At 40.2% G+C, this 229,480-nt stretch overlaps 5 protein-coding genes across 10 annotated transcripts; 2 read left to right on the forward strand and 3 right to left on the reverse strand.

Annotated features, from left to right (window-relative positions):
* Positions 1 to 757: 757 nt before the first annotated feature.
* Positions 758 to 4,959, reverse strand: LOC311212518 (uncharacterized protein). 2 transcript variants are annotated; one of them, XM_084291927.1, is made up of 2 exons: positions 4,827 to 4,959; positions 758 to 4,354 (listed from the first exon to the last, which is right to left on the reverse strand). In XM_084291927.1, exon 2 carries the CDS (start codon positions 4,319 to 4,321, stop codon positions 3,455 to 3,457), a length of 867 nt encoding a protein of 288 aa, XP_084148053.1. In that variant the 5' UTR covers positions 4,322 to 4,354; positions 4,827 to 4,959; the 3' UTR covers positions 758 to 3,454. The 2 variants fall into 2 exon arrangements, with proteins under 2 accessions (XP_084148053.1, XP_084148054.1); XM_084291928.1 differs by lacking the exon at positions 4,827 to 4,959 and adding an exon at positions 4,480 to 4,739.
* A 32-nt stretch (positions 4,960 to 4,991) lies between these two features.
* Positions 4,992 to 10,076, forward strand: SCLY (selenocysteine lyase). 3 transcript variants are annotated; one of them, XM_084291924.1, is made up of 13 exons: positions 4,992 to 5,061; positions 5,398 to 5,559; positions 5,642 to 5,742; positions 5,833 to 5,980; positions 6,351 to 6,478; positions 6,608 to 6,772; positions 7,075 to 7,181; positions 7,306 to 7,342; positions 7,693 to 7,776; positions 7,908 to 8,010; positions 8,168 to 8,243; positions 8,856 to 9,043; positions 9,939 to 10,076. In XM_084291924.1, the coding sequence occupies exons 2-12, from the start codon at positions 5,409 to 5,411 to the stop codon at positions 9,013 to 9,015; spliced, it is 1,260 nt and encodes a 419-aa protein (XP_084148050.1). In that variant the 5' UTR covers positions 4,992 to 5,061; positions 5,398 to 5,408; the 3' UTR covers positions 9,016 to 9,043; positions 9,939 to 10,076. The 3 variants fall into 3 exon arrangements, with proteins under 3 accessions (XP_084148050.1, XP_084148052.1, XP_084148051.1); XM_084291926.1 differs by having other exon boundaries at positions 9,942 to 10,076; XM_084291925.1 differs by having other exon boundaries at positions 5,056 to 5,103.
* A 2,183-nt stretch (positions 10,077 to 12,259) lies between these two features.
* SLC35G2 (solute carrier family 35 member G2) lies at positions 12,260 to 15,084 on the reverse strand. The gene is made up of 2 exons (XM_084291758.1): positions 15,017 to 15,084; positions 12,260 to 13,820 (listed from the first exon to the last, which is right to left on the reverse strand). Exon 2 carries the CDS (start codon positions 13,796 to 13,798, stop codon positions 12,563 to 12,565), a length of 1,236 nt encoding a protein of 411 aa, XP_084147884.1. The 5' UTR covers positions 13,799 to 13,820; positions 15,017 to 15,084; the 3' UTR covers positions 12,260 to 12,562.
* Positions 15,085 to 19,111: 4,027 nt separating this feature from the next.
* Positions 19,112 to 197,179, forward strand: STAG1 (STAG1 cohesin complex component). Of its 3 annotated transcripts, XM_084292195.1 has the most exons (34): positions 19,112 to 19,177; positions 55,564 to 55,695; positions 62,231 to 62,333; positions 71,721 to 71,885; positions 85,284 to 85,380; positions 113,060 to 113,136; positions 118,789 to 118,993; positions 122,071 to 122,222; positions 126,848 to 126,921; positions 131,022 to 131,145; positions 135,129 to 135,227; positions 139,959 to 140,038; positions 142,556 to 142,663; positions 144,948 to 145,062; positions 147,986 to 148,103; positions 149,242 to 149,345; positions 152,282 to 152,374; positions 152,497 to 152,586; positions 152,768 to 152,971; positions 155,027 to 155,097; positions 160,404 to 160,491; positions 162,013 to 162,093; positions 170,696 to 170,788; positions 174,176 to 174,350; positions 176,710 to 176,849; positions 177,753 to 177,854; positions 179,446 to 179,594; positions 182,172 to 182,300; positions 186,584 to 186,789; positions 190,067 to 190,238; positions 193,224 to 193,334; positions 194,277 to 194,391; positions 196,099 to 196,179; positions 196,273 to 197,179. In XM_084292195.1, the coding sequence occupies exons 2-34, from the start codon at positions 55,667 to 55,669 to the stop codon at positions 196,294 to 196,296; spliced, it is 3,774 nt and encodes a 1,257-aa protein (XP_084148321.1). In that variant the 5' UTR covers positions 19,112 to 19,177; positions 55,564 to 55,666; the 3' UTR covers positions 196,297 to 197,179. The 3 variants fall into 3 exon arrangements, with proteins under 3 accessions (XP_084148321.1, XP_084148322.1, XP_084148323.1); XM_084292196.1 differs by lacking the exon at positions 193,224 to 193,334; XM_084292197.1 differs by lacking the exons at positions 152,497 to 152,586; positions 152,768 to 152,971.
* A 3,994-nt stretch (positions 197,180 to 201,173) lies between these two features.
* On the reverse strand, positions 201,174 to 228,943 carry PCCB (propionyl-CoA carboxylase subunit beta). Its single transcript, XM_084291865.1, has 15 exons — positions 228,744 to 228,943; positions 227,149 to 227,268; positions 225,084 to 225,152; positions 223,145 to 223,201; positions 219,582 to 219,695; positions 217,071 to 217,181; positions 215,721 to 215,829; positions 214,652 to 214,772; positions 210,849 to 210,930; positions 208,667 to 208,790; positions 207,602 to 207,709; positions 204,080 to 204,180; positions 202,806 to 202,904; positions 202,507 to 202,600; positions 201,174 to 201,446 (listed from the first exon to the last, which is right to left on the reverse strand). The coding sequence occupies exons 1-15, from the start codon at positions 228,921 to 228,923 to the stop codon at positions 201,325 to 201,327; spliced, it is 1,611 nt and encodes a 536-aa protein (XP_084147991.1). The 5' UTR covers positions 228,924 to 228,943; the 3' UTR covers positions 201,174 to 201,324.
* Between the last annotated feature and the right edge of the window lie 537 nt (positions 228,944 to 229,480).

A 229,480-nucleotide genomic window follows, 5' to 3' on the forward strand; every position in this document is an offset into this window, starting at 1 on the left:
TTTCAGGATGTCCTCTCGTTTGTATCGCTCCTGCAGAAATCAAAGCAAAAGTTTCAAGGTAGGAGAACACAATTCGCACCATCCAGCTGCAATGGCTGGAAGTATTTTTCCACAGACGTCCAGTTAAATCAGCACCTCAGTATCCATCAAAAGCCCTTGTAACCCCTGGGATGGGCTCTGATTCCTTCTTCTTGTGAAAAGCTACTGAAGCAAAGGTGCTGTTAACAGCATTTTTTCCTCCCCCACTTCCCCTCCACCCTCCTGAGGTCCCTGAGGCCATCACCCTGTGTGTCTCTTGGACACCGCCTGCCTCCCACTTGTCTCTCACAACCCCCCGAACACGGCCCCGAGTCACAGGGAGGAGCAGGCACCAGGGGGAACCCATCCACAGGGCAGGATCACAGGACCGCTGCCGGGAAGGAGAGCGTCTCCGACACTGCCTGCAGCTCACAGCCAGTCCGAGTGAAATGCCACCACCAGGCACATGAGTCTCAGCCCCCTCCCCTTACCTTTGGCGGCTCCAGGCTCCAGCATTTGTTGTAAAAAGGTTCCACGTGGGGCTCGGGTTCTCCTCCTCCTCTCTCTAGAAGCTTTCCTGCTGCCGCCCCGCGCAGTCCAGATGAAAGCGGATCCACCCGCATGCTTTGCGGCTGCTCCTGCAAGAGCCTGGTAGGGAGAGCTGTGGTAGAGAAGATTAATTTTAGCTTCAGTTTCCTCTTTCCTCCCCCTTTAGAAAGAAGAAACAAAAGCCCAGAGGTATGTTATATTAATTTATTTGGGACACACCAAAAAAGGAAAGTCAACAACTGTTAACGTACAAAAGTACAGAATCTGGGACAAGATTTACTGTCCTGATTAAAAAGGCACCATGGTCCCAAAGAAGAGTAATCAGAATACATCATTATAGAAATCTCCCCCCTGTTGCAGCAGAAACAGAGCCAGGCTTTGGCTCTATCCACAGTCAAACCCAGTTAAAAAACAAATATGATTTAAATGCAATAAACACTGCTCAGCCTGTACACAATGTCATGAAAAGAATCACAGCCTAGAAGATGGTCATAATTATTAAACAGCAAACGATTAAGTATGTAACTGAGGAAGACAGCAGGCTTCTGACGTCTTCAGCTCAACTTTCTGCAAGACACATCAGTTAAACTGAAACCAGTAGGCTGAGTATGGGGCTTCTGAATGAAATGTAATTCCCTGTGGTATACAGGAAGTCAGATTCGACAACCTTAAATTCCCTGAATCCCTGAAAATCATGAAGCGCTATACAGCTGTGTTCCATACTCAATTCAACCCTGTCGGATTTACTTTACACGCTAGCACTTATACTTCATCTATATTTTTAATACAAAGGGAGTTTTACAGCAGTTATTACAAAAACATCTATTTCTGCGAGGTCCGAGCTTGGCTATATTCCCTGCTGAAACAGAGCTGCTGGTGTAAAAGCCCAGTGAGAGGCTAGAGTCCAGCACCTCAGGGCTGGAAGGCAAATAGTTTAAACGTGACATCATTTGCACGGGGAAGCCAGTGAAGCACGTCAGAGAGAGGAGGAGAGAGAGGGCTGCGATCTCTCAAGCAGAGGAGGCTGAAGGGTGTTGCAGAACGCGGGTTCGTGCAATGAAACCCGTAACGACACCAGCAGTGACGCGGAATGCACTGCGTTCACTGGATATTCTGCAGCCACTTACCAAGAGGAACTTCTCAGAGACACAGGGTAAAGATCCTGGCAATTAATAAAGAGCAAGTTCACTGGGAAGCCGACGTATCACTCAGAGCTGGACAAATCCGTCCCTAGGCAGAGGGACAGAGCAGATACACGCTGCAGCCTGACTACGCAGCAGGGCCAGGGCTGCTGCTGCTGGGCTTTGCCTGGCTCCGCTGCATCTGACTTGGAACAGCAGCTACCTGGCGTTTCATTCCTCCTTTGGCATAGGACTTCAAAGCAGTCCAAGAACTGATTCATCAAAGTAACAGGAGCTGTCAAAATTATTTGTACATGCATTTATTGTTAAAGGAAGCAAAAGCTAAAGAATGAAACAGCACAAGTTAATGTCAGTAAAATGATATGCAGGACATCTAGGAAAGAAACGGGGAAAAGCTGAGATACTGGAGTGGGGAAATCAACGTTCACACTGAAAGGTAAATCTGAAAACCAGGCAAGTTTGAGCTCTTTCTACCAGAGTATTTCTGTGGACAAACCAAGACTTCACTTTGTGCTGTTAAATGTCATCTGGCAAGCTCTGGGAATCTCACCGGAGAGATCCCCAGCGCTGGGTTCCGTACAAAGTTCAACTCTCTCATCTTTAAAAACCAGTAAAGCAACCCTAACTGAGAAGGGCAGATACCCTTGTACTGCATGTATCTAAAATCACAGACACGTCACTGTTGGGGATATATGTGGGCAAGAGGATGACACCTTTTTCAAACAGACTCTTGGTGGAAAACTACCACTTCCACCCCACTGGTCTGCACGTACCTACAGGGGGAGGAAAAGCAAGCCCAGACTTCGGTGCCTTTTGCTGCAAATACCACAGCTACACACGGGGAAGTTTTTTTCTTCCCTACATCCTAAGATGACAGGACAGTGCAATGGTTTCTAAAACTCTTCCCATTTTAAGCTGAACGATGCAGTTTGCATCCTTCCCTCTATCTTCAGACCACTCCCCCTCCCTGGGAAGATAAGACTACACCAGTTCGTTTAGGATTCACACCTCTGATCCTAGATTAGGGACTTTGTATTAACTCATCCAATTAGAGGAAGGTCTATCCTGATCAAGGAAACGTCGTTAAAATAGAGTCCAGAATAAAGCATCCAGAACCACCGCTGCTTTTACAGCCAAAGCACTCAAATGCCTCCTGATCCCTCTCTCCCTCCCTCCCCAAGCAGAAGAGCAATCCCTCCACGACATGACAAGACGCCTCTCTAGGACCGGGTAACACAACGTGAAAACCAGCTTCCTTCCTCACAGAAACGCCAAATTCTGCTGAAAAGGGCTGAAGACCTCTCCCTCCCACGGAAACCAGCGGGAGCGAGGTCTCTTCAGCACATTCATTTCCTATTAGCAACAAGTCCAAGTTATTTCCCTGCAGTAAATCAGTCCTGTTAGGCCACCACTGGCTCAGAAATGGTGAGAGACTTCCAAAAACCCACCGACGTAGACAGGACCTTGGAAGAAGAGGCTCATGCACTACATAACCTTACATCATCCGCTCCGTTTGAGTCTTCGTGTCATTAGTCGCCGACTACTTATCCTTCCAAGTCCACGTGGTTTAGTCCTTGTCGCTGTTGTTGTCGTCCCAGCACCCTTCCCCGGAGGCAGGATGTTCCTGAGCTCTGGCTGGGTATCTGCGACACTCACTTCCAATTGATTGTGGGATTTCAAACTTGCCTAACGTGTGTACTGCCACCTTGTACTCCAGCAGCTCTGCTTGCTGACCACAGCATACACTAGCAGTTTTCGACCTTCTCCACAGTCTCGTAGAACCCAGGCCTAACTCTCCTGATGCTCATCCGTATATGCTGGCACTCCAGGGGCATGGCATCGCTGGCAGGAGTCGCGGCACCGGTGGACCAGGCAGTGCAGCGGCGCTTCCTTCTGCCCCTCAGCGAGAAGGCAGGAGCCCCTCCGTTCTCTTCCTCAGCAAGATAGGATTCATCCACGCTCGTGCCTTCATCCGATTGCTCATCACTTTTATACGTCATTTCCTTCGATTTGTTTCCTTCCTTCTCCTCCCTGGCAAGCTTCCTGAAGTGCTCCAGACACTGTATCTTCTGCCTTCTTTCCATCATCTTCAGTTCCTGCTTGTCCGTGAAATCTTCGTAGTACATTTTCCTTTCGCTTCTTTGATCTTCAAGAAATTTCCATTCGATGCCAGTCATTTTTATTCCACTGTATTCCTCCAATTTATTTCTCAACTGCGCGTCTGTACAAAATATGTCAAAGAGCTTCTCCGAACTCTCGTTGAATTTGTCTGCTCTCTCCGTAAAAGCCTGGTTCTGTCTCTGCTTTCGGGTCTGATACAATCGGGTAAACTCCTCGTACATTTTGAGGATAAGTTTCTTTATATTTTGCGTTCCGATGGTGTGCAAGTTGCAAACCAACCAGTGCTCTTGCAGGTGCTCAGCAAGCAAGTAGGCTGCATCCTCCTTGGAGCGCTGGGCCTGGCCCGCTCTTTTGGGCTGCAGTAGGTACAGCATGTTCTGCACCACATCCTTCTTGGTCGGCAGTATTCCCTGGGTGAAGCCTGAAGACTCCACGTACTCAACAGATCCCAGAGTCTTCCGTGCTTTCACCTCGCTATCCAGTGCTTCCATCACTGCTCGCTTATCCCGCGGTTACGACATAACCTGAAAGACAATTTGAGAGGCGCTACGTGAGCGGGGGCATCTTTCCCCGCACCGCCAGCGAGCGGAGGGCAAACCCCGCTCAACACCGCCGGGCCGGGGCCTTCCCAAGGCGCTGCGGGGCCTACCCGCGGCCGGTCCCGCCACCCGCGGCCAGCGGCGCCCCGCGGGATCGCTGCGAATCGCCTCAGGCTGCGGCCGCCCCGGGCGCCGGGCTCCGCTCGGGGCACACGCAGGGCCCGGCCCCAGGCCCCGCCGGGCGCTGCTCGGGGCCCGGGGCGCTGAGGGGGCTCCGGGGGAGGCCCGGCCCGGCCCCGCCGCCGCCGCCTCGCCCCCCGCGGCCCGGCCCCGGGCGCTGAGTCACGGCGCTGCGGGAGCGGGGCCGGGGCCCGGCCGGGGCCCGCTGAGGGGGCTGAGGGAGCCGGGCCCCGGCCTGCCCCCGGCCCGGCGCGGCCCCTCCCTCCCCGGGGCTCACCGCCATCTTGGAGGGGGCTCTGCCGAGCTTGCGCAGGAGGGCGCGGGGGGAACGGGCCGAGGTCGCCGCCGCCATCTTGGAGAGGGGCAGCGCCGCGGACCGCTCCCGCCCCTCTCCGCCCCGCCCCGCCCGGCCCCAGCGGGCACGCGGCGGAAGTGCGCAGCGCCCGCCCGCCTGTTCCGCCCGGCTCGGGATTGGCCGGCGCGGGGAGGCGGGGAGGGAGCGGCGCGTGACTGTGAGCGCGCGCCTCGCGGCGCCCCGCGGGAGGGGGGAGGGGGTAAGGGAGAGCTGGGGGGGGGACTCCCGCGCGGCCCCCGTCCGGAGCCGATTGGCCACGAGGCGGGGGCCGCCTGCCGGGGGCCAATGGGGAGGGGGGAGTGCGGGGCGGGAAGGAGGGCGGGAGCTGATTGGTCGCCGCACGGGTGGCGGCTGCGGGCGGCCAATGGGGGCGGGCGGCGTGGCCGGGGCGGGCGCCATTACTGCGGGCGAGGCGCTGAGGGGAGCCCTAAGGGGAGCCCTGAGGGGCCGCACCCAGCGCGGGGCCCCCACGGCTGCGCCCTCGTCCCCACAGCACCGGGAGCGATGGGTGCCGGGACGGAGCCGCCGGGCCCCGCGCCCAGCAGCGTGTACCTGGACTACAACGCCACCACCCCGCTGGCCCCCGAGGTGGCCCAGGCGCTGGGGGAGGCTGCCTGCCAGGCCTGGGGGAACCCCAGCAGCGCCCACCCGGCAGGTAAGGCCTGGGGCAGGGGCTGGGTGCGGGGGCTGTGGGTGCAGTGACAGCAGTGACGGAGCGGCTGGGCCTGGCCCTGCAGGTAGGAAGGCCAAGGAGCTCATCGCTGGCGCCCGGGAGAGCCTGGCGAGGATGGTGGGAGGCCGGCCAGAGGATGTCATCTTCACCTCAGGGGGCACGGAGGTGAGGGTGCTGCTGTGTGAGGAGGGTAGGGAGGAACGGTGCTGTGCTTTCTCCAGGCGTTCATTGTTCTCTCTGTGTTCCTCGCCCCAGGCTAACAACATGGTGATCCACACTGCCCTCAGGCACTTCCAAGAAAGCAAGGGGCAGGATGGGGCCACGCCGCATATCGTGACATCAAGCGTGGAGCACGACTCCATCCGTCTGCCGCTGGAGCAGCTGGTGAAGGAGAGCCTGGCAGGTGAGCTGGGTGCTGGTACAGGGACAACGAGAGGCAGGTTGTGCACATTTGGCCCCAGGCTCAGGTTTGCAGCATGGAAAGCAGGGAATTTGCCCTACTGGCAGTTTTGCTATGCTAAAGGTGAAAAGCGGACAAAGACAGGGACCTGCTTGCTCTGTGATGTTCCTCTTTTCCCCCCTCAAATGGCACTGACTCCTGCGCCCACGTTCCCACAGGCTGCATGTTTTACCTGGTTGGCATCTGATGCTGGTACCCTCTGCTGGTATGCCAGCTGCCCATGTAGCCCTCCTGCCCTTTCAGCAGCGTTGGGACAGCCCTGGACACTGCTGCGCTGTCCAGCAAACCTGAGGGCTTGTTTCTTGGCTTGCAGAAGCCACCTTTGTGCCTGTGTCCCCGCGAAGTGGGCAGGCCGAGGTGGACGACGTCCTCGCTGCGGTGCGGCCGACCACCTGCCTGGTTTCCATCATGCTGGCCAATAATGAGACCGGGGTCATCATGGTGAGTCTGCGGGCAGCAAGCGGCACGGGATGCGGCCAGGAAGGTGTCCAAGAGACATGGTCACAGAAAGGCCTTTGATAAGGGGGAGCAGACAGTCCCTGTGATACAGACCTTTCTCCTTCCTGCCAGCCGGTCTCAAAGCTGAGCCAGCACATCCACATCCTCAACCAGAAGAGGGTGGCGGAGGGGCTGCCCAGGATCCTGGTGCACACGGATGCGGCACAGATGATTGGCAAGGGGCGCGTGGATGTGCAGGAGCTGGGGGTGGACTACCTCACCATCGTGGGGCACAAGGTACAGCACTGCTCGCACGGCCCAGTCGCCTTCGCAGATATCCCTGCTGGGGGGACCTTGGGTGGCTCCCACAGCATGGCCAGAGCTGGGCAGCTGCAAAGGGCTTTTGGGAGATCACTGCGGGGCTGCGAGTCCCCCAGGTGAGAGCTGGGGGACAGCCTCTGCCAGTCAGGGGCTTTGTTTGGAGGGGCTGCAGGAGGTGGCTGAGGCTTGGGGACAGCTCTGGGGTCAGGCAGGGTGCCCATCACGGGGCACCTGGCGCTGTGCCCACATGGCTGGTGCAGCTCTCTTCCTCCCTGCAGTTCTACGGCCCGCGGATCGGCGCGCTGTACGTGCGTGGCCCTGGCAACACCACCCCGCTGCACCCCATGCTCTTCGGAGGGGGACAGGAGAGGAGTTTCCGGCCAGGGTAAGGTGCCCGGTTGGTGGCTGAACAGCCAGGGGTCACAGGCGGGGAGGGGCTGTGCCCTGAGGCTGGAGAACAGACTTCTAGTCCAGTGAAATGCAAGTCCCTACCCGCTCTTCCCTTCCAGCACTGAGAACACCCCTATGATCGCTGCCCTTGGCAAGGTGAGTGGGTGATGGTGGCGGAGGAAAGGCTTCTCAGGGCTGCTGCCTGGCAGAGCCAGCATGGACGCATCCTGCTGCACTACTCCACCTCTAGAAGTGACAAGCTCTGGGTGCGGGAGGGCAGGTGAACTGCAGGGGAAGGAGATCGGACTTCTGGTGCCAGTCCAAGGAGCTGCTTCCAAGTGTTGGCTGCAGGTTTTGCCCCGCAGTCTGCCTGGCAGCAGGGCAGGCACAGCTGGCACCGCTCTGCAAGCTCTCGGGATGGGACCGGGTGGGGGCAGCTGCTGGGAGGCTGGATGTGGAGGGAGCTGTCTGGGGATTGCTGAGGGAACCTCTCTGGGTCTCCTCAGGCTGCAGAGCTTGTGAGCAGGAACTGGGAGGCCTACGAGGCCCACATGCGGGATGTTCGGGACTACCTGGAGGCCAGGCTGGAGGTGAGCGGATCCAGTTCCTGTCCATCTCTCCCCTCCTTGGGACTTGTCCTGCAGGGTTCGGGGCCTTGAGGGCACGCTGGGACAGAGCTGCTCGCTTCCCAGAGCTGTCCGCAGCCCTCTGGTCCTTCCAGGCATCCTTTGGGAAGCAGAGGCTCCACTTCAACAGCAAGTTCACGGGCTCCAAGCGACTCTGCAACACCTGCAACTTCTCCATTCTGGGCCCAGGCCTTCAAGGTAGCTCTGCTCCCACCTCCCCTGCGCACGCTTCCCACGGGGAGCTGCGGGCCTGAGGCACGTGGGAGCTCGGCCACGGCTTGGGCACGGAGATGAGGCGGGCAGCGGCCCTCAGAAGGAGCCTGGGCACGGGGAGACCCGCGTGTGTGTGCTGCAGGGCGCAGAGTGCTGGCTCACTGCAAGACCCTCCTCGCCAGTGTCGGGGCTGCCTGCCACTCCGAGAAAGGGGATCGGTAAGCAGCCAGCTGGGCCAGTGCCTCTCCTCCCAGGAGAGAGGGGGGAGGCAGGGAGAGGGGCCTGGGGGTGGCTGTGGGCAGCACTGCCTGGAGCAAAGCGAGTGCAGAGCTTTGCTGAGAGTAGCACAGGAGGTTGTTGCATAAAACACGGCTGGAACACGTGGCTGCTGCGGGAGGGACTTCATTCCCCTGGGCTGTGGTGATCCAGCTGAGCCTGGAAGCACTCCTTGGCGTGTGGCACTGCCGGCAGTCTGCCTGTGTCTGCGTGCCTGGCTTGCCCAGCCAAGCCTGTGTAGGGTTTCCAGAGGGCTCCTTTGGGTGTGCGTGGGGCAGCAGCTGCTTTGGGGCTGGTTTAGAGCGGTGACATGTAGAGCTTGCAGTCCCTGGAAGTACTGGGGAGGTTCTCAGAGGGGAAGAGCCAGATCTGCCCCAGGGCAACGAGCTGGGTGTGAGCAGATGCCTTTGGGAGGTAGGCAGGGCACTTCACTGGTTTGCCTCGAGTGCATCTGTCCAGACATGCTCCTTTCTATGGCTCTGTGAATCTCTCAAGCGATGTGTGCACTTCTTTGGCCTCCCAGTTAAACCCTCTCCTCCCTGCCTGTGTTTCAGGCCCTCCTCGATCCTGCTCAGCTGTGGGATCCCCTACGAGGTGGCGCAGAACGCCCTGCGGCTGAGCGTGGGGCGGGACACCACCCGTGCCGATGTGGACCTGGTTGTGCAGGACCTCGCGCAGGCTGTGGCACGGCTGGGCGAGGACGGAGCCTCGTAGCCCCCAGGACTGCCCAGCTGCCCCCCAGGTTCTCGGGGTGGGGTTTTGCTCTGCTTCGTCCCTGGGAGCTGGCTGCGGGCAGGGCAGGGAGCAGGAGCTGCATGGTTGAGGTGGCCACCCCTTTTGTGGCGGCTGTGCAGGGGCGGGATGGTGATAAGCTGACAGCAAGCCCCTGCCCACAGGATGTGCCCTTCCTGTCCTGTGGCTGCAGGCTGAGTCAGTTTGGACTCCAGCTCTGACAGGAATAGCTTTCTGCCCAACGCCCCAGCCAAACTGAGCCAGCCTGCAGTTTGGAATTGATGTGAGGGAAGCGGTTGGCTGGAGGGGGAAGCGAGATTCCTGCTTCATCAGCGACGCGCTCCTAGTTCTGCTTAGCTGTCTGTCAGCTCCTGCTCGCAGGGATCGTGACGGGGCTGCTTTGTCCCCACAGTGCATGCCCCTCGAGCAGAGAAGCTTGCTCAGATGCTGGGGGCTGTGCTGGGGAGGGGGCTCTGCTGCTTTGGGGCTGGGGCAGCTCACCAGGGGCCTGCTCGGGACTCCCCGCTGCATGGTGTGCTCAGAGCACCTTGCTGTCCAGAACTCCTGGCTTGCCAACACATTGACACGTGCTCAAAAGTTGCTCCAAGCTCAGCTCCCTCCAGAGCGTAACAGGCATGGAAGCTGCAGGGGTTGGAGCCTTCTGCCCTGGTTGTTTTCCCCAAAGGAAGCCAGCCCGCTGCCTTCCCGCTCAGAGGAAGAAAGGCCATCTGGCCCCGGGCAACACGGGGACTTGGCAGCAGCGCGGCAAGAGGCTGGGCTGGGAATTGCGCTGCTGCTGCCAGAGCCCTGAGCTCCCAAAGGATGCTGTGGCTGGGAAGGGGGCAGGCATGGCTTTCCCAGCACAGCGTTGCGTTACCTGCTCCCCTTTCCTCCCCTCCTTGCAGCAGGCAGAGCCCCTGGTGCCAGCTCGACGTGCTCCAAAAGGAAACAGCAGTTGTGCCTGCCCTAAATGTGTGCCAGCACTGGAGGAAACTTGTCACCCCTGCGTGCCAAGGCACTTGCTGCGATCACTGCTGTAGGAGGACACGCGTGCCGCACACAGGAGGAGCACGGCAGCTGGGCTGCTCAATCTCGGGCAATCTGCTCTCCCTTGGTATTCATAGGAATAAAAGTAGTTGCCACTGCTGTGGCTCTTTCCTAAGTAAAATGTACTTTCTGTGGTGTTTTGGGGGATGCAGGGCTGGCTGGGGTCCTTAGAGGGATGTTTTCTCCCCTTGGTAAATGCTTGTGGCTCAGACCAGAGGCACAACCTGCTGAGCGGGGAGGCGCTGCCCCAGTCCTCAGGCAGGGCCGCAGTCCCCCAAAGCCTGGGGGGCCCTGCTCACGCCCTGCTTGCTCCCTGCTGCTTGAGCTGGGAAGCCCAGAGCAGCAGTGGTGACACACGGGGCCCTTTATGGGCAGCACATTTCCAGAGGGCTGAGGTGCCTTGGGACTGCCTGGGACGTGTGGTAGGCACAAAGCCGCCACCTTCTCTACTGCTGGTTTCCTTCTGGGCCGGTCCTGCGGTGCCCTCTTGCAGCCCTGATGGGCAGATGAGCTCTGAACACCCAAGTTTCCCATTTTGGATGGCAACCACGAGGATATCCTCAGCCAAAACGCTTCAAAACGCTTCTTAGGGCCATGCTTCAGCTCCAAGCTGCAGCTGGGCTCCCAGTGCAGGTGCCAGTCCAAGGCTCAGCACTGCGCCCCTGCCACAGAGCCTGGGGTTGGGTGCACAGAGGGGGCTCCGTACTTGTGCCCCTGCTGCCGCACTGCTCGGGGGCGTGTGAACTTGTCACAGCGTGCCTGCCACCTGCTGCAGGTGCTTCCCTGATATCCTCCACACATGGAACAGCATGGGTGACTGGTGACACCTCCTGGTGGGGGGGGCCTTGCGCCCCTTCCTCTCTGGTGGTTTTGGGAGCCTGGAGCCTCTGGGCCACTGAGTGCAATGGCTTGGGGTTTGCAGCTGACAGAACAGCGGGAGGTGTCATCTTTGTTACTCTGCAGGTGGTCAGAATCAATGGGCTTGTGATGCTCTCTGTTATCATGAACTGTTATATCTGTTAACCCTTATCAACAAGGAGTCTTGTTGATATCTTATCTCCCTGTTCAGAGACCCATACTTAATCTATTCCAACCGTTGCTGTGGTTTTCCAGCTCAAATACCCTAAGAGAGCAATTCCCGGCAAGCAGCACTGAAAGCCCCGGCCTCCTCCTGTGCCTGGTGGGCAGGGGGTGCAGAACAAACCCGTCGCGTGCTCAGATCCTCCTGCTGTGTCGTGTCACAGGAGGACGAGAAGCTGAGAGCCAACGCGCTGCTGCCCAACCTCACCCTGTTAGCAAAACTCACAGCAGAGCAGGAAAGGTAGGCAGGGGGATTCATGCAACTGCTGCGTCGCAGTTAGTGGCAGAAAGCACAACTGCGGCCATGTTCTTAGACACCGGTCTTGCTGTTTCCTAGCCATACGCTAGCACAACCAGGAAGCAAATTTGGAACCATAAATCAGATTGACGAGTCAAATGGGTTTTGTAACTGAATTGTTAAGATCCAATCACGCTGACTTCAAAAAACAGTGGAAGAGGACTAGGGCTTTGGTGTTTCCTTAGGCTGGGAAATGAATTTAGGGCTGACTGTCCTGGGAATGGCTGAACAGTCACTAGATGCCCGTCAGGCTGTTCCTCGTTAACACCACTGTTCGCACCTCAGTCTCAAATGCAAATCTTGTTTTTCCCCTTGTGTAATAGTTAAAACATCTTTTGGGAGAAGTGGTTCCAAAGAAAGAACATTGCGCTGCTCCAGGGGCAGCTTTTTTATTATCAGAGATCTTCCAGGTCTTGGAGACCTCTTTTACAGCTGGGGACAGGTGAAGATCCAGTTTTGGGGGCTGTTTTTTCCCCCTCGCAAGGGGTGGGGGAAAGAAAACCCTAGAAGTCTGGGCTTCCTGTGTCAATTGAGAGAGAAGTTTAACCACAGAGCAGAAAATGCTTTACGGATGGATGTATTCTTTTGTTTATACACACACAGGAAACACAAGTACCCATCACAGAAACATTACCATTTCTTCATTTAGAACATTACAGCCAGAGTGGAAGGAGTGTTACAGAGGACACAAACGCTCTGCTTGACCATTGTAATGTTTTTACTGTTCATTTCCTACTACCCCAGCACACGGGACTGGCAGTCACCAGTGAATCCCTCTGTCTCCGTATTGCTTTATCCCAGGAAGTTGAGGAGGAAAATGCCTACGGTTCGGCCTGCACTTTGGCAGGGCATCTGTGCTTCCACTCACGCACCCTATGTGCTGCAGACAAAAATCCTTTTCTCATACGACATAAAAATGTCAGTGGTTGTACACACTAGAACAAGTTCACCTGTCACGGAAATCTGAAATTACCAATGTTGCTACATCAGCTGTGAAGATAAACAGTAAGGAGTGGACCTGACCAGTACACGAGAACACAACGGAGTTGGAATACGTCACTTTCACGTAGTCACGCAACCAGGACTGGACAACAAAACTGCGCTTCATTTAATGGAAGAATCCACAATCTCCTGATAATCCTGTCTTCCTAAATTCTTCCAGGACAGTTTATAACACGCGAGAAAAAAAACACTAACCAAAATAACTGCTCCCCCAATGAGATCGTAAGTACCTGGGAAGATGCGCAGCACGATGAGCTGCAGGACCATGGCGATGACTATCTCCAGGTGCTGTACAGTGCTGACCAAAGCAGGATGGAACTTGCTCAGGGCGTAGTAGACCCCCAGGAAGGCTGCCGTGGAGCAGAGGCAGATGGCAAGGAGATAGCTCCAGGTTTCTCCATCCAGCGGGACAATTGGCTCCTGAAGCACGAACATGGTGGATGCTCCCCACACGGTTCCCGTCCAACTGAAGGTGAACAGTGCTGTCCACATGCTGATGTTGTCTTTGATTGACCTGTAGACTATCATGGAGAGAGCAGTGGTCAAGCCTGCCATAACGGTCATGGTGTAGCCAAAAGCTTCCTTCCAGGTACTCAGCAAAGAGTTTTCTTCCTTGGCGATGTTGGGGATCATGACCAGACAGACACCAAACACGCTGCCGACGACAGTAATTATGTCTACGTAAGCCATTCCTTCATCTACCAGTAAAAAAGCCAAAATGGCACTGAACACTGTAGTGGTAGCCCTCCACATGATGGTCCCATTACTGGGGGGAACTATGGAGAAGGAAGTGTAAGCACAGGTAATAGAGATAACGTTGCAGACCCCGTAGAAGAAGAGCCGGAGTCTGTACCCTTTGGGGCCAAAGGGCGGCTCATGGTAATAACACACAGCGGTAAGGGACAGAACCTGTAGGACCGAGCGGATGAAAATCAGCTCTAGGGATGGCACTTTGGAACGATCGGAAATTAATCTCGTAATTAGAGCCACGCATCCATGAGCCACGGCAGATCCAAAAAGGACAATCCACATTTTCCTCGACTGCAGTATATTTCCTTCGGGAAAGTTCTGGAAATGCCCCATCTCACTGGCTTTTGGTAGTTGTGCCGGCTGGAGCTGGGTGTCTATCGTACCAAAAAAGGTCCTTCCTCTCTTTTTCCCATCGCTCAACAGTCTTTTTTTAGGGTTATCCTCCATAAATACACCAGTATCTTCATTACCATCCTCATATCCCTCTTCTCCTGGCTGGGGATAATGAGAAGTATATTTTACTGTTACCGTGTTGGGATGAATTTTCACTCGCTTTTTGACTGGGTATTTTGGGGAAGATGTATCCATTTCCTCGAAGAAACGTCCTGGTCTTGAGGAAAAAAATGGGGATGCACTGTTATCTTTTTAGGTAATGGACAGGGAGAGACTCATTAGTATGCAAATACTGCTAGTGTTTACAAGCTATTTGTATGAACCAAGTCCAAGTACTAGTACATTGGTTTTGGTTTTGCTTTAATTTTCCAGTCTGCTACTGCTAAATACCTTTGATAGTCAGGCCATTTGGATCTCCTTAAAAGCCAACTACAGAACTTCACTTTAGTCACTAATTTCTGAAAATAATGTACATTCTCATTATGTTAGGGTGCATAATGTTCTAGTATATTCATATTCTAAGAGGAAGTTCTCTTGCTAAAGCTTTTTGGATGGTAAATACCCTGTAATTATGAATTATACGTATTGTTAATTGCTTGCTAATGTTACAAGATTACGGAAAAAGTTTGGCAGGAGGAGACGACATCCTTGTTTGTAAACTGACAGAGAACACCGCAGGGAAACAGGGAGGATCCCTGAGCAAGTCAGCGTAGTACCTGAACAAACAACAAATTTTGTAACAATACTTTGACAGTGTTACAAACTCTTCTTTTCACGTCTTATTTCCAGTGATTGATTTTGCAACAGATTTGTTTTGCAAGTCTGAATCAATATTTAGTTATTTCACATAGAGAAAATTTGGAAGGGCTGATCCAGATGACTAACCAGGCCTCCCGCTGGCAGCCAAGGGACAGGTGGGTGCACAGACACCCCCACAGCAAGACCACCCCTCCACCTCCTGCTGAAGGTCCACTTCACACCACACAGCAGCGTGAGCTCTCCCCTCGGTGCCTCTGTTGGTGCACACTGTGACACACAGCAACGCACACAGTGCCACTTGTGTCACCGTGGTGGCATCAGCCTCCTGAGACAAGCAAACAATCCCTTCATGGCACCTGGTCATCAGCACAAGCACTTCTTGGGCTTTGCTGTTGCAGACACGTGCGGGGGGCTCACAGGGAGCCCCCCTGTGGCCCGGACCCCCTGCAGCTCTCCCCTGAGCGTGCCATCGCTGTCCCCAGGCCCAGGATGACAGCATGGCATTGGTTTATCACAGACACAGGGATGCCACCAGGATTACTTCGTTGTGCACGGTGCCCTCCACCACCAGCCCTTCCAAATGAAGCGGCAGCAAGGAAAATGTGATCTGCCTTCTACAAACACCACTGTGTCCCAGCAAATAAACATAATTACCTGCTTTTGAGAGGTTCAATTCCAAGCCCGAAGGGGAAAACACCTTTCTGTCATCTACATCTTTGTCCGGCTGTCTAAACAGAAACAGCAGATGCTCTGATACCAAACAGAACGGGTTACAATGACCTTAGCACAGCAAGTAATGCTCAAGGTAGGCACAAAATGTTCTGATTGTTCAAAGTTGAAAATCTGAGACACACACTACCATGCCTAAGAGGCTGTGCTCCTGGGGAACTGGCAACCCCAGTGCATCATTATGGAAAAGATAAAGAAAAGAGCAAGCAGTCGGTGTAACCTTGCTAAAGCCACTCCAACCATCTCTCAGAATTACTGACTGAACTAACCTAAAGAATGAATGGTGCTTTGTGAGTGTGAGGTTCCTGCAGTTTAATAGCAAGAAAATGTGATCATCCCATGCCCACCATCCTGCCTCACTGCCTTTGCAGAGGCAAGGATGCCCTGGAGGACCCATCCTCCTGACCCAGCCGCCAGGAGTCCAGCCCAGCGTTGCTGGTCACAGCGGTTTGGTCTCTCGTGCCTACAGGGGACAGGTGTGGAGAGCACTGCAGTCCCTGTGCACAGGGCAACTGCACCAAGACAAGGCAGGCCCCGAAGATGCAGGGCCACAAGGGAGTGAACAATCGGGCTGTGGACAATCAGGCTGGATGCACGACAGCACATCCTCAGGGAGACACAGGGGCAGAGCCACAGAGCAAAAGGCAATGTCAGAGCAGGTGCCAGAGCTCTTCACTGAAATGCTTCTGTCGGGGCCAGGCTCAGCCTTGGCATTTTCTCCAGCCCTAATCTGCCTCAGCCAAAGCACTGCCTGTGCCTAGCTGAGGAAAATAATTTACATAAGAATGGGACAGGCTTCCTCTCTCCTCAGGGACTGAGGGTTATTAACCCCTTGCTATATCCCAGCTAAGCCGTCGCCTACTTCTTAGAGGTGGAGTGAGTGAATCTGGTAGGGACTGCGAGGAACGGGAGAACAATCCCAGTGCTGGACCAGGCTGGACTTGCCCAAGTAAGCGAGGTATCCTGGGGCACCGCCTTACTCTTGCTTTGGCAGGCTACGCTCCTGGCCTTGCAACACCTCGCCGAAGCAGAGATCAGTACATGTTAAAGGGGTCTGAGGGCAAGAAACACCTCTGGCTACTCAGGAAGCCTTCTGCTAGCACTCCTGTTCACATTTCTGGGCCAACCCTTTTTAAGCACAGCTCAGCTGACAAAATGAACTGTGCAACTAAATGCTGGAGGGCTCCAGAGTTTCCATTCACACACAGTGTATATACGGCAAGAAACCTGAGAAGAAACAGCTGAAATGCCAAGGAGAGAAATAAAAATAAAAACAAACAAACAAAGAAACAAAACTTCCAGAAACGTAAGCCAGTCTTATCATCTACTACTTTTTTTTTTTCTTTTTCCTTAAGGCAAGTTGTTAATTTCAGATTCTTTTAACAGGCAAATGCAAAATGAACTGAATGAGGCCAGGAAGGCAGTGCCCCTCACATCACAGCTTTTCCTACCTACTGTTTCCATTGTGTTTTAAATTCACAATTCTGCCTTGCCCTCCTCCCCACATCTTAAAATTAAGACCTTCTTGATCTCCACAATGTATAGATCAGGGACAAAGCATGAGGAAAATAATACAAATGGTGCACAACTGGCATTATTATCAGAGCGGCAGTGAATCCAGCCTGTACAACCTCAGTCATCTCATTAAGAAACAGATGAGTACATGCTGCAATTATTGGCTCATGGAAAAAAAAAGGAAAAAAGAAAAAAAGAAAAAAAAAAAAGATTTCTTACCATGAGCATATCATGCTTTCTTTCTTTCCTCCTGAGGTTAGATTACATTTTCTTCCAACAAATAATGAAAAAGGGAATAGAAAAGAGACAACATGCATTTGCAAATTTAGTACTGGACCTGTGTAATGTATTCAGGGATCTCTCTAGAGGAAAACAATAGATCATGAGCACATAACTCAAAATGGCTGTCCTATACAGACCCAGTATTTCCTTCAGCACCGTGAACACTAACAGTTGGAAGGTCTGGGGACCCGAAGGGCAAACAGATGAGGCATGAGAAAGGCAGGAAATGAGAAGTAACAAAAAATAGCAGGAGTGCTTAAATTGAAATTTAATTTTCTCTACTAAGCAGTGAATATATGACAAGTGTCATGCCATCTCTCGCACAGGAGATTTGTTTGTACTCTTTGGTGATCTTGCTTCTCTTAACCATCAAAAATTTCAGTTCGGTGCATAACCCAAATCCATGTTTGTCAATCCTCAGCACAAATGTAAAACAAATGGAAGGTAGCACAGCCTGTGCAGAAAACTTGCTGCTTCTCCTTCTGCTGATTCCTTTTGTGGAGATCACAGGAAGGCTTTCTGGTTTGTTTGTTTGTTTCCCTTTGTATCTGGAAACTTAAGATGGTTTATTTGCATGTTCTCTGAAAAATACAATTTGATTTCGAATCCAATTTAATAGAGTGCCAACAATTAAGTACTATGTCAAATTCTCATGTCATATAACGAAACAAACACTCCTAATTCAAACGACAACTTGAGGCGCCCATTTAAATTGGCAGCTCTTGGACATTGCCGGCTGTCAAAATGTGAACTGGTTTCCCATGGGTGAACATCTGATCACTAGGGATTCAGTAAACACCACAGATCACTAATACAACACACTCCACGAGTTCTTTAAATAAAAAGGCAACCTGCTGCAGCCCCCAAAGCCCTGCACAGGGGTGGGCACCTGCAGAGCCACAGGGCTGTGCGCCGCTCCCCTGCCCAGGGCTGGGAGGCTGGGCTCGCCTTCTTGCCCTGCCTTCGAGGTCTGTCTGGTGCTCATAACCAATATTTTCCAATAAACGCAGCAAAACAGTCTGGAGCTCTGCCGGATCTGGCCAAATTCAGCCAGCCACCTGCAAAGCCGTCACGAAGGGCTCGCAGGCAGGGCAACTGCCGTTCCCCCCGGAGTCAGGAGCAAGCAGCCAGCCCTCCCCACGCCCTGAGGTGTGGGCCCGGCAGGTTGTTCCTCTGCCGCTTCTGGGGAAAAAACAAAACAAACCAAACCAGAACTGAATCCTGACAGACTCAGACCGCGATCGTCGCGACTGTCGGCGGGCCGCAGACGGTGCCTGTCAGGGGCTGGCAGCCGCCCCCGTCAGCGCCCCGCAGGACGCCCCCGTCACCCCGGCGGCTCCGTTACCTGCCTCACCTCGCGCCTCCTCCGCAACGCTGCCCTCCTGCCCACCGCCCGCCGGCGTCCTCCCGAGCTGGCTCCTTCCCGTTCCTCCCCGGGAGCAGCGGCACCGCCCGGCCCCGTGGCCCCGAGCCGCCCTCAGCCCGCTGCCGCCGCTCCGACGGCCCGGCCGGGCGCCCTCAGGGGCAGCGGGAGGCCGAGGCGCCGTGAGGCCGGGCGGGGGCCATGCCTGCGGCACCGCCGAGCGGCGTGACGGGGGCACAGCACCCGCACGGCTGCGGCCGCTGCCGCGGCCCGGCGGCGGCGCCAGGCGGTGTGAGGGAGCGCGGTTGTGTGCGGCGGGACTGAGTGGCGAGCGGGCTGTGTGTGACAGGGGCACTGCGGGGAGCCTGTGGTGCTTAGGCACGGCGCCGAGCACCGCGCACGGAGCGCGGACCGAGCCCGCAGCGCCCAACGCGGGGCTCGGCGAGGGAGCCCCGGCTGTCAGGGGGCCCCGCCCCGCCTCCCTCAGGCCCCGCCCACCGCGGTCGCCACGGCGACGCCTCGCCCCCCCCCCCCTCCCTTCTCTCCCGCCCGCACGCGCGGCGCACGCGCGGCGTTTGCGCGCGAAAGACGTTTGCGGCGCCGCGTGCCCGCCCCGGCCGCGCCCCCCCCGGCGGGCGGGAGGCAGCGGAGGGAGGGGGGGGGGGGGAAGCGCGGGGGGCAGCGGCGGCGGCGGGCGGGCGCCAGGGGGCGCCGGGGCTCCGGGCTCGGCGGCGGCTGCGCCATTGGCGGTCGGAAATGCCGCCAGATGGCGGTTTAGGATTGCGGCTCCGCTGAGCGCGGCCCCCGCCGGCGCCGCCGCCGCCGCCGCCCCGGCCCCGGCCCGCACCCGCCCGGCCCCGGCCGGCTCCGGCGCTCCGCGGGGCTCCCGGGGGCGCCGCCCGAGCGCGGCGCGGCCGCGGGCCGAGGTGAGCGGGGCGCGGGGCGGGCGGGCGTCCGCGGCGCCGATCCAAGATGGAGGCGCGAGGGGCGGGGGCAGCGGGCCGGGGCCGCTCGCTCGCTCGCTCGGTCTCCGCGGCGGCCGGGCCGGGAGCGGGCGCTGCCCGTGCGAGGAGAGAGGCGAAGGGGAGGGGAGGGGAGGGAGGCGGCGCGGGGCGGGGCGGCTCCTGCCGGAGCGGCGGGTCCCCCGGGCGCGGCGCTCTTCGCCGCCATCTCATTGTCCCCGCCGGGGCCGCCGGGGGCGCGGGGCCGGGCTCGGCGGCCTTCCCCCCCCCCCCTCCTCCCGTTACGCCTCCCCCCCCCCCTTCCTCCCCGCCGCCACGGCCCGGGCCTGGGCGCCGCGCCCCGGGGCTGCGGGGATGCTCGGGCGGAGCGCGGGTGGCGCTGCCGGGGCCGCGGGCGGGGAAACTCGACGGAGCCGCCGGCAGCCCGCAGCCGGCCCGGTTCGGCCCGGCACGGCCCGCGGGAGGGCGGCGGGACGGCGCCTGGCTGGCGGCCAGGGGCGGCGGGGGGGGGGACCGGGGGCGGCTTGGGGCCGTGCCCGGGTTGTGGGGGCGGGAGGCCCCGGGAGGGCCCTTGGGGACACGAGGCCCCCTGGGGACACGAGGGAGCCCCCCCCAACCCCCCTCCGCTGTGGTGTCACGGAGCGGTGGCACCGGGGTGATGCTGGGGCTGGGAGATGGGGCCGGGCGTCAGAGCCTCCCGTGGGGGACGGGGAGGTCCCGAGGGGCTGGGGGGTCCCCAGCCGGCCCCCGCCTCGCCCGGAGCTGCGTGGGGGCCTTCGGGGAGAGCTGCGCCCCCGGGAGCGGGGAGCCGTGGCCGTGGAGCACACCAGCGGGACGTGGCTGCCGGCGTTGGTGTCAGAACAACTTAGTTTCCGCTAGCAGTGTGAGCTTAATTAAACTCCATCGAGCCGCTCGATGAGTATCGATGATGTGTTCCGCACAATTTCGTGGTACTTCTGGTTCTGTAGAGTTAATCTGGTCGTCGCCTGTAAGAAGTTGTTGAGGGACAAAAAGCCTTCTCCAGGTCACAGAACGAAGGCAACCGTGCCTGCGTTGTCTCATGCGTTTGGTACGGTGGATGACATTAACGTCTGGGTTCAGGCATCTTAAGGCTTGCCCAACTTCCCTGTGTTATTGCACCAGAGATAGGGGTGGTGTGGATGAAGGATTAGTCCAGATTTTCCAGATCCAAAGGAGTTTTTGCCTTGCATAGTGAGCTTTTGCTCATCTGTAGATAACGAGGTCATTGAGTGAGTATTTCAACACTATAATCCATCAAGCAATTTGAAGAAATCACTGGACAAGAGCCTACATGTATGTTTTCCACTTAAAGGTGCCCTGAGTACGGGAAGAAGCTCTTCTGAGGAGCTGGAGGCTGGTTGATCCTTTCTCTCTGGCTCTCCCATGATCACCTTTGGTGGATAGCCCAAGAAAGTTCTTGTGGTGGGTGCGAGTTTCTCTTGAAATGGCCAGCTGGCCCGAGCGGCGGTGTGGTGGTGCAGCAGGATTCGCTGGGGAGCAGGGCGGAGAGGCAGACTCCGGGGCTGCGATTAGGCTGATAGGACTTAATTGTTACCGATTGCTCAATGTGGGGCGCTCTGGTGAAATTCTTGGTTTCCACCGCCAATGGACATGCTGATGAATTTACAGCGGTAGGAGGGAGCAGTGAAAAATGGTACTTTCCTGAAGCTGAATGAACGGTTAGGGCCAGCTGTGGAGGTTCAGAGCACCTCTGCTGCAACCGCTGAGCGTAAGGACCGGAGCACGTGGCAGCTGGCAGCTCGCGGTGTCCCGTGGTTCCTCACCTTTTACAAATGTGCTGAAGTTCACTGAGGCCGCATTTATGGCCAAACTTCCACACGCAATATACTGTGGATGGAAGTTCTGAGAGCAGCTGGGATCCTCATCTCAGAGCTTTACCGCTGAGGTCTCCAAGGTTTTAGGAGATAAGCTGCTATCTCTGTAGCCTGCCATTCATATTGCACCAAGTTTTACGTAACGTCTACTGAAAGTGCCGCGCACCTTGTGATAGCCCAGAAGGCTCGTGAGTGTTATGTATTTGGATGCATTGGTGGAATGAGTTACTCAGGATGTTTAGGAACTTGGTGGGTGAATATTCTTGATTTGAAAGAATGCTTGCGTAAAGAAGAATATGTACCTTGAGCTTGTTTTCTTGCTGTTTCCCTTTGTTGCAAGGACTTGCTGTGATATGAGGTGGCTCAACATTGGCATTTTAAATATAATTTTAGTAGGCAAGTGAGCCTGTGGGAGTGTAAAGATGTGGTGGGAGAGAAACGCTTAATTGTGATGACTTACTAAGAAAAGTCCTGTTACTGGGATAAGAACATGTCCTTAGCATAGCATTTGTAAATTGTTTTCTAGCAAAAAGCAAAAAAGATTCCAACACGCTGCCAAGGATTTGAAAGCACTAGCTCTGTAAACAAGGCATACCCCAACCAACAAACTTGGCTTCTTGTCTGCATAAGCTGTGCAGGGACAGCAGAGTGAGTTTTGATGCGGTGCTATTCCTGAATGGGTGGCTGGCATCAGAGATTTGGTTTGCCCAGCTCTGCACCTGGAAGCTCCCTGAGTGTTTGGGTAAGGCTCTGCCTTCTGGTGCTTGAAGCCAAAACTGAAAGGCGATGCTGGAGTTGGGCACTGAGATAAGGATGCACCTCATCTAAATCTGACATACTGGCACCCGGATTGGAAATGGCAACCAAAATTTGTAAGATACTTGGTGATTTATTCTATTTTTTGACTTTTGGGGTTTTTCCTCTTGCCACTTGTTTATCGTGTGGAGCTCTCACGCTCCCCTATTGCAAGTTCCCATCTCCGCCTCATTTGCAGTGCAGCTGTGTTCTCCTGGTGGCTAAAAATAGAAGGGTGTAGAGTTAGTTCTCTTTCGTGGAAGGGAAGGAGAAATCTTAGAAAGTTTGAGTTCACCATCAGATAATTCTTGTGTTGTTTCTGTTCAGGGCATCTAGAGATGCCCTTTGTTCTTCATTATTCTTTAGTGTTTTGCATTTCCAAACTGATCTCACTTTGTAGGTTTGGGTGTTGAATATGTGATCAGAAAGCAAAGACCTTTCTTTGTTCCTCTAGAAAATAAGAACTTGAGAGAACATTATTATGACCCCATATTGCAACCTTCAGTGTGAAAATATGCTTCCAAAAGCAAGTGTGATTTTTGGGAAGAAGATTTTTTTTTTAATTTTAAGGTAAGCACCACCTTCAGCTGGCTGAGGGAACCAAGGAGGAGTTGCAAAGGGAAAATTCTATCCGTCGTCTTCTGCCTTAGCTCTGACTTTGTAGCCATTTCCTACAATCTGACAAGTCCTGTTGAATATCTGAGTACAGGTAATGGTTTCACTGCTTGACAATCTGTGTGTACCGTCTGTGGGAGAACACCCAGGGATTCAGGTCCTTCTGCTAATATTAAAGGAACTGTACTCCTGGTTTTAATAATTTTACAAGCTTTTTTTCATTTACATCTCTGGAGGAAAGTTTGTAAAATGCTTTTAATAACTGTATACTTGAAATAGCAGGATGACTTGCATGATAGATTTGTCAGGTTATCTTTATTGATCCCAAATGATATCGTGTGCCCTATTCTGAAATGTAAGTCCAATCTAAACTTGGTGAATTTGGTAATTCCACTTTCATTTACACAAATGTCAGAACCGCTTTATTTTGGAAGAAAACATCCACCTTGCAAGTATGGGTGATGCTGTACCTGGTACAGATGGTACACATACAACATTTTTCCCCTCAAGCATTCAGGCCCCCAGCTTGTACATGTGCAGATCCAGAGTGCTGCCCAGCCCCAACCTGCATGTCAAGGGCTCCTTCCATGGCTAAGATGCTCGTCCTGCTTGGGATGGATTTGTAATCTGTTTTAAAGCACATAAGAAGGCGTGAATTAAGAGCAAGAGGTTGAATTGTGAGGCCTCGCCTCCCTCAGCTGAAAGGCGAGCTGTTTCGGGTGGTTCCCAAAAGTAATGTTTTACTAGAAAGCAGCGTGAGGCAACATGCAGCCAGCATGTGTTCCTTGCTGTGCAGGAGTTCACCAGAATAAGTGCCATTTATTCTATAAATAAATCAAATGAGCCTATATTCTGTAACTTTCCACAGAGCAGACTTGTATTATATTGGCAGGTTAGCCGAGTGAAAACAACATTGACAGATTGTTCGGCTTGTAGGAAAAATATTTCCTTGTAGAGGTGCACGGGAACAGACCTGTGCGTCACAAGCGTTTCTAAATTCCAAATGTTTGCTACAATGAAAAAAATCAAAACAATTCCTCTTGGACGCATGCTTCTTTAATAGCAGAGGACAGCATGTGGTACTGTTTTTTTGGAACAGAAAAATCAAATGACAAGCTGAGAGCCGCTCTCCCTCCCCTTTTGAGGGTTAGAATCCCATAGGAGCAGGAAGATACCAATGCGTTAGTGCTTAAGAGTGGAAAATACAACTGCCATTTATAAATACTGTCATTTATTTTGCTGTCTACTGGTTTAATCTCTAGAATAGCTTCTACTAGCTGGTCTGTGGCTCTCTGGATTGTGGCCACACAGAGTGTTAGGTGGGAGAAGAGGTACGATTATAAACTGCCCAAGAGTAAGCACCGCTTCAAGCAGCAGAATTTTTGAAGGCTGTTTTGTTTTGAGTCTCCATTACGTGGCTTCTTTGGTGTCTGATCACGTAATCTTGCTGAATGTAGCAGGAATTGGTCCAGAGGTTGAAAATTAGGGATAGTGGGAATTAGAGGAGAGAACAGAGAGCACAGGGTACGCGTACAGAATGCATTTGTGTAGGCCTGTTTCTGTAGGATCACAAGGTCAAATTCACAGTTGTGGTGATACTGTAAAATAACATACAACAAAACAATACAGTACAGGGCGTGCAAGTTGCTGTCAGAACCTCCTCACTGATGGTGCTGAAGTCTGCCTGCTTTTGACTGCTTCCAAACTGCTTCTCAGCTGTCTTTGAGATGTGTTTTGCTGTATATAATGCTCGGAGAATGAAAGTGTGAGTGAAGATCAAAATGGTAAGGATATCTACCAAGTCTTCTGAAGGACTTCTCTGAAAGACTGACGTTTCTGATCCTCTGTCCTTTTAGGTACAGATCACGGTTTGTTTTTCTTTGTCTCCTTTCTATTCCACAGTTCCAGGTGTCTTTCTTTATCTCGTTGAGGCTCGTTCTATTTTAGCTCTAGCTGATCGTTCTACTTGCATTTATGGAAGTCAAATTCACTGATGTGTCCTTCCTTGTCCTTCTAAAAAGGGCCAGAAGAAATGGTGTAATTTCTGTAGGTTTGCTTACATCTCCTGCCTTTCCCAGTTGTGGACAGTCTTTTAAAAATATTTTTAATAAGTATTGTTGCTGTAAGCTCTATTTGGACCAATGTTTTCTGTCAAAGTGGTTAACACGGAGCTGAAATTTTCTTTACCTAAAACACATTTTGAGACAATTTTTGGATACTAATTGCTACCCTTTTGTGCAAGATGCTGGGTGCATTGAGAACCTCAAGAGGAAGAGATGTTGAGTACTGTATTTCACTTGATATGGCCAGTCTGAATGATGGCAGTGCTGCCTGTTTGGCAGACGAAAGGACGGTAGGTTGGATGACAGTGAGGACGTGCAGGCAGGTCCCATCGGGTGTCCCAGTGTTGAAGTGGAACGAGTGGAACTGCCTGAGTGGGACAGAAGGAGGGTCTCTGTTCCCACAGCCTGCCCGGTGACTTGAAGACTTGCTCTCTGTTGCATTGAGTGGGAGAACACAGGCAACAGTTAGTCAAATTTCAGGTGAAACCTACGTTACCGGCGCTGTCAGAAAAGGAATGGAAACAAAATGCCCTGCTTCTGGCTTTTTTTAACATGTGTGCTTCAAGATCATACTGTAATACTTATTTTTCTTCCTCAAAGAAACCAGAACAAGCTGTGTTTGCAAAGGAAAGATTTTACACGTTTCTGTTGCTGTGCTTAACTGCAGAGCGCTGGCATTGTGGAATGAAAGCACTCGTGGGTGGTTCTTGTGCGCAAACCTTAGCGCCCGAGGTGGCTGTTGAATTGTGAACCTCTTATCTTGGGGTTGAAATGTTTGTTAATGTTGTAGCCATTAAAGCTGGTAAAACAAACTTTTCTCCTTGGTACGCCTTACTTTTATGATTTCTTGTTACTGCTTGTGTGTCAGTGTCCAGGTAGAAAGTTCAGAGGGAAAATAAAAGTATATTAGAGAAGTAAGAACCAAGGGAAGCAAAAAGTCACGCTTAAAACAGGTGGCTGGCCATTGTAGCTGCCCTTACTTCCTAGACACTTTTTCTCCAGGCAAACAAATTGTTATCAAACTGCTAAAACTTGGAGTAAACTGCTCAAATCCTTCAGAATATTTTCCCAGAGACTTCTACCAGGACTTCACCCGTGAGGATCACGGGACCTTTTGCAAGAATGTTGTTGTTCACCGCTGTCCATAGCCTTTGTGCAGAACTCGCTGTCTCTGCCGGTGCAGTGCCAGCATATGCCACCTGTATCTTCTGTAGTAAATTCTGAAGCACTGCTAGGTTATGCCACTGATGTAGCTGATTTTATTGTGAAATAAGCAGCCAAGAATAACCCTTTCAGATCTGACTCGCTCGTAAATTTTTTTGGCAGTCAGCTCCTTTGTTGCATCTCCCTCAAACAACTTCCTTGACCTAAAGTCATGCTTTGATAACACCCACATCTAGAGTTTAACTATTGTATCTGCCTTTGTCCTGAAGGCAACGTGTTGCTCCTTTGTAAGTCGTGTTTGTATTCAAGCTTGTGGCAAAAGATAATGACTTTCTGTGAGGGTAATCACAAAAAGCATTCAGTGCGGGGGACAATCGGAACTGATTTGTAGTTCCCGGGTTCCGATCTCTGCAGCTACAGGGCCGGTGAATGCGAGCAGTGCCATTGCTGTCACAAAGCACAACTGCTTTTACTTAGGTTGTTGGAAATTGGAATGCGTGTGCAGGTTCCCTGCTACTGGCAGGGATGAGCAGGACACGGGGAGAAGCTTATGGGATATACAGTTGAACAAATGTGTGATTGAAGACCATGGGAATATACAAAAACGTTGACTTGGGGCTAGCCAGAAGAAATAATTGTACTGTGAGCTCCTTTTGCACCAAATAGAGTGACAGGGATAAACGGACCAAATTGTTCCCATTGCATGCCTGTGGCTGCTAGTAAAGGAAGTACTGTGCGCAGTAACTACAGCTCCAGCTGTGTTTTTTTTTTTTTTTTTTTAAAAAAGTTATCCTTTTTAATCTCTGTTTAAGCTGTTGCTAATATTTCTTGCATGTTAGGCTCTTTCAGAGATCACTCGAAAGAAGAACGTGTCTCAGGTTAGTTTAAGAACCATTCTGTGCTTCCTACAAGCTCCCGTGGCTGAAGTTACTGGCAGAGTTCCCTGAAATGGAGGTTTACGTTGAGAAGACAAAAAGCTGTGGTGAAGAAGGGGAAAAAGATACCGGTAGAAGGTTAGAAATGATCTGAACATCATCTTTCTTTTGCTAACCTTTCCTTTATTATTATTATTTTTTTTTTTATTATTTTTTTTTACAGCAACAAAGACCAAAACTTGTAGACACAAAGAATGACCGCGTTTATGTTTTTCGTAGATGTAGGTTCAGGCAGTTAGGGCCTCAGCTGCTGGTGGTTAGTTCTTGTTGTTGTTGTTTTTAATCCTAGAGGGGAACTTTGGTTATTGCATTGTTGTAGATGGCTCAGATGAGCATGCCTGTGGTTGGGATGGGTATTGTTAGGCAGTTCTTCAGAACTCGTTTCCAGCAATATATGCCTCTGACAAATGAACCATTCAGACTGGAAATTCCTGTATTAGGCTTTTAGCTCCAAACTGAATGTTTTTGTTATATTCCAACAACAAAAAAATCAAATTAATTCATGAATATGAGATAAAGGAAATCTTGTGGCCGTGGTTAAGTATGCTTTTTTTTTTCCCCTTAAGTATTTCAGCGGGAAAATGCTGCTGAGTTTTCGTGCTTCAGAGTAAAAACCCGTAACTGACCTTTCAGTGGCTGTAGTGGGATAGCTGCAAGTTAGTACTTTAAAAAAAATAGAAAATCTGTAGTAACCAGTGTATAAGCACCTGCAAAATAGTAACTGGTAGCTTAGTAGAGACCATAAGATACATTCTTTGGAGATCTGCTCTCAGCAGATTTCACATAAGGAACAGATTGCATATGCCTCGTTGAGAGTAACCTGCACCATATCCTTCCAGCTTTGTCATGGACAGGATTTTGACAGACATCAGGCTGCTACCGTGTAAACACAGGCCATTCCCCAAACACCAGACTATCTTAAGCATAACTTCCAGGGTTTGAAAACCAGGCTTTGAGTTCTTTGTCTGCTGTCATAAGGTTGCTAAAAGGCAGATCTTGCCAGTTGGGTATCTTTTGTGCTGTGTTCACATTTCTTCCAAAACATGAAAAGTTACCGAGAACTCAAATAATGAACAAATGTTTTTCCTAACTTTGTTTAGGAGAGAACATTTGTTTTGGCTGAAATCTTCCAGAGCAACTTAAATTGACACCAGCACGGGAAAATTAGTAAAAATGAGCAGGAGATTTTAGTGCTTGGGCAGCTTATAACATTATAGTGGAAAGAGAAGGAAAAGAACAATGTAAGCTGCTTTTACCCTTGCCAAGGTCAAAATTGTTAGTGCTTCAAAGTGCCCTTCAGAGGTGAGCAGAAGTGTCCAAGTATAGAACTTCTCAATTTTGCTGTGATGCATCTTGCACCCAGGCAAGACAGCAGTCTCCTGGGGAGCAGTTTGGTGACTGTGTTGTATGGGTGTCGTGGCCAGCAGGGCTCTCACTAGTGGAACCCAGCGACACTGATGCTATTTTTTCTCTCTTAATTCTAAATATCCTGATTATTTGTGATGGCAAAAAGATGGAGATGCCTCTGCCCTCTCCATATTCTGTTCCTTACAACCTTTTTGCCTTACTCCGTCTTACAAGAATTTTCCTGTATTACCAACACAGATTTAGCCTTGCAGTATGTTTTTCCTTGAAGACCACTGCCCAAAATGTTGAATTGGTTAATAGTTTAATAGTGGTTTTGCAGCCTTCTAGCAAGTTGCTTGCAAGTAGACATATGCTATTGTTTCGTCTTGCAATTATTTTCCTTTAGAAGCCTTGATTTGTTTTTGTAAAATTGCAAAGTGTTTATCACACAGATGACTTCACCCTCTAACGGGCATGCTCTAATGTGAGAATATATTCTATAATGATTTTTATATTTTTTTTTTACTTTTGTGGTTTTATCTGATGAAAGAACTGGTCTTGGGGAGACTATTAAACTGTGTTTATATCTAGTATTTTTACTAGAATATCTAATATTTTTACTGTTGTTTTTTTTGTTTGTTTGTTTGTTTGTTTTTGTTCATTGCTGGAATCCCTAGCCACGTAACTCTAAATCCAAGTTTATGTTGTGCTTACAGCTACAGAGGGATGTCAGAAGTGTAGTGTCCTGAGATCTCTATCCAGTCATGCTTTTACGGTAGGAAGGAGTTGCACTAGAATAGTTATTTACTTTTGCGGTTCTGCCTGGGCTTTCTTCGTTCCTGGAAGAACACAGAGCAACAACAACAAAGGATGAAGAAGGACCTAGAGTTAATCCTTTGGTCTGTCTTTGGGGGAACATCATTTACAATATTCTTGACAGATGCTTGTCTAATCTCTTAATTGCTGAGAATGCCACTGCATTTCTTAAGCAGCTTATTCCAGTGCTTTATATTCTTGTTGCTTGATGTTTTCTTAAGGTTTAACTGACAACCTTTGCAGTAAGTGTTGCTTTCTACTTTGTCATGTCCAGCTATTTCTGATGTACCTGGATGTATCTGAGCTGTCATTTTTCCCTTGATCTGTTCTCTATCACTGGTTGTGTGCCTTTAATTTCCAGTTCTTCAGTGTTTCCTCGCAGATCTTGTTTCATTGTCTTCTGATCCAACTCACTGCTTCGTAGACTCTCCCCTATTGGTTCCTATCTTGAAGACTGGAATCCCAAACAGGGCATCCTGCTTTAACACTGAAGGCTTACTAGCGCTAGGTGGATTGCTCTCTGCTTATATATTTTTGAAGTGTTGTGCACAAGGCTCTGCTGCTCGGTTGTTTTCCTTTTGTTCACCCTTCGGTGTAATGCTTTGCAAGCAATCCAAGTTTGAGGTTCTGCGTTAGCCCCTGCTTGGCTGCATGTCTGGGTTCACTGTTGGTTTCTGTCACTCAGAAGGGCACATTCATCCTCCTCCCAAATGGAGGAGTGAAAGGCAGGGTGGGAACCAGCATGGAAAACAATTGTCACCAAAACAAATGGGTGTTTGCCCCTCTGCGGAAGCAGCTTCCCCTTTGTGGTTAGCAAGATGTACAATATAAGCCATTTCTTGGCTTCTTGGCTGATGTGTTTGATCAAACAGGAGCTGTGGCTTTCTTCCTTGCTCCTGTCTAGAGCACTAGGACTTGCCTTTTTGATGCTGTTGCCTGATGCAGTTGTCTGTTGTCATTTGATTAGCTGCAGTCTTCAATATTCATGAAGAGTAGTGAAGAAAGAGGCTGCCTTGTTTGTTCAGTGTTAAGCTGTTGAAAGCCTACGTGGAACATTGGTTTCTCTACATCCTTTGATTTCAAATGCTGTTTTTTGTTACTGTAAAGTGGTACAAATCCTTATGACTACCTCCGACAATACAGAAAGAGGATTTACTTTTTTTTGTGGTCAAAGTATAATAGCAGCTTTCGCAGGAAAAGAAGAAAAGATGGGAAAGTAAGAAAATGTATGCCAAAAAAGTGTAGAAGTGATATATTTAATATGAATGTTATCTCTGGTTATTAGTTTTCCTCTAAAATTTGTCCCATCAACAACTATCTTCCAGCACTGACTATATTTGCAACTTTGGTTTCTTTCAGGGTGTAGGTATACTATTGTACCAAGAGGTGTTTTGGGCCTTCTGACTAATCTTTTAATTATCATCTAATTTGCAACATTTATTAAAAAACTGTTTGGATCCCAGCTTCTTCAAATAAGAGTATCTGTATCCTGTCAACATGTAATCTTCAAAGAGTTAGTTCAGACATAGATTTGAGTTGGTACTATAAAATATCATGTCTGTGATGATTTTGAGGCATAGATTTCATTCCTGTTTGATTATTTTTGAAGCTGTCTGTTAATGTGTTTTACCAGCTCATTTTTCTTGTGACTACTGGTAGGGGCAGGATGAAAATTTAGAATTGCAATGAGACTGTCTTGTGGTTTTTAGGTTTTACTGAATTTTGTTCATTCAGTAGCTTTACACAGATTAACATGCCTGAGGGTTTTTTGGTGCATTTTTGTTCTCGATTAGTGTTGTCCCACCTCTTTTTTTTTTAGGTGACAATCACTGCTATCACCTCTGTTGCCCTCCTGTCATCCCAAAGTGTTCGCTTTTGACTGATGAGCCTCCATTCCTTGCACCCTTGTTGCTGCTGCCTCCACAAGCAATTTTGCTCCTGCTTGTTGGAGCACAAGGTCATCTGCCTGGCAGGGCTGAGGGGTTGTTCTAGGCCATGCCTCTGGTAGCAAACAAGTGCTCTGTACGGCTCTCCTAACAGAATGGGTGATACTGCTTGTTTCACCTTGCTGCTACGATGCTATCTGTGTGTGCTGAATCATTAGTAGGCACTACGCTGGCTCTGCTTTTCTGGAAACACTTGGAATGAATTTGAAATTCATTAGCATTTGGTTTGTCAGCAGATGAACAAGGTTTCCAGTGATGGAAAATCTAAGGTGGCAGTGATCAAAGAAGCTTCCTCTTGCCCTGTATGTCCTCTGTGTGCTAAGCTACAGCTCCCTGGCAGTGCTAGCTGTATTTTGTTCTACTTTTTATTTGGTGGTGGCTGTCAGTAAAGGCATGTAGCAAGACAGGTATCTCTCTGCAAGTCAGGGAGTAGTCTGTGGTCTTATGTATAATAATTGTGATACTGAGGTTTGTCTGGAGGTAGAAAGGTAGCTGGCACTTTGCTCCTGTACTTGTGTACCAACCACATTCTTACTGCGGCTGTCTGCATAATGGAGCCTGCTTTGTTCTGTAATTGAGCATTTTCCTAGGTGTAACAGTGTATAGTGCAGGTGGTTTCTCAAACAAATGGTTTCTAAACTCACCTGGTTAGTTTTCTGTGAATATGGATTTCTTCCCTGTTGATGTGACTGGCTGACTGTCAGTTCTTCAAAAGTACCACCTTGTAGCACCCACAATTATATCGCTTACCTTGCCAATTTTTTTCATAGATCACAGGAGGAACCTTTGAGAAGGTCAATCTCTTATCCACCTTCCCTTCTAAGAGCTCTCAAATATCCACGTCAAAACAAAGTCAGCTGCTTTCCAATTCCTTGAGAGAGTGGCGTTGGATGTGTGTGAGGTGCCTGAGCTCTACATGTTTACTTCAAAATCCATTCAGTCTCACTGCCGCCTTTGCTCTGGTTTCATGATTTTCACCATTCTGCCAGTTTCTGTTCTGCTCTGTTCAGACTAAGTAAGGTTTTGAAGACTCTGTTCCTTGTTCAAGTTCCAAACCCATTTCCGGCTCCTCCATAGCAGTCAAGGAGTTTTCCGCAGTGGCTGTATGTGAGCCCTCCGTCAAGAGAATTGCTGGGATTTTGTTTAGTTCTAAAGCACAAAACAAACAAACCAACCTTTTGTTCATGTCATTAATTTCACTAACTTGTAACTCTTCTTTACCTAAAACAAAGAGAGAAAGAAAAAGAAAAAGCTGGAATAGAGTGGAACAAGAGCCAGCTGGAAGCAGAAGCTAAAAGACTACATATGGGGTATAGCAGCTTGAATCAGGATTTCTTGCCTTTGACAGCAAAGAACTGGATGCTTCGGTGTTAGGAGCGAGAGTCTCACCAGCTAGCCAACAAACTGATTTGCCCTTACAGTGCCTACTCACAGCATGAATTTCTTTTAGACGTGAGGGATTTGTTTTTCCCCGTAACTTGGGGTGGGGTTGTTGGACAAAGGCGCACAGACTCTGCTCAGAAAAGAGATCAGAGGCTTCAAATGCCGATTTTGATATTACCTTGTAGTGACTGTTGCTTGTGGATTTCAGGAAACTATTTTATACCTGCAGGCCAAAATTTACTATACTTAGCACTGTCTTTTCCATCTCCCTCTAAGGCAGCCTAACTTTAGCCAAGTCATCATCAGTCCAAGACTTTGCATGTAGAGTAAAAATTAAATGTTGTGTAAGGGAACAGTCAATAATAAACATCCTTTTACATATTCCCATTTGAATAAAGTGAAGTTTTATTTATTGATTTGCCTCTTAGTGAAAAAGATAATTACCTTACCTCCTTTGTATTTATTTACCTCCTTCTTAAAAAGAAGAAATAAGAAAAAACAAAACAAACTGTAAAATGTGTTCAGGTTCCAATTTTTCCAGTGAATTAGTCTCATTCGGTTTTCTTCTTTTTTTCCTTTGACAATTAATCTGATAATCTCTTTCTCCTAGATCACTCTCCTGGTGTTTGAGTAAGGTCGATAGCTACTTAAAATGACAACGTTTTTTAAAGTGTCTGCCAAATTGCATTTTCATGTTCAGGAAGTATCTTTTGCCTTCAAAGAAAACAGGGATGCTCCTCTTACAGCAACCTTAAGGGTTCCATTTCTGCTCACTGGTTTTAAAGAATCAGTGGCTTTTGTACCCATTGGTAATGAAACTTTTAAAGCTTAAAATACAGGAATTTCATAGCTTTACTCTTAATGCTGGTGAGGTGTTTTTAGCTTCAGCATGGGAAATTTTGACGCAACTGAAAACTGGCTCATTTTGCTTTCTCTTAATCTTTCCAGTGTATCTGAAACTGGAAAATAGCTATGTTGACAAGCAATTAATTTAAGTGAAACATGGGGACTAAAATGTTGAAGAGTTCCCTGAATTCCGTCTGCAAAGGAAGATTTGTGTTGGGGGCGCTTTGCATTGTTGGACTTGGCTAGCATTGTTCAGATGGTTGGCATTAAAACGGATTTTTCTTTAAAAGCTGCAGTAACCACAAGTTCTATCGCACTGAAACAAGCCTTTGAAAATGCTAATCTTTGGTCAATTGATGTTTCTGTGGTGACTGCCTGTGTCTTCTGCAGGCGAAGAAGTGAGTTCAGTCTTAATACAGCAGAGTAGCAACCTAATTACATTGCTTTAATGTGAACTGGTGAATGTGCTAGAAAAGCATATGAAGTTTGTAATAGTAGCATCCTTTTTTCCTGACCAGTCATCTAATTGTTAGTTGGTACGGTATGAGTCACGGCGCTGTGAGGTTTGGCTGTTCCTGTGACCCCACACAGGTAAGAGACTTCAATTGCAGCCCTCTAGGGGAGGGAGAACTGAAACGATTTTAAACTGGGGTTGTGTGCTAGATGTGTCATCAACTTGTAGCACAAAGCCTGTAAGAAAACTCGTTATGGGTATTAATGAAACAAGCCAACTTAATAAAATGCTGTCAGATGTAAAATTTCAGTTTACACCATTGAAGACACCCGATGTATTGCAGTTGCGTGTCGTGTCAGACTTGCTGGTGATACTCCTGCCTACAAGGTTATGTCCTAATTCTATTTTTCAGTGGTGCCTGCAAAAATAAAAGGCTTTAGAAATGAATTTCATACCTTTCTTTTGTATAGATATCAGAAGGGAAAAAAAGGCATAGGAAGAAAGCTCAAATGCAGTAAAACCTAGTAGATATTTTTATTTTTTTTTCCTAAATGTATCAAATGGGCAGTTAATTGTATGTTCTGTGGGAGTTCTATGTTCAGGAGTTCTTAATCCTTAGGAAGGGTGTGCTATTTTCAACATACGTATTTTAGAACACTGAGCACTTGCTTTTGGCATACAAAAAAGTCCAGGTTTCATGCTGTAGGTAAGACAGGTGTCTTCCTGCAAGAATGGAAATGCAGAAGTGATTCTGGAGTTCTTGGAAAAGAGCAAGAAACCTATGGGGTCATTCAGAAAGGTAATTAGTGTCTTTAGCTATATTAAGATCAGACTTAGGAACACTTTTGATGAACCTAAAAATTGCTAATGGAAATTGCTCTAGAGTTGCACAGCTTCTGAAGCACCCATTTCTCTCTTGTTGCCTCTTCCAGCCAGGCGTGAGAATGCCGCTGGTCAATTCTAGTGCACGTGTTCTGGTTTGGATGTGTCTGGAGGCTTTGGTTAGGTTGGTAACATGTTTTGCTAGTGGTTTTATAAAGGCCTGTTAAAGAAGCATATCCATACTGAAAAGCATTATTTAGCAGGCAAGGTATGACAATGGAAGAATACTGTAATAATGGTAGAAAGGACTTTGCTGAGTCAAAGAATGAAAGGTATGATTTCTTACCTTTCCTCCCAGTCATGGACTCGAATCGATTAGGGCAGTCCTAGATGTGAAGTATGTAATTAATGATGAAAGCGGCCTCAAGCAAATGGGGTGGTGTTGAACAAGAACTGTATCATGAAGCAGGGAGGTGAGCTCAACCACATTAAATGGGAGAGAGAACCTGTCGCATCTGCAGTATTAAAAAGCTGTTTTAGTATTAGAAAACTGCAGTGGTGGCATACTCCAATTTAGAGTACTTAGCGTAAAAATTTTGAATGAACCAATTAAGGGTGTGAAAATGGCTGCAATAAAATTTGAATATTGAAAGTTTGTAAAAGCTCTAAGCAGTAATTAAGGATGCTATTTTAATTTATAAAAGCCATTAAAGTTGAGCGAGGAAAAAACCTGCCACAGCCCATGAGGGTAAGTGTAAAAGGAGAGTCTGCTTTGAAATTCTTGTTATAGTCTCTGTTGGATTTAGTTAAATAGCTGTGAAACATGAAGCTAGGCGATTCTCTTCTCATATGTGGTATAATTTGTGATATTCCCATGTCCTTGCTAAAGCTGGAGAAGATGGTCCTTGGCATGTTTATCTAATTTTATACTTCAGTTGATAAGGGATAAGAAACTAGATTTTCTTTGTCTGCTCTGTATCTTCTGAGATTTTTCCACTTTAGAGCTGCGGAGATCACAGTTGAAATAAAAATTATGCTTTTCTGCCTAATCAAGCAGCTTCCTCATTTTTAGCTGATGAAAGCTTTTTGGCACCTTGTTCTCAAGCTATCCTTGCTATAGCTGTCAGGTTACTGCTGCTTGTATAGTGGCAGCTCCCCGAAGGAAACGAAGAGGAGCTCAGTGTAGGAGCTGACTCCTGGTGTGCCTCTGGTGCCTGGACCTGCTCAGCCAAGCAGCAGGAGAAGGTCCACGCTGCCTCCTGTTATGATCAACCTGCAAAGCTTTGGGTAAGCTCCAGCAGTAGCCAAGGAGCTAGAGGGAAATGAGGAAAGCACTTCGGCAAGAAGTTCCTTAGTTGCACAAATTTCTTCAAAAGTTCGTCAAAACCTGTAGGTGGTTATTTTGGGTATTGAGTTGCATCATGTCACCTGGAAAGATATTTCTCCAAAAATGATTTATACCTGTGGTTTTGAGCCACCTACCCTCTCTCATTCCTTGCAGTAAGGCAATTACTTGTCTTTTGTGTGGTGGCGAGTTAAGTAGAACAGGGCCTTTCAGCTTTGTCACCACGGAATCACACAGAATCACAGAATTTTCTAGGTTGGAAGAGACCTCAAGATCATCGAGTCCAACCTCTGACCTAACGCTAACAGTCCCCACTAAACCATTTCCCTAAGCTCTACATCTAAATGTCTTTTGAAGACTTCCAGGGATGGTGACTCCACCACTTCCCTGGGCAGCCTGTTCCAGTGCCTCACAACCCTTTCCAGCTGCTTTATAACTGCACACCACTATTCCATTGATCATAATCAGGATTTTTCATTTACTTCTTACCAGGATGAGCCCTTTTTTGCAGAATTGAGGATGCTCTGTGTATAGCAAGCGCATGCTTACACCATTCAGAATTTGGGCTGCTGCAGTAGAGACGTATGTGGGCAAGCAAGTTTGAAGGGTAAGACTAAGGCAGATTACAGGAGCTAAGTTTAGCTGAATAGTTGGTATAAGCACTGTTACCTTTTGCCAATAATGAGAAGTAATTGAAGTTCTCTATCAAGTTCTGAGCTGTTCTAGCTCACTGTTAAAGTCGGGTGTTTCCTAAATGGGGTTTGAGCATGCCCATTCCCTCCTGTTGAAACACGAAGCAGCAGAATTGCTGTTTTGTCACTGAACAGATAATTCTGGAAATGTTTTCGTTTGCTTTTAGTTACTCTGAAGTTTATACTCCCTGCATCTTCCTTGAAGTATTTCTGAAAAATAAGGCTATTAATTTAGTTGGCTTTCCCTCAAATTAAAGGGAAGGGGCTTTTTCTTGTTACACGTAGCTGTATAAGTGCGTGATTATTACCTTAACTACTCAAGTTCTTCACAAAATAGTACCAGTGCTCTTAGAGCACTTCTTTTTGTATATATGATTGCATTGATGTGATCTTCAGTGCTCCTCTTGGGAGGAATGCAATCAATAGGATACTTCAACATTTCTCAGAACAGACTCAGAATCAGGTAGAATGTGAATATTAATATGTAAAAAAATATATTTAAAAATGGAAACTTTTCCTCTGGAAGTGATTGTGCTGTTGGCTCATTTGGGAGACATAAATGACTTGTACTGGACCAGGAGGCTGCCTCTCGTCCTGCATCCTTACAGTTGTTCATTAAGCTGACTGCGTTCGTCGATTATTCTCTGCTCGTACCAGTGCTTTACAACTGCGTATCTAGGAAGTCATAAACAGCTTCCTTTTCTCTGAGATTATATTCTAGGTTCATAAAAGCCACTTATCATTCAAAGTTTATTTAAACAGCAAAACAATTCGAAACGGCCTGGTTACGGAAGGTCAGCAGGGAAAATGACTGAAGCTAAGTATGGCTGTGTTACTGTGGGTGAGCTGGAATAGAGTGCGGTGATCTCTGCATACGCAGCTGTCCTAGGTTCTTGGTACTTGCCTGGGCATGGGGAGTCTCTAAACCTATGATGCTGAGCTGTGCTTTTCTTGTGGAAAGTCCAGGCATTTACTTTTAAAGGATGTGGTCTATTGAGTACTGGAAAAAGAAAGGAGTTGGTTTAAAATCTCTCTCTTGGAAGAATAACTGCATTTATCATAGCAATTTATTATTTTTCTGTTATAAGACACTCACTGAGAGATTTATTGTAACTTCCTAACTGCCCCCTATTCAGGGAGTGTAGTTTTGTGGGGTTAGACATTTCTAGGTACAGTTTGCTAGGTAACAAGATGCAATATCTTTCTGATGGTTTTCATGGATGTTAGCTGTGTTTGCAGTAGTCTTTAGATTTATCAGGTAGATTTTGAATTGATACCAGCTGAGGTAGTGAAGTGCTTTTTGGTCTTAAACTTCCTGAAGAGTTACCATACCCTGTTTCATAACATATAACCTCATAACTTTTCCTGAGGTTGTAAGGTAGTACAGTTACAAGAAAAAAAAATGCTTGTCAACTGGAAACAATTGTTTGTAGTTTCTCCTTTCGCTTGTTTTTGAGCCCTTCCTCTCCTCTACTAAAAATAAAAAGGCTAATAACTCAGAAGGGTAGAGTGATAAGCACTAAATTCTGTGTTAGTAAAGCTGTGGGATATTTGAAATTGTTTCTTTTTGACCCATGTTGAAATCTGGGAGACAGTGAAACAAGCATTTGAAGTAAGGATCATCCATTAGTTCGTGCACGGAGCAATCAATCCTTTAAAATAACCCTTCAGTACACGTCTCATCATCCATGTGTATTTCAGACGCTTTTAAAATAGCAACGGAGCCTGGAGTTTTTTGGTGAATGATATGCTGCTTGGATGGAAAAACAAGATTTTTGCCTGTTGTTTCCTGGGGAATTTCTCAGCTTTTCTTGGTCTACGTGATTTATATCTCCATATAGGCAATTTGATGTCCCATTTGGAAGATTCATGCTGCTTGGTTTGGTTTTCTAAGGCAGTGAGGCTTTGCAACTGTGTCAGGCACTGATGTCCTTGTCAGAACAGCAGGGTGTGCAACCGGGGACAGACAGACAGACAAGCAGAGGGGCATTGGGAGGGCTGTTACAGGAGCAGGACAAGAAGCATTGCTGTTCAGGTCGCTTTTTATAATTTTTGGTCTTGAGTTGCTTTGAAATAGGGCAGGGTTCAGATTTTTATGGTAAGGCATCACGTGGTATGTTAATATATGAAAAGACTGAGTTGCTGCGTGCATCTTTGGAACACAGTGGCCAATTTAGATTGAAATTTGAAGGGGTGAGGTGAGGAAAGAGAAATTCCTGTGGTTTTCGTGAGGGTTAGATAGCTAGATAGTTACTTTGTTAATATTAATTTCCCTTTCCTATCCCTCTCCTACCCGCTGCCCCTAAATAAAAGCAGCAGCAGGATTAAATTATTTTGTGCACCCTCACTAGAATTTGTGCAGAGCTATAGGACAGCAATCTGTTGAGAACCAGGCATCTTTTCCACTGCTTATGAAACTGCTGGAAAAGACAAACACAAGGAAAGCATAAGTACACAGAAGTCTCGGTTGGACAAACACTAAAAAGAGAACTCAAATGAGTCAGGATGGCAACACGGATTTTTGAGTCCCTAATTCCTGAGAGCAGTAATAATGTTCTTACTCGTGAAGGAAATCTTGAACACAGGTTAATACAGAGCAATTAAATTCTTGGGAAAGAGAGCAGAAAAAACAATAAATGCATCAATACCTTCCCATTGATACCCTGTGAAGTAGTTCATCAGATTTAGTTTCCCACTTCATGGCTGAAGATGTGTGCTCTTGCAAATTCATTTATTTAAAGTAGGACTGCGCTTGCCTGTTCCAAAGCCACATAATCCACTTAGGGCCTTGACAGAGAGAAATCCATGAACAAGAGCAAAATACTGTTAGATGAGATTTTCCTGTTGTCTGGGGGAGGAGAGTTTGCCTGTTCACTCTTTTTCACCAGTGGTTAAGGCAGTTCTCTAAAGGGAAGGGGGTGGTATGCTCACCCTGTCACACAGAGGCAGCAAGTGGTTGCAGGATGGGAATGCACCTTGATCGGTGCACTGGGGAATAAGGTTTTATTCAACTTAATGCATTTAAAAATTTGAAATGTTATGGAAAAATATTAAAATTTAGGAAGCACTTCATTTGCTTTTTTTTTTTTTTTTTAATTAGGCAACTTCTTGAGGGCAGTGATCTGTTTGCTGGGGAAAAAATCAGCTTGCTTGCGGCTTCAGGTCAAATTGGACACCTGTACCCTTCAAAGTGCAAATTCAGTTTTGTTCATTGCCAGTGACCAGCGGGGAATTATTACTAGACTGCTGGTAAATATCACTTTCTACAGTTTAATGTTTGAAAAGGAAAAAAAACAAAAAACAAAACATAGCCCTAAATTAAAATAGAAAGCCTGGTGAGTCCCACAGCCTTATTACTGGTACCTTTAAAGAAGGAAAGAAAAAGTGTGAGAATGATGTTCATGATGAATAGGTTATTGGAAAAGAGCCAGGTAGGCTTCATTTAAACAATGAATTTTTCATGATGGTGCTAATGTAGTAATTTAGTAAGAAACAATTATGTTCCAGGAATCCTGATAATAAAGCTGGTATTAATGTGGCCTCTTGACTTTGATCTGAAGAAAAAAGTCAAAAGATGACTTTAGTTTTCACTTGTAAGCATCATAGCTCAGATATTTAATTACAAAGGGAAATCTGTGTAGAAAGAAAACAGCGGACTTTGTAAAAATGCATCTTGTTCCTGTGAATGCTAGCACTGCAGCTCCTCCAAATGTGAAGACAGAAGCAGAATGCATGAGAAATGCAGAGACTCATCTGGGGCAGGGGGAGAACCGGAGAAGTGCTTGGATTTAAATGTTTAGGGTCAACAAATGAATTCTAGGAGGGTTTTATGGAAGGAAGGAAAGAATGCAGTTAAACAGTATTTTTCTCAAAACTGACTGCAGGCTGCTGCCAAAAAGTGTATCCAGTTTCTCCTCCATCCCTTTTCCCTTGTTTTCCGAACCAACTTTATGCTCTTGTCAGCACAACCTGCATCACAGCAACGGAAAGCTTCTCCGAGGGACGTGCTTGACATTTGTGAACGCATCAGTTTTTCACTGGAAATATTTCCAGCTTAGAAGGGGAGTCTTGGGGAGGTAGAGGAAATATTTGAGACTGAAGGAGAGAAGCAGGCTTTCAGAGGTGATCCTGCTGGCAGACCTGGGCCCACGGGCAGGAGCGTGAAGGGGGAAAGACTCCAGGACTAGGGAGGGGATGGGGCCTAGGGGGCCCTCACCTGGGCGGGTGGAAGAAGAGGGACAGGGAGGGGAGCTGGCTGCTGGCAGGGGGCTGCTGTGCCGCTGGCTGGATCTGCAGGGCTCCTGTCGTGGTCGCTGAAGGAGAGGAAACTGCGCTGAGATCGGCACCATCAGTGTTCCTTCATGGGGAACGCTTGGAGAAAGCCTCCCTAATGGTGTGGAGGGGACACAGGAAGAGGGCGGGGAGCTGGGCATGGTCGTGGCACTTGGACCGTGATGGGGAAACGTGGCGTCGCTTCTCCAAATTTCAGCTGATGTCTGGAGGTCACAGGGAGGGTGACAGAAAGGCAGGTAGGGGGTTGTACTGGATAAGGGGAGAGGTAGATTTGGAAAGCAAATGGGAGCAGCTACAGCATGGAGATGATAATAAAAGATTACTTGGCTTGCTTCTTCTTGGAGGGGTGTGTTGGGGTGGGACATGCCTACCTTTCTGAATAAGAAAAAACAAATATCAGGGAGTGAAAAGGATCGAGTTCAAGGGTAGTGTTGATAAAAAAAAAAAAAAATCTAATATATGTAAATGCATGCAGTCAGAAAGATCTGAGTTTTGAGATTATTCTAGGGGAATGTGTGTGTAGGTGCCTTGTGCCCTGCTTTTGGCCTCAGTCGAAATACCAGTCTTGGCAAATCTTTTTCTGTCCAGTGTGGTGTTTTTATCATTACTGATGTATTTATACTGGTGTTTAAAAACAATTAAGAATTTGTATGTGAATGGGCATCACTTTTTGAATGACTTTCAAGGTTAAGACACCTTGCTTCTTTCTCAGTTACATAAAGGTTTGATCCATGAAACTGGTCAGCAACAATCTGGAATTAAAGTTGGTTAGAATTTAAAACTCTGGAGACAAAACTGAGAGTTGTGTTTAATGGTATCTTATTGAAAAGGCTAAAGGAAACTGGATTGTCAAATTTAATACTGTTTAATCAGTCCTGTACCCCATGAGTGCTGCCAGGTGTCCACAGGCAGCAGGAAAAAAAATTGTGCCCATCCTGATGTAAAGCTGGCCTTGTAATGCAGTGCTTTGCTCACTGTTCTTCAGTGTTAGATGGTCTATAACTGGAGATGAAACATTGGCAATAACCGTGTGTGATTTGTGCTCTTGCTGCATGTCAGAGGGAGCCGTCCCTGGGCTGCCCCGCCGTGGTGAGCCCAGCACCAGTGCTGCTGGGTGCTGAGAGCTTGGTGTTTATCCTGAAGCAGCAAGTATAACGGGAAAGTGATTATTTATTTTTTTTTCCTCTTTAACTATGAGAAAATGATCTGAACTGGATTTGTGGGATGTGAGAAAGAAATAGAAACACTTTTCAAGGTTACATTACAGCTAAGAAACCGCTGCCGTGTTTCTGTATTGTTGACAGTGGCGGGTGGCACTTGATCATCCAGAGTCCTTACAAAACTCTCAGATAAGCGTCTGTGTTTTATGGGGGAAATGTTCTCCACTTCAACATGTGCTTAGCTTACAAAAGGTCAGAAAGGACAGTCCAAGAACAGGACATATGTCATAGCCGAGGTGGTAGGTAAGGCAAAAACTTGGCGTTTAGTACATGTGCTTCCATGAAAACCTGCTAGTGCAAAGTGGGGGGGTTTCAGGAAACGGTGCTAAATAAGCTACTCTTGGTAGTTTTACAATACCGCCAAGATTTTAAATTGCGATGGTTAATTTTTCCTGAAGTTTTCTTTTGTCAGTAACTAGCTGGTATTTTTGATGTATATTTCTTAACTGTAGCTAAGCTCTGTGCATTGTAGCTATCACACAGTAAGACAAAAGACATCCAACCAAAAATTGATAGATGTCCAGGTCCAGGGAAAGTTGGTATTATTCACTTAGCTTGAGTGGTAATTAAGAAAAGCTTTACTAGGTGATTTTGTGAAGTCCAGTGAGCTTGAAACTTGATTTTGTTTTAATCGATATATCTTGACGTACCATGTTTTTTCTTATTTCAGGGTTTTTACCCTAAAAAACAAAAACAAACTCCAAGTACTTTGTGTACGTTCCTACATTTTGATTTTACAAGTGGCTTAAACCATTTAATGGTACATGAATGACTCCCCCCTTATGATTGCAGTGTTTTTTCCATAATTAATGAATTTTGTTCCCATGCATAGAAATGCAGGAATTGTATCTTGCTGCTAAATATGTCATCAGATTTTTTGGTAGAGTCTAAACCTGCAATGGGTTTCCAGCTATTTCATTTCATAGATATAATGCTATACTATTTTTGTGTTTGTTTTTTTTTTTTTCTGTAATTTTTTTGGTGTATCTGATGTGTTATCCTGAGCCCCAGTTATTAATTGACAGATGAGTTACACTATGATGGCACTTAAAATGCACAACATGTATTTCTGAAAGCAGTCGTTGCTATAGCAACTTTCTAGTAGGTCACTGGCAGTGTTGTGTGAGTGTGTGCGTATGATTTGGCTGTTAATGCAGACTAATACCGATAGAAAAATGAGAAATGTAAGAATGAGGAAGGAGGTAGCCCTTCCCCCCTCCCTGTTCACTCCCCTCCAAAACAGGGTAAGATCATCTTGTGGGGAAAAATGCTTAGTTAGGATATTGTGTGAATTGGCAAGAAATTGGCTATCATCTGCCATAATTAGATGCTTCTTTCTATTTATGCTAAGATTGTAAGACCAAATTGCCTTAATCTCATTCTGTTTTTCTTTTGGCATCTTCAAAGTTTGTTTAGGAAAGGAGTAGATGCTCAATTATCAGACAGCAATACCTGGTATTTACTGAGCGTAAGGATCTATTCTTAAAGACAAAGAGCTGCATTACACAATGAAAATTTTGAAAAGAATGCATTTTTTTCCTCATCTGGAAGACATTTCAGCAAGGTACCTGCATTTCCATAGCAGTGCGGCCCATCTGCGTGCCCTGGTGGTCCCGTTCCCCCTGGCCACGGGGCCGCTCCATTGCCTTCCTAGCGCTGGCCCTGCGCTCATGTGAATGGGGGGTGAGCCAGTTTAGGGTGCTGATCCAGACAGGAACGACTTCGAAACATGTTTAGTAATTTGTGGGTGATTGCCTGCATTGTGTAAATGGGCAGAAAGCCAAATGTCAGTACAGCCACAGGAGCTGCAGGTCGGGTCGCTGTACATGGCAGTGACTGTGGGGCTTTTCAGAGGGGCCGAAGATGAGATTCCTTGCTGACCTACGGTTTTAGTTTGCTCTAAAACTTAACTAATAATATTGCACAAATACATTCTTTCTTGCATTTGTGTTTTTCTTTGAAATAGATCTCTAATAGGGTCTCTTCTGGTTTTGGTGTTCTGTAATAGCAATGCTCTGCTTTAAGTAGAGATCACTCATGTATTTTTTAGAGAGGTTAAGTTATCGGCAGGTTATTATTTCCAGTCTCAAATTAACAGTGCCTTAAGATATTAGAGAACTTATGATTTCATGTAACACATTCTAGAAATGATAAACAAAAACAATGTAAAGTGTAGCAAGTGTTCTATGATACTGTAAATCACCATAATTTTGTCAAATCATAGAGCTGATTAAAAAGAAACATATATAACAATTTGAATTTTGTTATGCGGTGACTGTTGTTTTCCAAAAGAAACCAACAAGTCATGCTTCATTTATAATTGAGCCAGTAATGTAGAACTGGTGTGCTCTCTGGACAGCAGCAGTGAGAGATGATGGTAAGCAGCAGAGGGAGAGGGCCACAGGGCTTGGGCTGCCTGCCACCTTTTTTTTTTTTTTTTTTCCCCTAGCGTCTCCTGTCCCTCCATTCACCGGTGCACAGCGAGTCAGACCAGTGTCAAGGCTGTTCTGAGGGCAGAAGCAGGAACATGAGACCAGGAGGAGGAAGGAGCAGGGACTGTGTTTCTGGACAGCAGCAACCCCATCAGCTGGGTGCATGAAACCTCATCCCAAGACTAGTGACAATCTTTGCTCCATGTATCTTTATACTGCTGTGTCACCATGTTCTCTGCGTTTTGAGAACTTGATTTGCTGGAAGTGCAAAGTGTTGATTTAACCCCTTAAAAAAAAAATCTTCCTTGGTACTGTTGTATTATTTAAATGACCGTTGAATGCTTTACTAAATGTCCTCATTGTGGATACTGTGTACTCTGGAAAAGCTTGCTCTAACTTTGCCTCAGGGGTGAAGGCAATGCTAAGAGACTAATGTTTAAATTTGTTTGTATGTTTTGTAGGGAGATGGTTACAAGGAACAGGTACAAGAGAAAAGGAAAGCTTATCCTCTTTGTATCTTTATTAAGAATTGTTCCCAGAGGAAGCGTTCCCTTATTTAAGTCCTGGGGTTAGAGCTTTTGGGTAGAACTTGTTCATATCTCATGGGAGTTGAAAATCTGTTTAAGGAAATGCTTCAAAATATTCCTGCTCTTGCTCTCACAGCCTGACAGCTTCAAATGCCAATTACAGTATGTATTTTCACTTTGTGTAGCTGTGTAAAAGATGCTGAAAATTTATTTCGTAACTTTCCGAAGTGCAGAAGAAAGTGTCTGCAACATGTAAAACTGTGTGCTCTGATCCCTTCCCTGCGAAAACAAAAGCCAAGAAGTCTTCCAGGAGAAAATAACCTCTTGGGTGGATCAGCTGCTGGAATTTCCTCTTTCACTGCAGGCCCTGAGCTGCTGGTGATGGCAGTTTCTCTCATCCAGGGCTTCTGTTATATTTCACTCAGTTTCACCAGCAGTGTTTAGAGAGTTTTTTTCATTAGCAGTGTCTTCTACTTCATGAAAAAGGGAGGATGATTCTCTTCTAGGCAGGAATATTTTCCCCTCATCCATTGCTTCTCTCATTGACTGGAAGGAGTTTTGTAAGCCGAAGGCTTGGTGTCAGCAGGCCTGTTGCAGACCTTCATTACAATTACGCAGAGCTCTGTGAGGAGCAGGTATTTTGTGCCATCTGCACTCTGAACCTTAACCCTGTTGTTATTCTCTTCCCCGGAATAAAGGTGTGACTTTCTGCAGACTCTGAAACCAACCAGATACCCCTAAACACCCCATACCTTTACTTTTTTCTTTTTCTTTTTTTTTTTTTTTTTTTTTTTTTAAAGAGTTTGGTTTGTATCAGGATAGCCTCAGGATTCTGGGCTGCTCTTGCTCCCTGTTCTGGGTTCCTCAGAGGAGCTGGTTTGTGCAGCACGGCTTGTGTCTGTTCCTGGTCTCACGTTAGCCTGTTTTCTGTAAGGCAACTCACTGCAGCTGATCTATTTCTAGCTGAGGGGAAGTTAATCCTGTGTTTCCCATCTCAGTTCGCAGTGTAATTTAATCTTTAGAAATCATAACAGGGATTCTTTTTTCCCTGATGGAGGGGGAAAGACTTGCTGTTTGGGTTGCCAAAAAAAAAAAGCCCCCTGTTCTAGCTTTCCAGTACCCCAAGGTTTCCTCTCTGTTTAGGTATCTTCAGCAAAGTAGAGCACTGTGCCAGTTCATACTGCAACCTTGATGGCTTCAGTGCCAACACCACGGAGCAGCTTTCATCTGATGAAAGATGAGGCAGGGTCTCTTCTTTCTTCTGTCTCTCTTTAAGTGGTCTGTTTTGACTAAGCAAGTCATTTTACTAAGCCCAACAGCTGCATTGGTCCAACAAATTGTTTTGGTACTTATCTTCTAGGTCAAAAAAAATATATCTTCCTTCTCCAGGAGGATGGAGTGCTGTTGGTATTACTGGGAGAAAGCACATTGGACTTTTCTTCAAAGCTCACAGAACAGCACAAAAATAAGTGACGTGTTGCTCAGCCACACTTTGCAGTTTGTCATCTGCTTTTCTAAGTAACTTCAGAAATAAAAAACAGGTGTTCCCATATTTCCTTCAGCAGTGCAAAATGCAGTAAAAAAAAAAAAAAAGTTTGCAAATACAGTCTAAATATCCAAGTAAATTGGTGACAGTTTCAGAGCTTGAGTTGTTGTCACATGTTCAAATAAATGTGTTTGTACTGACTCAGGAGGAAAAGCAATCTTCAATATACGCAAAGAGGAAGAAGGTGAGAAACATGAAGTTGTTCTGTTGTTAGTGGAATTAGCAAAGCCTATTTTGGCCACCCTGTTATATTCCTTACTGAATCCACGGCCTTCCCTGTGTCCTTGAAGGCTCCCCAACCTGTGTGTGATGCCTCTGCTGTAGCACCGTGCACTGCTGCACCTTCGGCTTTGCGTGCCTTGCCTTGGGCCGAGCAGGACACACGGGTGGCTCTGAGCTGCAGCTCGCGCCTCCACAGGAGCACGAGGCTCAGCCAGTGCTTCCCTACAGAAACCAATTTGGGGGTACCTGTCTTTCTGCCAGGTGTCTTTGGGTTTGCCAGCGTGTTTATCGAGAGACAGAGTGCAAATAGCCTGGGTATGTATGGATTCCTTAGGAAGAGACTGGATCAGCTGCCTGTCTGGCTTGCATGTTGACTTCTCTGTCCTCGTCGCCTGCTCCGTATTTCAGATAAAGCTTATCTGGTTTTAGTTTGTCCAGTCTGGAGCTGGGTTCTCAGCTGGTTTCACATAGTACGATTATCTTCTGCCATCTCTACAGTCGTCATGCCTATATCCAGGCCAATGACTGAGCAGTGAAAGAGGCAGTATTTGCAAACATAATTTCCCAAGAAAGTTTCCTTTTACTGGATTTATTGCTGTGTGGAAGACATTTTTAAGCAGCAAAGAATAGGCAGTTTCACCCCCTACTGATTCTTCCTGGGGCTCTTGACTGACTGAGATTCATTTCATCACTGCATGATAGAAGCTTTTCTTGAGGAATGTTTACTAAGCTAAAATAAATGTTGTCCCCAGGTGCTAATTTGTCTTTCCCTAGTGATATTTCCACTTTGGACTACTGCAGAACTATTCCCAATTTTTTGTAGTACTTGACAACAATTTCTCTCGTATTCAGTATCGTTGCATCGATTTCCCATGCCTGGTGTGTCAGAGTGCTCATTTGGGAACACGGGTGGGGAGTAACCACTTTAGCATATCTGTAATGTCTTGAATCCTTACGTTCCTCTGTTTTCCTCCAGAGTGCCCTTGTGTTGGAATCCAAGTCAGAAGGCTTGTAGGTGCAGGTGAGGCATTTGGAGGTCAGATGATAGTGCTGTGAAATATCAGGCACAATTCTGTATCAAACACCTTCAGTGTGAAGTGAGATCACAACCCTTGGTGCAGGTGGGAAGCAATTGCTGTGAGGTCTGTTGCAGTGGGGGGAGAACATGAAAGTTATTTCCCATGGGGCAGAGAGACAAGTTACCTTCACCATTGAATGTGGACATAGCATAACCATGGGGATGGAGGAAACTAGTGGGTAATAAAGCCACATTCACTTTTGAGTCAATTGTTTTAAATGATTGTCAATTTTTAATTTCCAGGCTTGTTTCAGTAATGCTTAGGATCATGAGCAAGAACTTAACTGGAATAGTTTTGCTCTGTGAGAAGTGTTCTGCTGGTAAATAGTTACTGAGTTGATGCTGTTAGTACTGCTGGTTTCAACGGTGTAGCTTTAGGCAAGTCATCTTCAGGCTTCGGTGACTGACATTAGCCTGGAGTATGCCTGTGTGAGACCGGTGGATTTGGGTTTGCATTTTGATTGCAGTCTGAGACATCTATTGTGGTCACTGGGGAAATGTGTTTGCAGGTTGGTTTTCTTATTTTTAGCTCCAACATGGTTACCGGTGTCCATGGAAAAACGTGCTTCTGCTCACAGGTGTGTGACAGCCGGGTTGTTTGGAGACCGGGAGATGAGAGTGTTCGAAGCTATGCTTTTCCAGTAGAGGTTTTAACAGTATACTGGTATAAGTCATAGGCTGTGTGCCACTTGTAAAAACCAAGGACACAACCTGAGGCAGGGGCTGTCAGAGCATGGTTGTGATGTTTGTACAGCTCATTCAAAATGTTGATATTCTGTCGTGTAGGGGTGGCTTTGGGGAAAGTTCTCCTTAGATCAGCAAGCGAGCAGCTCCTGGTGTCTTGCAGCCTGTCTGGGCCCCTGGTGGCAGCAGGCCTTGTGCCATCAGCTGGGGGGGTCCAAAGAACGGTCTGATAGCAACGTGGCTGAGATCATGGTTTCTCAGGAAGTGGTTGGGATTGGGAGATAAGGTTTGATTCTGCAATTGGAAGATGGTTTTTATAGTTTCATGGCCAATTTTACCTTGTCTACCTCTGCTATGCTTCTTGGCTAATTCAGTTTTCACAGACTCTTCTTAGGAAGACTTTTCTTAGGTGTTAGTAGTTTAGGTACTCTGATGCTCTTTCTGTTAGCAGCTATGTGAACTTAGGGGAGGTTGTTATTTTAGAGTAAGGTCAAGAAAATGATAACCTCCCTTCTTGAGCATTTGTGTGCACCCCCTAAAGATCATGCAAGTACCAAAATCAGTCACTTCCCAGAGTTTTCCATTTATATGTGACTTCAAAATGCTTGTGTTTTTTGATAATCTGGACAAATTGTTTTTCAGTTTCTCTAGGCTTTTCTCATTAGTCCTGTATAGGGAGGCAAGGGGGGAATACAAAACAAAGAAATAAATACTCAAAGAGCAAAAGCCTGAATCGTTCTGAGTTTTCTCCTTTCCCTTACTGTTCTGCGTGTGAGGCTTTGCTTTTTTTTTTTTCCATGAAAATTGGTTTTATTGTTGGCAATTTTCCAGATGCAATGCATAATAGAACACCAGATGTCCACTGCATAGAAAAATTACAGATGAGTAAACACTCTTCTAAGGTAGCATAAAAATCTATTAACACTGCTTCTGGTTGTTATCAATATCAATATCAATAATCCAGATATTGGCCTAAGATTAGAACTCAGTGCCATAACTCTTAGTCTTGAGCAATCAGACCATAATTATTTGCTTATGAGTGATGGCATGCCTGGAGCCCCCGGTGATCTCGGTCACAGTTGTGAATGCTCAGTGCTGCAGAAAATCAGGTCAAGTGTCTTGCTGGGTGTCCGCAGAGCGAGGAGCAGTTATGGTTAAGAGTTTGTAAGAATAACAAAAGAAAAGCAAGCCTGTCTCATATGTTCATTCTGTCAGATCTACTTTGATTTTGAAATAATAATCCAGAAAATGAAAAAGATAGGAAATTTCTGTTCTTGAGAAAGCTGTCTCTTCCAGGCAATCATCTGCTTTGGGGCAAATTATTAATTTCTTTAGTATTAGCCCTCCTAGGTGTTACAAGAAAGCAGTACATGATAATGGAAGACTAGTGAAATATAAACACTGGGCACGATGAAACAATTGAATGACGTTTGTCTTTGGAATGAACTACACTGTTAGAAACTGTGGCTAAAAGATTGTATCAGCTTTCCTGGGCAAAGCTGGTAGTGTCAGTGCCTCAGTACAGGAATTAGCTTATACGTTTTGGAAATAGTAGCAGAAGATACAGAGAGATGGATTGGTTTTGGCAGTTCACACATTTTTTGAAACAGAAAACTAAGTGTAGAAATGTGATAGTATAACTAAATGCTTGGAGGTTTTTGCCATTTAGGAATTTTATTCCCAGCTCTACAAGAAGTGATTTGCGTAACCTTTCAGTGTGAGGTCTTGCATTTGTAATTGTGGAGTGTGTGGAGTAATATTGCACGGTAGAAAGTGAGACTTGAGATGATATTTCTGGCTGGCTGGGCAGGACATCTCCAGGCTAAAAGCATTTGGTGAGAGGAAGTAGCAGCAGCTGTTCTGCACGTTGTTTAGAGTCAGTTCTACACATTGGTGAAACTGTAGATAAACTGAAGAGACAACGGAAATTGAAAGCCAAGTTAAATGGACAGCTAGGGGTTGCCACTAGATTATTTTTGTTCCTGCATTTATGTGTAACACATCTGGAAATGTCTTTAAAGAAGGAAGGGGGAGTAAGAAATCTCAGTCAATGGTAATGGACATCTACTGAACACTTTAATTTTGTGTTGGTTTTGATTTCACTTTTCTCAGTTGTCCATTAGCTTTTTGAGCCCACTTCCATTTTTTCATTTTATTCATTAATTTCCTATTGAAGTTATCCAAGGAAAAACAAATTACCTACCTTCAACTTGGTGTTCTGATGTTGCCCTCCTGAAAGACTTATAACCAAACTGTATGCTACACTCTTCAAAGCTGTTTCTTTGCTGCAAAACCAAATGTCCCTGTCTCTGTTGTACTGGAGAGCACAGCGCTGGATATGGAGCTGCCCATGTGTCTCCCTGGCTCTGGGTAGAGAAGAAGGATCACCACCCATGATGTGCTGGTAGCGTTCGGCACAGTGCAGCCCAGGAGATGCTGTCAGCCTTTGCAGCAAGGTTACATTGCTGGCTTGCCTTCGAGTTGTGGTCTACCAGGACCCCCGGGTCTTTTTTTTTGGGAAAACCCTTTCAGAAGGTTGCAGACCACACAGCAGCTGAGCTTGCTGTGTGCTTTGACTACTGAAAGAACTTGCCGGTGCTTGGTGTTTTTCTACCACTTAGACTTTTGGTCTTTGGCATACACATTTTAGACAATGAAATAATCTTAAAGGTAAGCTAAATAAGCATTATGTTGTTTGGCTTTAAATTGTAATACTAATTTTCAGAGTCAGGGCTGTGAAAGAGGTCATTTAGTTTTGCTTTCAGCTTATGTGGCTGCAGGGTTAACAAATTAAAGTTCCAAACCTGCAGCAGAAATCAAGCTTATGCTTTTACAAATGCATTGGGTTAGTTCTTGTTAACTTTTTTTTTAGTTCCTCGGGATTTAGAATTTACACTTTCGATTCCTAACTATTATTGTCACTTTGCAGATGGGATAGCTGAGCAGGAAGGATTTAAGCAATGTGCTCAAGGCCATGCATGGCGCTGGATGAAGCAATAAAAGGCTAGAATTGATCTGCTTGCCTGCAAGATCCTCTTTGCTCTCTCACCTTGTTGATCAAAGCTCTTGGAGTTCTGCTTCAATGTGCAGCATGCTACCTTCTAACAGGATTGTCATTTGCTGCTGATGCAGGCCTGTTACTAGCTGTCAAATGCTGCTGTTGGGTGGGATTACTGAGGGGACAAATCTTGTCTCTAAATATGAAAAACTTGAGTTTTATAGGTCTTTTTTATGGTGCTATGTCATGGCTTGCCATCGTGTGTTATAGCTTCTCATCTGCACAAGCAAGAAGTTTGAAGCTCTTGAGTTTCCTTCAGACCTTAATGGCGTCGAGAAGGGTTCTGCTTTATCAATTTTAAACCTGCAAGAAGAGATGTAACAGGAAGCATCGAGAGAGAAAGCAAAGTCATTTTAAATGGAAAATGAAATTAAAATGAAGTTATGATGTGGGGACATTACCATTTCAATAGTAGAAGATACTGCACCGTTAGAAGGAGTATAGATATCTTTTGTGCTTGGTTGGGACAAAGTCACTTGGTCAACGAAGGAAAGGGTTTTGAAAAATGGAGTCAGTCAAATACCAGTTGTCTTTTATTTTGTGTATCTTCTAGGCCATGGAATAAATAATCATGTAACTCATTACTGAATTTAGTAATTACTTGTTTGTGTTTTTGTTTCAAGTTTTGGTTTCAGGTGTATGGCATGTAGGTACATAGGTCAGTTGAACTTGCTCCAAGCAACAATCAAATCCATCTGCTTTCAGGTTCATGTCAGGGGCAAATAATCTAAAGACCTTGGGGGGTAACTTTTCATGTTAGAAGAACTTAGAGCAAATGTTTGCAGAATGCATGTGTCAGACTTGTTGTAAAATTGCAAAGCTTTTCTTAAAGCTAAGCTCGTTATGAAATACATATCGAAGAAAAATTAGCATAAAAATGATAACTTACAGGAAAAGGTTGTGTTGTTTTTTTTTTTTTTTTTTTTTTCAAAGAAGCAATTCTATATAATGGTCATTGTTTCAGCTTTGGTTATTGTACATATATTAAAAAAATAGAAGTGAAAAAGGGGATAGTTGACTTGTTTCTCCAATGTATGCTTCAGCTGAATGGTCTCTTCTACTCTCTCCTTCATACCCCTTTATTGGTCATTTGTAGCTATGCCAGCATAAATTGATGTCATCTTAGAACCCAGATGTGCAGGTTCAAAAAGCTGCAAACGTGCTAAGATGATTAAAACTGGGATTGAGAGAAGGCATTGCATCTCGAAAAATGCCTCGAATAGAAGCAGTTGGCTGCAATTTATCAGGACTTGTTTAACAGTGTCATGTTTGTGATAAATAATCCCCAAAGTGAAAGTCTGATGGGTTCCTCCCTTACTCTTCTCCTCCTCTTCTTCCTTCCACAATGTGATAGGAAAGAGGTGACAAAACAGGAATCTTGTCTTAAGCTTTCAAGAGTTTGTATAAATGGCTTTATATGACTGAATAAGACAAAAAGGGGGAGAATTTGACAAGTTCATAAGAACGTCATTAAGAAGAGGTGTTTCTTTTATTAAAACCAGAGAAAACACAATTGTATATTCTATAATGATCAAGGATTTTTTCACAATTGTTGGATTTTAATTGCAATACTAAATTGAGAACTCTGTTCCAAACTCATAGAGCTTTTCATTAGCCATTGCAGTAACTTAAATTTTATTTCCAGACCAACCTGAAGCAACATGGGTGATAATTAAAAACTGAATTTTGGAAACAACTGGTGGTGTTTCTTTGATGTCAGAGGAGTTTTGTCATTGTATGAAGTTGTAAAGCAGACTGTAAGGGTTTCCAAGCTTCAGCTGAGGAAGAAAGAACATATCCAAAACAACAGCCAGCACAACTGTATTGGATAGGGATGAAGGATACAGCTGACTCGGACTGTGTCATGGGGTGGTGGTATTCCATGCAGTGTCAGACTCCACTTCTGATCAGTTCCATGAAATGGGCAGGATTGTGATGACTCCTTGGTTTGAGCTTTTGGCTCTGAGACATTCCTTTCTCAGCTTTTCAGCGCTGACAGTTCTTGTATTTCTCAGTCTCTGGCTTAACACTTGTTAACTGCCTTTGAAACTTGCCTTTATTCAAACAAAAGATGTTAGAAGGACAACTTCACTATTTTCTAGCTGTCCAAGTCTGGATCTACTACATAGAGTTGTTTTTTTTTTCCCGTTCAGCATAAGGACTTTGAGAACATACCAGAGGACCTTGCAGTTGCCTTGATGTCAGCTCATTTTCCATTTCCACTGTGTTGAGGCTGTGGGTCCAGCTTTCTTGGTTCCTCAGTCACTTCTGAGTGAAAGAGCTCACCTCTTCTCCTTGGGGCTTTTTATACCCTTAATTCCATGCTTTCTTTTAGGCCAGGATTGTACTTTTTGAGTAAGTTATAGCTGAGCAAGTACACTTTCTCTCATGTGTTGAAAGCACTTCTAGTTACTGCCTGAGCATGTAAAGCACAACAGTTGTTGAGGGTGATAACTAAGTTGAAAAGGAAAACTTAACAACAAAAACAACAACAAAAAACCCTCCACATAGCAGCTGTCCAGAACGCATTATATGCCTGTGTAAAATATTGCACAGGAAATGCATGTGAATTTTGGTGAACTTCTTTGGGAGATTGAGTTGAATGACTAATACCCTGTTAGAATTGAAGGCAAACTGAAGATACAAGACAGACAGAAGAAGATCCTCTGAAGTCCAGTTAACACATGCAAGAGTATGTGCATGTGTGCTTGTGTGCGAATACTAAAAACATATTTAGTCTGCTTTAAATAAAGGGAAGGTATTACTAAAAAGGACTGACTTTTCCAGACAAAAATGCATATAAATCATGGAGTACCTGATGTGCTGTCACAGTGATGAGATACTTTAAGTAAGCTGTAATGTAAAACTGTTTATAACATGTAGTAGTAAGTACTGGCAGAAGTAGTTGTAGGCATCTGTGAGTCAAATTGGAACTGTAACAACCAGAGGCAAAAAAAAAAAAAAGTCTGTTCACATTGTATGCTTAAGTTTTTGGTAAATAAAAACTGATGTGTATATATAGTAGGATGGAAAATAATACTTTACATCTTGTCCTGTTTTGCTTACACTGGTGCAGTTTTATTTAGATATTGTTTGGTGCTAGTTACGTTACCTCTTTCTGGCTTGATTTTCCTGCTCTGTCTTGTGCAAAACTGCTAGAGCACAGAAAGGACTGCCTGGTGAGAAGAAATTAAGGACTTAAATAATAGAGATTTAAAATATACAGTGTTTGATTATTTTTTTAAAGGCAGCCAAGATAAATTCTTGGTAATTACCATTATTCAACTGTAGTGCACCATGTAACTGTTCATATTACCACAAGATCTGTAAAAGGAGGGGGGGGGAGGAAACAAATTATTTTAGTTTCTCCAGAACTTGCATTTTCTGGAAAAGGAGGATAGCAGCTGTATGTTGTATTTTTAAGATTAGCACACCTGTCAACTCCTTGATTAGTCTTCCAGGTAGAGATTTTACCAGTGGGTCTAGAGGTAGCATGGATGCAGTCTATTTTATTGTTTAAACTTAAAACTTTGGTTTCATTAAATTAAAATATTTCCTATTGCGGCTAGACACTTCAGCTTCTGACTTAGCTTCCCTGAAATGCAGTCACATAAAACGGTGAACCTGCTAGTGTAGTTCCATTAAGGGAGATACTATCAGGAGCACTACTTTACACCAGTTTGTTGTTGTGCCTAAATGAAAGCTTGTACATTTTTGGTGCAGGTCTTTAGTCTTCATTCAAAACCTTAAAAAAGGATTGTTTCTTATGAAACAAACTTTTCTTCTTTCAAGTTTAGTCTATTGTGTGAGTAGAAAATAGATTCCTTAAATTTTTATTATCCCAGGCTTTATGGTTGCTTATGCTTGTATATTTTTCTTGTTTATTTAAACTTTCTCAGAGTTCTGTTTGTATTTTTACATTAGCTACAGTAAATAAGCGCGTGGTAATACAATACTTTGTGTAATCAAAAAGAAAAAAAATAGATTAAAAAAAAAAAAAACACGTAAAGTTGCCTAAGCAAAATTGTAAAAACTGAGTGCAAGAATATCATTAAGGTGTCCTGGGGACATTTATTCAAAATTTCAGGTGGTCTAATAGTGATGACAATTCAAAGTTGAATTCAAAATTTCTGTTTATAGTGTTTTATTCAATGTATGGCTATTTGGAAATTGCAGCTAACGCTTTTTTCTCTTTTTTTTCTTTTTTACAGACTGAGCTTTGACGTTTGTTTCATGAAAGAGGTTTACAAGTAGTTGTCTTATAACTTTGAGAAGAAGTTCTATGTAGCTCTTACTTTCAAGAGTGCTGCAAAAATGATTACTTCAGATTTGCCAGTACTACAGTGAGTATTCTTTTTCTTTATGTATTTGAATTTTTCATCTTTCGAAAGATAGAAGTGAGTAGTAAGCTGAGTATGAGGATGAAGTGTCAGCTTGAGAAGAGTAGATTAATGTGACTGTTCCAGGTCTTGTGTGTTGTATGCTGAAAAACCATAAGTAAATAAATAAATAAACACTTTCTTTAAAAGATGTTTCTTTACATGGAGATTTTATTTTGTGAAAAGCAAAAGCAAGTATTTGCTACTTTTATGCTTCTGAATGTTGTAACATTTTGAAAATAGGATTTTTTTTGTTATAATTGATCATATTTGTGTATTCCTGTTGTATACTTCCTTACAATAAGCTGTATTTATTGTGGAATAAGTCTGTGGCTTCTGCAATTGGAGAGAGCAAGCAGTGTTAGCATGTGTTAGTCATGTTGGGAAATGAAAAGCTTATACACATGGGAATGTCACTGTACCTGAACTGCTGGGGAGCATGGAGTGGCAGTCGATCATGAGAGCTGCATAGCTGAGAAAGGAATTTTAGAAAGGAGCAAAATGGAGCTTTATGTGATGTGGTGGGTTGGCCTTTGCCAGCTGTGCTTTCACACTCCTCTTCAGCCTTCCCTCAGGACACAGAAGATGTCTAAGCCTAGAGATTGAGAGGGAGATCACTTAGCAGGTAATGACATGGGCAAAACAGACTCAACTTGGGAAAAAATAATTTGCCAGTTAAAACAGCTTTGGATGGTGAGCATCGGCTGCCGCTCGTGCCTTGCCCCCGGCCTGGTGCCACAGCACTTTCTCCCTTCTGTTTGCACTTTGCTGCCCTTTTTGAACCCCGCTCCCACAGCGGTGCCACTGGCCTTGCTGGATGGCAGAGCTGTGGGGCAGCTGTTACAGAACTGGCCTCTCCTCACAGCGCTGCCGCCCTGCGGCTGGTAACTCTGTAATGTTAACCATACGTTGTTGGGAATGAACTAGGCAAATGGCAATTACAGAGTGTAAAAGAGCTGAGGTTTTGTTGAGTGATGTGCCAGACATTCAAGTCCCTTTCTGTAATTTCTGTAAGAATTTGAATGTTTGGACAATTGTAAAGTTATTTCACTGCCCTTAATAATAGCATGCACAATATTGCCTTAATTTCCAGTGTCTTTAAAACCTTTTTCTGACATAAGTTAATTCCTGTGGGTGAGCAGGTGGCTGAAAATGGGGATGACTGGCATGGATACCTCTGTTGGGGGGGGGCTGCTGGTGAGCTTGTAGGATAGCCTGAGAAAACATTTTAACGTATAATATTTTCTAGATGTTCTGCATTACAAGAATAAAAGTGTGCTTGTGAAATGTGCTAAGGACGAAAAGCTGTTAGTTTCTGTCATTGTAATGATGGGAAAGGGGTATTCCCATTCCCACTTCAAGAATCGAGATGGCTTTAAGAAGTGAATGAAATTTTGTGGAATTTTAAGTTATAAAATGCATATTAATGGATCCCATAACTCAGCATAACAGCTGAAAAACATGAGGCAGTTTGGCATTCTCTTCAATCAGAAGATTGTAAGCCCACCAATATTATGCAACTTAAAAACAAAAAAACCCTTTAAGGCTATCCCATTTAAACAGAGTCTTAATGTCAATTTGTTATTGATACACTTTACTTACAGCTGTGTCACTTATTCCTTCCCATATTCTTCCCTTTGAGGGAACACCAATGTAGAAATCTTCCATATTTCTGGATTTGTAGAAGTGGCTTCAGAATGCCATGAGGACAGAATTACACGTAACAGAATTATTGGTGTTTCAGATACAGGAGAAGAAAACCCACAACTGTCTGGTTTATTTGACCTGGGTGACAGACTGTTACGAGTCTTGTCTCAGTGGGATGACTCATTTGCTGTGAGGCATGTTCTTCTTTAGATTTTGAAGATCAACCATGAGAGCTGATTCATCCATGATTCATGAGCCCGTGCATTTAGCCATTTTTCTTCATGAATGCTTTTCTTCTCAGGGCTGAGTCTGGTGGTAGCAATTTATGATTTTATCTCTGCCAGAATCTTGAGACACCTCAACAACATATAAAAAGCTTATAAAACTGTTTTTATTTCCTAAAACTAGTGTAAGTTTTTGGTGTGATTTTTTTTTTTTTTTTTAAGGTCATGGTATGAGTTCTGTAGCAAAGACTTTATGTAATAGTAGAAGGTAAATTTAATTCAATTGATTTATTTTGTAGAGACATGACATTGACTAAGTCAATGGAAATACGTTCTTCAGAAGCATGACAGCAAGGGCCTGCCCAGTAACCTGTTAATTCTTCATTACCATATAGTTTCAATGACTTGCTATTATAACTTCAGAATAATACCTGGAGGATTTAGGGGGAATCCTGGAGTTACAGCCAGCTGTTCTAGGATCCCTGAGCCACTGCAGAAACCAGAAAGAAAAGCAGAGTATACCTGAGTTCCTAAAAGGACTTATGATGTATCTGCTTTCTCTGCTCACCTTATTCTTGTACGTCTTCTCACACTCTTGAAAGTTCTCTTATGTCTCTACCATGTTCAAAGGTGTTTTGCAGAGGAAGGGCTTAGCCTTTGGCACTACCACCTCTCCTCCTCTTTCATGGTGCAGGTCTCCTTAGGCCAAGTTAACTTTCATAGTATCATAGAGGTTGGAAAAGACCTCCAAGATCATCTGGTCCAACCATCCCCCTACCATCACTATCACCCACTAAATAATGTCCCTAAGTGCCAAGTCCAACCTTTCCTTGAACACCCCCAGGGATGGTGACTCAATCACCTCTCTGAGCACCCCGTTCCAATGCCTGACTACTCTCTCTGAGAAGAAATATCTCCTAATTTCCAATGTAAACCTCCCCTTGCACAGCTTGAGGCCATCCCCTGGTCCTATCGCTGGTTACCTTTGAGAAGAGGCCAACCCCCAGCTCCCCACAGCTTCCTTTCAGGCAGTTGCAGAGAGCATCGAGGTCTCCCCTGAGCCACCTATTCTCCAGACTAAACAACCCCAGCTCCCTCAGCTGCTCCCCACAGGTTTTGTCTCAGGCTCTTCAATTCCCTCCTCCAAGTCATCAATGAAGGTGTTAAAGAGGATGGGCCCCAACACTGACCCCCGGGGAATACCACTGGTGACCAGTCAACAGCTGGGTTTCACTCTGCTCACCACCACTCTCTCGGGGCCTGGCCATCCAACCAGTTTTTAACCCAGCAAAGAGTGTAAATTTCCATCCCAACAGCTTCAGAAAAGATGAAGGATATATTGTGGTGAGGCCTAAGTTTTCCTCTCAGGTTACTAGTCACACATGAAATAAGGATAGGATAATTCTGGTCTATTAAGATGTGGATGACTGCCATCAGAAAAATTGCTTCCTAGCAGCCTTGTAATATGTGTAGGGAATGAGGGAGATGGATGCTGGCCAGATGCTCTTCTCAGTAAGTGTTAAAAACCTGACAGAACTGCAAGCAGTTAAGAGATGCTTCGCTCCTCCCCTGAATTCAGAAATAAGAAGGAAGGGGGCTGCCTGTGTGTATCCAGTGCAGTCTTTGACAGGAGCGAGAAGCAGTTCTCCCCACACCAATGGAACTCAGCCTCAGTGCAAGGGCCGTTTTGCCCAGGAGCTGCATGGTTCAAGAAGAACTCCCTGCTTCTTGAAATGCTGCAGGTGTTTTAGTGTTAAGTCAGCCAAGGACCGTAGATTGTCCTTATCCTCTCTCCTCTTCCCAAATAACGTGATTTGCTTATTATTTTGTAAGGAGTAAAGGGAGAACAAACTTACGCTCTGCAGGAGGAGATGACCTCTTTGCCTCAGGTATTATTAGGGTGAGATTAAGCTTGATTAATTTTGGACATTTGTATTTGAGATGTTTGTCTAGATCATCTTACCATCAGTGGAGAGGAAAGAAAATTTTAAAAGCATAAACTGTCTGACCTATTTTGGACACTGACCTTAGCATGAGGTATATTGCACCTTAAAATTTTCTGTTATGTGCAATGTATACATGTAAAAGTTAGATGACATGAAACTTCCCCTTAGTGATTTACTGAGCCTTTCCAAAAGGGCTTCCAGTGAACCAGAGGTATTTTGACAGGAAAATTAGAGAAGTCTGCCTATGGGGTTTAAGACAACACTCTGCTTAAGAAAAAGAAGAGAAGGTTGTTAATTATTCAAATGTTCCTTCCGTATGCAGAGTCCTGAAGTGATTGAAATTTCAACTGCTAAGTATACAAATCTCAGTAGATTGTGCAAGACCTACTCACATGGTGTAGCAAAATCAAGCTGTCCATGGACTAGATGCAGGCAAAGTAGTACGGTTTGATTAATTTGTTTATATAGCTCAGAGCTGCAGGGGAAGTGTTACAACCATTTGTTGAGGTACTCTGCTGAATCTGGTTTTAATAGAGAAAAATATTTGTCTTGATGATATTAGGGGTGTGATTTTTACAAGCTAGCAAATCTATGACATTTACACAGAAATGTGAACATTGCTGGGACTGCGCCACGCCTGAAACTTTTGCAGTAGGGCTCTCTGTAGATTGGGGAGCAGTTCGTTTTTTCTATAGAGAGCAAGAGTGAATGTTTTAATTTATCTGCAGCAGTAGAAAGCAGCAGATATTTTTATAGGGGTTCCTCACGGCTGTATTGAGAAGTGTTCTTGTTTGTCTGTTTTTTAGAAAAAGCTGTCATTGTGAGGCAATATGTGTTTTTGGCAAATTAAGTTGCAGTGTGATGGCTGGTCTTTGAGCAAAGGCTGGATACATCCATCCACATAGACATCTTTGCTGCATTGCTCTTCATCAGTGACACTATTTAACCAAGTCATTTTGAACTGTTTTTTTTTTTTTTTTTTAATTTGGTTTCATTTATTTTTTAAATTCATAGTTCAGTATTGAGTTTTCCAGATTTCATATATTATGAAGCAGTAAAGTTACTTCTCTAAAAATCATCACAACCAAGCTACATCTTAAGTATTTTGTAGAAATACTGTTGTAAAAGCATATAGCTTGGAAACTCCAATGTGCTTGAATATTGCTTGATTTTAATCTAGGGTGCATGGACTTCTGGGATATGTAGAGCATTCTGTGGATGTTACTTTCAGAAAAGCAGATAATTGCATTCTAGCTTTTATGAAGGATTATGTACACACCTAGGTCTTTTTGTGGTTGCAAATTGGAAAAGGTTGGAAAATAATGCCTTAAAATGCTAGAAGGACACCTAGAAGAATACAGTAATTTCACTAAAGAGAAGTTTCAGAAGATTCTTGATTCTAATATAATGATGTTCGCATCTTTCTGCATTACTAAATAGCTTTCTTGGTGATGCAGCGAATTTGTGAAGTATTCCTCCTTTGTGTATTTTAAGAAAAAGTGGAAGATGTGTGTAGATCATGGCTTGCTGAAGCTTCTCGGTTTCTGTAAACCAGATTACCCAATGCCCTCTGTTGTATATGAGGCTACACAGTATAATGGAATAGGCGTGATTTTTTTTTTCCTTTCCCTTACACAAGTTTTAAAGCAATTGAACTCCTTTTAGTTCAAGGAAATTATATTGGCTTTAAGGAATTCTATGATTAGAACTAGACTTCACCAGTCGTTGAGTAAGCTAGCACATTATTACGGTTATTCCATTTATGGAGACCTCACAGATCTAGCAGTCTCTCATGGTCTGGCATAGTAGAAATTAGGCACATCAGTAACGAATGGTTTTGCTTGTGGGCTCCTCTTGGGCAAACTTTAATGCCTCAGAAGATCACTCAAAAGCTGGGATTCTTCAAGCAGCCAAGCCTGTTCTGAAGGCAGTACCTTTGGACCTGGCTTACAGGGAGAAAATTGAAGAATTTTGAGATAATATTTCTCCCCTACTTAGTACAGCCTTAGTCTAAAATGGAAATGATTAAAAAATTATATGGGTTTCTCTGCTAATAGCCTGAATATTTATTTATTTTTATCGCTGTACAAGTGAAAATGTTTTTCTAACCACAAGAATCTTAAATGTCTTAAGATTGAAGTGAGTTTTCTGGTTTAAGCCTCCTGGTCAGTGTTAATCCTTTCTTTATTAACAGCTGCACAATGGCATTGTCTTGAAGTGTGACTAAAACCACGATTTAACCCTAGTGGGAACCTGTGTAACTGTTCTAATGGTGTGGTGGCTGGATCAGACACCCGACTGCTTTCTCATGACCTTAAAGCAGCTCAAAAGTAGTTAACAAGAGCAAAAGAAAGTTGATACTATTGAATACATTATGTGGGATGGATATGTTAAGCTTGCTGTTTAATATAGCCAGTTTTTGAAGTGCAACTTGGTTTCAAAAGAAGCTGTTAATTTAAATAACTTTCAGTCCATAAAATGACATTCCAGCCTATAAAAAAGGTAAGGCTTTTTGCCAGGGCTAGCATCGCTTAGTTCCTTAGCTTGTAGAATAAATGTGGCAAAACTTTTAATGCTGAATTTTTTTTCTTCTTGGCTTAGGACTAAATATTTAATCAGTCAGTTATAGATTACTTGTTGATTTCAAATCATTTTAATTTATCTAGTATTTTTCCCCCCTAGGGATTCTACAAATGAAACTACTGCACATTCAGATGCTGGCAGTGAGCTTGAAGAAACAGAAGTCAAAGGAAAAAGAAAAAGGGGCCGTCCTGGCAGGCCTCCAGTATGTGTAATTTAGTTTTGTTTTGTTATGCATCTATTTAAAATTGACTGCAAACTGTTTTTCATCTAATCATCTTGTGGTCACATAAATAGGCTTTTAATGAGTCTTATGTCAAACTTTATGAAGACTTCTAGTATGAAATATTTATCAGACTGAAATATAACTGTTTGAAGTGATTAAAAAGGGACATAAAATGAGATCATTGTAGCTTTTTTCTTTTACCAGGTATGTACATGAACACTGCAATTTTGTTGCTGTTGTCATATTACAACATTCTTCCAGACATGAGAAGAATCTCAGTGAACATGACCACTTTGTTTTGGAAGTTGTAATGGCCTTCTTCAAGTGACAATTGACCCTTGAGCTATCCTCTTTGTAACTGATAATCTCTTAATGTGAATGGAAGAGTTTCAGCATAGTACTAATATAATGTCTCAGAAGATCCATTAACACATCTTAATAATTTATGTAATTGACATGCGTGATGTCCTACATAAAGATGGGGAGCTTCAACTTTTTGTCTAACATAAAATGGGAATTAGTCCTCAATTCTGCTGTCTAAATTTACTAACAGAATGCTTTTCTTCAGTTGTCTTTGTCTGTTGCTGGCCCATGAATGGGAGCATGCTGAAACAATTCCCTAGTATGCATAGTATTAAGGTGGATTTGTCTTCTATTTTCATTTATTTTATGAAATGTTACATAATTGGAAAATACAGAAGTTTTGTTCTGTCTTGTGCTCATTTGCTTCAGTTCAAGGTCATGAAATGCAGTTCTTGTTTGATTGTATCACTTGAAGTACACAATATGGAATGAGATTTTTGGTGGGAATTCGTGTGTTTGCTGTTAATTGTTTTGATTCTCGTCAGGGTGTTTGTCTACAAGTATACTTCCCAGTATGAATGTCTACACAGCACTTAGAGATTGTTTGTACATGTTTGGTTTTTGTCCTTAAAGCATCCATCTAAATTCCTGGACAGAAGCATGTGTTCTACTCAAGCAAGCTGGCCACGCTGGAGCAAGTTTCTCCATCATATTGGCTTCCAGTTTGGTGCTTCACAGTTTCTGGAATGTGGGAGTGGACATTTAAATGCTATTTTTTTCCATGCAAGTTTTATTCCTTTCTGGAGTCTTTTGAACAGGGTTTCCCCTGGGGCCCTGTCTTCTTCATCAGATGGACATACATGCTCACTTTGTCTTAACAAGAAAGATGTAAAGAGAACAGGTTCTGTTTACACACCCTGTAAGCAAAGGGTGAAATCAGAAATTGTTAAGAATATCTCACCGGTAAACTTACCAATTTTTGATAATCCAATTGAAGGAGGGGAAAAAAGAAAAAGACAGTGGTGTAACCTGATTGCTAACCCAGAAGTTTGTTAGTCTAGGAATTAAAGCAAGGTGGGTAGTATTTTATACTCCTTTCATATTCACTGGAAATGGAAGATGAATGTTACAAAAGGCATTCCTCATCCTTCTCTTTGAGCTTATTAATTGCTCCTTTGGGAATACTCACTGAAGCACTCTCCTGGTCCAGTTATCAAGTTTCTACAGGAGCCTTTGCTTATTACGTGTAGAACATCTCCAGGCTCATTAAGTGTACATGATTGGTAAGTGTTGAAAATACAGGAGAAACAGTCATTACTCACCCAGAATGATGGGCTGTGAGCTGACTTTTACTGCCAAGGAGCAAGATGACACAGAAGCATCATATTAATGTTTAATCTGAGTCAAAAAAGCACAGCCAATGTTAAAGCCAAGGAAGACAGTAGAAAATAAATAATACTGCATCCTTTTTATAACTCTGGCTTGACAAACTATGGAATACTTTCCCTAATTCTCGTTTCTTTATTCCCCCCTTTCTACCTCCAACCCAAAATCTCAAGAAGTTTATACTGGGACTGGAAGAGGTTCAGAGGAGAGCAACAGTGATGGTCAATCATGGAATCATTCAGGGTGGGAGGGACATTTCTAACCTGCTCGAAGCAGGATCACAACACCCTGCCTGGACCTCTTCTGGTCTGGTTTTGTAAACCTCCGGGGCTGCATGCTGTGCAGCCTCTCTGAGCACCCTGTTTCATTTCTTGACTTTCTTTGTGGTGAAAAGCCTCCTTTTAGCTGATCAGAAACTTTCTTGTTTCAGTTCTTGACTGTTGTCACTTGCCCTCCTATGGTATACTGCTGCAATAAAGCCTCATGGGGAAGTGCCCCCTGCCCATACTGACAGCCTGCTGCTGAACTTATTCTAGTTTATCAGTGTTTCTCTTCCGTGGGGCTGAAACTTGTCACAGTATTCCAGCTATGGGCTAACAAGTGCAGAGTAGAAAGGGACAATCCTTTTCCTTGGTGTACTGGCTGTGTTCCTGTTTGTGCAGCCCAGGATATTGATGGCCTTTGCTTGCCATGGCACGCTGCTGTCTCCTGTCTGCCATGAACCCAGTGTCATTTTCCACAGAGCTGTTCCCCAACTCATCAGTCCCCAGCCTGTGTTGGTGCAAAGATTTGTTCTTCTGCCAGGGGCAGGTCTTTGTCCATGCTGAATTTTGGGTGCGCTGTTAGCCTAGCCCTTCAGGCTGGACCTTGCTATCAGTGAGTGGTCTTCTTGCCAGTTCCCTGCCATCTGCACGCTTGACAGGAGTCGATTTTTCATACTGTTTGGCTATCTGATAAAGATGTGAAGTGGGGCACGTTTCATCACAGACTTCTGTTGTACTCCCTTATGGCCAGCATCTGGGTGAAGGTTGATCTGTTAACCTCTGAGCCCAGCAGTTAATCAGTTGTCCACCCGTGTAGTTGTCTTGTCTGCCCATCTGGATCACAACTTCCCAACTTGAATACAAGAATGTTGTGAGAGACTGTTAACAGCATTTCTAACATTGAGGTAACTGACATCTACTACTCATCCATAAATTCAGTCTTTTTGTTATTTTTTGGGTGGCTTGACAGTAGATGCATATGTTTGGATCCATAATTGTATCCATAGATGATACTGCAGCAATGGAAAAGAAGGAAAAGAATAAATAAGAACCTACTATTAAAAAAAAAAAGGGCTGAAAAGGAATAAGCCACTCAATCTCTGCTATCCTTGAGGAGAAATGTAGGTACCTTTGAGAGACTAGTTCTATGCATTTACATTTATAACATTATTGAATACTGAAAATCATGGACTTAGATGAAGCATTGGTTTTGCAAACAATGTATTTTCACTTTTCCTCCTCCACATTGTGAGCCCATCCTTGTTGCAATCCTGTCCACATTCCACAGGTGAATTTGTCACAGGAGGTACAGCTCTAACATTTCTCCCCACTCCTCCATCTGCTAACATGACTTTTATATTCTCCATGGATGTTGCCCACCTTCACTCTTAAGTATACAACAAATTATTTAGAGCTGTTCTTCTCAGCTGATTCTTAGATTTGTTTTTCATTTTTGTAATGTTAAAGATTTCTGTGCCTGAAGGCACAAATGGGTTTTGTGTTTTGTTTTTTTTTTCTTTTTTTTTCCCCTCTAAAATATGATGGTCAAATAAGATTATTGAATCTCTGCACACAACTGTTGACTTGCTTATGTCCTTAAGCCATTGCAGCTACAGTAACACATCTGCCATAAATGTATTGACCTCTTTTGGAAAGAGAGTTTACTCTTCTGTGCCATTTTCCCTAGCTGTGTTGTTCTCTTACAGAGCTGCACACAATGCACTCTGTCAATATATGTATTTATTTTAAAAAGATCGAGGAGGTAGTGTTGTAGAATGGACTTGTCTTTTATTAGAAAGATGGAGCTTTTTAACAGGCTTCTTTTTCCAGAGAAAGAGATTTTCTCATTGCAAATGTGAGACTTCTGTAAGGAGGTAGACCTCATTTGAGAATTCACCATTCATAGTAAAGAACTTTCCAGTTCAGAGAGAACCTGAATGAATTGGGGAACCTTTCCATCCTGAAAATGCTTCTTTCTGTGTTGCCCCCCTAGTTCTCTAGTTACTGTTCTAGTAAGTCTACTCTGTTTGAATGAGTTTAGTCTACTTCACTGAGTGTACTAGACAACTGGCTTGCAAAGACATTAGCATCTTGGTCCTTCAGAGTAACTCTTGTAACGTAACCTGATTGTCCCAAATTCACCAAACCATGCAGTGAATGCAGCAGGAGTTGCACCGTGTCCTGTTCTAGCACTGACGGTGGCTGGGGCCAGCCTCCCCCTTGCACATGTCTACTTCTAAACACCCAAGCATGTAGAGCAGATGCTTGTGGAGCAATTGGCTGGGAGGTGAACCTGTCCAGTCAGTGGGATGTATTGGTGCATATATTTCCATGAAGCTGTATGTGAGCATACCATCTGGATACATATTTAGCGAATTGTGTGCTGTGTATTCAGGGAGTGATGTATGGCAGCCCTCTGCTTGGAGTTGCTGAGTAACATCAGCTGTATAATGTCTTTTCTGGCTGCTGCGTTATTGAAATACACGGGCATGGATGCTCTCTTCTCTTCTAGGAAGGGGATTTGGAACCCCAGTGCTTCTTTCACCATAGTGAGCTGAGGCTCAGATCAGTTACTCATTTATCGTTTTTTGCCTCCTCTCTTGGATCAGTGCTCTCTTAGAGGGCTGGTCAATTACATTGTCATGCTTTATATTGTTTTACATTAACCTACCTGGTCTTACCTCCCCAGGACCTTGGAATAGCTCTTGGAGGTTGGAGGAAGTGAGAGAGACCTGTGACTATATTTCAGCTATTGTATTTTGCAGAAGGAGTAGCTAGAGGTTAGCCTGTTTGACTTGGAGCATAAGAAGAAACATCAGTCTGTCCCAGAGGGGGCAATTCTGAGATCTCAGCTGGTGTGTGGCTCATCTCATAGTCATGGAAGCTGCTGCATGGCTTTCTCCAACTAACTCATCTCCTTATGCTCCTTTCTGAGGCAAGGTGGAGCAAGGCACTTTTGATGCTTTTGTCCCCAGCACAGACGGTGCAGTTTTGCTTTTTATTTATTTATTTATTTATTGTATGGAGGAGAGGGACTACAATACCTTATATTTGTTTTCATATGTAAAATTTTAACTTTGCAGCAGACTCAACGTTAATGAGTCTTGTGTTACGGATGATAAATACCCCAGAGGATTGACTTTCCCTCCTAGTTCCAAATCACACATCCTGATTAATAGTAGGAAGGAATATTCTTAGAAGTAGTTATTTTCACAGTAGTCGAGGTTTATGGCTTAGTGTGATGTGCATCAGAGATGTCTTGTTTCAGCTTGCTTGCCTGATATTTTAGGTCTGTCCCTTAAAACTGGAGTTGAATAGATCTGCCTGCATGGCTGAAGCAGGTCTGTGTGCACTGGGTGTTAGGGGCCCTGGATCTGTTTTTATTTGCAGGATGAGGTTTTTCACAAAAAAGAACCTTGTTTCTTTCTGTGATGAAGATGTTCAAAAGGCAGACTGCTGGAATCCAGTAACTTCTTCCTGGATAACCATGATAATGTTATGAAATGTTCACGAGCTGCCTTTTTTTTTTTTAAATCAGTATTCATTTGGAATGAGCTCAGACATTACCTGAGACTCTTCTGCTTAATACTGTGTTACAATGCAGAGGCCTCTCAAGATGATGGTGCCTTTGAGAGGCAAGTTCTTCAGTCTTACTCAAGTGGAAGGTTAAAAAGTTTCTTCCAGCTATCTTAAGAAAGCGGGTGTTGCTTTAAATGACTTATTACATACTATGTGATTATGTGAATGCACATATAGGCCATTACTGGAGGGGGAAGACAGGTGAAATTAATGACCTGCAACGCTTTAACTACCTTTATTTCTTCCTGAAGTACATCAGATCAACTTGGGCCCTGTTAATGGAAAATGTCAAACCGCTGTTTTTTGGTTTTATTTAGTGTATAAGTTAACGTTCACTCTATTGCTTGTTTTTACAAATGTGGGTCACTTTTTTCCCTTCAGAATTATTTTAAAGACATTAAATGAAAGGTATTATCTAGCTAACGTATTACACAATTCTGAATTTTCACAATATCAGTTTAATTACAGTCTAGATACGTATTTTGTTTCTTCTTCATTTCGTTTATACCATAAAACAACAGTTAAACTCTGGTCATCAGTATGGTCATTTTAAAGTTTCTTCTTGCACATTCTGGAACTTCTGAATTTCCTAATGCTTATGTGGATAAATTCTCAGCCTTATTTGCTGTCAGTTGAGTCTAATTTACAAATCTGAAAAATAATAAGTTCTGTTTTCATGTGGCTGTAATTTGGAGGCTTTCACCTATTCAAGGCTGATCTCTGACAAGAATTACTTGGAACAATGTCCTGGTTGTGAGCATGAACAAAGTCACTTCAACTGATCTGTATGAAAATGAAGCTAATGTCCATGTTCCTGGAAATTGTTTTGGTAGAATAATGGACATTACAATGTAAAGTACTCTGTGTAGGTTGAGCTGTAGAACTTGGTCTTAGAATAGTTTAAATAAGTTAGAAAAGACAAAGATAGGATTTCTTCTGGTCTTTGTGGGGAGACCCTAGTTCAGATCTCACGCACACACAGTCCACTTGGACCCCGCCACTGGTCTGACTCTGTCCTGGATCTCAAAGTGAAAGCAGGGATTTAATGCCCCCCAGCAGCACCTTTCTCAGTGTGAGATTGAAGCCTCCAGCCTGCTTTCCTTGCCTTGCTTCTTTATTCCTCCTCCCTCTGGAAGTCTTAATTCACTTCAGCAGTGTCTGCTCTGCCATTGCAGCAGATGCCTGGAATATGAAAATCATTAGAAGGATTTATTAATGCATCTAGATACAATACAGCAAACCAGCTTGTCTTTTCCATGACTTTTTCAGGGATCCCTGTTATAAACAGAAAACAATTTTGAGTCTGGAGAGCAATCAGACCTTACTTATCTTGGGATTCTGACGGATACTTAAAATGAAAAAGCAAGCAAACAACAACAAAACATTGTGGGTGACTGTGGGCTTAAGAGGGCTTTAGGTAGAAGCCAGCAATTTCTGGCTTCTCACAGGGCTGGAAGGGTGAGAAGTGGCAAGCAGTAGGCAGCATTGTTGCTCCTATTAGAAAACACAGGGCTCTGTTTTTCCCATATCTTGAGGACCGTTTGGTGGATCCTCAGGAGAGGGGACTTAATGTCACTCTTGTTTGTTTGATCTTCTGAAATGCTGTATTTTATACCTGTCAGTGATAGTCTGACAGGTTTACGGGAGTCAGGCTTACGTTTGTGCAGGGCTGTTTTTATGTGGAAGCTCTTCGTGGCATTTGAGTTCTGTCTTTTTTGGGTTGAGCTGAAGGACCACCCTAACCTGTGAATGCAAGGGTCTCTCTCTTTCGAGATGCAGGACTACCTGTGTTTGGCATCCTCAGTGTGTGCATTTCACATATCCTTCGATCTCCTATCTGTTTTCCCTTAATCCTTGAAGTATTTAACATCACCCTTTGAATTTCATTTTGAGGGGAACTGAGTACAGAAGGCATTTCTGGCTTATATTAGCATCTGAAGAGGGCATCAGCTTGCCTTCCTGCTTTCATTTAGCGGTACTTCTAGCTAGTTTAAGTGCTTATAGCTTATTGTCACCCACATTGAGTGAACAGGTGGATTATACATTCCCAAATGGAATCATAGGTTTAGGTTGGAAGGGACCTCAAAGCCCACCTGGCTCCAGCCCCCTGCTCTGGGCAGGGCCCCCTCCCGCCAGCCCAGGCTGCCCCCAGCCCCACCCAGCCCGGCCTTGGGCACTGCCAGGGATGGGGCAGCCACAGCTGCTCTGGGCAGCCTGGGCCTGGGCCTCACCACCCTCTGGGTGAAGAATTTCTTCCTACTATCTAATCAAAATCTAAGTCAAATCTAAGTCAAACAACTTTTTTTTTTTTTTTATTATTAAATAGTGATTGTGCATCTCTTCAGAGCTTGGTAGAGCTCAAACATTCCATGTATTTATTGATAGCTTTCGTGCTGGTAAAGGCAACTTTGCAAAACAATAATTGGCAGAGATCTCATATTCTTCTACTCATAAATACAGATGTTATCCACGAAACTTTTCATAGAGATTCTCCCATTATTTTAAGCTTTCCATCTTGCATTTGTATGCAAATCCTTAACTGAGTATTTGCAAGAAGCAGTTGTGCTCCACCTTGCCCTTTTCTTTATCTCCCTGTCCCCACTGGCAGCGACAGTTTTAGGGCAAGGACAAGGCTAGGGTACCTCTTTGTCTTCTACTGGCTGTCTTCCAGCAAGGAGATTCCTTTCCTCTGCGGGAAAATTTGTAACATGTCTGCAGTTGGAAGATGCAACCAAAAATGCTGACTTCACATTCTTTTCTAAAAGCTTTAATGGAAACTGGGTGATAGGGTGGTCAAGGTAAATGGTACCATGAGGATACTGTACAATTGTAGAGTTGCTTGCATGTTTTCTTTAACATAATTCCTCAAAATAGCTTCATTGTTCTGTGGCACCTTTTGCTTTCGTCTGCCTTGCAGTAGGAGAAAAAAAAGATTTTAGACATAAGATTGTAGCAGGAATCTCGCCTTCCCCTCTTCTTCCCCCAAAACTGATTTTTTTTTGCAAAAAGTGACTTAAATTCAAAACAAAATATTCACTGTGTGACCTATCACAAGTGGAATCTATAGCATCTGATTATGAGCTTGAAGAATCTGGAAAAAGTTTACATTGAATAATTTAGTTTCCCAAGGAAAATGTTTAACTCCAAATTTTAAAGCAAGAAAGGGGCTATTATTATGATCTGTTAAATTTGATTGTAAGTTTAGTTATTTAATTTTACTGGAACTGAGGAGTTGAATCTTTGTTATAAAATTTCTATGTCTACTTAAATACAGAAATAGGCTGTTAACAGGACAAGTGTATGTTTCATAAATTACTTGTTGTCTTCCGAAGTTAATTATATATTCTGAAAATTTACTTTGCCAACAGAAAACACTTTTTCTGTCCTGTCTGTAATTTGCTGCCATTCATATATGTATATCTAGTCATGCTGTCAACTGTCTGTTTGTGTTGATTAATACTAATATGGATATTGATGTGAACTGGTACTTCAACACTGGGAATTCAGCAGTATTGAATTCCTTGACTGTAGCTTTAAAGTTGTTTCTCAGTGAGTAGTGATAATTAAAAATACATGTACCTGCCTGGATAAAGCCGTAATCAACATGGTTGCATTTCATAGCTGACATTGCTTTGACCTTGCCAGAGGTCAGACTGGAGACCTGAGATCCCTTTCAGACTGACTTATTCTGTGATATCCGCGTGTATTTATATGTGTGAGCGTGTAAATATATGTGTAATATATGTATATGATTTATAGAGACACTTTTGAGTGATGTCAGATGTCACAGCTATAATAAATTTTTTTTTTCACTCTGCTGGTTTTCTTTGCCCAGTCTGCCGCTAAGAAACCTCGGAAGTCTCCAGGAGACAAAGGTCGTTTGGAGGCTGGAGCCAGAGGAGCAAGTCGTGGAAGAGCTAATGGCCACCCTCAGCAGAATGGAGAAGGGGACCCTGTCACTTTGTTTGAGGTGGTTAAGCTGGGGAAGAGTGCTATGCAGGTAAAATAACTAATTGTGTTACACTTTCATCATTCAGCGTACCCCAACTGTAGGAGTTCATTCTGAGCTATGCTTTTGTAAACAGTTGGCTTTTTTTTCACAAGCTATATTGGTCCAGTAGAATTTCGTGTTTAACATTATCTTAGTCTGTATATGATAAAGAACAGAATGTGCTGTCATTGAGTTGGGGACTGCCACGTATTTCTGAAAAACGAGACAGATCAGAAAAGTCATGTATTTCAGTTGAATTCTCCATTATTTTGTCCATTGCTTTCAAATTGTAAATACATGTTGGTATTAAGCAGTCCATTAAATGATAGCCTGTAGTATGTTTTACAGGAAGAAAAAGTATAAGATGATACTGTTGATGGATACAAAGTTTTCTTTCTTTTTTTCCCCCAAAATAGCTGCTGGCTGAAGCACTTTTGAGTATTTCACACTGCAGCTTGCATTCTTGCTGTTCCCCACCAGAGCTACAGATGAAGGCTAAACAAGTTGCCTAGACTTCCTCTGTGGCTGAGGGACAAAGATGGACACACCCTGAGGGCGAATTTTTCATTATAAGATAAATATCTAAGATAGTTATGTTGAACCGCCTCTGGAGGTGTTTCTTACTTGTTTTAAGTTTTGATCAGTTACTGAGGTCTTAAAGCATTTATTGGGCCAGATGAGTCCCATCTGAAGAACCTCTATAGATGATTGTTTCTGACAGTATTTGTATGCTTTTTTAAGTTACTGTGCTTCAGCTATTTGGTTTTGGCACTCAAAGGAGAAACATGGGCCCAGAATACCAATAACCCATTGCAGTTAAAAGCCAACAGTGGTTCCTACTGAAGGGTTGTTTAAGCAAACTTCTTTTACTTTGCATTTCAACAAAAGGGAATCATGCAATATCAGTTCATATGTTTTGCTTACGCGGTGCCAACTAACGTGAGCAAAATTATAAATTAGGAAAATTAGGAGCAACGTACCATTCTTAATGTTGCTTTTGGTGTAGCATAAAACCTAGGACTAATGTAGTTTTCCACATGAGTTCCAGCTATGGAATATTTTCTCTGATCCTCAAATCTGAGATGTAGTTTTAAAGTACTAATAAATAGGAAGAAAATATCAGTAATTTTGTTCTTCATAGTGGCTGTTTTTACAGTTACAAAGGATTGACCCTTCTTATCTACTAGGTGAAGACAGAACAAATTTACTGCTAACAAAGCTACAGATTCTTTGTGCCTCTTCTTCGTACATGTTTTATATTGGGGTTTCCAACTTTCCTTGGTTTTCGACACATTTTCAAATTTTATTTTTGGCAGGATTTGAGGAAACATCTGGAGTCTATTTTCTGGTTTTACTGCAGTACCGAACATATATTATGCTTTACGTAGTATGTTTGTCTTAGAGTTATTGATATTTGCAGGCGCCAAATGAGAAGGAATGTGTGATTGCTTTGATATTTGATGACTGAGTGCGTGTGTGGAATTGACTTTGATACATTTCATCTATTTCAAAAGAGATGCCAACAGAAGTCTTCCACAAATGAATTTCTTAAAAGAAATAGCCTGCATGTTTGTAGTAAGAAACCTTTGGAATTCAAGTTGAACTGAATTCAAAGGAATTGTTTTGAAAAAAGTACTATTTGTGTACAGATATATACATAAACACACACACCCCTATATATACATGTGCATACACATGCTTAAAATGCCCTTAGCCTACATCTTGCTCAGATGAGAAAGAAGTAAATAGCTCTTTGGAAGCCGTTCCTAACATGTAAACAAATAGTAAAAGAGTAGGCAAGTCTATTTGAAGGCTTGGGGCATAAATGCCCCATTTTTAGGGCCATATTTAGCAATCATAATCTTAAGTTCAAGAGTATGTGCCACTTGTGTACCTTCAAAAAATTTACTATTGCTAAAAAATAAAGAAATTGACAGACCCGTGTAGTGGGAAGCAAGATGCAATTACCATGTGATTAAATCATTTTTAACTTGAACTTCTGGATGATAATCCCACATTGAAACAAAGGTTCTATAAACCAAGTTTATTACACAGAATCACACAGAATCGCACAGAATTTTCTAGGTTGGAAGAGACCTCAAGATCATCGAGTCCAACCTCTGACCTAATGATAACAGTCGCCACTAAACGAGCATCTTTATATTTTTTGTTTTCCTTATTAGCTTAGGGATTTTTATTTAACAATTAGGAATGCTTGGCATTTTTCTTACTCATAGTTTTGATGCAGTTTTTTTTCTGGCCAATTTTAGCAATTTTGTCAGTATTGCCAATTTTCAAATAAATTATATTTACATTTGTTAGAACCTCTTTTTTGTTGATATTCAGTTATTTCCCTGTAACATGAACCTACTTTTTTCTGTAGTGCACTTAAGTTTGCTTCCAGCAATGAAAAACAGAAAAGTTCAATTAATATATTTAGAGATTGTTTGAAATTTTTCCTTAACATGCTTTCATTCCTGACCTATCTGCTCCAGCTGTGTGCTCTCAGAATATATTTTAGTTGTTAGATTTTTCTATCTTTGTATTGCCAGCTCATGGAAGCCTGTAGCTGAATTCAACTCTCATTTCTTTTAAGTTTGTCCTCTATTCTGGTTCTTATCGCAGGGTTCATTTACCTCTCTTCAGGATTACTGCTGTTTGGTTCTTCCAGGGAAACAAAGTAACATTAATATCTTGTTTTTCAAGTACACATAACTTCAAAGCTGCTCTTTGCGTGTAAATCTTTGCTTCTGTTATGAAGTGTTAGTTGTATCCAAGCTAAGTCTCACATGAACTCTGTAAATCAGTCTGATATCCACATTAACCTAGCATTGGATTGTTGGCACTTTTAAAAAGTTTGTTCTGTAACCTATTGTGTAGTTGGTTGCTTTGGAAGATTTTCTGTTGGCAGCTCTCTCCGTATGTAGTGCAATATGACCTACCTACCTTCCTGTTTTCTGCTGGTACTGTTCTTTAGTCCATTAAGATTGTTTGCAGAGCTTTTTAGACACACATTTTTCTTTGTTAGGGAATTAATGACACTTTTCTGCTTTTTGTCATTTGTCTCTTTTTTGCACCTTGAATGTTTTTATGGACACAGCTATATCCAGTATATTTCCCCACTCTAAACTTCTGCAGGCAGAGCAGACTGTATCATCATTTCTCATGTGCTGAACTGCCTGAGCTTACCCTGGTGGGAATGAAGGGCATGGATGAATCTCCACTCCTGCAGCTGAGCCCCAGTGCAGAGGCTGACTCATAGCTTAACCTTTCGTAGGCGCTTATGTACTGGTCTCTGACCCTGGTGTTAAGGCAGCAGTGAAGTAAAGAGCATGTGATGGTTGCAGATTTTGTTTAGGCTTCAATCTGAAAATTTCTTGAGAGTTAATTATGTCCAATTAGCTGTAATAAAGTTTGTACTTCGGTGTTGGTCAAAACAAGCGTAATAGCATTTTGCTTTCTTGTGTGCAAAGGAGATTTGTGCCTCCCCCAGAAAATCGGAGATAATCATCAGTAATCATACAAGGCATTTGATACCCAAACCTGAACAGATCTATGCCGAGATTACTCTGTATTATGTGCATAGCCAGTCGTCCTTATCTGCAGTAAACTGCAAACGTCAATTTAGATGTTGATTTTTGAAATATTTGAACCCTCTGCCTATGCTCGGCTAATAAAAGATACTGTGGTTTAGAGTTAGACATGGTTCAGAGTAAATATGGTTCCACTATATGGCAATGTGCATTTAGGATCTGTATCCAAAGAGAGCTTTCTGGCACACTGAAAGGGAATTTTTCATTGTGCTACTGGTTCTTTGTCTCACCAGAAGTCAAGAATATACCTCAGTCCTTTCTCTTCTTGTCTGCCCATCTGGGCACACTTGAGTACTTTGAGATGCTCTCCCTGTTCCAGTTTAGTTGCACTTGTAGCAGGGTAAGCTTACCCTGTCCCATGAGGAAGTTCTCTTGGTTTCCTAGTTTCAGTTCTTCACACATTATTTCTTCCTCACACCTGCTGGGCTCAAGCTGGCTAACTGTGACGCTCATTTACTGGCTAGAAAGGTCATGAGCATGAACTTTCATGAGCAGGAGGAACATCACGAGACCTTTTCTTTCCACTCAGTTGCTTATCCGAAAGGATTAAAACATGTCATTAATACTAATTTAAAATATTTCCGAAACGTTAACAGTACTTTCAATACAATACTGATTTTCAGCGTTTATCCACCTGCCTTTGTTGCAGACTGTGGACTTCAAAATCAATACCTGCAAAAATAAACGGTATGCATCCCTTACAATTACGTGTTTGATCTGTTGGAAGTAGTAACAGAGAGGGAAAGCAGACAAAGCTTTCAGCAGCGCTTTTTTTGTTGTTGTTCTGTATGCACTAGCATCATACTGCATGATTGCCAGTTCCTTTTAGTATTAGGTTTAGAATAGTTACAGTTACCAACATCTGTATCCAAAATAGTTTTCTGATGGGAATTCCCAGTACCTCCAGTATCTTCTCCTATCGCTTTTAGATTTGACAACTTGTACAAGATAGGTAAGATAATCAGTTCTTCCAGAAAGCTGATGTGGCTTATATATCTTGTTAATAGGGCATATCCTTTACTGTTCTAATAGCTTTGGATATATATAACATTTGGGGCAGAAATAGACCAATATGGTCTGTAAACTACCTCCTTGCACAGGTCAGGCTGTGGAATTGCACCAGTTCCTGTGTCAAGTCAACATACTCTTCTCCGCCCCTTTTTTCTCTAGTAATAATAATCTGAGTTTCATTTAAGTACAAGTTAGGGTGGGCCAACCTTAGCAGCTGCAGAGAATCAAAGGGTTGAACCTTACCCTTCTCCCTCAGGTCTCGCTGCAGAAGGTGCTGGTGGTGGCAGGCACCTCGGCTGTTGAGCGGGGAGCAGGAGAGGGCACTGCCTTGAGGCAGAGGCCCCCAGCACCACCCCACAGAGCCAGGCTGCTCCTCAGATGTGCTTTCTCCCCGGGAAGAAGGCTGACAGCAGGGCAACTGACTGCACAGCTTAATCAGCTGCTTTCCAGCACATTCAGCATGGATTAGATTTTGCTTTGCTTACTTCTCAACTCCCTGGAATTTTATCACACGGTTATTTTAATTACATAATTACTATGCAATATAGATAATCTCTATGCTCCTTAGTCCTCCCAGTGGTTCTAGTTAAGAGGAATTGTTATGTGCTTGCTTTAATCTTGCATGAACTAAGGCTGCTGTTGAACAGATTGGTCCCACCTTCTCTCACACCTACAGCTGTTGTTTTTTTACACCTTTCTTGTGTGTTTTGTAGTCACACCAAGAAATAAATTTAATTAGAACGTGACACTTTGATGGATGTTTTTTCAGCTGGATCAGCTCCCTGATTCAACTCATCTCTGGCAGCAGCTCAGACTTATTCTTGATTGAAGTGACTGTATAACCATGACAATAGCTACCTTTTATGGGAGGAATTGTTTTACGTATATGCCTTCTTACTCGAGCTCAAAAATTAAAGCCTGCTGGGTCTAACTGGATCATACGAAAAGTCCAATATCCTGTCTCTGTCAAAGGCAGATAAGCAAGAGGGTAAATAAGAAGGTAAAATATAGTTCAGGAGTTTTCCCTACCTCTGCCTGTTTGCATCTCAGGGTGAATATGGTTTCTGTATAAACAGTAGCCTTAATGGCTTTCTTTTTCCCAAATTTGTCTGTTCTCCCTACTAGAAGTCCTCTTCAATGGATAGTGTCTCTGCATCTACCTTGACTATTTCAGTAAAGGTCTTTGCTGAAGGTGTAATAGTATACAAACATATGATATAAACTATCACCCACATTTTTCTTTTTATGTTGAAGGCATTTTTTTAGTTTAATTATCCTCTGTTGAATTCAAACAGTGCTTTATTCTTTGACTTGAAGGATGAATAATGACCTTGGGTTTCACCAAGCTGTCTCAGAAACTCCTCAGGAGTTTTAAGTACACATTCTGTAAAGCTTACAGGATAAAATAACTGCAAGTTTTTTACTCTCCAAAATGCAATCATTTTTTGAATTATCTGGGGTGATCCATGAACTCTTTCCAAATTAGGCTAGCAAAAGAATTTGAAGTATGCCTTTTAATAAATTGATGGGTCTCTTATTGGTATAACTGATTTTGTTTCTGCACTCCCTGAGGATTTTCAAAGCTCATGCACAGTGTATATAACTGTTTTTTATGCTTAGTAGCACCTCAGAACCGTTCATGCCTGTGATTGGCTCCAGTTAAACAGACACAACCCTTAAAAAATTGTGTAGTATGTAAATTGTGAGAGATCAGCAGCTAACATTAAATCTGTACCACTGTGGAAAATTGCCTTGGTATGAGGCCTTTGCATATTCTACATCTTTTCTGAGGACTCAGGTGAGGAAGTGCAGCTCTGAGTAATGCAGATGCGCTGTAACAAGAGTACTTCTCAGTAGTTCTTACAATCTTAATCCATCTGCAAGGATAATTTTTCCAGTACCTTTTATGCACATAAGACTAATGCCACTTAAATCAAGCCATTGTAGCACTCTGAGAACTAAATATTTTTATCTTTCCAAAATATTTTTATCTTTCCAAAGTGTGTTTTTTTCACCCAAATGTTTCCCCGTAATGTGTTACAGTGATTTCCCTGCATAAAGTTATTTCATACACATTCTACTGCACAGAAGTAAGTATTTATGTGAAATGCCAAACACAGATAGGTCTGTATGGAGAGTGTGGATTTCTTAGTTTTATTGGGAATAAATTACTTTAAGATTTTATTCCTTCCCACTCGATGCTTCAGGAAAAAAAGAAAAAGCTATATAGATAGACACTGCATTAAGCAGATTTTCTTGTCTCTGCTTATGAAAAAGAGAAACAAGAAACAGGTACTGTTGCATTAAAGTAAGATTTACCATAAAGAATCATTTTCAGAAAATACTCACTAGGAGTTAGCAAAGCATGAACTCTCATAATTTAAAATGACCATCTTTAGAGAAAAAAGGATAAATTGCAGCTTTTCAGTCTACAGTTCTGTTTTATTAACCTTATATTAGTTTTTTCAGTGGGTGTCTATTATACTTGCTGTCTGCAATTTGGAATGCTACCAGTCATCTTGAGGTCTAATGCAGAACGTGAAACTGCACATACTTGTACGTGCTAGGGACTACCTTCTCCCCAGTAACTGTCTGTGTAATTACCTCAGTCTTCACAAAAATTGACCTTAAAAGATTTGTGTTATTAAAAAAAAAAACAACAACTGCATAAATTAGCTTAAAGAATTTTACACAGAGCACTACAAGTCTTTTGCTACTTCCATTTCTTACCTTATGTTCTTATTTTCACAGTTCTCTAAGTTATTCTCACCACCTGTTAAAGCACGTTTTTTAGCTTTTCTCTTCAGGCTGCTCTTTATACAGATAGTGGAATTTTTTAATTTCTCTCTGCTTTCCTTTCTTGTTTCAGTAAGCTTCAAATTTCATATGAGTAACTCTTCATTGGCAGAAGACATTATTATGCCTTACATACTTTTATTTTGATTTTTTTGGTAACTTTTATATAAACACACTGTACGCCCATCCCAGTCATTTTTTGTCTGTTGTTTTCACTGTAAGTGAAGCATGACCATGATCAGCTGTATGAAACGGCAAATTATTTAAATGTTCTTCAGCCTTGATTTGCCTTAGTTTACAGTTGACTCAGATCTTACACTTGAACATATAGTGTCATTTGTTTTTACTTTGTTTTAGTAGCACTGCTGCCAAATTGTTACTTAATTTAAATTGGGAAATAGCTTTATGAAATGAACTTTCATTAATATTTAGCGAGACTGTATAATTTACATGAGCTGGCAAAGTATCATCTGCAGTTAGTCCCTGTGGTTCCTCCAGCACTTAACGCTCTGAACTGTAGTAATGTTCTTGCTCTGAAGGAATATGAAATGGATTCATAGCTGAAAAGCCTCCAGGAGGTAATAAGATAACTAGTTTCATTATTTCGTTCATTGCATCACACTTTTGCTTTTACTGGCAAGTCAGGCTGCTATTTCTCTTCAATACTAAAAAATTTTCTGATTTATCTTTTAGCAGACTTGAGATGTGAAGGTCAGTATATCCGTGGAGTTTCCATGATGGGTTTTAAGCTGTTTATTCAGACTGTGGATCTATTTTGCTACTTCCTTAACTTTCTTTAAGCTTCTCATTTCTTGCCTATTAGGCATGTTAGATTTTGTCTTCCAACTGTGCTACATGGTAGTTTTTGAAGCAGAGTCATTGCAGAGTAAATTTCTGCGAGATTCTCTTGAAAGCTGTTATGGGCTTTTGAAAATCTCTGTGCTGACTACGTATTTGTACTATCTGTCATCTGTCATTTGCCAAAGATCTTGATTTTTCACTCAATTCTCATAAGAATAGAAGCATTTTTCAAATTTGAAAGAATACTGAATCTCATTTATGTAGAATGTACTTGTACGGGCTTGTCACAATGACTGACTCAGAGATGTGGTGCATCTCTGTATATATACGTATATCTATAGCTTATATAGATGTACATGCATGTATATATGTCTGTGCGTGCATATATATATATATATGTAGCTGCTTTCTTTTTTCTTTTGTGAGCAGGGAGTGAGAGGGAGTTGTGGGTGGTACTGGAGTAATTTTCATCTCTGTAATTGAGCTAGATAGTTTTTGACTTTTCTTAAAATTTAGTTACAATGCTCCTTACCTTACTCCAAGCTGGTAATGATGATGAGAAGCTCACATAATTTCTCATTTGTTGTACTTCATAACCTTGTCAGGGCCCTTCCCTTGTGCACACTCACTGAATGTGGTGAATCCTGAAAGTGCTGGTTTCCTGCACCTGGGCAGAATACTGCAGCACATGCTTCCTAGGAATGCTGAATTTATCACCTCTGTCATGCAGAGCATGTGAAGTGCCTATTTCCGTATGGTAGATCCATGCTCCCTACTGCATCTGAAGGTAGAAACATCTGGTAGCAGATGGGCACCACCAGAACAACTTGTGCAACCTAAGCTTGCCATCTTCCAGAAGTGTTTTGCAGCAGTAGGCGAGAAGCCTCTCATTGGGATTAATTCTTCTGGATGGAGCCGGCTTGTAGCTCCCTCCTTTCCAAAGGTCCTTCCCTCCTCCTGTCACTACATGTGCCTTCACTGCAGTGTCCATCCTGCGTTTGGGACAGATGACAGGAAGAGGCCAGGGCAGGATGGTGACCAAATGTGGGCCATTGCTGGGAGAATTATTAAGGGAGTTTGCTGCTTGCTTGTGCCTGAGAAGCTCTTGAACATGGGGTGACTGGAAGGAGGGTGATCACAAGATGAAATCATCTGACAGGGTTTGTAGAAACCTGTGGACTGTTGGCTAGATATCCTTGTTTTTAACAGGAGTCTTTTCCTCTATGCAAGTTTATGCAAAATTGTCCTTTTCTGGCAATGATTCCTTGCTGCACCCTTTGCTCTACTGTTGCCTGCCTGATTTCTTTTTCTCTCATATTTGGCCTTTTTCCTGGTTTTTGGATTACTGCTGGATTTTTTGGTTCAGTTGATATTTGTCTCTATTTTCAGTCTGATGTGTATCTTTTTATTTTTTCATCCTAATGTTTTCAGTTTTTATAGCTCTTTTCTGTTGCATCAAAAGTTAACAGTTTGATTAAGTTCCAACTGTTGTAGCATATGTAGTCTGGCTTCATTATCTCCTGTTGCCTTAAACTGTAATCTCTTTTTAAAAAATTACCAACAAGCATGCCAAATGTGCATGAGAGGTTGAATTCTGTAGATGTGTGGGTGTTACTTTGATTTTGATACACTAAAAATCCCCCCCCTCGTGTTTAGGGGTTAGCAAATGGGATTTGTGTGGCTGGGTGGTGATACCCACAGGTTGGGTGCCTCTGTGCCTTGTCACCCTCATCTCCCCTGAGATGCAGTGGATTCTACCTGGTGTAATCATGAACAGGTTTAGGCAGGAGTTACCTTAGCTCGCAGTGCAAACATGCTCTGCACAGATGAATTACGCTGTCAACTCCACTGAATATTGGCTATATATATATGCAAGTATGTATAGCACACACAGACTGTTCACTGTGAAGGGAGCAACTGGCTGGCTGTGACTATGTGGGCTATGCATGTAAAGTTAGGTGACATGAATTGTACCCAAATATTAAAAATGTTAGCTAAAACTTTCTGTCAATCCTCTATGAGGTGCAGACAATACAGGAGGCAGTCTTTGTCTGCTGTCCCTTGCTCAAGGACATAGCATGTCCCTCACAAATCCTTTGTATATAAAGAGACTGAAAAAGAGCAGAAGGTAGATGAGCTGAACTCGTGCTATGGTTTTGAAGTAGTATGGCGAAAAGCAATTAAATAACTGTTTAAAAGAAGAAGAATCAAAATGGAAAGATCTTCGTACAGGTCTTCCCTCTGACCCTCCTCTTTTAAGTCCAGATGGGTTCATTGACATAATTTATAGCACAGACCAGAATCACTTGCAGTGAGCAAAACTGAATTTGGAAAGGAATCTCTCAGGCTAGCCTTACTTCTACAAGGAGTGCTTTATGTGAAACAAGTCTATGGGTAGAGCACAGACACTGGCTGAGAACTAGTTCCTAACATGCAGAAAAAACATCTGAGATTTTCCAGGCTCGAAGAATATAATAAACTCCAGAAAATGTTAAGAGATGTGTGACAAGGATGAGCAAAGATAAGGACATGAAAGTATTTCTGTGCAAGCCACAACGACACAGAATAGGATTCTTCTGCCTGAGAGATGCCAAGTGGAGAATATGGTGGAAACATGGAAAATGGAAATAGGTGATGGAGGTTTGTGTTCTCTTCTTCCTTAAGAATTAGGTAGCATCAGATAGAACTAGCTATTGGCAAGTTTAAAACAAAGTTGCACTTTTTTGCAGTGAGTATTTAACCCTTGAGACATACTGCTACAAGGTGCTGTAGATGGTAACATTTTCTGGTTCACAGACACATTCATGAAAGGAAATATAACGTCTGTTGAACCATATTCACACTCAGGAACCTTCTGAGCTGCAAATTAAGAGTCTGGGAGAGTAACTGGGAAGTATTGGTATATTCTTGCCCTACTACCTTTTTCCCTACATGAAGCCCTGTGGGGTGGGAGAACCTGTGGTCTGACCCAGCACAGCTGCTGTTTTTTTCAGTTAAAGAATTAGCTGCTGGCAATTGGATGTTGCTCTGATATCTACACTAATAAAGCTGTTCAAACAAATGCTTTAAGTTGTCAGTACAGCAGCAGGCTGGTCATGAAGCTTTGTCAATATTTGTTTTAGTAAATAATTTTTTACATTTGGTTAAGTTTGGTTTTATGTGCTGTGGTGAATTCTATGAATGATTGATACTGACGGGAAGAGGGCTAAATTTGTGATGAAAAAATAGCGAAGCATTCTGGATAGTCAGTTTTGTGCTACTGCTTTATGTTTTCTCAACAAGATTAATTTAAGGCCAAGACTTTCTTTTTGATTTCTTCTAAGTAGCAGATGGGCAGTGTTTTGTGAGATTTCTTCTCCTACTGTGCAGGCAAGTGTATTTGTAGACAAAACCTCTAAAAACTTATTTTTTTGGCAATTTGAATGTGTAGAAATTCATGCTGGTTGTTGAATAACATGAGAATGCTGATATTCTCATCCTGACTTGGGTTAGGAACAAGTATAGTGACCTGTGTTAAAGATGGAGTGTGTTGGCTCATTTCACAGAGGCTGTTGTTCCTAGTATGTACAAAACTGTTTTCTCACTGTTTCCCTCTTCCAAACACTTGCTGAGGTCCTACTAGCAATCAGGGGAGATTTCATATGGATAAGATGGGAACTGCAGAGGGATGTTTCCAGAACCTATCCTTATGTCTGACAGTTCAGAAAGAGGCAATTTTTTTCCAAGAAGTTGAGTAATTTGAATTCTGACCTTCCTATTCATTCTTTTTCCAGCTTGGTTGAGAAGCTGATTGAGGGGGATTAATATTTTTAATTTTATAGAAATGCATTATAAACCTGAACTACCCAAAATAAAATAATCCATTTACAAGGTGTGCTCCCATAGTATAGTCAGGCTAATCAAGCTTCTCTTAATGAATACCATCACATACATGGAATAGTAAAGATTTTTTTTCTCCTAGTAAAGTAAGTAAAATATATTATTTGGTTACATTAAATATGTACAATTCATTACCTTTATTGTGTACGTAATTAAGGAGGTCCAAATAGAGAGGTTTACTAATACTGTATGTTAGTGACGTGGAAGGAGGTCATACCTGTATTCCTTAAGCCTGAATCGGGCTGAAGAGGGACCTCATCAAACCCTCTTGCTCTTCTAGAACAATTCTTAAAGCATTTCCACAGTTACTTTGTTTGCTTTGTCCTCATTGCTCCATTGTACTTACATCAGGAGTTTTAAAAGTCCTGGGTCCCCCCGCGCTGACGGGGTTCGATAGTCAGAATATGTCTGTATGGGAAGCAGCTACAGGCTTTGCCATTCGCTGTGTGGCTCCATGTTCCTTTTGGCTGATGTACGTCTGCCATTAACTTTTTCCAATGCTGTGACGTGATTGCACTTTTGTGTTGACTGGCAAAATTCATTTAGTGCCATTTTTCATCAAGCCACTGAAGCATTACTGTGTCGCCAGAGATTAATACATGACAAATGACAAACCTTGACACCTGTATGCTTTCTGTCCTTCTCCCTGCTATCCTTCATAATAATCACTGCATGCTACGCCTGCTTATCAGTGATTATAAAAATATATCCTGGCTATATATAGTTCTGAGTGCAGATTGAAACTGACTCCACTTCATATACAGTGATTCAGGTGAATTATTGACTCCCAAACACTGTAAGACCAATTTCTGTATGTTTTATATTCACAAAATAGTCCTAATTGCATTCTGTCTTCCTGAACTATGTACAGCGTTTATGAATGCTTGATATACTGCTTAGACCTTTAGAAATACTGAGATGTGCATTATGCATTGTAAATTCAGTTGTTATCCCCAAATGTTTCTACTCATTAGTTTTCTGGGAGTGCATGTTGGTCGTTCTGTATGGAATTATAGTATTTGTTTTTTCAACACAACTGTGAAACTGTATAAATACTGCGGGTTTTGAGAAATTAAAGTGATTTGAATTTGAATCTGTGTTTATACGATTACAATACCAGAAAACAATGCATATAGTTCTGTTCTCTAACAATATTTGTTCTGTCTCCACCTTAAGAGAAGGCGTATAGATTTCTGCATTTGCACACACATAAAGTTATGCAAAATAAATTCTCAGTTATAAAATTATATTCTGAAAAGAATAGTGATTGTCTTTAATAAAACACTTTTTAAGAGTGTCTGATAAGTATTGTTTTTTTTCTTGACAGTCTGTGGTGGACGACTGGATTGAATCATATAAACAAGACAGGGACATAGCACTTCTGGATTTAATCAACTTCTTTATCCAGTGTTCAGGATGTCGAGGTACAGAACGTTGGATACAAGTTGTATAGAATAAATCTGACAGTCATACAAACGTGCGTTAGTGCAAATGCTGGTAAAGATGTGGGAGGCACATGGATTGGTACTCCTCATATGCATGGTTGATATAGAAATATTGTCTGCATTCAGGAATAATTTTATTTAAAGCTTATTTGTCAAGGGCATACCCTTTCTTTTTCTCACTTTCCTGCCATCATCCTAAAGTGTACAAATCCTCCCAGAGATACTCTACTCGTCAGCAAAAGGAGACCAAAGATCTGTTAATCAAGGTAGGCGTATCTTTACTTCCCCTTTCTCTTTCTTCCCAAATATTTTCTAATTACGAGAATTAGTGGGTGTAGCTATACTTCAACTGCTTTTTTATTCCTGTCTCTCTAGGAAAACAAGATTTTTTTTCATCTGAAGAGGAGGGAGTCAAGCTTCAGTTGCCTTCACTTAGCAAGAGAAGATTTTTTTGGATAAAGCACCAATTTTACTTCTTCCTTTGTAATACTTGTATCAAGTCAGCAGTGTGGACAGTCTTTTATACCCTATTTAATCAGCCTCCATTACCTGGAATAGGACACTATTTCTAGCATTCCATTACAACATTGTGCTTTCTAATGAGTTTTTCATGTGTTGTTTTTTTACAGTTAACCTTGAAAACAGAGAGAGACAAAACTCTACTCCCTCTGTAGCATGTAGAACCAAACCGTTGTTTGTTTCCTGATGCTTCCTGTAATTTGCTTTGAGTATAATTGAAAATAACCTATAATTCAAAAATGCTTTTTCCCCATTTTGTAACTGATGTGCAAACACACCGTTAGACCATCAAATGATTTGGGTACAAGTCCCTTTTCTTCCTTCTTAACTGTAAGGAGAAGTCCCAAGTAGAGTTAAAAGCATCAGAGAAAAAAACTTTTTTTGTAGCTTAAGGAAAGAAATTTATTTTATGGATTATAGGAAAGACTGGAGTTGTGAAAGCATTCTGTGAAAGGGCTAAAGCTTAGGGTTTAGGTTACCAACTTTTGTCAATGTCTATACTGTTCACACAGATTGCCTAAAATATTTTTCAGACTTGTTTTGCAGCTTGTGTAAAGATGGTTGCATTCTGTTCGCCCTTTTTTAACGCTCTCTTTTAAAGGTGTATATGAAAAAAAAAAAAAAAGACATGTCTTTTCAAGAATTTGGGCGGCATTAAACCAAAGGGGATTCATGGCCATATGTTTTTATTTTTAATGGAAGCTTTTGGTGTAGTCATGTCATAAGTATATCTTAATTCCCTTGCTGTTCTCCTGTAATTTTTACTTCCTTTTTTTCTCCTTGTTGGAGAAAGCAGCACTCTTAAAATCTCAGAAGAATTGTATTTTTTAACTTCTTGTTTCTGGTTGACACAGGCTGAATGCCAGCTGTCAACCATATGCTATTGGAGCCATGGCTTCCCAGAAAAGCTTTCCATTATTGGCACAGCACTTTAAGTGGTTGATGTCATTTACTTTTTTCTTGGTGGTAGTTTTATGTTTGTTTGTTTGTTTGTTTGTTTGTTTTTTGTTTGTTTCATTTTTTTTATAGTGACTTTCTATCTGTTTTCAGTATTCTGTTTTGCACCCACAGGAGTGTCTCTCTGCCGAGCTCACGTTAGTGGTCCTCCGATTCTGAACAGCAATGATAGGAAAAAGAAAGCCAAAATGACTTGTCCCTTGACTTTACAGTGTGTTTTGAGGGATTTATTTCTGTGATGGAATTTTTGCAGTGTGTATGGTCGCAGCTGTAAACAGGGTTACAGTCCTGGCAAACGGCTCTGTTCTTTCCTGTTCTCAGTTGTGGCTTTTCCCTTTCCCATTCTAGTAAACATGCCTGCTCAATAGAATAAGTAAAAGCTTTTTCAGAAGAGAGTGTATAGCGTGAAATGAATAATAAGCTATCCTTAATTAAAATGAGGTATGGAAATTTGGGGATTTCCTCTGTTTTGTGAGGAAGACCAAAGTTTATTTTTCATGGCAAGAATATATGCTCTAATATATCACAGATAAAATTCCTCAGGAAACTTTGAAAGTGATGCTAGGTTTGATAAATCTAGTGCTATGATAGGTCTTAGAAGCATTTGATATCTAAATCTATGTAAAATGCATTTAGCTTGACATTTCTTGCAACAGTTGTAAAAAGGTGAAGAGGCTGTGCCTGTTTTTGACTTCAATTAGATACTTTAGGCACATAATTTAATAGCTTTACATAGCAATAGTATTGACCCTGACAAAAATATCCTTATATGTAGAGGAATACAGATCTTTATGTATTTATCCCATTCTACTGGGCAGTGCATGCACTGGAATGAACCTCTTAGCATCCTCCAGTTTTTCTTAGAGATTTTCCTGAAATTATAAGTGATCTGTTATAAATATAAATAAGCAGGCATGTTACAAAAATTATTTAAAAATTTAAAATTTATGTATTTTGCAGGCTAATGTACAAGATCTGTGCAACTTTGAATAAATATTAACCAGATATTCAAGCATCTGTCTGTCCTTTGTCAGCTCTTCTGAGTATTTAATTAGTTACTCTCTATGTAATGTGTTCTGGTTTATACAATGACAATTAAAACACCAGAGGTTTATTTTTAGCATGACTTCAGTAGTTTTTCTTGTATTCTAAGGTTCATTTAGTATAAATAAGAAGGTTGTACTGTTGAACTACCAAAAGCATCTCTGTTCAATAATAGGATTTGCACTGGGGTTAAAATCACTTTTTATGCCATCTTTTCACTGATTTTCCCACTCAATCGGTGTGTTTGTTGCCTTTACTGATTTTGATTACCAAAAAGAGACGGTTAAAAGAGTTAAATTTTCCTTTATCCTGTATATATATATATTTTTTTTCTTTAAGAATACCTGCCTTTCACAGTTTATTGTAGTTTTCTTTGTGATGTGACGTGGTGTTTCTGTGAGAGAATGGCTGACAAGGGCTGGTAAACTGACTAAAAATAAATTATGTTTTGTTTGTTTTGTACCATTTTTAAATGCATTGCATTTTCTGAAAGGAAGGAGGATCTTGTATAGATAGTACCTTAGAAAGATGAAAGAGTTAGTGTTCAGTTTTAAAATAGCTTTTATGTTTGGAAAAGGAGCAAATAAATGCTGTTTACCATCACAGGAAAAAGGTTTGTTTGTTTAGTGGGAGGTATTTATTTTTCAGCGTATTCACAGCCCATAAAGAAGGTGTTGTTGTATTTGCCGCCTTCTTTGTCTGACAGAAAATAAATTTTGGGTTTTGTATTTTTAGTTAACAGGGAACTTTCTTGAATTTAGGCTGTCATAATGATAAACGGATTTTTTAATTAACTTTCACTTGGCTGGAAGGAGAAAGTGTATTCGTACGACTGAGTTTTCAATTTCAAATTTTGTAGCTTGGTCTGTAGTAGTGCGCATACAGGCATCCTTCTCTCTTGCAGACAATTTGCTGATCAGTGTTCAGTTTTCTGTGATTTTTTTGGTGCTCTATTCCATTGCTTTCTTATTTGAAGTTTTTGTTTGTTTGTTTTCTTGAATACTTGCATAAAGCGCAGCGTAGTGTGCTTAGATCTCTGAGCCAGTTGCAAGCAAGCTGAAATGTCTAATCAGCAATATGCGTGCCCAGGTCCCAGAAGCATTATAACTGTGTCAGTATGATGCTGCATCTGGGCTAATTAGCTGTGCCTCTCAGCCTGAGTAATTAGCTCAGGTATCATGCTCTGCTGCTATGACAACCAGGCTGTTTCCATTTCTGGAACTCTGTGCATTTAGAGCTGCTTTGGGGATCTGCATTACTGTCTGCTTTTGCCTTCTGTTATTGATATAAAACAAACAGAAAACTCCACAAGTACTCTGACCTTTCTGGATTTTAAAGGCTGAGAGCCATGCTTGTGGAATAAATATATATTTTTTTCCTAACCAGAAGCAATTAGTGGTTGAAACAGCCTCTTAAGCTGTGAAGGACAAACCAACCTATCAAGTTCATGTAAGAAAAGAAGCTTTCTTTTGCAGGGGAAAAGGGTCTCTCACATGTTGAAAAGAACTACTTAAGTACTTCAAGTACACAGTGAAATTATTCCCATTCTTTCTCTTGCTTCCCTCTCATTTCTTTTCTGGTAGGTAAGCCAGAAACCTGTAACTTCTTAAGAGGATTTGCAGAAGTGGTTTGAGCTCTGCATCTTCTGCTCACCTTGCCCTGTATTGGACAGCTTTAAGACACTAGTTACTGGAGAAACAAAATTGGTGAAAGTTCCTCACTGTTAAATTCTTAGCCTTACAGTGTTCTCTGGATTTTAAAGGGCTCCCCCTTCGAAAGTTTGTGATATGGCACGCTCAAGTTGATTTTAGGAGTGGTACTGTTGGTCAAGAAAGTGGGTGGATTTCCTTTATATGAAGATTTTCTCATGTGTCACATTCCACCTCAAAATCTTCACTATTATTTTTTGTTGTTTGTTTGTTTTGTTTGCTTTGTTTTGTTTTGAGGAATTCAATGTTAATGAATAAATATTCAAACTGCCATCAGTCAACTATGATTGCTGCTGTTGTTTAGTGTTACTTTTTTAATTGCAAGTAAGCAGGAATCTGTGTAAGAACTTCGTGCACAATATTGAAAGCAGAATGTTTTTTATTAACATTTCCTTGTGAATCGGGCAGACAGGAGTCCACACTCTTTCAGCTTGAGCTTTGAATCTCTAGTTGTTCCTGACACATTCTTGTAAGACACTCTGAAAAATTCTGTGGTCATATGGTACAGACAGAGTCAACAAGCGCAGGATTTATGAGCTAGCTTGCTTGAACATGAGACACACGCTCATTTTGATTTTTATTAATGTTCTATGCCCTTAATTGAGGGCATGGAGCAAGCTAATAGATTTATGTTTTACCTAAGGAAATTGAAGGCTAAAACCAGGAATAAGCGCTGTGAAGTGGCCATTGTATGACTGGCAAAAGAAAAGACCAAACAACTGCTTGCTTTGCTGTTGGGCAGGATTTCAGAAAGCAAATTAGAGAGGAAATAGTGTTATTTACTTTGATTAATAATGTTTTAATAGGGGAATAATGTTTTGGTTTAAGAAGGACAGTCATTTATTGGTTAGTTGAACACAGTTTTGTTTGTGGTCAGTGGAATGATATTATTCTTACAGATGAATGCTATTGAGCATTGAAAGAAGACTGAATGACAAATGTAATTTCCTGCAAATGGTCCTTACATGAGGAACTGCAAAATTGTTTGTGAGAAATGTTGCTGGCTTTGGCATGTGGTAAAATGCTTCCTCCTTCAGTCATTCATGTATTACTACGTAATTGATACTCTGAACATATTTAATATTTTTAATAACTTAGAAAATAAAGTTATTCATTGTGTCGGAGTTCACATTTTTATTATGGGTATAAAGCATAAAACACACTTTAAGTTTTTTCTATAAAACCCCTTTTTAGTGTGTGAGTATAGGGGAGAATTTGTGAAGTAAATGACCATTGCACATTTAAAAAAAAAAATGATGCTTACCTGTACATTACCTAAGTCCCAGTAATGTTAAGGTTTTATAAAATTTTCTGTATGAATAATGTACAGAAATAAATATATGTCCCCAATACCTCTATGAGGTATTAAAAAGATACCGCTAACCGCATTCAAAAACTGGCAGGTAAGACTGAAGGATAGAAGTGAATTAATTTTCTTTTTAATTTCATGTGTGGTGAAGATGAACCAGATCTGAACTTTCTACTTCTTGATTCTGAGCCTCAAGGTCATTTTTGCAATGTGTTTATTTTGAAGTGAAAGCTTACAACATTCAAAGTGAAAATAAGATGCAAATTATTAACTGGCTTGGGTAGAAAATAAATTAGGTTACCACAGCTGCGTTAAATGTTTCATCAGCTCAGTTCTTTAAGTGAAGTTAGATAAAGTTGTCATATCAAACCTTTGGCAAGTAATGTGGTTATGTCCAAAGTGAATTTTTGTGAAAATTTGCATATGGATTCTTTTCGTTAAATGTTTTGAAGTTCAAGCTTTAGTGTCAGTGGCTTTTAAATCAGAAAAGTTTTCCATTTTTCTTCCTGTTTTCTGCAGAATGGCCTCTATACTTTCATCTCATGTACTTCTTCCTGTCTTTTTCTATTCTGTTGCTCTTCAGAATTTGCCTGTGGGAAGAATAGCTACAAATCTCTGGTTTGTGGGTTTGTTTGTTTTATTTTTAAGCTTTCCACCTTCCTGACTTTTCTGGAAGCCTTGAAAATTTAAAAATAAAAGAATTCAGACGTGAGAGTATGGAAAAGGTTTGAAATACTACATCACAGTCATAAACACCTATGAGCTGATTGCCTCTTTTTCCTAAAAGGTGCATCCTACCGCTTTCAGAAACCAGTAGAAAAAAATGCAGAAATCTGCTGACTGTGCAGTACAGTGGACATGAATGAAGGGCATGCTGGGTCTGTGGTTTCGTAAATTGCTGAATGAAATACCTGCTGTTTTGACCTCTGACTTCAGTCCAAGATTTTACCCTAGGAATTGGTAACAGGAGCAACAGTAATTTAAAACAAACATTTACAATTTTTTATTACTTTCTCCATGAAAACATTGAACTATTTGTATATCAAGCATGACCAAAAATAAGTGGGCTTAGAATCAGATATTAAATGTTTTATTAATGTGAATTAATTTAAAATTTTAAATTATTTGAAACAAATTTATTCAATTAATTGAATTGAAGACTAGAAATACTGGAATGTTTTAGAGCTGTCAAATGCATAATGTAAGGAATGGCAAGCTACCTTTGAATTTTTAGTGAATAAAAGCAAGGTTTGCACTGCCGGTGCTGTTGTCATATGTTCAAATCTGATAAAAATGAAAGCACTTGTAAGCATGGAACAAAGTTTGTGTTCTTCTCCTGTGTACTACTTAGTGAATTCATAGCTTGTAATATCATTTATGGGACTGCTCGTTGAAGATAAATGGCCTAAGGCTTTCACATATTACCACTTGTTTTCCAATGTGTTCAGTTAATTACATACATATCAATCAGGAAAATGGTACTCCTCATGTGACTGTAAAGGCACTATTTGAGAAGTTTCTATCAGGTCTATCATGATGCTTTAGTGCTACAATTAATTTAAAAGGGAACACCGATAAATACCTCTTGATTTTAAGGCTTCAGAATAGTTTTGTTACAGGTCATATCTGTATAATTTCATCTTTGTTATGCTTGGTATGTTTTTTATGTAGTATAAATTGTTGTAGGAGGAACCCCTCTGTACTAAACAGATTAGGAAAAACGTCAGTTTGGTGTTTTTTTTGACAGTACTGCTCTAAGACTTATGGGTAGATTATGCCTGCCTATGAGTTCGTCTTTACCTATGCATTAGTTATGTTTGCCAGATTTTTTTTTTTAGGTGACTTAAAATGTACTTTCTTTGAAGACATAAACTATAAAAAGCCATCAAATACCACTAGATCTTAGTGCTTTCTAACTAGGTTACAAGTACAATGACTTCTTGCCTCTCTTGCCTTTCCAAACATACAAATTCTGCTGGTGTTAGAGTCAGATTTTCCACACCAAGAGTACGAATTAAATTCTAGAAACTACTTTTTTTTTTTTTTTTTTTTTTTCAGGTAACACTGTAGTTGTTCTCTCTTTTTTGCATTAAGGAAACCATACTTAGTTTATTAAGTATAGTGCTAGTACACACTTCAGTAATTACTTTTGAAGAGAAAGTCAGGGATGATTAAGAAGATCTGCATTCTAATGAAACAGCCTTATTCTCCAGCACAAAGAAAGTTGTTAAACCCAGTATTACCTTAATCTGCAAGGATTCCGTAGTAGCTGGATATAGAAGAAAAAGAGCAGCTAGGGTGTCAAAGAAGGTGCATCAGAATTGGAAAGAATAAAAAGCGGACTCTTACAATCCTCTAACATTGCAGTACTACTTACTTTATTCACTATTTACATCAGCCTTCAGCCTCAGTCTTCTTCAGCCTAAACTATGACCAGCCGAGCCTTAAAATTTTTCACCTTCTTTTAACTGGAAGTCATGCCATTTCATGGTACTGCCAGGATCAAATCTGTTACAGGGCACACTGGTATATATTGCCTTTACCTCCATGTTTTCTTCTTTTCCTTTTTTTGCCTCAAGCAAGAAGCATGGTACAAATTTCTGGGATACCTGGAAGGGTGGAACAGGGTGTTGCACAAAAGTACCATCAAATCTTGCAAAAAGAGGTTAGGATCTAGCTTTCTAGTACTCTGTATTTTTGCTTAAGTAAGCAAAGCTGAACCCAGTTTTTGGATAACTCATCAACTAAGAATTGGGTACATCAGTAGAAATGTTTGGCTTCTCTTTCAGTTAACATCATTGGCTTAAATGAAACTGGTATTTATATTTTCCATCTGTAGCATTGGTATTTCAGTTTGAAACTGCCTGATTTCATAAAGGGGTGAACTCTACAGTTACAAGGTTAAAACACCTTTGATGAGAAAGTCTTTTCTCTCAGGAGTAGTCTGCTGAGTTTAATAGGCACCATCTGTTGTGGAAGTAAACCTCTACAAAGTCATAACATGATCTTTTGAAATACTTTTCCTATAGTCGTCAGATTTACCACCTTCCCTACTATTTATTTGATTTATTCATTTATTCTTGAAATGAGTCTAGATTGCTTGTAAAATGCTGTGATTTAGGACAGAATGATCATGGAAAAAGGGCCTAGAAATTTTTGCCACTTTTTGGAATGAAAACTTACTGTAGATATATTTAATTATATAGATCATAATATTGTTGTTCTTGTAGACCATATGTAGATATAGCCAATAATGGTATTTGAAATAACCTTTTATTACAGTCAAGAGATTATCAGATCCCACAATTCTCAAGGGATTAACCCACTAAAACAAGTTCTGCTTCAGATCTAATTTAGTATGGCAAGAATGCATTTGCTATTGATCTTGTTTATTCCCAGTACAGTCTCTGAATGAAGAATACATAAGCAGCTGTATGAATTGAACTGGGAAGTATTGCAGGTAGCTCTATGAAAAGAGTTAGAGGTCATACTTTTCTAAAATACCGCTAAAGAATGACATTGTTTTTAAAAAAAAGTCATTGACATTATAAAATTATTCTTTGGAAATTTCTGCCTGGATAGTTGTGAATATTTTTGTAACTTAAATGCTGCACCTCAAACAGTTTCATTTTGGAGATTGAATGGGGCTTCTGTTTACACAACTATGAAAGGCAGTAAATTGGATCACCACAAAGTGACATGTTTCCAAACGTTTTTGTATCATCCAGTTGTAGAATCAGATACAACAAAATACAGAACCAGCCCTATCTAAACCACAAAAATAACTGACCTATGATGTACTAAAAGTTGTTTGGAAAGTAAAATCGCAAATCTCAAAAAAGGAGATCCTGAAGTAAACTAATGAAGTGAGAATCAAAAACTGATCAAATCACGCTCCTAGACGTAGAAACAATTTTGGAATAATATCATTAAACTACCAGAAAATTATGTAGTCTTCAGTTGTTCTTCCAGAGAGATGACAGACTGAAGTTTTACATAGGCTTAATTTGTCTCTGGGGACAGAAGTAGGAGTAATACTGCAGAGCTCAGGCAGGTGGATAACAATAAAATCAATGAATGAAATAAGATAGAAAGTGGAAGATACTACATTCTGGAAAAGAAAGCCACGTTGTTTTAGCGTACTGGCATCCCTTAAGCATAAGAACAAAGTAATGTGGAAAAGCAGGTGTGCACAAAAGCTGTTAAGAAAATTAGTATATGGCCATCTATTAAAAGAAAGGGCAAAATTTTCATTTTGGGAGGCTAAAGCTGATTAGTAAGTACACCATAGGGTTTATATAGGGCAGTGGGAATACATGGAGTGCCTTTAATTATGCTATTGAATAATGAGGAGATTTCTGAGGGACCTAACAGTGCTGCTAAGTAGCCTTTCTTTTATTAAATTGAGAACTATCATAGATTATACTTCTATTTGATGATGGAAAAAAAATACTTTTTTTCTAAGTAGTTTAGCTGAGAATAGTTTTGCAGATTTTGTGGCAGTAGTGGAACTTCAAATTGTGGTGACCTGAATACATGTATATGTCAGGTTTCTGTTTGGTTGATTACAGCCATTTTTGCCTACCATTTTCATCTTGTAGTTTTCAAGTCAGTTTAATTAATTAGCCAGTTAGGGTGACTCTTTGCTCATTGATGAAGAAGAGGAGGATATATTCAAGAAGAGCGTCTTTGGAGCTTAACCAAAGATTGCTGTTATTCCTGTGTTCTTACTGGTTGCCTTTTAGCTATTTTTTTCCTGATGGTGGAGAAGACTAAAAAGGGCAAGATTTAGCACACCAAGCATGATACGTTTCCACAGATTCCCATAACAACTTAAGTCATTTCTTCCAGTTAGAGCTGGTTTTATTGAGTCCCCTTTTTGTTTGTTAAGTTATGATCCCAAAGAAACTGAGAATCTTTACAACTGGAATTGAATTATGTGAATTGAATTCGTACTGTACTAAGTGAGCGTGTGTACGACAGTGTGTATGTAGGGAGTTCCTTTGGTACCAAGGATATTGCTCATCCAACTTTTGTTTGAACTGAACTCAACCCAAATTCCCGTCAGACTATTTTACAGCCCCAAAAGGCATTGAATCCTGTGTCATCCTAACCGCTTCTGTAAATCAGCCTCAAGGATCATGTGACATGTCAATTTTGGACTCTGAAACTGTCAGTGAATTATTAAATGTTTGGGAACTGACAACGGTTGCTGGGCCAGTCAAGTTACCAAGTGTCCTTTCTACCCTGACACTAAGTCTTGTAACAGAATTTCCTGTGTGGAGGTTTCAGAGTATAGAGCCAGCTGAAGATCTCAGTTCTTGTGAAGCAAACGCCGGCAGGGAATGTAGTGGAAATCATTAAAATCCCTTCTTTCAAGTCTTTGAAGATGAGTTACTTCAGATCTGCAGTGAGGTGGTTCTTCTAGAACTGTGATTTAACAAAAAGAGAAAATCTGTTTTTTGCAGTCCAAAATAGAAAATCAAATGTATTAACACTTACTTTTGAAGAGAGAAGAATGTGAGTGTTATGCCTGACTAGAAATCATAATTTCATATTGCTAAGTCACTGTTGGTAAAACAACAGTAAACCACATTCTTTTCAGCTTCAGAGGAAAGTATAAGTTTGTGTTTGTATCTTGCTGTATTATTTGGCCAATGGGTAAATGACCACTGTCAGAATAGCTTTTTGCCTTGAATTATAAGAAGATTGATTTATGGATTGAGAGCACTTTGATTTATAATTTTCCAAGCAGCTGTTGAACTGTAAGTCTTTTCAGCCAATTACCACTGACTTTGCTTCCAGAAGATGAAGTCCTTTCCATTAATAGGCAGAAGAAAATATATGCTAGTTACTTTCTGGTGCTACTTGTGGGTATTTCTGTAATGGATTGGAATTTTATGGCCTGATTAACAGAGGAACCATAAGGGATTCTGTCTTGAATTCTTTATCTGAGTTACAAAGGGTTTAATCTTAATGGTAATGATACAGGAAACATGCATGAGTTAATTTGCTCTTTGTTCTCAAATTATATTCATGTCTTTTTTTTTTTTTTTTTTTTTTTACTGGACACATCAGTCTTTCAGTGCTAGTATTACAACCAACATAAGGAATGTTAATAGTTGATCCTGAGATTTGATTTCTTGGTGATGTATGCTTATTCTTTGCCAACTTAACTCACGTGATATTTCACTACTGAATATACTTTTTGACAATTTATAACGAAAGCCATGACTTAAGTGTAATTTACAAAGTGTACATGAAGTTACACTAATGTCAGACTTTTTTTGGGGGGAGGGGAAGGGGAGGAAGTGCATTGGAGCTCTAAAGATTTTCAAACACTCTAAATATCGTGCTTCTTTGGGCCAGAATGTAAAAAACATACCAATAGGAAAGATACTAGCCCAGGCCCGTAACAAGCACTCAAGCACTTGCCAGCTATTTTGTCAAATAGCAGTGAAGGAAGTTGTTACTCTCAAATGTCTGATACCTAATTTTCAACCCATTTTTATTTCTGGTTTCCATGGTAGCATGTAACAGTAGGTATTGTACTTCAGCTGTGTGATACTTTTTTGCTACCACTATTTTGATTTCTAATGCTTCATTGGCTACTTCCTTGGGAATTTTTTGGAGACATAATAAATTATTTAATGTATAGATAAAGATACAGATACTTTGTATAAATCATTCATAACTTCTGGGTTCCCACGTGGAATTTTGTAGAGACTTCTCCTAACCATCTTTTCCCCACTTCTTCCATTTTATTCCAGTTGTTCTTTGGAATTCTTTCAATAAATGCATTGGTTGAGATTAAAGAGTGAAACTGTATTCATACCATCTTTATGACCAAATCTTAGTTCACAGGGTTCTTATGTACTAACTCGGCTGTCGCAGCCGGCTTCTGTCCTAAGTTTCTGTGATCTCTGCACTCAAATGAAGCTTAGATGTAAGGAGTTTGCTGATAAGAAGCCGTGGCTGGGTTCAGCAGTTCACAAGGCGTTTCCAGAGTACATTCGTAACTGCTGGGTATGAACTTTTCCTTCTTGAGAAGGAAAGGGTGGCCTATGAAAATTGGCAGTTGGTTTAACTTTGTATATTGCTTTATGGCTCTGATTGTCTGATACATTGGCCTTTATTACTGTGTAGTGTTACTTGGCATATTATGTGTATAACTCCACTATTGTTTTTTATACCTCCTTAATTGGGATATAGAATTAAATTTAGTGTTGACATAGTGCTTTTCTGCATGAATGGTAACTTAGTAGCTTTATCTCATTGATTGCAGAGGTGTTTAATACATCTTAGGGAGAAAGCGCAAAAATATAATCAGAGGCTGAGGCAGGAGGGAAGGATTTTGACATTCAAAGTAAGTTAATAGATCTCAGCTATGTGTTAGATTAATTTTAGTTTAGTACAGTGTAAATCAATGCATATTAGTATAGTACAACATTTTAATAGTAAAGTGCGTTTATTGTAGCATACAATATTCATAGTATTGCATTGGCTTTGCTCTGACTATGGTAGGTTATAAAATCAACAGAGATACTGTGGACCAGTTTCAATATCCAAGCTGTGAAGATGGGAGACAAGATACAGATAAACTGCAGGGCTTGTATCTAGGTTTAAAATGCACAGATGGATATCCTGTAGCTTTCTTTCAGGGTAATACTCAAAGAATTGATCTTATTAAGTGGCTAATGTATCCCAGTGTTCTGAAGGGAGACTGAGCAACAAGCTGCTTTTGCGAAAGATGAGTATCTGCACTCGTCACCCCGGTAGTGGTCCTGTCTACCTACCTGTGTAAAGCAAGGCTTGCAGTTCATTCTGATTAGAAACAGTGAGATGCATTTGAAAAACGCATTTAACCCTTAGGTATTTTGAGACTTTGATCTTGTGGAAACAGTGTAAGGTGGCAGGCATTTTGAAAATGTGAAATGCTTTGTGCATTTCTTTTTGTTCTTAACAGCCTGTAATAACAGCAAAAAAATACTAAAAACCCTAGGCGAAAAATCTAATAATGTGCATGAGATCTCATTAATAAGGAAAACTCAATGAGAAAGGGAAACTGAAACATCTGTTTCATACTTTTCTGTAACAGAGGAATGAAGGTTGTAGAGGTAAGCTTGTGAATTTAAATGCAGGGAAGTATAAAACCAGAGGAAAAAATGATGGACTCCAAAATCTACAAGAAAAGAAGGTGTTCCCTGAGACGAGCGTACATCATGGTGGTTTAGGTCTGCTTCAGCAGCCAAAATGGCAGTAAACCCATTTCATTTGATGAGTATGTTGTGGGGCTGCTTTATGCTGCTGCAGAATGCTGCAGCCAGAATATATTGCTGAACAGCACCATATATTAAAAATGTAACTCAATTTTTGAATAATCTCTTCAAGTGGATGACCCATGATATAACATCCTTTGGTGCTTCTATTATGTATTTCAAGGAAAAATTCACGTAAGAAGGATAACAAAAAAATTGCTAGACATTGTCTATGTTTACACTAAATTACAGCTGAAAGTGTCATTATGCCAAAAAAATGATTTCAGCATTACAGTTAATCTTAAAAATTTGAGTGTATTATGATAAAGACACTCTTATGTTAAGATTTCCAAACATCTTAAACTGATAGTGGGGAAGAGGAAGCACTGAGAAACCTAAAGGATTGCTTAAAGTGCTGAAAGGCAAAAGGAAAAAAAAAAAATACTCTGAGTAGTTTGTTACAAGCTATTGTGAAAAATAAATGCTCATTGCAAAATCAAACATTAGCTGTAGGTTATGTTAAAATATTTTGCCCAAGCATTGCTTCGTATATTCCCACTTTAAATAAATTTCCCCCGCTCCGTAATACAGAACCAGCGGAGTAAAGTGACTGCATCAGTGGCATCTTGCATTTGGAAATCTACAGAGAATTGCACTAGCAGCATAGTAACACTTGATTATTTTCAGTGCCATTTCTAATTCAAGCCAAATACACCATTTCAACTAATTCTACTATTCATATTTGTAAGGTAGAGGGTAGAGGTAGAAGCAATCTGAGAGGAGATTGTAAATAAGGATTTAAGCCATTTTCCAGATTAAACCTGCTGCCCTTGCTGCATTCCTTTGTGTTTTTGATCTTTTTCCATAGTGGTACTTGATTAATTTTTCCCCTCGAGTCCACCATCTTTGTGTTAATTAGCGTTCTTCATTTCTTCACTTAAGCTCTCTATTCCCTCTTGTATTTCATCCTCTATTTATTGCTATCGGTCTTGCAGCACCCTTTCTATTAGTTACTGCTTTATCATTTAGAGTACTAGAAAAACAAACTTTACATAAGACAAAGTAAGACTGATGTAAACTTCATTTTGCTCACAAATAGTGAATCCTAGATATCTGCTGATGAGAAACAAGTTCTATGTTGACCTCTCGTTTTTTTGCACCTCTTCCAAATTCACACTTAAAGTTGTTGTCAACACTGCAGTGATCTCTGTGTGTTTTCCAGTCTTTCCTCAGTTTGCATCTCCAGTTGCCACTCCACACATTTTTGATGACCTCAGATTTGCCCTAGGATTGCTGTTTCTCCAACCTTGTCGTGACAGCTGCCAGCAGTTTGTCTTTTCTCAGTTCAGAGGTGACAGTTCCCTCTTGCATTATATTTATCACCAAGCATATCCAGATTTTACTGATTTGTGCTCTGGTATGTGCTCTTTTGTTCACTTGCCCCTGCCAAAGTGTTTGAGCAGCTATTGTTAAGTTCACTTGGTGTTGCTTTAAGCTCACTTTGAATATGATGCTTTCTGTTATTTTTCAATAGTAACCCAATCCTGATGAGGGGAAAAAAAAAAAAAAGGAAACCTTTTTTTTTTTTTTTTTTCACGGGCTTTTTTGTGTAGGATTTCAACTAATTTTTATTTTTAAATCCCTTTCAAATAAAGATACTGCCTCTCTTCTATAACTGGCTAACACACACTGTCATTAATTAAAAAAAAAAAGTTCTTGAGACAGCAAATATGACATCTGTACCACTCCCTGTGGGGAGTTGTTTCCAGATAACATACTAAATGTTTAAAGCATGGCTGTTACTGACTTCCTGCTCCTTATCTTCAAATTGCTTAATGACTGGGCTCAGAGTACCTAGAAGATTTTGTGAAGTTCATGGAATGGAAACTTGTTCTTAAATTTGTGGAACAGATAGATTATTTGCAATAAGAAAAAAGGAGGTCTCAAACCTAGGCCATTAGAATATAATCTTCTCCAGTAAGGAAGGGCTAATGAAAACTTTTATTCTTTTTCTTATTTTATTTGTTTTTAAATACCCAAAGAAAGGTGTTAGTCAATGTACGTGCAAATACAGTTGTTTGTATGCTGCACTTTGAATTGATCCACAAGACTGCAAAGTAGATGCCTGGAAAATGAAGAATGTGCAGTTATGGACCATTTTTGACATAGTTTAGATTGTCCAGACACTCATGGGAACTCTGAACAGTAAGAAAATAGCAGTCTGCAGCATCATAATCAATTTATCTTGTAAGACCATCCTCTTTCTTCCTGCATTTGCCTGCCAAGTTCATTGGCTGTAGCAAGAGCTGCACACAGCCAAGATGCAATAATTTCACCTGCACAATCCCTGTTCATTTCCAGAACTGTCAAGTTCCCTGTGCCTAATGAGGCTAGACAGTCACAGTGCACACACATGAGACTAAATGAAGGTTGCAGAGAGCATCTTAATTCTGCGATGTGCACATACTATGCATTTTTGCAGGTGGTTTCTCAATTTATTATTTCCTTAGACAAGAAACACCTCCATACATGTGTTCAGATTTTCAAAAAGTATTAGAGTGAGCAAACAGATAATAGAAAATTGATTTTTTTCCTAGGAAAGAAGGAAAAACAGTTACATGAAAAAGGAAAATTTCACCTTGCATAGTTTTAAATGGGGAAAGAGGAGGATAAAGGCATTGCTTTGAGCCAGCTCTGCTAATTTTTGCATTGCATTTTCATAGATCCTGGGCAGTAAGTGCTTTTAGTCTTTAATATACTGGAAACAAGTGATTTCAGGAGTAGCAGGAATAATGAAGAGTGATATCTAGTGTTTCTGTGTTCATTGTCATCTTCACTGAACTGTACAGAAGCTGTTGAACATACTCATGAAGTGTCAGATACTCTTGATGAGAGATGAAGTTCTGAATGCCATGTAATACACTCAGAAAGTTCTTGAAGCTTATAACTTTTTGGACACCAAATAAGCTATATAGCAAACACTAGTGTAGAAGAAGTTGGTGTGCTCCACTTGAAGCTTTTCTTGAAGAAGCAGTGGCATTCACGATGTCAGCGTCCCTCTATTTCTCCTGTCTCAGAGGGGTTTTTGGTGTCTTACCAGAGACTCAGGTCGTGGTTTGTAGTGTCTTTGGTTTCTTCTCAACTATCAGCTTTTGTAAACTTTATTGGAGCCTTTTATATCTAAGATCTGTTAGATTGGTTGAAAGAAACAGTTCAGATTTCATTAAGCAGCATACTTACAGACAGAAATGCACACATAAGTCTCATCTCCTTTTTCTAGATTAATAAAAAAGCAGAGAAACATTTTCAGGTAGATGATGACTTTAATTTAACCAGGATAATCAAATGTTTTAGACTTAATTTATATCTAAGACATTTCTGTATCTCCAGTGTTGGTTTGTGAAGCAAGTACTTTTTATGAAGTTGACTGTTCCTTAGCTTTCTGCTGCAAATCTGTTTTGCAGTGGTTACAGTGTCAATTTTACTGTTGTACTTTAAGATATCTGCTTTTTTTATTTTTATTTTTTTCATCAAGTAGATGTTATGAGAAGATACCAGCCAGTGTTTGACTGCCTGGTAACTCTCAGAGTGATGAATGAGGAATTCTGAAAAGCAAATTTAGAAAAAGATTTAGAAAACTGGGAGGTGTTGTGTAGATGTAAGTAGATGTAAGCAGATATAAGTTTGTCCCTGCATAGAGCAACTTAGGTAAAAATCACAGGAAAGAAAACAGGAAAATCAGTCATCAACAACTGTTAAATAATCATAATCTATTTATTGTTGTCCAAATTGGTGGATTAAAACTTTGCTGTCTAAAAGAATGCATAATAAAGAATCTGTAGTATATGAAGTGTGTTGGAACAAAGATCTGTTATTTTTACTGTAAAGAGTATTTTTAAAACTGATCTGGGGTTTATTGTAATTACTAGAAAATATTGTAGATGTCACAAGGAGAGTATGGTGGCACATCGCAGTACTGAATACTGGTACAAAGCAATTTGTTTTAGCCAAAATCATTTTATCAGACAGATTCTGTGTTTTCAAGGCCTTTGCTATTTATTATCCCACACTTCAACTGTGTGTTATAACAGGAGACACCTGGTACCAAGCTGCAGTTCACACAGCAGGAGCTCCTACCACATCGGTACGTAGCCTAACAGCATGGGGCTTGTGCAGTTAAGATGCCTGTAGCCTGTTGTTAGCAATGGCAGTAATATTTCTACTCAGCCCTTGGCTACAGGAATGCTTACACAGTTATGCTGTTAGTGTGCTCGTGTTTGGTTGTCTGAGTCCTCCAGCTCTGTTGTCATTGCACTCTCCAACCTGGTATTTGTACGTGCTGATAAGATCCGCACCCAGGAAGCAAGAGGAGCTCAGGTGCATATTGGGCCTCTCTCATTACAGAGGGAAGTTTATGGGTCTGCATGTTAGCAGTGCAGTTGATGTCCTGGATGTGAAGCCAGCCCCGATAAAAGTACTCTCAAAGAGAAATAAACCTAAATGGACATAATTCAGATATTTATGTTGTTGTATCTTATGCTTAACTTTCAGTCCTTCGTCCAAACTACAGATGTTTCTGTCACTGGATTTGAGTAACTTCTGACAGCATGAAGCCAAAGCTTGGTTCTGCATATGAAGTGAAGAGCTGTTTTGCTCTAGAGCCTGTTGTCATTGTGAATAATTAGGAAATATAATCTCTTTGCTTGGCAGTGCTTTGAGAGGTGAAGTAAAGAATTGGAGATAAAGGGCAAATTTATGTGTATAAACAAAGGAGTCTATGTTATAAACTTGCATCACATCTGCATCTTGAGCATTGAATGCATTTCTGACCATCCCACTTCCAAAAGAATATACATACATGTAATTAGAGAGGGAAAGAACCGAGCAATGGGAAAAAGAACGACAGGTAGAGGAACAATTATTTTCTGTTTCTTGAAAAAAGGGAAAAAAAAAAAAAAAAAAAAAAAAAAAAAAAGATCCCATGCTTATCAAATCAAATGATCAGGCAGCAGCTCTAAAAACAGAATGAGTTCCTTTCTTACAGAATATAGAGCTAACCTGCAGATTTCATTGATGCACAGTTCTGGGGAGATGAAAAGTACAAATGAATTCAGAGGTGATAGATTCACTAGCAGCATTAAATACAGTAGTCACAGTGTGGCTTAACAACCTGCAGCTCAGGTAAACTCTAAACTACTACCCAATGCAAGGTTCATTTATACATGACCTGAAGTTGCACTCCTAACACCTAGTGCCGATTACTGAGTACAAAAGTCCTTATGTTATTTTTCTGTTTCATCAGATCCATGTAGAATGTTTCACGTAACAAGTTTTCTTACAGCACTTGTGCAGGACATTGCAAGAATGAGTGGTGCTCACAAAAAATGAATCGTAGAACCAGTACTAAGCAAGCAGGTGGAGAGTTTCAGAGGAGTTTAAACCGAGTAAGATGATGGAGTCAGCTCTTTCCCTCTCTCCTCAGGCATAAGCATCCTCCTTGATCACAGACTGCTCATTCAACCACAATGAAGTGAGGCAGTGCAGGGCAGGATGCAGCTGCTGGGGGTCTGTGATGGTGGATGCTTCCACCAAGTGCGTTAAGACATAATCAGGAACAAAGCACTGCCTTTGGGATAGCAAAGGCTCCAGAGCTTTTACTCATGTTCATGTCATTTGCTGTTGTTCAAGTCTGCAGTTATCTGACAAAAAGGTGGGTGCCTTGTGAGAATTATTACTTCAAGCCATCAAAGCATGAAAGGATCCATTTTGTGAAGTCATTCACTACAAATACTACATTTAGTGGCTTTAGTTATTAATTATATGGCTTCTGTTATTCAAAGTCAGTGACGTTAACATCAAGATGAAAGCAGCTTACTGTTTCCAAATGCAAATACTGTAGTTATACTAAAACAGTATTATCTGACTTAGAGTGAAGAGGTTTCCTTTATCAAAATTTTAAGACATAAAGTGTGCTATTTCTGGATGCATTAAATTATGTAGGCCTGCTGCTTTTTCTAGTAGTAGTTTGTGGAATTAATATGTTTTTGTTTTTGTTTTTTCTTTTCCCTAAAGAGCATTATTTGCCATTTTATCAATTTTGTTACTATGAAATCCTTTGGCAGTGGTGACTGTCAGCTTTACTTCTAGCTCTTCTAAATAATTTTGTTACTGGCAAACTGTGCCTGCTCCATTATTCTTCCTCCCTTTCAAAGCATTTATATCTGCTGTTTAGCATGTTTCTATCAAAACCTGTGTTTAGAAAGTTTTATTCCATTCTGAAAACTGACCATTTTTTCCTATTACTGCTTTTTTAAATCTTTTAATCTAAAACAAACTTTTTCTATTACTGCATGACAACTTACTTAAAAACTGAGAAAAGGAAGTTCATTATAGAATTTTGAAAATGGATATGTGTTGCATAAATGAATTACTTTTAGCTGCTTATTGATGCTTGTGGAGCTCTAAGGGATTTGTGAAGCATTACTTCACAAAAATAACATCAACCCATGAATAGGCCCAGTGGTTCTGTAGGACATAACCTTCTACTCTGGCACAGTGATCAGATTTAATAGTAGGTAGTTCTTTGGGTCACTGCTGGATTCTGTATTTTTTCTCGCTTTCATTCTCCAGACGCTTGGGATACTTGTTTAAAAAGAAGCAAATTCTAATGCCTAACTAGGAGATCAGGAATTTCATAGGATTCAGTTTCTTTAAAATAGACTTCAAGTTTCTATCGCTTTTTACAGTAAGAATTCATAATTATTTTTTCAGTCAAGGGGAAATAACTAGGTTGGCGTTGACACAAATGATTTTCCTCTTTGTAACGTTTTCAGGCAGACTTTGGTGTTTTTGTACCTGTACCTGTAATGAAGGAATTGTTTCCTTCATTGGTGTCTTCTGGATCATATATCACTTACGTGGTTTTTTGGAAAGATTTGAACAGTCAGAGTGTATGAATCACTAGTTGTATGCATGAAGTTACCAACTTCTAAATCTCATTCAGAACTTTGAACTTAAAAGTGTAACATGGAATTGTTCACTTCAAAAATGAAACAGCTATCCGGGTATTGGAAATAGCAAGCATTTGATAATGAAATTCCACTGTTTTGTGCAGTGAACCCTATGGTAATCAAAGCTTAGAGGTTCTCCCAGCTTTACAGGTCCTTTTAATCACCTGTATTGATACTGTTTAAAGCTACAGTCACTATTACATTACTGGTTGTTTGAAGTCAGTTTCCTTTTTAGTAAACTTTTGAGGTTTCCATACTGAATATCTTCCTTTAGCGGCACTTGGTTTTGATAAGTCAGCAGTTCAGTGCTTGTGATAAAGGTCTGTAAAATGAAACAATAACACATTTCTGTGTGTTGTATTATAGAGGACATAAAATTAGAAATGCTTTAGCAGTGGTCCCTTTGGATGGCCTCTTGCTGTCTCAGTCAGTTACTGCGTGTGCTATACGTGCATGCCACTGTTGGACACGTAATGAGCACAGAGTAGGAACTGTAGGTGGCAGTCAGGCATTGGGAGGAGAGAGCACACAAAAGGGGCCTAAGAATGAGGAAAGGACTGTAACAACCAAATTTCCTCCATTCCAGAACTTCGATTTTGTTGCAATTTTTTCTCAACTTTAGCATCACATTGCTATGGAAAAGTATGTCTCTGTCCTCAGGTAATCTCATCTCATGAAGCAATCTCTTCATGATGACAAGTAAAAAGTAGTTTGTTATTTTCTCTGCTATCCTGTGGAAGTCTGTTTTATTTGTATGTTTCTTATACTGCTTAAGACTCATGGTGGGGCTAATGCAGTTCTCTGTAAAGGCATTTCTGGTCTTTATCTTTCCTTTGCTTATTCATTTAATTCAAAGAAAGAACCGCTTGGAAGAAGTTTTACCAAGAAACAGGATCTGAGCATTCAGGAAAAGAAAGTTGCCCCTAAATCTTTCTCCTATTTAATATTTGTTTTTATTTGTTCTGAAGTCTAGAAAAGCTCTCTTGAAAATAACTAGGCCGTGATAGAAGGGGAGAGGAGGTGGGAGTTTCTGCTGTAGAAGTTTAGACATAAAAAAGACGTAAGTTTAGACATGGTTTAGACATAGAAGACACGAAAAGAGGAAGGCCAGATACAAAAGCTTGTTGTTTTAAAACAGTTTATAGTTCTGTAATGTACAGTATTTGCTGAGATGGAGGGACTTAAACTAGTGAGGTATCATCAAGGAGTAGGACATAGCAAGTCAAGGGCTGTCCATGTAGTTCTTATAATGCAGTGAGGACTCTGTCGATTTGAGAACACAAATAGAAAGCGCCCTCTATGAGAGGTAATTCTCATTATCAGGATGGCAAAGTAGTGAGCTTAGTCATTAGAGGAATATTCCTAGTTCTGCAAGAGCAATTTGAAGAGCACAATAGTGATGATGGTCTTCAAAAGAGGACAAGAGTAGACAGGGGACATAGATACACAAGTCTTCTTGGGAAACACAACCAAGGGAAAAGAATGAACTTGTTCCGAGAAATGATACTTCAGAGTCAAGTGCAAAATGACCTAAAGCAAAGGAAGAATAGGAATTATATCAAAAGAGCAACTTGAGTCGTGTACTCTGCAATGGTCTAAAAATGGAAAGTGGAAAATCAAATAATTAAATATAAATATTCAAGAGTTGTAAGAGCATGCTGGACAAAATCAGAGCAGTGCACACAATAAGGAAAACAGAATTAAGAATAACAAAATGATATTCTGGTAAGCAAATTAATAAGTGGAATATCAATCAAAGAGTTGGACTGCAACAAGAGAATGCACTTTTCCTAAGCGTGTCACTTGAATGGTAAGGGCTTAACCTTGCAGAGAGATTTCAAAGAACACTTTCGAATCTATTTGGGGAGCTGACACATTAGATACTCAGTTTCTGTTTTCTTGTAGGAGGACAAACGTAGACAAACTTTTAGAATCCTTTCTAATAATTGCCTACTTCTCTGGTTAAAAAGATTTTAATTGCATGAAACTGTGATTTGTTTTTTTTCCATTGGGATTCTTGCTGATTCATTCAGTAAGTTCGTGGTCTGAAGCGGTTCTAAGGATGAATTAGGGCTGTATCTTTTAGGATGATAATGGCTTTCGAATACTGCTTCATCTGTGACAGAAGCAGGGCAACGTAGTGTGAATGCCACGGGAATAATTGGGGAATAGGTCAGTAAAAGCGCCTTCTTTTTCTAGGTCTGCTGGGGAAGTTAAAATTCAACTATTTAGGGTATCTTCTTTCTAGAATCCTGACTTCTGGGTTCAGTAATGTATTCAGTTTTAAAGATGAGAAATCAATGGAAAATTAGGAGCCCTGATGGGATTTAGGATGTTCAACACCTATTTGGATGTTCTTCAACCAGCCCAACACTGTTTCCATTGAGATTAATATCTTTTGTTTCCAATCAGGTCAGATCTACCTTAATATTTCTATGTAATGGTAAGCAAGTAACATGAAAAGAAAATATTTATATATATATTTAACCAGTGTGTAATTTTTGGTTAATTTCAAACTGCTCTCTTCTGGGAACAGTAAATGAAATTTTACAGGAGTATACTTTGACCCAGGTTAAGTCATGAGGAATAATGTTCACCTCAGTCTTCATCATCTTTCCTGTTGAGTTTTGTCATTAATGCTTTTCAGATGGTTAAAGCCTGCACTTTACGGACATTGTAGAAGTGGATTATTTCTGTTTTAGTAAGCTGGGGAGGAAGTTACAGGAAACACACACGGACTGATGCTGGGGGAAAGAAATATTGCCCACACAGCAGTTCTGTAATCATCATCCATCCTAGCAAGATCTTTGCTAAACTTGCCCTCTCTTGACAATTTCACAGTGCTCTGATCCCAGCTATTGACTTGGAGCCGATGCAAAAGAGTGCATTGCCTTTTTCATATTATGCTTTTCAGTGCAAATCTCCTAGTGTCTTCAACTTGATGCCTTTATAAATCTTTCTTCCAGTTAACCAGTTTGTGCGGTTGAGAGCTAATAATTACTCACCATGTATTTAAGGTCCCACAATTAATCCTTCTTTGGCAGGAGAGTGTGGACTTATTTTATATCCATTGACTTTTTAGTCTTGAGCTGGAATTTTCTCACTTCTTTTTTTGCAGTTTTCTGAGCGGTCAAAAAGAGAAGGAATTATATTAGCTTTGTAGCTTCTATGAATTAAGGTACCAGAGATTAAAACTGACTATGAATCATAGGATATAGTGTGTTACCAACTTTCAGGAGTCTCTTTACCAGTGAGCAATTTGTTTTCGTTAGCTCACAACTGTGGCCTGTTAGAGTGGCACTTCTGCAGTGGCCTTGTTTCTGTCACAAAAACTGTCCTTTCTTCTGCAAGTACCAGAATTGCCAGCTTTTAGAGTTCTTTGTTGTTACTTTTCTTTCACAGTGCTTTCCCTGATAACTCGTTATTCTTCCCACTTTAAGTATACTTTCTGAAGCCACTGAGTTCACTGTACGCTGTATTTCCTGGAAGTAGTATGTTCTGTCTTATACACAGCTTTATTAAATTGTATTCATGCAATTTTGTGTGGGCCTTCTTAGTCCTTCTCTTCTGTAGTTGCAGTTATGTTGCGTCATCTGTATGTTTTTTTCTTTTCCGTTCAAAAAGCCACGTTGGCTGACATGATTAATTACTGATGAATTAAATTGATAGCTGCCTTTAGCTGAAAGTTACATTGGAAATTTGTCACTAAGGAAATAGACTTACATGTCAATGAGAAGAAGACTTAAAAACACAATGCGGGAGAATAAGTTTAAACTGAGAACTCTCAGTTTCTTAATGGGCTAAGATAATTTAAATAATCTGCATTAAACAGTAAGAGTTAGCTTCACAATAGAGGTAAAATTCAGTTAGAAGAGGATAAAAGACTAGTAGCAACATGGCTAAGGCACAGACCGTAGGAATACAGTCCACACCTTCAATTAGATTTAGTAGAAATTCTGTTTAAGGATTCACTTTAAAATCAGAGAGTTTAGCTTTTCATTAATTATAAAAACTACCATTTTCAACAGGATTGTGTTTTTTTTTTTTTTTGGGGGGGGGGGGGGGGGGCGGGACAGGCAACAGGCAGGCCTAAGCTGTTCCCTGTTGCTACTTAGGTAGAAATGCTCATTTTGCTTGGCATGATTTCCAGTAAGAGTGGTTTGTCACAGAAGGTGGGAGCAAGAATGAGACATGACAGTGAGCTGATAAATGCTGTCAATCATCGCTCCTCTTAACACTTCCTGACACCTCTGTGAGCTCTTGTCCACACTGGCATCCGCAGGAGATGTCGAGAGCTTGTTCCATCCTGTGCATGCCCCCAGGGAGCTGGGAAAAATGTGTGTGTGGAGTCTGTATGAGCCTCAGCTGGACCACCTCTGTGTAGCATCAGGAGAAATCCTCAGGTGCCCAGGAGATGGATGATGCTGTCTCAGTTCTGGTCATGGATAGTAAAAGCCTTCCCATGGTTCAGAAGAGGCTGCCTGGGGTCTGCAGCCTCTCCCCTGGGCCAGTGCAGTGGGCAGGTTCTAGGTTTCTGCCCTTGTGGCACAAGATACCCAGTTTGTTGTCTGACAGTAACATGGGGAGTGCCTCTGGTACCAGCCATCAGCTTTCTTTGAGCCCTGTTTCTGCATCTTCAAAGCTGCTAAAGAAACAGGGATATATAGACCTAGTCATAAATAGTCTGCATTGCAGTGATGCAATTAAAAAATGCAGTCCTTTAAGCAGTTACCTCTTGAAACCAATTGCTTTCGAGAAAGCATGCAAAGGAAAATGTTACTTTACTTGACTGTTAAAAAAAAAAGCAGGAGGTGATTTAAAAAGTAACAATATCCAAGCCACCAAATAGTGCCCACAATATAATTACATTCCATAACCTCAGGGAGGAAAGGTGCAGAGAACCACAGCAGAAATACACTAAATTGAAGGGAGGTTTGAATTGAGGGAAATGCATTAACAAGGCATTTTAGTTGCACTATTTTTACTTTTTCTGACAAAGTAACATGGTAATACATTGTAAATATATGAAGTAAATATACAATGTGCAATGTAAATATACAAAGTAACATGGTTATATATTGTACGGAAGTTATTCAATAAGTAAATTGAATTAATAAAATTTGAATCAGGACTATAAAAATAAAAGTCAATAGATTCTGTACTCAGTGAGTGTTGTTACTAATCAGAAGAACAGATGACAGCATGCAATGAGAGAAAGGTATTAATGCAGTTGAGATGGATTTCTAGGAATAGCTGTTCGCTTTCCAACATGCTGAGACATTGAAACTGTTTCACTTATTTAAAACAAAACTTTCATTGTTGGGCGAAATATTCAAAATATAGCTGCATATAGAGGTGATTTCAAAGCTGATAAAACAGGTCGTCAGCTCAGGTCATACAGTAGTATTCTTTTGAGTTCTTGTTTTATATCAATACAGTGCATTAATAATTGCTTATTAAAAATATGCAAATTATCATGCACAGACGTAAATCACCATTGTTAGAACTAAGCTTGAGTGTTAACCTAATGTGAAAGAGATAAGTAAATAGTATTTCATAAAGAAGCACTAACAAGTCAAGAAATCAAAATTTAAGCTCTGTTATGAAACAGTATCCCTTCTAAGAGATAAAAGCTGTAACTATGCTTACATGTTTTGAAATGCATATGTTTCTAATGCTTGTTTTTCATGGAATAAAATAGTGTAATAAAAACATTCCCACAATATTTAGTATGCTTAACTTATCTTTTTTTATTCTTCGCACAGGAGTTAATACTGTTAGCTGTTAAGTCTCTATGATTCTGATTCCAGTTTTTGAAGCCATGCAGTGGATTACTAATCCAATTGAAATTTTTGCAAAACTAGGGAGATTTACTCTTTGTAATGTTAACAAGGTTGGGATGGGAATTGTAGCTCTGAAGTTTGCTTATGTTTTATGTGTTTCCTCCTTTAACAAAAGACAATTGTCAAGTGGCAAAAATGTAATGCAGTAACAAAAAAAAAAATATTCCCTATGGTGACTTGCATTATATGGTTGGAGATTTAGACAATGTTTAGTTTCAAAGGCAATAATGTGATATAAAGTGTGATTTCATTCAAGTTGCATTTATTTTCATTAATTGCTATTGTATTATATTTTCAGTTCTGGTAGCTTTGTACAATTTACAGTGAAAAGTTACTCCTGTAAACTTTGTTGTTCAGGTGATGGGGAAATGGTGTAATCAAGATGAAGGAATAACATAGATGCAGTTGCTGCTTTTGGTCCTGAGCTGGCTCACATCTTGACTGAGCCCTTTGGAGCCTTTGGTTTTGGAGAGACGTCTTGACTATAGCACCACACGATGCAATTGTGGTAGCTCTGGTCTACAGAGCTCCATTCACACAGTGCTGTGGCTTAGTAATAAACCATGCTGGTCTTGAGTTAAGCAGTTTGGAAACCACTCCTGTGCCTCCACGTAGAGGTCATGGTATATCTGTAATCTATAATCATAAAAAAGTAGAGAAATACTAATAACGGCTGTAGAACTGAAAGACTTTTATTTTGCATACAAAATTAAAAACATTTGGTAACTGCAGATATGGTGTGAGTCTTGCATTGGTTTTTAGTTGCTCCTCTATCATGCTTGCTCAGTTTTGAAGAGTAAAAAGGTGGAAAATATTACTAACTTCCATTCTGATGGTTTTACTTGTCTCTTCAAGAGTCATTGTTTCTCAATGTTTTTTGTATAATCACATTAAATACTCTTTCATATGTATTATTGAGCTGTAAATTTAGCAGCAGAAAAACATTGAGATTGTTATTTTGTGAAAAATGGGTTGTGTTAATTTCTTTTGTTCCCTTATTATATTACAGGTACTGTAAGAATTGAAATGTTCAGGAACATGCAAAATGCAGAAATCATAAGGAAAATGACAGAAGAATTTGATGAGGTATGTTATACAAATAGTGCTTTAAACATTATGAAATATATTACGGTATTCTTTTGTTTTAAAATAAACATGCAGTGGGTAAGAAAACAGTGGATAAGCAATGTCTCAGTATAAGAAATTATGTTGACAAGCAAAACAGCATTTTCAGCTATTGGATGAGGATCAACAGGCCAGCATGAGCTTTAGAAAGAATAATTATGAAAAACAGAAGGTAGTGAAATAATTTGAAAGGCTGATTAGTCACCGATCTTGAAAAATCAATATTGTGGATTGAGTAGGCCTTGGATGCTGAAATACCGGTACTGAAAAGTTTGTGACCCAAGCAGGTGAAGGGTGTAAGTGTACTATCACACAAAAGCATGAAGAAAACTTGCATCAAGCAAGCTATAGAATCACAGAATCATTTAGACTGGAAAAGACCTCTAAGATATCAAGTCCAGCCTTTAAGCTAACAATGCCAAGTCTAGCACTAAACCATGTTCCTTAGCACCACACCTACACGCCTATGAGAGCCTAGCCACATGTGACTGCAAGAACTAGCTTGGGTCCATGATAGTCCTTCATACAGACTCTTGTACCTTTGAATGATTTTAGGAATATTCTTGTCAGCTCATATCTTGGGTGGTAGAGATGACTGTTTTAGAGGGATTAATAAGAGGAAGCAGTAAGAAGAACAACAGAAAATTTTCTCATCTAACTTCAGTTGGTGGTGGTATGTTAGATGCTGTAGTTGACCACTTGAAACTGCCATCATGCGACACAGAACTCTGGATTCTTGACACAGGACTGCAGGCTTGGCATTTGCAGCATTCCAGTCTGTTTTCTATGTGCAAATTTATGTTTTGTTCATTTGAATTGGCAACTTAAACCAAACTTGACATGAAAGTTATCATTTTGGAAGTGTTACAAAAAGAAATCTCTCTTTCAAAAGATTGAAACATTTTGTTTGAAACAAACATATTACAGTTCAGATTGGGTATCTTCTGTCAAAATAAAATTTTCCCTAATGAACAATTTTTAGCTTTGAGATTTTACAACTGTAATTCCTTTGATTTTTCTTGTATAAAAATGTTCTGAATGTTCAGTTTGCTTAGTAAGGAAAACGAACATTGAAATGCAAATTTTCTGTAGGGCAGCAGTCTTTTTCTGACCAATTCTAGGAAGAATGTCAAGGCTGTGATTCAAAAAATTAAGCAAGAAAACTGACGATATGAACATTGCTCTGCTCCTACAAAACCTTTACTTTGTGTGTTCTGTGAGATACTCTCCATGTAGATGAGACCATCCTGTGGCAGTTCTTAGATACTATCAGACAGCTTCTGCCAAATATCACATCAGTGCTCTGTGTTTTTACAAGTGTTTGATATCTGGTAAAGTTAGAAACACAACTGCACGTATTTTCCAAGTAAGTATTCAGAACAGAAGCATTTCTCAGAGAAGATAAAGAGCTGGATTGGCCTTGCTGGGGCATCCACACCAACAGGGATTGATCTCTGGCCAGGTTTCCTGTTGACAGATCCTGTACAATTCTGGCTGTTCCCTAGCATCTCTGCATGAAAAGTACAATTATAAAAAGTCTGATCTTGCTGCTATAGAAAAAGAGGCTCTTTCTTTCAATGAAAATGTGCAACTGTCTTGGAAAATTTAGGAACAAATGTAGATGAATTTTATTTCTGTGGTTAGGATTCAGTCCTTTCTGCCAAGTATGATCATCCTGGGAGGGCAGGAAGAGATTATGTCAGAAACAAAGAGGGAGGTAGAGGAAAAAGTCTCTCCCTTACGTGTTTATGCATGGTGTGAATGTACATGTAAGCAAAATGTTGCAAAGAATTACAGTTACTAGTGCATAAACTTTCTTTTTCCATTCGTTAAAACTTTTCTGAACTTCTGCAGTTCAAACAGAAAGCTTCCATTTAGTCTTCTGCCTTAACATTTGAGTACGTATATGAAAGAATTTGTAGGTTTTAGTATTAAAGCATGAAATTGTTAGCCTTAGACCAGAACCCAGTGAACATTTTGAAATCTGGAATAAACACATGCCCTGTTAGCAGTGGAAAACATTTTAAAATTTGGTGCAGTTGGTGATGTTCGTATATCCTGTGATTGCAGCACGGTGAGTTTGTAATTGTTATATGAGCCATTTGTTCATTTTACTAATTGTAGTATTTCAGAGTGTTCTCTGCATAGCAGGATATCATACGTCATGAAAAAAGACGAGCCAAAATATAAAGTTACAGAATGAGAGCAGCTTCCATTAGTGTTCAGGGTAAAATACATAATGAAACAAAAAGTCTTTCTCAGCCTTCACCAGATTTTAAAATTACGACTGTGATTAGCTTGGCATTAGTCAAGTTCTTGGCCCTTCGGTTTGTATTTACCACTTCATTATAAACAACAGTCATTTGTTTCTGGGAGGTCTGGATAATAGATAATGGAATAGTTAGCTGGAAGGGATCTTTAAGGATCACCTATTCCAACTGCCTGAATAATAGCTAATAAGTAGCTGGTGGTTGCAGACACCATTTGCTAGTGACAGTCCTTTGACTAAAGGCAGCTCAGGCTAGATTTGGCAGATTGTCTTGATCCTTCCCACCCCCCGGCCCTTCTTTACTTGCTGGAGAAATAAGAGAGCTTGAGCAGGTCTACTTCTTGCCTCCTTTCAGCAGTGCTATTGGCTGTGCTCCCTGATGCCAGGTAGACTGACTAGACAGCTTCCTTGAGCCACTGTTTGTTTTTGTTGTTGTTGTTTCTTTTTGTTTGTTTGTTTCTTTTTAGTTTTGTGTGTGTTGTTGTTGTGTTTTTTTTTTTTTTTTTTTTTGCCAATTCTATAATAAGCAGTGAAAAAAAGGGAGCGAGAAAGAGTTCAACATTGGAAGCTGGGTCAGGTGGTCATATATTATCTCAGTAAAGTATCAGCATTTTCTACACAGATGACCAACAGCCCTCTTGATTCTTCATTCTAAATACCACTGTTGTTGGCATTTTATCTGTAGTACCTCTTCTGTTACCCCAGAACTCCCAAATCCCAATGTCCATCTCCCCTGTGTCATCCTGAGACAAGGCAGATGTTTAGGGCTACTGCCACCTTCATTGTCATCTTTAGACTTGTCATTTTCAGAGGGAGGCAATCCACTTCTGTATTGTATTTTCCTCCCTGTACCTAAAATGCCAGGTCTGGTGTATCAGATTGGAGTTGAAAGGGGCTAGTGCTCACTGGTACATGTGTGTAGGTGGTATAAAGTGTCTTTTTTGTATTTGCAACTTGATAAATATATTCTACAACCGTAGAGTTATTAGGAGAAAATAGCAAAAGTGTAGTAATAGCTAGAGTAAAATTTTGCATTGTGTATTCACTAGCACAGTATGGTGCCCAGAAAACATCTTAATCTCCATTGTAGATGTTCAGTTTTGCAGCTTCCTTTATTTTTTCTAAGATATTTCATTTTTCTTCCAGTGCTGCAGTAGCCAGCTGGCTGTTGGTTCTGATTTCTGTATTTGCAGCAGGGATTGGACCATTAATTGTTCTTATTATGAATAGAAGAACACTTGCACAGGTCTTGGAAATGATGGAAATAGCTTCATTCATTGCTGCTACCAGTTCAGATTGAAATGGGGAATTCCGCAGAGAAGCCTTTTCTGCTGCACTGTTTGGATGCTTGGCTTATTAGCACAGGCGTTTCATAGACAAATTCCCTCATAATTCTTGGGCTACAGTAGCAGATGAGCAATAAATCGGCTTCGTTTCAGTTTTCTAACAATTGTACCATCAGGTATCACATATATTGGTATCACCAACATGCCACATTTTTATTGGTATTCAGAAATAAATGATCCAGCAAACCAGCTTTATTGGCGATTTATTCTTCCAGTTTCAGAAGATGAGATGTTCTCAGAGCAGTCTTCACATACTTTTCAAAAGGACCATCTAATATGTAACTGTGGGTTAAGAATACATCATACAAATATGAGTAGTTTTGCACAGCACTAGAGATCCTGCAGTTCTGTTCTACAGGTTACATATCTGTACATCTAGAAAGCATATAATATTTATGTAAGCTCACATACAGAGTTCCCACAGGTGCTCTGGAGGCAGAGAATTAATCTGGAGGTTATTTGTGAAGATAAAGGTACAAGCTGGAAGAAGAAAAGGGTAAAAGAATTCTGGGGTGTTCATATGGGTTACTGCCAGGCAAATTGAAGAGAAGCCTTCAGCATTTTAATTTCAGTACTAAATTTATATAATTAAAAGCCTAATACAGGGCTCATATTTAGACGGCAAGACACTGTGCCTTGCTGAAATTCACAAATAAGCATTAGGCATAAACAGACTGTTTAAGAAATAAAAAGAACACTTAAAAACACACGACACAGTTAATGATGTTGCTGTTTATCTGGTTTTTAATATCAAACACTTTGGTCTGACTTACAAAAGTTCTTAGAACTCACAGCTACAATTGAACATGCTAAGAGATCTCTGTATCAGGAGCGTGAAAACTTTTATTTATTTATTTATTTATTTTTTTAACAAAGGTCTTGTTTCTCTCAAATTGGGTATTCAAAGTTAGAAGGAAAAATAGTGTTTGTTAAGGTAATGTTATTCAGCATAGTAATGAAAGAGAAACTATGGGTCACTATGACTGCCTTACAGTTTTGTATTTTTCTAACATTTAAATGCTTGTCTTGGTATTTTAAATCATTTAAATCATTTTAGTATGGTTGGAATGTGTGATTTAGTTAAAATTGGTAAGTTTTTTGGTTTGTGCAGTGGAGTATCTTCTGTTAAGTATAGGTTAAAGCATATTGGATTAGAGCTCCTCTGCTCTTAAGTTACTGGCTTTACAAGGTTCATCCTGTGCAGTAAGACAAGACCTAAGGTAATAGAAATACTTGTTCTTCCCAAAAACAGAATAAATATGTACAGATAGATTTAACCTTTATGCTGCTGACTTCCTATTTTGGGTGAGAGATTCAAGATGGAAAATTGAAAATTGCCTTGATCTTTTGGATAATCTAGAATTGGCTTGTGTTTTCTAATTGGGGGGGACAGCCTCACTGAGATTGCTTGGTTGCTTGAAAGAAGAATAGTGAGAAATTAGTCTTGGAGAGGAATTAAACTTGAAAAAAAATCTATTGCATCTATCAGAAGGTAGGTTTAACCACTAGAAAAAGGGTAAGCTTATCAGATCACAAAAGGGCAATCATTACTTTCTGATAAGATCTCAACTGGAAACTTGAATAAAGCAGAGTTTGTGGGGAGAGGCAGCCAGATGATTAGAATATTAACATGGGATGGAAGGTCGGGAGTGGAAAATGATACAACCCTTCAATCACGTGAGAATTTCTTTAGATTTTGATCTTAAATACTTTGAAATGTGCCTTGCTTATCCTTTATCTGCATTTCCTAACCCAGGATATAAGAAAAATAATTTAGTCTGGATGCATATTTTGGACTATGCAGAGATAAGAATGCAAGTATAGAAAAATTACGATCAAATCTCTCAAAAAGGGTTTTCATGCCAACAAGTTTCTTTGTTTATTGAAGAATAAATTGTTTTTTCTGGCTGTTTTCCATTAGCTAGGAGGAAAAAGATACTGTTTAACTTAGAAACTTGGTCTGTATTTACTTAGTATGCTCATTTTCTCGTTTTTCAGGACAGTGGTGATTACCCACTTACCATGCCTGGGCCACAGTGGAAGAAGTTTCGATCCAATTTTTGTGAGTTCATTGGAGTGCTCATTCGACAGTGTCAGTATAGCATCATCTATGATGAATACATGATGGACACGGTGATTTCTCTTCTGACTGGTTTGTCAGATTCCCAGGTCCGGGCTTTCAGGCACACCAGTACGTTAGCTGGTAAGTAAACAAAGCACAAAGAAGGGAGTTTTCAAAGGAGTTACTACAGGTTAGTTGGTTTGAGAATTACTGCTAGTTTTGATATAGGTAGAATTTGGCAAGTCCTGAGAACTCTGGAAAGCTGTATCAAATCCAATTAACACACATGGTATAACTTTACTGACAATACACTTTTCCTTTTGGAAGGGAGTATGTCTAAGCCTCACAGGGGACTCCAGTAAATCCTGTGAATCAAAAGTGGCATACTTAAGTCATGTGTTTCTTTATTAGTTCATTTGTTGGTTAGCATGCCTTTATAATTTGGCATTTTAGAGTACAAAACTTATTCTAAGTGTCAATAGAAATCTGTGTCTTCACTCTTGAGAAGCATAAAATTTGGGAACATTGGGCCATATTCTAGGTCGCTCTGTCTTCTACCTCTGGCCATGCTGCACCTTTCAACACACCTGCCTACATTTAAGTCAGGCAATGATTATATCACTAGATAGAAATAGACTTTTCTAAGAGTGTGTATCATCTGACCTATATTAGATGTCTCCCATAATATGGATTAATTGCTGTGTAGAAGTAGCTGTCTTTCTCCAATTATAAAGCAATACCAGGATTTCTAGCTTGGATGTAGGTGTCTAACACTAGTTCCATCAGGTAATGTCCTTCTACTGACCTCATGTGCTGAAATGCATCTTATTGGAAGACTTTTCCCTGGACCATTTATAGATCATATCAAATATGTGAAGCTTTTATAGGAGATGTTTGTCATTAATCTGAATATTTTTGCTGCTGTTATTTTTTACTGATGTAGTTAGTTTTCACAGTCAGCCTCTTTCAGATTTGCTCAGGTTTCCAAGTATTCAACACCCACAGTGGAAATCAGACTTATTTTTTTTAATTTCATCTCTCACTAATCTAAGTAAGAAGCGGATTACCAGTGATTTTGAGAAACCAAGTCCAGATGTGATTGGAGCTTGATTTTCAAACTGAAAATCAAAACTTTGAACTTAGAGGAACTGAACTCTATTTTGAAATCCCCTTGTAAACTTCACTTTATTTGGTAACTGGGAGTGATAAAATTAAAATAATAATAATAATAATAATAATAATAAACCTTGAATAATTCAGACATAATTGACCACATTGAGAGTTTGCCTCTACAAATTCAGTCTTCAAAAGTAAACACTACTTGAGCTGGAGATAAAGAACCTGTTGGAAATCTGTGCCAGTTACTTAATCAGAGATGGAAACAATTTCTTTCCAGTTTATACTGGATACTGATCTTCAATTCCAGGTGATTTTAATTTGCTTTTTGCTTAGTTTATGATTGATTGTTTTATAGGAAAGAGATCGTGGAGTTAGGATAATAATAATACACATCTTAGACCATTATTTAGATTACAGGATCACAGAATCACAGAATTTCTAGGTTGGAAGAGACCTCAAGATCATCGAGTCCAACCTCTGACCTAACACTAACAGTCCCCGCTAAACCATATCCCTAAGCTCTACATCTAAACGTCTTTTAAAGACCTCCAGGGATGGTGACTCCACCACTTCCCTGGGCAGCCTGTTCCAGTGCCTCACAACCCTTTCAGTCAAGAAGTTCTTCCTAACATCCAACCTAAAACTCCCCTGGCGCAACTTAAGCCCATTCCCCCTCATCCTGTCACCAGGCACGTGGGAGAACAGACCAATCCCCACCTCGCTACAGCCTCCTTTAAGGTACCTGTAGAGAGCAATAAGGTCGCCCCTGGTTCACCCCTTTGTGGGACAGATGTTCGAAAAGTATGAGAAGCTTGATTGGGAAGAGGAAACAGCCCCATGCACTAGAAACATGACCCAGGAACCATGCTTTGTAGAGGAAATAGTTGCTATCATGTAACTAGAACCTGCCAGCAAGGATGAGCAAATGCCAAGGCCTAAGTTTTTCACAACTGGCTTCCGTTATTTAAGTCACTGATGGCTTTTTCCATTAGATCGATTGATTTTGCCATACACTTAATTATTTTTATTTATTAACAAACATGAGAGCTTTGTTTTGATTCTGCAAATTTTCTTCAGGCTAGCTTTTGCACATTTCATTATACTGCTACTCTGCAGAGCAGAAGTCAGCATGATGCAAGGAAGCTCAGTCTTGATAAAAATTATGAAAACCTACTTTTAGAATTTCATCTATTTTTCAAGGAGTGTTTCTGAGGTCTTTATTTTCAGTTTTCATCCATGATAGCCAATCTGAATGAGAAATTATTCATTATGGCAAGAAACTAAGGGAAGAAGACATGTAGGTACTTCTAGATTTGCAAACTTTAAGCAATAGCAAGATAAGACAAAGTTAACTATAAGAGTAGCTTCAGTTCTCCATTTGTATAATTGCTTTTTGAACTTGAGGACAATGCTGCGTACTTAGCCAGAGAGAATGTGATTGATCGATAAATTTCTTTTGCTGTTTTCAGTGTTGTAAATTGTGATATTCTATGTAACCACACAGAACATGGGAAAGACACTTAGAAATGTTTTTGTAAAACTAAATTAAGACAGAAAAATATGCATAAACAATAATAGATCCAGAAGGTTTGAAAATGTGTATAAAGGGGCACATGAAGTTCAAATCATATTTTTTATGCAATTACACACTTGACTTTAGAGCAGGGTCAGACTTTTCTTTCAGAGAAACAATGTTGTGGTCCCTTCCAAATTGACTAATCTTCAGAAGTTACTGGTTACCTTTAGTGTGGAGGCATCTATAATGATATTTCTCAACAGAGAAATGTCTGTAACTGCACATAACTGGCTTAATGGTGTGCACTGATCCTGTGGGTTCACGTGCTTGCTCTGACATTAGAAGTTGCATATTTTCTGGAGAGAAGGGAGCTGTCTGGAGCTCAATGTGGTATGTGTACTCTGATTTCTGATTTTTAGGTCAGCCAAATTATCTGGGTATTTTTGGGGTGGGAAGTGGCTGTCCAAGTGGTTCTGTGCCAGGGTCAAGTTGGTTATTTTCTCTGCGTGTGGATCTGCTTGAGGCAATATTTTTGAGCTCTGACTACAGGTAAAGAGTCATATTCTGTGTTCTGCTTTTGCAGCTATGAAGCTTATGACTGCTCTTGTGAATGTTGCCTTAAACCTGAGCATTCATCAGGATAATACACAGAGGCAGTACGAAGCTGAGAGAAACAAAATGATTGGCAAAAGAGCTAATGAAAGATTGGAGCTGCTGCTTCAGAAAAGAAAAGAGGCAAGTGAAAAGATGATTTGTTTTCCTGGTACACGTGCACGACCTCCAACAGAAAGTCCAGGGTGGTTTGTGATTTTAGTACCACAGTAAGAAATGAGAGATTACTTCTGCTGTGGTGTTCGTGTGATCTCAAGCATGTTACTAGGGCTGCACTTTAAAATTTTGTATTATTACATGCAGTTGAGTTTGTGTGCTGTTCTGCACAGAAGATAATTACTGTTCTCAGTTTTATACACATGACCAGGCAAGAAGAAAACTAGTCTCAAGTTGTATATGAACATTACTATGGTTACACAGAAAGATTTTGAAAAGAGAGCTCATGTAGTCCATCATCATGCTGCCCGTTTCTCCCACTGATTGCTGCAGTTACTACGTAGTGTCTCATTAGTACTTCTTTTTGTAGCTACTTTCAAGTAACATGGGAGTAGGGGCTATAGCACCTGGTCTCAGGGAGAAGAGGCTAGGAAGACATTAAAGTCACTTTTAGTGAGTACCAGTCTGGCATTAGGTGAGCAAAACCCTTAGAAGGTTGCTGTAATGATCCCTAAATAAAATACCGTGTCCCAGGAAATGCAGTTTTAGAGTTGTACTTAAAAGAAATCTAAAAATGATAAGAAGTAGAAAGTGGATACATAATACACACAAACATACATAATCTTTAAGGATACCATGCAAAATTCATAAGATTGATTGAAGAATTCAAGTATATATGGAGATTGTAGTATATATGGAGATAATGACTTAGATTTAAATTTATCATTTGTAATATATTCGTTTTGAATACATTTCCTCCACCACTGTTTTACTCTGTGGCAAATTAAGGATGTCTGTCTGCCTTACCTGTGTGCACCTTACCTGTGTGCACATCTTTTATGTATAACTGACTTTAAATTGCTTGACTTTATAGTCCTAGTCTGGGGATAATTACAATGATGTATTTTTTTTGTATTTTACCCCTGCAATCCATATCAAAAGTTTTGTTGGATTTTATAATTATTAGAATATAGCACACAATTTAATAAGACACAAAGCAAGAACCACCTCTCATGCCCTAACTGCAAGGAAAATACATGTATTTTAAAGGAAACATGTCAGTGTTAAAGCATTTTGAAAAGCAGAATTGCTTAGCTAAAATAGCTAGAACACAGTTTCTATTCCACACTTGTTAATGGTTGCTTGAATTTTTCAGAGAAGGACAAGTAGCTATTTACATTGAAGAACTTGGTTCAGTATCTCAGTGTCTGTGGACATCTCCTGTACTTGTTCTTCAGCTGTTCTTTTCAATGTCTTTTGGAGATGCAGTATATAATTGCTCTGGGCAGGCTTTGCTGGGCAGGCTTTGAAGCATTGATGCCCAGGCCAACATGGGGCAGTGAAACCCTGAACAAAGAATAAAGGTTAAGCATTTGGCAGCCTTCACTTCTTGGCATGTATGTTCAGTCTCTCTCATACCACCACACATGAAAACTAATCAAAATGTTGCATTGTAAGCCAGGGAGAAGTGGTGATGACTGAACACATTCTCAGATGTGTGGTGGTAAGCGTAGCAGAGGAAACCGCATAAAATAGCTTCGTTAGGTTGAAATGGCATAATGGCCCCGTGTAAGTATTCCTAAGATAGTACTGTTTATTTCGTGTTTTTAAATACGCTAAATTTACAATAGCATTCAGTGATGGCACGTTCAGTTGATTCTTTTGATGCAGTGCCATCATAATAAAACTTCATAAGCACCTACATCAGCATGAGTTTATCCTCATGAAGTCACATAGGCCAGTTTGCAAGCTAAGTGTGGGAATTAATTAGAAGTTGAAAGTACAGAATGCTTTTTCTAACTGGTTTCATTCTTGTGTCATCTTCTACATATCTAATGTGAGAGCAGATTAACGGTCTGTTCTAGTCAGTGAGATTTTCAAACTGGATGATTTTTGTACTGCAATAAGCCCCAAAATAGAAAAAGTTCTGTTTTAGTTGCTGCCAGTAGTACTTCAAATTTTATGCTTCTCATACATGTCTTTTTGAGTTACCCAATATTTCTGCAAAGTCAACAGGAGAATGTTCTCCTTGTTTTTACTTAGATTTGAGGGAGGGAATGTTAAATTACTTTAGCATTGGTAAGAGCGGGAATCCAAAGGCAGGTCCCTCTCCAGATGCCTGAAGTTAAGCGTTCAGATTGAAGTACATGATCTAGAAAAGTTGAAAGTGTAAAAAACTGTTACAGAGAAACATCAAATATGTGAAAGAGGTGTTAATTCATTATTGAAGCTGAAATACATGTAGATATTGCATCTCTTAAATATTAGTGCACAAAAGATTCTATAGGAATTAAGCAGATGGAGAGTCTTCTGTGAACACCCCACCTCTGTTGAAGTTAACATTATCTTAGTGATAAGTGACACATTTGTACATGAGCTGACAAGAACTGGCACTAATAATGCTGATGCTGACTTTCATTTATTTATACCAGTGCCTTGGTTTGTGGCTGGGAGATGGAAAATAATTCATAAATGTCAACAAAGTACTTTTGATCTTTAAATAGCTCAGAACAGTATCTCTTGGCCAGTTTATGCTCACTGAAGTAAAATGGATCTCACCTGGAACTACGAAAACTCTGATTCTCCTACACCAGCTCTGCCCCAACACCTGGATCCCTGTATCAGTTGTATAGCTGATAATTTACCGTATTAATAGGGAGCTGTAGATTCCTTGTAGAAAAAGGAGGAGAGAGTTAGCCATCCATGCTGTCCCCTCATCTGTGCTTTACTCTTTGTAGCTGCTCGATTTTGCATTCAAAGATATGTCAAAGTACACTTTCATTTAGCATCTTAACCTTTTCATGGCTCATAAACTTCACTCTGTCCTACCTCTGTCCACCTCTGTCATACCTGAAGTTCTCAGGGAGCTTCCCCTTTGCCTTTCAGGGCCTCAGTAGGTTTTCAAACATCCTCCTGGGGCTTCTTGGTTCATTCCCATCCTCAGTTTATTCCATAGTGTGTACTAGCCCCGTGTTTCTGGGGACGTTTGCCAGCTTGTGACATCAGCCACAACTGAGGAGTGATTAGAGATTCACTCTCTCTTTTGCATTATATAAATTCTTGATTGAGTATTTATTCCGTTCATATTTGTGTTGAGCTTAAGCTGAAAACAGAAGCCATGCCTAAATATACTTGTTTAGTGTACCAGTCCTTCGGTATACGCAGTGCAGGCATGCACCCAATTACTCTCTTTGTACACAATCTCTTTTACTAGTAAATTTATTTCTTTCTCAGGTGTTTGACAGTTTAGTCAAGATCCCCCCATGCCTCAGTTTTCCCATTTGCAAAATGGAGGCTGCACCTCCCTACATTTTAGGAAGCTTTGAGACTTCATTTACTGAATATTGCAAGCTACTTTAGATCTTTTCTGGAAGGTATTGTAGAAATATTTATAAACATGGCTTGAAAAATATAAACCCTTAAGTGAAAGTGTTTATGAGCTCATGTTATGCAGGAAGACAAAACAGCTGATAATAATTTTGCCTCTGGTTTTAAGATATTTTGTCTGTTAAATGTCTGATTACACAGTTCTTATTGTTTTGTACATACATACAGTCTGTACTAGTAAGGCTCTGTTGTGGTTTTCATGCTGAAAATATGAAGATTTTATATTAACATATATTGTGGTATTCTGCTTTGACACTAAAAAACACCTTGAAGGAAGAATGATGGCTTCGAGTGTTGTAGCAGTTCTGTTCCAAAAGTTGATTGTATAAAATTGGCATCATCTTATTTAACAAAACTGTGTTTTGCTGTAATCGAGTCATCTTTATTTAATTTAGCACAAAAGACGACAATATGAGAATACTTCAGTTGTTTCCAAGATGTTCTTTCAGGATTTATTAACATATCCACTGACACAAAGTAAACTTTCTGTAGTACTTATAAAGTGCAGTCATATTACATGGAACTATTAAGGGATGTTTTTAAAACACTCCAACTACTCGTAGCACCTTTTTTATTTAGGTTCGGTGTTTGGTTCGGTTTGATTTTTTTGCAATCTGAGGCCTGGAACTGGGTGTCAGCTGTGCTCTGGTGGTATGCACCCATGCTCTGATTCTGGAAGGCCTTCTTGCTTAGAGTTTCGGTTATCATTGGCGCTGAAGTTAAAGCAACTTAAATTTATATTTGAGATTGAGCAGAAGTACTTTCCTTAAGTAGGACGTTGAGTTTTTCAGGGTGACTTCCTGGTCTGTAGCTACTTCTTTCAGTAACAGGCTTTGTTTCTTCAGTTGCCATTCGCAGTTCTGTCTGTTTGACTAGTGGACTGCTGACATTACTGAGCACATAGCTTCTACGTGCCTGAATTTCTATAGGAAAAGAACAGTAATTACCTCAAAAGACTAATTGAGTACTAAATTAATTGATGTTTAAGGGAATGTTAACTTTCTTACATTAAGGCATTGCATATATATGTATACATACGTATGTGTCTGCACACAATAGAAGCATGTGCTGGAAAAACAGAAAACGGGGAATTTACTAATAATTAATTAAGAGCTGTTCCATGGTCCTTCTAGCGCTTCCGAGTAAGGAATTGTAGAATACCAAATTATAATGAGCAGTGATCTTTTATTTATTTTTTTTTTCAGCTACAAGAAAACCAAGATGAAATCGAAAATATGATGAACTCTATTTTTAAGGGTATATTTGTTCATAGATACCGGTAAGAAAATAAGTGCTACAGTATACTATGTTAGCAAAGTGTAATCACAAATAATGCCAAGGACATTTTCTATGTTGATTTTTCTTCTGATGTAATGTTCTGGATGCCATAAAAACAGTATCAAAATAACTGAAGTTCTAGAAGAAAATCTAAGTGTAACCCCCAGTAATTGCCCAATAGATCTGTCTACATAGCTTTTTTTTATTATTATTTTTAATTCAGTAAAACAGCTTTAAGGAGTTGTGGAAGACAACTTCTTCTCTCGAAAAAGAAAAGTTGTCCACAGTGGGAGCATAAACATCACATATCTTAAGAGTAATCATGATCGCTGTATATCATAATAGGGCAGTTTGGGTTGCTGTGTATCTCTCTATCCTGCGTTTTCTTCTGTATATCTTATGCATAAACAACAAATTTCTGATGTTTTCCATAATAATACAGATTGACCACAACTGTAACATTATTTTAGGTGTTTTCCTCTTTAAACTGCATAAAGGCACACAAAAACCTTAATTCCACTTAACACATAGCTTTTGCTTGTTAATTGTTTTGGATGTTTATATCAAGAACAAGTAATCACAAAAAAGTAAAGAAGTGATTGCACTGTTAACACATTACAATTTCTTTCAGTAATTATTATTATATGTCTTGTAAATAGAAAAACTCATCATATATTCATGTGCATGTGTTTATGTGCATGTGTGTGCATTCTATTCTAGTAGATATGGATGCATGCTATTTTGGAGTGTGGCTTATCAGAGAGCAGTAGTTTTTTAAGACAGATTTAGGGTTGTTTTGCATCACTAAATACCTCTAAGCATCTGCAGCATCTTGGTGAACCAAGTCTTTAAATGTTAATTAGCTTATCGAAGTCAAAAGATAAAATTCAACAATACTAAACTATGCAATTAACCTTTTAGATTTCAATTCTGGTGTAAAACATCATCATTTATGAAATCTTTTAGACAAATGGCAGGAAGCAAGAAAAAGTTGTTCGAGAGGAGGGTTAGAATGTGAAAAGGAACCTGTAGTGGGGCAGAGAGATAATTGTAATTGTGGAGAAAGGTGTGCAGGAAACTTTGGAAGAGGCCTGTGGTAGGAAATGTGTGACTGAACAGCACAGAGGAGTTGGAGCATGTCTCTTAACATCAGTGCAGTTTAACCAGGTCAGCTTATACTACCTTCAGCTTTGGTCTTGATTAACCTCAGCTGCTAATCAAATGGACTGAGAGAGCCCAGAAGGTACAATGGACCGCCACTGTAGCAAGAGGCTGAGAAGCATACCTGTGTCCACTGGACATATCCCAGTTATCCACTGTAGACTCTAATTCAGTGTCCTAAATATTTTTGGCCCTGATGAAAATATTCAGATGTAATCTAGCATGAAATAAATGCTATTTCCTGCCAGTGCTTGCTATGGTTTGTCCTAAATTTAATGGGTCTGCCTTGGTAAATCAACATTTAAAAGAGGCCAGTGAATTTCTTATCTGATCCTCCATGTCCAAAACTCTTCAGAAAGTTCCATCGTGGGGGACATCTTTACTAAAAGTAGGAACATAGGTTATGAATTTTGCTGCAAATAGAAGTCTGAGTGTTTCCCATTCACCTCACTCATACACAGTATTTTGCAATTTGTGCTGTACAGAAGCTCAGAGTATATATATCATATCTCATAATTAGTTTAATAGCTTTATTCTTTGTGTCTGTCTTTCTCTCTTGAAGTGAATGTTTGTAGTGTCTAGGGATTCCTGAGAATCTTTGGATTGAGAATCAGCTTTTCATTGTCTGCCCAGGGAAGGTTGAATGTATTCTTACAGAAAAGATAATTTTTCCTGATTTTGGCTGGCTGTGTTGCATGATTAAATAGCTGTTGACACTTGAGTTCTTCTTGGGATTGCCACTAAATCCTTCCAAAATGCTTCACAGTTACCAAATTTATAAGGTGGTGAAATAACCTACTTGGATCTGAGGACTCAGCCTGTCATCCCCTAGAAGAAATGTCTATATGGCTACTTTGTGTGGCTGCATATGTGGTTGCTCCTTTTTTTGTTTCATACTTAGCAGACTTACAGATTGCCGTTTGTCTTGAATTCTGATTCCTTCCACCTAGATTTTGCTTTTAAAATAGTTATAATTCTATTTAAGAGATTTACTATTTTAGTTTAGTGTGAATTAATATAGAGTTAGACAGAAGTATATATGTATATACATATATATGTGAATATATGTGTAGTTTCAATTAAAACTTCATTGTGGCTGCATTCCCCACAACAAATGCAATTTTTGTAGTGCAAACCCTTGAATGTATTATTTTAGCGCATTCATCCTTACAGTATCTAAAACCTGTTTGAGAATTCCCTGGTAGGAACAGCTTATTTAATGACTTACCCTGCTTGTAATGCACCTTGTCTACATGGTGGATTGACAGTTACCTTCTAGTTTTTGAGGTTATAGCATAACTGTCTTCAGGGAGTTTGACAGACCAGTTTTAATGACTCTGTTTGGAAGTTGGTAGAATCAGTGTGTTTCACTTTGGATAGAGAGGCAACAACAGTGGTTTGATGACATGTCTAGAAATTCCGCAAATGCATTCATACGTTATCTTTAAATGCATGTTTTATTCTGTTATATTGGTGCAGTCTCCTCCGTAATAAGAAGTTTAATGAGAAAAACAGAGAACTGACTTTAGAAATGTCTCTTCTAGTCATGTGTCATATTATGATTGTTTGTTATGTCCGTGTAGGAATTGTGGTTTTCACCTTGGTGCCTGGAAGATGATACAGAGTCTTCCAATGTGAAGGTTGGAAGGACATAGGCAGTTACAGTATGGATAGTATAGCAGTTTTGTTATACTATATTCTGTGAATTTATGCAATAAATATCTTGAGCATAAGATTGGGAACATTTTATTTACATTTTGTAAAATTGAAGACTTTAGGAAAAATACAGTTGCACTTAGCAATTATTCTACTGCTTAAAGCTTGAAATTTATTTTTTTCATAAATTAGATTGGGGGGAGCTCTGCTGGTGCAACTTTAGAATTAAATCAATATTTATTACTGTTCCCAAAGGTTTTGGTTTTTGTTTAAAAAAAAAAAAAAAAAAAAAAAAAAAGCACAAAACAAGGGTCTCAGTTATAAGCAAGGCCAGTGTTTGCAAAGCACCATTCCCTTCTTCTATGCGGTGGCTCTCTATGTTCTTCTTTTATTACTGCTGAAATTTGGAACTGTGAAGCAGTGCCAGCTGGAGTGGCACAAGCAATTTCTCATAGTAACAGATGTCTCAGAGATGAAATTACTAAAGGGCCAGATGGCCCCAATCCCTTTTCCCGTTGTTTAGCTGTCGCTCATTATTAGTAAATATGCCATGCTCTATGTCAATCAGGCAGGGAAGTGCCAATCAGATTCAAGTCATTTCCATTCCTGATCTCTTTAGGTGATCTCTCCAGACAGTTTCCTGCTCCGTTACCTAAGTAAGAAGCTCATAAGTCTGTCTTTGCCTCTTCCATCACTTGCCACAGTCAGAATGTAGGAAAAAAAAAAGGCAAGAAAAATTGAAGAAACTAATGTTGACATATAAACATTTTTCCTGGCTTTTGTTCCAAGGGCTTTCGTATGCTGCATGAAGCAGGTTCTGCTGACATAACAAATTCCGTTTTTCCTCTTTGACAAGCTCCTTTGGTAAAACCAAGTAACTTTCTCCATCTTGCACTTATTCTGCATCTCTAGCTGGAAACTGAAGTCAAGCCTGCTTAGAAAATCACAGTGACAGTGTTTCAGAAATAATTATTGAGAGGAAGTCTGTAGCACTTGGATTCATAATTCTGTTTGAAAAGAGGGAAGGAAAAGGTCAAGTAATAGACTAAGAGGCAAAATAGAATGAGATTTTTTTTGAGATAATGGAAACATATCTGAATGTAGAGAGATTGAGATGATGAGATAGATCATGAGTGAGCACTACATAGTGACAGGCCCTATATAGTGAAGTTCATCAAACCCAAGTAAAGGCAAAATATTATAGCTACAGCAGTGGAAATGAGTAAATGAGGTAAATGGTACGTGTCTGTAATCTGGTTAACTTTTTTTTTTTTTTCTTGCTAGTGATGCTATTGCTGAGATTAGAGCTGTCTGTATTGAAGAAATTGGTGTCTGGATGAAAATGTACAGTGATGCCTTCCTGAATGATAGCTATTTAAAATATGTTGGTTGGACACTACATGACAGGGTAAGTATTGTGTATTACTGTACATAGAAGAATGTACTGTAAATAGCTACTCTTTTACTACCCAAGACATATGTAGTATATCATTTTTGGTTTATAAAGAGACCTTTCTTTTTTTTCCTGCAGGTCATTTATCTTTCAACCAGTGTTTTTTGATGCATTCACTTAAATCAGGATACAGTTACCCCAAATCACGTGATGATTCACATGGTTTTTATTTTTTCAATCTCTGTTAGCATATCTTAATAGAAAATTTTGCTTGCTGCTTTTCTTCTAATTAAAAGAGAAGTAGTCTCGCTGACATTCCTTAGAACCCTCATGTCTGAAGCAGAATCAGAACGAGATTTCAAGTCAACTCTTCCATTTGCATTGCTCACTAGTTAGAGGAAAGAGAACATCTCTGTGTCCTAGAAGTAACCAAACAGGCCTATTGGTGCCTCAATAATGGAATTCTCAACAACTCGTTTTCTCTTTGCTATTTTCGGTTTACAGGCATTTCAGCTCCAGCTGCCTTTAAAGGACATTTTTCTAACCTTATTCCTCCATCTCCTGAAAGCATCCATCAGTTCTTTGTGGATTCTTCAAATCTGTCTCTTGGTGCCAGCTTAGAAGAGCTCAGATGGTTGGTTGAGTTAGTTTTGGAGAGCAGCCATCACCCTGGCCTTTTGGCCTTTCTTACAGTAGAAGTTGTTCAAGGTTAGGTGGAGTTGAAAAGATACATGTATCTGAAGGTTCTTTCCTGTCTGACCACTGTTCTTTAGTACTAATGGTATCCACAACCTCCCTTTCTGGGTGGTATCAAGCCCACATACCAGTCAGTTCCTGCAAGTGTGGACCATTTCTAACGCTAATAGAACAGGGCTTTACGCTCCTGACTGTACGGGATACTTTTCTACATCAGGCTACAAATGGGATTAGCCATCATCCCACTTTCACCAAAATGACTAGACATACTTCTTTTACTCTAAACAGTCTTGCTAGGAATGTCCAAGAAAAGCAGGTGAGACCTACATATAGTGTTGAAATGCTCGTTAAATTCTGGCATGCTGGTTTAGACTACTTTTTTTTTTCTCTCTAATAATGCTGCTGGAAAAATTCAGAAGTCTGCAAGTTCATTATGATGACTTGCATAACTAATAGATAACATCTTTTTTTAAAAAGGTGGGTTTTTTTTCTATAACTTATAGAAATCCATATATTCAGCATATTCACATAAAGGATATGACTTGGTATGATATGACAGCATATTCATGTAAAGGATATGGCTTGGTCACTCTTTTTCTGAAGTCTGAAGAAAATCATTTAGGAAGAGACTATACTGCTGCTGAATATTTTGCTTTAGCTATAGCTGTCACGGATATGCATCTTCCTTTGACTTGGAGCAGTAGTTCACTTGTTAAGAATAGCCTCTGTGCTTTTAGACACCAGATATGCAATTGCTTTCCTCTCTAAACTTGCCGAACTTCTACATTTCATCTCAATTTTACAAAACTTGAGTAGGAGGAAGATCCTTGTTACAGCTGTAATGAGCCCTAACAATTATTTACTCTACAGACACTACTGAGAGTGCATACCTAAAAGCAACAGTGGAGTTTTGGGCACTCTAATCCTAGCAGAACATTTTCACAAAGTACCACTTCAACATTAGAGAGAATCTAGTATTGCTGTGCTTCACAGCTATCAATCCCTTTCTAGTGTGTGTTAAGTCCAGCCATTTCTCACATAACTTCTTTTAACCATCTGTGAAATCTATCCATTCCTCAAGGCACTATCTGTGACTTGTGTTAGCTTCTCACAGTGTGATCTGTTGCATCCAGCAATTTCTTATGTCATGTCCAATAGCTTTCTCACATCCTCCAGAGTCTAATCATGCGTCTGCAGCCTTAACATATATTTTACCTCAGCTATCCTAAAGTTAATATGTTCTTTCCTATCAGACAAATTTTCAATTACAGTGTTGCATTAGAAAAAATAAAAGTTTTCCATCTGGACCAGACATGGAAGAATACCATCAAGCTGCTCTCCTGCCTCTGCTGTTTTGTAATATTTATTGTTGCAAGCCTCAGATGTGCCTTGGGGTTCTCAGTCTATAAATCACTAGCTAATCTGACTGTTTAGTATCCTGATACGCATTCTATGTGATGTTTTTTTTTGGTTTGATGTGGTTTATGCTTACTGTACAGGGTGAGAGAGAATAGGGGAAGAGTCGGAGTTAGCTGAACTGTGTGCCAAAGGATGAAAAGGAAGCAAGTGGAGAGAAAGAGACATTCGGGGGACAGAATGGAGGGAGAAAGTACAAAAGGAAGCACTTACTGAAAAAAAAAAAAGATCGAATAAGAACCAGTTAAAAAATGCAAGCCCTCCAAAAGTACGAGATCTCTTAATACCTTGGTTTTCACTGGCGCTGTCTGGAAGACTTGCCTACTGGTACCCCAGTTTCTTGGTTTTGCTTTTTTTTTTTTTAATTCCTCTTGTGCTTGACCTCCTAACAAGTTCCTTAGTTTAGTAAACTAATCTCTTTAGTTACGTAAGTCTCTTCATTTTATTGCCCCGAATCAATGTGTTTCCACCTTTTATCCTAAGTTTCTTAGGAATTACTTGAACTTGAACATCTGTACCCTTGGTAGGCAAGAAATTTCTGCTGTGTTTTTCCCCAAGAATATTTGGGATGTGAAAATCTCACATTAATGCTCACTTTCTGTACTACTTATGGTTCTCATAGTTACTCTGGAAACTTCTTGTGTCTGGTATATTGATGATCCGTGGCACATTTTCTCTCATCCGTTCTGGACTTCAGTGCAGTACATCCATGTACAGCTTCACTTCTGCCTTTTTTACATTCTCATCCAGGTCATTGCTGTTTGTGCTTAGTTGTGGGTTTCTGTCAATAATCTCCACTGACTCTATTTTAAAACCTTCATAACAGGATTAGCAAACTAATGTGCTCTTCCCTCTCTGAAGAGATGAATTTCAGCCTTGAACACCAGTTTAAAAAACTGACCTTTTTGTTGTCAGAGACAGTAAATCCTCTTAGTGTTTGTCTGCCAAGAAGGGCAGTCATCTCCAGGGGTTGCCTCTGTCCGCACCTCTATCTTCTGTTGCCATTTTTCAAATTGGTGAAAAGGAAACTTAAAAAATTGATTTTTAGCTTCTGTTTCTATGTCAGTCTCTGAATGTTCATTCAGGTTTGAGCTTGAGCAGTTTTTTTAATACAGACTTGATTATAGAATAGACAGACTCAGAAATGAAAAGCAGGTTTGTGATTATAACCTTTTTATTACCTACAAATATTTTTTAACAAGAACCCGTAGTTTACCAAGACTTTGCAGATGTAAAGTACATTTGCAGCCAGCCAGATGATGCACATGTGCCCAGGGGAACCACGTATCATCAGTGTTCCTGTAGGTGACAAATCTTGATCAGTAAACCATGGCCTTGCGATGTCTATTTTTACTGCCTACAGCCCACCAGATCAAAGCGATCCCTGTCTAAAGAGTAGCTGGGAGTTAGGTTCTGCCCACCAGAACAACTCAGACATACAGCCTACACTCAATCGTTTTGAACACTTGTCCATTGATTGTAAGCAGCAAATATCAGGAAAAATTTACTTGTTAGTCTCTTGCCTAAAGATAAATTGCTGTGCTATCTTTTCACCAACCACCTTGAAATCAGATGTCTTTATTTTGTATTTGCGTACAGGCTTGTTTGTCTTTTTGTACTGTGGAGTTACTTGAAAGGAAAAGGGAAACAGTAAGAGACATTAAAGTAATGCCACATTAAATTCTTTATACATGCAAATAGAAAAATTAACATTGTAGGCAGCTGCATGTGGTTTTTGGTTTTTAGCTGAATTGCAAATTGGCTTTGGTAACTCATTAGCATAAAGTTGTAAATGTACATTAAACAAATTATGAAATTATATTATTTAATATTCATGGCATTTGATTAGGATATTATATCAGCTAATCTTAGTGTGTTTTATTTAGCAAGGTGAAGTGAGGTTGAAGTGTTTGAAAGCTCTTCAGAGTCTGTATACCAACAGAGAGTTGTTTCCAAAACTGGAGCTGTTCACTAATAGATTCAAGGTAAGAGGAGTATGGAAAATAAAAGTATCATCTATCTCATCATGTTCCAGTCTTTGACTTGTATATTAAATGCAAAAATATACTTATTTGCTTGTCACAAGGCTTGTAACTACCATAGCAAAACTATTAGTGAATGCTGAGATTAAGACAAATTAATTTTACAGTGTTTATCTTGTAAAATTTATCTGGCTTGGCCAAGGTGATTATTTATCTGTATTATTGTCATTTATTTATTGTCATTATTCAATCTGCTTCTGCTTATTTAATTTTAGATTTATTGAATTTTAAGGACTTGTACAGGGGTTTTCACATAAAATAAATCCAAAAGTAACAGCCTGAAAAAATGGTTCATAAGACAGAAGTTTACAATGCACTTTCTCTCCTCCTTCTCTCCTTCTCTCCTTCTCCCTCCCCACCCCTCCCCTATTAATTTTTGATTAATATCTTAACAAGAGTGTGTCTGTTAATTCATTTTGTGGCATATCAGTGTTACTTCACAAGTAAAGTATCTGGAGAGATGACTGGAAATGCTGTCATTGCTTCTGCTTGGATGCTCTGTAAAGAAAGCTTCCAGGCACAGTCACCAGTTCTGCTGGCACCTTTTACCATCGCTTTTGTGTTTTGGTGCTATCACCCCAATGAAAGACTAATTTAATTTATTTTTTAAAATCATGATTACAATGATGATGAAAAATCCTGTTTAGAAAAGAAGTGGAGATTTAAATACTCATAAATACTGTGCAGCAGACTCAAAAACTTACTGTAGATTTTATACTGTTTGACTAGTTATGTCTGCCATTGCAGTTACTCTTAAGTCCTCCAGTTTGATCTAGAAAAGCAAAAAATACAGAAAACTTGCCATATATTTATTCTGTATAAACAACTGATAAAAACACAGTGGTAATCAGCCTTTCACTACCACATTCATTTGAGAAATGGAAAAGAAAATATGCTGTGGTAAAATCTAGATATTAAGAAAGTCTATTTGTCCAAAATTGTGGTTATATAATAGAACAGACTGTTGAGAAGGGTGATGGAATCTCCTTCTTTTGAGGTTTTTAAGGGCGAGTTAAATAGATATCTGTCAAGGCTGAGCTAGAGAGTTGATTTTTAAGTAGGAGACGAAATAGAACATTTTGTGAGATCCTTCAGCGCCTATATTCTTCTGGTATTGTAAAGTCAGTTTCAGTAACTATTGCAGTAAACACAAGATTTCCTCTCATAGAAGAGTACCTGGCAAACAGGGATGGTAGAAGCTTCATACTACTTCTGTAGCACCTCTGTAAGTCTGGTTTGCTTAACATCTCAGGACAACCAGAAATTAGGTAGCTCTCCAGAAACATGAACCCTCCAAGCCTGTGCAGCATTTCTTGTTCCTTCTGTGCAGACTTAAAGATTTGCTTGTATCTGCTGTTTGTCTAATGTGATTTCTTTGAAATAGGCATCTAAAACTCTCATGGTCCTATATCTGCTTCTCTTTACTAGATGCGCTAGATGCTTCCTTCTCTCTTAGCCCGCTACACTTTAATTGGTAGCTGAGTAATTATGCTTAGAGTCTGAACCTGTCCCATCCATCAGCAAAACTGACCATGGGAGGCACTGTGAGAAATGGTTATGAAGTAATGTGCCTCAAATATCTACAGGAACATGAAACATCTAAATACTTCTTCCTGGCTTTTTTCACAGTGCAGACAATTTTCTTCGTTAGAAGTCATGTTAGCCTGTACGTTGTTTCTTGGTTTAGAATGGAGCAAAGAATTTTCACTGCTGTGAAAAGAAAAAATCAGAGGAAAGGGAGCCCTGTTAGGAGTCTTATCTTTCCTCTGTTCCAGTAAAGATGTTTTGTCAATATAAATCTGTTACATTATGAAGTAAATTATGGAAAAGGTGAGGTCAAAGTCTGTGTGAGCATAGGGAAAAAAAAAGTTCAACATGATGGAAGATTCACCTGTTTCTGTTCCAGCCACATTCAGTAGAACAAAAAGCTGCCCTTGCCTGCACGTCAGCTTGCAGCTGTGCTGACAGGGATGCAGCCTTTGGCACCAGGCTGGAGTAACCTTTCATATTAAGACTCTTGCTATCTATGATACCAAACTTAAATGCTGTGCCACCACAAACTCCACCACCACCCCGTGCAAAATGCTAAATGCTCTTCTCGGTTCCATGGCTCCTTACACGTATTTCAGCAGTAGCCCTGAATCCACCCGCGAAGTTCAGCTGCGGTTCAGCTCAATCCATTCAAATTGTCAGGAGAAATCTCTCTAGAGATGGTATAGTTGTTAAAAGCATAAACTAATTTGTTCCAGAATTACTTATATTGGCTTGTTAATATTTTACCACATAGCCATGTGAAGGATCTGATAATGTCAATTCTCCAAAGGGAAGATGTCTGTTCTTGACAGCATTTCTGTTAGTGTTGCTAGCAGTTGATATGCCTGAAAATAGGTCCTGTCTATCCCCCCCCCCCCCCCCCCCCCCCAAAAAAAAAAAAAAAAGCTTTGTCCATGTTTGTCCATCAAAGAAGAGACTTTTGTTTTGTGGTCTGATGCAGACATTATTTGAACCAATATGGAAAATATGTGAATTAGCTCTTCTGCAGTCAGTGCAAAGGCAAAGCATCAGCAGATACTGCTGTAGCCACTTAATTCCCGGTCCTCATCCCTGACCCTTTGCAAGATGGTGCTGTCTCCATGTCTTGAATGGCAGCAGCGGATTTGTTCTTCAGCAAGTATTGTTCACAGCCTAATAAATAATGCAAAGTGATCTTTATAGTGTAAATTAATATTTCAAGTTAAAAATACAGATGTGTTATATTTTGCTGCATGGAAAATTTCTGTCAAAGCAGATTGAACAGCTGGGTTTTGGAACCGAGAACACTGCTGAAATTTCATCTTCCAGGGGCATTAGGTGTTAAAGTCTCATTTCCAAGGGTTGTGGTATCGGGCTGACAGGTACCATCACTGAGAGATGCTGGCACTTGGGCAGAAAATAAGAAATTACACATCCATGCTGTTAATGCTATGCCTGGTGTTCCTGGCAAAACTGAGTGAACAGCCTTTTTGGATAAAGAAGCATTGTCGCATCTGTCATTGTCAAAGACTCCAAATTCAGAGAGCTCTTGCTCTGTAGTCAGGAGAGAAGAGCCCTTCCCTTCCAGGATTCCTTCAGAGGTGTAAAAGGAGTTTTACACTGGTGTTCTTACTCCTTTCTATGCAGTTAGTTGTCTCCTTGTGGTTCCTGCCATTTCAGATAGACTTTGAAGAGCTGTGTGAAATTCCACCGATACTTTTAAGAGTAGTATTGCTCTCACAGTTCCTTCTCTTGATGTTGTTATTGTTATTGTTAGTTGTTGTTGCCTGGCCACAAACTTTGGAAAATTGGCAGCAATTTTTATCTTGTAAACATACACAGTTTCCTATTTGGAAGATTATTTCACTGCCTGAGTCTCTTCTCACAGTCTCGAAGACTGTCTAGCTGTAAGAGTTAAATGCATTGGATTTCAGGAACTTCATGGTGACAGAGGTGCAGTCAGTATTAGTGACAAGAAGTGTCTGTGCAGACCTGTTTTTGTTAAGTAGGAAACATTTAAGACAGCCACAATGCATTATTTATATACTATTTCTAAATTTCAATATTGAAATAAGCATCTGTTGCTTTATATACAGAATCAGCCTTTTATGCCTGGAAGAGTAAAAAAGATGTAAACACTTTATTCTGTTCTGATTTGTTCTTGGCGACTTGTGCTGTTGCTTTCCAATACACACTTACTTTTCTTCTTTTCCTGCCTTCTATTTTTCACATCCCCAAATATCATATATTAGTACACAGTCCTTTATGAATCAGTTCAAGCCACAGAAATAAAGTTTTATTTCACATGGCCCAATTTATTTTCATTAACTTGATCAGTCAAACAAAAACATCAAGACATATGACGTTTTTATGGATGGATAGAAATTCTCTCCACATAGGGAGGACAGCAACGCTCACTAATCACATGTGTTGCAGGTAGACAGTAAGCAAACTGAAACTAAGCATAAAGAACTTTAGGGGGCTTCTCCTCATAACTGCTGGGTCCTTAAAAGGTGTGGAATCATCATATTTAATTGGAAAGTGGTATTATTTCCTGTGCTGGAAAAAATATAGGAAAATACAATGTCATACTGTGGAATTTCCCACTTGCTTGTGGAAGGTCTGTAGTGTAATAGTCGAGGCCAACTTAAAACCTTAGAGTGTTGCCAGGCATAAAGGCCCCAGCTTTATAGGCAATATGCAGGTGCATATATTCATGTGCAATTATCTGCACAGAATTTCCAAATATGCATAAGATGCAATATTATTGCATATATATAACTTTATCTAAAATTATTTATTTACAGGGGAATGAAGTAGGGCATTTTTTGTGCCACCAACTCAAACACATTCCTTTTGAAGAGAGAAATATTAAGTAAGACCAATGCAGAACAATGTTTCAACTCCAGTCTTCCTGCTTTTTTCTTGGAAAGTATACAAGCTTTTTTTTCGCATTTCTGTGCGCATACCTATTGTTCTTTGTGCACATAGCACACAGCATCCTAAGATGTAAATTAAATGATTGAATGGTATCAAAGGATTTTCATGCGTCCAGCTGAAAGATCTTTCTTCACAAAAGTACTTATTTTTTCCTATAGCATTCTAAATTGGATAGCTTTTTGTGTGTGTTTTTTTTGTCACTGTAATAAAATTCCTTTTCAGGATCGCATTGTATCAATGACACTTGATAAGGAATACGATGTTGCTGTGGAAGCCATTCGATTAGTCACGCTAATACTTCAGTGAGTATTCTTCAAAATTAGTGTATTCCCTTTAAAAGTTACTTAAGCCAGTAATATTTAATTGATTTGATTTCTTCACTTGTGTAATTAAGTCAATCTGATACTTTACGTTTACTATGAACTGAATATATAATGGTGTGATCATGAAGCTAAAATGAAATACTCGATCTCATAGAAATGCAATAGGCAAAGTATAAAAACATACATATTTATTGAGACTCTTAGTTTTAGTGCATCCACTGTTGAGGAAAAATGCCAGGCAGCATTTATACCATTTACCAAGGGCAAAATGATTGCGAGCACGAGTTACATTTGCTGAAGTAACTCTAGCAGTAACAAAGATGGTAGGTTAGGAGATTTGATTATCTGATAGAGCTGGGAAGAGAATCATTTGGCAAGTACATTGACAGGGAGAAAATGGTTGCTTCAACACCCTTACTTGGGTTATGTGGAGGTGGTGGTATCTTGCAGTTTAAAACACTGGGCCTGGCAGGAAGAGACATGCTTCCAGGCCCCAGTTCTTTCTTACCCAGCTGCAGTGGCTTCCCTGAGGTAAGGATCCATTCATTCCACATGTAACCAGCCCATGCACAGACTGTTTGAACCAACCTGTCTTTAGTAGCCTGTGACCACAGCAGGCTCATGAATGTGCTGCTGGAGGAACTCTTTCCTAAGGTTTTATCACATGTTCACTGGAGCATGTTAAAAAAAAAATGCACGTTACAAACGGATGCATAGAATTCCTGCGTCATAGGTTATACTTGGTGACTCTGAAGAAATTTTTGGACATGGAGAATTGATATGAAAGATTAGACTAGCTTTCCCTCTTAGTAAAAGAAATCTGGGCTTCATTTTTTATTTATGGGTCACGCTGCTTTGCAGATATTAGACTTACAATATCAGGAAGAAGGGGAATCTCTCATCTACTTCTATGTTTTTTAAAGCAAATATAACAAATATCACAAACAACGTGTAGAACATGACTATCCCTTTTGGGATATTGGGAATGCAGTAAGATTTTAGGTCAATATTTGTCCAGTGCATCTCTTTCTTCCCTGTCCTGTTTTCTCTTTGGTTGCGGGATTAAAACATAGCTAAGTGCAAGCAATGCGCTTGCATCATTCTTGGACTAGAAGAATAAAGGTCACATTGAACAGCACAGGGCAGCATTCTGGCAGGTAGGAGCTCTGAAAAGATGTTACAAACAATTGTGATGGGGTATGACCAATTAAAAATTATTTGTGGTACAAAGCCAAATAAGATGTATAGAGTCCTGATGCATAAATGTTTCTGATAAATACTGACTAAACAAGGAGGGAAGTAATACTATTCCTGTATACGATGTCAGTGCTATCACTGATGGAATATAATTACAGATCCATTGCTCATAGCATTTTTCAAAAATACCACTGCAAAAGGAAAAATTTCCCAAGTTTCAGAAAACTCGCACAAAAAAATCTGACTTAAGCTCAGAAACTACAGAGGTGCCAAATCTGTTGTTTTATCAAGACAGGGGTAAAAGATTCCTTGTTCTTGTCAATAAATAATTACACAAAATAAACTTTTCATCATCTTTCATCCAACACAGCATGGGGTGATCAGATTCACTTCCTTAATGTTGAAAATGAGAGTATGTGTCTAGTCAGCACAATAGCTACTGTAAGAGTGATTGACTTTTTGTTGTATCAGCACTATTGTAATTCTAAGCCCACATCATGATTCAATCCTAAAGAGATTATTAGATGATTTTATTGGTGTATGTTCAGTGCTAGTTTTGTGTCACACATGGTGATGAAATCTGGGTTTAGTTTTCTGCTGCCTCTGTCCAGAGAATTTCTGACTACTTCTGTAGCTGAGGCAGATTTATCCTCCTGGCCTGGCCCTCTCTGCAGCGGGAATTTGGAATATTCCTTCCCACTCACCAAACCAGCAGAGAGGTGCCTCCTGCCCAGCAGTGCCAAAGAGCAGGAGTGCCATGTGAAGAGACCTAACTCCTGAGAATGGAGTAGGACAAGAGGCTGAAAGAGAGGAAGGGTTGCTCAGTTCAAACTTGGAACATTTTAAATATTTTATGAATTACTAGCTTTAAAAGCAAACAGACATTGAAATAAATAAATATAATCAAGCCATTGTGTTTTCCTCCTGTAACATTCTGGGTTTTTAGTTTAATAATGCTTGATAATAAGCGCTTGGTATCTTACAGTATGCATACTGTAGTTAGTGTGGTGGTTTGAGTAATAAAGCTGGCAAGATTTGTAAGCAGTGATGATTTTTTTTACGTTAATTATTGTGTGTATTGGTACAACTGAGAGAAGAATATCAAATTTTCAGTCTTACAGGCCCCTTAAATGTTTCCATATTTGGAAATTAAACCAAAGGCTTTTGATATTAGTGTTTCTCCATCTAGGATTTTGTACAAAGGAAATCAATCTTGTAACTGTTAAAAGCAATTTATAGGAGGTGAGGGTATTGAAACAAAACACTAGTTTTACTTGAGGTGTTTTCTGACTATTTCAGTGGAAGTGAAGAAGCTCTGTCAAATGAAGACTGTGAGAATGTTTATCACTTGGTATATTCAGCACACCGGCCTGTTGCAGTAGCAGCTGGAGAATTCCTTCACAAGAAGTAAGTTATCAGGTACCATGGGAGAAGACCAGATTCATAAACGCTTTCTAGTACTGGTAAGATCAAAAGGCAAAAAAAGCAGTAGGACAGAATACACCAATATATCAAGTTACATGTGTAATTTCAAACACAGGCTTACTATCTTCTTTAAAATAAAAATCTAAATACGTAAAGAAACGAGATTTACCTTTCTCTTGTTCTAGAATTCAGATAATCTTTACTAACTCCTCAAGGACTAATTGTAAAAGGCTGCACACACCTCACTATGTTAAAGTTGTTTTAAATCCTGAAGTTCTTGCTGACCTACTGTCATGGTAGCATAGGACTTATCCATCCCTGACAGTCTAACTGGTATGCAGTCATAATTTTTACAAAGTTTTAAACCAGTTTATTTCAAAATTGTGAACGTAAGAGGTTTTTATATATTAATAATTAATAACATTGTTTCTAAATTCACTGACATCCCCTGAAAATATATTACATTATGATTCCATCTTTCATGTACTGAAAGATGCCAAAGGAAATGAGCTATTGTTTCCATGGATGTGAATCATACTGCACTGATGACTGTGTGCAGCACATTGCCACGTCATGGTAGTTAACCTTCTGATTTTAGGGTTTGCAGTTAAATGTCTTTTAGTAGTAGTGTTCTTTTTCCCTCAGTGATTGGGAGATCAAAATTCTTTAATATACTTATAGATACTATACTATCTACTATATAGATACTGCCAAGATACACAACAGGAAAAAAAATCAATTAAAAATATCAGTTTTTCTTTGCCTTTTTTTTTTATTATTTTTCTGTGGTTTATTTGTGATCTAGAAATCTACATTCTACCTGTAAGCTTTTGTGTGTGGATTTCTGGAATTACATCTCTGTGATCAGACATTGTCTGTTTCAAGGAATTAATTTACAAAATTTGGTTACATTTAGTCCCCTACATGATGTTTTACAAGGAAATGTTTTTTTTTAAAGTTACATACTGAAATTCCCTTATAAATTATATGTGAAAAATAACTTCAAAACATGAACAGATGGTAAATAAATTTGTTTTAAGACATATCTATACCTTAGTGTAAAGACAAAACTTTATCCTAACTTTTCTTTACAATGAGATACTATGCTATGTTCTGTTAAAATGTCTCTCTATGTATAAGTAAATAACATCGAGGAAAAAATGTCCCAATCCTTAGATGTTTTCTCTTTGTTTCTGCTGACATGTGTTAATTTTAAATAGAATCTAAATTCTATTAAATTGTTAATTTTAAATAGAATCTACTCGAAGAATTTGGGATGGGATTTATCTTGAATAATTTTATACATTTAAATACCACTTTCCAAGTGTAAGCTAGTCAGTGGCTTCCCCCTCTGTAGTTAGCAAAGGAAGGCAAATGATACAGAAGATCACTGACTGAGCCCTGAGGTGGATATTTAAGATATTTCAGCACCTGCTGAGGTGCTTGTCTCTCACCTGTTAGATGAGCAGAGGAAAAAGCATGATGTCTTTACCTAAAATGCAAATGTGTGAGTAATTTATCCTTTTCAATGAATTCTGTGAGTGAAATCAGAATACTGGGTTTCACATTTAGAATTTGTTTCATGGCTGCAGCTTCTCTGTAAAAGCAAGGAGCAGTTTTTAAACTTCTCAAAGTAAAACAATCATTGCTGTAGCTGAAATGTAGGTATATCTGAGATCTCAGTAAGCTGCTAACTTTGAGTGGTGAGAGTAGTTTGGAGCTAGCCATGTATCAGAGAACTCAGTGCAGAATGTATAATTCACCTGGGGAAAAAAAAAAAAAAGTAACTTGACTGGTAGCTTGCGTTATCATTTGTGCCGCTACTGGTACCCAAGGTTGTTTGTTTAGTGGGATGTTAGGTTTATTTATACCATATGTTAGTCAGCAGGACTACAGTGAAGATACAACCATAGTTTTTAAGACATTGTAAGTGCTACCACCATTGTAAGATTTGGTAACTAAAAATATAAAATTTTGTAAATTAGGCAAATATATAAAGCTGTACAAAATCCTTCAGTATAAATATGTTCTAGAGAGCTTTTTCCTGTATGAAATTCCTCCAGCCCTGTGAACTTGAAGACTGAAGATAAATTTCTCTCTTCATACAGAAAGAGGTCATGCCCTCTTTCCCTTGAAAAAAGAGCTTGAGATACTTTTGCTGTGCTTTATGAACAAATCTGCTGTATCAGGAATGACTGTTCATCACGTTTTTGAAGAAATAAGATTTGTGTTGATAAACATCACAGCTCCTTTTGCTTATTTTTAGACTGTTCAGCAGACATGATCCCCAAGCTGAAGAGGCTCTAGCAAAGAGGAGGGGGCGAAATAGTCCAAATGGAAACCTCATTAGAATGTTGGTTCTTTTCTTTCTTGAAAGTGAGGTAAAAAAAAAACATTTTTAATTTTCACTTGTTTAATAGAACCTGGAACTTAAGTAGTGACTTAGCAACATACAGTAACAAGTTGGTTGTTTCTTCATAATTTCAGAAATACTGTATGTCCTTTACTCTGCCCCCATCTCCTTGTCCATCAAGCAAATTCAATCCAAAAATCTTCTGCATGGTCTAGTTTGTTCTTGCATGTCCCCAGGGTATGTACTTACTGCTTCATTGCTGGTAGTACAGTGTCTACCAGGTTTCATTGCTACGTAGAAATGTTACTGGATGTTTTGTTGTTTTTTTTTTAGATGATCAAGTTAGGAGTATACTTCTGGGGTTACTCTTTGTGAAGTAAAATTATTTGAACCAGAAAGGAACAAAATTACAATCAGAATCATGTCATAATTTGGAACGGAAAGGATCTGAGGGGCAATTTAGGTCAAAGTGGAGTCAGCTATGATACAAGATGAGGTTGCTCAGGGCTTTATGCAGCTACAGCTTAAAAACATCTGAGGATGGAGACTGCAGGCGTATATACAATTGTGTTTGATGGCCACATTCATGATGGGATTGTGCTAACAGTTAATGTCTATCAAGATTACATATATGGGATATTTTATGGTAGAAGTGCTAACAGTAACTTAGGCAAGGAAAGGCAGTTGAATGGAGGAAAAATTGAAAAGATAAACTGTCAGGTACAGAAAGCTTTGAAGATACTAAGGGAGAAAGGTTTAAAAATGATACATTTGATTCAGTAATTAATAAGTGGCAAAGGAGGACTGAAAGAAAAGAGTGACAGAAACATTTCTCAATAGAATGAATGGTAGTATTTTTTGTATAAAAAGCAAAAAAGGAAGGTATTGCTACCAGGTGTTTGAATTTTTATGAGTGCTTGAACAAAAGACTTGACTGTGAAGATGAAAATACATAATCAGAGATTCTGAGAAGGAAGGATAATATTTAGGTACAGTGTTAATGTTCAGTTAATGTTAGCGCTGTTTAGAAAGACCTTAAGAACCAACAAGACTGGGTGAAACATTGCTGCCTGTGTGGGCCTCCAGTCAGCTATCTAAATGTATTTCTAGCTACAGCTTCTTCAAAAACTAGATTATAATAGATCATTCTGTCTTCTAGTGAAAATCCTGAGCTGAATGCAGAGAAATGATGAAGTTTTTGCTACCTGATGTAAGTCACCCAGTGATAGGTCATTAGGTGAAGAGATCAAATAGCCATGGGCCTTAGATATGCCCACAGCCGCTAGAAGATGAGAAAAACCACATGCCCAAAGAGACTAATTGGCAGAGAATGAGGAATATTTGTTCCTTAGATAAGATACAGCATAAGAAAATGGGCTTACTTGCCTGCTTCATTAGGACAAACATATTCTTTCAGACTTCATTGTCAAAGTTGGTGTTCATTGCCCGTCCCTTACTAGAAGCTGTTATCTGTTGATATGGCGCCCGTGCTGAACTATCGTTCCTAGTGTTCTTCATGCCTTAAATCCATGCGTGTGTGGTGGGGAGTTACCTAGAATTATCTTGTCCATGCATATGACAGGAGAATGAACTCGTTTTTGCTCCCAAAGCCATGATCAGCAAAATGTTTTCTCATAGAAGCCATACGCTGCTTGCTGAGACCCTTCTCTCTCAGGATTAGCTTTTGCTATCTCTGTTTTTGAGAAGGTTGTTTCAAATGAAGTAGGATATCATGACTCCAGTGTAAATAAAGAGCTAGAAATCTGGGAGTTTCCATCTGCATGGGATGAGAAGATGTAATCACTGCAGTCTGAGAAGGTGAATTCAGAAGGCAGTAAAGGTGCCTCTATGACAAGCATCAGAAAGCTGACATTTTCCTCAAAGTTTACAGAAACTGAAAAATAAATAGACGTACTAGCATCCCGTTCCATAATCTCTTAGGTGTTTTCCAGTTTAGAAGTCATTTCCATGTCTGGCAAGCAATTCAGCTCTGCACAACGTGTTTGTTACTTTTTGATAGTGTTTAAAGATTAGTTTCTAAATCTGTAGAAGCCCATGTATCATTTTTCTCAGTTTACAACAGTTGTGCTCATTCATATAGAACCCTTTTTTGCAATTAAAAATAAGTTACTGTTCATTCTATACCCCCTGAAATCAGTAGGATTTCTGCTGCTGTTTTCCGAGAAACCAGAATTAGTATACAACACTTTTGGCACTCCATCTGTTGTAGACAAATCACAAAACTATACCTGTTGATGACTTTGGGTTGTTACATGGTTATTTCAAAATGTAAATGCACATATAGCTAGCATGAAATTTGTAAGTATCTTATTTTATAATTACTGTAGTCCTAAAATTTTAAATGCTCTGTCTCAGTTATTGTTGTATTGTTTGAATTGTGTTGATAAATACTGCCTTTTTTTTTTTCCCTATCTCAGCAGTTAGATGTAATACGAACACCATTATACAAATTTTCATTTTGTTGTCTGTTGCATTCACACTGATACTGGATATTATACTAAAATTAAAAAATATTTCCATATCCATGTTCTGCACAGAAAAATAAATGCCTGTTCAGAAAGAATGCATTACAGACCCTTCTTAGTCTCATGTCTCACCACCTCTCCTTTTTATAATACAGTAGGAAAGTGAGAATATGTAAGTTTTTGTCTCCTAAGTCAGAACTTTGAGGGGTTTTTCACAACAAGCTACTTTATGGAAAGAGAAGCTCAATTTATTTTACTTCCATTTTCCATTGAAGTTTATTGCCATTGTCATGCAGTTGTATCATTCAGGTGAAGGAAGACCTTCCAGGGTTAGTTTCAGACTGAATTTTCTTTCCCCCTCATGTAAGAAGACATGGACACAGTTCATGCCTAAATGCTTGTGACAGTTGAGGAACTACAGCTTGTACCAGAACACTGTATTGACCATTGCTTTGGATTTTCTAGTTGCATGAACACGCAGCCTACTTGGTAGACAGTTTGTGGGAGAGCTCTCAAGAACTGTTGAAAGACTGGGAATGCATGACAGAATTGCTCTTGGAGGAACCAGTCCAAGGAGAAGAAGGTATTTGTTTAACCTCTCTGCTGTACTGATATTGCGCAATATTTTTAAATATGCCTTAAAAAGGTGCTTCACTGTGGCAGATAGAAGTATTTGTTGTGGTTTGTTTAGACAGCATATTTGAGGAAGTACAAATTACTTAGATTTTAATTTCATCCATTTTTAATGCACTCTGCTTCAGAAGCAGCAGTTTTGCATTACACTTTACAACTCATGAAGTCTGCTGTAGTGTTGTTGCCTAATATTAAAGTCTAGGGTTCTTGTCTGAATGTTTAAATGACTAGTGCATACATGAACATTTCAGTAAATTCAGTCGCTAATACAATTTTGAGTAAACAGACACTTCAGGTGGTGTTAGTTAAATATGGGGATTTTCCAGACAGTGTTAAATCCTAGTGAATTCTTAAAATGAAAAAAATAAGATAATTCTTTTGCAATTAATTTTGTACCTTCTTTGGTTAAGAATATATTTGTGGGCATCAGGTAGCCAGGGAGGTTGGTAGCAAAGAGTTGCTAATGTTTGTCATTCAAAGTCCCTTATAATTCTTTAGGATTTTCCTTCTTCAAGTACCTTCACAGTGGTTAGGTGGTTGAAAAACCAATGTAGTCAGTCATCTCTGTGTTTCAATGTCTTACTTTCGGTATTCACTGCTACAGTTGTGGTCTTTTATTTATACAGTAATTTCCTTAGGAAAGGACCTGGCACTTTGGTTCTTTTGAGGTTTCTGTATAGCCTAGCAGTGTTTGGCCCTCTAGATGTGAACAGAAGTACTTCAAAAAGACCAGAAATAATACTTCATGATTGTGCGAATATTTTGTAAGGAGTGACAGTGAATAGTCAGTCCCTCTCTGTCCTCCATGACACTCATTATTTTATAGATCTTTGTTGTATTCCTCCCCTTCATTCATCATTTTTCTGGACTGCCTTTCTCTGGACTTCTTTCAGTTCTGCCATATCCATTTTAAGGTGATGTAATTGGTAATGCACAGAGTGAGCAAGCAAGCTTTCGTTTTATGAACAAAATGATGTCTTTTTTTCTCTCTTCCCTGTATTTTACAACTGCATTCACAGATTTATCTTCTTTAGGATGCCTTTCAGGCATCATCAAAGCTGATCTTTGCTGTTCTCTTCCCTCCGTAGCAATGTCTGACCGGCAGGAGAGTGCTCTTATTGAACTGATGGTGTGTACAATCAGACAAGCTGCTGAAGCACATCCTCCAGTAGGCAGAGGCACTGGCAAAAGAGTAAGTGGTACTATAATGGGTAGCTCAGACCTGTGTGTGTTATTATGTTACCATATGAACATAAAATATTTTTCTTTAATACCACATTTTGACACTTCTAAATGGGATTTTTATAGTTGGTGTTTCATGTGAACGTTTTTTGAAGAAAAATAATGTTCTGTTTTTATATTTAATTTTTTTTTTCACTTTGGTTTTTGCTTTGATGAGTTAAGTAATGCAAACTTACAGCATGAAAATATTTTTAAAATTATTTTTAAATTTCCTTTTTATCATACCCCTGGCTTAGACTTGGAATCTACCAGCATCTACAGCCTTCACTGCTCATCTAGATTAGAACTGAGAGTATAGAGCTCAGGAATAGAACAAGATTATCTTTGGCTGTCTTCATAAAAAGGAATGTGCTGCTAATATGGACATTCAATTTGAAGAAGAAGCCAACAGTAGCTTCATCTCAAGAGTAGTTAAGTACCGGAAAATAGGCTGGGCTGAGTGATTGTGCAGTTTCCATTACTGGTGGTTTTCAAGCTCTGACTGGACAAAACCCTGAGCACCATGGTCTGACCCCAGAGCTGATTCTGAGCAGGAGGGAGGGATGGGACTGCAACCTTGCAAGGTCCATCCCAACCTGAATGCTTCAGTGGTGTTATATATCCATCCTCTTAGGCCTTTTCCATTGAGTGCTCATAAAATTTCAAAATTTGATATACTGACCATACTGTTTTCTAGGTTCTTTTTTATTTATTATATAGTGGCTCTTTGGAGATCTACATCAGCTGAATTCCATTCCTAAGGCTAGGCATGCACTTTAAGCGTTTGAGTGTAAGTCATCAGGTCAGGGTAATCAACAGGTTTCACCTGTATTCTCTATAAATACAGTGTTCACACTCCAAAAGAGTCTTAGCTTCTCAAACTTCTTTCCCTGATTTTTTTAGTCCCCCTCTTATTTAGATTAGAATGTAATGAAATAAAACCGTGTGAACATTTGGTACTTCTTTTAGGTTTTGCTCTGAATAATCATAACTAGATTATTAAAGGAATCCTCAGACCTACTTAAGGTGAAATTTAGAGATAGACTTATCACACTTTATTGCTAAACTAAACACAGCTACTTAGCTTCTTAATTTTTATGTACCAAAACCAGATTAGCGTCATGTCCTATAACAGCATGCCAGGAAATGTTCCAGGAAGCCATCAATTTAAACTTGCTTTTTGTACTTTACTTTATAATGCATATTCTAATAAATTCATAATTTATTAAAACATTTCAGGGATAAGGGGGGCAATCTACAAAGGTACTTTCTCAGATTTGCATGGGCATGTAAACATCTGCTGTTACTAAAACCATATTGCAAGTATAACTTCATGTTTTGCCTCTAGCTGTAAACCATTCTAGAAGATGAAACAATATTTAAATTAAAGGAAATATTCATGTTTGTATTCTCTGTTTGGAACACTAAATAATGTTACTATTAGCTTTCTGGGTAATTTTTCTCTGTCGAAAGATCTACATTTCAGTTGACTTCAGAAAATTTCTTAGTCTTAGATTTTCAATGTCTCTATTTTTAGAAAGGTCAAGAATAAATGTCAACTTCTGAAGGATGATCAAAAGAGCGTCAAGATCATCCTTAGGGACCCAGCTTAAGTAATAGTGCCACTGAACTGAGCAATATTAGGTCACCAGCACCAGAATACGACTGGGTTGTTCAAGTGTGGGATCCCGAGTTGCTAACTGCCTGAGTTGCTAGCTGCATTCGTCTTGCCTTCTGATGAGCCAGCAGCTTTTGTTGGCATGGGCGAGAGCTGCACTGTGTGCTTGTACGGGACTTGTATTTGCTGCCCTGTGTTTCCATCTGCTGTGTACTATGGAAGTGTTTTCTGACCTTACTGACAAACATTTAGCTGTTCCCCTTCACTTCCATGGTCATTTGGGGTTCCTGCTTACCCAATAGGCTACTTGTCATCCAAGCACGTTTTGTTTCCCACTGACTCAGAGGTGTAGGTATGACATTGAGCTTTTGCTTCTTTTCAGTTAGATCATGAGTTGTGGGTTGGTAACTTCAGAGATCTCTTGACTTGTCAGTAGAGGTGTGTCATGTTCTCATGATCTCACTAGCCTATTCTCTGAGCTGAAATGGGAGCAGATTTCTAATTATGCACTCACGTTCTTGTGAAATAGTTTCCACTCTGACTTTAGCTTGTAACCCTTACTGTGCAGTCTGGCAGCTTTGCTATATGTAAATCTTCAGCTAATTTTAATATTTTGTTATAATTGTTTTCAAAAGTATTCTATGTGACCACTCTCCTTTTCTGAAGCCAAGAAGCCAACTCGAAGCTTTTATGAATCGTGCTGTATTTATTATTATCTATCTATTCATTGTTTTAAGGTGGTTTTGTGATGACAGCATTTGTAGCTTCAACATATCTGTCACTGAAATTTGTAAATGAGTTCTATGAACTTGGATGCATGTTCTCATTGAGAATTACATTCCAGTCAAGAGATGAGGCCATTAATCTGTTAATGAAAATCACTGTTACAGTGAGGTTTGGTTTTGGCTTTCTTAATTATACTTCAGTTCGCCCTGAGGTCCTACAATGAACACTTTGTTTAATGTGTGAGAGGCAGAGCGCAATTCATTTGGAAGCAGTAACAAAAGTTCCACTGACTTGGGTTATATTTGAATTTCAATCCTAAAAACATGTTAATGTGTAGCAACAATATCAGTCTGTGATATTTTTGTTTTCAATCACTTCTTTTAGGACACATGGTCCTCCTATTTAATCACTCTTCAATCTAAATGTTTCTGAATGTTTTTCCCTCCTCTTTTGATTTATTAAAAATGTACTTGCATGAGTTTTTGTTTTTAATATCAACATCAAAAATATTAATACTATATGAAGAAATTATATTTACTGTAGCTATTTTTGATCACTTGCAGGTCTTGACAGCAAAAGAAAGAAAAACGCAGATAGATGACAGAAATAAATTGACTGAGCATTTCATTATTGCACTTCCTATGTTGCTTTCAAAGGTACCTTTTTCTACAAAATAAATTGCTCACTGGCATTTACAACTGACTTAAAACTTTTTTATTTTGTAGCGTAGATGTTTATTTTTACTTCACTGTTTTGTTTTGTTTCAATGATGTTCTAGTATTCCGCTGATGCAGAGAAGGTTGCAAATCTCCTGCAAATCCCTCAGTATTTTGATCTGGAAATCTATAGCACTGGCAGAATGGAAAAGGTATAGTACCTTGGGCAAGAATGCTGGTTGCTTTCAAGTATCTGATAGCTATTGTAGTCACACAGCACTGTGCCTTCATTTGGCATATTAGCAATCTAACCTGGTGTATTTTTGACTGACTTTTTCTTTGAGTTTCATTGTTCAGACAAGGTGAAAGCTGAGCTTCTTTTCTGATCTACAGCATCTGGATGCCTTACTGAAACAGATTAAGTTTGTTGTGGAAAAGCATGTGGAATCGGATGTTCTTGAAGCCTGCAGCAAAACCTACAGCATACTCTGTAGTGAAGAATATACAATCCAAAACAGAGTTGACATAGCCCACAGCCAACTTATTGATGAATTTGTGGATCGATTCAACCATTCTGTAGAGGATCTGCTGCAGGAGGTTTGTTTCCTTAAAATGAATTTAGTTAGACTATGTAAAGTACATTATGATAGACTGGAGAAAAATATTCCTATATTCCTATTAAGTCATGAAGTTATCTATGTGAAGAGATAGTACAGCAGCAACTGTGTCATAATTATTTGGAACTATTTCTTCATGTGGAAAATTCCCTGGACTAGCATTAAATCTGCAAAGAATTGATGCTGTAAAACAAAGACCACAGGAAAATCCTGCTTCTGAAAATGTATTCTAGTATTTAAACAGTTCACATGTGAAATGAAATGGATGAGTAGGTGAAAGCTGAGGAAAAATACAGAAAAAGGTGCATTTACATATATGCTTGGGGTGATTCCAATAGTCCCAAATGGACTGCAGAATTAAAATTGGATTATGTCTTGAATGGAAGAGAGGATTTAGTCAAATATTTATGATGGCCTATTGAAAGAGCTCTGGAAAGTAGGAAATAAAGATACAGGTCTGAAACCTGGGGGTGTCTGGGATTTTCTTCCCCTGAAGAATTTATTCTTCAGAATGCATAACACAGAATACGTTAAATAAGGATAGAAACCTTACTCCTTTTTTCTTGCTTTACATAAATTTGTGTAGCACTACCTAATTTGTTATAATTCTCCTGCTTTTTAAACGTAACTTAGGGGCTACATAGATCTTTTTCTGCACATCATATTGTCATGCATTGTGATAAATCCACTTAATTTTTGACATACATTTCTAGAAAATTAAGCTACAGTCTTTATTTTAGAATTGTGTATTAAATAAATTATTGTTTTTTTGTCTTTAAGTAATATGTTATACATACAAACTTGTCATTTCAGACTAGATAAAAACTAAGTCAATAAAAATAAAATCTTATTTATAGAGTAAATACAAATAAAGATGTATGACATGGAGGAAGATGTGGAGACAAAAATAAGACAAAAATTGAGAGTAAGCAAGAAAAAGTATAGCAATAGCAAGGATTTAAAATGCTGGCCTTTTTGATATTCTCTGCTGGATGATTCTTTGCAGAATAACTGATTTTCATAAGCTTATTTCATCATTTCAAATAGGTTTTATATTTGAAAATTTGTATGCTTGTAGTCAAGAAAGTATTACATTATTTTATGGCTTCCCACTAGGTTGATAATGAGAGAAACATTGATTGAGAATTGCATCTGAAGGCAGGGAGATGTTTTAATTGTTGGCCTTTAGCTGGAAAACAGCTAAACAACTGTTCCGATTGATCAAAACAAAATGGAGAATAATTGCTTTAAGTGGATTACCTATTTCAGAAAATTGCTGGAAAAATTAAGTTTAAGAAGCGCCTTATTTCCACGTATTTTTCAGTTTAAAATAAATACTAGGATAATGATATTTTAAAATGTAAAAAAATGAAAAATTCAAGATTTGTTTGACCTGTGCAGTATTTATTCTTGGATTGTTGTTTCCTCAGATTTGTAAATCTTAAAACCAAAAACAAATAACAAAAAAAGCTTCCATCCAGTTCTGAATATTTGTCATTCTGTGCAATGTAATTGTCATGTATTACAATGTGTGACACAGTGAATAGCAATGAAGGATATGAAAAAAAAGGAATTTTCCCACTGACCATTTTAAAATACTTTCTATTGACATCTGCAGGTATCTGGTTCAGAGTGAGGCGAGCATTCGGCTTTATACTGGTAGCACATGGTTAAATTGCAGTTCAGTAATTTCTGTAAAATTAGATAGTTTGTGTGTTGGTTGTTTTGTTGTTTTTTGTTTTTTTGTTTTTTTTTTTTTTTGTTTGTTTTTGTCCAGGGAATGGTTTCTACTACTGGAGGGTTCTGGTTTTTTTATTTTATTTTTTGCATATTGTTGAGCGATCTTGCTTTTCCTAGTGCTATGCAATAGTTATTTAATTATTATTATTACAGAATCTAGATAAAAGTCACTGTGAAATTTAGATTCCATTTTGCTGTCAACATAAAACCTCAAAGAAATGTGCTCCTCTCCATGCAGAAATGTACTCTCGGGTGAACTGCTGAACTCCATTCATTAATTTCTTTTCATTTTCAGGGAGAAGAAGCTGATGACGATGACATATACAATGTTCTTTCAACATTAAAGAGGTTAACCTCTTTTCACAAGTATGTGTTTTGTTCCCTTGAAAATTTGCAGCTATCATTTCAGCAAGTATCAGCTGGTGTCTGGTGTTAAAAAATGAGAAAATTTAAGGTGTAAAATATGAAATAGAGATCAATGAATGACTGGTGGCACTTGTACTACTTCTTGGATTCATCAGTGTCCTTGGCTAGTTAATGGCTACCTTTACAGGTTTAGTTTGCAAATGGCATAGCCTCCCTTGCACTAAATGATTTTATACCTGTTCTACCACAAAAATGATACTCTCCTGCATGACATATAGTCAGTGCACAAGGGACACTTCTTATCTCTGACACCTGTGGATGCAAAATAAATCTTTGCTTTGACCTTCAGCTTAGGAAAGCCCTGGAGGAAGTTTTCTGTTTCTCAATGCCTTTGAAGTGTTTCTGCTCAAAATTAGGAAAATGAGCAGTAGTAATAATTAATGATTGACGATAAAAATTTGGAAGATGCTTTCTCTTCCTGCAGAAGTGCCAGGAATAGTTTCTTATGGAGTTGTTGGCAACATTTTTATTTTGTGTGTTACACAGATTCTCCTTCACTAAGCTCAGAGTGAACCAGCCAGCTGGAACCAGGCAGCAGCTTTCCAGGGTTCTGCTGCTCTCAGTTCTACCTTTGGGCACTCTCATAACTTGTAGAGCAACCTGGAAATTTTCACTTGAATTGTCTGAATTTTGGTATATAGCACAAAGAACTAATCTTCCCCTTGTATCAACTATAGGAAGTAATTGCTCTTGTTCAGCATGTAGGAAAGCTTCATATTCAGATGTCTGAGAGCCACAAAGCATTTCTTCCTTATGACAGGATTTGAGAGGATCCTTTTTCTGCCACCTCTTTTATACCGGTTAGTGGTTTTGGATTGGGGGTTTTGGTTCTCTTTCCTTATTGTGCTTAGTATTCACGTATCTTGAATCCTGTATTGGATCACTCTATGATACGGTTCTGAACTGTCTGCTCTCTGTTTCCATTCAACAGGAGTCCCACAGAGATCATTAAATTGTGTCTAATTTCTGTAGTGCAGCAGGCTGACACGTGCAAATTAGGTTTTCAGTCTCCCTGGTAACACACTGGAGCCACTTCTGCTTTTCCTGAGAGGACTGGTGAAAGCTGTAGTTCACAGTGAAGAAAAAAGCACAAATTTAAAGACTTCCCTGAGGTTCTCCCATATTTATTTTTTTCCTTTACGTTTCCAGATCTCTAGAGAGAGATTTCAGGTTCTAAACAAAGCTTTGTGGAATGACACACAAATTAGGGTAAGGGACATCTACCTTCATCTTTAAACAATAGGAAAGAGAAAAGAATCAAATCTTAAAAGAGATGAAGAGCATCTGTGTATCATTTCTCAGCAGATTTATTATAAATAACAAATTATTATATAAAGATTATAGTTCAGTGGGAATTTCTGACTAGTATCTGCTTGCATCTAAAGAAGTAATGAAATCTTTTCATTACTCTACTGAATGTTACATCTGCCATGACTTATTTGTGAAGGGAAACAATCATACTATCTGACACAGAATTTTTGCCAAATCCTTAGCTATGAGGTTAGGATCTTCAATTCTAAAGTTGCATTGAGCATTCTAATCTCAAAGTACAGTTGCTCTTGTCTGATACTGTCACTGTCTGTCATCTACTGCAAGCCAAAGTCAATGGAAGAAGTTGAAGTTGCAGGCTAACAACAGATCTTTCAGATCTTATAAAACTGCTCTGACAAAGGAAAGCAGCTGTTGGGGGCTTTGAATAGAAACAAGTCTCTCTTGTGTTTCAGTGAAATTTACCTTATTTGTGCTTATATTTCCTTTGTAGTTACTGCTTCTTCATACTCTAGGAAAAAGTTGGAATGACCATGGCAGGAATTATCAGAAAAGCCTTCCAGACCAAAAAACCTTCTGTACTGAGATTTCCCAAGCCTGAGCTAATCCTCTTTCCAAGTGGATCATCTCCTGACGATTTTTCATTTGGGAATGACTTAACTTTTAAGTGGATCCTTAGAAGATAAAGAGGGATATTCTGTAGACCATATTCGCTGCCTAGTTTTCCTCCCATTTAAGTTAATTTAAATCAAGTTTGTTAATGAAGTCAGTCAGTACTAGAAAAGATCCATCTCCCTATATGCTGGAACAGTGCAACCAATTCAATGGGAGATGGATGTTTTGGAAAGGCCAGAAAGCTACTTCAAAAAGAGTTTGCAGTACACTTTATAATTGAGGTCTTCATCAAACAAGGATATTCGTATTTCAATATGAATGAAATTCAACATTACAATGTTTATTTCCAAGTTTTCAGAATGTAATAATAAATTCTTTGAGGTCTTCTGAACAGAACACCTGGAGTAAACATCTAAGCTTGTTTTCTAAGATTATTTTCTTTGCCAGGGTCTCACTGACATTATAGCATTTTTTTCTCTCCTTATGTACATGGAAATAATCTTTCCATATAAACTCTTTCCAAATAGTCTCAATTCATCTGAGCTTTCACAATCAGTGCTGTAGCAGTTTGTATATCCGCAGTTGTTATTTAATCACTCCAGTTGATTCCGTGACATGAATCTCAAGTATCACCTCTTTTCCTCTGGATGTACCCTTTTCCATACTCCCTTGTGTATAGAACATTGTTTCTTATTTAGAAATCAGGATTGTTGGTATTACTGCCCAGTAGTCCTCAAACATAATACAGAATTTGATTCCTTCCTGCCTCCACTCTGATTTCAGAAGCTTGGTGATGGCTATAGTAACTCTCCAGTCATGACTTGCAGGATCAGGCAGGGCTCTTCCCAGGATAGGTATTTTCATGATCAGATATTCTCTTCCTGTTAGAGAAACCCCTCACTTAACCTTTTTTTTCCAGTAGTTGACCAATACATCGTAACAGATTCCTTCAGACTAAGTTATTCAATCTGGAAGAAGTAGAAATGATGATAAATGAAACCTCAGTAGAGAAATAAGACTGCATCCAGCAGAGCTGTTCAAAGCCCCAGGTACTGCTTCTGTGACTTTGTGCTGTGTTAATAAGAGAACAGTTTCATGGGCAGAGAGATCACTTCTTCTCCCAGGAATTTTTGTAGGCTGCTTTCCACACTGTCCGAAACACTGCGGTGCTGGTACCTTTACTTCATCTGGCTACTTTCTGGTTGAAATATGTCCCAGGAGACAGTGCTACCCATAGGGATGAAAATAAACCTCCTTTGATGAAGTGTTGGGCCTTGTTTTCTGTAGTCCAGGAAGACTCTGAAATGGAAGGGATTAAAATAAGGAAAATGCTGTGTTGTATGAATTTTCATTCTTGGAGCCTCCGTGTTGGAAAATCTGAACCTTTGTGGAGGATTGGGTTGTGTCCAGTGTATCTTTCACTATCATTTTGGTTGCTGAGTAGTTCAAAAGAAAAAAGTGTACTAGAATATGCCTAAATTTAATGTGGAAGCTTTTATTCAAGGAAGTTTATATTGAAAAAAACACTCTGAAAATTGTCTCTAGTTAGTATTTTTCAGCTTTGGAAGCTGGATAGCTCTTCCTGAGGACAGTTGCAAGGCCAAGCTCCAAGCAAAAAGCTAAGGTGCCCCCAGCTGTCAGGATAATGGGGAATGCCCCCTGTGACAGCTGCCTGACAGGAAGGGCTCTAAAATGAAAACACAGACATGAGACAGTTTTTCATCTTGAATTCTCTGTAGAGTAAGCTATGGCGATATCTGCATCTGCACACCAAGGAGATTTTACTGCTTTAATTACAGTGCTGTAATCAAGGAGGTACAACTCTGCCTTGCTAGCAACCCTGTGATTTGCTGAGGCAGGATCTGTGTGCTTTATATGACTAATCAGAGGCATTTCTCTGACAGCCTATCATTTATCTATAAAACATTTTACTTCCACACTTGGAAGATAAATCCAGAAGGGGGGGAGATGTTGATTTTTTGTTGGGGGGGGATTGTTTGTTTTGCTTTGGTTTAGATTTTCCTATAGTTTTTCTTCTGTTCATGGATCTTAATTAGAAGCTAAGATGCACCTTTGCTTAATGGCACAACCCTAGAGAGCATACTTTATTTATTTTCAGCTCAAGGACATTAAGTGCTACATTTTCTGTGAAAATTTTATCAGTGAGGTTTTCCAGATTATGGGGCCAACACACTCCAGACTGAGAAGCATTTCATACTAAGGGTCTCAGCAGGATCTCAGAGCTCCTGATTCACCCTCTGTTCGTTACAGAAGTAGAGAATTTTTCTTTCTCACTGAGCAGGGTAGTTAATTATTTAAACAAAGTCAGGCAGCTTCAACACAGGGCAGAAGCAGAGGGGTGGGAAAAGTGAGCATATCTTGGTGATGAAGGTGCTGGGATGAAAGGGAGCCAGACAGATGAGACTGCTTTATCTAATTTAGACTAGCCAATTCAGTCTGAGCATCCCTTCTTCCAGGTGAGTATTTTAATCACCATATTTTTTATTATTTTGAGGTGGCATTCTCTGTTATAAACATATAAATGGTTTCAAATTTTCAGTTTTACTCTACTAGAGAACGATATTAAAACTAAATTTGTTATGAAATATAATTCTTGTCTTTCATGTAACCTTAATGTTTTGTAATTTATTTAGCATTTCTCAGTTCTTTATTAAAAAACTATAACATAAGCTGTTGGAGATGTGTAAGACTATAAAGTAAATGTTGCTAATCTCGTTTGTATTCCTCTCCCTGACAAATCAGGTTGGTACAATTGAAATGTGAAACACTGAATGGAGGGAGTGGTTAACACCATCTCTGTCTCATATACATGTATATCATTCTGACTTCAGATATTACAGGATGTTTAGTGATAAAACATAATATTTTTTGCCAAATGATAAGGCAGAAGATTATGTAATTTTTCCTTAAAGCAATTTTTCATTCAGTATACACTACTGCAGTTGGGCTATAGTTGCTGTTGCATGCCAGAGAAGTGCCTTCTGAAGTTCTGCCAAGGTTTAGAACAAAAGAAGCAACAATTACGATTTAGAGGCAACACTGAGAAGGGGATTGTAGCTACATTTAAGTAACTTTGAAGTTGCATGGTATGCAGCAAGTTTACCTCCTTCCTACAGAAATCCAATGTAGTAGAATATTATTTTCCTCTATCATCAGAAAACCTAACTTATGCTTTTAACATGATGTGAACTAATTGTGCAGCTGCCTTGTCAGCATGCTCTATTGTCTCGGCTTTGCAAAAATACCAAACTGTTCACTGAGCTGCCAGGTCAGAGTATATTCTTGCTGTGATGTAAAGTTTTGAGAAATATAACTAATCTCTTTATTATCTCTTGTTCTAGTGCTCATGATCTCACAAAATGGGATCTGTTCAGTAACTGCTACAGATTACTAAGAACTGGAATTGAACACGGAGCTATGCCTGAACAGGTACCAACAGCAACATGTGTCTTGCATCATCTGAGGATTCAGTGTTTAAAAGACTCTAGTGATAGAGAAGTTCAAGGAATTAATGCACTAGTGGCAGTTATTTAGGGAAATTGTGGAGTCTTAAATGAAGTTACTCTTCTAGTGAAGCGTTGTCCAGGAGGTGGAAAATCTTGGATACTGCTCTTGTTTTTTCTTTTTACTCTGTGTGATTTTGAGCTACTTGCCTCACCTTTCACCTTTCTCATTTGTAAAGTAAGAAATAACTAATGTTCCTGGCTGTGAAAAGCACTCCATAAATCATGATTTTTACACAGAAACCCATCATTTGTAAACCTTGGCTGCAGTTCAAATTGTTGCAGTTATTTTGCATTGAAGGTACAATGGATGCTTATGAAAACCATGAACCTTTCTCATTTCAGTTAGAAGCTAGTTGTTAATTCTAATCCAACTTCATTTAGGGAAAAAAAAAAATCCATTACATCTGTTGAAGTGTTTTTGAGGTAGGAGGTGTTGGTAGGTCTGAAGCTTTTCTCACAGCCAACGGAGGTGAAAGTAGCTGGAGCCATAATAGAGACTGACTCTCCTAGCCAAACTCACTGCCACATGACTGTTTCGAAGCCAAGGCTTTAAGCTGTGGGACCTTCTGCTCTCTCAGTGTTTGCTACTTAATGCTGGAATTGTGCTGCCTGGAGGGAAGGGGCCAGCAGATAAAAAAAAAAAAAAATGTTCTTGCAACTGCCAGCCATCTTTTCAGCTTCTGGGCTTAGTAGATACATGTGTAAGCTCCTCAAATACTTCTGTAAGGCATTGAAAAAAACTTCAGAAACCTGAACTCTCCTCAGTATTTCTTTCCTCAGTCCACTGGAAGGAGTTTGCTGGAAAGGAACAGTTTGGCTTTTAGTAATATATTAAAAAAAATCATCTTTTAAAGCAGTTAAAAGCTGTTACAAACTTGACTTAGTATGCACAGAATCATTAACTGTTGGAAGCATCTTCATACTGAAAAGATTGTGGAATTTTTAGTACCTGTTATAGAACTGAAATTTTAAAAAGGCATTGATGCTTTTTAGGACATCACAAATACTAATCCTGTCTTTCCGTGAGAAAAATATTTATTACTCTTTTTCGTTTTTAAAAATTGGGCTACTAGTTCATTCGATAACGGAACAAATTTCAAGGCATTTTTACGAGTGAAGTAAGATTTATAGGTATTTAAACAGATACTTTTGAACTGAGATATGTACATGTTGGGTTGTACATCTGTCATGCTGTGATGTCACCTTTCGCTGTATTCCCAGGCACAGTTTTCTGTTTTGTTTTGTTTCCTAGCATATCCACAGTATTTTTTTCATTGTAATAGGCTAGTTTCTTATTGCACCAACCTGACTCTTGAAAACAAAAGATACTATCTGAGAGCTGCTCCTGTTTTTCTCCTCAAAATGCATTATGCATTTTACATACACTTCACTGATTTGTTTGGTATTTCCAATATGCTCAGATTCTGTGTTTCCTCTGTTACAGATAGTTGTTCAGGCACTGCAGTGTTCGCATTACTCTATTCTCTGGCAGCTGGTAAAAATCACTGAAGGCTCCCCTTCCAAAGTAAGTAGATTATACAAACTTTGCTGAAGAAACACAGCTTAACCTAAAAAGACATAAGACCTGATTCTTTTTAACTCCACCAAGTACAGTCATTTCATGCCCTTGTGAAGCTGATACAAAGTTTGTGTTTTGACTTACTACTTTAAGATCTGTTTAATATCATGCATATGTCTCAGTAAGCCAAACAAACAGTAGAGGCTTGTCTCCATCAGGATTTGATACTAGTTGATTTTTATATTTTCATTGCTGAAGATACTTAATGCACTTTATTGTGAGTTTGCAGTTTGCATGAATAAGTTGACAATGCTTGCCTAACAGTTGCAGGCAATGCTACTGATTTGTACACCACAGATAGCTTAGTATTTTTGTGTATTTAGCTTGTTTACCTTTTACATACGTCTTTCATATTGCTAAATATAAATGTAGACTTACTATCAGGTGACAATACTAATAAAAAGCAAGTGTATGCAAGTGTCATGCACTAAGGACAATATTGCATGTGATTTGATCATTATACTTAGCTTTTCCAGGGCCTTTCCTTTGCAATTTCTCAGTGAGAGGCCAATACCTGGTCTTTTAGGACTTCTTCAGAAGTAATACATCACATTAAAGTGGTATGAGAACTGTAATAGTAAGTGTACTTCTCCATCAGCTTCAAGTGCTATCCTAAAGTACTAATAAAATCAGCGTTTTATGTACTTAAAATGATAATTCTATTGTAATTTTTTTCAGTGTTGACATTGACATTTAAAAGCTACTAGAAAATAATTACTGTTACTACTTATTCTGAATTTTGGAGGTGTTTTCTCAATCTCTTTGACATGGTAGTAGTATTTAGTATGACATTTTGTTAGAAATGGCTCAATCTTCAAAACAGGATTAGGCAGACAGGACTGTTCTTTGCTGACACGAATTGTTAAAACATTCCTAACACATTTCAATTCCTTATACCTGGAAAGACTGGATATATCCCGTTTGGTTTAAATGAATTCAGAATCTCATCACAATAAAGCATCTCAAGTCCTCCTAGCTAGCAGCATTGTTTTCCTTAGGGAGAAATTTCACTTTGACAGAAGGAGATAAATAACTAAAACAAAATTCAGGAGGCCATATAACACATTAGCCTGTAAGTCCATAAAACCAACACACCAAAGCCTGTTCTAATGGTTCCCTAGTAAAGAAAACTGGACTGCTGGTTATCTGTACTGGGTGCAGGGAGGTAAGAACTTTGAGCACTTTGGTCGACCATTCAAGCCTAGGTGCTGTCTTCAACAGCTTTATTAAATTCCTTCCCAAGTGCTCTGATTGTTGGGGATTTGCTAGGTGACTTACCCCCTCCTAAAGATTCCCAGCAACTATGTCCTCCTGCTTTCTGGGCCTTTGAGCAGTGGATGCTATCTTGCCCTGGTCTGCTTGTTGCCCAGAGCATACAGTGAGATTATTATCTCCCTTCACTGCATTTTTCCATTTTTTTTAAATAAATGCAGTGAAATGGTGCAGTATGATATTGATAAAGCAGAGTGATAACCAGTACCAATACTGGAAAAAAGGTTTTGTGTTTTCTTGTCTCTAAATTTTAGCAAAAGAAGCATACTTAACATACAATGCATATAGTAGCCAATGTATATGTCATCTATCTGCACAAGACCTGGTCAAGAGCTTTGCATTTTGGTTTCCAAGTATTAATGTGGTCTGTTGTTTGCAATGTCGACAGGGTGATCCAGTTAAACTGAACAAGAAAAGGCTCTTTACTTTGGTGAATGGGTTTTTCTTGCAGACAAGCTCGGTGCAGTTGTATATTTTTTCCTACTTTCAAAATAGGATACATTTATGTGATACATTGTTTTATGAAATGGATGAAAAACAGCTTTGACCTTCTAGTACTATTCATGCATTCTGTTCTGACTCATATTAGTCATTTTGTGGATCATAGGAATTTAAAAGACTGTGAAAGTTCTGTGGTGAACAACCATCTGAAGTACAAGTCAATTATGTTTCTGGAATCCCCAGTGAAAATCATAATCACTCTAAGCTAGAGAGCTCTTATTACTTTAATGTTTGGGTTTTCACCCCACACCTACAAAAGTAATCAATGTTTTGCATCCTTAGTTCTACAGAGCACTCCATTAATGTCCTTCAGCTCTTCCTACCTGGCCAGGAGCCACAGCTTTGCCCACATGTGTTTGTCCTATGTGTTCTTATATGAAACTTTTAATTTTAATTTGGTGACTGTGTAAATGAATCCAGAGTGCAGTGTATCAATCCTTTAATCTGTTAGATCATTTTACCCGTGGTTGTTTGCCATGATTTAGGCTTGCTTATAAGTTAGCAGGCATTAAATGGAATCAATCACTTCAGAAGTAAGATGTATGGGAAGACAAAATCATTAACGGGGAGCATATCAGAATGAAGAATGGTGTATTTCATTAGCATATTGAAGTTATGCAGGCTCTTAAATGAACATTTCTGACACGTAATATGTAGATCCATCTACCTTTTTAGTGGTCCTTTGCTGTAGCTGTAGCTTTTCTATACATCTAAGGACATATGGAGGTGATGCTTTGTAGACTGAAGTAGTATCTTTAATAGACCAATGAATATAGCTGTAAAAAAATATAGGATTTTGGGCACATAAGCCCTTGAGGTTTAAAATAACAGAAGATTTCAATACAAAATATAAGGTGAGAATAATTTTATGGTTTCCATTTAGATACAGACCAGGTAAGCTGTCTGTAAAAGAAAAGGAGAAAGTTGTTCGTACCTATAGGAAGGTGGGAGCAAGAGAATTGGAGGTGATAAGTTACCAGGTGGGAAATAGGAGCTGGATAGTGGGAAGGGAAGGGAAGGGAAGGGACAGATGAAAAGGCTAACGGGGAGAAAATAATTTATAATAGGCTGTAAAACTAATCTGTCCAAGTCTTTGTTTGTCTTGTATCTAGTAAATTTATGAATTGTGTTCCAAGGCTCATGTTTAGAAGGTGATTTTTTAGATTTCCCTTGAGCATCCAGGCTGAGAGGTCAGAGATGGAGGGATTGATTTGTAAGAAATGTTCATCCACTACCAGCTGGGTCATACTCACAAATGGTAGTTGCTTGTTGCTCTTTCAAAGTGAGTTCTTTGAGCAAAATTCAAAATTGCTTAATAATTTTGTAAATAATTTGGTTCTGGGGTAAGGTCATACATGAAAACTAGGGATATACGTCTGGGAACAGAATCTTTTAAGAACGAAGTTATTCTTTATCTGGTGTTTAGAAGGCTCTTCCAGAAATACAGCCTCTCTCACAAAAGGATTGCCCTTGTTTGGAAGCTGTCTGTTTAGATCACCATGGTGGGCATTATGCCCAAGCCCAGGATGCATTTATTGCTTTCTGAGGGACACTTTATATTACAGCTGTTGGGCATGTCTTGAATTCTGGCTGACTACATGAGGCTAGGGGTGCTGGTCTGTAGGCTTAATATGTGTGGCAGGGAAAAGCTGTTAGACTCTTGCTGAAATCAAATCAGAGTCAAGACAGCTTACTGATTTATTAAAGACACGTAATTGACCTGCAAGCAGTGAAATACATCTCCAGGATCAGTATCAGCAATACAGCAGGTAAACCACGATATTTGACACTTCAGAAATGCTAAATTAACATATACACATTTTGAAGTACCCTGCTGGTAACTATTCACAAGTGACTCTAATCCCCTCCCCAACATACACAATTCAGAGTTACACACACATTTAATTACATATGTACACCTCCGCTCCCACAGGATGTGGGAAGTATATGTCCACTGCCCTTCTTTAGGGAGCAGGAGATCCCCTACTTACACACGGCTGCTCTTGGACATGAGGGTGCTCCAGCTTCATGTGTATCCACGCCACTTCCTCCAGTCCGCAAATCCATATGCCAGTGCAAAGCACTCTACAGAGTCATCTGGACACCCTTGAGGTGTGCGTTCTCACGTGTTGTGCCCTGGACTGGCAGTCCTTCAACAGGATGCAGGCTACTTAGGGCTTGCAGCAAGGAGGATGCCCCACGAGGCCTAGGGAACGGTGGCAGCGCTGCATGTCTGGCATGGTTTCACTGCCCCGCTGCTCCACCCCAAGGGGGCTCCTTGCTCACAAATTTTCATGACTCATAATTCTTTTCAAAGTGATTTCTGCTTTTCTCAAAGGCTTCTTGGTAATCTGGTTACTGTTCAATCTGGTCATTTTAAGCAGCTTCATTGTTAAGTTTCCTTTTAGCATTATCGGTTTTTAGGCAAACACCCGCTCAGAGCGCTTGGTTGCGTCCACACACACACTGTTGCACTCATGTTCTCATCATATCAGCTGTTGGCATTCAGGCTTGTTACCAAGAGGATGCTCTGCAGATTTCCCCACACTGTAATACAGTTTGCAGACTGCAATTTTGATCATAATACTTAAGAGAGTGATAACAGCACAGAGTATTTTAAGGACATTTTAATGGAAGGGTTGTAATTACTGATTATTTGAAGTAGTAAGAAAGTCCAAATTCTCTGCCAAATAAGATTCCACCAGTTAACCTAAATACATCACAGAGTTGAGACAGAGTTATTTCAAAACTCTTTTTTAAGGTGTGCTGTGGAAAAAAAATGGCATCCTGTAGTGTCATCTTGGTGTCTAAAATCTGAAAGGAAACATTGGCGGGTAAGGATGACATGTTTATGCCTGGAAGTATCCCTACTCTGGTGCTCTAATCGTTGGCCTTGCCTCTTGTAAGTGTTCAGAAGAGGCTGAGGCCAGGACCGTGGCTGTCGGTGAGCAGAGCAGGGCTCTTCGTGGTAACCTGCACATTGCTGGGGGGAGGTGATTTATATTGTGCCATTTGTGGGACCGGTCTGTTGTAGCCTAAAGAAAAAGCTTTCTTCAAATTAAAAGGGGCTTGAAGGTAGTTTCAAAGGAAACTGATGATCTCCCAGTGAGAGTTCTCTTGTCTGTAGATCATGGGGAACAAGTCCAGTGTTCTGAGCTAGAAGACAGGTATTAGATTATACATTTTTTTTTTTTCCATCTAGATCTATGCATGCATGCAATAAACCAGGTGCCTGGGACCATTGTACAATGCACTGTACATGTACATAATGAAAAGGAAATACCTGTAGAAGAATAGAGTCCTGAATCTTAGAACAGTAAGAAAAAAGATGAATAGAGCAGGCATTCATAGCCAAGAAAAAGGCAAAACAGTTCTGAACGAGCAGCAGCCAGACTAGCCAAATGCATAGCTGTTACTAACTGATTAGTAGGCAGAGGAATTAGTGGAGAGGAATTAAAGGATTTCAGGAACAACGTAGTGACTTGGTGACTTCATATTTATATTGGCACAATGAAAGAAAGCACAAAATGCTGAAGGGAAGAAAAGAGTCACAAGATGCAAAAGGTTGTGCTCCCCAGTACCGTTGAGAGCTAAGGGCTCTTGAACATTGTAATGTCTCTCAAAGAACTGGAGTTGCAAGAAGAAGGAAGTGAATACTCAATACAAATAGTTTAGAGGAAAGGCAATGGTAAAATATGAAGAAACGCCACTAGCAAAAGTACAGCATTTCTTAATAGCTTCAATGGAAAAAAAAAAAAAACAACTTTAGTTTAAAGCTAGAAAATAATTGCAAAATTTTAGGTAAGTCTTGTGAGCACAGTTGTTCCATTACAGTTGGTGGCAAAAACAGTTTAAGTCCTTGCTTTTAGTGGCTCGTTCTTGTTCCATGTACTAGTTAATTTTATATAATCTGTACAGTTCTGGAAAGGATTATTTTTATCCTGGGTCACTTCAGTAATCCAGTTCACAGTGTGACCCTGTGGCTTTAGCCTAGCAACCTAGAGGACAGTAAATTTTTTATACAATTTTTTTTTCTTTTTTGCTGAAGCCCACATACCATGTAATCACACCTCAAGAACCTTGGCTGTGTGCCTTAGAGTGGTGAAAGACTTGAAAATCTAATTCATTTTTTTTCTTACCATTTTCTTAAACAAACAAACAAGCAAGCAAAAAAGAAAAAAAAAAATCATTACCACTCTGTAGTAGTCTGGAGACTTCTCCAAATTTAGCAAAGTTCCAGATGGCCCTGTTGCACTGTTCAGGGGGGCTTTCTTTTGCTGTTTCTGACTTTCCAAATTGAATGTTTGTCATGCCAGCAAGCAAGAGGATAATAAATAGCATGTACCTAGGTGTTATTCAGCTGTTGACAGAAAGAAAAATGGGAGACATGCAATTTTTAACCTTTATCTAGGATTTTTTTGTAGGTTTTAGTTTCTCTTTTGAATTCATTAGCATCTAAATGGAAGATAATTATGATGAAAAGTAATTTCTATAGATAGAAAGAAATTGAAGTGATTGTAATACCAATGCTTAAAGGTATAAATCATATGATTATGTAACATAGCAAACATGTAAGCCTAGCATCAGTCCTAGGTAGAATACTTGGAATGGCTGATAGAAAACAGTACAAGGCTGAAGGACACAAAGAACATGGCCAACAAATGAGACTGGAAGGAACAAGGAAATTTGTTCTTGAGAAGATCGCATTTTTGACTGATAAAAACACTATTTTGAAATAGCAATTTCTGTGGACATTAGTATCACATTGCATTTCAGGTTAATATGTGTATTTAATGTAATTTATATTCAGTAGCTCCAAACTTGTTAATATATTAGATAAAAGTTGAAATTGGGAAATCATCACACAATGCAACAGCTTCTGATACATTCCAAGAGGAATCCATTTGCAGCTATAAAGTGATCATTATTTTTAACAATTATGAGGGAAGGTAAAGCAAAACTTTTTAAAATGTGGATCAATTGATAAACAAATTACAATTAAATAAGCAAAGAGGCATTTTAATGCAGCCAAATAGAAGACATATCTGGAAACAAGAATGCTGATCAGTGCAAAGTTGTGACTTAGAAGAGAGCAGAGCTACCTAACATGTCACATAATCGTGGTGTAATGCAGTTGCAGAAATGGATCCTTGCCTTTATTAACAGAGAAAAATGATTAGGAGTAAGAAGGCAATATAACTTATAGATCTTCAGAGTCCAGATTAGAAAACCACACTTAAGTCTATTGAAAACTACAAGAGGTTCAGAGATTTAGGAACATACTGATTGCTTCAGTGCACTTGCAGACCTGTCTTCTGTTGTGAATCAGTACAGAAAAAGCATATGGGCCACAAAAAGGCTTTCAGTAAACAAATAATAACAAGATCTTACGATAGGATGCAATAAAAGAAATTAACGCTAGAAATGAGCTGTATGGATTGAGCATCCATCATAATTGAAAATTGGTGCATATGCACTATGTAGATTCTTTAGATTTAGGTTAGATGTTGTTCTGTAGGGCACACTGTCTTCCATCAGAAAGCTGATACAGGTAGGTACCATGGAGGGAATGTCAGCAGCAGTGGTATGCAAGCAGCCTCAGTGCGAATTAATGGCTGTGATGAGCCCTCCTCTTTATGAGATCTCTGATGGTGAAACCTGGGAAGTGAAAGATCTTCAAAGCAACGATTGCAGGTGAATGTAAGCAATGCAGCCGGACGGAGGCAGACAGGGTAGAAGCTGTATTTGTATCACCTGAGCAATGCAGAGTAGCAGAATCTATAAATCAGTGCTGACAAAGCTGGTCATTTTGACAAAACTTGAAGCTAACACAAAGTCCTAGTGATTTGTGGTTTGTATTTTTTTTCTCTGTGTTGAGATTGGTCCTAATGTAAACAGAGTAATTAAATAGGTGCCCAGCTATGCAGTTTTCAGTAAATTTCTTGGTTACAAGACAGAGGCTGTCGTAGCTTTTCACATAGGAGCTTTTCACAAATATTTTCTTCTGTAATTTCTTACTTCCAGGTGGCTGCTTGCTACATACTTAGGATTATGCTCCAGTATCTTATGTTTTATTTTGATTTGTTTTCACCAGTTCACTTTGTTTTCCGTAAAAAAATATGTATTCATCAGGGTATGTCATAGGTCAAAGTACCCAGCTTTCCTATTGAACCTGCCACTTCTGGTACAGCTAACATATACATGGATTGTCTCTAGATGAAGGTGATCAAACCAGGCATTTGTTTATTTTTTTTTTTTTACCTACAAATCATTCTTCCTCCAGATTTACAAACCTCCCTCCTTCTTCCCTAAGTCATTAGATTTCTGTGATATGCCCTCACATTTCCAATATCTGCACATGGTTAGGAGAATGTTTTTGTTGAACTTGAGACACCTTATTGGTGTTTTTTGTTCACATTGATTAATCTACATACAGAATTCTTTATAAACCACTATGTGTGCTGACCTTGATGTATTGAACATTTTCTTCTGAAACACTTATACTCTACATCCAAATAAAATACAGATAATTTTACCTCAGGAATGTATTGTTTTATTATTAGTATTTATTACAAGGAACTTTGAGCCATTCTTCTGAAAATTAATGACTTGTTTTACTCTGTGCTATATGAATAACATACATTTCATGGCCTCTCTCTTTGTTTTGCTAGTGTATAGTATTGAATATATGAAATTATCGCCATCCTCTTATTTTGATTTTTCCTAGCAAACTTTTATTAATATTTATATATTTCCCTTTTATTCCTTATTCTAGGAGGACTTACTGGTATTGAGGAAAACTGTGAAATCCTTTCTGGCTGTCTGCCAGCAGTGTCTATCAAATGTCAACACTCCAGTAAAAGAACAGGTAAGAGAAATGTCTGTCACATGCTTTTACAAAAGTGTGAGTATTAAACTGTAGGAAAACTCAAAATGACACTTAATACACCAAACTTAAAATAAAGTCATGTGTGCCTTCTGTCTAAGTAAAACTGAACAAACACTTCATAAAATGAACTGTATTAAAATTATGTTCAAAGCACAACTAATGTCACATTCACTTTTGATATAATAGTGGATGCTTAGGCTCATGTTCAGCTGTCTGAAGGCATTTAACTGAATCACCAAAAATTAAAGTCTATTCCTTTACTTAATTACTGTATTAAAAGACAGAAACAGGCACTTTTAGAGGATGATTGAGGCCTCAAATTGGCTAAATCTTTCTCTGTGTATTTCTGGATAAGTCAAATGTCTGAATTTAGATTGGAAAAATTGAAGCCTTGATATTTATCATTATTTTGTCATCCTAATAATTCCATTAAATGTAGCAATTCATGCTAATATTGTGTCTCTTTTACCCATGGTGGCTAATGAGAGAAAACTGACATTTCTAGCAGTACACATCATACTTCTGTATGTTTTCTAGCAGGAAATCTATGTTAATTAATTTTACAAAAATACTCTGAATTACACTAAGAATGTAGTTTCACACTATGCAAAATTAGTTGCTTGACTGATAGGTATGTCGCCTTGGTAAATCAGAATAAAATATCCAGTTACACAGTGCCTTCATTATATAAAAAACAAGGTTTTTTTTTTTAGATTCTCATGAATGTAGTCATTACAACTCAGGTTGCTATGCTTCCCTGTTTGGAAAGCTGACTGAAAACATAAGTGCATACATTTCTCTGCATGTGAGTGCATGCCAAAAGTTTGTATTTATGAAATATAATTATAGTAAGGTATCCATTTTAGGGGATTCACTGTAGTTATCCAGGTATCTGTGTTAGATTTTTGGAAAGCCACACATGCACAGAGTGAGAAGCTTCTCCTATATATGTATAGAAATTGAAATAAATTAAACCCAAGGACTTGTTGAAATAATTTGTGAAGTAATTTTGTAGAGATACAATAAACGATAGCTGCTTTGTTTGCAAAGATGTTAGGAATGTTTGCTGATTTCTATCAGGTCTGTTGACATCTTCTAGTTGTCTAAAATTGCATTTCTGCGTCAGCACTTCCACGATTTTGCAAAGACTGTAACTAAGTGGCACACATGTACTTGCTTATGTTTGTGTTTTGTTTTTTTTTAAGATAATACTTCTTAAAAGATAGTTTTATTTTTTCAAAAGATAGTTCTGCTTAGTGTTTACGCTGTGTTCTGCAAGTTGATGAATATGAATATTAAAGGCTCAGAGATCTTCTTACCTTACGTATTTTTAAAGGACTCCTTTATGTCATTGTCTTACACCAGATTTAAGTTTAGTAATTCTATTTAGTATTCTGAGTAGTTACTCTTAACATAGAATATATTTTATTAACATTGTATAATGTAAAAATAACATCTAACTTCATGAAAATACTAACGATTCTAGCATAAACTAGGTTTAATGTTGCTTCTACATCAACAAATGGTAAATGATCCTTGCCATGGTTTTGTGCTTGATGTATTTTGAAATGTTTTAATTCTCTTTCTCTCAAATCTTCTTTTAATCGGTAATTTAAACGTTTCTTAGAAGCTCCTTTTCAGTTCACAATTCTGTGAAAGCTTTCAAGACTCTGCTAGACAAAGCCATGGCCAACCAGATGTAGAGACGGCAAGAGTCCCAGTCAGAGTAGGTTGGGCTAGAGACCTTCCAACTAATTCTTCTATGAACTTTTTAATTTTCTTCCTTAAAAAGTCTCTTTCTGCAAGTGCAGGAACTGTTCCTTAATTCTTTTATTTTGCTAGATCTTTGGAGAATTCATGTTGTATTTTCTCACTAGCTTATTTGTTTCTTAATCTATACATTCTTCTCAGAGAGAGTCAATTACATATCGAAGGAGAGAAAAGAGTGTTAAGTATTTGTTAGAAATAGAACTGAAACATTACAAATTTTCTTAGACTGAGTGAAATAAATCTGTGACTAGACATATTTACAATAGACATTTGTACATGCTGTCTTTATATTGATCAGAAAAAAAACTTTCACTGTGTAATTTGTACCCACCTGCTTTTTAGAGGTCTACATTAGTATTAGCTTGAATGTCAAATGTCAAGTGCATATCAAAGGAGTTTAGAGCAGCTGAAATCATCACTGAAATCAATCCCAATATTTTTTGGATGCTGTGAAGAAAAATCCTAAATACTGGCACCTGTCTCCAAAGTCTAAATTGATCATGGTTTACAACTATTTGCATTTTGTTCTTGTGTAAGTGTAGCTCATTCAGATTTTATAACATACTCCACAAGATGAGTGAGCTGGTGTGACATTTAGAATTCACAAAGAATTCATGGCGGAGGTTTGTAAAGCAGGTTGCTATCACTCACAACTTTTCTGAGGGTTCAAAAGTATGTTTAAATACACATTTAACTGTATTCTTCTTCACAGTTGAATAAATACTTGATCTAAAGTCCATCTTAAACACTAATAGGTGGGAGCTTATAAAAGCATGCATTCAGCTGTTTGTAGAGGGGAATACAGGACTGAATTAAAGCCTATGCTGGATTTCATGAATCAGGCAGGGCTATTCTGCAGTCTGTGTTCATTTGAAAATCCCTTTGGCCTACCTCCTACCTGGGAATTGTGATTGATATTGCCTGGAGTGAGACTCCTGCAGGCTCCTGGGAAAGACACAGCATTTCCAGCACTAATCTTCTAGGAGTCTTTTTGCACATTTGAACTTTCAACCTTCCTCTCTTTCTCTGTTCTCAGAATCAAAGGTTAAAGATAAAGAAATGAAAATGATTAAGAAATACTTTCTGAAAGATGCTCAGGTGTTGAATGTAATGCAGATGAATACAGCTGGCTATAATGCTCCAACATAAGCCATTGGAAAGAACAGTATTATTCTCATGCATGGGAGTAAGCAGATAAACCCTTGAAAGAAACAGAATTATTTTTAGCTACTTTTTTTCTGTTCCCAGGTAATAAGGGTATAACAGTAATGAGTAAAAATCATTAAAAATTCTGCCCTGATTGACTGTTACCTAGATTTGAAAGCCATGTAGAGTTACTTGGTTGTTTCAGCAGAGAACTGTGAGTGAAATTCTGCAAGGATTTCATTGCTTACATCTGTTTCCCTGTATTTTCAGGATCTGAGAATGACTCAGCTTGGATTTTGCCTTATAATGTTACTCTTTTTTTTTCTCGTTTAACTTTTCTATCTGTTTAATAATAGTGGGAAAATGTACAGAAATCAGATAAATCGTATTTTGTTTTGCACTTACTTGACTTGTGCTTCTTACTCTTAATACGTCTCTTTTACCTTTCAGGCTTTCATGTTGCTTTGTGATCTCTTGATGATTTTTAGTCATCAGCTGATGACTGGAGGTAGAGAAGGTCTTCAGCCCTTGGTGTTTAATCCAGACTCAGGCCTTCAGTCAGAACTTCTCAGTTTCGTGATGGACCATGTCTTCATTGACCAAGATGATGAAAACCAGAGCATGGGTATGTTTAGCCTTCATGTTTTCTACTTTTATCTTTTTTCATAACAAACACATAAGAGAGAATAAAACAGAATTTTCAGAAAAGTTTGCTCAAAAATGTTTTCAGAATTACTATTCTTTATTGGTGGGGGAGGTTTAAGTGTGAATATGAAGTATTCAATGTTATATCTGTTAAAGAAGAAACAGTAGTTACAAAGTTCACTTCATTAAAATGGGTGTTTTTAGAAGACATGGAACTGGCCTGTAAACTACATTTTATTAATCCATACAAAATTATTTACTGATCTTTTCCTTAGTATTTATTTTCAAAAATACTGAAGTCTTAGTTCAGTGACAGACTTTGTTTAGTATGGCTTCAAGGGAAAAAGTATGCCAGAAGAGTACATGGAAGAAAAATCCTTTCAAGTTTCAAAACAGAGTTACAGGACTGTGAGGTGAATCTTACCATCAAAGCTCTAGGCAAGGATAGTCTTAAGAAACTCTGGTGTTACTAAATAAATACCCACTCTGCTCCCCCCCCCCCCCCCCCCCCCCCCCAAAGAAAAAAAAAAAAAATAAATCAAGCTCAGGATTGATTTGAAATTGTTGGAGACTGGGAGACTGCTTGGAGAAGTATTGCGTGTGCTTGCTTTATTGTTATTTCCTAGGCGTCCGTGTGTGTGTGGCCATGCTTTGAGAAGCAGGAGTTAAAGCATCTCTTCTTCCTCAGAAGGATGACTGGAGATTTTTGGCTTTCAGTCAGGGAGGGGTGGATTTGTTATTGACATCTGTTTTTAAATAACTCACTTCTGCTGTGTGTTACAAATGCCTAAGTGAGATACAGAGGTACCCAGCTTCTGAATCCTAAATATCTTTGGACAAGCGATGGATTCCCAGATGGTCAAAAAATATGAAACACCTGCTGAATGTGTACTGTAGTGTTCTTTTTGCAAATTTTGTGAATTTCCATTGAACTCAGTTACTTGTATGTTATGGTGGCATATAAGTGCTATTTTTGATCTGTTAAGACAGTAGTGGATAGAACTACGGTCTCAGAGAATTTACTCTTGCTCTAAAGGTCCTTTCATCCTTCTAGCTAACATCTTTTTTGAGCATCTTTTTAAGGGTTATAGTGGCCTAAGAAGAATGCATTTTGACACACAACTTCACCAGAAATCCACAGTGCAAGTTAATCATACTTTGTGAGTTCAAAGTTCAGAGTAATAAGAATAGATTTTAGGAGGACAGTATTTATTTTTCTTGGCTCTTGAGGAACATTAGGGTTTTTAACATCCTGTGATTGGACTGGGAAGACAGCAAAAAGATGGATGAATATCTTTTTATGTAATCTCCATTCCCTAATGCTACTCTGACTCCATGAAGTCAGTGTGATGATTTACAACTTTTGGTGTTAAGAACATATCAGTAACTATAAAAAGAAATGAAGAAAAATGGGGGGATAGGAGGATGCTATTGGGATTCAATTCTATGGGTTAAATCATCCAAAAAACAGCATATATACATACTCACAGTCAACTCCACTGCTTGTAAGAGGTGTCCTGTTGGACAATACCTGACTTACACACTGTGGCTCTGTGGAAACTACAGTAAGAGTGCAGCAAAAGAGTCCTTGTGACACTGTGTTCCTCCTGCCCCCTACACAGGCCTGTATTTCTTCAGACTGGTTGGAAGACTTCCATTAAGAATGATCTCTTCTAAATACCACAGAATATTTGCTATTATTACAGTTGTTATAGCTGATTTCATTTTCTTCTATAAAATGTGTAATACAGTTTTACTATATGATAATATATTTCACATGTGTATAGTTTCATTTTCATTCACAGAATGGAGCCTTACATGGGGATTTAATACATATGACGTTAGCACTCGATGTCTCTTCCAACTGAATTTTATTTCCTGTTGTTTATAGCTGCTGTAAGACCGTGGATTTCATACCTGCAATCCAAGGCATGCAGAAGAAACACTGGCTTCTAATTTCTCTATATTAAATATTTATAGTTCAGTTTTGTTAAAGAAGCATCTTCAAATGTCCTTTGATTTCAGAAGCTAAACACAAAGCATTCAACAACTCTTCATTATGGCCTTTCACAGGGTAAAAAAATAAATGATTCAGTTCCATGTGGATTGTGTTCAGTATTACTCAGGACTATGGCATCCTTGGTGAATGGTTTGTCATCTTCCTGAACTTTTCTGAAGGTCCTAACATTCAAGAATAATCATTTTTGATTTTAGCTTCTCCTGCAACAATTGTTGCTTCATTTTAAATAATTGATTTTTTTTTCTAAAAGCTACTCTTTAATAATGTTGTTTTAGAATATAACATAATATAATTTTTTTATTGTTGTTGATGCTTTCAGAGGGAGATGAAGAAGATGAAGCTAACAAAATAGAAGCCTTACATAAGAGAAGAAACCTCTTGGCTGCCTTCAGCAAGCTGATAATTTATGACATTGTGGACATGCATGCAGCGGCTGATATCTTCAAACACTATATGAAGGTACAGCCCTGTGTATTCTCCCCCTCCTAAGTGAACACAGATTGTTGTGTCAGGTCACTTCTTTTTCTCCCTTACAGTGCAGTAGTTAAAGATTGAACACTTGAAAGTTTTTCCAGCCTTGTTTGATTTCTGTACTAGTTTTTCCTTTTTAAATTATACCTGTCACTGAGAAGCAGTAAGCTCAGAATTTGTCTTCCTACACAGCAGGAGTGCCTTGTTAAAGGCAGCATCAAAAGTTGGTCCTACATGGTGCCAAGTAGTTTTAGAGAGACTTACTTTGCAGAGAATTTCTTATCCTGCTCCTCAAATGTGTTCCTAGAATCCACAACAACAGTTGTTTGTTCAATGTCATATTTCACTGGGAGTCTCTCAATCTTGGTGCTTGCCAGAACAAGGAAGCGGATTTTTTTTTTTCCTATGGGAAAAGATCATTTTAAACAGGAAAGCAGTAAAAAAGCTTGGTGTTGTAAGTGGGTCTGTCTGCAGTACCTGAATGTTTTATCAACTATCAACATAGGGTGTTTTCATGCAATATTTAGCCCCAATGAAATTCAGAAAGACTTGCTGTTCAGCTGCGACTTTACCCTCTACTTGCAATTTACCTACCAGAAGACACGTATGTTAGCACTCCTTACACTGCCAAGCTACATAAAGCCCCTCAGTATATGTCAGATTGCCAGGTGTACCCCACCTGTCTCTCTGTAAGAGATGAGTCATCACAGAAGACAGAGCAGCAGTTTCAAGCTGTATTTGAAATTGTTTTTTGGTCTTTTTAAAAATAATAATAAAAAAAATACCTTTTCAATACAAGAACTGCAAGTAATCTTTCTATAAGAAAAGCTGTGAAAAATTATATACGAGTTTCAATTTTAAAAGGATTTTTTTGCCCACATTTTTTCCTAGTACTACAATGACTATGGAGATATCATTAAGGAAACCCTGAGCAAAACAAGGCAAATTGATAAAATCCAGTGTGCAAAGACACTCATTCTCAGTTTGCAACAGGTAAGAATATTGGTTTTTTATTAGAAGTCCTTCATTGCAACAAATGCTGGACAGGATATTTCTCTGGTGCCCTTTACATTGAAGCAAAAAAATACACTTCTGTTAAAAGACTATCTTGCTCCTCAGTTCAAGTTATCACCACTGCTTTGTCTCTTTAACCTCTGTATTCTTAAGGCAACAATAGGCAAAGTTTTGCCAGATTAAAATGGAAGAAAGGGAGAAAAAAGCCATGATGGCAGTTTGGTCCAAGCTGATTCATAGTGTTTATTTACTGGTACCTATCAAACAAGAAGAATTAGGATGACTTCTTCTCCTCATAATTAGCTGGAAGTAATGCATCTTCTTTCTATTTTGTCTAAATATTGATTGATTTTTCAAACTTTGAGATAATTAGCTTAAGTCTTTCAGTATTATTAAGCATGTTTTTTTCCTCTGAACAGTTTACTTTATATCAACCATAAACTCTTAGTTTGATACAAAAACCATCATTGTTCTGCTGGCAGCACAAAGTGTGTGTTTCACTAAATACTGTTTGGGCACTGGCAATTCCAGCTATACCCATTACGCAGAGAAATTTCTTACATAAGTTAGATGTTTTCAAATTGGCCGGGCCATCCATAATTCACTCCATAGTACAAAGTGATTTCTTACAACAATCTGAAAGCTGAGTGAGATCTGTGAAAATGTGAGAAAAACAGAAGAAATTCCAGAAGAATTAGAAGAACTGACAATGGCAAGTGTAAAATTAGTTCCTGTCAGAACCTGGAGAGAAGAAGAAACCAGGTGCCATACCTGTCAATTGTGTACAGCCTAACACCGTGTCATGAAAAAAAAAAATATATTAGATAAGCTATTGGCAAGTTTCTAAGTGATGGGTAGCAGCCTGTATCAATTTTTCAAGGAGAAATCATGTAAAATTGAGCAGCTTTCATTAGTTATATGATAATAGAGCCTGTGGATAGCAGAGAAGGAGTATATTTAATGAAATTTGATTTAATATTTTTGTTGACATAGTCTCCTTTGATAGTGTCATTAGCAAGTTAGGAAAGCGTGGTCTAAATGGCAGTAACATAAGTAGATACAGAAGTGATTGGAAAATTACTGAGTAAATCATTGTGCTGAAATGGCATTGTCAAGCAAGCTTTGAAGGTATTTACCCTGTAACACTGTTCAGATATTCATTGTCTTGCATGATGGAATAGAAAATTTGGTTCCTAAATTCCTAGATTATACTGATCTGCTGGGTGGTGCAGGTACTTTAGAAAGCAGCATAAGAATGCAAAATCATCCTGATGAGTTCAGAAAACAATGGATGCAGTCCAATGAAGGTATGTGCAAAATGCTGCTTAAAACTTATTTTCCACACAAGTACAAGGTGGGGGCCAGTTGATGAATATCAATTACACAGAAGAAGGTCTGGGAACTGAAGCAGATTAGAAAATGAACTAAGTGAACTCTGTAAGATCTTTGCTAAAAAAAAAAAAAGTGATCATAACGTCCATTCGTGGCCCTTTCTGGTTAAGAACAAAAGTCTTTGTCAAAAACTGTGTTTTCTAGCTCACAGATTTTAACAACTGTATTCTTTCTCTAGCTGTTCAATGAGCTTGTTCAGGAGCAAGGTCCTAATTTGGACAGGACATCTGCCCATGTTAGTGGAATTAAGGAATTGGCCCGTCGGTTTGCCCTCACTTTTGGCTTGGATCAGATCAAGACAAGAGAGGCTGTGGCCACACTACACAAGTGAGTGGTGGTAAATAAACTAGATTTTTATATTACTTAGGTTAGAAGTTTTGCTCAGTATACCTCTTCTACAGGGACATCATCTTAACCTGGTCCTGGAATAATGATTTATTTCTTCTAATTCAGATAGAAAAATAATGGGGGGTAAATACATATCTGTCTATATAAGAAAGGAAGAAAAACTAGCTGCTGCCTGTTTATTTGTGTGATTGGAATGACCATGTTTATCTATCTCAGGTAAAACCTTAGGTATCATACACAGCTGTGAGGACTGTATCTAACAAGCGTAGATAGCTCTTTGTAAGACAACATCGTGGATTCTGTATGCACATAGAGTTTTTATAAAAAGATACTCCAAAAATATTTTGTGCTCTAATTTTTTTAAGCAGATTGAGGCTTTTTATGTAACTAGTGCGTAGGAAAGCATAGAAAGGTGCTTCTAAATTTAAATTATGACATCCACATGCCATAAAAAAGTTAAAATATTAACATTGGCTGTCTCAGAGTGTTTAGACTAAGACTAGCAAAGCAGTGATCAGGGCTTTGAATCTGAAAGGATGTGAATAATAGAATGAATATGGCCAGGAAAAAAACAAGAGTGATGCAGAAGTTTGGAGGAGATGAAGTAAAAATAAGTCCTATATGAAGATGGCTATCAGAAGAATTGTACCTGCTAGTTTACACTTCCCTCCTAAGTCTGGACAGAAACCCCAGATTCTCCTTCTTACTCACCTTAAGCTTTCAGCAGATATCTGGGGAACTCTTGGAGAGTTGTAATGTTTGTCCAAACAAAAGGTGACGTCTTAGCACTACTCGAGTCCAGATGGCACCAGTGTAGGTGGTGAGTGTGACCGTTCCAGTCACATTGCTAAATAGTGTGTCATACTCCAGATGGGAAAAGTGTGAGATATTTCAGACCAAAAAGTAATGTGAGTTCCTTCATATCTCAAGCTAAGCATGCTGTTGTTTTGTGTTGAAGACGGCATCTTTTTTATTCTGCCTTCAGATTGGTTAATTATGACAGTTATTTATCCTCATGATGTATATGTAAGGTGATACGTATTTTTTGTCATGCTTAGTCCTCACCATCATTTTTTGCTGCTTCCTTAAGCATCCAGGTCTGAGGCCATCTGCACCAATTTTTTTCTAAAGTAGTTCTCAGTGTGAGGAGGCAGCTTCTTCCCACACTGTCATCAGTCACTGGTCATGTCATCAGTACTAGCGAAGACTTCCACTGAAAAAACACATAGATCCTGAAAGAGTCTTCTGATAATCTGTCTTATCTCAGTACCCTCAGCCTTGCATGCCCCATAACTTCTCATGTACTGAGAACAACTGGCCCATGTTGTCAGTCCTTTCCCAGAATTCAGGGGGAATGTTGTAATACGCAGTGAACCTGGATCCCTCTGAGAAGAAGAAAGTTCCTTTAGCTGTAATAAATGGTTCAAAGTGACTGAAACTGAAGGTGAGTAATGAAAATAAAGGAAAACAGATGTAATCACCAGGCCGAGTCTTGTCCGCTTTGTCAAGTACATTTTTGAGCATCCTTTATGCTCTTCTCAAGGCTTTTTTCATAGCATAAATACCTTTGTTCTGACAAGAGAACCTTTCAGCAAGCAGACTGTGAGAGGGCATGTGAGCAGACTAGGATGGCACAACATCTACTTCTCTGCCATGGTCACTACAATACAATTGCCAGGAGAACCAGAGCTGCAGATGCTCCATGCATGTCCCTGAGAAAGGTCCCCATTCCTGGCATCTCAGCAGTGTTGCCATCCTGGCTGTTACACCTCAAGCTACAGTGCTCACTGTTTGCGTAAAGGCATCTGACAGCCAGTCCTAGGCACAGGTCTTGTCACTATAGTATAAAGATGTATGAATGTACTTGGGCATTTTTAGGCTCAAATATACCAGTACCAACAGTTTTTTCAAGATTTATAGTCATTCTGTGCTTGCCATCCACTCTCTCCTGCACTCTTTTCTGGAGTGCAGGACCTGAAAGGAAATCAATATGCTGCTAGACACTTAACTGTGAGAAGGAAAAGAAAGGTCCAGACATGCATTTGCCTTTATTGGGTAATGTGAAAATAAATTGTTTTATTTAATCTTAAATGATAAAGCAAAGATAAGGGACTTACACATGGATCAGTGTCCGGTAAGTAAATTCTCTTCTCTGACTCTTGACACATATGTTTCATCTTGTTATTTCTGATATCTTGTTCAAGCTTCTGCTTCGTGCAAAAACAAGAGCAAGCCAACTGGCCATTCCTGCTTAAGGCAGTGGCTTTCAGCACCTGCCAAGTTTCTTACATTGTGATAAGTTCTTTTTAACCAGGCAACTGGCAATATCTTGTCTTTGAGTTTGAGTCCTCATAAATTCAGAGGGAGCATTTGATTCCCCTTAAATCCAAAAGCTGCTGTTTGCTAGCAATGAAAAAAAAAAAAAAAAAAAAAAAAACACACAGAAAAAGTTAGGATTATCACAGTTTGGATTTGGGGCAGCATTTGGAGGTGATGGGATGACTTTTTTTTATGTTCTAACAAACATCTAAAAATTTTGAAACTTCTTTACTGCAGAGATGGAATAGAGTTTGCCTTCAAATATCAGAATCAAAAAGGACAAGACTATCCACCTCCTAACCTTGCATTCCTTGAAGTGCTTAGTGAATTTTCTTCTAAACTCCTGCGACAGGACAAAAAGACTGTGTAAGTAATAGTCTTGCTTTCTTCTGTGGGTTTTGCTGAGTTGTGTTAATCAGTGTAGTGTGTGTTTAAACTCTCTGCTTTGACATTTTCATTATCTACTAGGGGTTACAGGAAGTCCCAGTGAGACTTTTCACATACTTATTCATCGATTTGTATTTTAAAGTAATAAAAATAAATGAGAAAAGGAGAATCAAATCCATTGATTGTTAGGTGAGCTTTAGAACTTACAAAACAATGTTCCTTAAAATTTCCCATGGGGCACAGAAAATACAAAAGAATAATTTTTCAGGCTAGCAGAAAAAGGAACGAACTGTTAGTAACACAGAAAATTTACAGGCCTGTAAACATTGCAGTAACGTCTCTTTCTGTTAGATATTTATATAAAATATAAGCATTTATTTTTGTTTAGATTTAATATATTGAGTTAAAGTGGGCAATAAAGCATCATCAAGGTTTCTGTTACTGGCACAACAGCATAGAAAGACAGGGTGAGAAACAGCAGTGTTGTTAGTTGGGACAGAGGAAGGTGACAGAGATCTCAGGGGCTAAAACAAGCAGCCTGAATTTGGTATGTCAGGCAATGACTGCAGATGAAATACCTGAAAATGAAATAAATCAGGTATTATTGATAAGAACTGAATAAACAGAGGGAAATACTGAGCAACATTTGAAACACGTCCAAGGGTAGCTTTGGATATTAAAAGAATTGGTGAAGAGAAAACTGCATTAGTGAAGGCAAGTTCAGAGTAAAAATGTGTTGTCAGCATCACTGCAGAGATTACAGTCTATGTTCCCAATATGTTCTGTAACAAATAGCCAGGATTTGGCCACAGCATAGAGGTAGTAAGGGAAAAAGGAAAACTGCAGTCAAACATCGTCCTAGCACTATGTGCCCAGTGCAGAACCAAGTTCTTTGAAGAGTTTTATAACCATTTAAAAATATAATTACCAGATCTTCTCATTTATGGTTGTAACTATCTTTCCACTTGATTTTCTGACCATATAGAACTAGCTGAACTGGCTCTTCCTGTCAAGTGTTTCAGTAGTTTTTCAGTCAAGATATTTGTTTTAAAGGACCCTTCTATTGGGGTTAATAATTATGAATTTTATAGCTCTGGGCTTGTTCTGTGTTACAAAAAAATGCATGCATCTTGGTTAACTTTGTGTAAATTTTAATGTATAAACAGTTGAACCAATTTATTTAATTGTATAAGTAATTTGTCAAATCAGCAAACACAGTACAAGAAGTGGTTGAACCAGCTTGAGAATGAGATGATCTAGTTGGGCTAGCTTGGCACTTGGTTTTTCAGTCTGCCCTTCATTGTGTATAGCCTTGAGTTTTGTCACCCTCTATTTTCCTCTTCAGGACAGGACTTATCAGTACAAGGATTTTACAGCTTCCTTTCTAGCCAAAGCATGGGTTCTCCTGCATCTGTTAGCTTAAGTGTCTTTAGCCTGATTCCAGTTGTATTTATTGAAGCTTACTCTTCCTGCACAGTTGTCATCACTTCCACAAGATTCTCTGGTGTCTAAAGTCTGAATTCGTATTACATGTACACAGTGTGCATGACAGCTTTATTAACCTGATCCTTTATATGAAATTCAGTGTTTCAAGGAGTCTCGTTCCTTAGCATTCCACATCACCATTTATTTTTTTTCTTATGTTTTTGTCATGACTGCAAAGATTGCTGTGGTGGAAACCATTTCTCCTGATTTTATCTGACTTTCTTGTAGTCATCTGTATCTGAGCTATTTATATTAGCTGCATTTTGAAGATTAATGGAAAAAAGAAAAACAAGCAAACAAACAAACAAACAAACAAAAAACAGGGCATGATTTCTTAGATCTGTTCTAAATTACTGTTTTAAGATGAGTTCAGACATGCCCTAGATTCCATTGGCTGTTGTGGCTGAGTAGAGTCAAGATTACTTGCTTACATGCAAAGATGGTTTTCTGGGGATCTCTGCGTTCCTTCCCTTGAGAGATCTGTCATGTTCGCGCCCATCAGGCAGTGGGTGCGTTGCCCGTAGTGCTTCGCTGACAGTTCATTCCCAGCTATGCTCTGGACAGTTGATTTGCCCTTCTCTGTAGAATGACTCCTCCAATCCAGAGGGACCTCGCCCCCTCCCTGCAAAGGGGTAGCCTACGACCAGGAAGGTACATGACCACCATCTGGTGGAGAAGTCCTGTGTACAGGATCATTTACCTCCCTCCCTGGCTTGATCTCCTTCTGCCAAGTGACTGTAGTTAAGCTCAGCAATGGGCTGTTAGTCTGGAGGGAAGAGTGCTCTAGAATAACCCTGCAAGTCTCACCAGCGTATCTCCTGTCTTCCAGAAGCCCTCCAGCTTGCCTCCCCTACTTAAAATTATCTACTCAATATGTCTGCATGTGCCATCTGCCCTTGGTGCAAAATACCATTCCTGTCACAGTTCAGCAAACACTGCTCTCTGGCTAGGCTTCTACTTCCTGGTTTATTGCTTTATTGTTACTGTTATTTGGGGGGAGAAATGGGAGATTTTTTCAGTTTGGGGGTGAGGCAGTAACACTGGTTTAATTTAGTTTTGCTGTCTGATTTATTGATTTGACTAATTCTTTTATATGTAAGCCCCAGAATTAGTGATAGCCATTTATAGATTTATTCAAATCTATGGATATATCATAAACTATGCATTTCAGGGGCCAGGCTCTTACAGTTAGCAGGAAAGTACTAACACAGTTACAAACATGCAGGGCAGATAAAGGCACGGAAATCCACAGGAATTCATCTAAGACGGTACAGAGGTGAAATGCCTATGGAGATGTTTCTCTCCAATAGACGACTTAGACTAGACAACTGACTGCTGGAGCACCAGCACATGTTCTTACTGCCACAAGTTTGGAGTTCCTAACCTGGCTGAAGCTGGTAAGAACTGCCGATATGAAGCTGCTCTAAAATGGTGAGCAAAAGTTGTCTCAGGTTTGGCATCAAATAAGTAGAGAATGACCAAGTGGTACATTTTGTCTTTCTTTACAGTTTGGGCATAACCTGTGCACTCAGGTTGTGTGAATATAAATTGGTTGCAGGAAAACTTCTTACGTTTCAAGGCAGTCCTGCAGATAAGTTCTGTGAAATCAGGAGGCACTCGCATGTTGTGCTGTTCAGTACTGTGAGAGAGAGCAAATAAATCAAGAATTTCCTATTCATTCCAAGGTTTGGATATTACTGGCTGCATACGTGGAAAGGGGAAGCAGTCACAGTACTGAATAAAAGAAACAGAAAAATGTCAGTTTCTTGAGTAAAGTGATCCTATTCACCAAATAGAAACAAAATCCCATTAAAAAAAGTTTGATGTGTTTGTTACCCAGGCATATATAGTGTGGCTCCTTCTCCTATTCTTTCATCTAGACTGCGCAAGAAGTTTGAGCCTGTCATGAGCTTAACCGAGCAAAAGGGAGATGAAGAATTTGTTTCCTTACTGAATTTGTGGGTTTGACTCTCAAGTGATGATAACCTGGCAGTGTGGTGTTGAATGAGATTGTAATCAAGGTGTACGTTGTCATATATTTGTTGAAAGACAGAAGTAATGTTGAAGTATCCTGAGTTCAGTTGCCTAACTTCTGAATGCTTGGTTCTGTAGCTTGAAACTCATTAGAATCATTTTATACGGATTTGCTTATTCATTTTATGGACAATCTTAACTAAACAATTGTTGGAAAAAGAAAGCAATTCAAATGCCCTCCAGGCCATATACAAGAAGAAAGTTGTTTGGTTCTGATAAATTAATACATGTTTTGGACTTCTCCATAGCAATGGAACAGATCTTCAATATTTTAAATGAAAAATAACTGCTTGCATTTAAGGAAACCTTTCTTTTCCTGTTACAAGATGCAAAAGAATCTAAGAGTCTTCACAATAGTGGTTCTAATTCAGTCTGTCTGTTGACACAGTAGCAATATATAGAAGTGGCTTCCTTGCTATGCAAAACAGAAAAGGAATTCAAGTAAAGCGTGCTGTGAATGATTGCAGACAAATGTGGGAGGAAGATGTCAGGGAGAGAACGTTTTGTATTGTTTATCTGAGTAACCTGCACGCAATTAACCGTGTTACTTTGTTTTGAGGGAATTATGTGAATTCTTAATCAGTTAAAGATACAGTGCCTTATCAGCGTATGTTATTAAATTAAAATAAGGAAACACCATGTGGGATTACTGTTAAGCTGTCAACAATATGAAGAGGCCTTGCAGATTAATTACAGGGAAAACAACATGCTGAGCCTCTGCACTCATTGTCTTCTATTTTCAGTCACTCCTACTTAGAGAAGTTTCTGACAGAACAGATGATGGAAAGAAGAGAAGATGTATGGCTTCCACTAATTTCCTATAGAAACTCACTAGTTACGGGTGGCGAAGACGACAGAATGTCTGTTAACAGCGGAAGCAGCAGCAGCAAAGCCTCTTCAGTGAGAAATAAGAAAGGGCGACCGCCGCTACACAAAAAGAGAGTAGAAGGTTTGTATGGTTTATGTTGCCTACTTGAGGAATTTCTCATTTTGTACATACATTACAGCTTTCCTTATACTTTGTACGTAGAAATAACAAGACGCTTGTTCTGCAAGCTTAAACACTTCCTTATGGGAAATGTCATCACAAGTCCTTATTCCTGCTTGTCCACACTAAGATTTGCTGATTGAGAACTACTGAAAGCTTTTATTGAAGTTGGAAACAGGAGGTGATTGTAGAGCTACCTGTTCTACACCTTTCTCAGTCACCGATTCTTGTTTTTTCTACCTGTGTTTCAGCCTGGAGAAGTTGTTAATAAGGTGTTAGAGCAAACCCAAGGCAGAAATTCAGATACAGATCACTATTTTTGTAGGACCATTGAAGTATGCTAAAAAGATGCGTGTTTTTATTCAAAATGGTTTCAATACCCGGTGTACTTATTCTTTCTGTGATTTGAGGAGCATTAATCAGGAATTTGGCCATGATATCCAATTTTTTTTACAAGATTGCATCTGTTCCTGGTTAATCTGCATGAAATCGCAGGATGTCATGCACATTTATGTGAATATATGTTTACTGTTTCAGTACAGTAAGGTATAAGTGGGATCTTTAAACTTCAGAGATTTTTCCAAGGTTGGAATCTACTGTAGTAACCTCTCAGTGAAGAATCTAAAGCCAATTCTCCTGAGTATACAGCCATTTACCAAAATACCTGACTTCAAAAGTTGGTCTGTATGCACTCCTACAGTCAGGTCCATTCTCTCCCTTGCAGCTTGTGCTGAGCAGTACATGAGATACGTCTTTCAGTTTCTAACAGCCAACCTAGAGTCTAGGTAAATAAAGCACTGCTTGCTTCAGACATTATTTTGCTTCCTTCAGGTTGCTTTGTTTTTCACAGAATTCAGCTGCTGAAGATTTTTTCTTTCTTCATGTTATTATTTTCATTATTCTACCAATATCCTTATTTTTCTTGGAAAGTGTAGTAATATCCTTGCTTCCCTATAAGGCGAGTCGTAGGCTTAGGCTTTATGACATTGTTTGATCGACCTCTTTTCATTTCCTCTTCTTTCAGTGATTAATAGAAAAGTTTATTTGCAACACTTTCCTTTTGACTATCACCTTTCCTCATAACAGCTGTGGTCCTGAATTTTTCACCAATATCACTAACTTAAAATAATGGAGGCCCAAATCCATGGTTATTCAGCTGTTTGTTCGGTTCCTGAAAAATCTGAATGTACAGCAGTTTCCAATGAGCTGCGGTACAGACTATGCCAAGACTTTTTGTGGGTCTGACATCTACAGAGTATATGAGGGTCTGCTTACATCTTATCAGCACTGTGTCATCAGAAGACACCAATGATTTATTTTACCTTAGGCAGTGTTCCAGTGTCACTGTTCACTACAGTAACCTGAAATTCCCCCATTAGTAATTGGTGGCCAGAGAGAGGACAGATAAACACTGCCTCTCCTGGAGTGCTCATGTGGGTGGGATATGTGCATGTCCTTTGAGCACTGTAAATACAGCTCTGGGTTACAGTGTGACATCTAAGAATAACACGTTTTAAAGACTACCACTTAGGAAGTGACTCCCTTCTCCATTCTTCTATGTGAAACCTAATAGACCTTAAATTCACAGATCACTATGCAGACCTTTATTACTCATAAAAGCTTTTCTGTACAACCTCAGCATATAGGATCAGGGAGGATGCAAGGGGTTTATTTTGTGTGTACAAATAATGAGCTCATGAAATAATCAGAGATGTAATCCTCTTCACAGAAAATAGCTACTTACTGTTTTCTGGTCTGTAGAACTTGAGCTGTGAAGAATCAGTCTTATGAACAGTTGGATGCCTACAAATTACCTGATGGTCTGTACACAGCATGTACAGGGGTCTTTGTTTTATTTTATCTTTACATATTTTTATAACCCTTCCAAAAGTCCTACCATTAATTTCCATTTGTCATTAAAATCACAAATGCGGACCTCTCTTTGAATCCTGCTAAGACTAAAAAGAAAAAAAAAATCTGCTCTAAAGGAACTAAAGCAAAGACTTGGTCACTGCAGAAACTATCATAGTATCGAAGAACCAGAGCTAGAACCCCGTGGTTCCTTTCACCTAAATCCAGTGTCTGTTGGGTTCAGCAGACCGTCCAGGTTGGAGAACATTCCCTGTTGTTACTGAAAGTCAATCTGCTCCCTGTATTAGACAGTTCTTACATTTCTTTACAATGCCTTAAGAAAGTGAAACATGAATAGGATTTAAAAAGAAATAGCATTATAAAAGGTAAATTCAAGGACAAATAGGCAACTTTTAGACAACTTTTAAGCCTAAAGGGTAGTAAAAGGCATAGAAAAAAATGAAAAGATACATTGAGATCCCCACCTGCCATCTCACTATATATTTCTTCCTGTTAGTAAATCTGTGATCTTGTCTTCTCCTGTCCTGTAATCCTGTCTTTCACTTGCTCCAGCAACTTCTGCATGTCTCTTGCCTACACGCTTGTCTGCTCTCTCACATGCTCCTCTCCTTCTCAAGCCCTCCACTCTCCCCTCTGGTTTGCTCCCTTCTCAATATAAGCACAGCATCCCATTTACACCTTCAGTCAGCTTTCCATCTCCATTTCTCCCTTCTGCTCTAAACTCTAAATATACTATCTGAAATCATAGTTCAGAGTTCACACCAGCCAGACCACTCCTTATTTAAAATGTCCCCTCTGTACTTCACTGAAATGGTTCTTACTGAAGCTTCTAACAGTGTATTCTGACCAGATTTGGGGTTTTATCCTCCCTCATTTTGGTGTTTCACTATGTCATTTGCTTTATGCATACGAGATTCATGGTCTTATATTTAAGTTACCAGCTAAATACTTAGAAATTATCTGCTAAATGTGTGCAAGGCACCTGACCGTTTAGGCAGTGCTGGAATGCAATATTTGTTTGCAATGTTTTTTGTTTTGTTTTGTTAAATATTTCTACTTTTAATAATACTGCTGAGAATAACTAGTAGTAATCCTTTCTTAAAATAACACAAGATTTATCATTTTGAGTATTTACCCGGTTGATCTCTTAAAGGCACACTATTTCAATAGATACTAAACTATTAAAAACATAAATTTGCAGAAGGTGTTGCCACTAAAATGAACTGTATTGAAGTGTGTCAGTAGATGGAAGGCTTTAATTACTAACTTAAGGTTCAGTGAGTTTGCTGGAGGGATGCTAAAGGCAGTAATACTGCGCTGCTTATTATTACAAATGAATCAGTAATTTTAAATGTTTCTTTCCTAGATGAGAGTCTAGAAGGCTCATGGCTGAACAGGAATGAAAACATACATACTCCAGGGACACTGCAAGCACCACAGCTCACCTCAACTGTCTTGAGAGAGAACACTAGACAAATGGGAGAGCAGATCCAGGAGCACGAGTCAGAGCAGGGATCTGAACAAGATTTTTTACACAAGTAAGTGTTGGAACATCCCTACAAAATACAGTGACAGCCAGGCAAAGGCCTGTTACTTATACAGATAATCTGTGGTTCCATAGACACAGTGTTTATCTGAAAAAACAACTGGAAAGGTCTTGGCTATAGCTCAACAATACTTTTATTATTTTAAACTCTCAGGAAAAATACGTTGTAATGAAATCAGGGTAGAAATTATTTGTTAAAACTACCTCAGACCATAACCATGTGATTATGGTTAAATCTTTGTAGTGTTCGTGGCCCCAGGCTGGATTGAACTGTTTCTCTAAAGACCTGTTAGATTTTCTTTTCTTTCCTTCTGCCCTTGTACAGTTAAGGTTCTCCACACATCTTAACTGATTTCTTGTAAATTAACCCTTCAGTCCAACTCTAGCTACTGAATTAGTAATTTCCACTTCTGGGCAATTTTGCAGGCAGTTTTATTTGGCCCTAAATCATGTACACATTTTTGTCAGTCAACTCCATTTAAATCCATTTAGAGGGGAAAAAATGGTGGTGGTTATCTGTCAGTAGTTTATTTAAGAACAAAGATTTCAGAGACTGCTGTTATTTGCTAATTCTACTAATTTGAAGATAAAGTAGTAACTGGTTTGGAGACTATTTTTGTAACTTTTATAGCTAACTTTACTGATCTGGTTTATCTGTATAAAAGAGCAGTATTGTGCTGGCCAGATGAGTCAGGTTTCTACCAATGTAGTGTAGTAAACCTGGCCATGGTTTTCCTCTTACTTCTGTCCATCATGTTTTTCTTGATATGTATTCACCAGCTTCCCAGTTCTTCCCAAATGTGCAGTCACCCTGCTGTATCCTAAGTTCTACTGCTTCATCCTACATTCTCTAATCATAGAATTTTTTACATAGAAATAATTATTACCAATGGTCATTATGCCTTGGGACGTTAAATATCCTCCAGTCTCCAATGTCAGTGGTGTACATACAAGCTATTAAAGCTTGTGGCCATAGGTGCTCGTAAAATCTGAGCAACATAAAAGAAATGTCCTCTTGAAGGCACAGCCTGGTCTCCCTTGGCTGTGTGTGCAACACGCGCAGGCAGCAGCGGAACAGATGAAGCCCTGATCTGATCCGTGAGTCAGTGCTCAGCACAAGAGATACTTACAGCTCAGCTGGCTACAAATAACTCTTTATTTTTGGAGCACTTATTTGTTGCTTCCATAAATGGGTTGAGCCACCTTTCTTTCCCCATACTAAGCATGTGACCACCACAAGACAGAGTGAGGTAGGGTGGGAGGATTTCTGGGCTGCTTCACACTGCAGCAGGGACTCGCATGGTCCTGAGTGAAGGACATGGGCTCAAGTTTTCCCAGCTGGTGCTCCCTGGAAGGAACGAGGGTTGGCACATAAAGGTATGAGCGCAAGGCAAGTGGGGGCATGGATTTTATTTTCTCACCTCTACTGTTCAGTCTGGCAGAAAACTCCAGCTGGCCACAAAGAAAGCACAGCTGAGGAAGGACCCCTGTTAAGTCAGACCCCCATAATATCTTTTCACCTTACTCTTATGGCACGTGTGATCTGGGTTCATGTGTCTTGCTTGCCTTCCTGCAGCCAAGGATTTGCCTCCCCAGATGTTGCCGTAACTTCTAGGTTAGAAGGAAGACTTTGTGGTTCTCAGTTTCTCCTTTTTTTCTAATCTGCAGTAAAAACAAAAAATAATTGATGAAGTGAGAGCCTTTTTCCTGACCCTCTCTGATCTAACCTTGGTGTGCTGCACACTAAGCTAAGTCTCTCTCTGAGAATATTTAATCATTTAGGGAAAGTGGGACAGCTTCCACTCACTCACCATGTTTCACCCTCCTGAGCCTGATGAGCAGGACCCGCCGTAAGATGTGGGAGAACCTTATTTCTGGGGGGGAGTTGAGCCACGCTTTTCACCTGGGGCTCGAACCCCTGTTTCTCCTATCTCAGATGAATGCTGCAAGCAGAGTACTGTTGAGCATCACTCTCCTCTGTTTTTTTTCAAAGAGCTGGATTCCACATGCAAGTTGACAATGTGAACTAAAGGAGAGGGGAGGAAGTGTTTCCTTTCAGCCTGCCTTTAGCTTGTCTTCCCCACACATGCTATAGGTCACCTTAGCTTCCCACTTAACATGCTCTCACATGAGGCTCAAGATACCTTACAGCTGGATCATTATGACCCTTGTGAACTGAGCCCAAGGATCCTATGTGTTCTGTAGGAAAAAATCACTTAAAATTAGTTATGCTTACCTGCTGCACATAGGCATCTAATGCTGCTTTTAAAATGATGGTTGAACTCAATGTCATGGTTACGGTCTTTTCCAGCCTAAATGATTTTATGATTCTATGAAAAATGAGGGTCAAAAATATGCTTACTGCTGTCTGAGATTACGTCATTAAAAACTGGTGTTGCTCTTGAAGAGCTGCACTTCTTTTCCTACTGTCTCTTTGCGCTGCAACACACAAAACATACCAAATATATTGCTGTCTACTGCTGGATTGAGTTGGTGTTAAGTACAGCCTTTCAGCATTTACATGTGGGTAAGTTACTAGATGCTGAAGTTGATGGGGGCTAAATACTTAAAAGCAATTTGTTTTTCACTTTGTGTGACATTTTTGTCTTAAAATGTGTGTCAGTTATTAATTTGGATCTATTCTGACTCATATTTTGCCTGATCTGAGGCAGTGAAGTAGGATTTAATGAATTTTAGAACGACTCCCATTTCAGGTGCATGCCACATTAATAAATGAGTAATGTTAGCATTTTATGTAGCTGTTTTTATTACAACAATTAATGGATTTTTTGTGCACATGCAGTGGGAGGAGACAAATTGCAGAAGGGAATCCAGAAGACTTGTACAATGATGGATGTGATTTAAATATCTTAATCTGAAACATACCCAGACACAAAACTTGAGGAGATATTGTCTAAACATAGCCAACTCAAAATTGTTAGTGTTCTCAGTCATAATGCTGCTTTATGTTTGTTAGTCCCCAGATGCAGATATCTTGGTTGGGCCAACAGAAGCTAGAAGATTTAAATCGAAAGGACAGGACAGGAATGAACTACATGAAAGGGAGAACTGGTGTAAGGCATGCAGTGTAAGTGTGTTCAGAGCATCCTCATCTCCAGATCAGATTCATTTTAGGTGCCGAAGTTGCATTTAAATGTTACCTTTTCTGGGTTGTTGCTAGTAATTTCTGTGACGTTTAACTCTTCTTAATAAAGGCAGAGTAACAGCTTTGTCATGTTGGGATGGGTACAGGGCCATATGGCCCCTCTAGCCCTGTGTCCTTCCTCTAACCATGGCTGTGAGCAGGTGCCTGGTGAACAGGGCAAATGTGCGGAACAATCTTCCATAATTCTCTGCCAGCCTTCAACTATTTTGAGGCAGTTTCCATGAAATGCTGTTATGTCTATTAAGTAATTTGCAGTGAATTTTTCTTCTAAGTTGTTGTCCAGTCTTCCTGTGAACCTGTTTAAGCTTCTTTTATCTACATCATCTTTTACCAAGGCGTCCCACTGGGATACACATGGGCGAATGCTGAAGCGTTCTGTTGTGCAAAGTGCTCCGTGCTCTGGTGCTGATCTAACCAAGTCTTCCAGCATGTCAGTGCTCTTCAGGATGGGGGACAGAGTCTCTTGCAAGATCAAGTCCTTATGGCATTAAAAACTGGTTTGGGATTCCATGGTGGATTCCCAGGCATTTACCAGTGGTCTTGACAAACAGCGTTAACTCCTTTTTGTAAAAGGGCAAGCAAACACAGTGAGGTTATTGCCTTTTTCTTGTTAAGGACAGTTTTAATTACTGTTTATAATGATACTACACTAGACTTCTTGCTTTTGCCTCTGCAAGTGCTAGGTTTGTCTTTACATAAGATTTTCTTCAAGCTAATATTAAGAAAATATGCTGGCTTGATTCTTAACGTTTGATTTTATGTGAAGATATTAAGGGATGGGATTTGAGCATTGTTCTTAATGAGAAAGTTCATGGTTGGGAAATTCAAATGCTTGAAAATTATTTCTTTCTCTTTATTAAACAGACGAGGTCTAATGGAAGATGACGCTGAGCCCATCTTTGAAGATGTAATGATGTCTTCACGAGGTCAGCTAGAGGATATGAATGAGGAATTTGAGGACACAATGGTCATTGATCTGGTCAGTAAATCTTATTAATAGCAAGTTTAAGATGGTTGAAAGATAATTTAAAAGGCATTTTTAGGTGTAAACAAAAATGTCCAAAATTTGAGCCTAATTTCTTGTTATCTGAGCATTAAAAAGTGGAAATTATCTGAATATTCCATGGAACCTAAAACTGCAGATTCAGGCCCAACTGATGTTTTTTTCATAGAAATACAAGAAGTATTGCTTAGCACTCTTCATGATGTTCTAGATTCAGGCTGTAGCAAGTGCCTGAAGCACTCATTCACCTTTAACTTGTCACCCTATGAGAATTTGGTTGTGAATTATAGCGTATCAGTTGTATCAGTGCAGATCACACCTCTCAGGTGAGTGCTAAAGGAAGAGCTGAGCTGACTTGCTCTGCAGTCAGCCAAGTCCTAGATCCTCTAAAGGGCAGAGGGAGTGCTGGTGGGGAAAAGAGGGACCAGCACACCCCGTCTGATTGAACATCGCACAAAGCTGCCTGCTCAGCATCACAGAGTGCAAAAGGATGGTCCAAAATCCAGTAACAACTTTTGACTCAGGCTGTTGCTTGACATCATGAAGAGTTTAGAAATTTATAATCCAAAGTTATCCTGGGTGGTGTTTCGTTCCCTGTGCCATTGTCACAGGCATCACTAACTCTCTTGCTGACAGGTCTTTATGAAACTTCACTGTGATCACAGCGTTGTTTCTGTTCTTTAGTTCGTTTGTTTTCTGGGAGGTAGGGTGGATAGGGGATCCTTAATCATGGTGTCATCCAGTTTACAGCCACACAGAGTTGTGCTGGCACAGCAGAAGGCAGAAAGCTGTAGTGGATAGGCACTGAGAGAGTACCTTACACTACTGGTATTGCTCCTAACTAGGTGGCATCATGAGATTGCAACTTCGGCTCTTTTTGTGGTAATGTGACTGACTAAAGGCAGGATTGTGTTTACAAAGACCATAACCTTACTATAGCCTCTGTCTACTGAATGAATTCTTTTCTTGTAAAATGGGAAGGAGGATCAGTTTGCATTATACACTTCACTAGTTTTTATGCTTTCATATTTCTCCTTTAATATCCAAATTATAAGGCGTAGGTTATTTTAGGACTAGGCTATAATATCTTGGAAAGAAAATGTAGGCAATAATTCAGTTGCTGAGATTATTACTAGCATTCAAATGATTATCAAGTAAGTTAAGTCTTTCTTTAAGTGGCAATCCATGGAAAGGAAATGAAGGAATTGTTCAAGCCAGTGCAGGTCACATTTATTCTTAACATTTCTATGGCAGGACAACACAGGTCAGTCCTCAGAAGTATTCTAACATCATAAGGACTGTTTAAAAAAATCCACTTTCTGACCATGTCAGAGCTGGGATTTCATCATAAATGTAAAAGCATAAAGCAGACAGTTTCTATGCAGTCTGGCACACAGTCTTAATACAAGAACACCGTTAAGTCAGCAAGGGCCATATGCAAGTCCTTAGCCATGAGGATGGTCTTAAACCTACTTTAGTATCCATCAGTTTTTATCCCGTTCCTTAAATAAAATGTGAATTTAAGAAGTACTCTCATGTGTCAGAGCCTATATTTGTATGGAAATCCATGCATAGCTATTTTTTAAAGGAGCAGGTAAAGACATTAGTGCCTGTTAGCCACAGGAGTCCTTTATAGCCAGTTAACTGATCTCATGTACTAAAATGTCTGACTCACCTCTTTAGCCACCTTCAAGAAACCGACGAGAACGGGCTGAACTGAGGCCAGACTTCTTTGACTCCGCAGCTATCATTGAGGATGATTCAGTAAGACTTTACTAGTACTTGCTGTTTATCTGAGGTTCTTTTATGATTACTGCTGCACTTAATTAATTACTGTCTTTTAAATCATTTTTCTAGGGATTTGGAATGCCTATGTTCTGAAGTCTGCTGAAGACATTTTACAAATTTGGAACTCTATTGTTTAGAGCTAGAGGCCTATATACTGTGATAGCTTGTATGAAAACCACATTTTTGATGTGATACGGTTTGATTTTTAACCAAATGATTAAGGTCAATCCCTTTTCGTAGTGACAGAAAGAAGAGGAACTTCTTAATGACACAAAGGAATGTTGGCCAATCCAGTCACCTCAGAAAGGCTGACCTAAAAAATCATTTGTATCCCTGTTCTTGACTGTCCTAATACAGATTTTTTTTTTCTGGATGAGGAGGAAGTTTTAAATTGTTAAGACAGCTGTCAAAATAAACACTGTTCTACATATGTTTTCTGAAAACAACATTGAGTGAAAACAGAACTTTTTACCTTTATTTTTCTGCTGTACAATTTAAAACAGTTTTAACATTTGCCTTTTTATGTTTTAAAAGCTAGCCATTTTTATTAAACCTATGCCTATCAGCCATTGACTAGCAATGATGCTATAAGCAGGTCATTCTGGCTACAGAAAAGTGTTTTTGAACACACTGGATTTGATTAACATTATGGTACGCTTATGTCCTCTCATAGGCATTGAGAAGAACACTCTTATAGAAGAGGTTAGAATTCTAATGACGTGCATCTCTGCCAAAAAATTTCAGATTCTGATATGATAAACCCAGATTTTATACTCTTGAGAAGATTTATTTTTATTTATAATGGGACATAAAGTAAGAGATGTCCATGAAGCCACTTTTCCAACAGATGCTGTGTAACATTCATTTTATATAGCACATGGGGACACAAAAACAGTAAATTTTCTATTGGTACTTGCTCTGTGCATTTTTAGCAACTTATACCAGCAAATAAAGTATTCTCAGTAAAACACACAAATGGTTCTCAAGTAATCACTTTGCTGTTTTTACTACCTACTTCAAGCCCTGCCAGTCCAAGGTACATAAACAGCAACTTTCCTATTTAAAAAACAAAACAAAGCAAAACAATAATTCAAGGGTGGGGAAAAGGAATCACTTTAGCATACTAAAAGCAATTTTAACTGTACCATAAAAAAGTCTACTTTCCATGCCGTAAATACCCTTTTGCGCTATTTTTGTAAATTAATTTTGCCAGTTAGAAGTACTGTATGTGCTGCATAGAAATTTGTGCTTAGATGGTGAAGTTCTTAAGCTTACAATGGAATACAGCTACATTTTCAGTGTTAACTGTGCATATTAAGAGTAATTATTTGAAAAAAATACGATTTTTCAAAAAAGTAAAAAAGTCAAAAAAAAAAAACACAAAAACCCAAAACATTCTCAGCTAATTCATTGTAATAAGAGATTTTTCAATGTCTTCAATAATTTGGAATTTCATTATGCTTCGATCTTATGACTCTGCCTAGTAGCTGCTACTTAGTTAAAACTGGCCTGATATCAGAGGTGCTGGCCATCCACAACTTGCACTGACTCTAGTATCTCTAAGAATCAGCCCCAAAATGTTAATCTTCCTTTCTGCATTCTAATGTTAGCATTTGAGATACAAAGCAGATTGACCCACTTGGAGCACAGCAGTTTTAGAGGTGCTTATTTTTTTATTATTTTTTTTTTTAGCAACAGCAAAATAATCATGGAGCTTTTTTTATTTTACAAGCTTATTTAAAAACAAAACAACGTTAATACCCAGTGCTTACTTGCTGGGAGGGAAAAGAATCTAAAAACAAACCAGCATTTCACAAAGCTGAGGTTTGTTTTTTTTTGTACAACATGTGCAGTTCTCAGACAGAAAAAAAATGTTGCCAAAAATGTTTGACTAGGTAATTCAGCCATTCCTCTGAAATCGGTTGGGTAATGTATAAAACATGAGAAGTGGCTCAAACTTAATAAAATAACATTACCTCCCTTTCTCTTCTGTCCATCCCAAAGGTAATAGGGGTGGGTAGGAATGGCTGCATTAAATTGTCATCACGATAACTCTGTGAGCATAGTAGCATAATAAATGCTGCCCGGTTTGAGTCATAGTCTCAGACGAACCTTGTGCTTCACAGTCCTCTGTGTGGAAAACTGATTCCTAATTTAACATTGTAGAATACTGTATAACAAACATTTATTATCACGGTACCTGCAATGGGTTTCCAGTTCAGTTTGCAGTCAATAGGTTTTTGTATTATGAGTGTCTCCTTGATTGGTTTTGCTAGTAATTCTGTAAATTGTACATTTACAATATGAGGTTTTTTTTTTTCCTTTTGTACAATTTAAAACTGATGCTTCACCTTTCATTTAATAAACTATTCAAAATCATGAGTATGATGAGCACCCTGTTCACTACAACTTTTTAAATACTGCTTTGGGCCTTCACATCCTGTCATCCCAGGTATTAGTATTATTATTAATATATTATTATAATATATTATTAGTAACTAGATGAAATACTGGAAGATAGTTCTCATGTAATATAGGCTTCACAACCAAATTTCTTACACCTACCTTAGCTGATCAGCCTAAAAGAAAAGGAAAACCCTGTCTGTTCTTTTTAAGTTTTTCTCTGCTGCAGTATATTTTTGTTTTTTGGTTGATCTTGGGGGTTTTATTGTGGGAGTGCTGTAAATTTGGTAGCTCATCACACAGTTTGGGAGAGTTGCACTGTAGAAAAGCCTGAGTGTTCTCTGTCTTTGCCATACTGTAAAGCTTCTAATGTTTAAAATGTCACAAAGTTTGAGAAAAAATTTTCTCCTGTCATGTACGTCTCAAATGATCTGGACCATGTAGAAAGAAACAGATGTGGTTAAGGCCTGGAAGGGCTAACCATCAACTGGGCTAAAGGAAATTTTGCAGGTTCACTAAATTAAATGCTTTTTGTTATTCCCATGTCTCAGAGAAAGAAGTGCTATTTTTGTCCAACCCATGAATGATTTCATCTTTGTAGTGCTAAAGAAAAGTGATTTACTTGTCATCTGGCATGCCTCCCAAAGAAAAATCATCTGAGACAGAAAAAGTAACAAGATCCAGCAGGTGAGGAATGGGGGATTCAAGGAAAAGACAGTACTGTCTTTTCAGAAGGATTCATGGTCTGAACTGCATTCTGGGTCTACAGAGACACAGCCTGAACGCTGACTCTCCGACTGCTTCTAAGTTATGCGTAACTCCTGATGCAAAACGGAACACAGTAAGTTGCTTGCCATGCTTCTAAGTTCAAGGACTTCTGTTTGTTGAAAGGATTTTTATATCTTTTGTTTCTGCAGGGGACTGGAATTCAAGAGAAGCTTGGATAGCGTGGCCAGATCAGCTTTCCAGTGTGTTTCCAAAGCACTGTGCAGGTAGAGCAACTGAGTGCTTGGAAATCAACAGGATATACAAGCCGAATTCTTGTGGTGGCAAGCGGTAGAAGAGAAGATGAAGTCTACTTAACAAAGGTTAGGAAACAAGAACAGTTGGTTATGCTTTTTCCTTTGTGACATAACAGTTGGGGGATCTCATTTAGTGTCTCCTGACTCTGGTCAAACTGAAAAAACTATGTGCATATTATTTTGCTGACATAACTTTTGCCTCTAGACTTGGGACAGCCACTCTCTCAGCTACTGATTAGCTTTGAAAAATTCTCTTATTCCTTCTTGATTAACTCTTACAAACTCTAGATTAAACCATTTCTCACAATACAAGAACTCATTTCATTGCAAGGACACACCCCCGTATCTACATTTCAGCTTACCTTGCCTTATTGTTGCAGCAAGCTGTTTCCCAGAGCCCTAGGAGCAGGCAGTGCTGAGGTGCAACCAGGTACATTCATGCAGCTTCGGTGTGTTTGCGGCCAGGACAGTATAGCTGTAACCTGAATACATTGCCTCCAGTTATTACAAAGCTAGGATCATACTTGAAACAGTCCTTCTGTACTGTCTTTTCAGTTTTTTTGTTGTTTGTTTGTTTTTTGTGGGTATACTCTGCAGGCTCCATGGCTGAAGCCACCAGGACACCAGCCTGCACCTACCTGGGAAGAGATGCTCCCTGGAAAGTTGCCATCTTATCTCTTTCTTCCACTTCACATGCTTGGGGAGTGAACAGGAGCAGCTGTGATGTGCAGGTGTAGTAATTCTCTACCTTATAACATTGTACTGTTAATTACTGAGGTTGCTCACAACAGACAGGTCATTACAGGACTTCACACGCTTGGCATGTGTTTGCAGTAGCGCTGAACATGATAGTAGCCGTTACTCACTAGCTTCTGGGGCTGTAGTTACAATGCATCTCCTAATGTTACTGGGCTGTGCTCAGCCTGCACATCTACTGGAGTGGTTCCTTGCAAGTCTGGCAAATAATCATAGGAAAAAATTACGCTGGAAGGCACCTCTGGAGGTTTCTATCTCAACCCCTGTTGAGGGGAAAAAAATTGTGTCCCCCATTGGAATGTCCCTTTTTTTCAGTTTGGGCAAATTGCCTTGTGTCCTTCAAGGGGAATCTGGCGCCATCTTCCCTATACCACCTGTGCCCCCACAGCGTGGGTACAACTTGATACCCACCTGGCACCCAGCACTGCTTCAGCCAGGAAGTAAAATCTACAACTTGGGAAAGTCTAACAGAGGAACAGAACAGCTTAGCCTGAGATCTGCAAAGCTTGGATTCCAGTGCACCAAAATCCAAGCCAAGGATTTCTTCTCTGTTAATCCACGGTGCAGCAAGTAGTCAGATTCCAAGGGTGCAGACCCAGGGCTGTGCTTTAACTGCACAGATATCTGAAGTTTCAGCAGCGAGAGGTCACTGCTACTCTGCCTGACTGAGTCACCTCAAGGGCTCAAAGAAGCATTCAACCTTAAACAATTAGTAACAGCTTGCTTGCAGCAGGCATTGCGGGTTATGCAAAAAAATGGTTTACAAAGATGAACCAGTAAGATCCCAAATTAAATGAGATACGTACTATGATTTATTGATGATCATTAGCAAAATCAAAGTAAAATACTTCTATTGCAAGGTAGAAAGCCACATAAACATAAAGTATTTGTAGTCAGAATACTGCCATGTCTTCCAGCATGGCCAAGTCCCTCCTTACACTCACAGTGGGATATTAGCATGTTTCTTCCAGGGACTGGACTGTGTTTTACTAGCCAGCACATCAAGGTCACGGCAGATGCGCGTACGGGTGGTTGAAGGCTGGATGATATCATCAACAAACCCTGTAAAAGCAAACAAAAAACAGCCAACCATGAAGAGGTTGCCTGTCAACCTTCTATATATAGGTTGTGATGTAAATTTTCAAAATCAAAATAATATTTGAATAAACAGTTCACAAGTTACAAATTAACTTAAGAATTTAAAAATAGCCTAAAGAGGAAATACTCCAAGTTATAAAATTAGACGCAGTTGTTTGTTTGTTTGTTTGTTTAAAAAAAGCAAAAGCTAGCAAGCCAAAAAATTTTAGGGGGAAGGGACTTTATTGAGTACTGCACCTGTTACTGCAGAGTTTCAGGCATACCATCTCCACGAATCTACTATTAATTAGTCTAATTAGTCTGACTTAAAGGTTCAGAATTGCTGATTAGAAGAAGAATCCTTTAACTTTGCATGTACATCAGTCTATTTTTTTCTGGCTCAAACAGCAATAATAGTCTACTACAAAACCAGAAGGAGCGATGCTGTAGATACTAGTTGTGGTGGAAAAGATCTTGGATTGAGACTTCCCAGCTCTATGGCGCTATTTACAGGAATTAAATGTAGTACAAAACCAATAGAGTAAGCCAGCATAACTGAAAACATGTAGAGCTGACTACAGAGTCTACAGAGCTGCCTTCCAGAGCACAGTTAGTGCTTTGAAGCTAGAAGTAAAAATTCTTTTGAAAGAAAACCAGGAAAACTCATCCCAAGGATTCCTGGACTTCCTCACTGAATTGGACTGTGACCATTTCTTAAGGCTACTGATCTGCATCTAGACCCATCAAGTAAATTGTCAAAGCACCTGTAATTTTTAACTAACAGTCTTGCGTTTCGTGGTGCTTCTATTGCCTACAAAATTGGAAGTTAGCTTTTCAGTGCAGTCCCTATATCTAAGCAGTTTCTTCCCATAAGAAGCCTTTTGGATGTGTTTTTGGTCTAGACGTGGCTTTCCTTCTCTTGCACAAGTTATGGTATGACTTGCCTAAATAACTTACTAGCAAAAAGTTTCCTTAGTAGCTACACATTTATCTACATGCAGTGTCCAACTCAAAACAAGGGACACAATGTGTAAGATAACGATACCTCTCATGGCTGCAGGAAAGGGGTTTGCAAATTTTTCCACATATTCTGCCTCTGCATCTGTCTCTTTTCCTCTGAAAATGATCTGGACAGCCCCCTAGAAAGATAAAGTTCACAGGTAAGTGAAAGTCTTCAGCCCACACAGCAGGAACCTGTCTGCTTTACCAGCGTCCTCCCTGTCCCCCCATGTGCACACAGGTAAGTTGTTTCAGAGAAGACCGTCTTCATCTGGCAAAGCTGCCACTGTAAAGACTGTGATGGCTGCTGCACACCAGCATGAGAGTCAGCCTGTGTTTATTCACCTTGGCACCCATCACTGCCACCTCTGCAGTAGGCCAGGCATAGTTCGCATCTCCTCTTAAATGCTTTGAACTCATCACATCATAGGCACCCCCGTAGGCCTGGAACAAAAACCAAGGGATTGATTAACATGAAGGGACCTCACAGAAGCAATAGCTTACTTTCTTCCTGCACCTTTTACCATTCCAAAAACAAGCAAGTGGGGCTAGACTTGTACCTGTAGGAGAGTGTGCAGAGCCTACAGGCTGTGATTTGGTCCATCAACACAACCGTACAAGGCTCTTGGCTTTTGCAAACACACGTGTTCAAGACATTTCCACTTCTTTGGTCAAAATCATGAAGAATTGTAAGAACTCCACTAAAACAATCTCTTCAGACTAGACATCACAAACTAGAACCACAAAAGAGGAGGGAAGGGAGCTGCTGAAATGCAAGGCCATTCTTGATGGCAGATAAAAGAGGAGTCTGTGTATCTGCAGCACTAGGCCTCACCCTGCACATGCACTCAAACAAACCGACTGCCCTGCTTCTGGAATCTCCAGGCCAGGGAGCGCAGCACTCAGATCTGCAATGCTCCACTCTGGTACTGGAAGTGGTCCAGACAGCAATGGTAAATGGATACTGCAGAACTGCAGAGCAAACTGCAGCAGAGTCTGTTTCAAGGCATTCCTAAAAACTACAGCAAGGATGCAAGCTTGGGAAAAAAAAAGTAATACTCAGAAGGAACAGGGAAGGCAAAGGGATGGAAAGCTGAAAAGTTTGGGTTTTTTTTGCTTTTTGCCATCCTAAGTCTACCAGAAAAAAGCTCGTCAGGAAAATAAAAAAAATAAAAAAAAAAAAAACACAACTAAACAAACAAGCAGAAAGAGAACAGGAGGGACAAACCAGCAAGAAAAAAAGTGGAGAGAGATTTAGCTAAGTCTTTAGGAGCATAATGTACCTCATAGAAAAAGAGAAAGCAAGAAAATTAAGGGGAGTATAGGAGAAGCATATCGAGGAAAAGAAACAACACAAGCGTTAAGCCTGTGAGGAAAGCAGAAAGACACAATCAGCACTGCTTCTGGAAAAGGAGACTGAAGTTGCAAGAGTACGGTGGCAATATTCTAAGAATAAAAGAAATGGCCTCTTGTACACTGACAAAGATAGGACAAATGGAGGTATAACAACTACAGAAAGCAGGGGGATAGATGTACAAAGCTTCACAAAAGTAAACTTGCTGTTAATAAAAATACAAACTCATTTTATAAACCACCACCATGGAATTATACCAACTTACTTTTCTGGTGATGACAGTAATTTTAGGCACAGTTGCTTCTGCAAAGGCAAACAGTAGTTTGGCACCGTGACGGATGATTCCACCATACTCCTGAGCCGTACCTACAAAAGACAGAAACATTTTTCACTCCAGGAGGTTCACAAAAAAAGGATATGCTTTTGGGCAAGTGTCATCATCTATTACCAGCAGCAAACAACAACCAAAATGGTGTTAATATCCAGGAGCAGGTAGTATCGCAGGTGATGTTCTCCATAAGATGCTGAGCAGTTCTACAAAACACCTCACCAAAAGAAGCATAAAGTAAGTCTCTGTGCGTGTAAGGTCACAGCAGTGTAACACTCACCAGATGGTATCTTCCCAGGAACAAAATTCAGTTACATAATTTTGAAGACTCCAAATGTGATTAGCAGAGAAACATGCAACCTAGATTCACTTCTCCAGAAACCCACACTTCCAAAAGCCTTTTTTCTAGACCGTATTGTCTACCAGACCAAAGACCTGTGCTAGTCTTCCTTCAAGCAAGCCCAAGATGATAGACCTTAGAGGACAGAGCACGAAGTCCTCTGTCAGCAATCTCACAGCTGGTAGTTCATGAGAACGAACATATGCAGCAAGTAGGAACACAGGTCATACATTTTTAGAGGCAATCCTACAAAGTTCTATGACAAGAACAGGCCTAGCTGATAGTCTGAGTCATGACTTCTCTGAAGATAAAATCAGAGTATTCAGCAGCTGTAGACTTTTATCAAGGCCCAGCTCCAGCAAATCAATACCTTAAAAAAAAAAAAAAATACACTATCTTTGACCTCTTTGCAAAAAACAGCAAAGCCAAAATTGATGGTAATGCAATTATCAGGTTCAAATTCCTACCTGTGAGACCCACAGAAGATGGAAGACTTGTTTAGGTTTTTTGTATTTGCCTACGCTATTGAACTTGCAGAAGGAAATGGTCAAACCAAAAGTCTGACAAGATGAAAAAGCAAAAATGCACAAGATTCCAAAAGAAAAACATACAGTGATGAGCAAAAGCTGAGGTAATTACATGCAAAAATGAAAATAGGTAAATCCATGTCAACACTTGGGATCAGTCAGAGCCTTAAGGATAACTGATTGCTTTCTGTTAAAGCAAGCCAGGGGTAAAAACAAAACAAAAACAAAGAACTTCAAGCTGCACGTGACCCCAGCTTTTGGAGCCACCCAACCTTTCAGAAGACTTGTCTCAGTGTCAAGATCTTAGGCTCCTACTTGCAAGAGCAACTCCAACCTTTCTGAGGAAGAAGTTCTGCAGCAACTATTTTTCCTCTTGCTGGCACAGTGTTCACAAGACCAGATGATTCTGATCCAAGCACCAAAAGCCCCAGCTGCAACAGCCAGTTGAGAGAATACGACCACCACAGGAGGTGTAACAAATTGATAAGTAACTTTGGAAAAGCCTTCACAGAATCCAGAGAAATGACAGAAAAACACTGCATAGATAGCAAGAAAGACAGCTAATTAATTCATCACCAAAAACTAAGTAACAGCCAGAGGACACTTGGTATTGCTGTGCCTTGTGTACCCACAGACCACGCATGTGGAGGCAGTGCCTCTGGTTACCGTCTGTCATGATGGTGCCAGCAGTAAGGAACACGGATGGGATGAACCATGGGTGAGGACTGGCACTTGGAAACAGCAATCTCACGTAGTTCATTTCTAGGATTTCTGAATTTCATACCTCTGTGTATGTAACTCCCCAGTTATTTCCTAGCAGTTCATTCACCTGCTGACTTTTTTTTTCCTCCTTCAGCACCTGAGGTTAACCTCTTAGAGCAATTTGGGGTCTTTTTAGTGAAAGGTTTAAAAAATAGAGGATTTTAAGTTAAATATGTTTCGTGAGATTTTTTTTTTTTAAACTTACTTGGTAGTCTTATTTGGTGGCTTGACTTCAATGTTTCCACTCAAGTGTAATTTGAGTGTCCAATAGTGTATGCCTACACTTAAAAATGTCCGTTCTTAACTGCAATTTCACTTTGGGTTCTTGTATTTCCCTCCAGAGCATTGGACTTGTCAAAAGTACAAAGGCTTTACAGTGGCAGACATCTGAACAGCCAGGTCTTATCCCTGGAAGCTGTCAGAAAACATCTAAGATGCTCAACCTACACCCAGAAGCTGGCAAGTACAAACCCTTCAATCTAGTCCCAATCTTAGTTTCTAATTCAGACTTAAATTCATTCAGAGTATGTTTCTTGAACTGAAATTCCTAATGGTAATGTACAAATCTTTCCAAACTCTGCAAAATACAACAGCGTAGAGTCACTAAAAAGCCTCAGATCATATTTTCTTTAGCTTTCTCTATTCTGTATTTATCTTCCATTTGTCTACTTTAAGACAACATTCAATTATGCCATTAAAAAATACTATTTCTAACTGGCTACATGGAAATAACTTTGTTCTTGGGTTGTATGTGGCCACACAGTGGCTACTGAAGTGCTAAGGAGAACCAAGTTGTTTCTTGATCCAAATAAGAATAGGAGAGTGTGTCTACAGGAGAGAGGGGAAAGGAAGCAAGAACAAAGAGGAAGTTATCTTCTATATTGCCTCATTGCTAAAACATGCAAAATGTATTGCATTAAGATATGAAATTGAATGTTGATTAGTGGCATTGACTGCATTAGTCCAGTACCTCCAACAACAAGCAGATTTTGAACACAAAATGCATTTTCAAGGTGCCCTCAACTGACACTCCTAGCACAGCTTTGACCTGCAGACTCCCTGCCCACAGGAGGATCAGCGGAGCTGCTCTCCCACAGAATCCCACCCGCAGGGCTGGAAGCTGGGTACTGGACTGCTCGCCACTGCATCTGGGGAACCCCCTGCCTTTGCAGAGCACTCTGGTAGCACTGCCTAGCCTATAGGCACATAAATAAAACAGGTGAGTCTTTAAATGGACATGGAGTCTCATCACAGCAAAGAACATTAGTGTTATTTCCATGTCATTTATGGCACGGACATCATCTCCAGAGAGCACAGGGTTTTTGCCCTAGATAGGCCACCAGCAGCAGCTTTGCAGTTGGGCTGGAATCCCAGCCAGGAGGGCAGCTTAACCCTCCTAGACCAACAGGCCTTCACCTCACCCTCAGCCCTGGCCAAGTGGTCGTCCCAGTGTCTGTAAGCAGTCTGCTAACCAGTTCAGAACTAACTTGCTGTACAAACTGCCCTCTCTTCAGTGAAGCCCTGCAGAGCTCTGTCATCTTAAAACACACTTGTAGAAATATTATTGGCTTATTTAAGCAATCATTTTTTCTGGAATATAACCTGCATATCACATCCTATTGTGATGACTGGTGTACTTACAATATAGAGGGTTTTTTTGTTTGTTTGTTTGTTTCTTTCCCCAAACAGTAGCATTTTAAAATCCATCTTATTTAAGGTCCACTATAATAAACAATCTTCTTACGGAGTTATTAAAACAGGTTTTTACACTGCCACCTTCTCCTACCTCCCCTGCCCCAAAACTAACTGAAATAAAATGACAAGGCATACCTGGCAAAAATCCAGGAACATCCACAAAAGTAATCAAAGGTATGTTGAAAGCATCACAGAAACGAACAAAGCGGGCTCCTTTCACGGAAGAATTTATGTCTAAACAGCCTAAAGTTAAGAAAACAGGGTAAGGTGTTAATGATCTTCTAATGGCAGTAATTCAAGGCAACATCAAATTCACACTGTATTTTAGCTGTACTGTCTTGAGAAGAAAAAAATCTTATCTATAGCTAATGTAGAGATTATAATGAATTTTGCTGTTTCAGCACTAAGATTAAAGTACGAATTACATTGCTACAAGCAGTCATTTCATTTTTCTGAAATAACCTACAATTTCAATATCCTTTGGCAACGACCATTATGCATAGAGAGCTCCTATCCCAAGAAGTCTCATATCATATTCTTGTAATTTACAAAAAATCTTCTGTTATAATTTTATCTGCATTGATTTTTTTTTCCAGGTCATTCACTAGAACTATGCAAAAAAATTTTTGCAAAAAAAACCTCTCCCCAGTTAAAAAGGGAAGGGTGATCTTAGCTACAGGTGTTTGTAACTTTATATCTAAATTACTTCAGATTGAGCCCCACACTTGTACGTCTGAAACTTTCATTTCAGAAACTTGCATTTTCAGAAGAGCTACACTACAGGAGAGCTTTAGGTATCTAAATGCTGTGGAATTTAAGCATGCAGTTTCCATGTTATGCTTAATTCAATTAATTACACACTGCTGCCAAGTCAGTGGTGGTCTTCTGCCCACCCTGTTTATGTGCTGCTACCACTTCTCTTGTGCTAGATAGAGCAATCCTTTTGTTACATGTTTTGTTGATTCAGTAAAGAATTGTGTGGGTTTTTCTCAGGCAGTTTTACAACTCTCAGCAAGCAAGTTACAAAAATGCATGACGAGATTCAAGACAAAGGAAGTGGTAGAAAAACACGGTATGATTGAGTGGCAGACAATACAAACCCTAACCAGTTAATTTCATAGCCAGGCAGCAAGTGTGCAAAAAAGACAAAACACAGTTCATTAAAAAGTTTCACATCAGACTCCTACAGCTGTTTCTAACCTGATGCTACTTTGGGCTGGTTGCCCACGATCCCAACAGTTCTTCCATTCATCCTTGCAAATCCAACAACAATGTTTCTGGCATAGGAAGGCATGATCTCGAAGAATTCCCTTTCATCGACAATCTGCAAGAGAGTTAGGCAGTGCCCTCAGGATGACATGTTTATTTCTCTACATAGGCAAACACAAAATCAGCTGTTAGTATCAGAAATCTTAACATTTCAGAATTTGCAGAAAAAGAAAAAAAATTGAGAAAAAATATTTTTGTCATCATCTTTGAAGGAAACGTCTAGTTCTGCATTTATTATCAATATTGCCACTGAAGCATTCCATCAGATAAAATCATCTTTAAGACACTTCCTCTGTAGTAAGCCTGTTTTCCTAGCTTGTAACAAATAAAGATCTCAAGCCAGATGCTAAGAACTTGTTTCTCACAAGGCAACTACTGGCGAACTGCACTTTTAGAATAACAGTTTCCAGGGATAAAAAGCAAATAGTACTTCTTGAACTCAGGAACTTTCCACTATATATTTTTAATACCTACGCTATTTCTTTGCAAGTTCAGAGCGCTTTATTAATAATAGAGACCAACGTAAGATGCTCTGCTGCAGCCGAAGAGCTGTGCACATCTCTGAGGTCACTGATGTTGCGTATGATAGAGGGGAACGGAGAAACACTTATCTGCAGCAGAGGGAATAAACGAGCTACATCAAACACACCTAGCTGGAAACACAAATCCTTGGTCGCTGCACTTCTCTCTGAGGTTGAAGTTCCAGTGTGTGCTCTGCAAAGTGACATCCACTGGTGTGTAAAGCAGCATCAAAATTCACATGTTCAAAAAAAGATCATAATTATACATGGAGCACTGGCGACACCTATACATGGCTGCCAAGTGTTTTCTACTATAACTCCTTGTTTTCAACTATTTATGACAACTTCACATATACGCACTGCAGTTTGACAGTCCTTCCAGAGAATGAGGCAAATGAAAAGGTGCAAAAAATCTATTATTTAATGTATTATTAATACTTTATTTCCTTTCCTAATACTTCTGAGAGTCTGTAGGTGTTTGTTTTTATCCCTAATTCACTTAAGAATGTTTTTAAATCTCAGCTTTTCACTTGGAACATAGTACTGAAATTCAGAATGGAAGAAACTACAGATTAAAAGCGTATCCCGAGCTTTCCTTTTTCCCCTAAAATTAATCTAAGGGCAGCCAGTTGCAAATTGAGAAGTGTTCACTGAGTAAGGGGTTGGAGGGAGACAGTCAACTAAAATAGCAAAAGGGAAAAATCTGGAAAAATGCTACAAACCTGAACTCTCCCCAGCCACCGTATACAAGCATACACAGAGTGCCTGTGAAACTGCGTTACTCCATCACCTCAGAACCCTCGATCACCTGCCATCCAGCATCTGACTGGTAGAAGTACCAGATGGAAATTGTAATATTCAAAATGCAGACTCCCCAGGTGCTCTGCACCTTACAAACCTGTTCTCTGCACATTTGTTTACAATGTAGTAAGTTGTTATAACTGTAAAAAATGAATTGCTCACTTAGGCAAACGAATTACCAACATTGCTTATGTTTCTTTCATAAAATCTCCACTATTTATATATTACAATACCAGTTTTTAGTTAAAAAAGAAAAAAAAAAAGTTTCTTTCCTAACCACCCTCCCAGGAGACGTGCCTCACTCAGTGAAATATTGATGCTAGAGTTTGCAAGCTTTTGAGTGCTTGACTTAGAATTAAAAAGACATTCTTGCATTTTGTGTATGTAAGTGACTCAGAATAATTGGTGACGTGTAGCCCTTTGAAAGTCCTCTATGAAGTTTATTACCTTTTATGAAAAAAGTGATAAAATTCAAGACAGCAGTTAACAAAGGGAGGTTCAACTTTACATGGAAAACTGAGTTATAGCATCTTTTATCTGTACAGTTATGCATGCAGCATGCAGAGATATATCCTGAAAAGAAACACTGAGATTCCTTTCATGTGCTAAAATCTTGTTTCTGTAGCTTTTGTTGTCCCTTCATGCATGACCACTATACAGGGGAAAAATATGTAACCTGTACAGACTAAAAATCTTAAGTGGCAGGTTATTAGCTTCTTTCCATTATTTACATCTATATATACACAGAATGTAAGATATTTATACTTTTCTCAGCAGACTGGCAGACTTACAGCGTGTATGATATCCAGCATGTCGTAGGCTTTAGTAGATTCCATTGGGACAATTGTGTCCAGCTCAGGAACCAAACGGTCACTGCAGAAAATAAGGGTAAAAGCAACAGTATTTCCAGATCAGGTGAACACCAAGAAAAGAACACAGGCAAGCAATTCCCACTCTGAAACTTCATGGGAGCTGCTCCTCGAGTGTGGGGAAGGAGACAACGCTCGCTGCAGCCCCTGGTGCCGCCAGCCACTGAGGGGATGATTTGCTGCTCTGAGCTCCTTGGGGAGGAAAAAGCCTAACCGACCTCGTCCTGAAAGAGACATATCTTTTGCTGGTACCTCTGCCCATGAGCTCACCCCCTGGACATCCCCTTTCTCGTCTCTGACCGGAGGAGCCACTGTTTATTGCCTGTGCTGAGTGCCAGGAGGCAGACTGCAGGGGCACAGGAGGCAGGTCCAGCAGCACTTGGGGAAACCATTGGGCAGATGCTCAAGTGTTCACCAGAGGCAGCACAGCCTGCTTTCCCTGGGGTTACAGCTGCAGGGCTGGGATGGTTTCTCCTGACAAGGTTTGCTTGTCATGTACCTGGACCTACTGCACATAACAAATTTAGTAGCTGCACATTTACAACTCTGTGCAGCATGGGCTTTCCCTACCCATGCTGTCATTTGACTAAAACTGTCATTTGACTAAACTTAACCACAGGAAACTTTTCCACACTTGCCTCCCCTGCACCAACCAAGCAGAGAATGGTGGGAGGAGAAAGCACGTCCATTCACAGCCTCTTTGGTGTAATGGCTGGGGCTGCAGGATCCTTACCATTATTTGAGTTATCTCAACAATAGTGCACTTCATGTCGAGCTTCACATTTACCAAAACTGTGCCACCCTGTTAGCAGCTCACACTATCAGCTACCTCCGTCTTCAATTTTATTAGTTTTGTTAAGGACTTCAAAAGTGTTTGCATTCACTGGGCCTCTGGGCTAATTCGCAGTCCCAAGGGGTGTCAATTTTTATGAGTCACCGCTGAAAAGGCTTCCAGGAATATATTTGTACTATTCCTTACAAAACCACTCTTCTCTGTCTGTTATAAATTGTGTTTCTGCAAAGTTTTTCTTGGATTACTATTTTAATGATGCCATGATTCATACACTTAAAACGATACAACCCAAGGCTCTACACATCCAATTTAAAACTGAAGTAAATGATCTGTAGTTGGTCAAAATCAGGCAAAAAGTAGTAACATCAGTCCCTCAGCTGTCTCTGTGCTCACATGCAGGGACTAGGCAGGCACAGCTCCATGCATAGAGAGAGTAACCCAGTGAATCTTACAGCGATGTTTCCAGTTCATTTCCACAATTAAGAGTATTCCATGCAAATAAATTTATAAAATGTTACAATGAAACCTTAATCAGCTGAAAGCAACCAATTTAGGATACTGAACCCCAAGCTACAACGTGTCTAAAGCTTTTGTTTTCCCATGAAGTAGGTACAAATGTGTTTTAAATTCTGTCTATTACCTATGGATCATATTCTCAGGTATCCCAAGGGATAAGGAAAATGGAAAATAGAAATTATTGCTCCCATAAATTCACAGAGATAGAGAGGGAAATTATAATGGCAGTAAAATCAACAACCATTGGTAAAATGAACACATTACCCAGGAGAAAAAAATTGTCACAGATAAGGGACATCTGGAGCTTTCTAGTAGGGTCACTGGACACAAAAGGCTGAGAATTGTGTTTAAGATCTCGTTTATCAGAAAAGATTTGTTCTTCATCATCAAAGCAGTCATCTGAAGACCGAGAGCTTGAGAAAACTGTCACCCAGATCAATACCGTTTTCTATTACACAGAAGTATGAAATTGCACGAGGTTACCAGCAGTCAGTAAGTACCTCCTCCAGAAGGTGTATGCATACTTCAGGCTTTCAAGGAAACCGAACTTGCTTACAGTCAAACACACCATTAGTTAAATCACACCACACAATGTAGAACTAGACGTTCTTCAAAGCTGGCGGCCGTAAGCACCATAGGAACCCTCTAACTTTTTACAGTATTCAAGCCACTAACATTAGAAACAAAAAACTAACCAGCATGAGTTTCAGCAAACAAACCTGACATTTCTCAACACCACAAAGAACCTAACTGGAGAGGGAAAGAAAAACAAGAGAGGGAGAGTGCTTCTGGAGTTAACAGTGAAGATGAGAGTATTTCACATTTCATTTACATTATTAGTGGCAATTCTTCTGGCACAAAAATGGAGCAAGGAGAATTAAATTACTCTAGTGGAATGGGTTTTGACTGAAGGATCAACCACAATTCAAAGCAAAAGGAGTCCACTCAGATGTCAGCATGCTCAGGTGAAATATTACCAATATAAGTACTAAGAAAACAAAACTGGAGAAATACTGGAGATGCTGCTATACAAACAGGTAAATTTACCAAGCAGATCTGTCTTCACATGTATAAAGACAACTAAGTTGAACTTCTTAATACAAATTACTGAGTATTTATTATACTGTGATCCTCTAATAATATATCCGGTGCTACATAAAAAATTGTCTCATTTAATAAAGAACTAATCTCTCAATTAGTAGCTACAGGGTAACTGAAGCTTCTCACAAGCAAATAAACTGCCCATCATAAGATACAATGATTAAAAAATGCTTCCATAATGAAATTCAAACATCACATTCAAGTCTAGAGAAGCTAAGTATCTCATACAATGTGTTGAATGTTTAGAAAACAAGTGCTTACCTCTGAGATAATCCCCCAAATTTACCAAACAATACAAGAAATTTGCTCTTGTTTCTCATTATCAAGATAGAACAGTCTTCCAGTTTAATAAACTCCAACATCATAGAAAATTTAAGGACACATAACTAACTGATTTTGTCTGACCATTCTCAAAACAGCAACTGGCAAATTGATTTCTCTTAACAGTGAACAATGTATTTCAGACTCCAAAACAGTGATCTGTGAAATTGGTCTGAAAAATCTCCCCAAATTGTTTCAAAGATATTGCAAAGAACAGTGAGCACAAAGAGAGGATAACTGTCCCAACTCCCATGTTCAAATCTACGCAAAGACAAACACCACACACACCTAAAACCAAAAGGAAGAACAAGTGTAGGAGCAGCTCCCACACAGGAAAGTGTGGCAACCTTTCAGGGGTTGCCTCCAGAAAGGGCTGAACAAGGGGTACAGCTGGCTCAGGTTAAAAGGCGTTTATTCCACTGACATTCTGCCTTTACTTCCACAAGCAAGGTTTCCTACTGAAGCAGTTCCATGCTGGCTCTCTCTGTCTCAGAAAAAATCTGATTAATATCCCAAAGTCCTTTCTTCACTGTCAACTACATAATGGGCCTGATAGACAGCAACCTAACACAAAAAATGTTTAGCCTCCTTTACCTCTGTTGCTACCCCACCTCTAACCTTAACAAACCAAACTTACCCAACAGACACATTACTGACAAAGCAGGGCAAGATCCCCACTTTGGTGCACTGTGCAACCTTCTGCCTCACTGTGTTCGTTTGAAGGACTGTGAATCTGGATACAGATTACTTTTCCCCAAGTCCTGTATACAGCCTGCCTAACACTGCTTTCAGAAAATAAAACATTAAATCTAACAATGAGCATGTACGTATATACACATGCACAGTGAAACACCTCCCAGATTGCCACACTACAGCACAGGAGTATCAGCCAAGTGCCTGGGCACAAGACACTCACTTCTTTACACTCCTCGTGCCAGAGAAGCCATGAAATTCAGTGGTCAGAGACCACAGATCTCAGCCAGTTTCCTCTTACCTGGGGTCGTGGCATTCACAGACTGGAGCAGGGTCACGGTTGCTAAGAGGTAAATAATTAAAGAACTCCCGGAGATTAAGTAAAGCATCTATATCATTCTCAAAGGCCCTGTGTGCGACGCCTGGAAAGAAGCAATTATTGTAATTATTTTGCAATGTTTCATTTTCGAGTATGTATCCATAAAGATACAAAGAACTAACAGCAAGATCTTTTAAACATAGTCTATTAACAATTGGGAATTTCAAACAACCAAATCTGACCAGCTAAAAATGCCTACAAAATGCATGGCTATATTAGCCTTTTTCCATAGCAGGCCTGGATTGTTGATTTTATATTTAAAATAACGTGAACTGGTTTATCAGCTGTCACAGGCCTCGCAGGATCCCAACCTCCTGGAATTCAATCCAGGTTGTGGACTCGAGCTTTGAGCTGCATGCTCTTCTGTAAAGGCTGGATCCAAAGGGGACGGGTGTGCACACGCACGTGTGTGTGCCTGGTTTTGTTTCATCAGCAGCACAGTTCACACAGAATTTGAGATCCCAAATGAGCCTCAAGAAGATTCACGAGTCACCAAGTCTCCCCAGAAGAATTTTTTTTTTTTTTTTTTAAATAGAGCTCCATCTCACAACGGCACTTGGTTTTCAGTTGGGAAGTTCAACCAGCCATGCTACTAGGCAAACAAGGCATCGTTAACAATCTTTTCGATCTATGCAAATTTCTGGAAACAAGCAGAAAACTCACCACCCCAAACCTGCCTTGGGAGCTCTGCCCTCCTACAACCTTTTCACTTCTGGAATCTTCTGGATTTGCTACTTTCTCCTCAAAATACCAGAACTCTCCTGCACTCCTACTTTTCCTATTTTGTCTTCCATTACTAAAAGGGACTGCTAAGAGAGCCCTACATGCAGTAAGATCACGAGTCTAAGTAGAGCTTTAACGCTTAGACTCAAGTGAAGCAATGCCCGTGACTGCAAAGATCTGTATTGGGTAATCAGCTGTGGAGCCAGAACAACTCTGTCATATACTCTGAAGAACAATTAGTACATGAAGTAAACTATCCAGGCCTCACCAGACACAGCTGTGTGCGTCTTCGCACCCCCAAGCTGCTCTTGTGTGACATCTTCATTGGTAACAGACTTAACTACATCTGGGCCAGTGATGAAAAGATAGGACGTATCCTAGGGGAGGGAATAAAGCAAAAACAGTCAGTAAATGCTAGACCCAAGCTGAAAAAGCACCTAAGGAAAAGTGACGGTCTCTAGAGACTTTCTCCAAAATAAGAAAACAGTATAACATAAGGAAGAAATTCCTAAAAAAAATCCCTATTGTATTATACTACAAATCCACAGAAAAGTCAGTTATCTACAGGTTACTTGGGAAAGTTATTCTTGACTTTCCATGAAGAATAAAACTGCATCCAATTTAATTTAACCTAGCCTCAATATGGAGACATACTTTGCCATTTCCATACACCTTTTATTTTCAATTTCTGTACTATTCTCTCTGCATACATTATCTGTTTATGCAGAAAAATAATTTAAGACAAAAACGAATTGTTATGTAAAGACTACAGCATGTGCTGCTATTTCCTATGACAAACCAGGAAAGACTTGTTAGCACTGAAATACACCTGAAGAAAGACAGATGGAAGAACTTTTTGCTGAGTATCCATGGAACTTTAAATTGAATAGGAAAGAATAATTATGGTTCTACCAGTCAAAGTACTAGTATGAAATGCCTAGAAAATACAAGGGGATGAAATGTTTGTCTCACCCCACCTATAAACACTGAATTTGGATGTTACAAAACTCATTAACAAAAATTCTTCTGAAGCTCTTTATAGGCATTACTCTTTCTCTAAAAATCAATTGAGACAGCCTTTTTCAATATTTCCCTGTCTGTGTTTGAGCAGGAACTGTCACAACCTACCTGCAATCAATACCTGCCAGGAGCACAACAAATCTAACAGTTTATAAAATGAGGTAATGGTGGGTGTTCAAAACCAGGTTGTACACTTGCCATGCTACCTGATCGTATGGAATTGGCAACCTTGGCATTCCAGATGATTTGGTAATGTATTAAGTACTCTTATATCAAATGCTTTAGACTGACTTTCTTTAAAACTGAAACTTAATACAGAAACTATGCAGTTTTGTTGTTGTTTTTAAATGAGTATCTTGAACAAAGTGCTTTTTAACAAAAAAATTAATCATCTCTTCCTCTATCCTATGTGCAAAATAATGGAACAGACTATTGCGGTCCTGCTGACAATGACATTAATGATATTTCTGCAACAAATTCCAAGCCTTTACTGTTCCAAAGCAGGAGACCCTCACCAACCAAATCCCTGATCCACCATCAGTCTGACTGTGACTGATCAATGCAACGAGCAGCACATCAGGACACACTGCACCCTTACCTTCACCATGAATGTGAAATCAGTTAAAGCAGGTGAATACACGGCTCCGCCAGCACAAGGGCCCATAATGAGGGAAATCTGAGGAACTACCCCAGAGCACAGAACATTTCTCTGCAACAGACAAAAAACAGACATCTAGTTTTTACACGCCCACCCAAAAAAAGTGTCTGTATCTTTAAATCTGTTCAGACATTCTGCAAGAATTCACAATCAGAAACAGGAGAAGACAGCTGGGTTTATTTACTGGGAGACAAATAGCTGGACAGAATGCCTTGATGCAAATAAAAGCAAGATAATTGTTTCTACTGTTTTGCTTCTTTCTGTTCCTGAGCACAAAAGTACAAACTATCAACAGGCAAGAGAAGGTCACCACACCATACAAACTCTACTGTTTTAGTCACTATCTTAATCTCCCACATTCTTGCACTAAATCCTCTATACTTGCTCAAAACGATGACAGAAGCAAATTACGTGTACTTACCTCCCAAAAGTGAAACTTAGTGATAGACTTTAAGCATCAGTTAAACCTATAGTTTCTGCACCTCATGTTTTTTTGAAGAAATACTAAAACTTGGTAGAAAGGGAAGTCCATGTAAGGGCTCTTTTAATCTCATGTAAGGCCTCTTTCAATCAAAAACAAGACTGGCTGGCTTCTCATGGCTACATTTGGAGCTTTGTATTCTGTTTTGGGCCCCAACAAGTCTGACAAACTGGAACACATCCAGGGGATACCACCAAGACTGTCAGAGACAGTAGGAGTAGGCAGTGTCCAAAGAGAGGTTGCAGGAATGGGGTTTGTTCAGCCTGGAGAACTAAAACCAAAGGGAGAGCCTTCTGCTACTTGCCGTTACGCTGAAGGGTTCTTATACAGAGGACTGAGTCAGACTCTTCAAAGACCCATTTTTTGGGAAGCAATGGGTTCAAGTCATAGCAAGAGAAATTTCAACTAGATAAAAGAAAAAAAAATTGAAGAAAAAAAAATCTATGAGGATGGTTTAGCACTGGAACACAGGCCCAGCAAGGCTGTCAAATCTCCATCCCTAGAGATATTCCTAACATGACAGGACAAGATTAAGCAATCTGGTTTACCTTTAAAGCTGACCCTGCTTTGAGCAGAGTGTTGGCCTATGAACCTCCAGATATCCCTTCTGACCTGAATTATTCTGTAATTCTATTCTAAAGTGGTAACGCTGATGGTTGGCCATGGTCAGCCATTAATCAAAGAAACAGAAAAGCAAGAGAAAAGTTAATTTTGAAAGAAATAAAAAAATCAAAATAAAACATTGCCCCAAACATACCACATGGTTGTAAAAAAGAAAGAACTGGAAACAGGATGAACTTTGTCCTTTTGGTCAGTGCTACAAAAATCAGATGGCATTGACTCATTCAGGTGCCATTATGTTAAAAAAGAAAAACAAAAGCCAAAAACACACATGCAAAACTAAAGCAAAAAGAAAACTTCCAGTAAGATGACTGATGATGATTCTCAGGATCTATCTGTCACTTGCTTTCAAAACAATTCTAAAACGTGTTGGTGATTATTACATTTCCCACCATTTGCAGTAAATGACATTTCTCATTCCTACTGAAAGCACGTCATGTTTGTGTTATGTTCACTTACTTTAAAACTGTGTGTTTTGGAAGGCATAAAAAATAATGTCATTTCAGTGTAAAAAAGTCTTTAGAATGAAAAATACAGTAGAAACAAAATTTTCACCAGTCTAATCAGTCCTGGCTGTCCTCAAGCAGTAAGATTAATGAGTTCCATTGTACTGCAAACTGTTCATCGCACAGAAACCTCTGATTTGCATTTTTTTTTCTTCTCTCATTGACCCACCATCTTGATAGAACTTGGTGCTTCTGATCTGAGTTCTCACATTATCTTCAAGCGCGCAGTGTTTGATTTACTCTACATCCCCCTTTCTGCAGCAGAAAACTCACCATTATCAGCCCTACTGAAAGCAAATCTGCTCTGTCAATTCTTGACATGTCTGTATCTCAGACAGGACACAGGGACAACTAGCGGTGGATCGCAACCATCAGTCACCTAACAAAACACTAGAGCATGCCCACTTGTCTCAGAAAACACATCAACACTTTGCGAGAAATTACAGCCCAACACATGCAATTTGTACTCAGCGTGAATCACAAAATTAAATAGTTGTTTGGGCTTCTCTTCCAATTAAGGAAATTGCCTGTTCTTCCGACAAAGCTCACTATCTAGTGAAACTCCTACAGAGCTTTTAATCAGCTCACAGTATTGGACAAGGTTTAGCATTACTACTGTTTAACAGATGGGTAAATGGAACTAACAAGTAATTTGACTAAAGCCAAAACCAAGAAGAACCAAGAGGACAGCCTGTGTCTTGCAAACTGCTTTATCCACCAGGTAACACTGGCTGAAATAGGATGACAGTATCCTAAAAGTTTACTTATAAACACCAACTTAAAAACAGGCTTTGTCCTTCTTTGTGGATGGCAAGCCTTCTGGTCATCCAGCAGGCTACTTACCAAAAATATATCTGCATAACCAGCCAGTGACTCCACTCCCTCCTGAATACGGGCTCCTCCTGAGTCATTCAACCCAATCACAGGCGCACCAACCAGGGCAGCTTGATCCATGACCTGGAGATGAATACAAAATCCTCGTTATTTACCTAGGTAAGCTAAAGCTCCAAAGCAGCCCCCACCTTCCTCATCAAAGTGTACATCCCGTAGAAAAAAATCCACCTAACAGAATTTGAACTGCTTGCATAGCGCTTAGCTTCTTCTCCTTTTCTTGTCTTAATTAGCAGTCTCTAACTGCTTACAGACAACCATGTTTTGTCTCATTCAGACTGTAGGCACATTTAATCCCTCACGTCCCTCAATATTTATCTGCCTTACTAGCTCTGCATCACCCAGTGCTTGTGCTAATTGACACAGTCACAGAGGTTTGGACCAGAAAGGGCCAGAGACTTCTCTGTTCATGAGAAGTCTCAATTGCACCTAAACCAGTCCCTTGTGCAAGTCCAACCTATTCTTCAATGTTTACTGCAGTGGTGACCATGTAATCTCCATAAACAGTATATCTCACACTTGACTATCGTTCTTCACAGAATCACAGAATCATCTAGGTTGGAAGAGACCTCCAAGATCACCGAGTCCAACCTCTGACGTTACACTAACAAGTCCTCCACTAAACCATATCACTAAGCTCTAAATCTAAATGTCTTTTAAAGACCTCGTTACAAGTTCTTTGAAAAGACTACATTTTTGAAATTTAGAACCATTACTTCCTTCTCAACACACAGTAGACAGGGAGACACTCTGTCATTTACGAATGCCTCTGCCTTCATAAACACCCAAGTACCTCAATCTCCTCTCTGTCTTCTTATTTCCCTTCATGTTCCTACACTAAGCAACATCAATTCAATCACGTGGTCTTTCTACAACCTATTCTCCAGCTCTCTGATCATTTTGGTAACTTGCCTCAAGATCATACGCAATACCGCAGCAGAGTCTTGAGTGGGAAGATTAAATTCCTTACATGTTATTTTAAATATCCTTGCTTATTAGATCCCAGCAGAACATCTGCCATTTTCAAAACATTGGCATATTATATTAAAATCTGCTTCAACTCCTAAATATTTTTTCTGTAAAACTACACATGGTCAATCAATCTCTATTTTGGTATTTTAAGTTGCTTTTTCCTGCCCTTTCAGTCACTGTTACTCAATTATATCTTATTTCAGACTATTTTTAACTTTTTAAGATTTAAAAGTCAGTCCCGTCTTTCAGAGGTCTTGCAGCATCCACGTTGGATTTTATATTGCCTAGAAACACAGTAAGCATACTCGGTCACATTCAGATCAGTAGCACCCCAGCAGTACCACAACTCCAACCAGAACACGAAGCAGAAATAACTGTCTCTTGAGTGTCTGCAAGTAGAAACAGCGCCAGCTGAGAGCTAACAAAGTAAACCAGGGTTCTTCAAGCTTTGTACCTGGGTGCCCATTTAAAAGTTGGAACATCGCCGTGGCAGACATGGGGAATGACTTCCCAATTTAAATAAAAACCCACGTTTAAAAGCCATCTGTGTGGGTTGCAAGCAGAGGCACTGTGAGCCACGAATGGCCTTGTTTACTTAGAGAAATGTAAGGCATGGAGTTATCAAATGTCTTATTAGAAATCAGTTGGCATTTATTGCTTCTTCCCAGAAGGCCTGTTATCCTATCAGGTCAGGTTAGTGAAACAAGTTCACCGACACTTTTTACTGCCTTCCAAGGACTTACAAGACAGATTAATTACTTATTTCAAGGTGTTTCCACCTAAATTCCTAAAATGAAAACCTAAAATAAAGCACACATCAGTATGCACATTTAGACTACTGAAAATGTGCTTATAGACTTGAGAATAGACTTTTTTTTTCTGTACTGCCAGTTTTTTGGGGAACATTTCAGACTTCACTCTCAAAAACACTTATTTTTCTTCATCTCATGGACTCAACAATTGTCTTGAAACTTGACATCATAGGTGCACATTAAATAAATAGGTTCTGAAGTGTTCTCCACCACAAGTGGAACACATACTACCCTGAAGAGCCACACTAAATCCCTATTGCTTCAGGGAAACCACAGGCATTTAATGTGGTCTGAAAGACCATAAGGCTCTTCTGCAAAAGGAGTAGGCAATCTGTAGCCCAGACGTACCTCCCTGGCAGCTGTGCTGCAAGATACCAAATAGCCCTGCCCCTCTATAACTCCAGGCAAAAAGCCCATGGCAGATGATCACCACCAAAGTGGCAGATCTCCAGAAAAGTCCCACTGAGCAAAAGCAACTTCACCTCCACATTCTGTGACATTTTACTTGCCTCAGGCAACCGATAAGGTTTGCAGGAGCCAAGATTGTCTCCCAGAACTGATTTCTGCTTCCCACAATCCAGCCCAGTAAGAGCTAAAAGAAACGTGACAGACAGCACACACCCAGACAGTCTTCTCTGAGCTCTGCGCTGCCCAAGCTGCAGCCTCAGACTGAGCAGTTAATGCACCCAGACCCTTCAAACTTTGGAGTCTACCATTGAGACTGATGCCAACTGAATGCAGTAACAACTAGAAAGACTTATTTTTTCTAGTTCTGCTAGAATACTCTCTCTGCTTCTTTACCAATACTCTCTCTGCTTCTTTAGAAAATTGAAGTTAAAAAAAAAAAAACAAAAGGCAGGAAGCATCCCATCATTCCAGTACCAGTATTTCCCTCCCATCACAAAGAGACACTGCAAAGCTCCAGTGTAAAAGGATAACACAAATGTTTTTCCCAATATCAATACCTGGTAAAGCCAAGTATTTATGATCCAGCCCAAAGTCTTTGTGTTTTCCAGTTTTATACCCCTCACTGCTTAAGGGTGTATGCTAAGAAGTAGTAATTCCAGCAGGAAAAAAGGCCTTGTGCTCAATACCTTGATTCCAACTGCACAACAAGAAAAATTCTGGAATTTTCCCTCAGCCCATGCCACTGAACACCCATGCATGAAAGAGCCGTTGTCCTCCACACCCCTGGGATTCAAACACCAGCTTTTCCCATGAGACGAGCAGGCAAACAAGAATAGCCACAAGTGCCTAATAACAGAAGCTCTGAGTATCAAGGTGACCTCTAAGTTGTAAAACTGTTTGTCTTCAGATTCCTTACTTGTTACATTTGCTTTTTATAAATGCTACACTTCACATAGCACTGTTTGTAGGAAGAAGTTTCTTCCAAGTCATTCCATATTTCTCCAGTAGACAATGGCTACTTAATCTATATTCATAGTTCGCAAGTCTCTCTAACCTTTTGTACCATAGCAGAAAGTCAACTTAAATAAAGTGTATATTATTTAGGAAAGCCCTCTTATACTTGGAAAGCTTCCAAAGGGTACCTCTCTGCTCAACTGTGCTGTCACATCTTACCAAACAGAAGGAGACAGGCATTTTCATATTGCCAGGGACATATACCATAGCCCACTAAGTCAGTCACAAATCATCTTCTCCAGCACAACATATTGGAAAAAAGGACACTGACAATCTTTTTGTCGTTGTTTTTTTACTGGGAAATATTACCTTGCAGATCTTCTGGGCGTGAGCTCCGGATAAACTACCTCCAAATACAGTAAAATCCTGGAAGCAAAACAAATTCGGAGATTAGGGAAAGAATCATTTCAATAAGCAGATGAATGAATCCCAATAACTGACCCTGATATAAAATGTGGCAAGTAAACAGAATAATCCCGCAATGCTCTACATTTGGTGAGCTGCTCCAAGGCAATCTGACTTCCTACAGCAGCCTGCAGATCACTCTTGTTCAATCCGAGTCTTCTTTACACGTAAGATCTGTACACAGATCTTTTATACAAATTTGCCAGTGAATTCTATGTTAAAATCACAAACTTGCTATGTCTCACCTTTATTATTCTTCAAGCAAACACTCTCTACAAATATATGTTCCTCCTTCACGGAGGAACTTACCAATAGTGGAGTAGACTGGAGTAAGCCTGAGAAAATTTATGTCAAGGAGGATCCTGCTGCAAGGAGCAGCAGTAAGATAAATCTGCAAACAGGCAGAAATCCAGAACTGAAAATGTGCTGTTGCTCTATACTATACTCATGAGTTATGCTCCAAGAGTTTATTATTCTTTCATGGGTGCTGCAGTGACTGTCAGACAAAACTGAGCGTTGGTGCTACCCCTGGGCCTGGGCAGATTTTGAACAAACAACAGGAGGCCCTGGGACTAACCCAGAAGGGAAAAGGGAGATTGACACCTACTGGCACCAACAGAGCAGGTCAACATCTGGTGAGTTTCACTGATGCATTCCCACTGAGTCAAAGAAACTCTAAAAACGGTGTTGACAGAGAACACCATGACTAGCAGTTGAACTAAAAAAGAAGTGACATCTCAGGCAGCAGCTGAATTTGGAGAGGAACACATTTTTTTTAATTTTTTTTTTTTTTTTTAAATGAGGGCACACATTTAAATTCTTTTCATATGAAAACTGACCTTTAATCTTGTTCTTTGAACAAGGCCTCTGTTCAGCTTCTATCTTATGTTCAGGCCCGGGTATCAAAAACGCCTTTCCCTGGAAGGACTACATACCAAAGACAAAACAGGCAGGGTGTACACCTCGCTCCAAGGTCACAAAGCAACAACCATTAGTGCCTATGGTGGCGATTTGAACCAGGGCTACTTCGCTGCCCAGCACAAAGGGACAGGTATCAATGAATGACAAGAAAGCTCTTCTTTCACCGTGCTAAGACTTAACTAAAAGAAATCTCCATCTATGGTGTTCCCTCTGAAATATTTTTAACACAAAAAGTACAACTAATCTCTCTCTTTGACTAATTAGAGATTTCAAATCTGAAAAAAAAAAAAAAAAAAAGAAAAAAAAAAAAAAAACAGTTCAAGGTTGCTTGGGTACCCTCTACCAGCAGTTCCAGCTGACACCTCCGGCAGGAAGCCCTGGCTCCGCAGCTTCAGACGGGATGGCATCTCCCAGAGCTCCCAGTAAGGTGGCTCCCCGAGCTCCCAGTAAGATGCCCGCTGACACTTGTGTTGCTCCAGGAACCCAGCCATGCACAGCCAGCTGCAGCGACACAGCCCACGTTCTCACATGCTTCCAGCACATTGTGCTCGCTGGTTCCTCCATGAATTCACTCCTTGCATTTTGGGGGGGCTCCTCCAATCTCTCAGCATATCAACACCCCATGGCATTACACTGAAGCAGTAACAGTTTCTGACTTCAGAACATTCTCACTGGCTCAGCATTTGCTTCATCTCAACTTTGTGCATGACCTCATCTCTTGCCAAAAAAGTTTTTAGAAAGGCTTTTTTTGCCTCTTCTTGTCTGAAAGCGCCCTGCTTCTCCCCACAGGATGTTGTATTTATCTCATGTTAATTGGCAGAAGGTAAACAGGTATATTACTACATGGTCATGGTGAAATGTCGTTAGTTTATTTCAAAAGATAAGTTAATGCTATTTAAAAAAATGAGAAGCAGGAACATACCTGACTGAAAACATAAGCCAGTCTCCCATTAATCCGTCCGCGGCCAGTCACCACACTGTCTCCAGGGTACTACATTAAAAATAAGTAAAATTAATTTAAAACAATAATTTAAAAAATCAGAGCAGCAATGACACCCATTAAAAGAAAAACACATTAATCTGTATTGACTCCTAGGTCAGGGCAAAGACCAGTGTTCTCAAAGGGCTGGGCTTTCATGTTTGCAGTGGGGGATCCACAATGACTTGCCTCAGTTCTGAAAAGGAAGAGTGGAGGTAATGCCATGTATTAGTTGTGTATGCATGTAAAGATTTGTGAATTTTGCAATTTCCCCGCAAATTTCAGTACATCTGGAGTTAAGGCAAACCATGCCCTCATAGATAGGATGTACCTTTTATTAGAACCAGATGATGATTTTGAAAGAAGAGACACAGTGCATGAACCTTTCTTCAGGTCATAAATATAGCTGAAAACACTTAAGCTGGATCTGTCCTATTTTTCAGTCTGAAAATATGGGAAGAAGAAAGAATTGGAAGAGGAAATACAGCCTGTGAATCTTAAACATCTCCTTATCAATATTGTCTTGCTTTTGACTAAATATATAGATGTCTTTCAAAACAGCAGCAGAAAAATGAACTTTACTGCTCTGTCACAAAGGAATTCCAGGCATTTCAATGCTTCTTGCTGTTTGCAGAAAAAGCGTATCGTGTAGGGTCCACTCTAAGGCCCATTTACACACAAGGTAACCTGTTCTCAGGAAGGTCACACCTGTTTGTGGGCTTTTCTCAAGCTGCACTGCTACCAGTTTATGGTTTTTGGCATGCAGGAAAGCAGAAAACACATCTCCAGTTCCAGCTTTCGTATCTCAAAGATGACTTCTAACTACCCAGGCAGCCCATAGAGTGTCCTGGAAGAGAGTGCAATCCTCACACAACCTTCAGAAACTTCCAAAAACTCAGAGAAATTCAATGCTAAACTGATGTTCCAGCTCACTGCCCACCAAATAAGTCACCTGTCGTGAAACACAATCTGTAGCTCACTGAAAGGTGAATTTTGAAGGACACGGAAAAAATTAACCCTGTTGTCACCCTGGGGACTTTGCTGCTCCTCCTATCTTCAGAAACAGCACCTTGTTATCAGCACTGTGGGATGCAGCATTGAACACCGTGATGAAAGGTAGCACAGGAGTTCATTCAATTTGCTGGGGAACAGTAAGAAAGAAAAAAAAGGTGTTTGCTCCTGCACTCAACCAGAGCAGAGAACATCTAGCATGACACCCACAGCGTGCAGCTGCAACTTGAAGGACTACAGAATGGTCAATGGTTGAATTAGCACATAAACAGAAGCTGCAGCCACTGTACGCAGCAGCACGGGCAGCAACACACATGGAGCAGCTTCTCACCACATCCCAAAACAGTACAACCCCCAGGAAAGAGGGCCTTTTGCTACAGGAGGACTCACACTGAACAGGCTCATCTGCACTAGCCGTCTACACATCCCAGCATGTTTGTCAGCCACTTCTGTACTGCACTGCAACAAAATACTTTGCCTGTGTAGGGATTTTTTCAGGCATTGATGTTACTGTGAGAGACTTCAGGGAACCACAGATTGTTCCTCTATATGACAAACCTCACGTACCATGTTGGTTCAGGATACAGGGCCACGTATCACAAACTGCATAAGCGAAGCAGATTGCAGCTTGTTAACAGACCAGTATAACTGCTTGAATTTCCAGACGCATCAGATTATAATGCCCTAAAGGGTTTTATGACTCTGTAGTTTGGCAAGTATAAATATAGATCTGAATTATTATTTATCTAAGACATATCCAAGGAGATATTTGAACCAAACAGGTCATCTTCTAAAAAAGTTATTAAGTTTAAACAATGGAAAAATAAACCATGTGAACAGTTAAAAGGAAATTACAAGTGACAAAAGCGCATTTGCAAACCCCTTCCAAACCCAAAACAGTAAGATAAGCTGTGTGTGAACAGAAGAGTATTTTCAACTGCTTGGATGGCTGAACAGCAAAGGACAAAGAAAAAAGAGTTATATGAAATCAAAATACCTTATTCTTGCTAGAGTCCATCCCAAAGTCAGAACATCTGTGTTCCACAAACATGTCATATTCATCAAAACTGTCAGGGTCCAGCAACAGAAGAACTCGTTCTCTTGCTGTCAGCTTTCCCTGAAATGGAGCAAGCAACAATTAATGCAGCCATCGGGTAGATCTGGCTCTACTGACCATCGGTGGACATAGTTGAATGAAACAGTCCCTTGCTTCATCTGCTATATTGGCCCCACTAAGCAACTGCACGCCCCTAATCTGGAAATAAGTGATTATCCTCCTTAAAAACAAAGATAACGCAAGCCAAGCTTTGAAAAGAAGGCTGGCTATTTGAACAGCACTGCCACAAGATAAAGGAAACAATCTCAGCGTCTTTTCAACAAGATATAATAGCATCACAGCTATTTTTGCTTACGCATTTGAACGATATTAAGGCCTTTGTTCTATTCCGAACCATGGAGCCATTCCGCAGCTAAACCAGCCTTTACCAACAGTTCAGGACCCTCAATGACATTTGACCGTGTCAAGCGAAAAGAAAAAGGAAATATAACAGCCTGCAGGGATTTTCTGACAAGTTCCTTTGGTTCTTTTTCTGTTGGCCACCAACGCAGACAAAAGTACAGCAAGGGCCAAGAACCTAATTAACTAACCAGGTATGCATGGCCCCTGCTCAGTACTAATGATGCCAAGCAGCAATAAGTGATGATTCTTTTTGTAAACTTTGCCTTCTAAACAAATTTACTTCCAAGCCAGGTAAGCATCCACATACAGAGGTCAGGGCTTGCTACAAAGCACGAGCTGTGCACCCGCACTGCCTTCTTCCTGGGGACTCTGCCTCAACACGACATTCAAGCACCAGGGCTCCCCTACAGAGCTTCTGGCCTGAGGGTTAAAAAGTTCACGAAGAGAACAAACGTAGGATGAACGCGAGCTGTACGTTTAATCTGTATGAAACACGGGATATGATGTTCGAGGGCCCTCGATGAGCAGAAATGCTTGTATATCAGTATGTCAGTGTCCCCAACTAACTTGGTAAGCCCTGAACTCCTTCCGATGCTGTGTGTCTCCGGGAGGGAACTCGCTGACGGGCACAATGAGCGCCCACACAGCCTGCAGGTGAGCGGCTACTGCTGCCTCCAGGCTGCTGCCAGGCCATCGAGTACCTCTGGGGCCCGTCCAGAAACACCGAACAGCAGCAGGGAAACGGTGCTGCCACCCTGCTCGGCACTGCCTAAATTCTGAGGCTCACAATTCAGCAGTCGTCGTCCCTCCCACCTGCCCTCTCCCCTGCCCTGTTTCCATTGCTCCAGCTCCGCGCTCTCCCCTCGGGTCCCTCGCTCCAGACCCTCGCCGCCGCTCTCCCTGCCCTGCCCCTCGCCCCAGCGCTCCGCAGCCGACGGAAACCCTCCTTTTGGCACGGCGAGCAACAGGTACCGCCGCTCTGAGGGGCCGCCCCGGCCAAGCTCCCCTACGGGACAGCTCCTGACACCCAACCCACAACCGGCCCGCGGCGGGGCGAGGGCGCTGGGGGCCGGCTCCCCTGTCCTGTCCCGCCGTGCCGTGCCGCCCCGAGGCGAGGTGGCCCCGCTGCTCACCCGCTTGTGCTGCGCCTCGATGCGGGCCGTGCCGCCTCCCAGCAGCGCGGCTCGCCGCTTCTCCTCGATGCGCTGCGGCACGGCGGGCGGGCGGCCCCCCGAGGCGGCCCCGCGGCTCCCCGCAGCCGCCCGGCCCCGCACCGCCCCCGCCGCCCGCCGCAGCAGGCGCAGCGCCGCCATGGCCCCCACCAGCACCCGCACCCACACCCACACCGGCGCCTGCGCACGGCCCGGCCCGGCCCCGCGCCTCCCCGCGGCCGGGGGACGCCGCGGCGCTGCCCCTCAGGCGGCCGCGGGCAGCCGCCGGGCCCCGTCACGGAGCTGCCCGGCCCCAGCGGGCTGCCCGCGGCTCCCCCCGCCTCCGGGCGGAGCGGGCGCCTCAGGAAATTTGCCTCGCAGAGCAGGCTGCGAGAGAAAGCGTTTGGTAGGCGTTGGGCTGCCGCGTTGTGCTTCTGGGAGCCAGAAAGTATTTGCTGTGAAAACGCAGCCCTGTGGTACGGAGGAGCCGATTCCCTCTCTCATGGTAACAGGCCATCTGGCTCTTGTCACAGCACGCTTTTGTAAGGATAAAAAAAATTAAGATCCCATAGGGAGGTAGAGGCTTAGCCTGTCTGGGGATCACAAGGTGCGCGGGCCGAGCAGCCGTGGTGCAGGGCATCCTCCATCCTGACACCGTCAGTTCCCAGCAGGTCTCGGTTTTGCTCCAAACCAAACACGATTTAATGTTACCTCCTGTA

Source organism: Netta rufina (genome assembly GCF_964035555.1).
Source record: "Netta rufina genome assembly, chromosome: 9".
NCBI classification, from domain to species: Eukaryota; Metazoa; Chordata; class Aves; order Anseriformes; family Anatidae; genus Netta; species Netta rufina.

What these genes read in the sequence shown, in the direction of transcription:
- LOC311212518 (XM_084291927.1), bottom strand. Translation starts at nt 4,321, where the DNA reads ATGGAAGCACTGGATAGCGAGGTGAAAGCACGGAAGACTCTGGGATCT.
- STAG1 (XM_084292195.1), top strand. Translation starts at nt 55,667, where the DNA reads ATGATTACTTCAGATTTGCCAGTACTACA. An exon ending in TGTTCACTAATAGATTCAAG is followed by an intron (nt 135,228 to 139,958) that starts GTAAGAGGAGTA and finishes ATTCCTTTTCAG; the next exon opens with GATCGCATTGTATCAATGAC. An exon ending in TCATTCTCAGTTTGCAACAG is followed by an intron (nt 177,855 to 179,445) that starts GTAAGAATATTG and finishes TTCTTTCTCTAG; the next exon opens with CTGTTCAATGAGCTTGTTCA.
- PCCB (XM_084291865.1), bottom strand. Translation starts at nt 228,923, where the DNA reads ATGGCGGCGCTGCGCCTGCTGCGGCGGGCGGCGGGGGCGGTGCGGGGC. An exon ending in ACGCCCAGAAGATCTGCAAG is followed by an intron (nt 219,696 to 223,144) that starts GTAATATTTCCC and finishes ATTCATCTCCAG; the next exon opens with GTCATGGATCAAGCTGCCCT. An exon ending in TGGCAGTGATGGGTGCCAAG is followed by an intron (nt 202,601 to 202,805) that starts GTGAATAAACAC and finishes TTATCTTTCTAG; the next exon opens with GGGGCTGTCCAGATCATTTT.
- SCLY (XM_084291924.1), top strand. Translation starts at nt 5,409, where the DNA reads ATGGGTGCCGGGACGGAGCCGCCGGGCCCCGCGCCCAGCAGCGTGTAC. An exon ending in TCACCATCGTGGGGCACAAG is followed by an intron (nt 6,773 to 7,074) that starts GTACAGCACTGC and finishes TCCTCCCTGCAG; the next exon opens with TTCTACGGCCCGCGGATCGG. An exon ending in ACCTGGAGGCCAGGCTGGAG is followed by an intron (nt 7,777 to 7,907) that starts GTGAGCGGATCC and finishes TGGTCCTTCCAG; the next exon opens with GCATCCTTTGGGAAGCAGAG.
- SLC35G2 (XM_084291758.1), bottom strand. Translation starts at nt 13,798, where the DNA reads ATGGATACATCTTCCCCAAAATACCCAGTCAAAAAGCGAGTGAAAATT.